This window comes from Bufo gargarizans, chromosome 8 (assembly GCF_014858855.1).
Source record: "Bufo gargarizans isolate SCDJY-AF-19 chromosome 8, ASM1485885v1, whole genome shotgun sequence".
Lineage (NCBI taxonomy): Eukaryota > Metazoa > Chordata > Amphibia > Anura > Bufonidae > Bufo > Bufo gargarizans.
In genome coordinates this window covers 135,411,882-135,700,239 of record NC_058087.1, presented here as the reverse complement: position 1 = coordinate 135,700,239, position 288,358 = coordinate 135,411,882, and the positions used below count along the sequence as shown (strand labels likewise).

The 288,358-nt window shown below is 46.3% G+C and overlaps 7 protein-coding genes across 7 annotated transcripts; 5 read left to right on the top strand and 2 right to left on the bottom strand.

Moving 5' to 3' along the window:
- The first annotated feature begins 2,732 nt into the window (after nucleotides 1-2,732).
- LOC122944990 (parvalbumin beta-like) lies at nucleotides 2,733-4,176 on the top strand. The gene is made up of 4 exons (XM_044303765.1): nucleotides 2,733-2,793; nucleotides 3,202-3,334; nucleotides 3,552-3,661; nucleotides 4,151-4,176. The coding sequence occupies exons 1-4, from the start codon at nucleotides 2,733-2,735 to the stop codon at nucleotides 4,174-4,176; spliced, it is 330 nt and encodes a 109-aa protein (XP_044159700.1).
- Nucleotides 4,177-28,831: 24,655 nt separating this feature from the next.
- LOC122945290 (parvalbumin, thymic CPV3-like) lies at nucleotides 28,832-34,327 on the top strand. The gene is made up of 4 exons (XM_044304324.1): nucleotides 28,832-28,892; nucleotides 29,375-29,507; nucleotides 30,892-31,001; nucleotides 34,302-34,327. The coding sequence occupies exons 1-4, from the start codon at nucleotides 28,832-28,834 to the stop codon at nucleotides 34,325-34,327; spliced, it is 330 nt and encodes a 109-aa protein (XP_044160259.1).
- A 24,074-nt stretch (nucleotides 34,328-58,401) lies between these two features.
- Nucleotides 58,402-106,745, top strand: LOC122945342 (vacuolar fusion protein CCZ1 homolog). The gene is made up of 16 exons (XM_044304412.1): nucleotides 58,402-58,540; nucleotides 62,601-62,691; nucleotides 68,785-68,882; nucleotides 69,064-69,157; nucleotides 70,464-70,538; nucleotides 74,267-74,314; nucleotides 74,552-74,635; nucleotides 76,563-76,738; nucleotides 82,137-82,218; nucleotides 83,658-83,719; nucleotides 84,629-84,740; nucleotides 86,312-86,345; nucleotides 96,663-96,780; nucleotides 101,036-101,194; nucleotides 101,654-101,781; nucleotides 106,417-106,745. Exons 2-16 carry the CDS (start codon nucleotides 62,602-62,604, stop codon nucleotides 106,470-106,472), a joined length of 1,416 nt encoding a protein of 471 aa, XP_044160347.1. The 5' UTR covers nucleotides 58,402-58,540; nucleotide 62,601; the 3' UTR covers nucleotides 106,473-106,745.
- A 6,936-nt stretch (nucleotides 106,746-113,681) lies between these two features.
- On the bottom strand, nucleotides 113,682-156,504 carry LOC122945324 (radial spoke head 10 homolog B-like). Its single transcript, XM_044304386.1, has 19 exons — nucleotides 156,359-156,504; nucleotides 153,368-153,611; nucleotides 152,334-152,409; nucleotides 152,180-152,248; nucleotides 149,971-150,144; nucleotides 149,807-149,892; nucleotides 147,825-147,945; nucleotides 145,939-146,115; nucleotides 144,417-144,558; nucleotides 142,280-142,395; nucleotides 139,828-140,017; nucleotides 136,325-136,433; nucleotides 132,846-132,925; nucleotides 132,618-132,766; nucleotides 131,895-132,002; nucleotides 130,129-130,296; nucleotides 127,584-127,677; nucleotides 113,998-114,178; nucleotides 113,682-113,910 (listed from the first exon to the last, which is right to left on the bottom strand). The coding sequence occupies exons 2-19, from the start codon at nucleotides 153,598-153,600 to the stop codon at nucleotides 113,697-113,699; spliced, it is 2,487 nt and encodes an 828-aa protein (XP_044160321.1). The 5' UTR covers nucleotides 153,601-153,611; nucleotides 156,359-156,504; the 3' UTR covers nucleotides 113,682-113,696.
- Nucleotides 156,505-157,044: 540 nt separating this feature from the next.
- Nucleotides 157,045-215,311, top strand: LOC122945680 (eukaryotic translation initiation factor 2-alpha kinase 1-like). The gene is made up of 15 exons (XM_044304823.1): nucleotides 157,045-157,312; nucleotides 176,952-177,116; nucleotides 183,171-183,307; nucleotides 183,468-183,505; nucleotides 183,585-183,684; nucleotides 183,809-183,889; nucleotides 185,433-185,532; nucleotides 188,839-188,896; nucleotides 197,159-197,474; nucleotides 197,745-197,853; nucleotides 198,222-198,328; nucleotides 202,792-202,909; nucleotides 205,630-205,709; nucleotides 209,539-209,772; nucleotides 215,166-215,311. The coding sequence occupies exons 1-15, from the start codon at nucleotides 157,207-157,209 to the stop codon at nucleotides 215,283-215,285; spliced, it is 1,869 nt and encodes a 622-aa protein (XP_044160758.1). The 5' UTR covers nucleotides 157,045-157,206; the 3' UTR covers nucleotides 215,286-215,311.
- Nucleotides 215,312-221,485: 6,174 nt separating this feature from the next.
- Nucleotides 221,486-230,151, bottom strand: LOC122945114 (aminoacyl tRNA synthase complex-interacting multifunctional protein 2-like). The gene is made up of 4 exons (XM_044303994.1): nucleotides 229,897-230,151; nucleotides 223,615-223,824; nucleotides 223,196-223,427; nucleotides 221,486-221,878 (listed from the first exon to the last, which is right to left on the bottom strand). Exons 1-4 carry the CDS (start codon nucleotides 230,008-230,010, stop codon nucleotides 221,493-221,495), a joined length of 942 nt encoding a protein of 313 aa, XP_044159929.1. The 5' UTR covers nucleotides 230,011-230,151; the 3' UTR covers nucleotides 221,486-221,492.
- Nucleotides 230,152-230,305: 154 nt separating this feature from the next.
- On the top strand, nucleotides 230,306-277,491 carry LOC122944829 (mismatch repair endonuclease PMS2-like). Its single transcript, XM_044303500.1, has 15 exons — nucleotides 230,306-230,441; nucleotides 232,942-233,081; nucleotides 233,809-233,895; nucleotides 236,687-236,789; nucleotides 239,862-240,045; nucleotides 240,761-240,931; nucleotides 242,587-242,684; nucleotides 246,597-246,696; nucleotides 248,079-248,163; nucleotides 249,253-249,405; nucleotides 253,068-253,905; nucleotides 260,601-260,768; nucleotides 270,568-270,668; nucleotides 275,337-275,506; nucleotides 277,209-277,491. The coding sequence occupies exons 1-15, from the start codon at nucleotides 230,428-230,430 to the stop codon at nucleotides 277,347-277,349; spliced, it is 2,553 nt and encodes an 850-aa protein (XP_044159435.1). The 5' UTR covers nucleotides 230,306-230,427; the 3' UTR covers nucleotides 277,350-277,491.
- Nucleotides 277,492-288,358: the final 10,867 nt, after the last annotated feature.

Here is a 288,358-nt window from a genome sequence, read left to right as displayed (position 1 = left end):
TGATATACCATGGACTCCTTTATCCCCACCCTGGACATGTCCCCACCCCCCTAACCCTACCCAATTATTTCCCACTTGCTTTGGCAATGCTAAAATGTATTTAGTCCTGCCAATAAAGCTGATTTGATTTGATATATAGATAGATAGATAGATATTAGATAGATAGATAGATAGATAGATAGATATTAGATAGATAGATAGATAGATAGATAGATAGATAGATAGATATTAGATAGATAGATAGATATTAGATAGATAGATAGATAGATAGACCCACTCAAGTCAAGGGGTCCGCATCCGCATCATTGAGTGCATACGTCTGGTGCCCATATATTGTGCACCCACCATTTGCGATCCGCAACCGCCCTTACAGTCGTGTGAACAGGCCCTTAAACTTAGTGGCCAGAGTGAAAACTACAGTATTTAAGTATTTTTTTTAAATCTAGACAGTGACAAATATTCTTAAAAAATATGTTTAACATACAAAATGTAATGGAAATTGAGGCACACAGATTGCTAGGTTTTGCGTTCTAAAAGAACAAAACAGAAAGGTCAAGGATTTATGTTATTTTTTTCGATGTAAAGTATTGGGCAACTGGATCATGAAACCACTGTGTGAATAAATATATTCTTTTGAAACGCAAAACCTAGCAATCTGTGTGCCTCCATTTGCATGTTATTATCCAACCTGTCAAACCTTGTGTACCGCGAGTGCTGATATCAGGGGGGCTGCCTGATACACAACAGATTATCCCATTTTTACACACACAGTAAGTTATCCATGCATTATAATTAGTGTTGAGCGAATCAAAATTAACAAAGTGGACTTCGATCAAAATGAAAAAAAAAAATTGATTCGCCACGAAGCCGAATTTCCTTGCACTTTGTGATAACTAATCAATTTTCCTGAAACATATTCACCTGACGTCACCACATCAGCCCGTCACATCAGCGTGATGACGTGATGACATCACACATCATCGCATCAATCAAGATGGCCGCAATGGCCTCTTCACGAGCAAATGTATGAGGTATGTATTTTTTTTTTAACCCCGATAGGTCTCGATGTTACTATCAGATGCCACAATCAGCGGTGAGGGGTTCAATGAGGGGGGGTGGAGAGGTGCAATCACCGTTCCCCGTCATTACACCCACTACATACCATGGAATGTGATTAGTGACGAAGTAATTCATGACGAATAGAATTTCTTTGTGAAATTCGGCGAAGCAGCACTAAAACCACTCTTTTATCTCCTTTCCTCTACTTCTGGGTTATCTTAGGCTGCGTTCACATCTGCGTTTTGGAGATGTGACGCAAATGCCAGCTGTTGTCTGAAAAAAAAAAAAAACATTGCATGCAGTTGTTTTGGTCCGTTGGAAACCCGGCATTTATGCCAAAAATCAGCTGGATCACCACCGGACCTCCGTCTGTGAAGGAGCCCAGCACCGCCTATGTCCTCCGAATCTCTTCCTTTCATCAACGATAGATTGCCGTAATCTCGCGATGCGCGTTCCGGCGGTCAATGGGGATCCGGCGGTGAAGTAGATTGCCTAATCCTGTGAGATCCATTAGGCTGCTCTGCCAGAACAGCCTGCCGTATCTCCTAACGGAGAAGTGAATGAAGCTTTACTCTATGGTCTTCCTCAGCTTCTGCTACGAGATGTAGTTTTGCAACAGCTGAGGAGCCACAGGTTGTAGACCATCTGCTACTTGCATAATGGAGCAAGCTGCATGAAGCAATAGAGCTGTACGCCATCTGCCATAGACTTGCACTGTGACTGCCGATAAGTTTATGAAGAAACGTAGAAAGCACCGACACGTCAAGTGATGGCACTCGCTGCACTGTGCAGTGTGAGGTGCTGCCTCCCCCCTGCTCCACCGACGGTAGTTCCTAACTATATGCCCTTGCAGTATATTGTGCAAAGCGAACACCGTGAAAGGAGTGGGCTCCAGCCCTTCAGCTTCTGATATAAGATTCTTGACCAAACCATCCTTTAAATTCCAAGTGGAGTATAAATAACCCACTCATTAGCCAGCAAGTTTTTACAGCCCAGCTTAGGAAGAATTGCTTGGTGACAGGGTCTTCTGTGCTACTGTATATGGTCTGAGGGTGGTGTCTGGAGGGTATATAAGCAGTGTCCTGTAAAGGGGGCAAGCACAAGTCACAGATTTCCTCCACCGGGAAGTTTACCTAAGGTGAGTTACATGCTCTCCGCTTTCTCAGCCTCTGGGATTCTACCTTGGTCCAGCGTGGAAGAGCAGAAGACTTGATCCTTATATTGACCTACAAGGAAAAAGATCAGACTGGAAGGACATCACCTATGATTTTTGGACTACAGTTACTGCAAAGGGATAACTTTATATTGGCCAGCAGCAATCCTCAGCATCGCCCTATGGTTATTTACCATACTCAACGATGATCGCCACCAACACGTTCCGGCATTTCCAACCTGGATTGTTTCCTCATAGATCTATTCCAACCAAAGCTAGAGATCTTTTGTTATTGTTCGATTTGTGTTATCTACTGTCTATTGTAAATGGCTGATAGTACTGCAAGGAGTGCTGTAGTAGACCATGCACAGTGAGTCGGAGGCTCATTGTCACTGCAAGGTTTTTGCGGAAGTGCCTTACAATGATGGATACTGGTGCACTGCATTGCAGTATAATCTCTCACTTAATGTTGCATGCTTGAAACGCCCCATTCATCATTTATCTCTTTGCAGATAAGAAGATGGCTTTTGCTGGTATCCTCAGTGAGGCTGACATCTGCGCTGCCCTCAAATGCACAGAAGGTACTAAACTATATCTGCTATCAGCACCTGGGTCTATCATCACTCCTCATCTCCGCAGATAATATATCTAGGACATCAGGTCAAGTTAGAAGTTAGGAGAAACAGTGCCTCCTTGTGGGGAAAAGGATAACTGCAAATACACGCTGCCAGGAAATAACTTGAGGTGGTTTTAGAGAACATCTGTGCTGTAATTTACACAGTTACATCACTTTGTGGTACATGCCTAATGTGCTTAAGGGTAAAATTCATAACCAGATTTATAGATAGTAATAGTAAAAGAGAATAAATGTGACTGGTTATTTAAATGTATTAGACCTATCTATCTATTATCTATCTATTATCTATCTATCTATCTATCTATCTAATATTTATCTAAATGTCATAAATACTCTGATTATTTCCTTTCAGCCAAGGACTCTTTCAACTTCAAAACTTTCTTTGCCAAGTCTGGTCTGAGCAGCAAGTCTCAGTCTGAAGTCAAGAAAATCTTCGAAATCCTGGACCAGGACAAGAGTGGCTTCATTGAAGAAGGTGAGCTGAGGTGAGTATTCATCATCACCAATCAGATACCTTAATAGGGATAGAAATGTCAAATTATTGACAGAGAATGGACCTAAATGAAGAGTCTGGTTATCTGGGAACTGTGGGTATGAGATCAGCAGCTTTTAATGATCTACATCCTAACTTCCATGGGTCTATATGATAAGACGAGGTTCTATGAAGTTCTTCTACAACATTGTGACTCTTCCCACATCCAGGCTGTTCCTGAAGAACTTCTGCACTGATGCAAGGGAACTGACCGACTCTGAAACCAAGAGCTTTCTTTCAGCTGGTGACTCAGACGGTGATGGCAAAATTGGAGTTGATGGTAAATATGGCAGAGTCTTCCATATATGAATGGTTTTGAATTACAATATATGAATTATTCAGTAGAATAGCATTGCATAGTGGTTAGAGGAGATGTCTAAGCCATAGTCCTTCATGGGGCATCATTTCAAATATAGATCTTCCCATCTATAAGTTTTTAGGTCTAGCTTTTACAATTTCTCACTATACTAAAAGACATACACAGGGGATGCTCTTAAAGGGATTTGTCATTTATGGACTTATAGGATGCTTCTTAGTTGTGCCCATCATTCCCATGGATTTATAAACTTAGCATTTTATAAAATGGACATATAAACTATGTAACTATCTATTCAACGGAAATCTTCATTCAGTTGCCTCCTAGATGCTACAGGCCTCCTTGGCTTGCAGAATGATGGTTGATCTGATCTGCATTCTCAAAATAAGGACAGTATATTTTTTCACTGTTTTTTTTTTTTCATTTATGCATTTTATTTTTTCATTTTTGCAGAATTCCTAGCTTTGGTCAAGGCTTAAATGAACCTCTTAATGGATGATCCTAGAAGTATCACCTTCCCTCCTTTTTTTTTGGTTAAACTGAAATGTTGATGGAACCCGGGTCAACGAAATCTAAGTTCACCCAGTCGAAGGGGACGTAGGATTCTTCGAGATCTACAAGCAAAATTCAGCGTCACCGCCTTGATAAGCGACACTTCCTTTTCTACCACCGACTTCGGGATCCTCAGCAGTTTAACTCAGAGATGTGATAATAACGCCTCTACCTATTTATTTATATATTTTTTATATTGATAACGCATTGACGGATCTTTCTACCATTACACCTTTTGTAAATCCACATGCTGACGATGCCAAATGTTGATGTGCTAAAAGAACGACGTGAACAATGCTATCAATAAAAATCAGGTTTTGGATTCAGTTTTTCTTGTATTTTATTGAGGGGTGCAGTTGCGGGAACAGGAATATCCTTAGAGAGTCGAGCAGTTTTTGAAACGAACCTTTACGATATAATATGGTATTAAATTAAGTCTTGGACTGGCTCACTAGAGTACGAGAGTATCCTCCAGAGGGCCAGCCTCTGATACCATAGTGGCCCAAAAGTCCAGGAGAAAATACCTATTTGGAGCTGCTTTTCGAGCCAATAACTTGCCACTAGGGTCTATTTAGTTGATTCAAAACCCATTAGACTTTATTGATGATATAGGGGTTAGGTCTCTAGAAAAATTTCCTCTGGTGGGCTAAGGAACCCCAGTCAGACAAAATACTCTTTATCTCTTTAGCCTCAGGGGCAGCAATAATAGTAATACTAATAGCAGTCTCACCCGGGGCCCCAAGGCTCCTCTGTCACATAAGAAGACACCAGTATTATAAATAGCATATGGTAGGTGGACAGCTCTGGACTTTCAAGTTATGTGTTCACCAACCTGTGGCTCTACAGCTATTGCAAAACTACAACTCTCATCATGCCCTAACAGCTTCAGGCTGTATAGTGTTGAGTGGCTTAGATATGTGATGGATTGCTAATAGGCGTACTGCCAGATTGTTATGCCTGCATAAAAAAAATTACAAAAACAAAAGGTTTCAATAATGTGGAATGACATATAGGAAGGTAAGGAAGGTTATAATTGCAGATGGTTCTGTTCTACATGCAATCCTAACCATAAGCACATCGAGGACCTGGTTTTCTAACCCGTTATTGCTAAAATTCATGAAAGCAATACTAGACTGTATTGATGATGCCCAATCCCTATATCATAAATATAAATCATATATATATATATATAATGCGGCAAAAAGTTTTCCATCTATTGCGTGTTTTACTTTAAATATGCCACTTGTAATAATATGACTATATTCTAAAAGTAGCCATGATGTTAATTTGCCAGTGATCACACTCAAGGTCCTCAAGTGTGAGAGAAAGTGACTCATCTCACACCTTGTTTCCTCCGATTTGACATCTGTCAATTTTGTGGTGTAACAAGATAAAGTGGAGCTTAGGAAATCATAGATCCGTGCCATGTATTAACCACCAGCATAAAGGCCAGCCACACACTTCAGATACCGTAGCTGTTGGCTAAATGCTTGCTCAGCTGATAGCTATCCATCCTGACACCCCCATACACAGTCACACCCAGCTTAGGCCCCATGCACACTGCCGTGTTTCACGGCCGTGTGCGGGCCGTGGAACCGCGGCCTGGATCCCTCCTGAGAGCAGGAGCGCACGGCGTCACTGGTTGCTATGACGCCGTGCGCTCCCTGCTGCCGCCACAGTACAGTAATACACTGGTATAGATCATACCAGTGTATTACTGTATTGCGGCGGCAGCAGGGAGCGCACGGCGTCATAGCAACCAGTGACGCCGTGCGCTCCTGCTCTCAGGAGGGATCCAGGCCGCGGTTCCACGGCCCGCATACGGCCGTGAAACACGGCAGTGTGCATGAGGCCTTAGTCAAGTATTCATGTGTTCTAGATGGTGAGAAGGGGAAAAGCGGCTGTCAGACACCTTCTTCCCTGAGAACAAAAGGACTGGGCATGCTGAAATCTAACAGCCCAATCCTTCTTTCCCCTGACATCTGCCTTCATTATTGGAATACCCAAATGCACTTGAAGTTGGCAGCTTAGGCCAACTTTAATTTAAAGGGAACCTGTCACTGGGATTTTGGGTATAGAGCTGAGGACATGGGTTGCTAGATGGCCGCTAGCACATCTGCAATACCCGGTCCCCATAGCTCTGTGTGCTTTTATTGTGTAAAAAAAATGATTTGATACATATGCAAATTATCCTGAGATGAGTCCTGTCCCTGACTTATCTCACATACAGGACTCATCTCAGGATAATTTGCATATGTATCAAATAGTTTTTTTTACACAATACAAGCACACAGAGCTATGGGGACTGGGTATTGCGGATGTGCTAGCAGCCATCTAGCAACCCATGTCCTCAGCTCTATACACAAAGTCCCGGTGACAGGTTCCCTTTAAAGGAGTTCTACATGTTTTTATTACTGATGATCCAACCTTTGGATGGATCATCAGCATCTGTTCGGCGGGCGTTCAGGGTGACTGTTCGGCGGTTTTCGCAGTAGTGCCACAGCCATCTAGCTGTTTCCCGCAGGCCAGTGACGTCCCAACCTTTTTATTGGCCTGGGCGTAGCTCAGCCCTATTTACTTCAATGGGACTGAGCCGCGCCCAGGCCAGTGAAATAGTTGTGATGTCACTGGCTTGCGGGAAACAGTAAGAAGGCTGCTGCCTTCTCAAACACCTGATCGGCAGGGGTCCTGAGTGTCGGACCCCACTGATCAGTTACTGATGATCTCTCCAAAGGATAGATCATCAGACAGACAAAAAGTGTATGGACAGCTGAAGAGAAGTGTCCCCAGGAGTGCACCAATTAGTAGTAATGCCCTCAATATTATGGCCACAGACCCCTTTTATTAGTAATAATTTCCCAAAGTGCCCCAAGCAGTGATAAAGTTCCCCAAAGTGCCCTCAGTAGCAAAAGCCCCCCAACCGACATCAGGCAGGAGAACCCCTAGAACAAGGGTGTGCTCCAAAGGGAAAAAAATGTATGCCCTTCATTTTCATTGCATAGTCCCAGGAGAACAACATAGAGGACTGCCACTGTAACTACTATCCCTATTATTGCTACAACCACTCCTATCTGTCCCCTGCAGCTTGTTGCATGTTCACTCTGCCGGATCTCAATACTGGAATTAACAGCGCAAAGTAGCCTAAATTGAACAAAACTGCATAATTATTGAGCAGTGTAACAGCAAAGAACAATAGAGCAACAAGTGGCAATCGGTAGATTTTCTAGTTGGTTCAATCGTTTGTGTGGGCTGTGGGGATTCGCTCTGGTAGACATGGTGTGCGGACGCAGTACATAGGCAAATTACCCCCTGCTTATTCACACATAAAGCAAAAACAAAATGTCGCTTTGAAGTCTTGGTGTTAGTTCCCACACAATGGAAAGTCCACATAACAAAAATCACCTTGTTGGCAGTTCTGCCTCCAGCAGTCCATAGCAGACTTTTAGGGGGCCCGTTTCACTTACAGATGGGTCTCAGCCCGGCAGAAGCCTCAGATCCCAGCACACACACCTCCTGAGCTCCACTGTCAGACTGAGGTAATTCCCCTCACCTGGCAGTGCTGGCTGGTTTTAAGGCCTGGCAAAACCCAGCCTGGAACATGGGGAGTAGTCACCTACCCAGCACTTTGACTACTCCCAGAAAGAGCTGTCCCGGATCAGCTATATAGCCATACTAAGTATTAAGGTGTCAAACAGCAACTGCCGCTGACACATAAAAACCGGCACTTACTCCACTGAGGCCAGGAACCTCGGTGACACGTACCTATCATCTACGATGATTCCTTGTACCTTCTTACAGGGCACAACAATCAACTATTTCATGCGTGTGTAGTGTACGGGAGAGTAATACCCCGTCACTACAGAAGGGTCACTTGGGTACTGTTGTTCCCCCTGTATTTATGGGGAGGTTGGTATAAAACATTTTGTTAATGTAATGCTATATACGTCCTGTTACTGTGAAATGTGCATGTGCAGGCCAGCTAGGGTGTCATTCCAGCTCTGAGTCACTAGAGGGAGCTAGGGAACCCTAGTTTATATAAGGCCCAGTCAGGAAGTAGTAGGCGGGCAGACAGTGGGAGAAAGGAGTCAGAGATGATCCTGTGTCTGAGTCAAGGCCAGGCCATGGGCCTGTGAGAGTAGAGCAGGCCTGAAGCCTGCCGACTAGGAGAGGGTAGTATAGGCCCTGTAACCGGGTTCCGGATCCAAGGAAAAGGTTCCCCTCCTGAGTCATCAGCCGTTTTAGCCGAAACGTTCTAATCAACCAGCCGGGACACAGAGTAAACAGCGGCCAACCTGATAAAGCAAGAGGTACTCAAGATAACAGAGGAGGTACTCGATAAGGATAGCTTCAAGGATACGCCAGAGATAGGGCATTGGACCTTGGAGAATAAGTCACATGTTTCAGGATCAGTCAGGAATAGAGTGCAAGCCGCCTGTACTGCAACTCCTGTGATTAACACTCTGTAAAGAACCTTGCTATAACCGGCCAGTCTGTAACTCCTATGAACCAACTGTATTCAAATGCAAACCAACTGTCTTCCATGGAGCTGCGCTTCCAATTATGTCCATGCATGATTATTACTGACATTCAGTAAAGTTCCAGTTTTGGTTGGCTATCCCGTGGTTGTTCCGTTATTCCACATTACCTTACACGGCGTGTCACCGTTTAATTGACACTGGCGTCACGAACATTAAATACCTGCCTGTTCCAGTATCTGCCCAGATTGAAGACGACAGTGAATCCCAGGTTAGTGGGTCGCCCTGCACTACAAAGCCCAGCATATCTAAGGCTACACTACTGACCCCCTGGGACACTGCACGTGTAAACAGGAATCGTTCACTGCACGCCACTTAAATTTCGCTTTGCGTGAATGCAAGTCTGCTTTACAAACGATGGAATATGTGATCAAAATTACGATTTTGTGAACGATAATCGGATTGTCTAAAGGGTCATTGTTGAAATGTTCACTACACCATGAAACGACTTGTTTGTCACCCAATCGTATCGATCATTGCCTCGTGTAGGGGTACCTTTACCTACTGATGTACATAGCATAAAGCATGCCCAAGCCTTCTGTTCCTGATAGTAAATATCTAGGGTTGATGAGTTGCATCTACTCCCTCCCCCCATTTACTTATTAGGCCTCTTGCACACGAACGTTGTGTGCCCATGACCGTATTGCGGATCGCATACAGAACAACACATAGTGCGACAGCACTCTGCAAACCAAATAAAGTACAGCGACATATTACATTACAAATGCTATGCTAATAAATTAGAGATGCTTGGCAAATATATTTAGTACAAAAATTTTTTAGCCCGTCTCCCGCACGTCAAGGCGATCTCTATAAGACGGGAACCTAACACTAAGTTCACCTGTTATGTGCCATGACAGCGACCATGGTGGAGGTTCCACATGCATGCTGGGCCTCTTTTGGTTTATATCTCTGTGGTGCTAAAATGGCGTCCATTGAATCCAGGGACTACAAGTACCAACATGCATGCAGAGCAAACTATATACTACGTGCTGACTAACCCCTTTTTCCTTCGTATTGCGTATTTTCATACGGCGGGTCTGCAATACCCGGGCACCGGCCCGTGGGCACTCCACGAATGGGTTCACTTGAATGGGTCCGCAATCATGGAGATGCGGAACGGAAGGACGTGCCTCCACACCGCAAAAAAAAAAAGAACTTGTTCTATTTTTTTTTCGGTGCGGACAGATCACAGACTCATTCAAGTTGAATGGGTCTCGATCCGTCCCAGCTGCAGCACGGACGTTGCCCGTGATTTGGGTACCGGACGGAGCGGATGCACAACGTTAGTGTGCAAGAGGCCTTATACAAAGTCAACAGCACCTGAGATGTTAATAGGATCTGCCATTGTCTGCTGAGGAGGTGATAACTTCTTGAAAAGAATACTTGAGAAAAAGAGGACACCATAGATAACCATAGAGGGTTCTTCCTCCTCAGGCCTTGTTTGTAGATAATGAGAACAACCATTAGTTATTTCAGATCATCTAATTGCAGCGGAAGAAAAGATGTGTTTCAGATGAGGAGCGTCTTCAATGAATAAGTAATATCTGTAACTCTAGATCTTAAACCGACCTCAATATACAGCAGCATCAAGATCATCCCGAGCTGAAGGCCTTTTACACTCTGGTAACATCTTTCTGTCAGGATGAGCATCAGACCGGGAACTAGTATTTCAATTTTATGCTTAATATGACCCTAAACAATAACATTTTGCAATAAATGCATAATGCATAGCTAAAATACCTGGTGCCCTCCTCTATAAAGTGGCGCTCCGATAAAAAAAAAATCACATTAACTGGGGAAAGAACATATCATTTATCTGGTGCCCTCCTTTTCATCTTTTCAGCTGCAGTTCTGCCAATTCCCGGGCTCCTCTTCTGTCATCCAAGATGGCCGCACTGCTCCTCAGGCTAGTCCAAGACACTCCTTGCTTGTCCAGCCCTGGGCAATCTGAAGGCAGCAGTAAGTGTCTCGTACTACCAAATGCACAGGATGCATGAAGTAGTCAGAGAAGAGGAGCCAGGGAATTGGCAGATCTGTAGCTGAAATGATGAAAAGGGGGGCACCAGGTAAGTGATCTGTTCATTCAGGTAATGTGATTTTTTTTTTCTTAAACCAGAGGGTCACCTTCACCTTTCTGGTGCAATTCCTCAGATTCTCAGTCCTTTCTTCAATTCTGTAAAGTGCCAACAGCTTCTCAGACTACTCTGTGTAATCTGCGCTTTGATCTCGGCCCTTTAACCCCTTAGAAGCCGTGATCAACGCCACATCTAATGGGTTAGACCCTATCAGCACCCCTGCATTACAACTACGAGACGCTGAAGGGTTTCCATGGTAGTCGGGGTCTAAGAATATCCCTCAAGCCTGCCATGTACATTGTACTGTCAGATTTAGGCCTCATGCACACGACCGTTTTTTTTTAAGGTCTGCAAAAACGGGGTCCGTAGGTCCGTGATCCGTGACCGTTTTTTCGTCCGTGGGTCTTCCTTGATTTTTGGAGGATCCACGGACATGAAAAATGAAAAAAAAAGTCAAGTTTGCAATTGAAATGATAGGAAAAAACGGACACGGATCACGGACGCGGATGACGATCTTGTGTTCATCCGTGATTTTTCACGGACCCATTGACTTGAATGGGTCCGTGAACCGTTGGCCGTGAAAAAAATAGGACAGGTCATATTTTTTTCACGTCCAGGAAACACGGATCACGGATGCGGCTGCCAAACGGTGCATTTTCCGATTTTTCCACTGACCCATTGAAAGTCAACGGCACAACAGCCACGGATGCACACAACGGTCGTGTGCATGAGGCCTTACCCTGTATGGGAACACTGTATAAAAATAAAAATAAATTGATGTTTTTGTTAATTCTACCTTCCAGAAAATGCAATAAAAAGTGTACAACAATTTGTATGTACCCAAAAAGGACACCAATGAAAACTATAACTCATGGGTCTACAGGTCTACGACTGCAGTGACACACAAACAGTATTATTGTTTAAAAAAAAGTTTTTTATGCAAAAGTAGAAAAACATATTAAAAAAGTATATATGGTAAACGGGCTGACCTGCAGAATAAAGTTATCATGTCCAAATTATGAAATTGCGAATATGCGACACTGTGGTCCCATTTAAAAACGCAACACATCCCTCAGACAACAAGCCCTCATATGGCTATGTTGAAAAAAAAATAATATGGAGATGAAAAATAACTTTTAGAAAATTTGCCACATCCTGAAGTCCCAAAAAATCCATTTCCTTTAAGGGATTTTCTTGGATTACTATAGTTTTTAACAGATGTGCTCCTGTAGCTGCTTATCTCATGTACATCTTCCCGTGGTTTGAGATCCATTATGTCTTACAAAAGATCTGAGTGGCCACTGATGAAACCCACTGACTTATGTAGGGTCAATGTAAACTTTATTGATGTTTGTGCGAGTGGGGTGTAAGTGTCTGGTGCAATTTATTTTATGCAACGATCTGGACGCTGGTAAATGTATGGGTCGTGGTGTCAATAAACCATGTTACCCCTCCCTCTAGGGTCATGTACAGTAGTTATACAGACAGAAAAGGATCTATGTCTTTCTCCTCTCCCTGCAGCCGGTCAGCACATCCCTCACTAGCCCCTAGTTTCCTCCTCCACACTGGCTAAGACCATAGGGGGCTGAAGGGGAAAGCTGCTTTAACCTGCTCCTTCTCAGGCTGTATAGCAGCTAGAGATATGATACACTCTTATGGTTTTGGTTTAAAGCTGACAATCTAGGCCTTAAATATATCACCAGGATCACAGTGCTAGCTGACATAAATCCAGAAACAACACCTTTAGAAACCAGTTTGGGAATGGGATATGCAGGTATTACTTGCAGATCTCACTTTCAACCTGATGCATGCTCTGTGGGTGGCTGTATCATAGCTGATGCTGTATTTGCTGGCCTCCATTGAATACTTTTATACACATGATCAGTAAGATAGCTTAAAGAGAACCCTTCACCTCTCCTGCCATGCCCCAAATTGTTATAATGCCCCTATGCAGTGCCCCCATATTTATAATGCCCCTGCAGTGCCACCAGGAGTTATAATGCCCCCTGTATTGCACTCAGTATTTATAATGCCCCCTCTACAGCCCTCTGTGGTTTTAACAGCCCCCTGTAGTGCACGTCCAGTATTTATAATGCCAACAGTAGTTATAATAGCCCATGTAGTGCCCTCAGTAGATATTATGCTCAACCTAGTGTCTTCAGTAGATGTAATGTCCCCTGTAGTGCCCTTAATATATATAATGCTCCCCTGTAGTGCCCTCAATATAATCCCCCAGTAGTGCCAACAAATAAAAAATATATATAAAATACTCCCCTGACTCCCACTGCATGCCACCATCTGTGATACAGGCTACAGGCCTCTTCTGGCTTTCAGCCTTCATTATCTGCATCCCAGCGCATGTCATTACGACAGCCTGGATTGTTCTACTGCCTCATAGGCTTCAGGCATAGTGGCCTATAAGAGTGATCGAAGGGGACGGGAGCCACCGGCTCCTGTGCCCCGCCGTCGCCTGAGCCGAGATGCGGATGGCGCCCCCTTGCAATTTGGCACCCAAGGCAACTGTCCCTCCTCATGCTATGCTACTATATATTACCGTGCCATCTTAGGTGGTCTAGAGTTCCTTCAGACAACCGGGTGCGAATGCTAGTCCTGCATCCCCTGAAAGTCTCTCTATAGTCTTTTGCCAATATCCAGTTAACATCTTCGCAGTCATCAACCCTATCATTGGATTTGTTAATATCACACATAACAAAAAGCAACAACTGTAAACCAAAAACAGTTCTGTGCAGGATGCTGTACCCGTCATATTAATTATAATGGACCTAGTTGACAACTAGTGAAGAAATATCCTGTAATATGTTTCAGGAACGCCAACATCAGGCAAACTTATCCCATTCACTATTTCCTCTGGGACAAAGTTACCAAAGTGCTTCTACTGTTAGGCAAGGGCTACATGGCGATACTGGTCACGCAACAACTGTCACGACAAGGATCGCTGAGTATCGGTGATCCCATATAAATGCATAGGATCGCTGCGACAGTCGCATGAAATCCAACACGGCTGGATTTCTTGCGACTGCCACAGCGATGTCATTCATTATTATGGTATCACTCGGTGATCCTGGCAGCGACAGGTGTTGCGTGACCAGTGTCACCGTGTAGCCCTTGCTTACTTCCCCAGGCTTTGATTCCCTTTCAGTGTGCAGACCTCGGATAAACATATACACCCTGAGGTAGTAAAAAGACTTATATGACATTCATTGTCATAATGAGTACATTCTTAAAAGGATTGTCCAGGATATTTTTATCTGTAAATTCTAAAAATGAATTTATAACAAAAAAAGTGTTTTCATTGAAACAAAAATACTTTGCAACGTATGAGAGAGGATTAAGAATAAGAAGAGATAATCACCCCCAACCACCCCCACTCCCCACAGCCCATTAATGCTGTTATGAGGAAAGGCCTCAAAATGACACCACAGCCATTGATTAGGTGCATGTCGAGATGGAAGAAGAAAGTAGAGAGCAGCGGTGAATTGGTAAGCTTTGGAATGGCAGTGGCAGGGGATAGCTGACGGTGATTATATTTTTTTCTTAGGTTTGTAAAGGGGTTGTCCCACTAACAACACTTATTCCCTATCCGCAGGATAGCTAGGTGTCTGACTGCTGGGAACACCAGCAATCACAAGAACAGGGGGTGTGCAAGTGCCAGCAAACTGCCCCATTAGAATGGACCACATGTGCATCCGCTGGTGCTTTCACTTCTGTTGGACTGACGAGTTCAGTGCTCTCAGAAGCTCCACAGAAGTGAATGGGGCGGACAAACCAAATGCACATTAATCCGGTACGTTGTCATGGTCGCTTGGGGTCCCATGGGTCAGACCACTAGCGAGCAAACACATACCCTATACTGTGGAGATAGGATAGGTGCTATTACTGACACAAGAGCTTTTTTGACTTCACTGCAAAGTATTTTTGTTTCACTGGAAAACCCTTAATTTGGGCTGGATTATCAAATGAGGAAACATAGTTAAAAAAAGATCCCCTCTATAACACTAGAACAAAAATCCACTAACAAATGTCCTCCTTTATCTCATATCTCCGGCAATATTTTTATGGATGTTTGTCAGTATAAATAAATCCTTTTAATAGCAAGTTGGTTGATGGTGCTTCACTTTTGGTGCGATCTTCTGATCTATCATAGAGACTTTCATGAAAGGAGGACTGTGGATTGTATGAGGATCACCATTTTCCTGAGCCGACTATACACCTGTGAAACGAACAAGAGAGGATCGGCTTCCTGAAGCGTGGAGAAAGCAGCGCGGTCCTACATTATTACTTTCTGGCTGACTTGGGTGAATAGAACCCACTTCATGTTTGGGACCTGCAGCTCGGTTGTTTACAGGCAACGTATCAGGGACTTTTTTACATTTTAAAATGTGTTATAATAGGGTAGACAGCCATGAGTTATAGCATGATTGACAGAGTCTCCACCCCATTTAGGCTAGTGATGATTATTTAGTTTTTATTATTCTGTATGTGATTTCTTTGTGTTATCGTATATTTAATCACATAGTAAATATATTTATTCACATAGCCTGTGTAAGCTTATTCATTCTCAAATCTTTCGAATTCACTTTACGTTACAAATGGTGGCAGCAGTGGGATTTGAGCAAATGAATATGCTTACAGTTGATAGGGTGTTACATAGAAATAGGGTAGCTTGGACCCGCCACTCCGAATGGGAACCCGGGCAATCACAGGAATTAATAATCTGCAGGCAGATTATTAGGGTTGCACATGTTGTGCAAATCTGCTACGAGATGTGAGTGAATCTGTAGTAGGCTTGGTCGAATCTAGCAAAGTTCTTTTTAAAGTTGTAGAACTGAGCAAATTCTAGTGAAAGACTGTAAGACTCTGTGAAGTTAGAGCTTGCAGACTGTGGACATCAAAGCTCCTGTGATGTTGAGGGGGGTTCTGATGAGTTAGAAAACAGAGCAGTGTCAGGATCTTAATTTATGGCACTGGCAAGAGAGAAAGCGTCCGAGTGTTTACAATCAGAAATGCACTTAAATGTTCAGAAATGAACTACGTTTTGTTACCTTAATGCTATGTTTGTGTCCATGTAGGAAAGACCTGTGGCCATAGCATTAGAGATTAGAGCAGTAAAGGATGATCAGTTCATTAATAAGTATTGTGCCTAGTATGCACCTGGTGTGTGCCAATAGATGTGTGGCTAGCACTAAGAATATGAAGGTTTTAGAAATATATCTCTGTTGAAATAGTTCTGCTTCCCAGAGTGTGAGAAGATATGCTGGTCAGAAAGATAAAGTATTGTCTGGTATATGTTAAAGGTAGAAAAAGCTTGAAGAAGGTTTAAGAAGGTTGAACCTTGAACAATGCCCTACCTTTAAACAAGGGTTGCTGTATCTGGGCTGATAAGGGATATAGACAATATTATTTATTATTATATTTTATTGCCCCATCCCCCTAGTCTGTCTAGCTCTATTTAAAGCCATTGCTGAAGTCTCGTGAAAGTTGGATGAATCCTTGAAAAATAAGAGTCAGGAAAGGGGGGCTTATGGCTGTGGTGGGGCTAGAAGACTTTAAAGACATATGGTGTGCAGGGGTGTACCTAGCCTTCCTGCTGCCTGAGGCGAAAACTGAAACGGCGCCCCCCAATGCCAATTTCTTAACCTAACCCCTTTGCCATAATGAAAGCACTCATTGCCCATGGCCCTTGTGCTGCCCCCCTCTTGTTCCTACGTGGTGCTGCCCGAGGCGATCTCCTCACCTGGCCTCATTTTTGGTGCACCCCTGATGGTGTGCTAGACAAACATTCCTTAGATAAGAGATGTTGGCAATGTAAAAGTGACAATGAAGAAGGGAGGTGAAGGGGGTATGAGGAGTAAGACAAAGAGAGTTAAGTAAGTGATGTGATATGTGTAATAACCTTTTTATTTAATCATTTTTCTTTCTTCTTTCCCAAGCAGCTAATTGTATTATGGAAATCTAGTATTAAAGGAAAATTATTATATATGTGTACCACTAATGGATTAAGAACACGTATATAAGATGATTTGGGTTTATGATTATAACTTGTATGCTGTCTTGTTATAAGATTTTGATTGATTATAGATTGAAGACCAGAAGGCATTGGAAAGAATGGCAGTACAGCAACAGAGATCATCAGCAATTCTGGGTGTGGTGTGGCTATCTGTTTCCAGGAAAGCAGTGTTTGTTTGTGATGTAAGTTTCAGAAACTTACACAGAAAGCTGTGTAGCTGGTATGACTGTTATAAATCATTCAGTCGAATGTGAATAGGTCTGGTTTTAAGTTGTAGTTGTGTTGAATATCTGTGAATTTGTGAAGACTGATGGATGCTTAGCAGAGCTGTTTGTGCAGTCTGTACTTTACGCATAAGGGTGTGGTTATGAGCTATGTGTGGATATGAATAAATGATGCTGCAGCAAGAAATTAATAAATGAAAATGTGAATGTGTATGGAGTACGATATTAGTTTTTTTTATAATATGCGTATTGGGGATTTTTATTTTATTTAGTTTTTTGGAAGATTTTTGGTTTTTATTAGTGCCAAAAGTTTTGATTGAGCTCTACATTTTTTATTTGAAATCAATTAAATGTTTCCTATGGGCCCTTCATGTGTTCATGTCTGTATTGTCAGATCTGTTAGTTTCGATGTTTGTAGGTACGTATCATATGTTAAATGTTGTGCTAACACCAGAGATCTGTCCTCATGAACAGTTCAGACAAGGCTGACTGAAAGAGGGAGGATCACACCATCCGACCGGAAGGGATGGACTAAGATGACTTAGAGGGGAGAGAGGAGGTCAGGGTGGACGTCACAGACACAATGACAGCCCTTGTACCCATCCCCTAGTTAGAAGACACTCCCATGAAAGATGAGAAGTCCTGTGTCCCTTCAAGAAAAAAATAATGTCTATTAATTTCCACATTAAGAAAAGCTGGGTACTTCTGTAAATCAAAATGCCAAAGGGTATTAAATGTAGAGTAACACCAAACAGCATTGGGTATCTTAGGAAAGGTCATGAATAAAAATGATATCAATGGTGTTTTTTTATTAAGATTATAATTGGTTAAAAGGTTTACCTTGAAAAAGATACCCGTGCATTGCTATTGTTTAATGTGTTGAAGTATGAAGATAAAGATCTCTTTTGTTTTGTTTGTTTTGAAAAATTATTAATATTAATCTTAGGATACAGATAATTAGATCAGGTTTAGGGTTTATAAAAGTTTATTTTGCTTTGGCAGAAGACCTGTTATTTAAATACAGTGTTGGACCAACAAAAGTTCAAGGACTTTTGTTTGTTTATTTGATCCATTTGATGCAGGGGTGGAAAGGAAACCACCCCATCAACGGCTTTCCTTGACATGGACAAAGTTAAAATTATGGACTGAGTTTTTTTAATTTACATCTTCTAGACTGTGTGGAACTGTTCAAGTACATCTTTCCTAAGTGCAGGTTGTATCAGCTGTTAAAAAGAGCAGGGACTGGCAACCTCAGAAAAGTACAGGGGCTGCCTAAGTCAATGACACCGGGTGTGGTAAGAAACAGTTTTCGGTGACCTGACTGTCACCCAACAAGAAAAGGCTTCAACCACTGGTCTGCCATGCTAAACAAGACCTTGCTGCTCGTACTATGGCTGTCTAGGGGCGGATCTTAAAGATAATCATCTGCCCAAGACTTCCAGACCAACCAGCAGGGCTGATGCAACGATCTGCAGAACAGTGAAGGGAGGAGGTACTTGTGTCAAAGCTTCTCCCACAGACAAGGTAATGGACTGTCTGTCACCCACTGATAAGAGGCTCTAAGATCTGCACTGTCATTACACCTGCAAAACCCCTTCACATAAATAAGGAGGGGTAATAGACTGAACTTTGTAACAACACAAAAACGGGCCATGCAGGTGCATAGAACATCAAGAAATAGACAATTGACTTTGTACCAGAGACTTTGTTATCCAAGAAGATCAGAAGTGAATATCTCATTTCTTGTTAGTCCAACACACAGTTTTTCTAATTTAGATTTTTTTTAGAGATCCAATGGTCCCGAAGTAGTTTTCTGTCAAATGATTAGGCTATATATGTAGAATAGGTTCTGATATTGGGTGTTGAAAATGAATTAAAGTGGAAGAACCAGGGGTGGAGTATATTGTAAGGGTATTTTAAGTAACTGATTGGTTCTCCCCTTTAATTCTGTTTAATACTCTGTGTAATAGTTTATAAGTTTTCCTTGTAATAAAATTGTAACGGGGCGCCGAAGGCGCACTCGGTCTCCCATCTGCCGCAGACCTGCTGCTTAGCTTCGGGAGCGAGGATCTGTGTTTGGCCTTGTTCCCAGGGCGGCTTTGCTAGCTGGGAGGCTCCCTGCTCCTAGGTCTGCCTTGAGCGCCAAGCTGTCTGTCGGTCATGTGACGCTGGCCACGTCACATGACCCTCACTCCCCACTATAAATACAGGCGGCCTGCTGGCTACAGGTTGCCTGTGATTTTAGTCTCTTAGGCTGTGTGTATTGTTAGCCATTCTATTGATTGACCTCTGGAATTTGACCTTGACGGTTTCCTGACCTCCCTTTGCCTGCTCCCTTGGTTTTGACGCTATATCTCGGATTCTGACCTCGGCTCGTTCTCGGATTTGCAACCTGCCTCTTCCCTATGTATTGACGTGACCTCCCGGACTGACTTTGTACCTCTCTCTTGTCCACTTCCTTGTCTATTTGTCTGCCTGCATCTCGCGTACCGTTCTCTGCCTATCTGTCCGGTACCCTCTCTGATCCTTCCTCCCCTACCCGGCACTTACAGAGGTTAGGGACCGTCGCCCAGTTGCGCCCCATCACCTAGGGTGGGTGGTGCAAGTAGGCAGGGACAGGGTTGAGGGTGGCAGTCTAGGGGGTGCACTTCCTTCTACCTTCCCTTCCCGTGACAGAAGTGGGTTAAAGATAGTACTCTTCCCCTATTGTGCTGATAAGACCACATTCCTGAGTGATCTCAGAGACAAGCGTGCTGCACATTGGAGGAGGGGCTAACAGGTTTAAACTCTGCGACCCATATTTTTTCAGAGACTCCATCAGGCTCTCCATTCTAGGTAGGATGTGAGTATAATTGCCCTATCTCTTTTGTACACCCTGGGGTGTCGGTCATGTGTTATAATGGGGTAGACAGCCATGGGTTATAGCATGATTGACGGAGTCTCCACCCCATTTAGGCTGGTGATTATTTACTTTTATTATTCTGTATGTGATTTCTTTGTGTTATCATATATTTTATCACTTAGTAAATATATTTATTCACGTAGCCTGCGTAAGCTTATTCATTCTAAAATCTTTCTAAATTACTTTACGTTACAGGTATGGTATTCTAATACCTCCTCATGTCATATGCTTAGTCAACGTAGAAAAGGTCACTCGTGGTCTCATACGATGCCAGATAAAGGTAGACATTTGAGTCTGAAAAGACTTGATAACAGCTGTAAGGATGGAGATTGGCATGGTCCGTAAAGACATATAAAATGCAAGGGAGAAAATGAGCATCTTATACAGAACAATCCTACCCATCAATAGCGTACTGAATTTGATATGTAAAACTGTGGCAATTTAGAATTAGAATTTTTGGGAAATTCCTAACAAATCCAATTTTTTTAAGATCGATTCACTCATCTCAGCAAATGGTGTTTAGATTGAATGCGATCTTTATGGGACTGCTGCACCATTTGTAATGACCTGACTCCGACGGTCATTGCAATTTACATCCGCCAAAAAAAAAACAGTTGTACTGTATGTCATTTCATGGATCGCTCGTATGCATCCATTTTCTTTTCCTCAACCACAGATTTGAATGGCTGAATCTCGGACACAAAACTGACAAGAATAGCGCATGCTGCGAGTGTGAACTGAGCCACTGATTTTAATGGCTCCCTGTGTAGTCTGTTGCACATACGGTTAACATACAGACGGAAAATACTGTTGTGTGAATCAGGCCTAACCTGGAGGCTTCTGTAGAACTGCTCTGTAAATAATATAATGGTATTTACATTATTGGTATATGGATAGATCGATAGATAGATAGATAGCTAAATAGATAGCTAAATAGATAGCTAAATAGATAGCTTATACATAGATATGAAATAGATAGATAGATAGATAGATAGATGGATAGATAGTTTTATCAGGCACATACATTAAGGAAAATATATCTGTGGAATTCCTGAATAAAAAAATAAAAAAAGAACTAACGAAATAAAGAAAGTTGAGCTCAAATGCCATGGCAGCTACCGCTAATGTGATCACCAGCAGCTGATCTACGTATGAGCTGTAGAGGGAGTAATGCAAGAAGGTCCTGAATATGGATGAATCTAAAGTTCTCTTATATTCTACAGGAAGCTGATTTATTTATACACACATTAGATGAATGACGGCCAAACCTGCTGATTTTGGTGGGACCGAGCTACCATCTGATGTGTCTGCGGATGCTTCACCTCGTGTTGGAAAGATAGGTCAGGCAAACAATACATTAATAAAAAATGACATCAGTGAAGCTTAAAGGGGTATTACAGTTGATTAAAGTTGTGCCCTATCCACAGGATAGGGGATAACTATTAGATCGGCAGGGGTCCTACCACTGGGAACCCCACTGATCACGAGAACGGGGGCCTCGTACTACCTACGGCCCCCTGAAATAAACAGAGTGACTGGTCGCGCATGTGTGCACACACATGTGCGACCGGCTGCTCTGTTCATTTCAAGAGGGCTACAGGGGTTATGGGGCCTCCGTTCTTGTGATCGGTGGGAGTCTCAACAGTAGGACCCCTGCCGATCTAATAGTTATCCCCATGATAGCTTGAAATAGACCTGAATACCTCTTTAAAGGGGGATTCCATTTTGAGACTTTAATGGCATATTGCTAGGATATGTCATCAATGTCAGATAGGTGTGGGTCCCATGTCTAAGACCTGCTTCTATCTCCAGAACGGGGTACCCAAAGTGAACAGAGAGCAGCCGCTAATGCATGTCCACCCTCCATTCACTGCTATGGAAGTTACAAAAATAGTCAAGCACTGGCTTGGTTATTTCCGGTAGTCCCATTGCAATGAAGAAGAGGTGGCTGCATCAGCATAGTCTGCTCTCCATTCACCGCTATGGGACGTCTGAAAATAGACAAGTGCGCTTGCTCTACTATATTCTGAACTCTCATAGCCATGAATCGAGAACATGCATCGCATGTGACGTGTACTTTCCTTCACTTCAGGGGCCATGTTTTCTAGATAGGAGCAGGTCCCAGAGGTGGGATCTACACCTGACATAGATGGTCTATGATAGCGATATGCCATCAATGTCCCAGATGGCAACACCTCTTTAAGGAGATCATTCGGCTAAGACATCCAGAACAGACAAAGTAAAATAACAGTCACTTCACCCAGGTTGTGATATACGAGTTTCTCTAAGAACAAATTTCAGTGGAGGGGCTGGGGGTCCAACCAATTCTGCAGGATCGCCTTTGTCCATGCAGAATCCACTAAATGTAATCACATTCCCAAGCGTCCCACTGCAATAAGGGGTTAAAATGTATTTTTATATGGTGAATGCATTTATGTATATGTTTGCACTAGGTGTTCATAGGCCATATTCCCAGCCATCATTAGATGGGGCTGCCGTCACCCTCTCTATATAGAGGTGTTAGCTCAGTTTAGACCAGTATGAAATTGTATCAGACAGATTCTAAGTATAGCCAGTGAAAGGAACAGAAGCAGAAAAGCCAGTCCTGGATTAGGTACCAGCCAGGGCCAGGCCAGGAAAGAACTTTGCTGGAAAAGCAGACCAGAAGTAAAGAGAGAGGTGCAGGGTAGAAGCTCTGTATAGATAAGGCATCTAAACAGGACCTATTGACTCTTCAGGATATTTGTTCAAGAATTTTCTTCTGGTGCCTGAACATACAGTACTTTGAAGCAGATTGTCCATCTTGGTAAGGATATCCACATCCTGCAGAGGACACTGTGGAAATGTACATTGCAAGTACAACAACCTGTTCAGAAAAAGTGCAGAGCTTAGTCTGATGTTAAGGTCCGCTCTGAGGTTGGATTGTAAGAAATAGAAAGTGTTGCACCCCCATTCCTGGATGCTTATGCCCAAATCAGCTAGAGAAGCGCAGTGTGAGAACTGCTTTAAATAAACACCTTGGCCTATTAACTACCTGCGCAGCCATGTCACCTGTAAGAACTGTGAAAAGTGCATTTGTGTAACACCTGCCAGTCCTTTGCACACAGGACTGTATCTGATCTGCCTAATCTTAATTCTTCAGTAAAGAATTATTTGCTGTTAAACTTTCTTCAATATTTTCTGCACCGCTACACTGCAGCAGCCTTGCACCTCAAAACCACCATCAAGTGAACCCTGACCTACACCACGCAAGAACCCGGGTGTGCCCCGAAGGGAAGAAAAAGTGTGCCTTTCCTATCACTGCATGGCCCAGGGGAGTGACAGAGTGAGTGTGTACTACAACCACCATTCTTGCTAGTATCACTCCTATCATATCCTCCTCTCCTTTTTTGGGCACGCTGCAGCTCCCCAGATCATCACAATGAAGTAGAATGAAGCAATCAACACAAGGTCTTCATACTTGAACCCGACTGTCGTGGGATCCCAGAGACACCAGGAAGTAGAGATCATTAGAGGACCAGAAAGCATCGAAATAGGAGCAGTGGGAAATCAATGAGGTATGTTTTTTTTTAACAGCATTCTGAGCCTTTCTAAAAAATGTTTATTTGAAAGACAACCCATTTAATCACTTTCATGACAGATGGAGCCACCAAGATAGTCTGTGCTGGGAGAGTACATTGGCCTTTACCAGACCTTTCCTTAAGGGGCTGACTGGTTCTGAATGCGAACCCCCTTATGACACCTATAATAGACTTGTATGCCATAATGTCATGTGTCATATACAATTCCATTAAATAGACTGGTACTTCATAGGCAAATTATTCAAGACCTCCCATCTAGACAGTGATATGTAAATAAATAGGACCACCAAGATCCCTTTTTAAAAAAAATACATTCTATGAATAATCTTATACACTACTCACAAAAAGTTAGGGATATTTGGATTGTGGGTGAAATTTCAGGATGAACCTAAAATGCACTCTAACCTTTACAGGTGAATGTTATGTGACCTTCTCTAAACTTTTCAATGCACATATCCAACTGTTCAATGTTTCAGTACTTTTTGCACAACTTGCTGTTCTCTAACAAGGAGTTTAACGCTAAAATTCACAACAGGTGTTTGATCCATGAATCGCCCAATAAATTTTCTGATTCGATAGGATATGGTATTTAAACAGTCCTCCTCATCATGCTGTTTACATTTTGACATCATGAGACCAAGACGACACTTAACAATTGATCAACAGTACCTCGCCATTGCGAGGCTTGAAGCAGGATGTTCTCAGATGAAAGTAGCCACTGAGTTTAGAGTGTCGCTGAGTGTCATCAGCAGGTTGTATAAGAGATACAGAGAGACTGGAAGAGTCACCGAAAGGCATAGAAGTGGATGTCCTTTGTCCACATCCCACACTGATGACCGCTTTGTGGTCAATGCCATGTGCAACCGGATGATGAATGCCGCAAACTCCTGTCACATTTAAGGGCGGTAAGAGGCACCCAAGTTTCACATCAGATTATTCAAAAACGTGTGTACAAAGGTACCTGACCACACCACCAGGCACAGGCGTCAAGGTCTGGCATGGGCCAGGGAGCAGCTACGCTAGACAAAGGACCAGTGGGCCTCAGTGCTGTTCAGTGATGAAAGTCGATTCACACTGAGCAGAAATGAGCCACTGTTGTGACCCGACGAGACTTTGGAGGTGGTGGTGTTACAGTGTGGACAGCTGTGTCTAGTTAATACAAAACTACCCTACACTTTGTGAATGGTACAGTGACAAGCCCATACTACAGGGATCAGCAACCTTCGGCACTCCAGCTGCTGTGAAACTTCAACTCCCAGCATGCCAACTTGCTCGCCTGCCCTTCTAACTCCCATACAAGTGAATAAAGCATTCTGGGAGATATAGTTTCTGAACGGCTGGAGTGCCAGAGATTGCTGATCCCTGCCATACTACTTGAATAACATCATTAATCCAGTCATTGTGCCTCTGCATGAACAACACAGGCCTAATTTCATCTTCATGGAGGACAATGTGCCAGCTCATTGAGGTCACATCATTAGGGAACAGCTGCTGGAGACTGGGGTACCTCAAATTAAAATTTTGTGAAATCAAATCGAAGAAAAATAACAGTAGAACTCAGGGCTATGTTTAATAGTAAAAGTAAGAGCATTTCCACATGCACAATGCAAAGGGAACTCAAGGGATTGGGACTGAACAGCTGTGGAGCTGTAAGAAAACCATTAATCAGTGAGGCAAACCAAAAAAACAGGCTTCAATTTGCTAGGGAGCATAAAGATTGGACTCTGGAGCAATGGAAGAAGGTCATGTGGTCTGATGAGTCCAGATTTACCCTGTTCCAGAGTGATGGGCGCATCAGGGTAAGAAGAGAGGCAGATGACGTGATGCCCCCATCATGCCTAGTGCCTACTGTACAAGCCTGTGGGGGCAGTGCTATGATCTGGGGTTGCTGCAGTTGGTCAGGTCTAGGTTCAGCAACAGTATGTGCTCCAAGAATGGGATCAGCTGACTACCTGAACATACTGAATGACCAGGTTATTCCAAAAATTTATTTTTTTCTTCCCTGATGGCACGGGCATATTCCAAGATGACAATGCCACCAGGATTCATCAGGCTCAAATTGTGAAAGAGTGGTTCAGGGAGCATGAGACATCATTTTCACACATGGATTGGCCACCACAGAGTCCAGACCTTAACCCCATTGAGAATCTTTGGGATGTGCTGGAGAAGGCTTTGCGCAGCAGTCAGACTCTGCCATCATCAATGCAAGATCTTGGTGAAAAATGAATGCAATACTGGATGGAAATAAATCTTGTGACATTGCAGAAGCTTATCGAAACAATGCCACAGCGAATGTGTGCCGTAATCAAAGCTAAAGGTGGTCCAACGAAATATTAGCGTGTGAGACCTTTCTTGGGGGGGACAGGCAGTGTATAATATTACTGTAGCGTGAACTTTTTACGCTTTCCATAGATTTCACCCGAAAGCCGAATATCCCTAACTTTTTGTAAGTAGTGCATTTTAATATCACTGGATGACACATTACACTCTGGTGTTGTTTTTCCTATCCATGCAAACAGGGAAGACACTTACTCTAAGAAGTAACCAGCTGTGAGCTAGCCATAGGGTAATGTAGAAAACCCTATACCGGTATACAAGACATGCATAAAACATGTATGCTTTTCTTTCATCTACCAGCGTATCTCTTACTTTACTGTTGTGAGCCCCTTTAGGCCCTTGAGCTGAAAATATGACCTAAAAATAAAACAAAAAACCAAATATATAAAATATAGAATAAAAATAAAAATGTCAACTACTAATATATCTCCCTAGGCCAGATTTGAAAGACAAAAAAGATAATTGGATTAAGATTCCAGATAAGACCAATAAATGACAATATCAAACACCCAAGATTAAATTAAAATATGAAGCATAGTCATAATACATGACACAATGCATACTGTATGCACTACATATGTACACTATATATATAGGGTATAGGAAGAGATACGAAGTATTCAACTCAAGATTACTCATCATAATAATTAATGTGGTAAAATCTTAGATGACAATTGACAATTCTTATGATCTGTCTTAGAAATGGTCATTGTGTATTCCATCCAGGTATAAATACGAGGTTGATTAGTTCGGTTAGAAACTTGAGCTTGTCACCAAATCGTGTACTTGATCCCTGAATTGGTAACCCAAGTAACATTTATTGTGACATGTGGTATCCTATATAAACCACGCTTTTTCCTTCCATCTCCAGTTCTATCACCTTACCTGTCCTCTGGTTTCTACAGGCACCTTGTCTTCGACCACCCAAGGTAAGACGCTCTGAAATTTATGTCTAATGGATCGCGGGCTGAAATAGAGGTCTAGCTATATTTTTATTTATTTTTTGTTCATAGTATAGAAATTATAATATAAATAGCACATACACAAAATTATACTTTAAAGTCTTAATTTATTTTAATGGTATAATCTGCATTTATTCATTTTTTGTTCGTTTCTTTTTGTTTAAAAGACAATTTTGTAAATAACTTCATTTTTTGGGGGGGGGGGGGGCTAGAGGAATAAAATAGAATGTTGTAGCCTTTTCACTGTGCATTGTGTATACAATTATTGATTACCGGTAATTGATTAATTACAAAAAATATATACTACTTTAAAATAAGAATCAAGATGTTTTAAGTCTTTCATATTTACTGAATATTTAAATTCTTATGAAAAATCATTATACTTAAAGGGCTACTTCAGGATTTACATTGTTATTCTTGAAAAATAAGGAGGCCTTTGCAATAGCAGTATGCAAAAAAAAATAAAAAATTCCTTCTCTCCCCACAGTACACACTGATCTGAGTCCATAGATACACCTCCCTTCCAGTCTAGGCTTTCCTTGCTCCGGTCATGACACATTTGCACAGACTGAGGGACAAGGGTTGTGTTCACACTTGAGTGCTGCTGCTGTAGTAGGTACATGTAGAGGTGCTCAGTTCATCATAAAAAAGAAGCTATTTTTTATTTTTATTTTTTTACAAATATGGTATTAAAAAGCCCTCTTATATCATTAAAAGAAGGATACATAATTATCGTACATCCTACAGTGCCCCATTATTTCCTGATTCATCTCCACTTGTCTCAAGATGTGGAATTTTCTAAATTCGGTTTCTACTGAAAATTTCAGTACGTAAAGTTTACAGAAAGAAAATGTAAGATATCATATAATCAACAAGTCAGGGAGAGCTCGACAAATTGGAGCATAATATAAATATGCAGACATAGCTAGGGTAGCACAAGTTTCCTGAAGGTAGGAGTAGTGGGGAATTGAATAATAAAGGTGAAAAAATGGATTTAAAGGGGTTGTTCCAACTTATTACCTACCTACAGGAGAGGTGATTAGTGTCTGGTCGATGGGGGTCTGAGCACTTTTTACTTTATTACACTCTATGGGATTGATGGAGACAGCTGGTTGCTGTTTTTGGCTTCTCTTCGGCAGTTCCATAAAAATAAATGCAGCGTCACAGCGCATGCGCGACAGTTTCTGAAGAGGGAAGGAGAACCCCCGTTCTCATGATTGGAGGGTGTCTCAACAGTCAGACCCCCACCTGTCCTGTGGATGTGTGATAAGTTAAAATTTTAGGGCTATCCTTTAAAGGCATTGCTTCATGACAATTACCTATAGGCACTTTTAGGTACCCTTAGGGTACGTTCCCGTGGCGGATTTTAAAGATCAAAACCTGCTACGTATACTGTGGCAGAAATCGATGCGGCTGTTCACTTTGGATGCTGCGGACCTGCTTGCAGCTTAGCTCCATGAATGAAGCTAAACCGCAAGTGGACGCCCACCTCCAAGTGGAGCCAGGAAGGGGCATCTCCCTCCTTGGCACAGCCACGGCTTTAAACAACTTAGACTTAGACTTTTTCTGCCATTCATCAGCGCAGGGCGCACTATGTACAGCACCGGCAGTGCACTGAATGCAGGCAGGCTATTATAGCTAAATGATAAAGTACATGGAAGTTATACTATATTGGACTGTAGTATTCAGGTTCAATTGCCGTGTTGGCACTTTTGCAATAAATGAGTGGGTTTTCGGTTGCAAATGTTCGCCATTACTGCCCTATAGCTATACCCCTGGCCATACCAGCAGATTGCTTGGAGTTTGCTTTTCGCTGGGCAGGCATCTAAAAGTATTCCTTTCAATATTCCCCATAATATAAGGTCAATGTTCAATTCTACCAATAGTTTATTAACTCTATTTCCTGCATTCATGACATCCGTTAACAGATTCAAAATGACCCTCACCGATATCCTCAGTGCTTCTGACATCGCTGCTGCCCTAAGGGACTGCCAAGGTAAAGTCACATTTTTTCCAGATTATTATTTCATTTTTTTGGCCTGTCGTTGAAATAATGAAAAACAGCCTGGGAGGGGCTGGCCATAGAAAGAAGTGGGGGCTCTTGTGCAACAAGAGCAATGGTGATGCCCCCATTGCAATAAAGGCCTAATATGCATATTAAGAAAAAGTATCATAACTCAGGAACAAAGTCTCGGATCAAAATAACAGGGTCCTGAACGGAAACTGAATGTACTCCATTGCATTCAATGGAGTCTGTTCAGCTCCTTTGGTTTCAGTTATGTGCTATCCTATAATGGAGCAGAACAAGGGAAATATAAAGCGGTGATGTGAACCTAGACTTACCTGGCGTGTTGCTTTAGGGTATAATGCATTCATAGTCAATCAAAGTAAAAAGCAATTGTAAAAAATATCCCTGAAAGTATACATAGCCTTTAAGTAGAGGTACAACTCTAATGGTGTTCTTTTCTGTATTTTTAGCTCCTGACTCCTTCAATTTCAAAAAATTCTTCCAAACTTGTGGGCTTACTAAAAAGTCAGCTGCTCAAGTGAAAGACATCTTCCGAATTCTAGATAATGATCAGAGCGGGTTCATCGAAGAGGAAGAGCTCAAGTAAGCCATCAGGATGCTAATTAGGCTACTTTCACATTTTGGCTTTCCATTTGTGAGATCCATTCAGGGCTCTCACAAGCGGTCCAAAACGGATCAGTTTTGCCCTAATGCATTCTGAATGGAAAAGGATCCGCTCAGAATGCATCAGTTTGGCTCAGTTTAGTCACCATTCCGCTCTTGAGGCGGACACCAAAACGCTGAGCCAAACGGATCCGTCCTGGCACACAATGTAAGTCAATGGGGATGGATCCATAGAAAACGGATCCGTCCTCCATTGACTTTCAATGGAGTTCATGACAGATCCGTCTTGGCTATGTTACAGATAATACAAACGGATCCGTTCACGGCGGATGCATGCGGTTGTATTATTGTAACGGATCTGTTTTTGCAGATCCATGATGGATCCGTCTAAAACGCGGGTGTGAAAGTAGCCATATGTGTGTCATGCTTAGGACATTATAAACCGGTACTAGTCCACCTTTGTACCAATAGCATAAACTGTACGTAGGAGATAACGAACAAGAAGTTTCTTAAAGGAATTTTTGGGTCAAACTTATGATCTGTACAGAAACTCTTCAAATGATATAAAGGAATGGATAAGATTCAGTAAAAGTTGCAGGGTGTCGTACACAAAATATGAAAATAAAGTTGTCTGAAGATGCAAAGTGCAGGCATTTTTGTGTTCCACGTGATATGGAAACCACAGAGTTAAAGTGGTTGGTCCTATAAAAAAAAAAAAAGTGAAATGACTGCCCCATCAAATCAAAAAAGTAGATCTATCCACAAAGTACAACCCTGCCGACTCCATAGACAATAACCTCAGCAAGCACAGAAATTGATTGGCAGTGCTCAGAAATCAACAGCCCCCAACCACACACATTGGCCATTGGATCTCCATGACCTTTTGAGGAACAACTTGGTCTCCTTTTATAATGGAGACCTGAAGGCCCCTGTAGTCTAAAGGTGGCCATACACATGAGATGATTGTGGGCTAAACCCACCAATTTTAGCTGGACCATCTGACTACAAAATGTGTATAGGGGTGTCCCCACTGTGCCCTGACCGGAGATGGTGTAAGGGAAAGAAGGGTGGGATTTTTAACAAGGCTGTTCATTTTGTTCTCAAGAGAGATAAGTCACTGTCAGAGGCTTAGTTCCTACTCCTTATGGTGGAAACATGCACACTTAACCAACAGGAGCATGAGGAAAGCTATTCAAAGTGTATGGCTGGCTTTAGACTCCCATCAGACTTTCTTCTAGTGGTACAGATTGTCATAAGATGGTGGTGGAGCTCTAGCAGATATGACATCAACTCCTGGTAGAATTTATTTTTGATTTAGATTTTTTTAACTAAGAGGCTCAAAAGTTTTTTGGGTTTTCCCTAGGTTCTTCCTTCAGCGTTTTGAACAAAGCGCAAGAGAACTGACTTCCACAGAAACTAGAGAATTTATGCTTGCTGCTGACCATGATAATGATGGGAGAATTGGAGCTGATGGTGAGTAGTACAGTGATAGTTCAGTGTGAATCCAACATCACAGTGATGATGAAGATACATAGTGGAGACAAGCCAATGCCACATCTACAAATTTTTCACATTGTCTAATTTGATACTACGTTGTCCCATCTGGACAATGCTTTCTAAAGGTTCATTGACATGGGTTGACTGAGCAGGTAATTATCTAGAACCACTTGCCTGCTCGTCGGAGGAGGTGAGAGCTGCATTTACATGCTGCAATCATCTCTCCTGTATGAGGACTAGCGATTGCTACTGCTTGTCCCCAGAGATTGTATGTATTCTGGGCAGCAGAGTGCTATGTACACAGCATGATCTGCTGCAAAAAAACGATGATTTTGGTGTCCCCATCAATAATGCTTTCAACAGATGAAGGAACGTTTGCCTGTTCATCAGTGGCACATTTACACAGGCCAATTATAACGAATGAGCGTTTGTAGGAACGTTCGTTCCCGATGGTCGGCCCCTTAATCATCTTGTGTAAATGGACCTTTGGAATGAAAACCGGGCGATCCTCAACTCCATGGTGGAGACTCCCAGCAGATGCTCATTTCCGGCCAAAATAAGAAGACACAGTAACTAGAGATGAGCGAATTTCATATTTTGAAATTCGTTCACGCTTCGTTTGGTGGTAAAAGCATAATTGCGTTATGGATTCCGTTACCACGGACCATAACGCAAGTCTATGACGGAATGCATAAAGAAATTCCTTTAGAGATATTCCGTTATTCATTCCGTCATAATAGAAGTCTATGGACTGCAAAAGTCTTCTCCTGCATAACGGAAACGGGACGGATCCGTTTTGCAGCCCATAGACTTCTATTATGACGGAATGAATAACGGAATGCTTCTAAAGGCATTTTGTTATAGAATTGCGTTATGGTCCGTGGTAACGGAATTCATAACGCAATTCTGCTTTTACCACCAAACGAAGCATGAACAAATTTCATAACATGAAATTCGCTCATCTCTAACGATAACGTTTTTTTCCATTTGGCAGTGCACATTGGTAATATTTACCCTCCTCTGTTGTAGTGCCTGGAGGGCAGAATTTAACGGGATTCTCCGCGATTTTAATATTGAAGGCCCGTCTTGATAGGCCAATGATATGAGATTGGTGGGGCTGCCAGGAGTCAGCTGTTGGAGGAAGTCAAGGCGCTCACGGGATCTCTGGTGAGCGCAGCAGCCTTCCTTGCAGCTTACCAAGCATAGCACCGCATATTGGCTGTGCTTGGTATTGCAGCTCAGGCCCATTCACTTGAATGGGACCGAGATGCACCTAGGCCATGTGACCGATGAACGTCACATCACATGGCCTAGAAAGAGGCATACGCGCTCACGCAGTGCTGCAGCCTCTTTATACAGTGGCGGGAGTGTCAGGAGTCGGACCCTGGCTGATCTGATATTTATGGCCTACCCTGAGGATACATCATTAATTTCAAAATCCTGGAGAACCCCTTTATTGTCGTATTTAGGGATGAGCGAATCGACTTCGGATGCTTCATCCGAAGTCGATTCGCATAATACTTTGTTGTAATACTGTACGGAGCGGGAGCGCCGTACAGTATTAGAATGTAATGAGCCGAAGTTATTACTTTGCAAAGTATTGCTAGACTTCATGTAATAACTTTGTGAATTATTACTGTACTCCCGCTCTGTCCAGTATTCCAAAGTATTATACAAATCGACTTTGGATGAAGCATCTGAAGTTGATTCGCTCATCCCTAGTCATATTGTGGTATAGCCAGATGTTATAGTTTTGTACAACCACCAGACTGTGTAAAATATGTAACATTTATTACTGGATTGAACCATGATGAATCTTATGAAAGAGGCCCAGCCTAGAATGCTAACATATAATATTTTACAGTCACGGGGTTAGGTCACTATGGAAATACGTTTTTCTTATAAAAATTTAAATTAAGCCCCCAGTGACGAGCTGTAAAATGTGGGGCAACCTGTCAGAAAATATTAAGTTCTCCTGCAGCGCCACCAGAGGGAAAATTGTATATTACACAATAACCACTATAAGAAGGAACAAGGAGCCATCATTGATGGTCGGTACGTGTCACCGAGGTTCCTGGCCTCGGTGAGGTAAGAGACGTTTTTACCCCCGAAGTTTCATTATTGCAGATTGCAGTCTGACACTTCAGCTGTTTAGTATGGCTGTAAGGCTGATCCAGGACGGCTCTTACTGGGAGTAGCCAAAGTGCTGGGTGGATGGCTATTCCCCACGTTCCAGGCCGGGTCTTGGCAGGCTCATAAATGCAGTCAGCACTATCAGGTGGTGTGGATCTACCTCCATCTGACAGTGAAGCTGTGGAGTCCTCTAGGCTGAAGACGGCAAACAGGCGTGCTGGCCGCCTGGAAGCCTGCCAGTGAACTATTGTGTGGCTGAGCATTCAGCCAGGTGTGAACCGACACCTAGGATTCCAGGTTAACATTGTTTTGTTTTTGCTGTGTGTGAACAAGCACCAATACTATTATGTGTTGCTGAGTGTGAATAAAACACTGAAGTTTGATTTACAACCTGGTTCCTTGCCTCTATACTGCGTCCGCTAAACCTGTCTACCAGAGCAAATCCCCACACCACTGAAAGCAATGAGCTGTCCAAAACATGCAAGGATGTGATGGGTCCTCCAGACCAAACCATGGTCTTTGTAGCTACTCTCTACTTGGGCCAGTCGCGTACCTTCAATGTAGGGAGACTAGGCGACTGCTATGGAGCCTGGGGCAAGAAGGGGGGGTGGGGGGGGGGTCGACGCTGAACTCTTTTCTCCAGGCAAGAAAAGTAGTGTCCATTAGGTGATTAGGTGATTAGGTGGAGGTCAGTGCAAAGGAATGAATGGTAAGTATATCAATTCCTATGAAATGAGCTCCCCCTAGTGGTGGCTGCAGGCAAAGAGCTTTGTAATAGAGGAGAAGCAGATTTATTAGTGTCAGTGTAATCAGTGCCATAGCTGTGAAGCGCCTGTTCCACTTTTTTCTACCATTTAAGCGGTTGAGGTGGAGAGCAATGTTTTGTTGTTATAACTTTTTTTTTATTAAAATTTCTTCTACTTAAAAGAAAAATCTAAATTTATCAGAGAACTGCGGCATTGAGGTTTGCGTTCTGCGTTGCCTGGTAGAGATTGATGAATGCATGAAAGACTGGGTGGGGGGCGCAGTAAGTTAAGCTATGGGGCTCTTTTTAACCTTTTGTAAAGTTTTATAACGTTTATATGATTGTTATGCCATAATGTTGATTAATGATGGAAACCCCCTGTCTTACTATGCTTGTAGAGTTCCAAGAAATGGTTCATTCTTAAGTGAAATGTGGACTCCGGGCGTTCACACAGTGAAACAAGGAAGGGGCCGTAATGAGGGGCGCATCACACCACATCCATATTACTCACCAGCAAAGAAGCGAAGGAGTCAGCCTGCTGGATCTAACAAAATAGGCAGTTGTTTCATGTGAAGTGTATTGAAGTCACTGAATGTACTGCTGGATCAATAAAACACCTTATACACCTTATATGTCATTGTGTCACACTGCTTATTGATCTGCATAGGGAACCTGTCACCACAAAATCAGTGTAAGGGTCCATTCACACGTCCGCAAATGGGTCCGCATCCATTCCGCAATATCGGGAACGGGTGCGGACCCATTCATTCTCAATGGGGCAGGAATGGATGCGGAGTGCACACTATGTGCTCTCCACATTCGCATTTCTGGAGCGCGGCCCCAAACTTGCCGTGGCTCAAATAGAACATGTTTTATTCTTGTCCGCAAAGGCTGAATGCAGCACAGGGAAAGAACACTATGAGAACACTGCGCATGCGCTAGCTCGCGCATCGCGAGATTACGGCGCTCTAGCTTTCTGACGTCGGAGAGCAAGGAGGAGATTCTGAAGATGTGGGGTGGTGCTGGGCTCCTTTACGCTGGACTCATCTCAGGTTAATTTGCAAATGTATCAAATCGGTTTTTTACACAATAAAAGCACACAGAGCTATGGGGACTGGGTATTGCGGATGTGCTAGCGGCCATCTAGCAGCCCATATCCTCAGCTCTATACACAAAATCCCAGTGAAAGATTCCCTTTAACCCCTTAAGGACACAGGGCGTACAGGTACGCCCTGATGTCCCGGTACTTAACGACACAGGGTGTACCCGTACGTCCTGTGTAGTTTTGATCACTGCCGCACGGCCGGCAGTGACCAGAACGGGGTGCCTGTTGGAATAATTCAGCAGGCACCCTGTGACAATGCCTAGGGGGGTCCTGTGCCCCCCCCCCCCGCCCCCCGCATTGCCGATCGCTAAAAACCGCAGGTCAATTCAGACCTGCGGTTTGTAGTGCTTATGCAAGTTTCTGATCCCAGCGGTCCGTAACCGCAGGGATCAGAAACCTCAAAGTGTTTGTATTTCGAAGTTAACCCCCCCCCCCCTGCAGCCCTCTGTGTTTTTGTGCCTGTGGGTGCAGCGGGGGGGGGGGGAGGATTGCGGGCGGTGCGGGAAGCGGGCGGCAGTGTGGGGGGCGGGTGCGCGATCTTCCGCCCGCCCCCTGTATATTCTCAGGATGACCGAGCGGTTGAATCAGAGTGTCAGCTCATTGCTTACACTCTGATTCAAACGGCTGACATCTGTAACCCCTTCCATGCCGCGGTCCGTAACTGCTGTGCCTTTGCAGCCCCCGGACAGGATGGGGTCACAGAGGGAGGGAGCCCCCCTCTCTCCCCTTCCCCGTCTGCTCAGTTGTGACAGACGGGGAAGGTTTCCATGGCAACAGGACGCCTTCTTAGGCATCCTGCTGTCCATGGTGCTGAACAGATCTGTGCTAAAGGCAGAGATCTGTTCAGACAAAGTGTAAGTGAAATACAGTGCAGTACACTATATAGTGTACTGTACTGTATTATACAGACATCAGACCCACTGGATCTTCAAGAACCAAGTGGGTCTGGGTAAAAAACATTTTTTTTAAAGTAAAAAACTAAAACATTTATCCCTGATTAAAAATTAAGAAAATTAAATTCCCTACACATGTTATATATCACCGCGTCCGTAACGACCTGATCTATAAAACGGTCATGTTACATTCCCCGCAAACTGTGCCAAAACAGGTATTTTTGGGGAAATTTTCTATTTTAATCCATTTTTTTCCTGTAACAAAGCAAGGGTTAACAGCCAAACAAAGCTCCATATTTATTGCCCTGATTCTTTAGTTTACAGAAACACACCATATGTAGTCGTAAACCGCTGTACAGGCACACGGCAGGGTGCAGAAGGAAAGGAATGCCATATAAATTTTGGAAGGCAGTTTTTGCTGGACTTGTTTTTTGACACCATGTCCCATTTGAAGCCCCCTGATGCACCCCTAGAGTAGAAACTCCAAAAAGTGATCCCCATTTAAGAAACTACACCCCTCAAGGTATTCAAAACTGATTTTACAAACTTTGTTAACCCTTTAAGTGTTCCACAAGAGTCAATGGCAAATGGAGTTGAAATTTCAGAATTTCAATTTTTTGTTACTTTGCTTCACAAAAAGTGCAATATAGAGCAACCAAAAATCATATGTACCCTAAAATAGTAGCAAAAAAACTGCCACCCTATCCCATAGTTTCCAAAATGGTGTCACGTTTTTGGAGTTTCTACTCTAGGGGGGCATCAGGGAGCTTCAAATGGGACATGGTGTAAATAAACCAGTCCAGCGAAATCTGCCTTCCAAAAACCACATGACGCTCCTTTCCCTCTACGCCCTGACGTGAGGCCGTACAGTGGTGTACGACCACATATCAGGTGTTTCTGTAAACCGCAGAGTCAGGGCAATAATTATAGAGTTTTGTTTGGCTGTTAACCCTTGCTTTGTTAGTGGAAAAAATGGATTAAAATGGAAAATTTGGCAAAAATTTTTTTTTAGGAAATTTCATCTCCATTTGCCATCAACTCTTGGGGAACACCTAAAGGGTTAATGAGGTTTGTAAAATTAGTTTTGAATACCTTGGGGGTGTAGTTTCTAGAATGGGGTCACTTTTGGGTGGTTTCCAATAACGTCTTGTGACGTCCCCAAAAAATAAAATGGCATTCCCAAAATGATCCAAACATGAAGTAGACATATAGGGAATGTAAATTAATAACAATTTTTGGAGGTATTGCTATGTATTAGAGAAGTAGAGAAATTGAAACTTAGAAATTTGCTAATTTTTTATAAATAAAAATGATTTTTTTTCACTCCATTTTACCAGTGTTATGAAGTACAGTATGTGACGAATGGCCTGGATAAGTAAAAGCGTTTTTTTTTCCCAATTCTTTTTATTGAGAGGAAATCAATCAAGTGGCCATACATAATCCATATGAAAGCAAGACATACATAACAATAAGTCAAGTACTAGAAATAAAATCGGCACAGTGTGTGGCCAAACAAAGTCCATATAAAAGCAAGACATATATGACAATAAATCAAGTGCTAGAAATTAAATCGGTACAGTGTGTAGTTGACCATAAGTCTCATCTTGTCAGGCCATGCTTTTCAGACATATGAGCCACCATTAGAAACATGTCTCAAAAACATAAAGGGGAGGGGACGGAAAGAGGAAAAAGGGAAGAAAGTGGGGTAGGGTGGGCGGAGCTACACTGCCAGAGGACCTAAGGTGCCTCGTAGAGAGGATTTGAGATACAGTAAAAGCGTTTTAAAGTTATCACCACATAAAGTGACACTGGTCAGATTTGCAAAAAATGGCCTGGTCCTTAAGGTGAAATAAAGCTGTGTCCTTAAGGGGTTAAAGAAATGCTATACAGCAGCTCATGTAAGATGGCCGCCCCCATAATCGTGTTCACAAAATAAAATCAGAAAATACATGAAAAAAGAAACACGTTAAGTACATACGTTTCACTGTCTAATTTTAATACAATAAATAGGTAACACATTCTCTTTAAAGTAAATCTGTCACCAGTGACCTCTGTATCCAGATGCTTGCATAGACATATAGCAGTTGTTCACCTGATTAAAACGCTGTTTTTCTTTTTTGATCCAAAGTTCTTTTCCTGAGTTATGATGCTTTTTCTTAAAGGGGTTATCCCATGACTAATGTGAAAAATTAAAATCAGACATCGTATAGTAGATGACAACCTCTTTCTAACAAAGCTAGAACCAGCCTTGTACCTCACATGGATCCAGAGATCCCCCTTTCACTGCTCTCTTCGATTTATATCAAGCTGACAGCTGAAGGGGAGTGTCCTTTCTGCTGCAGCTAACACAACTCAGGAAACAGTTGAAGGATAAAACTGAGCATGTGCATTCATCTAGGCAATTTTGAAAGAAAAATAAGAAAAAGAACAACAGCAGGTGGCGCTTTACAGATACATTTATAAAAATCTGTCAGCAAATTTGTACATATGGCTGACCTGTTACATGTGCGCTCGGCAGATGAAGGCATCTGTGTTGGTCCCATGTTCATATGTGTCCACATTGCTGAGAACAATAACGTTTCAATATATGCAAAAGAGGCCCTAGGAGCAACGGGGAGTTGCCGTTACACCTCGAGTCTCTGCTCTCTCTGCAACTGCCGCGCCCTCTGCACTTTGATTGACAGGTCAGGTGTGATCACGTTTATACTGCCTGGTCCTGTTTGCATCCATTTACCATATAGAGAAAGTGAATACAAGCCACTTACTAATGTATTGTGCTTGTCCATATTGCCTCCTTTGCTGGCATGATTCATTTTTAGTCACATTATACACTGCTCGTTTCCATGGTTACAATCACACTGTAATCCAGCAGTGGTGCTCGTGCTTACACACTATAAGAAAAAATGCCAGCCTCTCTGGTGGCCAGGACCGTGGGAGCTCATGTAAGCTGGTGCTTTTTTCTATAGTCTGCAAGCACAGCCATGCTGCTGGGCCGCAGGGTGGTCGTAACCATGGAAAATTTATCTGCATAATAAATTCTATTTGCTGAAGTGGCAAAACCCTTTAACCCCCTAACTGTTTTGCCCCAGTCCAGCTCCAGCAGTGAGAAAAGTAGCTGACTGGAGGGGGAGGGCTGCTTTAGATGCTGCTATCTCCTGAATGGTAGCAACTGGTCTTATTTGAAAGCTGACATTCCAGGCTTTCAGACAATACCAGAATGACAGCAATGTGTTCAGTACAGGGGAAGATATCACTGATAGAAATCAGCATACTGTGAATGCAGCTTAAAGTAAAAATAAAAACAGGTTTTACCTCCGATTATTCACGACTCGATTTCTAACAGTGATTTCTCCTCTGTTGCTTGGACCTTAGCTGTCATTTTGGTTTTAGCCTGGACTGTCAGCTTTCAAACAAGACCAGTTGCATGTTTCTAGCTGCTACTATTCAGGAGATAGCAGTTTCTAAAGCAGCCCTCCCCCCTCCAGTTAGCTACTTTTCCCCCTGCCGGAGCTGGACTTGGTCGAAGCAGTTAGGTGGTTAAAGGAGCTTTCCAACAGTTTTTTACAGATGACCTATCCTGGATAGGTCATCAGTATCTGATCGTGGGGGGTCTTACACCCCGGAGCCCCGCCAATCAGCTGTTTGAGAAAACACTGGTGCTTCCAGAAGCACCGCAGCCCACCGTAAGCCTCTATATTATGGACCCCCAGGGCAATTTTCTGACCATTATTGAAACTGCCCACACGGGGCAACAGGGTTCATTTGTTTCTGCTATTGGAAATCCCAGTCGCCTGATCTTGAGGGAACAAGAGACTACTTGCACTGAACCTGCATGGACATAAACATAAATGGCCGCAAAACCTTCTGATTCCGTTCCTGATGGTTTTAAAACCTAAAACAGATTTAAAAAGATTGGTGATTTCCCTGTCAAACTAAGATATAGAAGTCTTGACCTCTCTTGACTTGAATACATTTCTTGGAAAGAGGGTAGTTTCACTTCAGTTACACGTACTGTATAGTGACACAAAGAATTTCTCCCTTCTGGCATAGTCTAGACAGAGCTTTGAAAAAATATTAGTTAAGATTATAATGAAACTACAACCTTAGTTTTACTAATAGAATATCTCCCATCAGCTTCATAGTCCAAAGAGCAGAACAGGGTGCGGGCTATGGTGGGCCTTAAAGGGAATGTGTCAACAGTTTTGACCATGCTAAACTGCTGACCACATTAGGTGTGGGCTGAGTAGAGCAGTACAATCTCACTAGTGCATCTTAATAGATTAGAATATTATCGAAAAGTTCAATTTATAAAGTGAAACTCATATATTCTATACATTCCTTACACACAGAGTGATCTATTTCAAACATTAATTTATTTTTATTCCAGAAATGTTGGCCTACTGAATAGTCTGCCCAGTAGATGCACACGGTACTTGGTTGGGGTTCCTTAACCACTTCCGGACCACCCGACTATAAAGGTCCTGGGCGGTTGGGTTTATCTCTGATCGGACGTTTCTAAAGATAGCAGCTGCACGCTAATCGTGGAGCTTCTGAGCGGGGGACCCGCTGTCAGTGAAAGCAGGGCACCCTAGAGAGAAGGCAGGGACCGTTCCTGGGTGTCCCTGCCTTCTAGATCTCTGTATACAGCTGAGGAAGTAATCTGTCGCTTCCTGTCCCAGCCTGGTGATCATGTAACTGCCGGGGCCGGGAGAATGCAGGACCTGTCAGGTCTTCCATAGACTTTGATCAGCCCTGCACTGAGGGCTTATGCACACGACCGTATGTATTTAGCAAAACGGTTCTGCAAAAAATAAGGATGACGTCCGTGTGCATTCCTTTTTTTGCGGAACGGAACAGCTGGCCCCCCCTAGAACAGTACTATCCTTGTCCATAATGCGGACAATAATAGGACATGTTCTTTTTTTTTGCGGAACGGAAATACGGACATACAGAAACTGAATGCACACGGAGTACCTTCAGTTTTTTTTGCAGATCCATTGAAATGAATGGTTCTGTATACGGTCTGCAAAAAAAACGGAACGGACACAGAAAGAAAATATGTTTGTGTGCATGAGCCTTGAGGTTGTACAGTATAGTATTATGCTGTACAGCCTCACTGGGGGTGTTTTTTCACTGTAACTGGGGCTACTATGTCAGCCCCAGTTACAGGAGAAAACAATAGTAAAAAAAAATAAAAAATTAAGTTAAATGTCCCCCAGATGTCTTGTATTACCTTATGGGGGACAAAAAGTGTAAAAGGGTTCAGAGCTGATCTCTCTGCGTTTAGGTTGGTTGACCTTTGGCAGGTGCTGCATCCAGGTCTCAGGGACTATAGTTTCCACTTGCAGGCCCATAATAGCTATGGAAGACTTGATCACCTTTTTTATCTCCCAGAAACTACTAGATACAAATCCCTGGTGTTCAATGCACACTATTATATGGTCTGATCATTCGCCCATATACAGCTTATTATATCCCCATGCAACACACACAGACGTCCATATACTTGGAAACTAAATAATAATACGAACAGCTATCTAAGACTTCACCACGCTTGACCAATCTGATACCACTGCAGCACCAGTGAAATGGGAAGCTCTAAATTGTGTCATTAGGGGCTTATTCCTGTTTCATGGAGCCAGACTCAAGAAAGAACGATCACACAAATTAGTATCCCTTCTCACGGATCTTGATCATAAGGAAACCTCCAATAAGATTTCTCCTTCTGATCAGCTTAAAGCAGATATATCCTTGACACGCCAACAAATACTCCAGATATTAGACCAAAAACATTTATGTACTCGAGACAAAATCAAATATGGTTTCTTTGAATATGGAGACAAATGTAGTAGATGGTTAGCGAAAGCACTACATCCCAGAAAATCCTTAACACATGTTCCACATATAAACACAACATCCAGAGGACCAGTTTATTCTCCCTCAGAAATAGCCTCGGAGATCCAGACATATTATGCCAAACTCTATGACACTGAGGCTGGTAGGAAACCCAACTCTAATCCCACCCACGAAGGCATTCGTGAATATTTAGACCAGTTTGGCCTCACACGCATATCAGATGCCTCATCATCTGACCTAGAAGATAACTTCTCCTCCCCTGAGCACGATCAAAGTCCTAAAAAACAGGAAAACCCAGGACCTGACGGCCCGACTCTGCGTTTTTACAAACAGTTTGGAGAAGAACTAGCTCCTATCATCTTAGGAGCATTTAACTCTATCTCAAGAGATTGCCCCTTCCCAAACCAAGCCTTACAAGCTCACATCACAGTTATCCCTAAGCCGGGCAAGGATACTTCCTTGTGTGCCAACTATAGGCCGATTTCTCTACTCAATGTAGACCTAAAGATATATGCTAAACTCATAGCCTTACGGCTACAACCCCACATTCCTGGATGCATACATGGGGAACAGGTGGGCTTTGTCCCGGGTAGGGAGACTCGTGATAATACCCTGAAATCCATAGGACTAATAGCGAGAGCACGACTATCGAAAACCCCCCTATGCTTACTCACCGTTGATGCTGAAAAAGCATTCGATAGAGTCAATTGGCTCTTAGAGGAGACGCTGGCCAATATAGGATTAGGTACTAAAATGATAAATAGGATCCTGGTGCTCTATTCATCCCCGTCTGCAAGAGTCCGAGTCAACGGCACACTCCCTGACCCCGTCTTCATACAGAACGGGATGCGTCAAGGATGTCCCCTATCCTCATTCCTGTATATATTGGTTATGAAATCTTTAGAAAATGCACTCAGGAACAACTAATCCATCAAAGGGATACGAATAGTAAACAGTGAACACAAACTATCATTATTCGCGGACGATCTCCTCATTTACCTGTCCTCTCCTAGATTAGGTCTTCCCTCGGTCCTTAAAGAACTTAAGATATTTGGGCGCCTCAGTAATTTTAAAGTTAATATTCAAAAGTCTGAGATACTAAACATCACCTTGCCGAGTCGGGAAGTCACCTAACTTCAAGATTCGTTCACATTCCAGTGGAAATCACAATCCATTAAACACCTAGGAATTCACCTACCTTCGAACCCCTCTCATCTTTTTAACCTTAACTACAAACCCCTGTTGAGATCGGTTGAGCTAAGCCTGCAGAAATGGTCATCTCTCCAACTCTCATGGTTTGGTAAGATCAACGCCCTCAAGATTTACATGCTACCCAGACTTTTATACTTATTCCAGATGATCCCTTGCGAGATCCCACTAACATTTTTTATGCGCCTTAAGAGACTGACCTCTCAGTTCATTTGAAAAGGCCAGGGGGTGAGATTGAGTTATGGTCTACTAACACACCCAAAAAGCTACGGTGGAGTGGGTCTACCTAATTTTCTCACGTACTATAAGGCAGCGATAGCAAACTGTGTATTTGATCTCGTACACAACCGTTCTACGAAACTGTGGGTAGAAATAGAACACAATTTAGCACCACTTCTAGCTTCGGCCATTTTTTGGCTCACAACTAGTACATAAAGCCAGATAACTCAGCTCCAGACTGCGCCACTCATACTCACCCTTGCAAAGATTTGGAGTAAGTTTGCAACCAAGCTCAGCCTAGTCACTACACTGGGTCCTCTTACAGTTATAACAGATCATCCAACTTTGCCCACAGGCCTTAAATCTCTTCCCGCTTTTCGATCCACAAGTGGAAACCTACTTAAAATTAGGGACATATATAACAATAAGGGCCTGCGCCCCCTCTGAGACGTATTACATCTCTTACCACACACTCTTGGGCGCTGCTTCCATTACTTTCAACTGCGCAACTTTCTTAGATCCCTGGCACCTGGTTCGCAGCTACATGGACCCTTATCAAATTTTGAAAAACTGCGTGTTGCAGACTCAGCACCTGAGCACGCTATTTCACTTATATACAACATGCTCATCATCAGAGAGATCAGAGACGAAACAGTTAACGCCCCAGCCATTGCTTCTAAGTTCATGTTAGCTTGGGTAAAATAACTAGGTATCACTTTTACAGAGGAGCAGTGGAAGAGGTCCTTACTATGTACTCACAAAACATCAACGTCATGCAGATTACAGGAACTCAATTATAAGATACTAACAAGGTGGTACAGGACTCCGGTAAAGGTCCACCAATATTATCCCTCAGTGCCTGATACATGTTGGCGATATTCAGCAAGTACAGGATCCATGTTACACATATGATGGGAATGCCCAGGAGTCGCACACCTGTGGCAGGACGTTTTCGCCTTATATAACTCCCTTTACCGGACTAATGTACTTCCCTCACCTGAAATAGCTTTACTATCTGTCTTCACGGGCCGGCTCCAACAGGTCAAAAAGGGCTCTTTATATCAGCTATGAGGCAAATTATACCTCGTAAATGGAGATTGACTGAGAAGCTTCAGAAGATAACTTGGGTACTGGCTCTTGACGGCCTAGTTCGTATGGAGGAACTGGGTGCAGAAGATAAGGGCATAAGATCTGCTTTTGCACGGACATGGGAGCCTTGGTTTCTATTCCGTAAATCTTTACAATTCTTGACTTGGCTGATCCCTAGAGTTACGTTCTCATAGGTTCTCTAATTGGTCCCTATCTTTGCCGAATCGTCTCATCATATCCCCCTAATCTTATATACCCCTACCTCTCCCTTCCCCCCTCCGTCTTTATGTCAGTATATATGTCTTGTCTTTCTAACCCTATCTAGTTTGTCTTTGCTTTTGTACCACATAATCCTTATAATACCTAACGCAAGATATTATTTCATGATAAGACCTTATCTAGGTTGATTCACTGCCCGTTTCTCTCATACTGTTTACCAAATGCCTAGTTGACGTAATTTCTTCATTACATTGATATATGACAATGTTATTTGCTCAGCTATATTGTTAGAAATCTAATGATGTCTTAACCTGTGCTTATTGGATGGTAAAAAAAGAGATTAAACCCAAAAATTATATGAAACACGTGTTGAGTAAAGTGCTTGACTAAAGTGTAGTTTACAAAATGTGATAACCTTTTGGAGGTTTTCACTGTAGGGGATACCTCAGGGTCTCTTCAAATGCAACATGGTATATCGCAGGTATACGCTCTTTTACTTGGTAAATTCTTGGAGGGGTTTCCGCTCTCAAGAATGAAGAAATGGGAGGCTGACTTGGGCGATATGTCTAATGATGAGTGGGAGGATATACTGGAAGGTGTCCCCAGGGTGTCCTTGAGTGAACAGGGTAAATTGTCCCAATTATTTATCATACATAGAGTATACAAAACACCGGTATTCCTAAAAAAAGTGACAGATGTCCGAAATGTATGGAAGATGGTGCGGATTTGCTGCATATGTTGTGGTCTTGTCCGGTAATTGGGAAATATTGGGATGCTGTAAGGAATATGATTAATAGTAAAATGACGTTGGAAATTCAAAATGACCCTAAGGTGTGTGTATTGGGTTATGTGTGTGAGATTGGAGGGAATGAATCTGTCAAGGTGGCTGTGGGAAGGTTGTTGTATGTGGCCAGGAAGCTGGTGGCTATGAGATGGATCCAGGGACGTCCGCCTACATTGGAGGAGTTTGAGAGGAAGGTGCATGATATGTTGATATTAGAGAAAGGGGTGTTTGTGAAAAGAGGGTGTCCTCAGAAGTTTGACAAAACTGTGGAGTGATTGGTTATCTCATACCCATGTGGTTATATAGGCTCAGATAGATACAAGACTAGTTTACAGGGCGGGGGGGGGGGGGGGTTGTTGGGATGGGGGAGGGGATGGGAGGGGTTTTGGGAGGGTCTAGACATTTAAAATTCCTGGTGTCTATTGTTTTTCATATGAGTATATAGTACATGCAGATACTTGATTTGTAAGTGTGTTGGTACTGATATGATACTGATGTACACTGATTCCGTAATGTGGATAAAGTAAGAAAAGGCATTGTATTGATTTGTAAACTTCTGTCTTTAATGGTTTAATAAAAACGATTTGATTAAAAAAAAAAAGCAACATGGTGCCCAAAGACCATTCCAGCAAAATCTGCCCTCTAAAAACCATATGGCGCTCCTTGCCTTCTGTGCCCTGTTGTATGCCCAAACAGCGGTATACAACCACATATGAGGTGTTTATGCAAACTGCAGAATCAGGGTAATAAATATTGAGGTTTGTTTTGTTGTTAACCCTTCATGTTTTCCAGGAAAAAAATTATTATAATGGAAAATCTGCAAAAATGTGAAATTTTACCTCTATTTTGCTTTAATTCATATGGAATACGAAAGGGTTAACAACATTTCTAAAACCAGTTTTTAATAGTTTTAGTGGTGTTGGTTCTAAAATGGGGTCATTTATGGGTTGGTTCTATTATGTAAGCCCCACAAAGTGACTTCAGAACTGAACTGGTCCTTAAAAAAGTTGACTTTGGAAATGTTCCTAAAAATTTCAAAAATTACTTCTAAAATTCTAAACCTTCTAATGTCCTAAAAGAATAAAATTACATTACCAAAATGATGCCAACATAAAATAGACATATGGGGAATGTTAATTAATGGATATTTTATGAGACATCACTATCTGTCTTAAAAGCAGAGAGATTCAAATTTAGAAAACAGTCAATTCTTTTAAATTTTCATTAACTTTTGGATTTTTTTTATAAATAAAGGTAAAACATATTGACTCAAATTTACCATTAACATGAAGTACAATGTATCACGAGAAAACAATCTCTGAATGGCTTGGATAAGTAAAAGCGTTCCAAAGTTATTACCACATAAAGTGACACATGTCAGATTTGCAAAATTAGACCTGGTTAGGAAGGGGGTAAATGGCCCGGTCTGGAAGTGGTTAATTTACTTCAATAATGCAGCGTGGCACGGAGGTGATCAGCCTAAGGCGCTGCTGAGGTGTTATGGAAGCCCAGATTGCTTTGATAGCGCCCTTCAGCTTGTCTGCATTGTTGGGTCTGGTGTCTGTCATCTTCCTCTTGACAATACCCCATACATTCTCTATAGGGTTTACATCAGGCGAGTTTACTGGCCAATGAAGCACAGTGATACCATAGGTATTAAACCAGGTATTGATGCTTTTGGCAGTCCTGCAGGAAAATGACATCAGCATCTTCATAAACCATGAAGTGCTCTAAAATTTCCTGGTAGATGGCTGCACTGACTTGATACAACACAGTGGACTAACATCAGCAGATGACATGGCTCCCCAAACCATCACTGACTGTGGAAAGCTCACATTGGAACTCAAGCAGCTTGGACTTTGTGCTTCTCCACTCTTCATCCAGACTCTGGGACCTTGATTTCCAAGTGAAAAGCAAAATGTACTTTCATCTAAAATCAGGACTTTGGACCACTGAGCAACAGTCCAGTCCTTTTTCTCCTTTGCTCATGTAAGACGTTTCTGACGTTGTCTCCCGGTCCTGAGTGGCTTGAACTTGACGCAAGAAATGCGACAGTTGTAGCCCATGTCCTAGATATGTCTGTGTGTGGTGGCTCTTGAAGAACTAACTCCAACCACAGTCCACTTCGTGTGACTCTCCCCCAAATTCTTGAATGGCCTTTTCTTGACAATACTTTTAAGGATCCGGTTATCCTTGTGCACCTTTTTCTACCACGCTTTTTTTTTTTATTCCACTCAACTTTCCATTAACATGCTTGGATACAGCACTCTGTGAACAGCCAGCTTCTTTAGCAATGACCTTTTGCGGCTTACCCTCCTTGTGGAGGGTGTCCATGACTGTCTTCTGGACAACTGTCCTAGTGAACCAAACTGAGAGACCATTTAAAGGTTTAGGAAACCTTTGAAGGTGTTTTGTGTCATTTAGCTGATTAGAGTGTGACACCATGTGTTCTGTCCTCATAGACGTTTACACAGTGTGCAGTCTGACATTCAGCATAAACCAATCCTGTCTTCCAAATAAGAGGACTGTTCTTTGTAGTCTAACTTGTTTATTGGTCAACAGGTCGTAAATATGTAATTGATTGATTATATATGATTGATTGATTGATTGATTGGTAAAACAGGACTGTTTGGTAAAACTACAAGAATACAAACAACATGTATAAGTATTAGGCATGGATAGCATGTACTATTAACATGACATGAACACTGAAGCACATGGTAAAATGGCTGCATATACATAGGATTACATGTCTAACATCTAACCGTTATAACTCCCTGAATAACAATTACAACTGACTGAACAGCTCTGCATAACATCATGTCCCTGAAACAAAGGTAGATCTCTCACCAGATATGCTTTTACAAGGATGGTGGAGTTTGAGAAGGAGACATGCATAGGACAGTTAAGCTGATGTGTCCTGGAGACTGGAGACTTCTCTTTCCCAGGATGCTTTGCACTCCCACCCACATAGCAGTAGTAATGTAACAGGAAAAACAAAGTGTAATACAACTTAACACCGCTAGATGGTGCTATAACCACACTAAACACTTCAGAAATACCAAGACTGAGGCAGACGTGATCTGTAATGATTCTCTAAGGGTACTTTCACACTTGCGTTTTTCTTTTCCGGCATAGAGTTCCGTCACAGGGGCTCTATACCGGAAAAGAACTGATCAGTTTTATCCTCATGCATTCTGAATGGAGAGTAATCCGTTCAGGATGCATCAGGAGGTCTTCAGTTCAGTCGTTTTGACTGATCAGGCAAAAGAGAAAACCGCAGCATGCTACGGTTTTCACTCCGGTGAAAAAAACTGAAGACTTGCCTGAATGCCGGATCCGGCATTTTTTCCTATAGGAATGCATTAGTGCCGGATCCGGCATTCATAATACCGGAATGCCGGATCCGTACTTCCGTTCTGCGCATGCGCAGACTGAAAAAAAGGTGAAAAAAATAAATGCCGGATCCGTTTTGCCGGATGACACCGGAAAGACGGATCCGGCATTTCAATGCATTTTTTCGACTGATCAGGCATTTTTAAGACTGATCAGGATCCTGATCAGTCTTACTAATGCCATCAGTTAGCATACATTTTGCCTGATCCGGCAGGCAGTTCCGGCAACGGAACTGCTTGCCGGATCTCTCTGCTGCAAGTGTGAAAGTAGCCTAACCCTGCTTGGCAGAACACCATGAGTCTACAATACAAAGCTTTTTTTTTACAATATTCTAATTTTCTGAGATAATGATTTTTGGGTTTTCAAACTTTTTCATTAAAATAAATAAATGCTTGAAATAAATCACTCTGTGTGTAATGAATCTATAGAATATATGAATTTCACTTTTTGAATTTAATTACATAAATAAATTAAATTTGTGATGATATTCTAAGTTACCTAGGTGCACTAGTACCTTTTGTGGAGTTATCAGGAGTAGTATGAACATGAACTTTTTTCTGCTAGATTCTGCTCCTGCAAGTGCCCAGGAGGTGATGCTTCACTGTGAAGTGCTCTCTGCATTGAAATGTTTCACAGACCCTCCACCCTGCTCTGAGTGACAGCTGTAGCATCCAATCAGGTCATCACAACAGCTGTCACTCAGAACAGAGGGGTGGGGTTGTGAAGCAGTACAGTGCAGAGCTTCACCTCCTGGGCACTTGCAGGAGCAGAGTCTGGTAGAATAAAAGTTCATATTCACACTACTCCTGATGATCAAAGCTCCACAGAAGGTATGTTTGCACTGCTATCTCCAACCCCTGTCTAGTGCAGTCAGCAGTTTTGCATGGTCAAACCTGCTGACAGACTCCCTTTAAAGGGTTTCTGTCCTCAGAAAAATGGGTATTAACCTGGCTGACATTAGCGATATGCTAATGTCAGATGAACATAACTATATTAGTCCCATGTCACTATGTGCCGCCGTTATTTAGAAAAACAAACTTTTATAATATGCAAATGAGACTCTAGGAGCAGGGGCGGGGGCGCCGCGACTGCTCCTAGAGGCTCCATTCGCTCACCTCTTTCCACGCCCTTCTACACTTGATTGACAGGACCAGGCCAGCGTTGGTCTCCTGTCTGCCAGGGAAATCTCGTGCCTGCGCCGTCCCGTTCAGTATTCGTCGCAGTGAGGGAAGGACGTTCGGTGGCACCCGGCTTCCTCACTGTGACGTATTCAGCACAGGAGCAGAGAGGAAGCCCGGAGAGCGTCCTTCCCTCAATGCACCTGCGCCGAATACCGAACGGGACGGCGCAGACGTGAGATTTCCACGGCAGACAGGTCTGGCAGGAGGAGACCAAAGCTGGCCTGGCCCTGTCAATCAAGTGTAGAAGGGCGTGGAAAGAGGTGAGTGAACGGAGCCTCTAGGAGCAGGTGCAACGCCCCCCCCTGCTCCTAGAGGCTCATTGGCATATTATAAAAGTTTGTTTTTCTAAATAACGGCGGCAGGCAGTGAGATGGCACTAATATAGTTATGTTCAGCTGACATTAGCACATTGCTAATGTCAGCCAGGTTAATACCCCTTTTTCTGATGACAGAAACCCTTTAATGTGGTGATACCCGTCTTCCTTCCCTGCATTGTTCATCGGGCTATTGGCCATTTCGCTTAACACAATAGAGGGAATCAGTCTATGCCCATTTTCCTCATATCTGAGGACGGGAACCTAAGTTGACATGCATAACATGTACCATTGGTCAGATCTCTCGCCTTTCAGTTTCTAATATTATGTTTTATCTTTAACAAAAAGGACCAAAAGTAAAAAAATATGCAAAAAATATGCAAAAAATAAAATTTCCCTTTAAGAAATAATGACAGCCAGCCATGCCGAATGCAGGCAGCTACTCCAGGGCTCACAAAGCTGGTGGAAAATATCCATCTAGTTCCAATTTCATCCCATTTTCTTGATTGTATGTAGGGTAACAACACACTTTGAATTGAGCAAACAAGATCATTCTCCTGTGAAACCCGAATCCTCACCTCTCCACCATGTGAACTGACACCAGCGCACAAAGACCTTATCCAATATATATAATGCTGGGGAATCCCTTGCAACACTTGACAGCACATGGTATAATCCTGAAAGACAATACTCCCCTTACCCCCTTAGCAGCAGCAGAAAGGACACTCCCCTTGAGCTGTCAGCTTGAGATAAATCTAGCAGAGCAATGACTGGAGAGATCTCTGGATCCATGTGAGGTACAGGGCTGGTTCTAGCTTTGTTAGAAAGAGGTTATCATGTACTGTATGATCTTTGACTACATTAGTCATGGGATAACCCCTTTAAGTACACAAAAGATTAAGGCATCCTACACACGACCGAATCCATTTTGCAGTCTGCAAACGCAGATCCCAAAAATATAGATACCGGTCATATGCATTCCATAATTTTCTTACACCCATCAGTTGAAATAGGTGTTCTTGTCGGCAATATGGACAAGAATAGGACATGTTCTATAATTTTTGGAATGGCCACATAAATGCGGACCCCTAGAAATGAATGGGTCCACGTACGATCCATTGTTTTCAATAGGTCTGTGGTCCGCATTTTGTGGACATATTCTATCTTTTTGCGGAACGGACATACGGATATGGAAAGCACATGGATGATTCGATAGAACATGTCCTATACTTGTCCACAGAATTCGGACCGCGTTGAAGTCAATGGGTCTGCAAAATATGTGAGTGTAACAAGGACCATATCCGTATTTTGCGGATCCGTGATTTGTGGACTGCAAAACGGATAAAGTTGTGTGCATGGGGCCTTATGCTGGGTCTACACAATAATCCTGACCCCGGCACCTGTTGCACAACCAAACATGGCAGTGCAGCTATTGAACCAGAAGGGGTCTCTGCATGACTCGCAAGTTGCCGCAAGCCCAGAATTGCACAAATCCATCAGTGTTGGTTTTTGTTGCGATTCTGGGTTCGCAGCAACTTGCAAATCATGTTGCACTGCTACAGTCATCTTTGGCTGTCCAATGGGTGTCACAGCCCAGATCCCCCAGCCTTACAATATACATTTGTTACTTAGTTTGGGATGTACTGTATATAGAAGACTTGGCAGCAAGGACTCTATAGAAAGCGTTGAAGGTTATGTTCACACTGCTGTTGGAAGCATCTCCATTGGCAGCGCTATGGATGATGGATGCTACTGTATACCTATACCAACACCTATAGACACCATATGTCACTCCGTGCCTATACCTATGGGTGACATATGCTATTGTATACCTATACCTACACCTAGGAGAGATGTATACCAAACTTACACCTATGGGCGACCTATGCCACTGTATGCCCATACCTCACCTATGGGCATCATATGTCACTGTAGCCTATACCTATGGGTGTCTTATGCTACAGTATACCTATAGGCATCATATGTCACTGTACGCCTATACCTATCGGTGGCCTATGCTACTGTATACCTATGGGCATCATTTGTCACTGTCAAATATACCTATGGGTGGCCTATGCTACTGTATACCTATGGGCATCATATGTCACTGTAGGCTATTCCTATGGGTGACCTATGCTACCATATACCTATAGGCATCATATGTCACTGTAAGAATATACCTATGGGTGGCCTATGCTACTGTGTACCTATAGGCATCATATGTCACTGTACGCCTATACCTATGGGTGACCTATGCTACCGTATACCTATAGGCATATGTCACTGTACGAATATACCTATGGGGGGGCCTATGCTACTGTATACCTATAGGCATCATATGTCACCATATGCCTATACCAACGGGGGAAGTATACCACTCAGGGGCGTAGCTATAGGGGGTGCAGGGGTAGCAGCCACTACCGGGCCCAGAAGCCTGAGGAGGCCCAAAGACCCTTGTGCCACATAAGAAGACACCGGTATTATAGAAAGTGCATACAGGTCAAGTTACGTCTCGGCTGGAGGAAAGGGGTTAGGTCAAGGGAAGGGGGGCCCAAGCTGAACTCTTGCACCAGGGCCCATACAGTATAACTACAGCTACACCCCTGATACCACTGTCTATCTATACAGTGGTATATGTTGTAACCTTCCATCAGACACAATATGTACAGAGCATTAGGCTACATTCACAGTCACATCATAAGTTAATGGTGCTGCCGAATCCTTTGTGTGATGGACCTAGGGTTGGGCGATATCAAAAATATTCCCACGATAACGATATTTAAAAATGTATCACGATAACGATATATATCGCCACATTATACTGTATGGGGGCAGCCACAAGGAGACGTTATACTGTATGGGGGCAGCCACAAGGAGACGTTATACTGTATGGGGGCAGCCACAAGGAGACGTTATACTGTATGGGGGCAGCCACAAGGAGACGTTATACTGTATGGGGGCAGCCACAAGGAGACGTTACACTGTATGGGGGCAGCCACAAGGAGACGTTACACTGTATAGGGGCAGCCACAAGGAGACATTATACTGTATAGGGGCAGCCACAAGGAGACATTATACTGTATGGAGGCAGCCACAAGGAGACATTATACTGTATGGAGGCAGCCACAAGGAGACATTATACTGTATGGGGGCAGCCACAAGGAGACATTACACTGTATGGAGGCAGCCACAAGGAGACATTATACTGTATGGGGGCAGCCACAAGGAGACATTACACTGTATGGAGGCAGCCACAAGGAGACATTATACTGTATAGGGGCAGCCACAAGGAGACATTATACTGTATAGGGGCAGCCACAAGGAGACGTTATACTGTATGGGGGCAGCCACAAGGAGTTGTTATACTGTATGGGGGCAGCCACAAGGAGATATTATACTGTATAGGGGCAGCCACAAGGAGATGTTACACTGTATAGGGGTAGCCACAAGGAGACATTACACTGTATAGGGGCAGCCACAAGGAAACTTTATACTGTATGGGGGCAGCCATAAGGAGAAGTTATACTGTATGGGGGCAGCCACAAGGAGACGTTATACTGTATGAGGGCAGCCACAAGGAGACGTTATACTGTATGGAGGTAGCCACAAGGAGACATTATACTGTATGGGGGCAGCCACAAGGAGACATTATACTGTATAGGGGCAGCCACAAGGAGACATTATACTGTATAGGGGCAGCCACAAGGAGACGTTATACTGTATGGGGGCAGCCACAAGGAGACGTTATACTGTATGGGGGCAGCCACAAGGAGATATTATACTGTATAGGGGCAGCCACAAGGAGATGTTACACTGTATAGGGGTAGCCACAAGGAGACGTTACACTGTATAGGGGCAGCCACAAGGAAACTTTATACTGTATGGGTGCAGCCATAAGGAGAAGTTATACTGTATGGGGGCAGCCACAAGGAGACGTTATACTGTATGAGGGCAGCCACAAGGAGACGTTATACTGTATGGGGGCAGCCACAAGGAGAAGTTATACTGTATGGGGGCAGCCATAAGGAGACATTATACTGTATGGGGGCAGCCACAAGGAGAAGTTATACTGTATGGGGGCAGCCACAAGGAGACATTATACTGTATAGGGGCAGCCACAAGGAGACGTTATACTGTATGGGGGCAGCCACAAGGAGACGTTACACTGTATAGGGGCAGCCACAAGGAAACTTTATACTGTATGGGGGCAGCCACAAGGAGAAGTTATACTGTATGGGGGCAGCCACAAGGAGAAGTTATACTGTATGGGGGCAGCCACGAGGAGACATTATACTGTATAGGGGCAGCCACAAGGAGACGTTATACTGTATGGGGGCAGCCACAAGGAGACATTATACTGTATGGGGGCAGCCACAAGGAGACGTTACACTATATAGGGGCAGCCACAAGGAGACGTTATACTGTATGGGGGCAGCCACAAGGAAACATTATACTGTATGGGGGCAGCCACAAGGGGACATTATACTGTATGGGGCAGCCACAAGGAGACATTATACTGTATCGGGCAGCCACAAGGAGACATTATACTGTATGGGGGCAGCCACAAGGAGATGTTATACTGTATGGGGCAGCCACAAGGAGATGTTATACTGTATGGGGGAAGCCACAGGGAAACATTATACTGTATGGGGCAGCCACAATGAGACATTATACTGTATGGGGGCCACAAGGAGATATTATACTGTATGGGGGCCACAAGGAGATATTATACTGTATGGGGGCAGCCATAAGGAGATGTTATACTGTATGGGGGCAGCCACAAGGAGACGTTATACTGTATGAGGGCAGCCACAAGGAGACGTTATACTGTATGGGGGCAGCCACAAGGAGAAGTTATACTGTATGGGGGCAGCCATAAGGAGACATTATACTGTATGGGGGCAGCCACAAGGAGAAGTTATACTGTATGGGGGCAGCCACAAGGAGACATTATACTGTATTGGGGCAGCCACAAGGAGACGTTATACTGTATGGGGGCAGCCACAAGGAGACGTTACACTGTATAGGGGCAGCCACAAGGAAACTTTATACTGTATGGGGGCAGCCACAAGGAGAAGTTATACTGTATGGGGGCAGCCACAAGGAGAAGTTATACTGTATGGGGGCAGCCACGAGGAGACATTATACTGTATAGGGGCAGCCACAAGGAGACGTTATACTGTATGGGGGCAGCCACAAGGAGACATTATACTGTATGGGGGCAGCCACAAGGAGACGTTACACTATATAGGGGCAGCCACAAGGAGACGTTATACTGTATGGGGGCAGCCACAAGGAAACGTTATACTGTATGGGGGCAGCCACAAGGGGACATTATACTGTATGGGGCAGCCACAAGGAGACATTATACTGTATCGGGCAGCCACAAGGAGACATTATACTGTATGGGGGCAGCCACAAGGAGATGTTATACTGTATGGGGCAGCCACAAGGAGATGTTATACTGTATGGGGGAAGCCACAGGGAAACATTATACTGTATGGGGCAGCCACAATGAGACATTATACTGTATGGGGGCCACAAGGAGATATTATACTGTATGGGGGCCACAAGGAGATATTATACTGTATAGGGGCAGCCACAAGGAGATGTTATACTGTATGGGGGCAGCCACAGGGAGACATTATACTGTATGGGGCAGCCACAAGGAGACATTATACTGTATGGGGGGCAGCCACAAGGAGACATTATACTGTTTGGGGGCCACAATGAGATATTATACTGTATGGGGGCCACAAGGAGATATTATACTATATGGAAGCCAAAAGGACATATTATACTGTAAGGGGGCTACAAAGACACATAATATCTGTATGGGCAGGCAGCGGGGCACAAGGAGACATTATATACTGTACGGGCAGGCAGCGGGGCACTAGGAGACAGTATATACTATATGGGCTGGCCGCTCGGCAGGCAGTGGGCTACAAGAGTCACTATACTGCATGGGACCACCAGGAGACATTATACTGTCTGGACTTAGGAACTATACTGTATGGGGGCCACAAGGTGACATTATATAGTATGGGACAACAATTTGTAACCCCTCCGCCATCAGTATAATAATGTCTTGTGGCCCCCATACAGAAATGTCTTCTTGTTGCTCCTGTATGGGGGCCACAGGGAGACATCATAGTTTATCAAGTGCCACCACCATGTGCAGCGCAGCTCGCAGGCAGGGCCAGGGCAGCAGGAGACATAGACAGTACAACCTTTATTTCTGACACCCGGGCCGTTAGGGTCTCTCACTCCTCTTCCCCCACCTTGGCTTGGACACGGACTGCTGACTGACTTTGCGCGCCTCGCTCCTGTGCTCGGCCAGTGGGCGGAGACTTAAATATGGGAGCGAGGAGGAGCCGGGGGCGGCCGCTGCAGGAACTAATATGGTATGTAGGGGTGGGCTGACACAGATTTAGGTGCGGTCAGCGCACATATGAGCGCTCTTATGACGTCACCAAATACAGCGCTTATTTGGAAACAGCGATATCGCCATATTGCTGTTTCTTAATAACGCGGTATATCGTTTACACTGGTTTACCGCTCAACCCTAGATGGACCCAATGGCGCGGATGAAGCCTACTGACTATGACTACTTCACTCTGGCCACAGACACATGAGGAGAAGATTTATCAAACTGGTGTAAAAAAAAAAACTGGCTTATTTGCCCCTAGCAACCAATCAGATTCCACCTTTCATTTTCCAAAGGTGCTCTGAAAAATGAAAGAAGGAATCTGATTGATTGCAAGCCATTATTTATATAAATCTCCCCCATTGTGTACAGTAATATGATGGGGGACATCAGTTTCTTTTATGGCGTCAGTCTTGGTGCCGCGTGCTGTGCTATCTTGCTTTGCATTTTTGACTGACTTTCAACGCAGATGTGGAAGACACCTTAAGGACCAATCATCGGAGCTAAAAATGACTGGATCCGACTAATGGAATTATTTCCAGGCTTTACACGTCATTAGCGGTAAATGTTACAATCGCCGCACTTATTTATCCGCCATCCAAATACATGGGAATGTCTACTTCGCATGAGCCAATCTATTCTTCGTAGTGCAGGAAATTTCAGTATGCTTCCTTCCTAAAGGATGGGCGGATTTACAGGGTGCCAGTGGGGTACCTGCAATATAGGCAGAACACGCCACTGCTGTGGGGCCCCACACGGAAATCGTTCTTTTCTTCCCCATGAGAAAACGCCACTGGGGGAGCTCAATGTAAAAGGATTATTACAGCTTCCAAGGTAGCTGTATTCAATCCTATTCACTGAGCTCCCCCTAGTGGTGGCAGCAGGCAGCTAGCTTTGTAATTTAAGAAGCATTTTTTGGGTGTAAGTACATAGAGAGATAGAGAGATATGGTAGTCAGAATGAGTGCCATATATCTGAAGCATCTGTTCCACTTTTTCCGACATAAAAGTGGGTGAGGCCAAACGCAACTTTTTTTTTATTTTATTACAATTTGTATTTAATTAAAATGTCTTCCACTTGATTAAAAAAAAAAAGGTAAAGTTGTCAGAAACCTGGGGCATTGCGCATGTTCTGCATTGCCTGACATGCACACACCGAGACACTAGGTAAAGGCTTTGCTTTGGGGCCCTATGAGATCCTGGAATGGAGCAGTCATATGACATTCTTTGCAAAAACAAACAAAAAAAAAACAGCAATAATGGCTCATGCACACGACCGTATGTATTTTGTGATCCGCAAAAAATACGGATGATGTCCGTGTGCATTCCGTATTTTGCGGAACGGAACAGCTGGCCCCTAACAGAACAGTCCTATCCTTGTCCGTAATGCGGAGAACAATGGGACATGTTCTATTTTTTGCAGAACGGAAATACGGACATACAGGAACGGAACGCACACAAAATAACTTCCATTTTTTTTGCAGACCCATTGAAATAAATGGTTCCCCACGTAAATTATAGATCTATAATGCTCCACTGATGACATCAGCATGTCCTCTCCGGAGAGCCAGGCTCTGGATTATGACAAAGTAGCCGGCAGTATTCAGCCAATCAGCAGCGATCCCGGATTTACTTCAGAACATCCTATTCAATGACAGTATGGGGGGGGAGTATTAAGAATAAATCCCGCGGACTGTGCATAATTTACTATTAAAATAACCCCTATGATCAGATGCAATGGTCTGTTCCAGTGACGACTTCTCCGCTAGGGTTTTAACCATTCAGCTGGAGAGGGGTGTTTGCAATGGTATGATCCGTAAAGCCTGTACTCTGGAAACGCGTTCTGGCTGCGGACGCCCCTTCGTAGATGGAGCACTTGCAAGGTTCTTCCTGGTTGTGCCTGTGTGTTATGAAAATATGTGAGGGGGCTCTGTGCGGCTGATCAGGTGAGGGGCACACGGCGGCGGGCGGGGGCGCTGTCTCTCCGTGTCCTAGTCTGCAGGGGCACACTCGGCACTGACTAGCACAGCGCCATGTCCCTGCGGCCAGTGAGCGAGCTGCTGTATGTACTGGTTACTGTCGGCTCTTTTATGCAAAATGAACATGCTGGGAGTTGTAGTTCCTTCCTTGTATAGATCGCTGACGGCGTGACAGTATGTATGTGCAGGCTGGATATGCTGGGATTTGTAGTTCTCTTGGCACAGTACAGATTTGGCCGTTGAAATTCTGTTATCTGCAGTCTGTACATCCTGGGACTTGTAGTTCTCCCCCTTTATAGACCCAGATAATACCTGCAGTCTGGGCATACTGGGACTTGTAGTTCTCCCCCTTTATAGACCCAGATAATACCTGCAGTCTGGGCATACTGGGACTTGTAGTTCTTCTCCTTTTATAGACCCCGGTAATACCTGCAGTCTGCACATGCTGGGACTTGTAGTTCTCCTTTATCCTTGCAGTCTGGGCATACTGGGACTTGTAGTTCTCCTCCTTTATACTTGCAGTCTGGACATACTGGGACTTGTAGTTCTCCCTATAGCCCTAGTTAATATTTGCAGTCTGGACATGCTGGTACTTGTGGTTCTTTTGTTATGACGTACGGACCAGTTAATGTGGTTGTATGTCTGGTATCTTATCAAAATTGCTGGCTGTACATGCTGGGACTTGTAGTTCTTCCATTTTATTGGGACTTGTAGTTCGCTCCCTTTATAATGCCTGCAGTCTGGACATGCTCGTACTTGTAGTTCTTTCCTTATAAACTACTGACCCGTTAATATGGTTGTATGTCTGGTATCTTATAAAAATTGCTGCATGCTGGGACTTGTAGTTCTCTCTCTTTGCTGTAATGTCCATTGTTATGGCTCTGTTGGGAATCAGTTCTGATGATTTGGTAAATGATTGCGTTTCTTGTTGTGGCCCTCCAGCGCTTATCATGTGGCCCCTGGCGCCCCCGTCACTGCTTACATGCAGCCCTCTATGTGCTGGTTACCAGTGTATGTGAGCAGGACACCACAAGGGGGCGGCCTTCTCTCTGCTGCAGATAGCGCTCCCCCAGTCCCATCCAAGTGAATGTAGCGGTGGATGGACATGTACAGGACAGAGAGAGGACACGGGGGCTCCCTGGTCGGGGGATCGCTGGGGGCCCAGAGACATGTATACATATATATACATAGTACGTCTGCAGGATAGCCCACCCTCTTGCTAGAATTACTGCCATGGAAATGTTCCATTATGGCACTATAGGGGAAGGGTGCAGAGGGGCCCGAGATGTCGTGAAAGGAGTCAGGACCCCCCATATTCTGCTTTATATTGGAGGAGCAGACAACCCTTTTAAGAGGACCTGTCTTCCCCCCCCCCCCCCCTCCCCCGACGTCTGTTTTAGTAACTACTTGCATCCCCCATGTAACAACGATTCTGGAGCATCTATTCTCATGACTCTATGATGTGCCATTCCTCTATTATTCCTACTATACATTTATGAATAAATGAATAGCAGTTTACAATGAAAGTCCAGCTGGGTGTTACCAGTGGGGGGGGGGGGAGGGGGGGTACCTGCACAGTCAGTGTCAGCACTGATTGGATAGTGTTAGGCCTCTTTCACACGGGCGAGATTTCCGCGCAGGTGCAATGCGTGAGGTGAACGCATTGCACCCGCACTGAATCCGGACTCATTCACTTCAATGGGGCTGTGCAGATGAGCGGTGATTTTCACGCATCACTTGTGCGTTGCGTGAAAATCGCAGCATATTCTGCGTTTTTCACGCAACTTAGGCCCCATAGAAGTGAATAGGGCTGCGTTAAAATCGCAAGCAAGTGCAGATGCGGTGCGATTTTCACACATGGTTGCTAGGAGATGATCGGCATGGGGACCCGATCATTATTATTTTCCCTTATAACATGGTTATAAGGGAAAATAATAGCATTCTTAATACAGAATGCTTAGTAAAATAGCGCTGGAGGGGTTAAAAAATAATTTAACTCACCTCAATCCACTTGTTCGCGTAGCCCGGCTTCTCTTCTGTCTTCATCTTTGAGGAAAAGGACCTTTGATGATGTCACTGCGCTCATCACATGGTCCATCACATGATCTTTTACCATGGTGATGGATCATGTGACGGACCATGTGATGAGCGCAGTGACGTCACCACAGGTCCTTTTCCTCCTGGACAGCAAAGAAGAAGACAGAAGAGATGCCGGCTGCGCTAACAAGTAGATTGAGGTGAGTTAAATTATTATTACTTTATTTTTTAACCCCTTCATACCTATTGTACTAAGCATTCTGTATTAAAGGAAGTCTGTCACCTCCATATGGCCATATACAGCACCTACATGGCTCTGTAGCACACCTATACAGGATTCTAATGGTACATTTGTTATTTTCTTTAAACATCCAGAAGCAGAAAAAACTATGTTTATTTCATATGCAAATGAGCCCTCGCAAGTACCCAGGGGCGGCGTTCCGTGTGTAGGAGCCCAGGCTGCTCTGCCTTTTTAACCGTTACTCCTCCCCAGCCTCTTCCGTTGCCCGCCCTCCTATTCCCTTGTATCATCGCTAGGTCCGGCCGAGATCCCGCTCCTGCGCACTGCTTCGCCGGCTGGCGCATGCGCACTAGTTGAATTGATGCCGTACCCAAAATGGGCATTGCAGTGTGCATGCCCCGGCGCGGCATGGGAGGTGAATTCAGCGCAGATTGAATCTGGTTTTTGGCACCGAATCTGTGCTGAAACCTAAACTTATAGTTAGACTGTGCAGGGACACACTACCCATCTGGTAACACCCATCTGGACCTTCATTCATTAAAAAAAATGCTAGCAATTCATTCATAACTTCCAGCAGGAATAATAAAGGAATGGCACAACACAGAGGCTCCAGAATTGTTATTACATGGGGAGTGAAAGCAGTTACTAAAGCAGACACGTCTGGAGAGGGGACAGCTCCTCTTTATATTGATGGCCTATCCTCAGGACATCAGATGGTTGGGGTGCCCCGACGATCGGCTCTTCTGCAGTAGCTCCGGTACTCCACAGCGCCATCCATCATTTAGTGGACGGTGCGGTTTTAACACTCGCGTTGTTCTGTTCCGGCATAGAGTTCCGTCGTCGGGGCTCTATGCCAGAAGAATCCTGATCAGTTTTATCCTAATGCATTCTGAATGGAGAGAAATGCGTTCAGGATGCATCAGGATGTCTTCAGTTCAGGACCGGAACGTTTTTTGGCCGGAGAAAATACTGCAGCATGCTGCGCTTTTTGCTCCGGCCAAAAATCCTGAAGACTTGCCGCAAGGCCGGATCCGGAATTAATGCCCATTGAAAGGCATTAATCCGGATCTGGCCTTAAGCTAAACGTCGTTTCGGCGCATTACCGGATCTGACGTTTAGCTTTTTCTGAATGGTTACCATGGCTGCCAGGACGCTAAAGTCCTGTTTGCTATGGGAAAGTGTAGTGGGGAGCGGGGGAGCAGTATACTTACCGCCCGTGCTGCTCCCGGGGCGCTCCAGAGTGACGTCGGGGCGCCCCACGCGCATGGATGACGTGATCGCATGGCACGTCATCCATGCGCATGGGGCGCTCTGACGTCATTCTGGAGCGCCCCGGGAGCCGCACGGACTGTAAGTATACTGCTCCCCCGCTCCTACTATGGCAACCAGGACTTTAATAGCGTCCTGGCTGCCATAGTAACACTGAACGCATTTTGAAGACGGATCCGTCTTCAAATGCTTTCAGTTCACTTGCGTTTTTCCGGATCCGGCGTGTAATTCCGGCAAGTGGGGTACACGCCGGATCCGGACAACGCAAGTGTGAAAGAGGCCTTAGTTGCAGCACTGCTCTCATTCACTTGGATGACTTTACAAAGCAGCTCGCCTTCTTTCCGCCAGTTTAGTGAAGCGTGCGTGGTTCACTTTTTATTCCCTTGTGTTTTTCGTTTGAGGAACCAGATTTGTTTTCTGCGTTCTTAAGAAGAAGTGTTTCTTGCGCTGTTACTAATCTGTGCCTCGCTTTCTCTGCAGGATGGCCTTTGCCGTGCAGGAGAAGCACTATCCCCCATCTCTGCTCAGTTTCTTCATCTATAACCCCAAATTTGGTCCCCGGGAAGGAGAGGTAAGTTTAATTTTACTTAGTCTTAATTTATTTTGCCTTCTGTTTCTTTGTTAAGGGGTGTGAAATAGTGATGACCTATCTACCCTCAGTCCTCAGTGGTGGTCCGACGCCCGACGTTGATCAGCTGAGCGTCGCGGCCTCCTCCTAGCCTAGTAGTACAGGTCTCCAAAAACTGCATCAAAAAGATCATTGGTATCGCCACGTCCAAAGATGTCTGTTGAAGGCTACTTTCACACTGGCGGTTTGGCTTTCTGTTTGTGAGATCCGTTCAGGGCTCTCGCACGCGGTCCAAAACGGATCAGTTTTGCCCTAATGCATTCTGAATGGAAAAGGATCCGCTCAGAATGCATCAGTTTGCCTCCGTTCCGCCTCCATTCCACTCTGGAGGTGGACACCAAAACGCTGGTTGGCACACATGGAAGTCAACGGGGACAGATCCGTTGTCACTGACACAATCTGGGACAATAGAAAATTGATCCGCCTCCCCATTGACTTTCAATGGTGTTCAAGACGGATCCGTTTTGGCTATGTTACAGATAATACAAACGGATCCGTTCTGAACGGATGCATGCGGTTTATTATCTGAACGGAAGCGTTTGTGCAGGTCCATGACGGAGTGTGAAAGTAGAGGAAGCTGGCCGCCAGCGAGTGTCCTTCCCTCACCGCGCCTGGACCGAATACTGGACGGTGAGAGATTTCCCCAGCACACAGGGGCGGCAGGAGGATGCGAACGCTGCCTGGCCCTGTTAATGAAGACTTGGAGGGCGTGTAATGAGGTGGGAGAACGGAGCCTCTAGGAGCAGGAGCAATCCCCCCCGCTGCGTCTAGAGGGTAATTAGCATATTATAAAAGTAAGAATTCTGCAGTAACTGGGCACGAATATCCACAAGAATAGCATAGTTAGGTGCAGCCAGTTTAATAGTGAAAATTCTAGTGAGAGAAACCCTTTAAAATAGCAAAAATAATTAAAACTGTATAAATCTGACATCACTGTCATTGCACTGACCCACAGAATAAGGTATAAAAAAAAAAACCAATGGCGTAATTACTTTTTTTTTTTTTTTTTTCTTATCGTTTACTCCCACAAAGACTTTTTTTCCGATACAACGTATGGTAGCATTACTAAATACAACTTGTACTAGCTAAAAACAGAAAAAAAACCCCCAAAAAACAGCAATCATGTGTTTGTAAATGGAAAGGTAAAAAAGTTACGGTTCTTGGAAAGTGGGAGAAAAATGAAAACTCAAAAGTGAGTGGCCCGGTTTCGAATGGGATAAATACTGAACAGCTTGTATGTAAAAAAAAAAAGAAAAAACAACTTGCACGGTATAGAGATAAAACTGGCCCTGTTATTATACTATATATCTGAACAAGTTCAAGCAAACAGAATGCTTCTGGTTAGAAGACCATGAAATAGATTTCTGGCAGAACTTTGAAAACAAAAGCCACATACAAAGGAATAATTGTGTCTAAAAAGGCAGAAAACCTTGTGAGCGTAATAACATAATAAACCCTCAGCGAGCCAGGGAGTCGCGTCATGTGATGTTACTGATTACAGCCTCCGCGCGCTAATTACTTTATATCTTATCGGGTTCTATGCTGTAGTTCTCATTGAAGGATATGCTCCCCTTACGAAACGCCTTAGGCTAGGTCTACACAACGACATTTGTCGCGCGACATTGGTCTTTGCGGGAGCTGTAGATGGAACAAACGTAAGGCTAGGTCTACACAACAACATTTTTCGCGCGACAATTTTTATAATGGTAGTCTATGGTGTCGTACTGCGACTCGACAGTCGCAAAAAATCAATTTGAGATGGGTTTTTCTGCGACTGTCGCGTCACAGTCGCAGCATGTGGCATTGCAACACCATAGACTGCCATTATAAAAATTGCCGCGCGACAAATGTCGTCGTGTAGACCTAGCCTTGCGTTTGTTGCCTCTACAGCTCCCGCGAAGACCAATGCGTCTCCATGGTAACAGACTACAACGAAACCTTTGATAGTTCCATCCTGCGATCACACTCCCGATACAAAACGGTGGAATATTCTTAATCAAGAATATTTGCAAAGTTGCTCCATTTGACTTGCATTGTTTTTAGTGCCGGATCCGACTTGTTCAGTTTTGCAAACCGGACACAAAACCGCAGTTTGCAGCGGTTTTGTGTCAGATCACAGAACGCAACAAACGGGAACAGAATGCATTCTGATGCACTTCGTTCCGGTCTGTTCAGAATGGGGACAAAACTGAAGCGTTTTCCTCTGGTTTTGAGAGCCTGTGCCGGATCTGAAAACCTGAAAGAAAAACGTAGATGTGAACATAGTCTTAGGGCTCATTCACACGAACGTATGTGTTCCGTTCCGTGCATTGGGGCCGCGATTCGCGGTCCACAATGCATGAAGAACGTTTGTGAAGCCTCCGGGACGGATCCAGACCATTCAACTTGAATGGGTCCGCATCCCTTTGTTCCACAACACCATAGGACATGTCTTATCTTTTTGCGGAACGGAGGTACGGAACGGAACTGGTTCCGTTCTGTGCTTCCGTTCCGCACCGCTCCACATCTCCAGATTTGCGGACCCATTCAAATGAATGGGTCCGCATCCATGATACGGAATGTTGTCCGTTTATTGCGGATCCGCATATGCGGTCTGTAATACGGAAACGGAACCCATACGTTTGTGTACATGAGCCCTTATTCAGTTGATGCTGAATCTGACAGAATTCTGTCAGAGCTCAGCTCCTGTTTCTGATGGCTCTCCCCCTGCCTCCTCTGTGTAAGGCCCTTATGCACGCGACCGTATTTTGTATTCTTTTCCGGAATATTTGCTCTCTACTGCAGCGAGCTGGGTGGTATCCATTCTCTGTTCGGAGGGTATATTGTGTTTCCGTTGTGACGGTATCCACCATATTCGTTGGCCCTTCCGCCTGGGGAGTGTTCGTGGTTCCTAGATGCGTACCCTTTAGTTCCCCTGTGGCATTGCTTCCTAACGCAAGCGGTCACATGGTCGAGAGTGCTGTCTCCAGCGTCCCTCGCAGTCTACGTTGGCTCTGGCGGGATTACGGTTCCCTCGCCTATTGCCATTCCTCCTCTTGGATGCGTTTTGGTTTGAGTCCTTCCTGTTGGCACCCTCCGTGCTTCAGTTTGTTTTGCTACCAGGTTCTAGCCGCTCTTTTCGAGCAGGTCGCCCAACTTCTCTTGGGTGCTCGATTACCCAGGTCCCAGGGACCTCCACTTTCGGTTCATTAGGGTATTCGCTAGGGGTGCACCGAAATTTCGGCGGCCGAAAATATCGGCCGAAAATGCACCTAATCTGTTTCTGCCGATATTTTTACATATCGGCCGGAAATAGCGGGGAGGGACTGGGAGGAGGAGCTGGGGGCGGGTGCGTTCACTGTGCTCCGGCCCCCAGCTCCAGTAGTTATAAAATGTTGTACAATTAATAAGCATTCTATTCACGAGGCCCCCCTCTGCAGTATTACATTCAATACAGCCACTTCCTACTCACAGGGCTGTGCTGGCCGGCCGGGCAGACGAGCGGCAGCATCACGACTGACGTCACATGCCTGCGCCGCCTCCTTCATTCAGAAAGTAGGCCGGGCACATGACGTCAGTCGTGACGCTGCCGCTCCTCTGCCCGGCCGGCCAGCACAGCCCTGTGAGTAGGAAGTGGCTGTATTGAATGTAATACTGCAGAGGGGGGCCTCGTGAATAGAATGCTTATTAATTGTACAACATTTTATAACTACTGGAGCTGGGGGCCGGAGCACAGTGAACGCATCGGCCCCCAGCTCCTCCTCCCAGTCCATCCCCGCTATTTTCTATTAATTGTACAATTGGGGGGGGGGGGGGGTCTGTGGATGGCACTGTTATGGGGTGGGTGGGGGTCTGTGGATGGCACTGTTATGAGGTGGGGGGGGGTCTGTGGATGGCACTGTTATGGGGTGGGTGGGGGTCTGTGGATGGCACTGTTATGGGGTGGGTGGGGGTCTGTGGATGGCACTGTTATGGGGTGGGTGGGGGTCTGTGGATGGCACTGTTATGGGGTGGGGGGTCTTTTAAAAGTATTTGGGCAAAACGGCGGTTTCGGTTTCGGTCAAGGGGTATCCTGAATTTTCGGTTTCGGACCAGAATTTTCATTTCGGTGCACCCCTAGTATTCGCCTTCTGCGAATTGGTGAGCCGGACATCTCGGAGTAGCGGAGTTCTGCTTTTGAGCGGTCCTATGGCTTCCCTGTTGCCCACTCCTCCTTTCGGTTGGAGGGTGTCATCCGTCTTCTCGACTGTTTTTTCTCGACGGCTCTGTTTTGGCTTCCGCTGGGACAGTTTTACTCCGATGTGGCTTCTGCCCCGGCCAGGCTTCAGGGGCTGTTCCTTCACTGCCCTCCCCTCTGGGGAGAACATGGTTGTTCATATGGATGGTTCCGGTGTTCCTTATGGCCTCATACTGTCTCCATTGTTCACACTGGCTGTACTAGCTGTGTGCCTATTTACCGGGTTTGCCGCATTCTGTCCTCCCGCTGGGTGCAGATTACCTTTTCCATTCTGGGCGATGGTCCTGCTTGGACTTCCCTTCTCGGTAACCTGGCGGGACTACTTCTTCTGTCAAGATTACCCTTCAAGCCCCCACACCGGGACTGTGGAACACCTTCCTGTGGTGGCTACAACGACAGGGACTTTAGCCTGACTTGTCCTGGCGTCTGTTGGATGCTGGCCGGGTCCCTTTCGGTTCCTTCCGTTTGTCCTTCTGCTCCCCCACTCCGTGTGGATACGGGACGACGTTGCTCGGGGGCCGACGGGACCAGTTTTACCAACCTTTTTTGCCCGTGTCACTGATCTGCACCTACTCGCATTGGGTTTCCTCCCGCCTGCCCAGACGAGTCCAGCGAGCACACTAGTGTTCGCTCCCGGCCGTGCTTCGTCCAGGTTCTGTTGTCTGACTTAGGATCTTACCTGGGGTTCTTTAGGCAGCTGGGCATTCCCCCGCTCTGCCTTTCTCTTCCCATGATTCTGTCTTCTCCAGTCTGGCCTGGACCTGCGACTGGGACTCTGTTACTTGAAGTGTCTGCAGTTTTTTTGCTTGGACATCTCCGACTCTTGTCGACGCTCGGTCTCTTGTGTTCCAGGAGGTCCGCGCAAAGGTTGACGGCTCCTGGGTGCTTTCCTCCGCTTTAACCAAATAGCTATTGCTGAGGTTACTGCATCAAGGGCAGGGTTCTGTTTTTGGTGTCACCGTTCATTTCACCAGAGCGGTTGGTGCCTCCGGGACCGGAGGCATTGGGCTTCAGCCATGCCATTGTGCAGGGTGGCCACGGTCTTCCTTGCACTCTTTACCAGGTTCTCCAGAGTGCGTACTCTGGCTTCGGCGGCTGCTGCCTTGGGCCGCCTGGTTTTGCAGGCGGCATTTCCTTGCTGCCTTCGGGTGCTTCGCCTTGGTGCTGTGGTCCCTCCCCTCTTGGACTGCTTTTGAACGTCCCAAGGTCTTCTGTGTCCCCCAAGGAAATTGGGCGAGAAAACGAGATTTTTGTATAACTTACCAGTAAAATCTCTTTCTCGCTCTTTCCTTGGGGGACACAGCACCCACCCATTCATTGGTTTTTTTCTGCACGGTTTCCGAGTTTTGTTTACCCGTTGGGTAGTTGGCTTGTTGTTTCCACTTGTTGGACTTTGCCTTTTCTCACTACTTGGACACGCAACTGGCAGTCTCACTCTCCAGGCTGAGGGTATAGCTGATGGAGGAGGGGCTTAACAGCTTTCACTTAGTGTCACGCCTCCTATGGAGATGAGCTATACCCAAGGTCTTCTGTGTCCCCCAAGGAAAGAGCGAGAAAGAGATTTTACTGGTAAGTTATACAAAAATCTCGTTATCACACCCACATCGGAAAAGTCTGAAGAGGTTGCAGACCGAATGTCAGGTGGTCTGAAAATGAACGAAGGAATGAAGCTTAGTGCAACTTTTTTTTTAAATATATGTAAAAGTAATCTTTTATTTCAACCACAGTGGCGTTCATAGCATTTAATATATGAACTTTGACTGTAACTGTGGGTTTTTGTTTTTTTCACATTTTTCTTTCTTTGTCTTTTCTTTATGCAGGAAGAGAAAAAGATTCTTTTTTACCATCCAAGCGAAATAGAGAAAAATGACAAAATCAAAAATGTCGGCTTGTGTGAAGCAATAGTGCAATTTACCAGGTAACAGAGCATGCTCCTCGTTCTGCAGTACATGGGACTGGTCAGAGGCGGCCATGAAACAATCTGTATCCTCCATCTCAGGACATTTTTGATGACTTCCTATGGAATATTTGGAATGGACGTTCTAGTAATTTATATTTTTCACTGATTATTTTTCCATTGCTTTGTTTTTTGTTTTTAGGACATTTAACCCTACCAAGCCAGCACAGTCATTACACACTCAGAAGAACAGACAGTTCTTTCATGAGCCTGAAGATGGGTTTTGGATGGTGATGGTAAGTCCAGAATTTTTTTTAACCTTTTTTTTTTTTTTTTTTTTTTTTATATGTTTCAATCTCCAGGTTCATTAATATTGATGGTGCTTTGTACTGTGCATTGCGCTAGTACGTAAATGTCTTTGAAGGTGAAGCTTTATTTTTTGTTTGAATTCCTGTCAACCCTGTACTCCTTCAGGCCAAAATGGTGGATAACTGTGGAACAATTGATTGTGTTGATCTGTGAAATAGATGGACCTTGGTTTTCCTCTCCCTCGAAGTTGTGTTCGCTGTGTGATACTGACCCTGTGATGATGGAGGTTCTGCCATCACAACATTTTTGATCACTCTTAAAGGGGCATTTCCAATGTGGATATACTATAAGAGCGGGTCACATATCTTTAGAGAACAAGGGGGTCCCCTTCCTCCTTGATGAAGCGTCAGAGAATGGAAAGGTGGCCATGTTCTCCACCTCGGTGGGACTTGCCTCTGTCAGACAATTTGACATTCCTGTCGTTAGCAGGCTGAACAGCGGGCAGGTGGAGACCACTATATATCCATTAGGAATGGTTTCTCCAGGGAGGAATCTACAATCACCCGCTTGTTCCTTGCGGACTTTGCAGCACTATGAGGTTATGCCGTCAGTATGGCGGATACTGTCCCGTGGGGCTGTAGAGCTTTTTATTTAGTGTTTCCAATTCTCTCAGCATCCTGTGCATTGCTTTTGCTATTTTTGTGCAAAAGGTTTGTGTCTTGGGTATGAAAGAAATATCCATGACTATCACTTAAAGGGAACCTGTCACAAGTTTTATGGTGTCCTAACTAAGGGCAACATAAATAAGTGACTGATTCTCTTAGCAAAATGCTGGGTCACTTTCTTTAATTGACCCAGTCAATCTGCAACATCTTGTATTGAAAAGCTCCAGCTGATAATGATGAGTCATGAATATTCATGAGCTCCTGACTCTCCCCGCCTACCGGCTGTTGATTGACAGTTTTTTTCCATATGAATCAGCAGCAGGTGGGCAGGGGAGTGGCTATAGCTCCGAATTTAATATACGCTGGACTCAATGACTTCACGCTGGACTCAAATCAGCTCATTAGCATGCGGCATCTTTGTGTGTATATTATGAGGTAACCATCTGTCACACCAGTAAGTGAATACATCTAAGGCACTTTTTAGTAGTTAATGATTGTATATAATTAGTTACATTATAATCAAATATCCACATGACAGGTTCCCTTTAAGACATCTACTGGGTTGATGTGAATTCTGTTCTCAGAGTCAGGACTTTACTTAATTGTTACTGTTTTGTGAAATGTTTAGGTGGTAAAAAATCCTGTTGTAGAAAAGCAAAAAGATGGGAAGGCCATATTAGAATATCAAGAAGATGAGTTACTGGTGAGTGCAGAATATATAAATAATATATGAATAAGAATATATCTAAAATGTATGTACAGTATGCGTGTGTGTGACATATATATATATGTGTGTGTATGTATGTATATATATATATATATATATATATATATATATATATATATATATATACACACACATACACACTAGCAGAATGACCCGGCTTCGCACGGGTATATTTCATCTATTTAATTTAATGTTTGTGTGTGTCGTTAAAAGATATCGCCAGTATCCACAATAACAGTGACATCTATAGTACCCTCCCCATTAAAAGTGACCTCCACAGCGGCCTGCCCCTTAAAGGGAACCTGTCATCAACTTTATATTGACCTCACTGAGGGCAGCATAAATAAGTGACAGAAATGCTGATGTCAGCGGTGTGTCACTCATGAGCTAAAAGTAAGTGGTTGCCGAGAACCAGCATCATAATTATTACAGCCCAGTCCATGAGAAGAGTCAAATCTACCTGAGAAGAGTCCTGGTTATTCCTAATCTCCTGCTCTCCCCGTCCATCTGCTGATGGTTGGCAGTTCTCTCCTAGAGGGAAAGCGAGAAGACTAGGTAGAAGACTGTCAGTCATCAGCAGGTGGGCAGGAGAGCAAGAATTCATGAATAACCATGACTCTTCTCAGGTGGCCATGACTCTTTTCCAGGCCCAGTCTCCAATGATTGTGATGTTGGTTCTCGGCAACCATTTACTTTTAATTGACAGACGGCTGAAATCAACTCGCCTGTGTCTACGTTAGTCTGCCGTTAGTATGGGCACCATAATGTTGATGACAGGTTCCCTTTAACAGTAACATCCACAGAGCCCTGCCCTTTAACAGTGACCTCCACAGCGGCCGCCCCTTTATTAGTGAACTCCACAGTACCCCATCTTGTTAACAGTGGGTTTCCACAATAACTCGCCCCCTTAATAGTGACCTCCACAGAACTCCGTTCCCTTTAAAATGTGACCTCCACAACACCCCGCCCCCATTAACGGTGACCTCTACAGCAATCTGCCTCTTAACACTGACCTCCATAGCGGACCGTCCCCTTAACTGTGACCTCCACAGCAGCCTGCCCCTAGGGTTGCCAAAGGTCTGGTTTTAGGCAGGACAGTTCGGCTTTCTGACTCCCTGTCCTCTGTCCAGCGCAGGGATGTCCTTTTGAACAGCTCACTCTCAGACAGCAGCACTGTGCTGTCTGAGTGTGAGATGCAGGGAGAAGGTCACCGTCCCTCCCACCCCTGCAGCTACCTTCATTTTTTTCAATCCTCGCCTGCTGCGGATTGGGAGGGGGCGTGGCCTAACCAGGTCAGGAGCATGGCTTAGTGGGACCTGGGGGAGGGGTTTTCAAGTCTGTCTTTTGAGGGTGGCCTTAATGGCCACCCTACCTGCCCCCTTAACTGTGACCTCCACAGTACTCACCTCTGCTCCCTTAACAGTGTCATCCACAGCTCCCTGCCCATCTAAAGCTGAACTACAGCAGTGAAGAAAAATGACTGGGTTGTTATGGAAACCTGGTGTAAAACTGTGTGTAGGTGGAGACTAAGGGCCTGCAAGCTTCTATTGGCTGATAAGGGTCATGTGACCGTGTGTATATGAGGAGAAAGACCTGCAGGCTTCTATTGGCTAATGTAGGTCATGTGGGAATATCTCAGGAACGGTACGTGCTAGAGAGCTGAGACCCGGTCTAAAACCTTCCAGGACACCTGATGTACCTGTGTGCCAAATTTCGTGATTGTAAACACGACGGTGTGGATTCCACCTCAAAGTGGTGGTGGGGGGAATATCAGTGCGTCTTATGGGGGCGAATACTAATGAGCGCTTACATTATGGAAACACTCATTACTACAGTAGGATCGGGAAGCGGTGAATACAGCTCTCGCAGCGCTAGCTCTGTACTCACAGCTTCCTGGTCTTCTGCAGACGCCGCACACTGTACTGTGACCTGCACACAGCGTGGGGACGTTGGCGCGCTGTGCGACGTTGGGACACAGCACAGTGCAGCAGGAAGAGAGCTGGATCTCAGGAGTGCTGGCCGGAAAAGAAGGTGAGAGTTGATTTTTATTTTTATTTTATTTTTGTCTGATCTGAGGTCTGATTAACATTGGGGGCCTGATCTCAGGTCCAATTGGGGGTATAAGGTACGGTATAATTAGCATTGGGGGTCTAAGATGTGGTCAGATTAACATTGGGAGTCTCATTGGAGGTCTGATTAAAAAATGTGTTTTTCTTATTTTCCTCCTCTAAAACCTAGGAGTGTCTTAGGGGCGTCTTATAGGGTGAAAAATACAGTATCTGTCATAGAAGGGTCTCTGTGTCCACAAATATATATATATATATATATATATATATATATATATATTAGTTTGTAGACACAGAGACCCTTTTATGACACTCTAAGACACTCCTAGGTTTTAGAGGAGTAGATTATCTGTAGCTTGAAAAAGACCTTTGTGTCGAAACGTTGCCATCTTTTTCGGTGTCCATAAACACAAGATTGGATTCAAGACTGGGAGTGCTGCGGTTTTTACACATCTTTTCTGGTTACCAAGGGGACCCTCAAGTCGGGGCCTGACACTGCGACGAGCACCGCCGCCATATCTGGACTAAAACAGGGTAACAGGTGGTGCTGTCCTGTCTTCATGTTGACTAAAGATTCCCAAATGTGTCGCACAGTATACATTTTTAAATAAAACCAGAAGCATATTATTTTTTTTTTAACTTTTTTTTTTGGGGTTGTAGATTTTCTTTTATTCTATTTTCTTTAAATGATTAGGGGGCGGCCATCTTGGCCGGGCTGCTCTGCTCAATTAAAGGATTATCCTATTTGAAACACTCATCCGCTATCCTCAGGATAGGGTATCTCAGTGCGGCGGGAGTCACACTGGTGCTTCCCCCTCCGGTCATGAGAGCGGGGTTCCTGTTTTCCCCCCTTTGTATAGAGTACCGATGCTTGTACTTGTCTATCTCTGGTAGCTCCATAAAGTTGAATGGAGCAGCAGTGCACATACGTAATCACCGTTACACAGGTCCCACCGATAAGTGTTCGTATTGGGACCACCCCTTTGACAGCAGAGAATAGACATACTTTACAGCAGCCAGATGGGCCGTAGGGAACCGGTGTCTGCAAGTGTCTTATATGGGAGAGTGGGCATGCTCTGTGCAGGAAGGGCATGTTGCTGAGCTGTGACCATCACTCTTTGGGTGCATTCACACGACCGTATCTGGGTTTTTTTTTGTGGCCACAAATTGTGGATCGTAAAAAGCGGATAACGGGTGTGCGTTCCACATTTTATGGATCGTACGTCCTGCCCTATGATAGGAATGCCTATTCTTGTCCGCAAAACGCACACGAATAGGTCATGTTCTATCTTTTTTGCAGGGCCCCAGAACAGACCTGCGGATGTGGACAGCACACCATGAAATGAATAGGTCCACATCTAACCTGCAAAAAATGCAGATCTGATGCGGACTGAAAATACGGTTGTGTGAATGGACCCTTAGTCAGTGATGGATACTTTATCTACCTCCAGCTTCATAACCGAGGTGTCACCTGTTATTGTATTCCTGCCTGTGATGATAATGAGTTGACTGCTGGGAAACGATCTCTACAGTACAGGAAATGTCAGCCTATCAGGTCCCATTGATAACGTATTAAAGAATTTTTAAGTGAGGGGCATTCTATTAAAGATTTAACTGATTTTTCTTTTTATACCTAAGGACAAGGTGTATTCCTCAGTCTTACAGGAGTGCTACAAAATGTATAAGGTAAGCAACGTACAGCATAGCCCAACACTACTTTGAAGTGAATAGGGCTGAGCTGCAGGGGGGGGGGGGGGGGGGCTGAATAGATCATCAGTTTAAAAATATCTCAGAAAACCTCTTTTGATATATTTTAAAATAGCACAGATCTGAATTCTAGAATTTGTCTGCATTACTGTATTTTTCCTATTTGCCTGGAGGTTTAATGTTTGTGGGTTTTTCCGTCTCTCTCCCTCTTTTTAGCTATTTAATGGCACTTTTAACAAGGCTATGGAAGCCGGTGGAGTTACACTGCTGAAAGACAGGCTGGAGAAATTCTTTCTTCGGGTAAATATACCGTGTGGTAATATGCTTGTGGAGTCTTTTTTCTTTAATCTGTGCTTTGCTTGAGTTTAAGGAATTGTCCCAAACGTTTCTTGTGACTCGGGGGACACGCTTCCCCCAAATCTGAAGAATAGGCCATCATGTATGGCTACTTACTAATTTGTAAACCTTATTTACATAGTCAACAATATTTTTTTATTAAAATGTATGACATTTTTTTTTTTTTTAAAGGGGTCTTCCAGGAGTTCTGTATTGATAGCCTATCCTCAGGATAGATCATGAATATCTGATAGGTGGGGGGGTCCATCTCCTAGTACCACCACTGATCAGATGTTTAAGAGACCACAGAGCTCCGGTGAGCACGGCAGCCTCCTTACCGTACATTGTATAGTGGTTGCTGGGATGGATTGGCCATAGACCTTACAGGGAAATTTCCCAGGGGGCCGCCTGAGCCCCTTCTTCTCCCGCCTGGCCGGTGGAAGTTTTTGGGGATGTGTTTTGTGCTGCTGGCAGTATTTTGTGATGGACTGTGGTATTTGGCTCTGTTAGGGTGGTATAATGTGCCGCAATGTGGTATTGCTGACCCTGCCTTCCACCAATTTGGATCCGACTACAAAACGGGGCCACTTTTAGTATTTTTTCCGGGGCCACTTGAAGTTCCTGGTGGTTGTGCTTGGTATTACAGCCCAGGCCCATTCACTTGATTGTGGCTGAGCTGCCATTAGACCATGTGACCAATGACTGAGAAGTCACTGACCTAGGGAGAGGTGAGCACTGCAGCCTCTTTAAACATTGGGGTTGCCGGATGTCAGACCCCCACTGATCAGATGTTACAGTTTTTATAAAGCTGGGATGACCCCAATATTCAAATCTTAGACCAAACCTCATAATACAGACCCCAATGTTCAGACCACAAATCCCCAAATTCAGACCCCTTTAATCACTCCCCTTTCCTCTGCAAGCCAGGGTCCTCTTCAGCTCTGGGTTCCACCGCCCATGATGTCCTGTTGCTTACCAGCGCCAAGACCTTGTGTGCGGCAGCGCCTGTAGTTGGAGAAAAGCAAGAAGAGACATCATTCAAGCTGTTGTGACCGCTGAGGCCTGTGATTGGCTGCAGCAGTCATAGGACCAAGCCACTTCCTGTTCCTGTGGGGACTGGAAGTGGACAATACTTGTGATCTACCAGCAGTACAGAATAGACCATTACCTGGTAGATCCTGCGCCTCTGGTTCTCCTGGCAAGGCTCTGTTTACCTGGCTGCAGCCATGATGTCATGTTGACAACATGTGACCGCTGCAGCCAAGCACTGGCCTCTTCTGTGAGGCCAGTCAGCAGCTGCAGCCAGGTAAACAGATCCCAGCCAGGAGAACCAAAGCAGCAGCACGGGATCTGCCAGGTAGGTAATGATCTATATATTTTTTTTTTATTGCAGGCAGATTTGAAGTGTCGAAACCAGATGACCTTTTAAATGGATGTCCATGATTTTGATATTGATGGCCTGTCCTCAGGATAGGTCATCAATATCTGATTGATGGGGGTCTGGCCCCCTGGTATCCCCACCAATCAGCTTTTTGAAGAGGCTGCACAGCTCCAGTGAGCTCTGCAGCCTCCTCACAGCATATAAAGCATGGCGTGGTACATTGTATAGTGGCTCTGCTTGGTATTGCAGCCTAGACCCATGCACTTGAATGGGACTGAGCTGTGCCTAAGCCATGTGGCCAATGAACATGACGTCACTGGTCTAGGAAAAGGCCGCAGTGCTCACCGGAGTGCTGCAGCCTCTGTTAACAGTGTATCGGCGGGGGTGTCAAGAGTCGGACCCCCACTAATCAGAAATTGATGACCCATTGTTCCCTTGCACAAAGAAAAATAGCACAAAAAATCTGTGGACGCCGCTTTGTAAATGATGTCTGTGCTCTTCTCTCCGCAGTATTTACAGACATTACACCTGCAGTCTTGTGACCTGCTCGATGTGTTTGGCGGGATCAGTTTCTTTCCATTAGATAAGATGACCTACCTGAAAATCCAGTCGTTCATTAACAGAGTGGAGGAAAGCCTTAGTCTCGTGAAGTACACAGCGTTCTTGTACAATGACCAGCTCATCTGGTAGGTGTCCGCAAAGCTTTTATATATCTTGTACTGATTCTGCTGACCTGCAGCCTGTATTAGTTGGGGGGGGGGATCCTTGCAGTGTCTGACATTATCCAGTCAGTGCTGCCAGTGTCAAAGTGTGCAGGAACCCCCCCAACTGGTAACACCCATCTGAACCTTAACTGACAGCAATTCATTAATAACTTCTGGTGGGAATAATAGAGGAATGGCACATCATAGAGTTATAACAATAGATGACATGGGGAATGCAAGTAGACAGACATGTCACGAAAGGTGACAGCCCCTCTTTAAAGCACTTAGATTTCACGTTGCAGTTGTCAACAGGCTTCCTTTATATGCAGATCCCCGTTCTCCTGGTATTGAGCGGTATTTACTGAGCTAATATCCGGAGTAACCTCTGTGGGCATCAGCTAGACAGGCTGGGGGTGACTCAGTAAGGTCCTGGTAGGTTGTCACAGGTATCTGGAGCCATGCTGATGGCAGTGCATCCCACAGCTGTTGGGGGGGGGGGGGGGGTCCATAGAGCGACCATGACCATCAAGGTGGTCTAATAGATGATCAATTTGGTTCAAGTCTGGGTAATTAGGGGGCCAGGGTAGTACTGGGAAGTCTTGGTCATACTCAGTGCAGTTTCCAGGTAAAACTTCCAGTGTCAAAAAAACGCCGCCTGCATCGGCCTCTGATAGGCTGCCGGCCTAGTGCTGGCAGCCTATCAGAGGAACAGAGAGGGAACACACCTCTCCCTGCCCTGCCGCATTACAGACATTTGTATCGCCGTCCCGAGGACGGCGATACAGATGAGATGACTTTGGAGATAAGTGAGCGCTTCCACAATGGAACCGCAGCGCTCATCTCCTGCTGTGCCCTGCCGGCGCCCCCCTTCTGACAGAGCCCCGGGCAGCTGCCCGGCCCGCCCGCCCCAAGAAACGGCCCTGGTCATGCTCCTCCAACCAATGTCGGACATTTCTAGCCATGTGACACGTCGCATCCACTCCAGGGGAGACAATCAGCATGTATGGTATCAATGAAAACTACAGAATGCCCTGCAGGAAACGAGCACTACATGATAGATAAGTGTATGGGAGTCAGAATATGCCAATGTGAAGAAAAAATGTATTAATTTTTTCAAAGTTTTTTTTAATGTTTTAAAAAAAAAAGGGCATCTGTCAGCAGATTTGTCCCTATGACACTGGCTGACCTGTTACATGTGCGTTTTGGCAGCCGAAGGCATCCGTGTTGGGCCCATGTTCATATGTGCCCGCATTGCTGAGAAAAATTAAGTTTTAATATATGCAAATGAGCTTCTAGGAGCAACGGGGGCGTTGCCATTACACTTAGAGGCTCTGCTCTCTCTAACTGCCGCACCCTCTGTACTTTGATAGGACCAGGCAGTGAAAACATCAGATGCCTTTTAATCAACCCTATTAAACCAGGCATATAGACTGGTAGGGTTGATCTAGCTGAGTAAAATGATACTTGTCCTTTTTTTTTTTTTTAGGTGCAGGCGTTCTGGAGAAATGTACACTTTTTATTGTTATGCAAATGAGGCACGGGGCACCAAGAGTCGGGCTTATGCCGTTTGAGCACCGCTACAGTGACATCCCTGGTGTTCAACATAGACTCCTCCATTGTTAAAAACACGCCCGCCTCCCCTTTGATTGACAGCGCTACACCTAAGTGTAGCAGTGATTTCTTGCACCTGCGCACTGGTCCCCTAGCAAGGCGCTTGCGCACCATATCTTCTGCTACTTGCTGAGCAGCAAAGATGACATGCGCTTGCGCCATTGACGTCATTGAACCTCTTTAACCCACAAAACTATGGCGGTATTGCGGTTTTTTTTTGTTCGTTTTTTTTTAATTCCACCCCATTTAGAATTTTTTCCCAGCTTCCCACTACATTTTATGCAATATAAAATGGTGGCATTACAAAGTACAACTTGTCCCGCAAAAAAACTCGGACATCCATGTGAATGAAAACATAAAAAAGCCTTGACTCTGTAAAGGCAGGGAGCAAAATAAAAAGAAACGGAAAGTCTCTGCTTCCTTAGGCTACTTTCACATTTGCATTTTCCTTTACAGTCTTGAGATCTGTCATAGGATCTCAAAACCGGAGGAAAATGCTTCAGTTTTCTTCCCATTCATTGTGAATGAGGACAAAACTGAACAAATTGGAACGGCGTGCACCGGAATGCATTCTGTTCAGTTTTGTTGCGTTCCCATGCAGGACACAAACACAAAACCACGTTTCTGTGTGCGTCATGGGATACTGATTAAGACGGATCTGGCATGAAACACAATGGAAGTCATTTTTTTCAGACACAATGGTTTTAGTGCCAGATCCGTCTTGTTCATTTTAGAGATAATACAACCGGATCCGTTCAGAACGGGGGTTGCATTATTGACCGGATGCGTTTGTGCTTGTCCCCTGCCCGATCCAGCAAAAACGCAGATGTGAAAGTAGCCTTAATGGGTTAATATGTGATTAAAAAAACTAAAGTGTCCCTTGCTATTATTGCAGGGAAGCCAGCAGGGGGCGCAGGTTCATCGAATTCGTCTTCTGCAGCTGAAAGGCGTCTGCGATATACGTTCACTGCAGGTAGTCCCGGCAATGGGTCTGCATCTAGCACCAGCTGATGAGAATAGAAATGACCACCTGTTTGTACCTGTCTCATCTACACGGGTCTCGTGTCCGGTTACTGCAAAGGGATGAAATGCAGTAATAATTTATGACTAGGTGTAAATTGGTGTGAAAGGAGAGAGCGGGGTAGATGTTTGTCTCATCAGCTTCTGGCATTGTCTCTTGCTGTGGCCGGGTACATCTGTCACCCTCAACCCCAATACCAGAGTATTATTACTACAAGGCTGAAGTAAAAGCGTATGGTCACATTATAACTACATACATCAGCCATACCGATTGTAGCGCTCACAAAAAAAAAAAAGTTGCGGGGGGGGGGGGGGATTGTGTTGGTGCGGTTCCGAGCAGTCAGCCCCCTCTACGACGTTGCAGCGCCCCAGTAGGGAACATGGACTATGGTTGTCCTAACTAACCCCTTTTAATAAATTTTTAAATACATAGGCAGATCTAGTAAAGTACAGTATTGATATTGGCTTAAAGGAGTTCTCCACTTCGGACAGTTTCTACTTAAAGTTATTGTCCCATGAAAATGATTCCATATTTTTCAAACCACCACCAGGATCTGAATACTTTTGTAATTGCATGTAATAAAAAATTTAGTGTAACCACTAAGTTATTCAATAAAATGTATCTGTACAGCGCCACCTGCTGTTTATTTTGTTCCTCTGTCTATTTTGCAGAGGTGGTCACACGTGGTCCGTTCCATCCTTCAACTGCCACCAGCCCCATCTCCTGTAAGAAGCTGTGACAGTTACAGGGAGAGAGCTGCAGCAGAAAAGACAAACCCCCTGAGCTGTCATGGGGAGAGAGCCTCAGCAGAAAGGGCGGGCATCCTGAGCTGTGATGGGGAGAGAGCTGCAGCAGAAAAGACACACACCCTGAGCTGCAGCAGAAAAGACACGCCCCCTGAGCTGTCGGCTTTGAATACAGGGCTGGTTCTAGCTTTGTTAGAAAGAGATGGCATGTCCTATATGATGTCTGATTTTCATTCTTTAAAGGATTTATGTAAAAAATTAAATTCTGACATCATATAGTACACGACAATCTCTGTCTTACAAAGCTAGAACCAGCCCTGTACCTCACATGGATCCAGAGATCTCACCATTCATTGCTCTGCTAGATTTATATCAAGCTGGCAGCTCAGGGGGCGTGTCTGTTCTGCTGCAGCTCAGGGGGCGTGTCTGTTCTGCTGCAGCTCAGGGGGCGTGTCCATGCTCTCCCTATCACAACTCAGGAGGCAGCTGAAGGAGTAAACTGAGCATTCGTGTTGCATCATTTTCCTTTTTTTTTTTTTTTTTTTTTTTTTTTTTTTTGGCGGCCCATATGTGGAACCATTCACTTCCGTGGGTCCGCAGAAAAATCGGAATCGACTCAAAAAAGAGAGAACATGTCCTATTCTTGTTGGAAAGTGCAGACTTTGTGCCGTACCGTGGTAGATAAGTCACAAGAGCGATTTCCCAGAAGTGTCCCATCATGTATCACACTGTATGTGCAGGCTATTGTATGCAGGCTGTATCATGCTGTTGTATTATCCGTACCGCCATTTAGATTTTTTGTTTTGTTTAGATCTAATGGGATATAATAACTTCCCTTTGATCCCATGTGCAGCACTGGTGTGAATGTAAAATATCCCTAATACCCTTTATCTTTTATGGTGGGAAAATATTAGGGAAACAAGTCCGTGTGTCCCTGTCCGTCACAGCTGTCATCGCCGGCCTCTTCACCCTGCCATTCCCTGTTAACACTCGGCACCGCGGCTCTGTCAGGCTCCAGTTTCAGATCGTAGATCTCCTGCTCAGATTACCGTACATACTATAGTGTGTCTCATTTACGGGCTGTATCGGGATATAAATAAAGCTGCAAGCTGGTGGCCTTGTTTGAACGAGGCGTTAGAATAACTAATAAAAGTGACATCATCTGACGATCTTCCCTGCGCAACGGTTTCCCCGCAGTCTGCAGCCTTTTATGCATGGAAATTTTAAAGGGGCTTTACAGGAAATGATCTAGGGTTTGGTGCTGACAGTGCATAACCCTTGCCATGCAGTCTCTGTGTCATTGGGGTCCCAGAGTTTCCCTTAGTGGTGAAGGCAGGTGTTTCATAATATACTGCTATGCTGCCAGCCCACCCTTGGCTTAATGGCTGTCAGATGGACTGGCATACAGGACCTGTCAGATCTCCAGATATGTCTGTTTTAGTATATACTTATATTCCCCATCAAATAACAATTCTGTGTTGTACCGTTCCTCTGTTATTCCCACTAGAAAGGTATGAATGAATTGACAACTGGGTTTTATAGGTTGGGGAGGTGTCCCTTCACAGTCTGATGCTATCCAGTTAAGACTGACAGAGTGTATAGGGACACGTCCCTTTTACTAGTAGAATGGTGGCACTCGGTTGTCAGTTTCTGAGAGAAGATCTGGCTGGTGACAGTTAAAGATTTAAACTGAGCATGTGCGACCACCTCACTGAGGAGGACAAGAAATAAGGAAAAGCACAAACAGCAGGTGGCGCTATACAGATGCATTTTATTGAATAGCTCAGTAGCTATAATACATTCTTAATTGCAGGCAATTAAAAAAAGTATTCAGATCCAGGTGCTGGTTTTAAAAAGGTAGAATATTATTTGTGGCACAACCCCTTTACACCAACATGGAGGTCCTACTGTTTTCTCTTTCTGACCAGACAGCGTATAGAAAAGTGATAGACCCTTTACATTTATAGATTGTTTGTGGCATGACTGTGCTTTTTACTAACAGGAGTGGATTGGAACAAGAAGATATGCGAATATTGTATAAATACCTCACTACATCTCTCTTCCCGAGACACATAGAGCCAGAGGTAAGTGACAGCCTGCAGGAGAAGAGAAAAAATAATAATTACAAATTTCTATATATTTTTATCATCATTGTACTGACCCACGTAATAAAGTTATGTTATTTATACCACACAGTAAATGCGGTAAATAAATTCCATAAAATATTGTTAAAACTGCAGTTTTTTTTTTACTCTTTCCCCCTAAAAATAAAATAATAAAAGTTATTTAATACACTATATATATATATATATATATATATATATATATATATATATATATATATATCCCCCAAAATGGCTCCCAAAAAACTTACAACTAATCCCGCAAAATAAAAAATTTAGAGGAAAAAATTAAGAAGTTATGACTGCTGGAACACAAAAGGGAAAATGTTACCGGCCCTTAAGACTAAAAGGAATTATGTCACTAAGGGCTTAAATACAAAAAAAGTGAAATTTTTTGGAGGGTTTTTCCAATTTTAATGTGACCGTTAGGAGGTTGAAGGGATTCTCCGGGAGAAATAAAATGGCCGCTGTCATATTCGTACACCCAAAACCTGTCCTAATCACACAGCAGGACAAGTTACTTCACAACACTGAGGTAAAGAGCGGCCTCATCCTCCTCTCTGCTCGTCAAGGATTATGATCCTGAATACAGCTGATAAGATCTTCAGCCAAATCTCTGTAGGAATGGAGTTCATGAGGAGACATGAAGTACAGAGAGGACGGGCAGGACAGACTGTGGTAATGGAGACTGCATACAAGTGCTGCTGTTCATTAACCACATCCCCACCTCCTTTCTGTACTTCATGTCTCCTCATGAACTCCATTCCTACAGAGATTTAGCTGAAGATCCTTCACTGATGATTCTGTAACATATATGGGGGTCTTAAAAGGGTTTTCCTATCTCAACATTTACAGCACATTGCTAGGATATGCCAGAAATATCAGATGGGTGCCACCTCTGGCACCCACTCTTTTCTCCAAAACGGGGCCCATGAAGTGAAAGGAAAGCAGCTGCGAATTTTGGGAAGTGCCATAGGGGTGAACAGAGCGTGGCAGAGGGAGCCCCATTCTGGAATTAGGCCCCTTGCAGATGAGCGAGTGTCTCGCCGTGAGTCCGCAGCGCAGCTCCCCGCCTGAACTCCCAGCACTGACGGGGTCACATAGCATTATATTGATTTATGATGCTATGTAACCCTTGCAGTTTTGGAATGTAAGGGTTACATAGCATCATAAATCAATATAATGCTATGTGACCCCGTCAGTGCTGGGAGGTCAGGCCAGGAGCTTCGCTGCGCACTCGCAGCGTGACACACGCTCGTATGCAAGGGGCCTTAGGAGCAGGTCCTGGAGGTGCGACCTGCTCCTATCTGATATTTGTGGCCACAGTAATAAATGGTGGAATGGGAAACCCCTTTAAGTCACTGGCAGGTGTATAATTCTTGTATTTTTTTCAATTAAAGCTGGCAGGAAGAGATTCTCCATTGCGCCCTGAAATGCCAGGAAATCTACAGCACTATGGGAGGTAAGATCCTTCCCTTGCCTTTATGTAGAACCTACTGTATTACCTTTTCACTGATGGTTTAAGGTAAGTGTCTCACAAAAGTAACGATGATGGTTAATGGTTATAGCTGCGACCACACGGGACGATCAGTAATGATTGTTGGAGTGTATGTTACTAAATTGGCCAAGGGCTCCCAATGGAAATTGGATTTGTTTTCGTATATACTAGAAGTATCTCATTTTGGGTTCCGTTATATCACCTGGACTCCACTTTGAGTGAGGCCGACAGACAGGAGTCCTCCATGTTGGTAGTACATCCATGAGGAGTAGTAACGTGTGTATCTGAGACTGAAAGGGAATCCCAGCTTTCTGACTGGACATTTCAATATCGCAGTGGAGTGCTGTGCAACACTGAATCGTGAATCGTGAAATTGAAGAATCCTTTTCAGTATCCGAGATCTACATTTTATTGTTAAAAGGAGTCTATCAGCAGTTTTGTTGATGCAAAACTGCTGACAGATACAGGTAGGGTCAGAGGACAGGAGGGTAAGCTGGGCTTGCAGCATTGCAACTTGTGGAGTGCCCGCGACAGTCCAAGTTTACTTTTACAGCACTCTGTTGATAAAAACAGGGGTAGAGGTATATATCCCCTCCTGTCCTCTGCCCCTACCTATGTCTATCAGCAGTTTTGCATCAAAAAAAAAACTGCTGACAGACTCCTTTTAACTGATATGGTACTGACCCCAGTATCAAGTTCTAGAAATACTGTGACCTCCCTTTGCTACCAATAGCCCACGATAGTATCTGTAGCTGTCTACAGCTGACACTGGTTGGAGAACACCCCACGGTAGTGAAAACCTAGCAGCCATATTGCAGTTCTTGGGCTCTACCATCTCTTAACCTAATTCTGATTCACTTCTTTTCTCTTCAGATTCCTTGTCGGGCCTTTAAACATCGATGATCCTGAAGCAAAATTTAGATTTCCTAAAATCTTTGTGAATACCGATGATTCCTATGAAGAGCTTCATCTGATTGTTTACAAGGTGACACATCTTCCTCCACGATCTGTTCTAGAAGTTTAGCCTATATTAGACGTGCAGATGAAGCAGGCAATTGTCAGGAGGGAAGCGTTCCTTCGTTAGCGGAGGAGACCGACACATGCAGTGATCTCCTCCACAGTATAAGGAGGATCATGCAGTGATCTCCTCCACAGTATAAGGAGGAGCGAAAGGGGTTTTCCAGGATTTGGTGACTTTTTAAGTAGGCTGGGGTACAGACTGGATCACATGTGCCACTGCAGCCAATGACTGGCCTCAGCGGTGACGTTTCTCAAAGCGGCATGTGATCCAACAGTGACGTGCCACTTGGGACATGCCCTCCCGCTGAGACCAGTCATTGGCTGCACTGGTGTACATGATCTAGTCCGTACCCTGGTCAGAAGTAAACAAGCGACAACTGGAACTTGGAAGCGTGCCGGAGTGGAGCATCAGGATGCAGGGGAACACAATTATTTCCTTAGGAGACCTAATAAAGACTTATGAATGCTAGGAGGCCTAACGGACCAAATCACAAAAAGAATAGGAAAAAATAGCAAAAAAGAGCACCACACCTGTCCACAGCTTTTGTGTGTTGTAGCTCAGCCCTATTCACTTCTCCAAAAGACCCCTTTAAAAGGTTTGTCCAGGATCAGAATAATATGGCTGCTTTTTTTTCAAAAACAGCACCGCATTTGCCCACAGTTTGCGTGCGGTATTGCAGCTGAGCACCATTCGCTTCTAGGGAGCTGAGCAGCAGTACCAGACAGAACCCATGGACAGGTGTGGTGCTGTTTTTGGAACCAAGCAGATATATTTTTCTAAGGGCCCACTCACACGACCGTATTCTTTCATCAATTTTGCAGATCAGATGCGGACCCATTCATTTCAATGGGGCCGCAAAAGATGCGGACAACACACGCTGTGCTGTCCGCATCCATATGTCCGTTCCGTGTCCCTGCAAAAAAAAAAAAGATAGAACATCACCAATTCTTGCCCGTATTTGTGGAGAAGAATAGGCATTTCTATCACGGAGTAGGATGTTCCTCTCTGCAAAATGTGGAAGGCATGCAGCCGATATCCGTTTTTTGTGGATCAATTTACAGTCCGCAAAAACAGATATGGTCGTGTGAATGACCCCCTAATCCTGGATAACCCCTTTAATTCTATATATAATACACCATATATATAGAACTATGTATGTTCTAATTAAGCGTATTCTGCTATTTGTGAACGCCAGTCACTTGTGATGACTCTGTACCCAGCCGTACATGGGGAAGTTGAGAAGGTTTGACATCAGGCCGGTCTAGAATGATAATTAGCGGCTGTATGGCATGGACGGAGTATCATTACTGTCTAGACAATGAGCGTTATTGAGCTGCCTGAATAGCAGACTCCCGGGGATCTCCTCAGCTTTTATTTCCACTTATGATAAATTTAGAAAGTACAACAGAGACTCCCCTGACGGGATTGTGCGTAATGAAGATGTAATTATAACGGTGCCTGTGGACCGGGGAACAGATGCTTTGTCAGACGTTCTCCTGTTCACGCTAAACATGTCTTTTTTGTTTTTTTTTCAGGCCATGAGCGCCTCCGTCTGTTTTATGATTGATGGTGAGTATCCGCTTTCCTATAGTTTTCCAGGTATGTGCTGTCATTGTTTATACTGCTGTGATAGTATTCCAGGAACCCTGGCATGATGACGCTCGTACGTTGTGTGCACGCCTGGAAACAAATGCCTGGAGGCTTTTACGAAGCTTGACGGTCCTTTTACATGGGTCAATGCACAGGCAATTATCAGGAATGAATGTGTTGTGCCTGATCATTGCTGGATCCTCCATCCGAGGTAGAGCTCCATTTACTTGCTGCCGTAATCCCTTCTGTAGGTGGACGAAAAATCACTGCTGCGATCGTTCATCTCCGTATAGATCCATTGTTTAATGGAAGCACATCCCTGTTTAGACAAGGCAATGTGCTGCCGACAAGCTATGATTTTAGGTGCCGCATTAAAGGGGTTGTTCACCCCCGGGGATATTTTCTGCTGGCCCCCTGGAAAGGTCGAACATACCTGATACCCGTCCCTGGGTTTCGGCCCCTTATCTCCCCTAGGGTGGTGCAGGTGTCGGGTCTCCCCATGTCAACATCCGGTTTGACGTGCGCCACGTGGCCTCCGCAGCGAATGACTGGCCGCAGCCGTGATATGTTACCCCTGTGTCACGTGACCCACTCACATGATACATGGGTCACACATCACCACCTCAGCCAGTCATTGGGCACAGCGGCCATGTGACCCACGTCAAACCGGATGTTGAGACTCGAGAGGGGATTGCTGGACCTGGAACCCAGTGGCGGAGATCAGGTAAGGCTCCTTTCACACTAGCGTTCGCTGGTCCGCTCGTGAGCTCCGTTTGAAGGAGCTCACGAGCGGACCCGAACGCAGCCGTCCAGCCCTGATGCAGTCTGAATGGAGCGGATCCGCTCAGACTGCATCAGTCTGGCGGCGTTCAGCCTCCGCTCCGCTCGCCTCCGCACGGACAGGCGGACAGCTGAACGAGCAGCGTTCAGCTGTCCGCCTGTCCGTGCGGAGGCGTGCGGATCCGTGCGGATCCGTCCAGACTTACAATGTAAGTCAATGGGGACGGATCCGTTTGAAGATGCCACAATATGGCTCAATCTTTAGGCGGATCCGTCCCCCATTGACTTTACATTGAAAGTCTGGACGGATCCGTCCGAGGCTATTTTCACACTTAGCTTTTTTTTTGCTAATATAATGCAGACGGATCCGTTTCGAACGGAGCCTCCGTCTGCATTATTACGATCGGATCCGTTCAGAACGGATCCGATCGAACGCTAGTGTGAAAGTAGCCTAAGTATGATTACCACCACCACCCAACGAACAAGGTTGATTGATGGTAGGTTTTCACAGGGCAATTATCGGGAACGAGCACTCATATGAACACTAATTTCCAATATGCCCCCATCATCAGGCTTAGTAAAAGGGCCTTCTGAAAGCTGCATCCTCTTGTTTCTCTGCCAAACAGAGTTTTTACGTTGTAAATTTTGCGATGTCCATTTATCGGCATATATAACGTGATATCTTTATTCTCTGGGTCAGTATGATTACAGCAATACCAAATACATATAGATTTATTTTATTTTTTTAACGTTTTACAACTTTTGTGTAATAAACCCCTTTTTTGTTAAAAAAGAAGAAAATATTTTTGCATCGCCACATAACTTTTTTATTTTATTTTTCTTTCTACAGAGCTGTGTGGGGGCTTGATTTTCTCGCCCAGTTTCCTTGGGGGACACAGAAGACCTTGGGTATAGCTCATCTCCATAGGAGGCGTGACACTAAGTGAAAACTGTTAAGCCCCTCCTCCACAGCTATACCCTCAGCCTGGAGAGAGAGGCTGCCAGTTTTTGCTTAGTGTCCAAGGAGGCAAGACACTCCCTGCTACTGCAGGGCTGTTTTCTCCTTGTTTTTAATTTTGATTTTTACTTTTTTTTTTTGTTCCAGACATTACGGGACAACAGAGTCGCACTAGACCTCTCTGTTTCTCCCGGGGTTGAGCTGCGCCAGTGCCGGTCATCCGCACTGCTGCCTCCCCCACAGAAGGCAAGGTGGACCAGGGCAGCCCAGCTCCCCTGCATCCCGCCAGCGCAAGGGTCGCCCGCACGCCAAGCCCCTCTTCCAGCGTCCTGCCACTACGGTGCCAGTAGCTGAAGGGGCGACCCTGCTGGAACGGACCGAGGGTGAAGACGGCTGTGGTGAGAGAGTGGCTTCTCCAGCCCTACGACCCCCTCCCCCCACCCAGGTCTCCTGCGTGACTGACCCCCATATTGGTCCCTGCTGGTCCTAGGCTGGCCCCATCCTAGCTTGTTTTATTAGCTCCCTCTCCTCCCCTCCACAATAGGTGCCCACTGAGGGGTTATGCTGGCGTCCCTATCATGCCGCCCAGGGAGCTGCCTCTATACGGGCACCCGGTCACAGGGTTCCCCCCCCCCCCCCCCTATCGCCTTACCGGTGCGCTGCTCAGGGCCAGAGGCCCTCTCCTGACGGCTGCAGCGTAGGGCCCTTGTTTCCGGTCCGCGGGGTGGGCACCCGCGGCCGGCATGACTGGTGCGGTGTCCCAGCAGACCCTGGCGACCACTGCTGCTCTCAGAGGCTGTCTTTCCGGTCGGCCGGGCGCCGCAGAAAGATTCTTTCCAGCTCCTTCCCGGGCCCCCTGACTGTTCCGGCCCGCGGGGTGGGCTCCCGCGGCCGGTATTATGCACGCGCCGCTCCGCTCCCTCCAGGTCCTTGCCGGTACCTCCGGGCACCGCAAAAATTTAGGCCCCGGCTTCGCGGCCGCGAAAATTTAGGCCCCGGCTTCGCGGCCGCGAAAATTTAGGCCCCGGCTTCGCGGCCTAGTAGGCCGCAAATTTCCGGCCTCGATTTGGAGGGGGCGGGCACTCTCCAGGCGCGAATTCTTCCCGCCGGAGGTCCCCCCGCCCCCAGGGCATCGCTGCACCGCTCTCAGGTCGGATCCCTGTTAACCTCTTGGATGCCGACGGCTCCCATCTGGAGGAGACCCTAGGATGGCTAGCCTCTCAAAGAGGCTGTGCCCTTATATGGTGGCCCCTTCCTGCCTCAAAGAGGCTGTGTTTTAGAATAATAAATAAATAAAAAAAAAAAAAAAAGAATTAACAGTATGTGTGTATATATATATGAGGTATCTGTATTTTTTTGTTGGCTGCGCAGGATGCTGCAGCCTGACCTTAGAGCGCTGGCCGTATGCCTGCCCCTATTCCATAGGCGGCATGTTGCGCTCCGTGGCACTGGCCAGGTATACATGTTCCCCTTCTAGGCGGACCCTTGCCCTCTCCTGGGATACGGCGCTGGCCAGGTGCAGGCCGCCCTTTTCTATAGGCAGAATTAGTCGCCTTCTCCAGTCACGGTACTGGCCATGTGCATGACCCCCCATTATAGGCGGCATACTGCACTCTCTCTGGCTGCGGGCTGGCCTTGTGCATGACCCCCTTCTGTAGGCGGAATACTGCCCTTTTACCGCATACGATGCTGACCATGTGCACGACCCCCTTCCATAGGCGGAACGCTGCACTCTCGCTGGGTTTGCTACGGCCATATGCGTGACCCCCTTCCATAGACGGGACGCTGCACTCTCGCTGGATTCGCTACGGCCATGTGCATGACCTCCTTCCATAGGCGGAACGCTGCACTCTCGCTGGGTTCGCTACGGCCATATGCATGACCTCCTTCCATAGGCGGAATGCTGTACTCTCGCTGGGTTCGCTACGGCCTTATGCATGACCTCCTTCCATAGGTGGAATGTTGCACTCTCTCTGGCTTCGCTGCTGGTCATACGCATGACCTCCGTCCAAAGGAGGGCTGCTGCGCTCCCTCTCTCTGGATTCGCTGCCGGCCATATGCATGACCTCCGTCCATGGGCAGAACGCTGCACTCTCGCTGGATTCGCTGCCGGCCATATGCATGAGCCGGCCATGTGCATTGCCTCCTTCCATAGGCGGAATGCTGCACTTTCTGGATTCGCTGCCGGCCATACGCATGACCTCCGTCCATAGGCGGAATGCTGCACTCTCTCTGGATTTGCTGCCGGCCATGTGCATGAACTCCTTCCATAGGTGGTTTGCTGCACTATCACTGGATTCGCTGCCGGCCATGTGCACGACACCTTCCTTGGGTGGTGTGCTGCACTCACTGGAATCGCTGCCAGCAATGAGCATGTATCCTTTCCTCAGGCGGCATATGCACAACGCCACTGACTGTGGTTGTTTTCTCGCCAGTGCGTTGCTGGCCATGTGCATGTCCCGCATCCTTGGCGGGGTGCTTGCATTTTTGCTGGATGCGATGACGGCCGTGTGCATTACCCGCCCCTTTCTGGGTGGAATACTGCTCTTTCGCCGGATATGTTGCGGGCCATACACGGCCCACCTCATCCATGGGCAAGAATTTGCACCCTCACGTGACCCATGGCTGTCCTTGAAATGCTGTGCGGGATTCTTGCTTGTTCTCCTTCGTTGTGGAGTAGTTGCACTCTCACAGTATTCGGTGTTAGGTGGGTTATTGCGCACTCGCTTTATGGCAAGATAACCCCGTGCATGTCCCCCTTTCTCTGGGCGGACCTCCTGCGTTCCCGCTGGGTACTGTGCGGCCATGTGATTAGTCACCTTCTGGGCGAACTATGGTATGTTCTACTTCTCTGAAGTTGTTACTGGCCTTGGGCAACCCCCCTTTGGGACGGGCCTTTGCATTCTTACCAGCTGCAGTGTTGCCAGGTGCATTTCCCCCTTTTCTGGGGGGCCTGCCTGCGTTCCCATCGCATGCCATACTGATGTCTTGTGCATCACTCCCTTTCAGGTTGCACTTTGCACTTCCGTTGATACTGTTGGGCTCTGTGGCTGATCCCCTTCACTGGGTGACTATTTTTTTGCAGTGAGCGGAATTTTCTGGTGCGCTCTGTCCGTTGTTTGGGCCGTGTATGCCTTCTCCTCCCATAGGTGGGTTGGCCTTCTCACTGCTTGCGGGGCTGTTCGTACGTATGCCTCACTTCCTCCTGCGACATACCCTTTTTTCTCTTGGGATGTGGTGCTGTCACGGGCCTTGCACTCTTCTCTAAAGAGATCATTCTGTCCACCTGTATAACCCTTGGGTGCTGTCATACAAGCATTACAAGTATGCCGCTGTATTCAAAGGTGTATTCTTTAGATATGAGTAGATGGGCTCTACTTGCTCTCTACTTCGCCGAGCTGGGTGGTGCTCGTTTTCTGGTTTGGCCTGTATATTGTGGTCCCGTTGTTTCGGCATCCACCATGTCCGTTGGCCTTTCCACCTGGGAGACAGCTTTCATAGCTGTGAGGGCATATGCCTTGCTTCTGATGTGTAGAGGTCATGAGATCGAATCCCAGGACAGAGTGTTCGTGGTTCTTTGATACGTACCCTTTCGTTCTCCCGTGCACTCGCTTCCCGGCGCAAGTGGTCACTGGGTCGAGAGTGCCGTTTGCAGTGCCACTCGATTTCTGCGTTAGCTCTGGCGGGACTGCTGTTCCCTCGCCTGCTACTGTTTTTTCCTCCTCTTCGGGTGTCGTGCAGTATGAGTTTTTTCTTTTGGCGCCCCCTCTGCGCTTTAGGCTGGTCCGCTACCGGGTTCGGGCCGCTTTTCTCGGGATGGTCACCCAGCTGCTTTTTTGTGCTCACTTACCCAGGTCCGTAGGACCTCCACCTTGGGTTCTTCAGGGTACTCGCCTTCTGCGTGGCAGTGAACCGGGCGTCTCGGTGAGCGGGGTTCTGCCTTTGAGCTGTCCTATGGCTTCCCTGTTGCCCACTCCTCCTTTCAGTTGTAGGGTGTTATGCCGGCCTCTGTCTCGACTGCCTTTTTTCGCCGGCTCTGCTTGGCTCCCACTCGGTTTGGCTCGGCTCCCTCCGATGTGGCTTTTGCCCCGGCCGCGCTTCAGTGGCTGTTCCTTCGCTGCCCTCCCCTCTGGGGAGAGCTTGGTTGTTCATGTGGATGGTTCTGATGTTCCTCTTGGCCTCGTGCTGTCTCCCTTGTTCACTCTGGCTGTAACTTGGGAGGACCCCCATTCGGTCGTGATTGTCATTAGATCTCCCACACCGGGACTGTAGGACGTCTTCCTGTGGTGGCTACATCAGCATGGACTTTAGCCTGTCTTGTCCTGGCGGTTGCTGGGCGGACCCTTCGGTTCCTTCCGTCTGTCCTTCTGCTCCCCCACTCCGGGTGGTTACAGGACTACGTTGCTCGGGGGCCGACGGGACCAGTTTTGCCGACCGTTCTGCCCGTGTTACTGGTCTGCGCCTGTTCACATTGGGTTTCACCCGCTTGCCCAGGCGACTCTAGCGGGCTCGCTAGTGTTCGCTCCTGGCCGTGTTTTGTCCAGGATCTGTTGTAGGACTTAGGGGTTTTACCGGGGGTTCTGTGGGAAGCTGGGCGTTCCCCCACTCTGCCTTTCTCTCTCCATGGTTCTGTTTTTCTCCAGTCCGACCTGGATCTGGGACTGGGACTCTGTTGCTTGAAGTGTCAAGTGTCAGCGCTGTCCTTCCCCTTTCGGCGTTCCCCGGCCCTCTGGGCCTGTCAGGGCCCTTTTCCGTGGAGCGGCTTTGGGGTTCCCTCGTACTGCCCCTGGGTACCGCCCTGGGCATTGCATACTGGGCTCTTGGCGCTCCAATCTTTCCCTTGGAGCCGTTACAGGAGTTCTCTCTACTCCTTCTGTCCTGTACGGTTATGTTTCCGTAGCCGTCGTGTCTCTGGCGGGTGCCTGGGTGGCGGCCCTTCTTGTTCCGAGCCTTCTCTTTCCTCGGGACAGGGCTGTTCTCCATCCCGTCTCTTCCTTCCTTCTGAAGGTGGTGTTTGTCTTTCATTTTAACGGGGCTTTCGTCCTCCCCTTCCCACCCCCGGGAACGGACACTTCACCGATTTGGGAGTTGTTTGGGCCTTGCGGTTTTTACTTGGAGATCTCCGACTCTTGTCGACGTTCGGTCTCTTGGTTTTCCAGGAGGTCCGCGCAACGGGTTGGTGGCCTCCGGGGTGGCTTTCCTCCGCTTTCTCACAGTGGTTGTTGCTGTGGTTACCGCACCAAGGGCAGGGTTCTGCTTTTGGTGTCACCGTTCGTTTCACCGGAGCGGTCGGTGCCTCCTGGGCCGGTGGCATTTGGTTTCGGCCATGCGTCTGTGCGCGGCGGTCACTGGTCTGCCTTACAGCGTTCTACAGGGTGCATACTCTGGCTTCGGCAGATGCTGCCTTGGGCCGCCTGGTCTGCGGGCGGCGGTTTCTTGATGCCTTCGGGTGATTCGCCTTGGTGCTGTGGTCCCTCCCCCTTTTGGACTGCTTTTGAACGTCCCAAGGTCTTCTGTGTCCCCCAAGGAAACTGGGCGAGAAAACGAGATTTTTGTATAACTTACCAGTAAAATCTCTTTCTCGCTCTTTCCTTGGGGGACACAGCACCCACCCATTCTTTGTTTTTTCTCTACACGGTTTCCGAGTTGTTTTACCCGTTGGGTAGTTGGCTTGTTGGTTCCACTTTTGGACTTTGCCTTTTTTTCACTACTTGGACACGCAACTGGCAGCCTCTCTCTCCAGGCTGAGGGTATAGCTGTGGAGGAGGGGCTTAACAGTTTTCACTTAGTGTCACGCCTCCTATGGAGATGAGCTATACCCAAGGTCTTCTGTGTCCCCCAAGGAAAGAGCGAGAAAGAGATTTTACTGGTAAGTTATACAAAAATCTCGTTTTTGTGGAATGACTTATAGTATTTATTGGTATAATTTTGGGGTACATAACACTTTTTGATAGCTTTTTATTCAGTTTTTTGTCTTGGCTTTTAAGCAAAAAACAGCAATTCTGGCTTTTTTTTTTTACAGCCATATCGGATAATTTACATGATATTTGTGTAGTGCAGGTCACTACGGATGCAGCGATACCAAATATGTGGAGGAGATTTTATTTTTGCTATTTTTTTTTCCCATTGAAAAGCATTTTTTTTTTCTATGGAAAAAAGCATATTTTTATTGGCATTTTCTTTATTTAATGAATGTTTTCTTTTTACTTTTTTAAACCTTTTAATAATCCCACAAGGGGACTTTAATAACCTTAGGCCCCTCAGTGACCGCCGTAAAAAGGCGTATTCGTGGTAAAGGGGTTGTTCCATGACAACTTATCTCCTATCCACAGGATAAGAGGATGAGTGTCTGATTGGTCCGACCACTCGGAAACCTCCCCCCCCCCCCCCCCCCCCGCACGACTAGAACGGAGGCAGTGTTCGCAGCTCCATTTTAAACAGGTGGAACATGGGCCCCAAAAGTCTGCCCCCCATCAATCAGACTCTTACCCTCTTTTCTGTGGATGGGCGATACGTTCTTGTCACGGAACAACCCCTTTAATGGGGATCTGCCACACTACCGATCTGCCATCGTACCTTTTTGGACCCCTGTCTTTCATGAGGTGTTTTCTATCAACTGCAGAAAAAAAGTCTTTTCCCGATTTGTAGATATAGAAAATAAATGGTGAAAAGAGTTTTAAGCACAGGCTGCACAGGATAGCCCACATGCTGTGCAGCTGCCCCTAGGGACACCCCTCTCCAACCCTTTGACCCTTGACGACCCCGTGTGCATAGTTGTATGCCTTGCAACCCTGCCCTATAATAAGCTTGCAAATACCCCCCAGTGTGTCCCCTCTCTTCTTACTCCATGTCAGCACGACCGCTTGGCTCCAGGTTTCTGCTGAAAGAGCGTCACCCGCCTCCCTCATTCCTTATCAAAACTGTGGTGTAAGGGTTTACACATGGGATGAGCTTTCAAGCCCTGCGCCTTGCTTAGAAGGGTTCTGCCATGAACCGAGGCTTGTGAAGACCACAGAATTATAAATGGCTGCTTGTACTGATAGAGCAGGAGGGGGAGTATCATCAGAACCCTAAGTCCATAACCTCCTGCCTCTGTACATTTACCAGAAAGTGAATAAGGCTGCATATTTAACGCATGATGATAGTGCTCCATAGCGAACTCGTTCCTCCTTTATTTAGAAGAATGGTCTGGGGGGCATGTTTGCTTCCACCACTTGCAGTTTTCAACCCACAGTTCCCCTAAGGCCTCATGCACACGACCATGCTGTTTTTTGCGGTCCGCAAAAAACGGAAGCTGCCCGAGTTGCCTTCCGCAATTAACGGAACGGGCGCCGGCAATATAAATGCCTATTCTTGTCCGCAAAGCGCGGGCAAGAATAGGACATGTTATATTTCTTAGCGTGGCCGCGGAATGGAGACACTGAGTGCTGTCCGCATCTTTTGCGGCCCCATTGAAGTGAATGGGTCCGCATCCGAGCCGCCAAAAAGGCGGCTCTGATGCGGACCCAAACAACGGTCGTGTGCATGAGGCCTAAGGCTGTGATGGCTAACCTCTGGCACTCCAGCTGTTGTAAAACTACAACTCCCAAGATGTACATTTGCTTGGCTGTTCTCAGAACTCCACAGAAATGAATGGAGCATGCTGGGAGCTGTAGTTTCACCACAGCTGGAGTGCCAGAGGTTAGCCATCACTGCCCTAAGGTTTACTTTACACATAGTCTATTCGTGGCATTTTTTGGGGCTTGGAAAAGGGTTTGTTTTGCTTTGGTCACACATTTCTGATTTTTATTCAGCCAGTTTTTTTCCCTATAGAGAAGTCTATGGAAAAATGCCTTAAAAAAAAAAAAAAGCCACACCCCAGGTATGCTCTGATTTGATAAAAACGCCATGGACCCCAAAAAAATGCAATTGAAGCAAAACACCACCAAAAAATGCAATGTTTCCTATTGACTTAGAGCAAGCATCATTTTCTCTGCTGCATAAGTCACACGGAGCAGCATTGTAGCCGCAGAGTACTGGGCTGAGAATTCATTGTAAGTTCACATGACGGATCTATATTTTCCACAGCAGATACCTGTGGTTGGCCACTGGACTATTTTGCGCTGGCGTGGATCCACGCAGGGGTTAGAACCATAGTCATTCAATGGGGCTATTCCTTGCATCTTCCATCTGAAATAAGTCACAAGCCCCTTATATTAGCAGCAGAAAAAGTGCCACATATCTGCTTGTAACTGTTCCTGTGCACGTGGTCGGTGTTGCAAAAAACCCTTTTTTTTTTTCATGCGTGGAATGAGTATTTCACATCGATTTTTGCAGCAGATTTAGGACTGTCAGTTTAAAAAAAACATGACTAACATATCTCTGCTGTGTCTCGGCCGCCCTAATGCTGTTCCATGTGGCCTTGCTCATGGCACATCTGATGGGTCATTCAGTGGAAGATCTCTCCCACTAGTAAAGTGTCATAGACACCTAATATCAGGAGTTCCACTTTATTTACTGCTGGGGCGCAGGGTTCCCTGTTCACCAGTGTTCTAATACTTTTACATTTGTCTTTCAAGCATCTGTGCAACTAACACCGGATTTCTGTCGAAAACTGGACAGCCTTGTGGGACCTCAGCTCACAGTGTTGGCGTCGGACATCTGTGAACAATACAATATCAACAGAAGAATATCTGGGTATGTGGAGTGTCTTCCTCTTGCACACAATGATGGCTGCCGTTTTGGTATGCTGATTAGAATATTAGGATATTTAATTTAAAGGGGTTGTCCGAGTGTTTACGCCTTGGGATAGGTCATTGGTATCTGATTGGTGGGGGTCCGACTCAGCAGCAGTCCATTGAGCGCACAGCCTAGTCCTAGGCCAGTGATGTCATTTTTATCGGTCACATAGCCTAGACACAGCTCAGTCCTATTCCCATGAATGGAGCTGAGCTGCAGTACCAAGAACAGCCACTATACAATGTACGGCGCTGTGCTTGGTGAGCTGCACAGAAGCTGCAGCGCTCAATGAAGAGCTGCGGCCTCTTCAAACAGTTGATCGGCAGGGGTGTCGGGTGCCGGATGCCTTGTGATTAAATACTGATGAACCATCCTGAGAATAGATCATCAGTATTAAACACTGGAAAACTCCCTCTATGGTTTAGGTATCATTAGACTGACGCACTGAGCTATACCTGGTCAGCTCACTTAAAGGGCATCTGTCAGCAGATTTGCACTTATGAAGCTGACTGACCTGTTACATGTGCGCTTGGCAGCTGAAGGAATCTGTGTTGGTCCCATGTTCGTATGATCCGACATTGCTGAGAAAAATGAAATTTTAATGTATGCAAATGAGTCTCTAGGAGCAACGGGGGCGTTGCCGTTACTCCGAGATGCTCTGCTTTATCTGTAACTACCACACTCTCTGCACTTTGATTGACTTTAGCAGAAGTCAGGGCTAGGCGTGATGACACTTACACTGCTTGGCCCTGTCAAAGAGTAGAGGGAGTGGCAGTTGCAGAGAGAGTAGAGCCACTAGGTGTAATGGAAACGCCCCCGTTGCTCCTAGAGGCTCATTTCCATATATTAACCGCCGAACGCAGCGACGCGTCCTGGAGGCGGTCGATTCATTCCTCCTGGACGCATATACACGTCCTCTCGCGAGACGCGAGATTTCGGTCAGAGCCGGCCCGCGCATGCGCATCGCGGGCCGGCAAAAGTTCAAGGAGTATTTCGCCAGCAACCTGCCAGCCAATGATCGTCGCTGGCAGGTTGCTGATTTTAAAAAAATCGAATCAGAAGCCATCTAACACCTTATATTTATAAATATAAGGTGTTCAATGGCTTCCCTGCTCCTCTGCTGGTCCTTTTGGTCGGTTGGTTCCAGCAGAGGAGCAGACATCACTGTGAGTACCCACCAACACCACACTTAGCCCCCAGATCACCCTCCATCACCCCAATTAACCCCTTGATCGCCCCCTGTCAATCACCTAGTGAAAGTGAAAAAAGTGATCAGTGTAAACTGTCACTTTTTTTTTCACTGGTATTGACTGATAGTTTTAGGATAGTTTAGGTCCCTTGGTTAGGTAGTTAGCGTCAGTTAGCGGCCAGCCCACCGCACCGCAGTCACTGATTCGCCGGTTAGCGTATCGCTAATCAGCATTTGTACTTTTATAGTATCTGGAAGTGATCAAAACAGTCAGATCTATAATAGTATTAGTGTCACCTTAGTTCGCCCTCCACCCAAAACGCAGTGTTTGCCAGATCAGGCCTGATCGGTCGCCCACACGTGCGTTCACCCACGCCCGCCCCACTGCAGTGACAAATTTTTTATTTATTTTTTATCACTGCACAATCACTTTACAAGCGCTGCAGCGATAAAAAAAAATCAGTTTTGATATTTTTTATCAATCGCAGCGGCCTCCGGTACTTCGCTAGCCTCCCATTTGTAAGACAGGCTTGCTTTTTTTCTTGGGTAGTCTCAGGGAATACCCCTAAATTTAGTAGCCCAAATGTCAAACAGGGGGTATTCTTCTGAAGAGGCCTACAGGCTACAGAATATGAACCTGTAGAAAGCAGTGGCAGTCTGACACAAAGTTCGGACGAGGAGGTTGAGGTCCCTGATAGCACCAGGCGTACCCGGCCCCGTGTCGCTAGACCACAGGTTGTGCAGGATCCGCTTCAAGGGCAGCAGAGTGGGGCTGGCGCTGTCGGATTACGTGGTGAGGCATACACCAGCAGCGCAGCCCATCCTGGACCTAGTACCAGCACTGCCGTACAACATGGTGAAGTGGCGAGCACCAGAAGGGCAGTTGAAGCTGGTACGGTGGCACGTGCAATAGTTACCCCGTTGCAGCCACCGCAAAGACGTGCCCGTAGAGCCCCTAGAATCCCTGAGGTGCTGGCAAACCCAGCCGCACCTGTATTTCCCCCTTTCACCGCCCAGTCTGGAGTTCGGGTTGAGACAGCTCAGATCGGTTCGGCCCTGGGATTTTTTGAGCTGTTCTTGACTGCGGAGCTCTTGGATTTAGTCGTGGCAGAAACAAATCGGTATGCCACTCAATTTATAGCCGCCAACCCGGGAAGCTTTTATGCCCAGCCTTTCCGGTGTAAACCATTCCAAGTTTCCGAAATTAAAATTTTTCTGGGCCTTCTCCTGAACATGGGTCTAACCAAAAAGCATGAATTGCTGTCATATTGGTCCACAAACCCAATTCATCACATACCCATGTTCTCTGCTGCTATGTCCAGGACACGTTTTGAGACCATCCTGCGTTTCCTGCACTTTAGTGACAACAGCACCTCCCGTCCCAGAGGCCACCCAGCTTTTGACCGGCTCCACAAAATTCGGCCCCTCATAGACCACTTCAACCAGAAATCTGCAGATTTGTATACCCCGCTAACTTGTGACAAAAAATAAAAAATTCTAGGAACTCTCCATGCCCCTCACGGAATACCTTGGGGTGTCTTCTTTCCAAAATGGGGTCACTTGTGGGGTAGTTATGCTGCCCTGGCATTCTAGGGGCCCTAATGTGTGCGAAGTAGTTTGAAATCAAAATGTGTAAAAAATGACCTGTGAAATCCTAAAGGTGCTCTTTGGAATGTGTGCCCCTTTGCCCACCTAGGCTGCAAAAAAGTGTCACACATCTGGTATTGCCGTACTCAGGAGAAGTTGGGGAATATGTTTTGGGGTGTCATTTTACATATACCCATGCTGGGCGAGATAAATATCTTGGTCAAATGCCAACTTTGTATAAAAAAAATGGGAAAAGTTGTCTTTTGCCAAGATATTTCTCTCATCCAGCATGGGTATATGTAAAATGACACCCCAAAACACATTCCCCAACTTCTCCTCAGTACGGCGATACCACATGTGTGACACTTTTTTGCAGCCTAGGTGGGCAAAGGGGCACACATTCCAAAGAGCACCTTTCGGATTTCACCCGCCATTTTTTACAGATTTTGATTTCAAACTACTTTGCACGCATTTGGGCCCCTAAAATGCCAGGGCAGTATAACTACCCCACAAGTGACCCCATTTTGGAAAGAAGACACCCCAAGGTATTTCATGATGGGCATAGCGAGTTCATGGAAGTTTATATTTTTTGTCACAAGTTAGTGGAATATGAGACTTTGTAAGAAAAAATAAAATAAATAAAAAAATCATCATTTTTCGCTAACTTGTGACAAAAAATAAAAAGTTCTATGAACTCACTATGCCCATCAGCGAATACCTTAGGGTGTCTACTTTCCGAAATGGGGTCATTTGTGGGGTGTTTGTACTGTCTGGGCATTGTAGAACCTCAGGAAACATGACAGGTGCTCAGAAAGTCAGAGCTGCCTCAAAAAGCGGAAATTCACATTTTTCACTATAACTTTTACCCAAACCATTTTTTTTTTTACCCAAACATTTTTTTTAATCAAAGACATGTAGAGCAATAAATTTTGCGAAAAATTTATATATGGATGTCGTTTTTTTTGCAAAATTTTATAACTGAAAGTGAAAAGTCATTTTTTTGCAAAAAAAAATCGTTAAATTTCGATTAATAACAAAAAAAGTAAAAATGTCAGCAGCAATAAAATACCACCAAATGAAAGCTCTATTAGTGAGAAGAAAAGGAGGTAAAATTCATTTGGGTGTTAAGTTGTATGACTGAGCAATAAACGGTGAAAGTAGTGTAGTGCAGAAGTGTAAAAAGTGGCCTGGTCATTAAGGGTGTTTTAAGGTATGGGAGCTGAGGTGGTTAAAACATCATTTTTCTCAGCAATGCGGGCACATATGAACATGGGACCAACACCGATGCCTTCAGCTGCCAAGTGCACATGTAACAGGTCAGCCAGTTTCATAGGTACAAAACTGCTGACAGATGCTCTTTTAATATCTGCCTCCAGTGTGAACAAGCATATGGTGTGCTTTGCATTTTTTTTATAGAGATTCTCTTTTTATCTCTAGGTCAGAGAAGGAACCTCAGTTCAAGTTTATTTATTTCAACCACATGAACCTAGCAGAGAAAAGTACAATACACCTCAAGAAAACGCCAAGTGTCTCACTAACTTCTGTCCAGCCGGAGCTTATGAAGATTCTTGGAGATATAAATAGTGATTTCACAAGGTGAGCTATCACCCGAAATATTATCTTGTTATAGACAACCCATTTCAGAAGGCCGCCAGCACCCCTGCCAAGCACATGCTTTTGCCAGAAGCTTTGTCCAGCCATTTTCGCTGCAGGAGGAAGGTAGTATTACATGGTGGTCTTCTAGAACAGATAGGCCATATATACAAGAAGGTGGCATGCTGCCTGAGTGACCATATACCCTTTTATGCTGCAGTGACATGCCAACTAGTGATATCCATGGCCACGAGGAGAGTGGGCGCTGTGCTACAGTAATAGACTCCTTGTGTGGCCCCTTGGAGTTCTTGGATACAGTGCCTTTCTCATTCGAGCTCTGTGTCTGGTATTGCAGCTCAGCCCCAATAGTTTCTCATGGCTGGTGGGGTCCTAACATTCGTGCATCTCCCCTCCCCAACCAGTCACACATTTCATTTTAAAGTTTGTCCTCCTCCTTTTCAGAGTGGATGAAGATGAAGAAATCATAGTAAAAGCCATGAGTGATTACTGGATCGTAGGGAAGAAGTCTGATCAGCGGGAGTTGTACGTCATCTTAAACCAAAAAAATTCGAATCTAATTGAAGTAAATGGTGAGTACCCAGCGTATCATTGCGTAAATCTGGTGACTCCTTCTGAAGAGGAGAGGAGGTGAACCTGTGATCGGCTGTTTCCATCAGTGTCATGGACTTTGAGTGGAGGATGAACGATGATTACTGCTCCAAACTTCTTCTAGCTATGGTCTGGCAGATGGTGGGGGTCCAAGTTGTCAGACCTCCTCTAATCTAGTAGATAGGTGATGAAAGGGTCACTGATTTTTGGTAAAACATTTTTGATATGCCATAAAGACCTATTTAAAGTTTTGATTGGTGGGGGTCTGAGGGCTGAGACCGCCACAGATCAATAGAACGAGGAAAGAGAGGCATGCATATCATGCTCTCTCTCCTCGCTGCAGGAGATTGGTTCAATAGAAGTCTATGGGCCTGACTAGATTCCAACCTCTTCAGTGAGAGGAGAGAGCTTGATATTGTGTGCGCTTCTCTCTCCAAGTTCTAGAGATCGGTGGGGGTCTGTAAATGTATTATACAGCCGACACCCTCCATGTATAGAGCAGGCTCAGCGCAGCAGCCCACTCCATACATTCCCTCAGCCACTATGACGTACAGGTACCTCATTGTGGCTGAAGGGGTTGATAAAAGTGGGAAAAAGTTTTTAGAAATATATAAAATTAAAAAACAAATACAAACATTCTAATCACCCCTTTAACCTATATTGAAAGTAAAAATAAACAATACAAAAGACCATTAGTATTATGTCCCCAAACACCCAAAGTATTAAAATATAAAAAATCCTATACTCAGAACTCTATACAAAAAAAAAAAAAAAATCAAACTGGCCAATTTGCGTTTTTTTTGTCACTTCGCCTACTAAAAAATTGAATAAAAAAGTTATAAAAACACTGAATGGTATAAATAAATATCTGCATATCATGCAAGTGTTAAAACACAAGAAAAACTATACAAGTTTGGTATTACTGTAATTGTACTGACCCCAGAGAATGAAGGTAAAAAATAAGCCTGCATACGACTATGTGAATAGAAAAATAAAAACATTATGGCTCCAGGAATGCAAAGGGTAAAAAACTAAAAAAAAATGCTTGAAGGAGTTAATATGTTGCAGTCAGGCGATTATTTTTTTTTTTCTTGTGTTTACAAAAGTTTTAATATCATAGGAATCTGCTCTTGAGCCCTGACTTTTAAATGATTTCATCTCTCCTCATTTTATGCATGCGAGGCACGAGAAGCTCTGGTGGCGCTGCAGTGACAGAAGTGCTAGCCCTCCTGATGCCTCGGTGCCTCTCTCCGTCAGGTCAGGTTGCTGCTGTGGTTTTGTGTTGCTGTTCCATGTGAAACTTTGGAACGGCTCCGAGACGTCATCAATATTCATCCCATCTTTTTTCAGCAGATGGTTTTAATAATTAAAAACCAAGCACATCTTGCACCTTGACATTGGAGGCGCAGTCAAATTCAGTAGGTCTCATTACAATGTGCTAATCCACCCGGGGTATGAATGTCATGATTAAAGCCTGACGTGTCAGCGCAGTCATCACAGGTGCCAGTGTTGTCCACGAAGTGTTTTGACAACCGTAATTGTCACTTAGATGAATGATTGATGCGCAGGAAATAAGCGCTTGCACTCGCATATGTATATGTTACAGCCAGGATGTAATTGCATCAGAATGTATGGATATTAATAGCCACTTACTCCCTTTTCGAGCTGCTGCCTCTACACGGTGCTCATTACACCCAATTAACTTTGTTTTGGGTCTCCCGTCTTTGTGACCTTTGTTACCTCCCAGTAATTTTAGTTTGCCAACGACCTGCCACATTATAGGGACCTCATGTGTCAGAAGGATCAACTCTAATAAACCAGGCATACTGCCTGGTAGGGACGTATCCCTCAGTGCACTGAAGCCCCCAGTGCCCTTGGTAACTCCGCAACCGATTTTCACAAGACTGGGATCTTTGCCATGAGCAGAATCAACCCTAACAGCAGTTTAATAGGGTTGATCATACTGACATGTGCTCCTTCCAGGGGTTGGCCTTTCTTGCACATTGGTGGCATATCACTAGGATATGCCACCAATGTCTCATAGGTGCAGTTCCCACCGCTGGGACCTGCACTTATCTCTAGTAAGGAGTCCACGAAGTGAAGGACAGCGGACAGCGGACCGCGCACCTGCTGTCCATTTATTTCTATGGGTTATGCCACCAATGTCTGATAGGTGTAGGTCCTACCTCTGGAACCTGCACTTATCTCGAGACGGTGTCCGCAAAGTGAAGGAGAGCGGACCGCGCATGCTTGGCTGCTGTCCATTTGTTTCTGTGGGACTGCCGAAAATTGCTTGGCTATTTCCATCAGCCTCATAGAAGTGAATCGAGCGGTGGCCGCGATTGTGCCACTCTGCTGTTATTGGCAGTCCCATAGAAATGTATTTTTGGGCGGCCTGGCATGTGCAATCCACTCTCCTTCACTTTGCAGGCTCCGTTCTAGAGATAGATGTGGGTCCGACCTCTGGGACCCTCACCTATCAGACATTGGTGGCATATCCTAGCAATATGCCACCAACGTGTGAGATGGGCCAACCCCTTTAACAGCCATGGACACTATAGATAGGGGTACATTTTACTAATATACCGGATTAGTAATGAGCAATTGGATTTGTTAAAAAATCTGCCTCTTTGAGCAGTGAGGGGCTGGCACCGCTGCTTAAGAGACCCCCCCCCCCCCCCTCTCTCCCTTGATTGACAGGGCCAGATATCTTGCCTGGCCCTGTCAGTCTTGCTCCTGCACCAATGTTCTAAGTAAGCAGTGCAAATGCAGAGGACCACTGCTGTGCCTGTGCATGCGCCATTACACTTTCAGGTGTACGCAAATGTGAATGGCGCATGCACAGTGCACTGCTCAGGTGGCAGTAACAGATCCCTGGTGAATTTCTGTGAAGTAGGTGATTTTATGTTTCAGAGCTTAGCCTCCGTAAGGTGATGGGGAGACTGTTCACAGTACCCGTGGTATACCTCGTCTTTACTCAGTTGCTCGTCTTGGTCCGCCAAGGTTCACATGGCTTTTATGGCAGGTATAGCGCTGTGCTATCCTTGCCATCAAACATTGCAGAACCATTGGCAATGTGAACCGAGACTGTGATCGAAACACATTGACTTCTGTGTGGTTTTAAAGGGAACCTGTCACCGGGATTTTGTGTATAAAGCTGAGAACATGGGTCGTTAGATGGCCGCTAGCACATCCGCAATATCCAGTCCCCATAGCTCTGTGTGCTTTTATTGTGGGATTTTATACATATGAAAATTAACCTACGATGAGTCCTGTCCCTGACTCCTCTCACATACAGGACTCATCCCATGTTAATTTGCATATGTATCAAATAGTTTTTTTTACACAATAAAAGCACACAGAGCTATGGGGACTGGGTATTGCGGATGTTTTAGCGGCTATCTAGCAACTCATGTCCTCAGCTTTAGGCCGAATGCACGCGGCCGAGAGCGGTCCGTGGTATGCCGGGCTTGATTCCTGTTCAGAGCAGGAGCGCACGGCGTCATTGGTTGCTATGACCCCGTGCGCTTCATGCCGCCGCTGCACTACAGTAATACACTCGTATAGTGTATTACTGTAGTGCAGCAGCGACATGAAGCGCACGGCGTCATAGCAACCAATGATGCCGTGCGCTCCTGCTCTGAACAGGAATCCAGTCCGTGGTATGCCGGGCTGCTCTCGGCCACGGAACACGGCCGCGTGCATTCGGCCTTATACACCAAATCCCGGTGACAGGTTCCCTTTAAACCTTGAGTGCTGCACATTTATATTGTGGATCATTGGAAGCTGGAATCTAGTCCGTTCATCGGCGCTTTACCACTCAACGGCTTGGCTGGCGTATGTTGATTTAATTCCCTGCATACATGCTTACATATGCAATCCTATGATGGTGGATTCACATGAAGACCATTGTGCCACCCATATCCCCTCATAGATCGTAAGCTTTTGCGAGCCCTCGATCCTGTTCTCATTGGCGACGTGTTGTCATTTATGATTTTGTTTGTACACGAGGCTACTGATTTGTAAAGCACTGCTTAATATGTTGGCGCTATATAAAGATTATTAAGGGGGTTGCGCCACCCACGTGTTTCAAACCAGCACCTGGATCTGAATACTTTTATAATTGCATGTCATAAAAAAAATTGTATAGCTACTGATTTATTCAATATAATGGATCTGTATAGCGCCATCTGCTGTTTGTTCCTTTCCTTATTTCTTATCCACCTCACTGAGGTGGTCGCACGCGCTCAGTTTAAATCTTCAACTGTCACCAGCCATGTTCACGGTTAGAGGCTGTGGGAAAGAGCAACAGCAGAAAGGACACGTCCCCTGAGCTGTCAGCTTGATATAAATCTAGAAGAACAATCGGAGCAGTGAATGTGGAGATCCCTGGATCCATGTGAGGTGCAGGGCTGGTTCTAGCTTTGTTGGAAAGAAATTGTCATGTACTATGTGATGTCTGATTTTCATTTTTTACATCAATCATGGCTGTACTGTTTTAAAGCGACAGAAGTTCTTTATGAAATAATTTGTTGACATGGAATACATGAACCAGCAGTAAATCTGCGTTTCCGCTTTTCATATCTAACCTCCCTTTTCTCCGCTCTCATTTTCAGATGAAATCAAGAAGCTGTGTGCGACACAATTCAACAACATCTTCTTCCTGGATTAACAAGACGGGAGCATTGATGATGTCTCTGAGACGGCCCGTGACAGCCATTTTGTTCAGCATGGACAGAATATCAGTCATATTATTGACTGGAATGACTGTTGTAAGGCAATACTTGCCTTGTAAGAATCTACTTTCTACCCGTAGACCCAACGATCCGACCATTTTTAGATTTTAACTATTTATCAGAGCTCGACTTGGATCATCTTCATTCCATTTCTGTTACATGAATATGACTGCCGCTAATAAACCCACTAATCATTGTTATACTTTTAATTGTCCGGCCTCCACTCTTCCTTTTTTTTCCTTGTTCTGGTTGGTTTCTCCAATTTCTTTTATCCAACGTCCGGTAATCCAGTCTGGCACCTGTAGAGGGTAGGTGAGGTTCTGTCTGCATCTGCTCAGGAGCCTACAGATTCCATCACGTTTCATGGATCCGCAGAGGGTATTTGTTCCCATCAAAATGACAAACACCCTGCGGAACCAAGCGGAGCCCATTATCCTTCAGGTGCCACTTGTATCCGCTGTGTGAGGGATCCAGCAGGGCATTGTAGGTTCCATTATAAACAGAAGCCACAGGTAGGTCTTTTTAAAAAAAAAAAAAAATCTTGATTTAGCCAATACCCTTCATCATGTTGCAAAACCTGTTAAAGGGCATCTGTCAGCAGATTTGTCCCTATGACACTTGCTGACCTGTTACATGTGCACTTGGCAGCTGAAGGCATCTGTGTTGGTCCCATGTTCATATGTGCCCGCACTGCTGAGAAACATGATGTTTTATTATATGCAAATGAGACTCTAGGAGCAACGGGGGCGTTGCCGTTACACCTAGCCCTAGAGGCTCTGTCCTCTCCAACTGCCGCACCCTCTGCACTTTGATTGACAGGACCAGGTATTATGATGTTTTCACTGCCTGGCCCTGTCGAAATGCAGGGAGAGCAGAGCCTCTAGGTGTAACGGTAACGCCCCTGTTGCTCCTAGAGGCTCATTTGCATCTATTAAAACATCGTTTTTCTCAGCAATGCGGGCACATATGAACATGGCACCAGTTTCATAGGTACAGATGCCCTTTAAAGGGTGGAACATTTTACAATAGGGTAGCACTCCCACTAGGTGGCACTACAGAGACATATCCTTTTCCTAGGAAGCATTGCCTGGCCCATAAGACTCCCTACACCAGTTCCAGTGCTCTCCTGGAATTTCACAAGGTTAGGCCTCATGCACACGACCGTTGTTTTGGTCCACATCCGAGCCACAATTTTTGCGGCTTGGATGCGGACCCATTCACTTCAATGGGGCTGCAAAAGATGCGGACAACACTGTGTGCTGTCCACATCCGTTGCTCTGTTCCGTGGTCCGAAAAAATAATATAACCTGTCCTATTCTTGTCCGTTTTGCGGACAAGAATAGGCAGTTATATCAATGGCTGTCCGTGCCGTTCCGCAAATTGCGGAACGCACACGGACGCCATCCGTGTTTTGCATATCCGCAATTTGTGGACCGCAAAACACACAACGGTCGTGTGCATGAGGCCTTAGAAGCAGGCAAGCAGTGGAGATCTAATCATTTAAAGGGCCTCTGTCAGCAGATTTGTCCCTATGACACTGGCTGACCTGTTACATGTGCACTTGGCAGCTGAAGGCGTCTGTGTTGGTCTCATGTTCACTGAAAAAAATGAATTTTATATATATACGGCCACATGTGAACATTGGACCAACACCAATAGGTACTAATCTGCTGACAGATGCCCTTTAACTCTGTGGCACTGTGAAGAAAGCAGGGGATAAACAACGAGGGGCTGGCAGACGAAGCAGGGGAAGCAAGGGTGCACAGAGTAGCTTGGGCCTGCCCTTGATGCACTTAACTGCTTATTTGCATATAAAAATTAAAAGTACTTTTGATGCAACAGATCACTAAATGAAAGGAATCATTCCTTTCAGCTGAGCTAGCCCTACAAGACATGGTACCTGGTCTAACAGTGAATTTCCTCTAAATAGTGTTAGATTTGCATTGGCAGTGCATTGTGGCTATTCTAATTGAATTATTGAGTGTGTGACACTATCGCCATCTAGTGGATATGATTGGTATTTATGTGCAGGAGAGTAATGACATTAAACTTTTTTTTTTTTTTTTTTTTTTTTTTTTTTTACCTAGTATCAGTATGTCGCACAATAAAAATATTAGACTCTATTTTTGTTTTCCTTTAGTTAAAAAAAAAACAAACGTTTTCATGTCCCAGTTCTCTGAATGCAGCGTGTTCTCATTCTGGTTGTTACGTCAATGTATACTGTATATCCTATTGTAATCATGTGGCTTTTTATTATACTACTGTATATTTTTATTGGAAAATAACTGCACCACCTAAAGTCATGATAAAATCGCACAATTACTGTGAAGTCCGATACACGGAGGTTGTGCGGACTCGCAGACAGCACAGTACTCGTGTATATGAGTTCTTCAGGACTTACATTTATCATAACTAGCCAAAAAGTGGGGACGTTTCCAATAGCATCAGATTGCTGCTTAAAATAAAGTCCCCTCCAAGACCTCAGTGCTGCATTAGGCCTCGTTCACATTTCCACACGTACCCATTGATTTTAATGTCTGTTCACATATCAGTATTTTTATTTTTTCACCCACTGTGGGTGGGTGAAAAAAAAATAAATCAGTCCGTGGTGCCCATTACAGTCTATGGGTCCATAAATATCACAACACGGATGGCATCTGTGTTTGGTACATTTTTCACTATTGGGGCTCATGCCCACTATTGTGTGCTGCAGACCACAAATTACAGTCTGCAATGCATGGGCACCGACCGTGGGGCCGCCACATGCGGATTGCGGACCCATTCACTTGAATAGGGTCCGCGATCCACACCGCAAAAAAGTAGTGCATGCACTACTTTTTTGTGGTGCGGAGGCACGGACAGAATCCCCATGGAAGCACTCCGTAGTCCTTCCGTTTGGTTCATTGCTTCCTTTCTGCACCGACCTTCCGGATTGCGGACCTATTCAAGTGAATGGGCCGCATCCATGATGCAGTGCCAGAACTGCCGGGTACCTTTTTTTGCGGGCCGCAAGACGGGCCAGGCAGGCACACTGTCGTTGGCATGAGTCCTTAGGAGAAATTGGCTCTAGAAATTATTTTTCAGCTGATCAGTGTCCATGGAATACGAACGACACAAGGTACTTTCACGCATAAATAATTTTTTACATACGTAAAATGTAAATGTGAACGAGGCCTTAGGCCTCTAGCACACAACCATATGGTTTTGCGGATCAACTGTTTGAAGGGGCCGCCATGCTCGTGCGAGCGCTGCATACTCTTCCAATGTTTATCTGCATGCCACCTGCACTGTAGTGGTAGCACAGTGTAATTACAACTGCTCGCCCCAATGAGTCGAGGTTGTAATTACACTGCACCGCCGCTTCAACGCAGACGGCATGCAGATAAACATTGAGGCACTTGCATGAACCTCTTCAAACAGCTGATCGGCGGGTGCCAGGAGTAGGACTCCCACCGGTCTGATGCTGATGACCTATCTTGATGATAGGTCATCAATAACATAAAAAAACGGACAAACCCCTTTAACATTAATTATGCAAGGAAAAAACTAATTGCGCCAGTTCCTAGCTGCTGTAAATTTCAGTTTCTAGGGTACAGACTTTGCGAGATGTGCCAAAAATATTATGAGATATGGGGTCATTTATTAGCGCCTTTTTTAGTCCAATTTTTCCTCTTTTTTTTTTTTGGGCGCATTTACTAATTAAAGTGCGCCTGTTTTGGAAGCATGTGCCCTTTTGACAATTTCCAGTTTAAAGGGGCTCTGCAGTTTGCTTAAACTGATGATCTATCCTCTGGATAGATCATCAGCATCTGATCCGCGGGGGTCCGACACCCGGGACCCCCGCCGATCAGCTGTTTGAGAAGGCAGCGGCGCTCCAGCAAAGCCACGGCCTTCTCACTGTCACGACTAGTATCAACTTGCCTGGGCGCGGCTAAGCTCCGTTCAAGTTAACAGAGCTTAGCCGCGCCCAGGCAAGTTGATACTAGTCGTGACGTCACTGGGCTTGCGGTAAACAGTGAGAAGGCCGCGGCGCTGCTGGAGTGCCGCTGCCTTCACAAACAGCTGATTGGCGGGGGTCAAACTGCAGAATCCCTTTAAGGCTACATTCATTTCAATGGGTCCGCAAAAAATGCGGACAGCACACCGTGTGCTGTCTGCATCAGTATGTCCGTTCTGTTGCCCCGCAAAAAAAAAAAACCCGGATGCCATACAGAACGTCATCTGTTTTGTTTTTTTGCGGACTGCATAACGCATACGGTCGTGTGCATGTAGCCTAAGGCTCCCTGCACACGAATGTGTGCACCCCGTGGTTGTGCTGCGGCCCACAAAATGCGGACCGCAATACACGAACACAGTCCGTGGGGCAGCCGCAGCGGATCGCGGACCCATTCACTTTAATGGGTCCGCGATCCGGCCGTTCCGCAAAAAGTTAGGACATGTTCTATCTTTTGGTGGAACGGAAGTACGGGATGAACCCCCCCCCCCCCCCCCCCCCCCACAGAAGCACTCTGTAGTGCTTTCGTAGGGTTCCGTTCCGTGCTTCCGTTCCGCATCTCCGGATTTGCGCACCCATTCAAGTGAATGGGTCCGCATCCATGATGCGGAATGCCACCTGTGGATTGCGGTCCGCAATACAGCAACGGGAAGCACATCGTGTGCAGGGGGCCTAAGACTGATGCTGGCGGCGTTTATTTTTATGCCTTTTTTGGCCTCTTTATATAGGTGCACCTTTTTAACGCATAAATTAGGTGCAAAAACTTTCTCATTTTTACTCCACTCCAGGGGTGGCTTCGTTTTTTTGTGGTCCGCTTTGTGTTGAGCCGTGCGACAATTTTATAAAAAATCTTCTGGTAGACGCGCGCCTTTTCAGAAATATAAAACGTGTATTTGGCTGTGACTGTTTATTATCTAAAATTAGACTTTTTTTAAACTAATATGCGACTTTCTAGCTGCAATCTTGCACCTAATTTGTGAGCCGTCCAACGAGTGGTCTAAATTGCACACGATCCGCCTGCGCCCTGATGAACACAAAGACGCATTGCCTTATTCATCACCTGCTGTGCGACTCTTTATAAAAAACTATGCTAAATAGTGACAGGATAATCCAGTACGCCGGTCTAATCGCACTCTAAAAAAAACAGATGAGCGTGATTTTTATTTATTAATTAATCCTCAAAGACCTGACTACATAGGCAGTCGCCAAGGTCCGCAGGGCTGAATTACGTTTCGTGCTCACTTTAATAAAGTGTATCTGATAGTCCCTTATGACCGTATAAGTGCGGTGTGAAGACTTTTGCGGATCAGAATATACGTGCTGAGTCATGGAGTTCGTACAGGTGGTAACCGGATCTTCACACTTGTGCATTTACAGCTGGTCAGAAATAAAGCTGACATGTCTATTGCACCAGGGGACAACCGTATTTATCATGCTTGTGCCACATAGTTCAAATATGAGCCCCCTGCCTCGGCAAATGGCGATAATGTGTAAAATAGCTGGGCGCTGCGTTTTGTGTAAGTTTGTGCTTGTCAGCTTCATCCCAGGACAGCTGAAGCTCTTCATTTGGCAGCTGTCCCCAGAGTGATGTTCCAAGTATTATTAGGGAAAGTGTTTCTATGTTCGGAGCCCCCCCTACCTCTCCCATTCTTACAGGGTCTCTGTCTTCATAATTATCTTGTCTTCTCACTGCCCAAAACTGACTGCACCCGAAAATCAACATAAGGTTCTGACCTGATCATGGGGTCCCCCATCAAGAAGCTAGCTGTCCGCAGAGTGTCCTGCTGCTGAGACTAGGGATGAGCGAATCGACTTCGGATGGAACATCCAAAGTTGATTTGCATAATACTTAGTTTGAATACTGTACGGAGCGAGCGATCCGTAACGTCATAAATCTACTGTAAAAAAAACTTCCCGAACTCTGGTTCGGTTCCAAGGTATGAAACATTAGGGCAGTGTTTCCCAACCAGTGTGCCTCCAGCTGTTGCAAAACTACAACTCCCAGCATGCCTGGACAGCCTTTGGCTGTGCGGGAATGCTGGGAGTTGTAGTTTTGCAACAGCTGGAGGCACACTGGTTGGGAAACACTGCATTAGGGTACTTTCACACAAGAGTTTTTACTGGATCCGACAGGGTTCAGCAAAAACGCTTCCGTTAGGCCTCTTTCACACGGGCGTTGCGGGAACATGCGTGATTTTTCTGCGCGAGTGCAAAACATTGTAATGAGTTTTGCACGCGTGTGAGAAAAATCTTGATGTTTGGCTGCACATTATCCCCAGTCAAAAAAGCCCGCTGCCTTGGAGTGACCTTAGATTCTGCCCTTTCCTTCCGACCGCACATCCAAGCCCTTTCCACCACCTGCCGCCTCCAACTCAAAAACATCTCCCGCATCTGTGCTTTCCTTAACTTCGAATCTGTGAAAATGCTCGTACATGCCCTCATTATCTCCCGCCTAGACTACTGCAATATTCTCCTCTGTGGCCTTCCATCTAACACCCTCGCACCCCTCCAATCTATCCTCAACTCCGCTGCCCGACTAATCCACCTCTCACCTTATTACTCCTCACCCAATCCCTTCACTGGCTCCCCATTGCCCAACGAATCCACTTCAAAGTACTGACAAACACATACAAGGCCGTCCATAACCTGTCCCCTCCCTACATCTCTGAGCTAATTTCCCGATACACCCCCACACGCACTCTCCGATCCTCACAAGACCTCCTTCTCTCCTCTCCTCTTATTGCCTCTTCCCAAAATCGACTCCAAGATTTCTCCCGTGCATCCCCCATACTCTGGAACTCGCTATCCCAACATATAAGACTCTCACCTACAGTGGAATCCTTCAAAAGAAACCTGAAAACCCACCTCTTCAGACAAGCCTACAACCAGTGACCCTGCTGCCTCTACCACCATGACCAACTTTACCCTCTCCTACTGTGTCCTTCTCCCATACCATGTAGATTGTAAGCCCTCACGGGCAAGGCCCTCTCTCCTTCTGTACCAGTTTGTAACTCATCTTGTTTATGATTAGTACAATTGTCTGTATTATGTATGTGCACCGCTTATCATATGTACAGCGCTATGGAATGAATGGCGCTTAAATAATAAATAATAATAATCTGCTCCACAGCTACTGTACTACTGAGTTTATTCACAATTTCTATCATTATTTCTTCTTCTTTCTGCCTGTTGCTGGTGTCGCCTTCGTACTGGCAGTAGACGGGGGGAGGGGAGCGTCTTCCTTGGCTGGGACAGGACACTGGCCGCTTTCGTCGACCTGATCATCAGATACCTGTACGGCCTCCAACATGGCAGCGATCTTCTCTAACTCCATCTGTTCCATCCTCTTGGCCTCCTCTTCTTCTTTTAGTGCTTTTAGTCTTCACATATAAAGCAAGTAATAGTATGTTAATAAGGTATATATATTATATACAAAACTGCCAGAGACATAAGTCGGCCATGTTTACCGTGCGTCCTCCTCCTCCCGGATCTGCTGTAGTCGGGCCTGCTCGGCCTGCTGGGCTCTGTTTTTGGGGATTTCTGCCTTCAGTTGTTCTGCTTTCTCATAGGCTGGAAAAAATACTTTCTGGAAAAACACATCGACCTGATAGAACCATTTATCCGTCATGATTTTCTTTTGGGCCTTCCCTGCAAACAAAACAGTAAGTGAAATCCTATTTATAATATAACGTGGAATACGACCTTGAACATGTCCTATCTTTTGCGAATCGCAGACCCATTCAAGTCAACTGGTCCGCATCCGCAGCATGCGTCTGTGGTCCGCAATACGGGCGCAGAACCCTTACGTTCGTGTGAATGGGCCCTAAGGCTGAGTTTATATTCCCGTTTACCTTTCCATTCTTCTGATCCGTAAGAAAACCAGAAAAATAAAAAAAAGGGATCAATTATTTTGAGCATCAGTTCTGCTCAGTTAGCAGGAGTTGGCACTAAAAATAACGGATCTGTCTTTCTTTAAGCATCAGTTAGGATCAGTTTGCGTCACTTCCATCAGAGATCAGTTATTTTTAACGGGAGAAAAAGTACTGCATGATGGAAATGAAACGGCTGCGATGCTCAGGATCCAAAGAACGGAAAAATAAACGGTGATGTGAACTCAGCCTAGACTGCAACCGTGTGCAGGTACCCTTAGGCCCCTTTCACACGAGTGAGTTTTCCTGCGCGGGTGCGATGCATGAATTGAACGCATTGCACCTGCACTGAATCCTGACCCATTCATTTCAATGCGTCTGTGTACATGAGCATTTTTTTTTTTTACGCATCAGTTCTGCGTTGCGTGAGAATCGCAGCATGTTCTATATTCTGCATTTTTCACGCAGCCCTGACCCCATAGAAATGAATGGGGCTTCAGTGAAAAACACATTGCATCCGTGCGAGTTTCACTAAACGCACCCTGAGCCAATCCGTATTGTTCATGTGAAAGAGGCCTAAGGCTATCTGCACATAGTTGCAGGTTGACAAACAGAAAATCCACTATTCCACGCCGAATCCGCACCAAAAACCATGTGTTAGGCCTTATGCACACAACAGTATTTTTTCACGGTCCGCAAAACGGGGTTCCGTTGTTCCGTGATCCGTTTCCGTTTTTGTTTCCGTGTGTCTTCCTTGGTTTTTGGAGGATCACCAGACATGAAAAGTGAAAAAAAAATCTAAGTCAAGTTTGCCTTGCAAATGATAGGAAAAAAAAACGGACACGGATCACGGACGAGGATGACAATCTTGTGTGCCTCTGTGTTTTTTCACGGACCCATTGACTTGAATGGGTCCGCGAACCGTTGTCTGTGAAAAAAATAGGACAGATCATATTTTTTTGACGGACTGGAAACACGGATCACGGACGTGGATGACAAACGGTGCATTTTCCGAATTTTCCACGGACCCATTGAAAATCAATGGGTCCACAGAAAATCACGGAAAACAGAACAATGGACACGGAACACAACAACGGTCGTGTGCATGAGGCCTTACTAGCATTTTTTTTGTGCAGATTTGATGCGGTTTTCCCGCAGATCTCACCCTTGGACTGAAAAGGGTGAAATCCCACAAAAACAATTGACATGCCTCAGATTAAAAAATCCACACAATTTCCACACAGAAGAAAAAAGCTAAATGTACATGAGGTTTTTCTTATCTCATGCACTTTGCTGGTACTGCATTACTCTGCGTTTTTTATTTTTTTTTTGCATGAGAATCCACTCGGACAAAACGTGCGTAATCCGCTAAATTTGCAGGCACCCTTTAGGGGACATCCACATGGAGCATATACACTGCAGACTTTCCGCTGTGGAACTGTGGATGGAAAATCAGCAGTATTTTCCATTAACAGCAAAGAGGATGACAGTAGAAATCTCATCCGCACACTGCATAAAAAACTCGTCATGCGGAATTCGGCATGCAGTGCGGTTTGTAAATCTGCAGCATGTAAATTTATGCGTTGGGTTTCGACCACAGATTTCACCCCTTGCAATACATAGGGTGAAATGCGTGGCACATCCGCAGTAAAATCCATGCCCAAAATCTGCATGTAATTCAAGTGGATTTCGCCGAGGACTTGTTGCGGATTTTCCTGTTTATCTATGAAAAGATTCACCGTCAAGTTTCCAGCTGCTTTTTGGGTCCTGTGTGGATGTAACCCTTTCATATTTGCCAGGGACGAGAGAGACAGATCGAACAGACACAATGCAAAAATCTTATCTAAAGTGGCAAGAAGTGATTACCGTACATGCAGGGACAGTGTGCGCCAGGGGCAAGATACCGTCATATAAATCTACTAGTGAGGCTATACTGCCCCCAAGTGAAAAAACACAATTACTGCATGGCTCTTCTGGGACATCTTTGGTGCTTGGGGTGGTAGTGGTTCTCATTGAGGAGCTGGTCTATGGAGTCTTGCAGGCAATGCTCCATGGGAAAACGGTATTCAAGTGAGCTCTCTTCCAGCAGGAAGAAGATGGTTTCGTCAGTGCCCTCTATAGGTAGCTACACTGGTTGTCAATGTCAGACCCATGAACAGTGATATTATATATTAGGGCTCTTGCACACGACAGTATTTTGCGTTCAGTATGCGGTACATTTACTGAACCATTAATTTCAATGGTTCAGCAAAAAAAACTGAAGTGTCTCCGTGTGCATTCCGTTTCAGTATTTCCGTACTGTGAAAAGATAGAACATGTCTTATTCTTGTCCGCAAATCACGTCCTGTGGCTCCATTCAAGTCAACGGGTCCGCGAAAAAAACTGAACACATACGGAAATGCATCTGTATGTCTTCCGTTCCGTTTTTGCTGAACCATCTATTGAAAATGTTATGCCCAGCCCAATTTTTTCAATGTAATTACTGTATACTGTATATGGCATATGGAAAAACGGAACGGAAACGGAAGCACAACTGAACCAAAAAACGGAACAACGGATCCGTAAAAAACAGACCACAAAACCCTGAAAAAGCCATACTGTCGTGTGCATGAGCCCTAATAATGAATCTAAAATAATAGCATGCCACGGGATGCCCTGTTGGACCAGTCCTGTCCAGCATTACACAGAAAACCCACTGATATGAATGGGCAATGTGTAATGCTTAGTTTCCCCTGTGGTGGCGCTGCAGGGAAACTGAACACTTAGGCCTCATGCACACGACCGTTGTGTGCATCCGTGGCCGTTGTGCCGTTTTCCGTTTTTTTTCACGGACCCATTGACTTTCAATGGGTCCGTGGAAAAATCGGAAAATGCACCGTTTGGCAGCCGCATCCGTGAGCCGTGTTTCCTGGCCGTGAAAAAAATATGACCTGTCCTATTTTTTTCACGGCCAACGGTTCACGGGCCCATTCAAGTCAATGGGTCCGTGAAAGAACACGGATGCACACAAGATTGGCATCCGTGTCCGTGATCCGTGGCCGTAGGTTGCTTTTAATACAGACGGATCCGAAGATCCGTCTGCATAAAAGCTTTTTCTGATCTAAGTTTTCACTTCGTGAAAACTCATTTCCGACAGTATATTCTAACACAGAAGCGTTCCCATGGTGATGGGGACGCTTCTAGTTAGAATACACTGCAAACTTTACGCGCGCACACTGGCCCCAATGTATTCAAACAATAGAGGGAGGGAGGGGGGTTGGGGGGGCGCGCGCACACTGGCCCCAATGTATTCAAACAATAGAGGGAGGGAGGGGGGGTTGGGGGGGCGCGCGCACACTGGCCCCAATGTATTAAAACAATAGAGGGAGGGAGGGAGGGGGGTGCGCACACTGGCCACCAACGAGTTAACAACAGGGGAGGGGGGGCCCACTGGCCACCAATGAGTTAAAAACAGGGGGGGGGGGGGGGGTCTGCCCCCTGCTGCCTGGCAGCACCTGCCAGGCAGCAGGGGGCAGTCATGTACACAGTTTTTTTGTATATTCTAACCTGAAGCGTCTCCATCACCATGGGAACGCCTCTGTGTTAGAATATACTGTCGGAAATGAGTTTCACGATGTAGCTCATATCCGACAGTATATTCTAACATAGAGGCGTTCCCATGGTGATGGGGACGCTACAAGTTAAAATATACCATCGGATTGGAGAAAACTCCAATCCGATGGTATAACAGAACTCCAGACTTTACATTGAAAGTCAATGGGGACGGATCCGTTTGAAATGGCACCATATTGTGTCAACATCAAACGGATCCGTCCCCATTGACTTGCATTGTAATTCAGGACGGATCCGTTTGGCTCCGCACGGCCAGGCGGACACCAAAATGACTTTTTTTTCATGTCCGTGGATCCTCCAAAAATCAAGGAAGACCCACGGACGGAAAAACGGTCACGGATCACGGACCAACGGAACCCCGTTTTGCGGACCGTGAAAAAAAACGTCCGTGTGCATGAGGCCTTACTGCCAGGTTTCCCCCACAAGTGACAGCTGGGGACAATTTGCTATTTATTTATTGTCAAGGGACCCTTCTAACAGGAGGGGATTGTCCATAGCGGAGAACCCATGTAATAAGGGTGTACTCACATGGCCACGTCCAGTTTGCAGACAGCAAATTGTGGATCTGCAAAACACAGGCATCGTGGTGCGGACCCATTGACTTCGATGGGTCTGCCATTCGCAAGATGTGTGTCCTATCTTTTTCAGCGCGGAGGCATGGACCCTGGAAGCACAAGGAAGCCCTTCCGTGTCTCCGTGCCACAAAAGATAGGACATGTCTTATGGTTGGCTGCATCTTGTGGATCGCAGACCCATTGAAGTCAATGGGTCGTGTGACGCTTTGCGATCCACAGCGATACTAGGAAATCACAAATGCGCCATATTTCTCAATCACAAAGACAAAAGAGCCTTCACTAAGAATCTTCTCTTTCACTAAAGGAGTAACTCACAGATCAGAGGTACAATTAGCACCTTCTTGCCAAAGAATCTTCCTGCCCCATGCCAGGTTTAAGTACCCATCAATCTGGTATTCTCTTGACAGAACCTCATAAACCTGGTCTCTCTGCAGCCATAGTGTCTCCAATACCAGCAGGGGTCTCACACCTTTAGCCTGGGCAGCGAGCTTCAGAAGAAAAGGACAGATCCTTATCACACAGCTGGCTGGTACAGGAGGGAAGATGACCTGAAAGTCACCTCCAATCCATAAACTTCATATTCTTCCCATATTTTCCTAATATTTCATGGGTTATGGAAATGGGAAAGGAACCATCTTTTCAGAGATGGTTTTGGTTCTCCTAACCCACCTTCTAGGAAACCCGCGGACAAATCAGAGATTCCCGCTCTGAGATATAAAGGTTCTCGGGCACCCTGTATTATCTTCTAGTCGTATTTGTTATCAGATGATGCGTAAAATTGTACTGATTATCAATATCTACTATATTTCTTGATTGGACTTACGGGATATGGAGAAATGGGCAAAGCAAAGATGCTGCCAGGTTTTCTCCCTATGGGGCAAAGGACTGCCCCTGTTCCAATTACCCAAGGCTGGACCTGAACGTGTCATAACCACTCCCCGCTTCAGAGTAGGTAAAAACAGTGACACACTCAGGTCCTGGGTCCTTCATCTACCATCTGACGTCGTCTAACATCTCGACCGCCCGCAGGGACACGGGCACCCCACCATCTTGGATTATTATTTCAAAGACTTTGCCTATTACTGGACACTACCACGGTAATTCTGAACTTACAGACATTCTATTCCCTTCCACCTCTACCTATTTCTATCCAAACCAATCTGTTCACCTGGCAGGTATATTTATCTGTCAGCTTTAATATATATATTTTTGTGTGTAGTTTTAGAATAAAAACTAACGATTTCATCGTTCCAGTTTTGCCCTTGTTACTTGATGACCTGATCTATGCTAAGAGCTCTGTCCTCAGAAGACATACTACCAAATTGTGTTATTTTTATAAATTGTTAATGTACTAGCTAGGTTGCAAATAACCGTTTCGTCCCTTTAGGATTAGCTAGCCGGGGTCTCTTCGCCCCGATTCAATACGAAGAGTGGTGGCAGCAAATTAATTTGATTTCCAGCGTGAAATCAGTCATTTTACTTTTTACCGATTGTACATACAATCGTGATTGCATCCTGTCTGGGCCCACCAACCAATCTTACACGTCTTCTGTGCTCACAGTGGATTCGCCTCCAGGAGTCTCTAGTGACGAGACCTGTATGGCAACTGTGGCATAGTACGACGGGATTGGCGGGTGGTCGTCACATTGGTGGCAGCTAGTGGGATAGCAGAACCCAAAACCAGGCAGAAGTCAGCTTTTGGGAGATCAGAGCACAAAGAACTGACAAGTGCAGCTTTTTGCGCAATCATAACAATAGGACAGTGGTTACTTAGTATCCTGTCCTGCGGAACTTGAGTTCCGGGTGCAAAACGGTACACATTGATAGGAATAGATTGGTTTACATTTTCCACCTTTTCCTTGCTATATCCTATTCTTTTTCTCTTCTTTTCTGAATGTCTGATTCAGTTCCAAATTACCTAAGTTGGTCTGTCGCCGACTTACAAGCCGTGTGTGAGTCGCAAGGCATTGCCATTCTGAACAAAAATCGATCACAGCTGATCAAAGCTTTGACGGAGAGAGACGGCCAAGCGATGGAGGATTCCAATCCCGTGCGGGAGGCTTCGCTGCCCCTTCGTTCAACGTCACCCAGCATCGCCAGCTATGGGAGTGCTGATGTTGCTACTTTAGCTCCGGGTGATGTGGATACCCTGGATTACGCTATGTCCACAGCTCCTGCTAACCCTCAGCAAGGAACAAGCAGCTCTGGACTGAACTTCACTGCCTTGGGCCCTATGAGCCAGCAGTTGATACCAGGCCTGACTGGCGCGGATTTACGTTTTTACCTGGAGATACAGCAACAGCAGCAAAGAGAGGAGCGGCAGTTCCAGCTTCAGAGAGAAGTGCTGCAGCACCAGCGTGCACTAGAACTGGCCCAAGTGAGACAGGCCGAGCGGTCTGCCTCTCCTAACACTCCTGCTGCAGGAGGCATTCCTCTACCCGGGGTCCCCAAAGCAAGGTTTCCAGTTATGGAGAAAAACGGGGACATTGATTTATATTTACGCTCGTTTGAGAGAGCGTGCCGCCAGTTCTGCATCCCTGAGGATCAGTGGGCTCTACACCTGACGCCTCAGCTGACTGGTAAAGCGCTGGATGCTTTTGCGGAACTACCCACAGACCAAGATTGCGATTATCAGACTATCAAGGATGCCATAATTGCTAAGTTCCAGTTAACCCCTGAGGTTTACCGGAGAAAGTTCCGTGCCATCCTGAAAGGATCCACAGACTCTTACGCGGATGTGGCTAGCCGCTTATGCACCACATTCCGCCAATGGACTAGAATTCTTAAAGAAAAGACTTATGCTACCCTTGAGGATTTGATGATCCATGACCAACTCCTTGCGATATGCCCTACAGATGTGAGACAGTTTGTGCTGGAGCGCAAGCCCCAGTCTGTGAAAGAAGCTGCTGAGCTGGCAGACATGTTTGTCGCAACCCGGGTACCGGACCTTCGCAAACCTGTGATGACGGACATCCGCAGGCCGGTGGTATCAGACATCCGCAAACCCCTGGTACCTGACAGCCGCAAAACTCCAGTACCCAACCAGGACAGAGCCATGTCCCAGAACTGGAGAGAAGGCAGGCCCACTGGCCCTGTGAACCGTGAGACAACCAGGCCCTGGTGTGAGCTGTGTCGCAGGCCCGGTCACACCAAGCAAACCTGTTACGCAGGGAAGCCGGCCCAACCTCCTAGCATCGCGACGACGCCAAGCCCTAAGGGGGCCAACGCTTCCTCACCTACCTCGTCTGCTGTATTGCTGGTCGGAGGACCCGAGGTGCACCGCGGATCCCAGAATCACCAGCCTGTCACTGTGAACGGCCAGACTGTCATCGGGTTCCGTGATACCGGTGCAGATGTAACCTTGGTCCGTTCACATCTTGTTACGGAGAAGGATATCCTTCCAGGAAAGTACCTCGCTCTGACCGGAGTTGGGGGCACTCGCACTCATGTGGCCCAAGCCCAAGTCACCATTGATTGGGGAATGGGACGGCAAAAGCGAGTTGTTGGGGTCCTGGATGATATTCCCGTTGCCACAGTGCTTGGCACTGATTTGGGCACCCTTGTTTCCCATTACGAATACCCTGCAAGCGCGCAGGAGGCCCAAGCAGGACTCCCTGACCAAAACCAGGTACTGTACAGCCCTTTGGGGAAACAGGGAGACGGGGACACTTTGCCTGCTATTTCTACTGTCCCTAACGCACCTAGGGAGGTATCAGATTTAAATGTACAAGCAACCGAATGTCATTTGCCTACTTCTGCACCTGTCATTGTTGATCCGAATGCGTGTGTTAGTGTTAGCAATGGTGATATAAATGATGCTGTACCTGTTCTGGCCATTACACGTTCTATGGCCAGCCGCCTGAACTCAGAACCGACCGAAGGGACCCCCTCGGGCGATTCTGACCCTCAGGTGGATAACAATGCGAGAAAGACCTTTTCATGTGATGATGATGATGATTGTGTCACTGCGCTGGTAGACGCTTCCAGTGTCGCCAGTAACCTGGGCTCAGATGGGGCTGCGGGGACAGAACCAGCCGTCCCTCCACCCACCTCTGACCCCAGCATTGAAGGTAACTCTCCACAGCTGACCTCATACGTCACTGGTCAGCTGGAGGAGACCGGTGGCGCTGCATTCGTGCAGGCCTTAAAGGGTGACCCTAGTCTGGAGGCACTTAGGGCCCGAGCTGGCCAGCCTCCAGGTGAGGGCACTCCATATAAAATCTATTGGGAGAACGACCGACTGTACTGTGAAGCTGTACAGCCTACAAAAGGTGGCGCAGGTGAGAACACGAGACAGCTGGTACTCCCTAGGGAATTTCGGGCACAGGTGCTCAAAGCAGCCCACGACATTCCACTTGCAGGACATTTGGGTATCAGAAAGACCCACAAACGTGTTCAGAACCATTTTTACTGGCCCACGATGGGAACGGACATAACGAAGTACTGCCGATCGTGTACCACTTGCCAGAGGGTTAAGAAGGCTGGAGGACCCCGCAAAGCCCCTTTGCAGCCACTGCCCGTGATCACAGAGCCCTTCCAGAGAGTGGCAGTGGATATAATTGGTCCCCTTCCCATTCCTAGCAGTTCTGGCAAGCGCTACATCTTAACGGTCGTGGACTATGCCACCCGTTACCCAGAGGCAGTAGCACTGTCTTCCCTTAGGTCGGCCACGGTGGCAGACGCCTTGATCGGGATTTTCTCGCGTGTAGGTTTCCCCGCCGAGATGATCTCTGATCAGGGCTCCTGCTTCATGTCGGAGCTAATGGAAGCCCTCTGTGAGAGGATGCAAATCAAGCACACCACTTCCAGTGCGTATCACCCGCAAACCAACGGCCTTTGCGAACGTTTCAACGGAACGTTAAAGCAAATGCTGGCCACGTTCGTGGAATCGCAGGGGAAGGACTGGGAGCGGCACCTGCCTCATTTGCTGTTCGCTTACAGAGAAGTGCCACAGGAGTCCACTGGGTTCTCGCCCTTTGAACTCCTATATGGACGAGACGTTCGAGGGCCCTTAAAACTGATTCGGGAGACCTGGGAGGGAAAAGGTGACCCCTCAGAAGTCTCTGTGGTTGAATATGTCCTAAAATTTCGGGACAAGATGGAGTCCCTCATGACCATAGTGACGGGAAACCTTGCAAAGGCACAGGCCAAACAGAAGGCTTGGTATGATCAGCATGCCAGAGAGCGGTCATACGCAGCAGGTCAGAAGGTATACGCCCTACTCCCTGTCAGGCAGAACAAATTGCAGGCTGCCTGGGACGGGCCATACACCATTCTGAAACAGGTGAACCCAGTCACTTACCTAGTGAGTCTCGGGGGTAAGCGACAGAAACTGTTCCACGTGAACATGTTAAAAGCACACGAGGAAAGGGAGCAGTATGTATTAGCAGTGTGTAGCCAGCTAGAACCCGAAGAGCCAGATCCACTGATAGACTTGCTAGCAGAGCTACGAGACGTGGCAGATGATTGGAACATCAACCCCCACCTCTCGTACCCACAGAAGCTTCAGCTCACCACTCTCCTGAGTGCGCACAGCGCCACATTCTCAGGCATCCCTGGCCAAACCAACCTAGCAGCTCACCGAGTTGATACAGGGACCCACAAGCCCTTACGGCAGGGCCCCTATCGCACCTCACCCGAAGTGCAGGCTGAAATCAAACGAGAGATTGATGAGATGCTACAGTTAATGGTCATCCAGAAATCCTCTAGTCCATGGGCCGCCCCGGTTGTTTTAGTCCCCAAAAAGGACAAGACAACCCGGTTCTGTGTCGACTATCGGAGACTGAATGACATCACCATAACCGATGCGTATCCCATGCCTCGAATTGATGAATTGCTGGATCAGCTGGCGTCCGCCAGCTATCTAACAATCATGGACTTGAGCCGTGGATACTGGCAGATTCCGCTTGCGCCAGAGGCGAGAGCGAAATCCGCATTCATCACCCCTTTTGGCCTCTATGAGTTTACTCGTATGCCCTTTGGGATGAAGAATGCGCCCGCCACCTTTCAGCGGGCCATGAATGAACTGTTGGAAGGAATGCAAGGTTATGCCCTAGCCTATCTGGACGATATAGCCATATATAGTCCAACCTGGGAAGATCACCTTGATCATCTGTCACAGGTATTGGGAAGACTGTCCGCTGCCAATCTGACCATTAAGCCCAACAAATGTCAGATTGCCATGACAGAGGTTCAGTACTTAGGACACAGAGTAGGCAGCCAGACCCTGAAACCTCAGATAGGGAAGGTCGATGCCATTGTAGCATGGCCACGGCCTAACACCAAAAAACAAATACAGGCATTTCTGGGAACGGCAGGGTACTATAGGAAGTTTGTTCCATCCTATAGTACTCTGGCTAAACCGCTGACCGATGCAACGGGCAAAAAACAACCCAACACGGTCACATGGAACTCGGAACTAGAACAGGCATTTCGGGCCCTGAAGGAAGCGCTAGCTAGCGCTCCTGTCCTTCAAGCTCCCGACTTCTCCCGTCAGTTCCTAGTACAAACTGACGCCTCAGACCACGGTCTGGGAGCCGTCCTTAGTCAGGTGGACGCAACCGGGCATGAGCACCCTGTCCTCTACCTGAGCCGAAAACTACTCCCGCGGGAAACCGCATACTGCACCACTGAGAAAGAGTGCCTAGCGATCGTATGGGCCCTACAGAAACTACAATCGTACCTATACGGACGATCCTTCATGGTCATCACAGATCACAACCCTCTCAGCTGGCTGAAACGTACTTCTGGTACCAACGGAAAACTTCTCCGCTGGAGCTTAGCGCTCCAACAGTACGATTTCACGATTCAGCACAAACCGGGAAGTCGCCATCAGAATGCTGACGGACTTTCCCGCTGTAACTAGCTCAAATAGGGAGTTGGGATTGCTTCAGTCCCAGTCTTGCTGACCACTCCTTCCCCAATCTTCCAAAGGGGGGAGGTGTGACGCTTTGCGATCCACAGCGATACTAGGAAATCACAAATGCGCCATATTTCTCAATCACAAAGACAAAAGAGCCTTCACTAAGAATCTTCTCTTTCACTAAAGGAGTAACTCACAGATCAGAGGTACAATTAGCACCTTCTTGCCAAAGAATCTTCCTGCCCCATGCCAGGTTTAAGTACCCATCAATCTGGTATTCTCTTGACAGAACCTCATAAACCTGGTCTCTCTGCAGCCATAGTGTCTCCAATACCAGCAGGGGTCTCACACCTTTAGCCTGGGCAGCGAGCTTCAGAAGAAAAGGACAGATCCTTATCACACAGCTGGCTGGTACAGGAGGGAAGATGACCTGAAAGTCACCTCCAATCCATAAACTTCATATTCTTCCCATATTTTCCTAATATTTCATGGGTTATGGAAATGGGAAAGGAACCATCTTTTCAGAGATGGTTTTGGTTCTCCTAACCCACCTTCTAGGAAACCCGCGGACAAATCAGAGATTCCCGCTCTGAGATATAAAGGTTCTCGGGCACCCTGTATTATCTTCTAGTCGTATTTGTTATCAGATGATGCGTAAAATTGTACTGATTATCAATATCTACTATATTTCTTGATTGGACTTACGGGATATGGAGAAATGGGCAAAGCAAAGATGCTGCCAGGTTTTCTCCCTATGGGGCAAAGGACTGCCCCTGTTCCAATTACCCAAGGCTGGACCTGAACGTGTCATAACCACTCCCCGCTTCAGAGTAGGTAAAAACAGTGACACACTCAGGTCCTGGGTCCTTCACCTACCATCTGACGTCGTCTAACATCTCGACCGCCCGCAGGGACACGGGCACCCCACCATCTTGGATTATTATTTCAAAGACTTTGCCTATTACTGGACACTACCACGGTAATTCTGAACTTACAGACATTCTATTCCCTTCCACCTCTTACCTATTTCTATCCAAACCAATCTGTTCACCTGGCAGGTATATTTATCTGTCAGCTTTAATATATATATTTTTGTGTGTAGTTTTAGAATAAAAACTAACGATTTCATCGTTCCAGTTTTGCCCTTGTTACTTGATGACCTGATCTATGCTAAGAGCTCTGTCCTCAGAAGACATACTACCAAATTGTGTTATTTTTATAAATTGTTAATGTACTAGCTAGGTTGCAAATAACCGTTTCGTCCCTTTAGGATTAGCTAGCCGGGGTCTCTTCGCCCCGATTCAATACGAAGAGTGGTGGCAGCAAACTAATTTGATTTCCAGCGTGAAATCAGTCATTTTACTTTTACCGATTGTACATACAATCGTGATTGCATCCTGTCTGGGCCCACCAACCAATCTTACACGTCTTCTGTGCTCACAGTGGATTCGCCTTCAGGAGTCTCTAGTGGAGACCTGTATGGCAACTGTGGCATAGTACGACAGGATTGGCGGGTGGTCGTCACAGGTCGACACTGCGATGCAGGGTGCACACTGCCGATGCCCGTGTTTTGTGGATATAGAGTTTGCAGCCATGACATGCTTGTGTGAATGCTGCCTCATGCACACGACCGTTGTTTTGGTCCGCATCCGAGACGCAGTTTTGGCGGTTCGGATGCGGACTCATTCACTTCAATGGGGCCGCAAAAGATGCAGTCAGCACTCCGTGTGCCGTCCGCATCCGTTGCTCCGTTCTGTGGTCTGCAAAAAAAATAAAAGCTCCACTATTCTTGTCCGTCTTGCGGACAAGAATAGGCAGTTATATCAATGGCTGTCCGTGACGTTCTGCAAATCGCGGAACGCACACGGACGCCATCCGTGTTTTGCGGACCGCAGTACACACAACGGTCGTGTGCATGAGGCCTAAGAGCTATGAACAAGATTCTTCACACAAAGCATGATTTCCTCAACAACTGCATCACCCAACCTGCCCCATACGTAGAGATGCATAGAGAAGCACAATGTCCGATTGGCATGGAGGACAAAATTACGGCGACACTTTAGTTTTTTATCTGGAACCAATCAGTTCCTGAGCATGAAAAAATAGGACACTTGTAATGTTCGCATTTGACTCACTTGGAGAATGGAACGGCGAACGTGGGCTGCGTCTTTCATTCACCTTCATGGCAATAATCAGCTCCTTCTCTTCCGTCCAACAATCAGACTTCCTCTACAGATAAAAGAAAGAATAGGAACGTCCATATTGTAAGGCCTCATGCACACGACAGTTTATTTTCACGGTCCGCAAAAACGGGGTCCGTAGGTCCGTGATCCGTGACCGTTTCTTCGTCCGTGGGTCTTCCTTGATTTTTGGAGGATCCACGGACATGAAAAAAAAGTCGTTTTGGTGTCCGCCTGGCCGTGCGGAGCCAAACGGATCCGTCCTGAATTACAATGCAAGTCAATGGGGACGGATCCGTTTGACGTTGACACAATATGGTGCCATTTCAAACGGATCCGTCCCCATTGACTTTCAATGTAAAGTCTGGAGTTCTTTTATACCATCGGATTGGAGTTTTCTCCAATCCGATGGTATATTTTAACTTGAAGCGTCCCCATCACCATGGGAACTCCTCTATGTTAGAATATACTGTCGGATATGAGCTACATCGTGAAACTCAGATCCGACAGTATATTCTAACACAGAGGCGTTCCCATGGTGATGGGGACGCTTCAGGTTAGAATATACTACAAACTGTGTACATGACTGCCCCCTGCTGCCTGGCAGCACCCGATCTCTTACAGGGGGCCGTGATCAGCACAATTAACTCCTCAGGTGCCGCACCTGAAGGGGTTAATTGTACTATCATATCCCCCTGTAAGAGATCAGGGCTGCCAGGCAGCAGGGGGCAGACCCCCCCCCCCTCCCCAGTTTGAATATCATTGGTGGCCAGTGCGGCCCCCCCCCCCTCCCTCCCTCTATTGTAATAAATCGTTGGTGGCACAGTGTGCGCCCCCCATCGCCCCCCCCCTCCCTCCCTCTATTGTAATAAATCGTTGGTGGCACAGTGTGCACCCCCCATCGCCCCCCCCTCCCTCCCTCTATTGTAATAAATCGTTGGTGGCACAGTGTGCGCCCCCTATTGGCCCCCCTCCCTCTATAGCAGTAACAACATTGGTGGCAGTGTGCGGCCTCCCATCTCCCCCCCCCCCCACCGATCATTGGTGGCAGCGTAGTTCCGATCGGAGTCCCAGTTTAATCGCTGGGGCTCCGATCGGTAACCATGGCAACCAGGAAGCTACTGCAGCCCTGGTTGCCATGGTTACTTAGCAATAGTACAATAGTAGAAGATTCATACTTACCTGCTTGCTGCTGCGATGTCTGTGTCCGGCCGGGAGCTCCTCCTACTGGTAAGTGACAGTTCATTTAGCAATGCGCCGCACAGACCTGTCACTTACCTGTAGGTGGAGCTCCCGGCCGGACACGAACATCGCAGCAGCAAGCAGGTAACTATGAATCTTCTACTATTGTACTATTGCTAAGTAACCATGGCAACCAGGACTGCAGTAGCGTCCTGGTTGCCATGGTTACCGATCGGAGCCCCAGCGATTAAACTGGGACTCCTATCGGAACTCCGCTGCCACCAATAATTGGGGGGGGGGGGGTGGGAGTGGGAGGCCGCACACTGGCCACCAATGTTTTTACTGCTATAGAGGGAGGGGGGGCCGATGGGGGGCGCACACTGTGCCACCAACGATTTATTACAATAGAGGGAGGGGGGGGGGCGATGGGGGGCGCACACTGTGCCACCAACGATTTATTACAATAGAGGGAGGAAGGGGGGGCCCGATGGGGGGGCGCACACTGTGCCACCAACGATTTATTACAATAGAGGGAGGAAGGGGGGGGCCCGATGGGGGGTGCACACTGGCCACCAAGCTATTATTACAATAGAGGGAGGGAGGGGGGGGCCGCACTGGCCACCAATGATATTCAAACTGGGGGGGGGGTCTGCCCCCTGCTGCCTGGCAGCCCTGATCTCTTACAGGGGGACAGTGCCGCACCTGAAGGGGTTAATTGTGCTGATCACGGCCCCCTGTAAGAGATCGGGTGCTGCCAGGCAGCAGGGGGCAGTCTTGTACACAGTTTGTAGTATATTCTAACTAGAAGCGTCCCCATCACCATGGGAACGCCTCTGTGTTAGAATATACTGTCGGATATGAGTTTTCACGAAGTGAAAACTTAGATCTGAAAAAGCTTTTATGCAGACGGATCTTCGGATCCGTCTGTATGAAAGCAACCTATGGCCACGGATCACGGACACGGATGCCAATCTTGTGTGCATCCGTGTTCTTTCACGGACCCATTGACTTGAATGGGTCCGTGAACCGTTGTCCGTCAAAAAAATAGGACAGGTCATATTTTTTGGACGGACAGGATACACGGATCACGGCCTCGGCTGCAAAACGCTGCATTTTCCGATTTTTCCACGGACCCATTGAAAGTCAATGGGTCCGCGAAAAAAAACGGAAAACGGCACAACGGCCACGGATGCACACAACGGTCGTGTGCATGAGGCCTAAGACGGATTCACAGGAACATGGAGGAGAGTATCGTTACATGGCCTGTACTGGATAATACAAGTGATTATACATATAATGCATTGTGAACGGTTCTTACTGGGGTTGAAAGACCCGGGTGGTGGTTGGTAACATCTGTGCTGGCACTGCCATCTGATACTGTGTCTGCACCTTGCGGTTCCTGATGAGGTTCATGGTTTGGTGGCTCATCTGTGACATATGTAATGGCACAGCCAATCAGCGCCTCCAGAAATTCCAGAAATGTAAGCTGCAATAAAATATATTTACTTTACATTCAGCAAAAGGAAAGGAGACATTTCCAAATATGACTGTGGTTGGCAATCATGATTCTGTACAATCGCCCCATGGGACATAGTACACAGCGCCACCTACTGGCTGCTGTAGGTCATAAATCATAAGGGAGCTGCTGCCTTGAGATAGGAGCACATTTATCAATAATGTCAGAAGAATGATGCCATCCACGTCAATGTGTGGACATGTCCACACTGAATTACCATTAGGGCCCATTCAAACGGCCGTATGTGTTTTGCGGTCTGCAAATTGCGGATTCGCAAAACACGGATACCATCCAGTGGGCGTTCCGCATTTTGCCAGTGCTACAATAGAAATGCCTATTCTTGTCCGCAATTGCGGACAAGAATAGGACATGTTCTATCTTTTCTGTGGGGCCATGGAACGGAAGTACGGATGCGGACAGCACAGGGTGTGCTGTCCACATGTTTTGTGGCCCCATTTAAATTTGGAATCGCCCTAAATCTAATATAATACACTCAGCGACAAAAAAAAAATACAGCGCCAAGAAGGAGCTGCTGGAATGACCCTTTCTATGTGTGAATGTAAAGATGCGCAAGGAGGCGTTTATTGGGGAAACTGAAAGGAGGCTCGAGGACCCTGTTGGGCCTCCTCTAGCCTGGATACAAGACGAGATTGGACATGGAGGCATACAGGTTCCGTATGGTATCCTGCAGCACATCTGCCCACAGATGTTGCAGTTGGGCCTGTAGATCCTGCATACTCATAGGCTGCCAAAGCTGGCTGGTCCTACAAATGCTTGATTGGTAAAAAATCTGGTGATCGGGCAGGTCAAGCGCTCACCACAAGGGTTCTATATTCAAACCCGACCATCAGAAGACCCAAACAGAACCTGGATTCATTGCTAAATACAATACGGTTCCAGTTTGTCGCAGTCCAGGTTTCTCGTTCATGACACCACTGCAAACGAAGGTGACAGGGGCTGGATGTCAATGGTAGGACATGTGATGGGCGCCTTGACACCAAATGTCCTTCTGCTAAATGCCTGGAAATGGTCCGGGCAGAGACAGGGTGTGTAATGAAGGTGCCACCTGGGTCTGGATGGCGGACAACGAAACTGTGGGAGCTGCTCGTGTTTATCAGCGGATCAAACAATCCCCTCTACTGGCGGTGTGTCTGGGCTGTCCAGAGCCTGTTCATTGTGTGTGCCTGCCCTCATGTAACCACTGCTCCCAACACCTCCCAACAGCGAGGTCAGAACAGCCTAGATGGCAGGCAATTCGTCTAAAAGACCATAATGCTTCCCTCAGTCCAATAGTGCGCTCCCCTCTCAGAGTTTATCAGGTAGGGCTAATTGTCTTCGAGTGTATCGTTCTAGCAGTCAACAATTTCTGACCAAGAGGTACACTACCCAAAAGTAGGCTCTGAGAGCCTTTTTAAAGGGCAGTAGGGGAAGCACTTTTATTCTCTCTTGTGGCAAGGCCCAGTGTCTAATCAGACCACACTGGTAGTGATTTACATGAGATATAACATCCGACACTGCTATATGGGTGTGTTATTTTTCTGTCATTGAGTGGACTTGGAATGACTTACCTCCAGCTCTAGGTTGATCTCATTTCCATCTCGCACACTCGGATCGTCCTCAGCTAAAATGTCCACGATCTTCGTGACACTGAGTTTATTGCTTAAGACTCGTAAATCCTATACGTGAAACAAAAACGTGTCAGTCAGATTTCTAGCTTTTGTGCTGTTCCTAGAGAAACTAAACTCCTTGACCCAATGGGTAAGAACAGATTGTGACAACGGGTGAAAACAGCTACCATACGAATTAGGGGCAAGACAAGTTGTCAGGTGAATGACGCCTCATTTGCATGTACTAAAATATCATTTTTCTCAGCAATGCGGGCGCATATGAGCATTGGACCGACACAGATGCCTTCAGCTGCCAAGTGCACATGTAACAGGTCAGTGTCATAGGTACAAAACTGCTGACAGATGCTCTATCTTTCTCTCTATATCACCTGTCAGCACACCCTCATACACATAAGACAGTTTCCTTCAGAAACTGGCAGGTTCAACCGACTTTACTCTTATGTGTATGGGCACCTTAAAAAAGTGTATACCAGGGATTAGCAACCTCCGGCACTCCAGCTGTTCTGAAACTACAACTCCCAGGATCCTCCTTTCACTTCTATAGGAGTTACAAGAACAGCCAAGTAAGTGTGCATGCTGGGAGTTGTAGTTTCACAGCAGCTGGAGTGCCAAAGGTTGCTGATCCCTGCAAATCCCCAGTAGAAAGTAAAGAAGTACAATTACTCTCATCATCCAGATAAAATGTCTCATGGTCATGGTAGGCTCAAATGGAGCGGACGTGTTCTTCTTGCAGTAGGTCCTGTAGATGTCCCAGCTCTTATCGATGTAGGACATTGCATGTTCTGTCTTGTGCGCATCACTGAATAAGTAACCTAGAGAAATGGAGAAGATGGAATCAGACGTGTTCAGTTCCTAAAATTAAAGTCTGTAAGACAAGATGCACGGACTGACCTCTGGTGGTAGTAGCATGGGGCGAGATATTTTGTGTCATGATTCGGGAAAAGCAGTCAACCAGGGAAGGCTTCTTATCTCTGCCATAGGAAACACAGAAATGCACCATATACAGGATATCAAACACCAATACAATTACAAGTCACAAATGAATGACTCAAAGTGCATGAGTTGGTATTTAAAAAAAAAAAACAACAATTTTTAAAATTGAAATTTTATTTCTTGCGAAAACAAAACGAAAATATTCTGTTTGCGGGCACTGGTAGTGATGGTGAGGCATTAGAGGTTCCTGCACACCGTGACTGTCCCAGTATTATAGTCATACATACAAATACCAAGTGAGGAATGAGTGACATCCTTGCTGATGGCATCCAGTTTTTTTCTGCTGGACATGCCAGGTGTGAATGAGGGACATCCTTGCTGATGATGCAACGGGCGCCTCTGCCCAGGGCCCTCTATATAACGCGACCCAGGTGTAGGAATTGCAGAAGATTCCACTCTATCTAGGAAAGCTCTGCCATATTTGCTGCCACCTACTGGTGAACAGGCACATTACAGTTGAACATAACAGTTGCAAACAGATTAGGAATGCACAGTGTGGAGGACCTGGAATAAAATGCATAAGATGATGTTTTGTTAGCCCATTAAAGACAGTAACAGGGTGCAGGAGTGGTAACACTACTCTGGGGTGTTACAATGGCATCCAGTATTTTTCTGCTGGACATACCAAGTGGTTGCTAAGTGACAAACTTGCTGATGGCGTCCAGAATTGTTTTGCTGGACATACCAGGTGGGGGATGAGTGACATCCTGCTAATGGCATCCAGTATTTTTCTGCTGGACATACCAATTTCCCCAGTTTGGCTAATACTGTAAATTAGACTTTCCTCTATTAAACAAAAAATCTCTTATAGGGTATTTAAAAATTCACGTGGCCACTGCAGCCAATGATTGGCTGCAGCAGTCACATGGATGATGTACAGTACGTGATGTCACTACTGCAGGACTGGCATCTATTTAAAAAAAAAAACATGAAGGTGAATCTACCCTGTAGTTATGAATACTACATGAATACCCCATTGTATTTAATATGCTACTTCTGCATCTCTGATTGCTATGAGCAGTAGGTTCAGTATCTAACTGGTTAATGGCACGGACACCTTTGTAAATAGCTATTTGGCTAAATCTGTAAGATCTGATGCCATTTACGTTCTCTCGTGTACTTTGGACTTTATGTATATCTACTACCTTAGTTTACATTGGCATGGTTAATTATTTCCAAGCCCCTACTTCAGTTCTGTTCCTTCTTCAGGATCCTGATGGCTATTCCTCAATATAGACCATCAATATCGGCTTAGTACGGGTCTGACACCTTGCACCGATCGGCTATTTCGGTGCCTAAAGTAGGACTCCTACTGATCAGCTATTGATGGTCCATCCTAAGGAAAGCCCACCAATATCCTAATCCCAGAAAACCCGTATAGCATATTACTCACATTTTAATGTCAAGTATATTACAATATGGATTCAGTGATCATACAATGTGCAGTAGATGAGCAGTGGAATAAGGAGACCTCACTTAATGGTGTAATAGAACTGTTTCCAGTCAACTAGTGGTGATTAGACTGGAGGAACAGTCCATATTTGTGACCCATGATTGAATAATTAGACTTCTCACTGGCCTAGAGAGGTCCATATCATGACTTGTGGTGCTATCTGTGTGGCCGTTTGGTCGGTTCATGGACTATCAAGTCAACAGAGGTCTCTATTCTCCATACTGGGTCTATAGTCAATAAGATCAGTTTCTTTAAAAGGGTCTTAAAAGAGTTTGTTCTGGTGAAAGACCCTCTTTTTTAGCTCCACTGAGAGATCTGGTTACAGCTGCTGCCCACAGAAGTCTATGTGGAGGGGAGGATAAGAAGGGAGCAGCTGCAGAGAGAAAAACAGACAGACCCACAGTCTCACAGGCACAGAAGCAGCACAGAGGACATTACCATAAGGGCTCATGCACATGAACGTATTTTCTTTCCGTGTCCGTTCCGTTGTTTTTGTGGACCGTATGAAGGACCATTCATTTTAATGGGTCCACAAAAAAAACGGAAGTTGCTCTGTGTGCATTCCATTTCCGTATGTCCGTTCCACAAAAAAAAATAGAACTGTTCTATTAAGGGCCAGCTGTTCCGTTCCGCAAAATACAGAATGCACACGGACGTCATCCGTATTTTTAGCAGATCCGTTTTTTGCAGACTGCAAAATACATATGTTGTGCATAAGCCCTAAATCAAGGAAATTGGGTGAGGCATTAAAGACACTAGATGCAACAGCTGCATCTCTCATTACCCTCTATATTTCTTTCTCTGCAGCTGCCCCCTCTTTCTCCTCCCTTCCCTCTCTGTAGACTTCAATGGGCAGCAGCTATAACCTGATGCCTCATTGGGCAGCTTTCAGCTCTACCTCTTGTGTATGGATTTAAAGGGCTTCTGTTACCCCCCCCCATTTAGCAATTTTCAGTATCGGACATTAGCTATTTGCTAATGTCAGTTGAGTCCATATATATCGCTCTTACCTCTCTCTGTGCTGTTTCTTTACAAATCTTACTTTTATAATATGCAAATGACTTCACTACCAGCAAGTTGGGCGGTTACTTGCTGGTAGCTGCCGCATCCTCGGACTATAAACACGCCCCCTCCTACACTTGATAGACAGGGCCACTGAGCGCTCTCCTCCTCCCGCTGGCCCTGTCTGCCCATGAAATCCCGCACCTGCGCCGTACCGGTCCTCATTCGGCGCAGGCACTGTGAGAGAAGGACGCTCGCTTGCCCGCTCCTTTCTCAGTGTGCCGATGACGTCAGCCTACACCCGAAAAATAACATCGCTTTTTTTCCGGGTGTAGGCTGACATCATCGGCGCAGGCGCACTGAGGAAGAAGCGGGCAAGCGAGTGTCCTTCTCTCAGTGTGCCTGCGCCGAATGAGGACCGGTAAGGCGCAGGCGCGGGAATTCATGGGCAGACAGGGCCAGCGGGAGGAGGAGAGCGCTCGCTGGCCCTGTCTATCAAGTGGAGGAGGGGGCGTGTTTATAGTCCGAGGATGCGGCGGCTACCAGCAAGTAACCGCCCAACTTGCTGGTAGTGAAGAAATTTGCATATTATAAAAGTACGATTTTTAAAGAAATTACAGCACAGAGAGAGGTAGGAGCGATATATATGGACTCAACTGACATTAGCAAATAGCTAATGTCCGATACTGAAAATTGCTAAATAGGGGGTGACAGAAGCCCTTTAATATATAAATTCAGAGTGAACAGTGCAGGGGGCAGAAAGGGGGAGAGGAGTCTGATAAGTGTAGAAAGAGGCATTTTTCTAAAATAAAACATATTACAAAGTTTCATATCTTCATATGTACTTCTGATTTATGGAAAGTTGTTTATAATCAGTAAGTAATGTTGCCACTTCATGCTAATGAAAAAAGAAAGGACTCACGGACTATCAGCACGAGCGATGTGATGAGCCAAGTAGATAATATTGGTCAGGAATGCTCGAAGCAGCATTGTAGCATAGGGAGAGTGGACTTCTTCAGGCTCGGAGTTGTCTGTTGGATGGACAAAATTTGCCATAAAAAGTACATTAGTAACAGTTTCGGAAGATTAATTTTTAGTGTGTTTTCTGTTTTTCAGCAAGTGCCAAAATAAGACAGACATTCATGAACGCAAGAATGAACCAGCAAGTGAACTGGGACCTTGGGAGCAGATGTTCACAATACTACCTCTCTGTTACTACTCTGCCATCATCCCTCAGATGTATTTTGCACCTCTCAAGGTAGGTAAGGGGCCGTTCACATCATGTTTTCAGCTGACTTAGGCCTCTTTCACACTACAGTATGTTGAATTCAGTGTTTTGCGTTCCGTTTTTCACGGATCCGTTGTTCAGTTTTTTGCTTCCGTTGTGGTTCCGTTTCCGTTCCGTTTTTCCGTATGGCATATACAGTATACAGTAATTTCATATAAAAAATTGGGCTGGGCATAACATTTTCAATAGATGGTTCCGCAAAAAACGGAACGGATACGGAAGACATACGGATGCATTTCCGTATGTGTTCCGTTTTTTTTGCGGACCCATTGACTTGAATGGTGCCACGGACCGTGATTTGCGGCCAAATATAGGACATGTTCTATCTTTTCAACGGAACGGAAAAACGGAAATACGGAAACGCAATGCATACGGAACACATTCCGTTTTTTTGCGGAACCATTGAAATGAATGGTTCCGTATACGGACTGTATACGGAACGCAAAAAACGGACCGCAAAACGGAAAAAAAAAACGGTAGTGTGAAAGAGGCCTTATACGATTAGAAAAGTCTACTATGCTATTCCAAACCTCAATAAAAAGGCATACTGATGCACACTGACCCAACAGAGGTCAAATGCATGCACTTTTTGCTTAGCTTGGTAAAAAAAAAAAAGTTTGGCCCGTTCTCCCAACAGCAGGCAACAGGGTAAGGTCTCTCATCCCCTAAAGACATTAACGCTGGGTTCACACCTGAGCGTTTTACAGCGCGTTCCTACGCGCTGTAAAACGCTCAACACAGAGAAACCAATGATTCCCTATGGGAATGGTTCACACCTGGGCGTTTTACAGCGCGTACGATCGCGCTGTAAAACGCCCGACGCTCAAACAAGTACAGGAGCTTTTTTTGGCGCGTTTGACGCGCGTTTGGGCCATAGACTCTTTGGACAACACTGCTGTCAATCACCCAAACGCGCGTCAAACGCGCGTTCACTATTAAAAAAAACGCGCATAAAACGCGCGACAAAAATGTGCATAGAAACGCGCGTTTGAGAAACGCCTAGGTGTGAACCCAGCGTAAAGGGGACCTTTCACCGCTCCTGACATGCCTGTTTTAATAGCTTTATGCATTTTCCATGTAATAATAATTTTGGAGCATCTAGTCTTATGGCTCTATGTTGTGCCGTTCCTTTATTATTCCTGCTAGAAGTAATGAATGAATTGCTATTAGCCTTCAGTAAGGCTACAGAGGGGAGGGGGGTAACCAGTTTGACAATGGCAGCACTGATTGGATAGGGTTTATGCAGGTACACTCCCCCCCCCAACTGGTTACCTCCCCTCTGTACCCTTACTGCAGACTGCTAGCAATTCATTCATAACTTCTAGTAGAAATAATAAAGGAATGTCACAACATAGAGCCATAAGAATAGATGCTACAGAATTGTTATCACATGGGGAATGCATGAATCTATTAAAACAGGAATGTCAGGAGCGGTGACAGGTCCTCTTTAAATTGTTGGGGATCCTGTCAAAAAATATCTAATTTGGAGAGTGGGCTTGAAAACTCTGAGACCTAAAAGAAGGTTTCTTGAGAACCTTGGTGCCAAAGACATGGTTGATGTACCCATGGCAGCGCTATGCTTTAACCCCCTTCCAGAGCCACAACCGTTTTATTTTTCTGCTCACATAGCCGTATGTTTTTTTTTGCGGGGCAAGTTGTACTTTCCAATGCCACTATTTAATATTGCATCGAATGTAGTGGAAAGTGGGGGGTTTTATGTTTTGTTTCGTTTTTACGGCATTCATTATGCAGTAAAACTGACTTGTGATCTTCATTCCCCAGGTCAGTACGAATCTGGCAATACTACATATGTATAGTTTTTCTTACATTTTGATACAGCAACAAAAAAAACAAAACAAAAAAATTTCTGTCAATTTCTGACCCCTATAACTTTCGAGGGCTGTATGAGGGCTAGTTTTTTGCAGGGCGACCTGTACTTTTCATTGATACCATTCTGTGTGTACAACTTTTTGATGACTTTTTATTTAATTTTTTTGTGGGAGGAGCAACGACCCAAAAATGGCAAATCAGCCATTTTAACCCTTTTTTTTGTTTCACTTTTTTCCGTATGGGATAAATACTTTTATATTTTGATAGTAAAAGCGTTTTTGTATGCGGCGATACCCATGATGTGTATTTTTTTTAAATTTTTTATTCTTATTTTGGGGAAAGGGGCGTGATTTGAATTTTTATGTGTTTTTTATTTTAAAAATTATTATTTATTTTTTTAAAACTTTTTTATAGTTCCCATAGGGAACTATAACAAGCAATCATTAGATTGCTATCATCATAGACTCCAATGCACTAGCATTGGAGTCTATGATGTTTTACGAGTTTCCTATGGAGCCCTGCTACAGACAAGGGCTTCATAGGAAACACTGTGCAGCAGCCTCACAAAAGCTCTCGCTCCTCCGATCACCGCACGATCACCGCACAGCGCGTGCTTACGGTATTTAGGGTGTTCAGATGCAGTCGTCAAGATTGACCATGGCACCTGAGAGGTTATATGTCTGCGATCAGCATTACCACCAGTCGCGGACAATTGCCGTGGGTGCCTGCTGTATGAAACACTGAGCGGAGCGGGCGTCATCTTTAAAGACCTGACATTTGATGTAATAGTACGTCACATGTCGGGAAAGAGTTAAAAGGGTTATTCTGGAATTTGATATTGATGACTTATCCTCCGGATAGGCCATCAATATCAGATCGGAGGGAGTCCGACTCCTGGCACTATCACAGATCAGCTGTATGAAGAGGCCACAGTCGTCCGTGAGTGCTTAGGCCTTTTTCTAGGTCAGTGACGTCACCGTACATCGGTCATGTGGCATACGCGCAGCTCGCAGTAACATTCAGGTGAATGGAGCTGAGCCATGATACCAAGCCCAGTCACTATACAATGGACAATGCTGTGTTTGGTGAACTGTGAAGAGGCCGTGGTGCTCATTGTAGCTTGGTCAGCGCTGATCAGCGGGGGTCCCAGGATAGCTCCTTTAATTTGTAGGACGCAGTTATAGTAGGAAATGGTGACAACTGGTGCCAAGGGTTCTGGGGGACAAGGCAACAGATCCGCAGCTGGGGTCAACACCTCTGCAAGACGTGTGAGAAATTATTATTATTAGAAAGAATTGTAATTTCACCTGCCAAAATCCGATCCATTTCACAAAGTGTTAGGTCGCAGTGATGGAACTTGCAGTCTTTTAAAAATCTCCAGAACTGTAATTTCGTCATAAGGAAGGCGTTATCACAGCAGTTGTCATTGCCCAGGCTGCTGTAGAACCTGTATGTCTTCCGCAGCATTGTGAGATTTCGGAGGATGCCATATTCCACCTAAATATCACAAAATTAATAATCACAGGTCACCTATATGTCTACACTACACCGGTCTGTCAGGTTGGAAAATTTCCGCAGTGATCAGCTGAAAATACCATGATTAGCAAAATGTAGGCAGACAAGGCAACTGGCTCCCTGATAGGCCTGTGTTGTCATACTGTTAGGCCTATTGCACACGGCCGTTTTTTTTTCCCGTTTACTGGCCGTTTTTTGCGTTCCGTATACGGAACCATTCATTTCAATGGTTCCGCAAAAAAAACGGAATGTACTCCGTATGCATTCCGTTTCCGTATTTCCGTTTTTCCGTTCCGTTTTAACATAGAACATGTCCATACGGTCGTGTGCAATAGGCCTTAGAAGGATCATTCATACGAATGATCCCACAGACGACTGATCGGCCACATAAATGCCAACAGTATATGTACTGTAAAATACAAAGGCTGGTTTCACACGTGCAACGCATTCTCTGCCGAAACAGCCTGCTGGAGCTTCTGGATCAGGCATTGCTGCATACTGCCCGCCAGACCCCATTCACTATAATGGGATCCAGCAGAGATCAGACCGCTACCCTGCAATTATGCTGGAAATCGGTCATACAAAAATCGCTGCAATCAACGGTTTTGTCCGGCTGATTTCTGGCATTCTTTGCCGGAACAGCTTGCCAGGGAGTGCACCAAAAAAAGATGGGAGGTAATGCAGGAATCAACTTCCTGATATTTCCCCGCAGTCAACCATCTATAGTAGCCGACCTGTAGAGAGGGGGTACATCAAGTTTCCGAACTGCAGAAAGCTGTTGTCTGGTTAAAAAAAAATACCGGCATTTAGGGAATTCTGACTTCACACTAGCGTTTTTCTTTTCTGGCACTGAGTTCCGTCAAAAGGGCTCAATGCCGGAAAAGAACTGATCAGGTATATCCCCATGCTTTCTGAATGGAGAATAATCCGTTCAGGATGCATCAGGATGTCTTCAGTTCAGTCATTTTGACTGATCAGGCAAAAGATAAAACTGCAGTATGCTGCGGTTTTATGTCCGGCCCAAAAAACTGAAGACTTGCCTGAATGCCGGATTGGGCATTTTTTTCCATAAGAATGTATTAGTGCCGGATCGGCCCTTCCAGTCTGCGCATGCGCAGACCAAAAAAAAGGTGGAAAAAAAAATGCCGGATCCGTTTTGCCGGATGACACCGGAAAGACTGATCCGGCATTTCAATGCACTTTTCTGACTGATCAGGCATTTTTAAGACTGATCAGGATCCTGATCAGTCTTACAAATGCCATCAGTTGGCATACATTTTGTCAAATCCGGCAGGCAGTTCAGGCAACGGAACTGCTTGCCGGATCACTCTGCCGCAAGGGTGAAAGTAGCCTTAAAGAGGACCTTTCACCGATTATTACACTGTGAACCAAGTATACAAACATGTAGAGCGGCGCCCGGGGATCTCACTGCACTTACTATTATCCCCGGGCGCCGCTCCGTTCTCCTGCTATGCCCTCCGGTATCTCCGCTCACTAAGTTATAGTAGGCGGAGTCTGCCCTTGTTCTTCTGTAGCACTGGCCAATCGCAGTGCAGAGCTCACAGACTGGGAGAAAATAACTTCCCAGGCTGTGAGCTCTGCGCTGCGATTGGCCAGCGCTACAGCAGAACAAGGGCAGACTCCGCCTACTATAACTTAGTGACTGAAATCTCCTCCTACTATAACTTAGTGAGCGGAGATAACGGACGGCATAGCGGGAGAACGGAGCGGCGCCCGGGGATAATAGTAAGTGCAGTGAGATCCCCGGGCGCCGCTCTATATGTCTGTATACTTAGTTCACAGTGTAATCATCAGTGAAAGGTCCTCTTTAAAGGGGTTATCCGACTCTTCGGCACTGATCACCTATCCTCTGGATAGGACATCAGCATCTGATTGGTGGAGGTCTGACACCAGCTGCGGCATTCTCGTTGTTTACCCTGCTCTCGCTGCTCTGAAGTGAATGAGGCTGCGCCTAGGCCACGTGACTGATGGTCATGATGTCACTGGCAGGGCTAAGCAGGTAGATGGCCGCAGAGGTCAGAGGAGCGCTGGGGCCTTGTCAAACGGCTGATCAGCGAGGGTCCCGGGTGTCAGACCCCAACCGATCAGATGCTGATGACCGCTCCAGAGACTGGGTTTGCAGAAATACCTGCGCATGTTGCAGAAACGACCCCATCCAGATATATGTAACGGATTTTTCACTCACAGAAGTTTCTGCAATGAATATACTCATATAACACATACCTGTTTCTGTTCTTCATAGCGTTCATCCTCTGGTAAGCTGTTCAGCAGGGAAGCAATATCAAGTTCAATATAAGATCCTGATAAAGTGGGGATACCTGAATTCAACATGGAGCTTTCTGCCAAATGAACACATGTATGAGATACTTAGACATCCGAGATTTACTATAATTCCAATCATATTTATTTTGTTTGTGCAAATGAATATATTTTAGTATGCGGGTACTATGTTGGAGAACATCATCTGGTGGTGTAAAGGTGCCACCAATTACCTGATGAACGAGCGAAACGCTTGATCATCTGGACATCGCACCTTTCAGGTGGACACCTAAATAAACAGCCTCTGCTGCTGGCAAACAACAAGTCTGTATGGGGACGAGCAATGGCATCAGCGATCACTCTTCCCTATACTGTGGAGAGGAGAGCACTTCCTTCCCGATTGTCCCATGTAAAGGAACTAGAGATTTGCTAAAAAATTCGCTATAATACTGTACGGAGATCTGTCTCCGTACAGCATTAGAATGTATGGGCTCTGATGAGCCAAAGTAAGTTATTTGCGAAGTCGCACGAGACTTCGTTGAATAATTTCGGTAATTGATTATTACAGTGAAAAACCACTTCAGAACTTGGAACTGAACTCTGTTTCGGTTCTGAGTGGTACCAAAGCCGAGTTCGGTTCCAAGGTTTTTCACTGTAATAATCAATTGCCTTAGTTATTCGATAAGGTCTAGCACGACTTAGCAAATAACTAACTTTGGCTCATCGGAGCCCATACATTCTAATACTGTATGGAGACGGATCTCCATACAGTATTATAAAAAAATTTTTTAGCGAAGCAAGTTCCGATGTAGCATCCAAAGTCGCTTCGCTCATCTCTAAAAGCAACCTTAACTTATGACGGGGCGCAGGCATCCGCTGGCAGTCTGTACGCCTAAACTGCTGTAGATTTCTGTCTTTATGTAATCCAGAAAACTGGGGTTTGCATCTTTATTACGCCAGAAAAGTGGCTGGGGGGGGGGGTGTGTGTGTGATATATTCCCTTTTATGTTTTAAGTTTTTGCAGATTGCATGTGGACCCATTCATTTCTATGGGGCTGTAAACATGCATACAGCACACGGATGTCATTTTGTGCTGTCCTCATCCATGCGACCGTATGTTCGTCCTGCAAAAAAGCATAGCCTATTCCTGCCCGTTTTGTGGACAAAAAGAGGTAGTTCTACAAAGGGAATGGGAAAGTGCGGGACATAGGCGGTTAGTAGCCAAGTTTTGCGGATTCGCAGTGTGCGGACCGCAAAACACATGGTTGTGTTCATAAGGCCTAACATATAGGGGGTCATTTAAGATCAGAAATATGCCTATATTACCTTTGCGCTGGAATCTGCGACTTTGCCCTACTCACACCAGGTCTAAAAAAAGGGGACGTGGCGTGGGAAGGGGGTGGACTGGCAGGCCAGTCTCATTCATCACTTTCCACGCCTGTTTTAGGCGTAGAAAATTATCTAAATGTAAGGCCCCTTTTGCGGATCGTCAATACACGGGCACCGTTCCGTGTGCATTCCGCATCATGGATGCAGACCCATTCAATTCAATGGGTCTGCAAATCCGGAGATGTGGAATGGTGCAGAACGGAACCCTACGGAAGCACTACGGAGTGCTTCTGTGGAGTTTCATCCTGTACTTCCGTTCCGCAAAAAGATAGAACATGTCCTATCTTTTTTCGGAACAGGCAGATCACGGACCCATTAAAGTGAATGGATCCGCTGCAGCTGCCCCATGGTGGGTTTTCGTGCATTGCGGCCACAATGCGGCAATTTGCGGGCAACAGCACAACCACAGGGTGCACACGTTCGTGTGCAAGAGGTCTAAGACAGCTCGGAAGCTGTCTTACATTTAGACTGGAGCTGGATGCACCAAAGTTATGTAGAGGCCGGCGCCTCTACATATCCGTCTTAATAAATGACCCCTATAGTGCTTTTAACACTTTTTTTGACTTCTTTAGAAAAAGAAAAGTTTTTGCATGATTAGTGACAATTGCTTTTTATTAGTTTTCTGTGTCTCATTTAAAATACGATACAGGACTTGTTTTTTTGGTAGTAGTCATTTTTTTATGTATCACACTCCCCCGATCCATTTGCTTACCTCCACAAATAGGACTCTGGGTACGAATACCACTCAGATCTGGAGTATTCACTCTGTCATACTTAAAATTTGGGTATTCGGCAATCTGATCTTCCACAAATTCCCCAATATAAATCTTTCCATTTTTAAAAATAAATTTGCCCTAGCAAAACAAAGTGAATACAAAATATGAAGAATACTGTAAACTAGTACATGGCACTATTGTGTAGTATGTACAGTGTTTTGTGTGTATATTGTGGAGTCTAAGAAGAAGAAGATGTGTCACCATTAAAAAAAAAAAAAAAAAAAAAAACCTTTACAGGGGTTATCCCGTGATTAATGTATAAAATGAAAATCAGACATCATATAGGACATGACAATACCTTTCTAACAAAGCTAACATTGCTCTGCTCCATTTATATCAAGCTAGCAGCTCAAGGGGAGTCTCTTTTCTGCTGCAGCTAAGGAGGCGTGTCCTTGCTCTCCCTATCACAGCTCGGGGGGCGTGTCCATGCTCTCCCTATCACAGCCCAGGAGGCAGTTAAAGGATGAAACTGAGCATGTGCGGCCTTCTCAGTGAGCAGGACAAAGAAATAAGAAAAAGAACAAACAGGAGGTGGCTCTGTACAGATACATTTTATTGAATAACTATGACTATACAACATTTTTAATTATATGCAATTACAAAAGTATTCAAATCCAGGTGCTGGTTTGTAGAATAATTTTTGTGGGACAACCTCTTTAAAGGACATCTGTATCTAGATTTGTATCTATAAAACTGACAGCGCCAGGTGTGATCACGTTTATACTGCCTGGTCCTGTCAATCGAAGTGCAGAGGGCGCGGCAGTTGCAGAGAGAGCAGAGCCTCTAGGTGTAACGGCAACACCCCTGTTGCTCCTAGATGCTCATTCGCATATATTAAAACATCATTTTTCTCAGCCATGCGGGCACATATGAACATGGGACACAGGTGTCTACAGTTGCCAAGCGCACATGTAACAGGTCAGCCAGTGTCATAGGTACAAATCTGCTGACAGATGCCCTTTAATCCTGTACATCTATAAGAAAAACGGGCCTAAGTTACTGAAGATGGTATATCAATTCAGATCCTGAAGTGCGCCATGACGATGAAGTGGAGGGCCAACACTCTGTTCACTTCTATCGGACTGCTGAGTATAGTGCTCGCAGCAGTCCCTTAGAAGTCAGTGGAGCCGTGGTAACACATTCACACCACCGCACCATTCTCATAGGGCACTTCACCGTCTGCCTTCTCGTGATTGCTGAGGGTCCTTGCGTTCAGACCCCCAATGATCAGATATGGTAAGTATTAACTGGATAGTCGGATAACCCATTTAAATGGATATATCGCCATATAGACTGCCATTAAATTCTCTGTGTTTGCCCCATCTATGACCATCTCACTGTCTTGCTTCCCCAGTATATTTCTGGCCTAATTCATACAGTAGTTACAAGAACTCTACTACTACTAATATACTAATCCCACAATTAAGCTAATGCCCCCCATGTGATGACTCCACTTACCATTCCATGCTTTTTGTTGTGTTTCCACTGTCCGTCGTACATCGCTCCATTGGCAAAGTAAAACTGGCCTTGACTATGGCGTTCACCATTGACAAAGTTCCCAATGTATTCATTTCTTAAGGAGTACTGTGAACCAGCCACTCTTTTTAGGAACCAGGTGTGAGTCCCGAGTCCATTCTGTAAAAAAGGACAGGTGTAAAATGACATGTGTGGTACTGCCTTATCTACCGTAAGTACTATCCTATTCCATACAGTTAAAAAAAAAAGACACACTGACATATGCTAAAAGGACAATCTGTCGGCATACGCCAGGCCCTAAGGAAACGTTAGTTGGGAAAGCTGAACGTAGTATTCAAACATCATCATTATTATGGAGTTTGTATGTTCTCCTTGTGTTTGTGAGGTTTCCTCCCACATTCCAAAAACTTACTATTTGGTAATTCTGGACACAGAGGGACACAAAGTGATGATAATGTCTGTAAAGTGCTGCGGAATATGTTGGCGTTATATAGGTAAAATAATAATAATGCCAACCCAAACCTTTTCTGGTGGTCCATAGACAAGAGCTGGCTGAAGAGCAGGAGTAAAACCATCATGTGAAACACCAACAAGGTATCAACATAGCAATTTCCCGGACTATAAGGCTACCTGCACACAATGAAAATTATGTGCGGTTTTTCCTCGCAAATTTTTGTGCAGAAAAACCACAGCGTTATATAAACATGAACAGCAAAGTGAATGAGATTTGACAGATCTAATGTGCACTTTGCTTTTTACTTCCGTGTAGAAGTTGACCCGCCGGGCAGATTTTAATACCCAGTGAATGTCAGTTGATTTTTGGTGCGGATTTCGCCCATATTCCACAATGTGTGCAGGTACCCTAAGGCCTAGTTCACACAAAAGTTTTTTTTGCAGTGTACGGGCCGTTTTTTTGTGTTCCGTATACGGTCCGTATACGGAACCATTCATTTCAATGGTTCCGCAAAAAAAACTGAATGTGTTCCGTATGCATTCCGTTTCAGTATTTCCGTTTTTCCGTTTCGTTGAAAGATAAAGCTTGTCCTATATTTGCCCGTAAATCACGGGTCGTGGCTCCATTTAAGTCAATGGATCCGCAAAAAAAACAGAACACATACGGAAATGCATCCATATGTCTTCCGTTTCCGTTCCGTTTTTTCTGAACCATCTATTGAAAATGTTATGGCCAGCCCAATTTTTTCTGTGTAATTACTGTATACTGTACATGGCATACGGAAAAACGGAAAGGAAACGGAAACACAACGGAAACGAAAAACGGATCTGTGAAAAACGGACCGCAAAACACTGAAAAAGCCATATGTTCGTGTGAACTAGGCCTAAGGGTGCCCATTCACGATGTAGTCTGGCTGGGGGTCCACAGATGGGTTACCAAAAATTGCTGGCCAGCAATTATCACCCTCGCACTGAAATAGTTGAAATCCGCACACAAAAAAAACGGCACATAGAATTGACATTCTGTGGGTTTCAAAATCCGCATGCCAGGTCATTTTCAAGCAAAGTGTACACGAGATTTGTCTAATCTCAAACACTTTGCTGGTACTGTATTATGCTGCGGAAAAACCGTGAGTAATCCCCAGCGCGTGCAGGTAGCCTTACGGTGCCCGTACACGGTTTAGTCTGGCCACGGGATCTGCATTCGGGTTACCAATAATTGCTGGCCCACAACTGTACTTTCTGCTTGAAGTACAAGGGCAGGCTGGCAATTAACAGTAATCTGCACGTAGATCCCATGGTGGTCACCTGCACCGTGTATGGGCACCCTAAAAGTTTTTATTTTTCTCACAAGGGTATAAAGGCATTGGACGTGTTTCAAAGGTATGGAGACATGGGTAAATTAAAGATGGTACCTGGATGCCATCCTCCCACTGACCCATGTATTCTTCACTGGAAGACAACCACCTCATCCTGCCCTCTCCATGGAACTTATTATTTTTCCACTGTCCTTCATAGATGTTGCCAGACGGAAACCTGATGAAACAGACATGTAAAAAACTGTTATAACAAGGGTTTAGGAAACCATATTCAGTGGTGACCGGAGTTCAGGAAGTCAGCCATATTTAAATGTCCACCCGCTGAACTCTAATCAGCCTCCGTTAGACCTTGTTCGCACAATGCAGTTTTTAAAATTGTTTTCTGCAATTAGGATGTTGATGGACTATCCTCCATAAACTATGAATAGAGCACTAATGCGCATGCGTAATCACTGCCTTAGTCAAAGGGGTCAAAGGACCCCTGTTCTTGTGATCCATTAGGGGACATCTGTCCTGTAATAAGGGTTGATTATGAAAATAACATTTAAAGGGTTTTTACAAGAGTAGAATATTGATAACCTATCCTCAGGATAAGACATCAATATCTGACCGGTGGGAGTCCGACTTTCAGCACCCTGCTGTTTAAAGAGGGCATGGCTCTCCGATGAGCACTGCAGCCTCTTCCGAGGCAAGTGACGTCACGTTCATTAGTCACATGGCCTAAGTGCAGCTCAGTCCCATTCAAGTAAATGGGCCTGGACTGCAATACCAAGCACAGCCACTATACAATGTGCGGCGCTGTGCTTGATATGCCGCGAGAAGGCAGCAGCCTCTTCAGACAGCTGATTGGTGGCAATGGCAGATATCGGATCCCAGCCAATCAGATATTAATGTCCTGTCCTGAGGATACGTCATCAATAGTCTACTCCTGGAAAGGACAGGTGGGGGTACAACTAGTATATTTTTATTTAGATAAATGAGAGTGATATGATGATATAAAGAGCTCTGTATCGAAAAACTGGCTGACAGAATCCCTTTAAGACCAGCGTCTAAAACACTGGTCTTAATAAATGTGCCCCTATATGTCTATTCAGATTTGGTGCAATGTAGATGAAAAAGGAATTCCAAATGCCATAAAATATGTAAAAAAAAAATGAATAGACACAGAATACAGGTGAAACTCAAAAACTTAGAATATATTGTGCAAAAGTCTATTTATTTCAGTAAGGCCTCATGCACACGACCGTTGTTGTGGTCCACATCCGAGCCACATTTTTTGCGGCTCGGGGGCAGACCCATTCACTTCAATATAGCATGTCCTATTCTTGTCCGTTTTGCGGACAAGAATAGGCATTTCTACAATGGGCTGCCTGTTCCGTAAATTGTGGAAGGCACACGGGGCGGCTTCCGTTTTTTGCGGACCGCAAAAAACGGAACGGTCGTGTGCATGAGGCCTAATGCAAATTAAAAGGAATTGCATTAATGCAGCTTAAAATTAGAATTTTGTGAAAAGTTTCAATATTCTAGGCTCAAAGTGTCACCCTCTAGTCAGCTCATTAATCCATACCCCCTGAGCAAAGGGGACCTGAGATTGTGACTTTGGGGTTTCATAAACTGTAAGCCGTAATCATCCAAATTATAACAAATAAAGGCTTGAAATATCTCGCTTTGCCTGTAATGAGTCTCATATGTTAGTTTCACCTTTTAAGTTGCATTAGTTAAATAAATGAACTTTGCACGATATTCTAATTTTTCGAGTTTCCCCTGTATATAGCTAAAAAAAAATGTAAGATTGCCCCATACAGAAAATTCATCTGTTTATAAAAGTCACTGGGGGTCATTTACAAAGACTGCTGTTTTACGCTGGTCTTTGTTTCCCCTTTGCGCTGCCTGAGGATTGGGCTAAGTCATGACAAGGCATGCGCAGGAGTAAAAGTTGGTCAATTTGTCAGGCCAAAGTCATGCGTTATATTATATTTAGTTACATCAGTTGTTAGAGAGCCCCATCCGGGGTTGGCAGCTTTTTTAGTGACCCCGTACACCCTCATCCAGCTACTAGTAAGAGACGGAGTACCTACCGCTGCATTCCCCATCCCTCCTTCCTGTTGTGTATCCAATCCCCTTCATACCAGGACGTTCCTTCAGCATTGTAATAAATAGCGCCCTACAAGGATATAACATGTGCTATAATACGTCACCTCATTCATATTAATATATAACACAACACTAATTTACAATTTACCTTTCCATGACGCCTGCCCATGTGCCATTGTCCTGCGTATGAAACCTGTCCGTCACTTGAAATGTGGACACCAGATCCGTGCCTGATGGCCTTGTAGACCTGTCCTTCATAGCGGCTGCCATCAGGCCACGTATAGACGCCATGTCCCATTGGAAAGTTCATGAAAAATTCTCCCTAAAAGAGAACGCAAGTGCAAAATTTCAGGTGCATCGTACAACACCAGTTTACATATTGGTATAATCTACGATGACTAAGGCCTCATTCACATGACTGTAAAGTATCCGTTTTGTGGTTGTTTTGCAGACAGGTATAGGATATGTTCTATCTGTTTGCAGAATGGACATACGGATGCAGAAAGCAATCGGATCATCCACGTGCTTTCTGCATCTGTATGTGCATTCCACAAAAAAGAGAAACTGCGGACCACGGACCCGCTGAGAACAATCGGTCCACAAATAAAATGCGGACGGCACATGGACGGCATCCGTATTAAGCTACACTTAGGGTACGGCCACAAAGGGTAAATGTATTCAGCAGTATTTAGAAAAGATTTTCTGTTGTGGAAAATTCATGGTGGCCGTACCCTTATAATTTTGTTGACCGACACGGGAAACTGCCAGCAAGCTTGTTGTCAGATACACTGAAGGTATTCCTGACCGAAAGACGTGTGAAATCCGCCCACAAATGCGACAACATTGACTTCAATGGAAATCCGCGCCGTAGTTCATGCTCTCTCAATTCTTGGTGCAGTTTCTAGCAAGAATACTACATCAAATCTTCAAGTGGAAACAGTGGCCATACACACTTCAACCCCACTGAATGGGGCTAAATCCATGTGTACATTCACAGCACGTCATGCCGCAAATCCGCAGCGATGGACGGAGGGTCAGCACTGAGACAATCGCCATGTGCACATACCCGACCTGTTTCGCTGAGCAACTATGATGCCAGGGGGACAGGTAGTGTTTCCTACATCAGTTTATTGTAGAGAGGCCTAGGATTTTTATTTTTACAGTATGGTGTAGACCAGTGATGGCGAACCTATGGCACGGGTGCCAGAGGTGGCACTCAGACCCCTCTCTGTGGGCACCCGCGCCCTGAAAAAAGTCTACGGTGTATCAATATGCCTTAGACTTTTCCTGCCATTCATCAGCGCAGGCGCACTAGGATTGTCACAGGCAGCGCACTGAATGTAGGCAGGTTATTATAGCTACAAAAGTACATGGAAGATATACTATATTGGACGCAGTATTCAGGTTAAATGGCGGTGTTGGCACTTTGCGATAAATAAGTGGGTTGCAATTTGGGCACTCGGTCTCTAAAAGGTTCACCATCATTGGTGTAGACATTAATGGGTTTGCTTCATAGTAATATTATCTGAGCGGCTGGCATATAGTAACACTTCAGGGAAAATGTACGGCCAGATGCGGCTTCCTATGGCAAATACACTGATTGCCATGGGTCATAGAAGCGGACCATTGGTGATCAATACCCCAGCTTCTTTGTGAGACAACCCCTTTAATTAGGAGAGTGGAGAGTCAGTAGGGGAGATTTAAGAAAACTGCTGTGAAGGAAAACTGGTTCAATCGCCCTTAGCGACCAATCAGATTCCGCCTTTCATTTTCTAAAGGAGTTCTGAAATATTAAAGGTGGAATCTGATTGGTTGCTATTAGTGATGAGCAAAGCGAGCTTCGGATGCTACATCGAAGGCGCGTCGCGCAAAACTTCGGAATAATGCTGTACGGAGATCCGTCTCTGTACAGCATTGTAATGCATGGGCTCCGATGAGCCGAAGTCAGTTATTCGCAAAGTCACGCGAGACTTCGGTAATTGATTTTTAAAGTGGAAAACAACTTTAAGACTTGGAACCAAACTCGGCTTCTGTTCTGACTGCTCTCTTGGAACCAAAGTCGAGTTCGGTTTTCCACTTTTCCAAAAATCAATTACTGAAGTTATTGTGCGACTTCATTGGAGCCCGTGCATTTTAATGCTGTACGGAAACGGATCTCCGTACAGCATTGATCCGAACTTTTGAGTGAAGCGACTTCTGATGTAGTATCCGAAGCTCGCTTCGCTCATTACTAGTTGCTATGGGCAACAAAACCAGTTTTCTTTACGCCAGGTTTGATAACTCTCCCCCGATGTCTTCCTAGTGAAGGTTTACTATCACTAGGTAAACCCAATTCTAGATCATTAATACTACATTACCTCATATTTCAGCCCGTCCGCCCAAGTGTATAGTCCTTTGCCGTGCATAAGACCCTCGGAAAACATACCCTAGAAATAAAGAATAAGAGAAATACTAAAATAAAGGAAAAATCTAAGCTTTTCCAGGCAGGGAGGTGGATGAGGAGGTACTCACCCTGTACACATTGCCATCTTTATAGTAAGCAACGCCTTCCCCTTCATACAAGCCATTCACCAGTTCTCCTTCATACCTGTAAGATAAGGCACAAGGCTAGAAACTGGGCACTGGAGGGTACACATCCAGAAACTGACGGTTCGCCCTTTGTCTAAAGGGGCAAATAGAGCGGGGTTGCCGTTTTGAGACAAACCCTTTAACTTGTTCAGACCCTAATTGAATTAGGTGGAGTGGTGAGTAGCTACAAATTGAATCTATCATCTGGAGGGCACTTCACATCTGTACACTACATGAACAGCCCACTGATTTCAATGTGAACTGTGTAATGCCCCATTTGTCCTGTGGTGGCGCTGCAGGGAGAATTGAGCACTTGCTGCAGATTACCGCTGATCAGTATCTGTGTGTATGTGTTTGAGACATTTTTGAAGCGTTTTTTTAGGTTCATGGTATTTTTTTCAGAATACAGTATGCTCAAGGTGTGGCATTTTTCAGGTGTTTTTCCATAGGCTTCTCTACGGGGAAATAAACCTCCAGTAAAATAAATAAAAATACGCATGTGTGACAGGTCTAAATTAAAAATACTGCCAAAAAAAAAAAACACTTGCCACTTGCAACAGAATATAAACTAGGGGTCTGATGAGTGTGGGGTCCACTAGTGCCTCAAATAGGGAAGCTCGGCCCCTCATTCCTGGCTGACAGGATATGCAGTCCTGTGAAAATGCAACAAAATGGGGGAGAGTCGTCCAAACTGGGGCAAAGCAACCAATCAGATTCCACCTTTCATTTTCCAAAGGAGCTGTGAAATATGAAAGGTGGAATCTGGTTGGTTGCTATGGACAACCAAGCCAGTTTTCCTTTGCACCAGTTTTGATAAATCTCCCCCAATGTCTGTTGTGCAAAAATCAACAAACTGAATGCAGAAGTTGTCAGCGAGATCAGAACATTCAGGGTCCTACTTCTGGGACCCCATTCCCTGAATAAGGTGCAAAGACGCTTTCATTAGATGCAATAAAAGCTGAAAAGAACAAACTTACCTTTCGACAATCAGCTGAGCTAGAACTGGTTCCTCGTAGGCCTCGGACGTGGGCATCGGGGCAGGAGCCTCCTCCTGGGGAACAGGCTCGTCATCACTGTACTTGAAGGATGGGGGAGCACGGTCTTCAGAAGGTGTGACAGACACAGAAGAGATCTTGGAACTGACATCTTCAGCAGCTTCCACCGTTAACTTCTCTGACTTCTTACCATCTTTTTTCTTTATTTTTCCCATAATTGGTATCACTATAATAGAAAAGTTAAAGTTTTCAAAAGGATTGTCCACGCAGTGCCTTCAGAAGCCTATTGTCTCCACAATGACAGGCTCTACAGAGAACATAATCTTCTGTCGGATCTGACATAATATTCTAAACAAAAGTCAATTTGCTTTACTTAGGCTCTGTTCACACTTGTGTTATTCGCTTTGCGTGACCAGTTCAGGCTTTTCTGATGGTAAGAATCACCTAGTCTGCAACTCTATTTTTTTGCTATAATGGTATCCATTAAGATTCCTTGGGATCTGTTGTGAGGGAGGCAGGGAGTCTGTTAATATGGGGGAAGGAAGAAAGTCTGTTAATATGGGGGAAAGAAGAGAGTCTGTTAATATGGGGGAAGGAAGGGAGTCTGTTAATATGGGGGAAGGAAGGGAGTCTGTTAATATGGGGGAAGGAAGGGAGTCTGTTAATATGGGGGAAGGAAGGGAGTCTGTTAATATGAAGGAGGGAAGGAGGGAAGGAAGGAAGAAAGGAAGGAAGAAAGGAAGGGAGTCTGTTTATATGGGGGGGGGGGAAGAAGGAAGGGAGTCTGTTAATATGAAAGAGGGAAGGAAGGAAAGAAGGAAGAAAGGAGTCTGTTTATATGGGGGGAAAGAAGGAAGGGAGTCTGTTAATATGAAGGAAGGAAGAAAGGAAGGAAAGAAGGGAGTCTGTTAATATGGGGAAAAGAAGGAAGGGAGTCTGTTAATATGAAGGAAAGAAGGAAGGAAAGAAAGAAGGGAGTCTGGGAGCAAAGGAAGGGAGTCTGTTAATATGAAGGAGGGAAGGAAGGAAAGAAGGGAGTCTGGGAGCAAAGGAAGGGAGTTTGTTAATCTGGGAGGAAGGACGGACTGGAAGGACAAACGAGGGAGGGAAGTAAGGAAGGAAGGAAATATCAGAGGGAGCAAGGGAAAGAGGAAGAGGGAGGGAAGGAATGATGGTAGGAAAGGAAGGATGTACGAGAGAACCAGGAGGTAGAAATGAAAGAGAAAGAAAAAAGAAAGAAGGATGGATGGGCTGGAAGGACATACAGGAGGGAGGGAAGAAAGAATAGTAGGAAAAAAGAAAAGATGAATTGGAGGGACATATCTGAATGAGGGAGGGAAGGTAGGAAAGAAAAGAAGGCAGGAAAGGAAGGAAGAATGTACTGGAGGAAGGAAAGAGAAAAAAAGAAAGTACTATTCAGTACAGAGATCTCTCCCATCATCTATTTATCCCCAGGACTGTGACTGTGACGAGGGGACATCCTCTACGTCTGGAGGAAAGAAGGTTTGTACACAAACATAGAAGAGGATTCTTTACGGTAAGAGCAGTGAGACTATGGAGCTCTCTGCCTGAGGAGGTGGTGATGGTGAGTTCACTAAAAGAGTCCAAGAGGGGCCTGGATGTATTTCTGGAGTGTAATAATATTACAGGTTATAGCTACTAGAGATGGGTCGTTGATCCAGCGAGTTATTCTGATTGCCTGATTGGAGTCGGGAAGGAATTTGTTTCCCCTTAGGACTCATGCACACGACCGTATGCCCTCCAAAACATACGGTCCATATGTCCCGGAGCGGCATACATCGTGCGCACAGGAGCGCGCAGCATTATAGGTTACTATAATGCTGTGCGCATTGGGCCGCCCGTGGGGCTATTGTCCTGCACTCATATCATATGAGTGTGGGCGGCCCGATGCGCACAACATTATAGTAACCTATAATGCTGCGCGCTCCCGTGCGCACGATGTATGCCGCTCCGGGACATATGGCCCGCTCATGGACCGTATGTTTTGGGAGGGCATACGGTCGAGTGCATGAGCCCTTAAGTGGGAAAAATTGACTTCTACCTCAGTTTTTTTTTTTGCCTTCCTCTGGATCAACTTGCAGGATAACAGAGGAACCTGAAATCCCGTGGCAGTTTCCGTCAGTGTGGGGCCCAGGCATGCGCAGTCAGTTTACTGATGCAGCTGCCCACAGTGGGCAGTATACAGCACATGCCCAGGCCTGGCACTGACGCGGGCTGTCGCGGGATTTCAGGGCACTGGGCTGGCTTACATTGAAACATGGGAGGAGTGATAAGGGCGTTCTCCGGAGGACATGGGCACTCGCATTCGGAGAGGAACGCCCCTGGGCACTTTCTGCTCATTTGCATATATCTTCAAACTTTGTTTATTCAACATCAAAGATACAGAAATCACATAGAAAGCTACGATCTGTTAACTGTTTCTGTCACCTACAGGACAGTGATAACAGTTTAATGTGTCCACAGTAGGTGACAGACTCCCCGAGCGCCCAGGAAATCAGTTGACAGGACTCCTTTAACATAACGTCCTATAATAAGTTAGGGGGTGTTTGTGCACCTTCCACTGTTTCCAATGGAAATCTGCCCTGCAGATGTAAAAAAAAAAAAAAAAAAAAAAAAGAGTCAAGAAATAACATTCCTTTCTTAGCCTGTAAACTGCATACAAAACGCGATGAGTGACGGTAGGAGGATTAGCCCTATTGAATTCAAACTACAAACCCGCCACAGAAACCCGAGCCTGGCATTTATCCCATGGATTCTGTGGCAAATACACGTATAATCTTTCCCACATGTATTTATACTGTATAAACACACCAGCAGGACGTCTGTGGGACAATAACATGTATTGCTTGTGTGAACGTGCCCTTAAAATCTCATCCACTATGCTGGTACTGTATAACGCTGGGGATTTGCCCCTATATTACACCATCTGCAGATCTTTACACCAAGACCTACCTCAGCGCAGCAAGTCTCCCCCCAGGTACAGTAAAGACCGCAGAGATCCTCCACAAATAGCTGGAAGACAGCAGCAGACTAAGCGTCCCGGAAACTGAAGGGTCTCCTAGGTAACGGGTTACCGCATGCTGCGTTCCAACCTATAGCGTTCCACCGCGCCATGTTGTGATTGGCACACGGAAGTCGGTGTGGTTCTAGAATGAACTGAACGAGCGGGGCATATACACCTGACTTGTACGTCACGTCAAAAGTTTGAACCCAAGAGAACACCGTAAGTGCCTAAACTGTATGGCCCTTCTGGTATCATGTGACGTTGGAAGGCTCAAGCGCAAAGGGGCCACGCGCTGTTTATTATCAACATTCCACTTCCGGTTTGAAGAACGCCTAATTATGGTACCCCCATGACCAATCACAGAGCGGCCAAACCCCGCCCCCCCTCCGTGCGTCCCTCCCCTCGCTCAGGTCCTATAAACCAAAATGTTACATTGCGGCCAAGCCTATTCGCGCATGCGCGGTGGGCCGTAAATCCAAGGTTCCCTCCCTCCCTCTGCGCGTTCACAGCAGCTACTGTGAAATCATGGTACACATGTTGCGTCTGCGCAAGCGCCAATACGCCTTCGCGTCAGCCAATGAGGAGACGAGCTCTCAGCTCACACCTTCGTTTCAACCTGACGTCAGTACCAGAAGTGGCGAGGGTACCAACTTTTAACAGGTACCAACTTTTAACGGAACACCGGTAGCTGGGGCCGGTCTAGCCCGCCGCTTGCGTTGTCTATGGTGACCTTTGGAAGTTGCTGGATGACTGGAGTGGGGCTGCTTGGTGTGTCCAGGTGGGAGTAGAGGCTGCTATGGGTGAGAGCTCGGGACACCCGGCCACTGGTCAGGTGGTCATGAAGAAGGGCGGCGGGGACCCCGTGTTTGATTACCCGGATGAAGCTGACCTGATGCTGGACGGTGAGTTTCCATGGTGCTGTTTGTGGCCATGTATGTGAGCAGCTGGGTATAGACGCCCCTTCTGGAGTACATGACAGCACATGGTAGTGATGGGTGACAGCTGCTACTGCCTCCATATGTCATGGCTTCACATAGCCCTGGGTAGCCTCCTCCAGGGGACGGCTGAGGAAGGAATTCTACCGGGATTCCTAGCGAATTTCTCAAAAAGTAGGATTTACACACAGCCAATTTTTTAGTGATTAGTTGAGAGAGCGCCGAGTATAGTAATGAGTGTTTCTCATTATGGAGAGCCCCTAGTATGTGTCCGCAGTATTGTCAGTCAGGCAATGCCCCTCAGGGTTTCTGGGAAAGATATACAAATTGGCTTTCCTAAGGATAGTTTGCATATATTTTCCCCAGAAATCAAGAGGAGCGTTGTCTAGTCTACAATAGTCTCCATGTAGATCAAGAATACCCAACCTGCGGCCCTCCAGCTGTTGCATAACTACAACTCCCAGCATGCCTAGACAGCCTACAGCAAGGCATTGTGGGAATTGTAGTTTTACAACAGCTGGAGGGCGGCAGGTTGGGCATCCCTGATGTAGATCAACTGGTCTCCATAATAGAAATAGTACCCACCAAGAGGTTCCCCCCCTTGCTACTAGAAAAGCTGTACCTATGTGCTTTGCTCTGATAAAGGGCTTTTGTCCTGAAAGAGTTAGTTGCAGATGTGAAGCTGGCTTAGCTATTTTCTTAGCTTTCCTACATAAGCTTAAAAAATAAATAATAAAACGTATTGTCAAGAAACAGATTAGCATACTAGGCTCCATCGTTCGTTCGAGACAAATTGATTCATGCTCGAACCAAATTTTTCTGAAAATTCAGCCATCCTGAAACGACTCTTGAAAAGTTCGCTCATGTCGATGGATCTGTGAAAAACCAAGACACAATAACGATCATCCGTGTCTGCTCTTTGGTATTTACAGATCGTTGCTAGGAGGTGCTCTAGAAACTAATTTTCATCTTTTAGCTGTGACTGTGAAATACAGAAGAGGCAAAAAAACGGACACACGGTTTCTTCATGGATGAACCACTGACCATATTGTCACGGATGTCGTCATGAACGTGTCAATGAGGCTTAAGACAAGCAGTGTGATGACTGGTCTGTCCTGTCACAACAGAACTCATCAGGGCTTGCCGGCTTAGCCAGTAACATAGGGAAATTCCTGTAATCTTACAACTGTAGTATGGGATAGGTTGACTTATTTAACTCACTTATATAGCGCTGACATATTCCACAGCACTTTACAGACATTAGCATCGCACTGTGCCCAGTGGGGCTCATAATCTAACTTTCATGTCAGTATGTCTTGGGCGTGTGGGGAGGAAACCCATGCAAACATGGGGAGAACATACAAACTCCATACTCCGTGCTGATGTGTTAGGTCAGGGATTGCCAACCTGCGGCTCTCCATCTGTTGCAAAACTACAACTCCCAGCATGCCCAGACTGCCTACAGCAGGGCATGGTGGAAATTCTAGTTTTACAACAGCTGGAGAGCCGCAGGTTGGCCATCCCTGTGCTCGGTCCTATCAGTGACTGACAGCCTTCCCTCTATGCGGAGGCGGCCTTATCAGTGACTGACAGGCTTCCCTCTATGAGGGGGCGGTCCTGTCGGTGACTGACAGGCTTCCCTCTATGCGGAGGCGGTCCTATCAGTGTCTGACAGCCTTCCCTCTATGAGGAGGTGGTCCTATCAGTGACTGACAGCCTTCCCTCTGAGGGGGCTGTCCTGTCGGTGACTGACAGCCTTCCCTCTATGAGGAGGCGGCCCTATCAGTGACTGACAGCCTTCCCTCTATGAGGAGGCGGCCCTATCAGTGACTGACAGCCTTCCCTCTATGAGGAGGCGGCCCTATCAGTGACTGACAGCCTTCCCTCTATGAGGAGGCGGCCCTATCAGTGACTGACAGCCTTCCCTCTATGAGGAGGCGGCCCTATCAGTGACTGACAGCCTTCCCTCTATGAGGAGGCGGCCCTATCAGTGACTGACAGCCTTCCCTCTATGAGGAGGCGGCCCTATCAGTGACTGACAGCCTTCCCTCTATGAGGAGGCGGCCCTATCGGTGACTGACAGCCTTCCCTCTATGAGGAGGCGGCCCTATCGGTGACTGACAGCCTTCCCTCTATGAGGAGGCGGCCCTATCGGTGACTGACAGCCTTCCCTCTATGAGGAGGCGGCCCTATCAGTGACTGACAGCCTTTCCTCTATGAGGAGGCGGCCCTATCAGTGACTGACAGCCTTTCCTCTATGAGGAGGCGGTCCTATCAGTGTCTGACAGCCTTTCCTCTATGAGGAGGCGGTCCTATCAGTGTCTGACAGCCTTCCCTCTATGAGGAGGCGGTCCTATCAGTGACTGACAGCCTTCCCTCTGAGGGGGCGGTCCTGTCGGTGACTGACAGGCTTCCCTGTATGAGGAGGCGGTCCTATCAGTGACTGACAGCCTTCCCTCTGAGGGGGCGGTCCTGTCGGTGACTGACAGGCTTCCCTGTATGAGGAGGCGGTCCTATCAGTGACTGACAGCCTTCCCTCTATGAGGAGGCGGCCCTATCAGTGACTGACAGCCTTCCCTCTATGAGGAGGCGGTCCTATCAGTGACTGGCAGCCATCTCTGTATGCAGCCTTTTAGGGACGGATCAAATCCCAGAATGAGCTGCAATTTAAATGAATAAATTACAAGTTATACAGTATCTTTTCCTATGAAACTCCACATCAATCTGCTCAGCTCCTCCTGCTCTATCATCTTGCAATTTCTCTTGAGTTTACAAAAAAGGGTTCTACAGGTTTAGAAAAACATGTCTGCTCTCTCCTAAGAACAGCGCCACTCTTGCCCTCAGGTTGTGCGTGGTATTGCAGCTTCTACCTATTCATTTCAGTGCAGCTAAGAACCAATTCCAGACACGACCCATGGACCGGGACAACCCAGGTTCTGATAGGACAACACCATTAACCCAACATCTACTGCCAGAACTTAGGTAAAGCCCTTTATCGGAGCTGCACTGGATGTCATCAGTGTATCCATGAGCAGGAGGTCCTGCATACTCTATACCAGGCATCCTGAAACTGCGGCCCTCCAGCTGTTGTAAAACTACAACTCCCACAATGCCCTGCTGTAGGCTGATACCTGTAGGCTGTTCGGGCATGCTGGGAGTTGTAGTTTTGCAACAGCAGGAGGGCCACAGTTTGAGGATGCCTGCTCTATACGGCCACTTTGAACTCATGGGCGCTCCAATCACCATAGCTCGGAGGTGCAGAGATCTCTGAACTATGAGCCAAAGGGGGGCTGTAATCTTGGGAGGATCAGGGGGCTCATTTGTTCTCGTACTTGGTGGAGGCCCCTCTACCTGCTGGGGGCACGCTTGGTTTACAGGGGGGCTGTCTGTCAGGATCCGTATGCATGTGCCCCAGCTGTATATACACTTATGCCTGCTGCTTGTAATATGAAGCTGGCGCACAATTTGGGAATATCCCAGCTGATGTAATGAGCAGATATCCAGTCACGTGGTGGGTAATCTAGAGCAGTGTTTCCCAACCAGTGTGCCTCCAGCTGTTGCAAAACTACAACTCCCAGCATGCCTGGACAGTCCTTGGTTGTGCGGGCATGCTGGGAGTTGTAGTTTTGCAACAGCTGAAGGCACACTGGTTGGGAAACACTGATCTAGAGGAGCAGTGATGTGCCAGGAGAAGCCGTGAGATGGGCCGTCTCCTCTTCTCTCGCAGGCATGCAGCGAGCAGATAAGTTCAGTCTCCAGGGCATAGCCCACAGATTGCCCTGACATGCATTGACTGTCCCTTTGGCACGTAGCCAGAGATCTGGTGAAAAAGTGAACATAAGGCCTCCACGGAGAGATAACCTTAAGTGACAGTTGTGCAGTTTTATGCTGTTATTGTCAGTCTTGTGCTGGTGGATATAGCACAGGAGCAGTATCTTACAGTACAGTGGAAAATGGCAGATTAGGCTACTTTCAGACTTGCGTTTTTCTTTTCCGGTATTGAGTTCTGACCTAGGGGCTCAATACCGGAAAAGAACTGATCAGGTATATCCCCATGCATTCTAAATGGAGAACAATCCGTTCAGGATGTCTTCAGTTCAGTCTTTTTGACTGATCAGGACGGAGATAATACCGCAGCATGCTACGGTTTTATCTCCGGCCAAAAAAACTGAAGAATAGGAATGTATTAGTGCCGGATCCGTAAAAATGTGAAGAAAAAATCGAAACGGATCCGTTTGTCTGTATGACAAACGGACAGACGGATCCGTTCTTGCAATGCATTTGTAAGACGGATCAGGATCCTATCAATCTTAAAATGCAATCAGTTGGCATACGTTTTGCCGGATTCCTCTGCCGCAAGTGTGAAAGTAGCCTTAGGAAAATGGTAAATATATGAAAAATAAAATATTTTTTTCCTGTGGATCCCGCAGGAAGGAGAAGTAGTAGCCCTGCCTTTATATTTCCAATTCCTTTTCAAATCCCCTTTCAAATCTGCCTCAAAACCGCTTCCTCCAAAAAAAAAAAAAAACCCTCAATGTTAACCTACCCCAAGGCTATTTCACTAATTAGGGCAAATAAGTAGAAGGTCACAGAAGTAAATTGCCCTTACAATATAACTTTTATTAAATACGATAATAAAATAGTGCATAAATGTGTGCAGATATAAAGAACAATCCACCTAGATAGGCGTGATCTAGTAATCAATCCAAAGGTATCTCTGACAATGATAGCTGGATACTAGGCCTGCACAATATATCGCCAAAGCAATCGCAATAAATCGCCATATCGCAATCGCCAATTGGCCGACCCAAAAATGCTGCAATTGTATTACCATATTTTTCGCTTTATAAGGCAAACTTTTTTTCCCCAAAAAGTGGGGGGAAATGGCAGTGCGTCTTATAAAGCGATGGTTGACTTTTTCCGTGGCTGACACGGATGCATCGCCGGCCGCTATGTTGCGCAGCGCGGCCGGCGATGCATCAGTTACAGTGCGGGGAGGGGATGGAGGCAAGTCGTCATGTTAATGAACAAATGTTCTTCTATTTATTCAATTTCTCTGTTCTGTGCAGTGCTATTAAGAAAATGGCAAGTTTTGTGTTTTGTACTTTTGCAGTAATGCAAATATGTTATTTTATTTAGTCAAATATGTTTTATTTTGAAAAACACTGCATTTCAGTTCTTGAGTTAAGCATAACTACATTTCAGCATTATCAGTAATTTCTGTTTGCTTTTGCCTTGAAAATCCAAGCAAATAGACCTCAAGCACAATTCCCTTAAAATATCGCATCGCATATCGTTATTGCAATTTTTAGGGCCCTAATCGCAATCGCACAGAATTCCCATATCGTGCAGCCCTACTAGATACATTGGAGACACATCTGAATGGATAGGGGGGGGGACAGGGCACCAGTAACAATACAACCAGATACCTGATGTTAGGAATTGATAACCTATAGTAACAGACGGCGAAACATACTGAACAGAATAGATATAACGGCTAGTTTACTCACGGTACCCAGGTATGGATTAGTGGTGATCACGGGTGGAAAGATGTCAATACTCGATAATAAGAAATTTCTTTTCACCTGGATGCCGGTAACAACTAAAAAGATGCGGAGGTGGTATAGTTGAAGCCAGGTGAGTGAAGGTCTGGTAAGGTATATCCCTCAGTATCCCTAGGGGTCTCCCTACCTAGCTGTGGAGCACTCGCCCCGAAAGGGGCGACCCCACTCAATCGACGGCTCACCCTAATGTGCCTTGTATGTCCCTAAAAAAAAAAGGACCACATAGATATTAAACGTCCCGACGCGTTTCCCCAACAGGTAGCAAAGGTTCCTCAGGGGACAAGTAATAAACTGGTAGTGATGTCCCAGATACTGGCCGCCTAGATGATAACAGGTGCCCAATGCTACTTTCACATCTGCATTGTTAATTCTGGTTTTAAGATCCAGCAGGGGATCTGAAAACCGGAATTAAACGGATCCGAGCCATTTAATACATCCGGGTGCATCTGTTTCGGCCGGTTCCGGTTTTGTTAGATCAACATTTCCACCATGCCCTGCTGTAGGGAGTCTGGGCATGCTGGGAGTTGTAGTTTTGCAACAGATGGAGAGCCGGAGGTTGGCAATCCCTGACCTAACGCATAGAAACATTCTATGTTTCTATGTGTCAAATCAAAACGGATCCGGTTTTTCCACTAGCAAAATAATAAAAAAATGGATCCAGCACCATTGACTTAAATTGATTTTCATGCCGCTTTGTTCCGTTTTGCAAACCGGACAACAAAACCACAGCTTGCTGCTTTTTTTTTTCTTGTCTGGCACCAAACGGAACGGATGCATTCTTGCGCATCCTGATCAGGTTTGTCCTCATTGACAATGAATGGGGACAAAACTGAACAGTTTAATTCCAGTTTTGAGACCCTCTTCCGGAATTGAAAACGCAGATGGGAAGGTAGCCTTAGGTCTAGGACAGTGGTCAGCAACCTGCGGCTCTAGAGCCACATGCGGCTCTTTAGCCCCCTGATATTGGCTCTTCCAGGTGCGGGCTCACATGTACAGTGCGATAGCATTTTCGTTGCCCGTAGCAAAAATAGGTAGGAGGGTGAAGACCAGGAAGAGGTGAAGGCTCTGTACTCACCGCTTCCTGGTCCTCGGTTGTAGGCTGTGCAGGGCTGCGTACAGTGTGAGGCGCTCTGTGACGTCACCCTGTGCACGCCAGTTCACAGCACAGCCGACAGCAGGAGGAACACAGAGCGCGGGTGGTGAGGAGCAGCGGCATCCAGGAGCCGGAGAGGTAAGTGCTTTTTTATTTTATGAAACTTGGGGCTGATCTGAGGCAATGAGGTGATGAGAATCATAATGGGGGATATGAGAGGCATCATGGATGATGAGAGGCATCATGGATGATAATGGTGATGATGAGAGGCATCATGGTTGATAATGGGGATGATGAGAGGCATGGGGCTCTTATCTGAGGTCTGATTGAGGGGGTCATTTACTTTGGGGTCTGAGCTGACATCTGATCTCAGGGAGGTCTTATTAACATTGAGGTTCTGCTTAAGTGCTTGAGGCATAAGGTCACTGACTTTTTGAATGTTCGTATTGCGCTTCAAACAATACCTTCATGGGAATAGGGGTTCTAAGTTAGTCTCCAACCTTATTAAGAACCAAAGAAATAAATCCTTTATTCAAGCCATCAAATCAGCCTCAGGCCCCCGACTTATTAATACTCCAGCGAAAGCTCAGGAGTTTTGCTCCTTTTATTCAAATCTGTATAACCTCCCAATACCCCTCACCAGCCAGCAAATCGAGACACGCACGTCGGAGTTCCTTAGCTCTATTAACATCCCAAGAATTTCTGAGGTCGATACACATCAGCTGCTTCAACCGTTTACAACGGAAGAGGTAGAAAAGGTTCTAATGTCTATCCCTTCAGGCAGGAGTCCCGGACCTGACGGTTTTCCAAGCTCATATTACAAAAAGTATAAAGATATTTTAGTCCCACATTTTGTCACGGCATGCAATCTCCTCCTTACAGGTGGCTCTCTGACCCACAAGCCTAGGAAGCGCACATAACGATTATCCATAAAGAAGGGAAGGATAAGGAAGCATGTGGAAGTTACAGGCCGATTTCACTGCTGAACACAGATTTGAAGTGGTGGGCTAAACTGCTTAACAGCAGGATGTCAGGGTTGCTCCCTGGGCTTGTGGGTGAAGAACAGGTAGGTTTCGTTGCAGGTAGAGAGGGTAGGCATAATATCAGTATACATGCGTCATACATGTACTCCTGGGCACAGATGCGGAGAAGGCGTTCGATAGGGTTAGCTGGGCCTATATGGAGAAAGTACTACAAGCCTTTGGCTTCCCTGAAGGCCTCATCAGAGCTATCTATACTCTGCACCATCTGCGAGAGTACTAGTCAACGGCACCCTATCGAACGCCTTCCAAATTAGAAACGGTACTCTTCAAGGATGCCCATTATCCCCCACCTTGTTTGTACTCACCCTAGAGACGCTTCTTCTTAAGTTCCGCCAATCCCCCACGATCAAAGGAGTGAAACTAGGCAGATTTACTGCTCCTGATGATTTACTGCTCCTGTTGTCAAATCCTGAAGAGGCTTTGCTGGAGGTTATGCAGATTTTCGAAACTTTTGGGGTTATCTCAAATTTTAAGATAAATTTCGATAAGTCGGAGGCCCTTGGCGTTTCCCTCCCAGCTGTCCTGCGTACTAAGGTCAAAGCCCTCACACCATTCAAGTGGCCTACACAAGCAATAAAATATTTGGGGGTGACGATCCCGATGGACCCCGAGTTGTTGTTTAGTTTTAATTTCCCCCCGCTACTCTCCAAAGTCACCTCTATTCTCTCTAAGAGCAGCTCTCCTTTACTAACCTGGCTAGGCAGGAGAAATGTCCTCACCACCTACATCCTGCCGCTGATAATGTACACCTTGAGAGCCCTACCCATATCGGTACCTGTTAGTTTCATTAATAAACTACAATCCATCATGAGCAGTTATTTGTGGGATAAGAAGCACACTAGAATGTCCTTTCGCCTTCTTTCCCGAAGAAAGAAACATGGGGGTATCTCCCTCCCTGACCTATCAACCTATATACAGGCTATTAGTTTGGAAAGGTGGCTTAAACTGGCCAGACAAGAGACATTCTGTATGCATGTAGATTTAGAATTGGCCCTGTTGGGTAAGGAATTGTTCCATAGGTTATGGACACCTGAGAGGACAGGAGAAGGGACCAAAGTAGATAGCGTACTCACCAGAGGAATGCTGCATATTTGCCATAAGTCTTTGGTCTTAACATCTGCTCAGGACAAGATTTCTCCCTTAGCTCCTATCTCAGTTATCCCCACACTACTGTTCCCACAAATTAAATCTCCATCAGACATTTGGCTATCAATGTCACATCACAGATTAGGAGATTTGAAAGGGTTACAGATCACTTCTGACTTCTATACTGCCCTCTCGGGTCTACCTGCCCTTGGTAAAGATTTCATTCAAAGAAATGACTTTGAGAATGCTTGTAGGCAGTTTATGATTTCCAAATTTACCCCTCTCCCTGATCCATCATGGTTGGAGAATTATGTTCTGCTGCCAAATTTACCTCATAAATGCACCACCCTCATTTATAGGCAGATTCTAAGTGAGAGCTATTCTAGCGTGCCGCCCTGGGTTGCTGAGTGGGGAAAAGAACTCCACCTTGAATTTAGTGACACTGACAGTAAATGGATTCAGAAATCTTTGCACGGCTTTTCCAAGTGCATAAAAATTCAAGAAAACTCTGTTAAGACAGCGTTGCGTTGGTACAGAACCCCCGAGTTCCTTTTTTTCAAATTTCAAAAGAGATTTCAAACATTGAGGTTCTGACCTGAGGTGTAATGAAAAATATTTTTTTCCATATTGTCCTCCTCTAAAACCTATGTGCGTCTTATAGGGTAAAAAGTTGTGGAGTGAAAGAAGATGTAGTGTCGAGGATTGAGAAAGGTATGTTCAGATGGTTAGGAATACCCTTATGAAGTAAATAACAATGTACCTTCCTATATATTTAAAGTTTAAAAAATTTGGCTCTCAAAAAAATAAAAATCGCTGTTTTGTCGATATTTGGCTCATTTTACTAATAAGGTTGCCCACCACTGGTCTAGGATATACTTGCCAAGGCGAGTAAAGTCAATAAAACACCCGGCTGTATAAAACATTGCTGACATGTTATTTGCATAGTAATAGCAGCTAAAAACTGCGAGGGCAGGGACGTGGATAGTTACCGCACCAAACCGAACGTTATGACCGTACTATTCCACCAGTTTTAAAGGGGACCTCTCCTGACATGTCTGCTTTAATAGCTTCATGCATTCCCTATGTAATAACGATTCTGGAGCATCTATTCTTATGGCTCTATGTTGGGCTATTCCTTTATTATTGCTGCTAGAAGTTATGAATGAATTGCTAGCAGTCTGCAGTAAGGGTACCGAGGGGAGGTAACCAGTTGGGGGGGGGGGGGGGGGTGTACCTGCACAGTCTGAAAATGACAGCACTGATTGGATAGAGTGAGACTGTGCAGGTACACACCCATAACTGGTTACTTCTCGTCTGTACCCTTACTGCAGACTGCTAGCAATTCATTCATATCATAGAGCCATAAGAATAGATACTCCAGAATTATTACATGGGGGATGCATGCAGCTATTAAACAGGCATGTCAGGAGAGGTGAAAAGTCCTCTTTAACCACTTCAGCCCCGCTAGCTGAAACCCCCTTCATGACCAGAGCACTTTTTACACTTCGGCACTACACTACTTTCACCGTTTATCGCTCGGTCATGCAACTTACCACCCAAATGAATTTTACCTCCTTTTCTTCTCACTAATAGAGCTTTCATTTGGTGGTATTTTATTGCTGCTGACATTTTTACTTTTTTTGTTAATCGAAATGTAACGATTTTTTTGCAAAAAAATGACATTTTTCACTTTCAGCTGTTCTACATGTCTTTGATAAAAAAAAATGTTTGGGCAAAAAAGAAAAATGGTTTGGGTAAAAGTTATAGCGTTTACAAACTATGGTACAAAAATGTGAATTTCCGCTTTTTGAAACAGCTCTGACTTTCTGAGCACCTGTCATGTTTCCTGAGGTTCTACAATGCCCAGACAGTAGAAAAACCCCACAAATGACCCCATTTCGGAAAGTAGACACCCTAAGGTATTCGCTGATGGGCATAGTGAGTTCATAGAACTTTTTATTTTTTGTCACAAGTTAGCGGAAAATGATGATTTTTTATTTTTATTTTTTTCTTACAAAGTCTCATATTCCACTAACTTGCGACAAAAAATAAAAAATTCTAGGAACTCGCTATGCCCCTCACGGAATACCTTGGGGTGTCTTCTTTCCAAAATGGGGTCACTTGTGGCGTAGTTATACTGCCCTGGCAATTTAGGGGCCCAAATGTGTGAGAAGAACTTTGCAATCAAAATGTGTGAAAAATGGCCTGCGAAATCTGAAAGGTGCACTTTGGAATATGTGCCCCTTTGCCCACCTTGGCTGCAAAAAAGTGTGACACATCTGGTATCGCCGTACTCAGGAGAAGTTGGGGAATGTGTTTTGGGGTGTCATTTTACATATACCCATGCTGGGTGAGAGAAATATCTTGGCAAAAGATAACTTTTCCCATTTTTTTTATACAAAGTTGGCATTTGACCAAGATATTTTTCTCACCCAGCATGGGTATATGTAAAATGACACCCCAAAACACATTCCCCAACTTCTCCTGAGTACGGCGATACCAGATGTTTGACACTTTTTTGCAGCCTAGATGCGCAAAGGTGCCCAAATTCCTTTTAGGAGGGCATTTTTAGACATTTGGATCCCAGACTTCTTCTCACGCTTTCGGGCCCCTAAAAAGCCAGGGCAGTATAAATACCCCACATGTGACCCCACTTTGGAAAGAAGACACCCCAAGGTATTCAATGAGGGGCCTGGCGAGTTCATAGAATTTTTATATATTTTTTGCATAAGTTAGCGGAAATTGATTTTTTTTTGTTTTTTTTTCTCACAAAGTCTCACTTTCCGCTAACTTAGGACAAAAATTTCAATCTTTCATGGACTCAATATGCCCCTCATGGAATACCTTGGGGTGTCTTCTTTCCGAAATGGGGTCACATGTGGGGTATTTATACTGCCCTGGCTTTTTAGGGGCCCTAAAGCGTGAGAAGAAGTCTGGAATATAAATGTCTAAAAATGTTTACGCATTTGGATTCCGTGAGGGGTATGGTGAGTTCATGTGAGATTTTATTTTTTGACACAAGTTAGTGGAATATGAGACTTAGTAAGAAAAAACAAACAAAAAATTTCCGCTAACTTGGGCCAAAAAAATGTCTGAATGGAGCCTTACAGGGGGTGATCAATGACAGGGGGGTGATCACCCATATAGACTCCCTGATCACCCCCCTGTCATTGATCACCCCCCTGGTAAGGCTCCATTCAGACGTCCGTATGATTTTTACGGATCCATGGATACATGGATCGGATCCGCAAAACACATGCGGATGTCTGAATGGAGCCTTACAGGGGGGTGATCAATGACAGGGGGTGATCAGGGAGTGTATATGGGTGATCACCCGCCTGTCATTGATCACCCCCCTGTAAGGCTCCATTCAGACGTCCGCATGTGTTTTGCGGATCCGATCCATGTATCCATGGATCCGTAAAAATCATACGGACGTCTGAATGGAGCCTTACAGGGGGGTGATCAATGACAGGGGGGTGATCAATGACAGGGGGGTGATCAATGACAGGGGGGTGATCAATGACAGGGGGGTGATCAATGACGGGGGTGATCAATGACAGGGGGGTGATCAATGACAGGGGGGTGATCAATGACAGGGGGGTGATCAATGACAGGGGGTGATCAGGGAATCTATATGGGTGATCACCCTCCTGTCATTGATCACCCCCCTGTAAGGCTCCATTCAGACGTCCGCATGTGTTTTGCGGATCCGATCCATGTATCCGTGGATCCGTAAAAATCATACGGAGCCTGACAGGGGGGTGATCAGGGAGTTTATATGGGGTGATCATGGGTGATAAGGGGTTCATAAGGGGTTAATAAGTGACCGGGGGGGGGGGGGGGGGGTGTAGTGTAGTGTGGTGTTTGGTGCGACTTTACTGAGCTGCCTGTGTCCTCTGGTGGTCGATCCAAACAAAAGGGACCACCAGAGGACCAGGTAGCAGGTATATTAGACGCTTTTATCAAAACAGCGTCTAATATACCTGTTAGGGGTTAAAAAAAATCACATCTCCAGCCTGCCAGCGAACGATCGCTGCTGGCAGGCTGGAGATCCACTCGCTTACCTTCCGTTCCTGTGAGCGCGCGCGCCTGTGTGCGCGCGTTCACAGGAAATCTCGCGTCTCGCGAGATGACGCGCCGATGCGTCCAGGAGGAATAAATCAACCACCTCCCGGACGCATCGGTGCGTTAGGCGGTCGGGAGGTGGTTAAGAGTTTACGGCTATGTGCACATGCAAAATACGAATACTGGCCGTGAGCATGCCGCATTTTTCGCAGGTCCAATAGTAGAAATGCCTATTTTCCTCAAAACAGACAAGAATAGGACATGTTCTGTAATTTGCCAAACCGCCACATGAACGATGTCCGTTTGCTGACTGTATTTCTTCTGGTCCCATGGAGATGAATGGGTCCACGAGTGATCCACCGGCGTCGGATCATCACAGATCTGATGTTGATGACCTGTCTTGAGTTTTTGCGGCCCGTATGTGGAACCATTCACTTGAGTGGAGCCGAAAAAACTAAAATAAATGTGTGAATTCCGTGTCCGTATGTCCACATGGCCGTTCCGCCTAAAAAAAAATAGAACATATCCTGTTCCTGTCCACATTACCGACATGGATAGGCAGTTCTATTAGGGGCCGCCCCTTCCGTTCTGCAAAATGCGGATTGCACATGGCCGGTATCCGCGTTTCGCGGACCTGCAATTTGCAGACCAGAAAAACGGTATTGACCATGTGCATGAGCCCATATAGTGGTTTATCTACCCTGAGAAGAAAAAGATCGGGCATGTTGGCCTCTTGACCGTTTGGGTTCAGTTTTGCATACAGGATATGATTTATAGATGATGGACTCCCCTTAGGTATTTCAGGAATTTAAATGTGATGGCCTGTCCTCAGAATAGGCCATCGATATCTGATCGGCAGGTGTCCGACACCCCGCACCCCCACTGATCAGCTGTTCCGGAGTACGTCCAGCACCAGAAGGACACAACTCCATCCATTGTGTGCTGCAATGCTGTTTCCATTCACTTCAATGGTTGCAGCACTGCAGTAACCAGCTCCATCCACTACACAGTGGACAGAGCTACTGCAGAACAGCTGATCCCCCGACCATCAGGATGTCTGATCCTGGAATGTATCTTAAAGACCCCAGTCACAATGGGAGCTTCATTAGTCATTTTACTCGTTTTTCTATCATTTTGGGTTACATATGATTTGTTGATTAAGGCCTCATGCACACAACCGTGCCGTTTTTTTTGCGGTCCACAAACAGCGGAAGCCGCCCGTGCGGCCCATTGTAGACATGTCTATTCTTGTCCACAAAACGGACAAGAATAGGACATGCTATATTTTTTTTGCGGGGCCTCGGAACGGAGCAACGGATGCGGACAGCACAGAGAGTGCTGTCCGCATCTTTTGCGGCCCCATTGAAGTGAATGGGTCCGCATCTGAGCCGCAAAAACTGCGGCTCGGATGCGCACCATAACTACGGTCGTGTGCATGAGGCCTAACTTGTATTCATTTTTGGGAAGGAGGAATGGTGGGGGAGAAGCAGTTTTACCAGTTACCAATACCCGGGCACCGGCTGTGTGCACCCAACAACACGGATGTGGATCCATTCACTTGAATCGGTCTGTAATCCATGAGATGCGGTGCGGAATGGAGGCATGGATCGGAGGTCCATATCCGGAACCATTTACTTCACTGGGGCTTGGAAAAAATGGAAATTACTCTGTGTCCGTTCCTCGCATATCTGTTCCGCAAAAAAAAATAGAACAGGTCCTATTCTTGTCCGTTTTGTGGACAAGGACAGGCATTGTTACAATGGATACACAAAAAAAAAAAAAAAAATTTATGCAATACAGATGTCATGTTTGTTTTTATTTTTTTGTTTTTTTGGGATCCGTGGGTGTCTTGCAGACTGCAAATGACATACGGTTGTGTGCATGAACCCTTATCCTTCAGGTTTAGTATGAATGCGGTGATATCAGATCTGTATTGTTTTGATACTTTCACACAATAAAAACATATTTTAAGTAAAAAATTCTAAGAGCCATGACTTTCTTTTTTATTTGACATCTTTATATGGGGGCTTGTTTTTGTGGAGGGGGTCCCCAGCAGTTGCGACAGGATCGTGGTGGTGTGTTACTGCCATGCTCCCGCTGCAATCTCTTGTACGCATGACCTACCGGTGACTGATACATGCAGGATTTTATTGGTTTATCTGTGACGACATTTCTCGCCATGAACAGTCGCCTTCGAGGGTGTTTCACGTATTAGGCTACTTTCATACTAGCGTTCGGGGCTCCGCTTGTGAGCTCCGTTTGAAGGGGCTCACAAGCGGCCCCGAACGCATCCGTCCAGCCCTAATGCATTCTGAGTGGATGCGGATCCGCTCAGAATGCATCAGTCTGGCAGCGTTTGGCCTCCATTCAGCAGGTCGACACCCGAACGATGCTTGCAGCGTTCGGGTGTCCGCCTGGCCGTGTGGAGGCAAACGGATCCGTCCAGACTTACAATGTAAATCAATGGGGACGGATCCGTTTGAATTTGACACAATATGGCTCAATTTTCAAACGGATCCGTCCCCCATTGACTTTCAATGTAAAGTCTGGACGGATCCGTCTGAGGCTACTTTCACACTTAGAAATTTTTTAACAATATAATGCAGACGGATCCGCTCTAAACGCAAGTGTGAAAGTAGCCTTATACTGTCTGTATTATTATAATTTTTTTAAATGGTCTTTATTGTTTTTAAAGAGAAAACAACATGTAAAAATAGTGCACAACACACACAACACATGTAGCTTGATGCATTATAGAGACTTAATAAAGTACCAACAGTATATCTCTGGGTAAGGGTCCATTCACACGTCCGTAGTGTATTGCAGATCCCCATAGAACTGCCTATTCTTGTCCGCAATTGACTAGAACAGGACATGTTCTGTTTTTTTCCGGAGCCATGGACCGGAAGATCGGGGGCGCGCTCCGCAAATGCGGATGCAGAGAGCACATAGTGTGCTCTCCACATCCATTCCACTCATACTCGCCACCACCACAGTGCTGCAGGCCCCCCATCCTGATTTAGAGCATCTCCGTCCTGTCAGACAGCCACGGGCCCCAGATCTTCTCAAATCTCTCAGTTTGTACATCAGCAAAGCCTCATCAATAGGCTGCACCCATTGCTGAACTAAGGGAACCTTTGGGGCGTTTTGGTGTCCGTCTGACGAAACTGAGCCAAACGGATCCGTCCTGACACACAATGTAAGTCAATGGGGACGGATCCGTTTTCACTGGCACAATAGAAAACTGATCCGTCCTCCATTGACTTTCAGTGGTGTTCAAGACTGATCCGTCTCGGCTATGTTAAAGATAATACAAACGTCTGCATCCGTTCTGTTTGTATTATCTGAACTGATCCGTCTGTGCAGATCCATGACGGATCCGCACCAAACGCAAGTATGAAAGTAGCCTACGATGTAGCTTATAATCTCTGAATAGATACCCCTTTCTCCTGCAACTCCTCACTAGGATCATTAATATATGCTTCCGCAAGACTAGCTTCCAACCGACCTCTCGTGGTCCGCAACTCCGCCCTGTGAGTGGCAATGGTCACGTTATCACCGCCTTACACGCTTCCCATTCTGTTATAGGATTTGAAGACCCCTTATTAGCTTACCAGCATTCCTCCAATTCCTTCCTACAGGTAGCTTCCACCATGGGTTAGAGAGTCAGGGCTACCAAACGCCAGGTCTATACTTGACATAGTATTGCTAGAGGCCGAATAACACGAGAACTGCCTGCCGCTGGGGTTTCTCCATCTCCACAACTCTTCTAAATGATGTGCTATAGCCCAATTATATGGAGATGGGTTGTTGGTGGCTTGAGTCTATCAAGTCGATTATCCATGGCTGCATTAAAGTCTCCTACTATAATAAAGGGGGATTGGGGGTAACTGTGAAACCTGTATCATGATCTCATCTAGTGCAGATCTAGAGAAGGTTGAGGTACATATATTCCCACTATTATCATAGGACTGCCCCGTACCCTGCTACGTATGATCACAAATCTACCGTGAGGAACCATCGAATGGAGTTCTCTTACTGACGAGGACAGATACTCCCGGCGCTGTGTTCGTATATGTCGCGTGATGGGTCTGCCCCACCCAGGGGCGTCTCAGAGATAAGACCTTGTGGTCCCTCAGATGCGTCTCCTGTAAAATAACCACATCAGGGTTGTGAGATTTGAAATAATTTAAACTATAATGCTCTTTTGACCTTGCAATTTAAGCCCCTCACATTCCATGAGATTATCTTAAGCGTTGCCATGATGAGAATAAAAATATATGTCTCTTAATGAAGAAACCCGCAGCGACATTCACACGTCCATTCATACCAATCTAGGCCTAAGCGGTAACTTCCCCTGCCCCCTCCCGGCCCACACATCCCCGACCTGTCTGGGCCTCTGATCCCAATTTAAATGCTAAGCCGACAGCTAACCTGGCACTCAAAGCTAAGGCTATGTCATCAGCCCATATCTGTCACTGACTGAGAGGAGGATACCCAGCTCCCCTAGCCCTTAACCTCTCCCTCTAATTATGAACTTTTCTAAGGTAGCCGGCGGCAAGTGCCGTCCAGGAAGGATTCGCCTGCCACTTGTCGCAAACGTCCTACCTCCCGCTTTCAAAAAGGGAAACCTCAACTATCTGAGACTAAGGCCTCATGCACACGACCGTTGTTGTGTTCCGTTCCGCAAAATAGGGTTCCGTTGTTCCGTGATACGTTTCCTTGTGTCTTCCTTTATTTTTGGAGGACCACCAGACATATAGGAAAGTAAAAAAAAAAGTTTAAGTCAAGTTTGCCATGCAAATGATAGGAAAAAAACGGACGCGGATGACAGTCTTGTGTGCCTCTGTGTTTTTTAGCGGTCCCATTGACTTGAATGGGTCCGCAAACCGTTTTCCGCTAAAATAGGACAGGTTATATTTTTTGGACGGACTGGAATCACGGACGCGGATGACAAACGGTGCATTAGCCGAGTTTTCAACGGACCCATTGAAAGTCAATGGGTCCGCAGAAAATCTCGAGAAACGGAACAACGGACATGGAATAAAACAACGGTCGTGTGCATGAGGCCTTAGGCTACATGCACACGACAGTATGTGTTTTGCGGATCCGAAAAAAAAAAGGATGACGTTCTGTATGGCATCCGTTTTATTTTTTGCAGATCCGTTTTTTTTGCAGGTCCATTGTAATAATGCCTATCCTTGTCCGCAAACTATAAAAAAAAATTGGACATGTACTATTTTTTTTTTTTGCGGAGCAACGAAACGTACTGATGCGGACAGCACACGATGTGCTGTCTGCATTTTTTGCGGACCCATTGAAATGAATGGGTCTGCATCATATCCGCAAAAAGAAAACGGACATGGTAGCCAAATACGTTTGTGTGCATGAGGCCTTAATCAGATTCTCAGTGAAATCCTCAGGGTCAGTATCTTCTACCTTCTATGTCGCAATCTCTATTTTCCAGGCTCGGCGCAATGTAGATATATATATTAGGTCTTCAGGCTCTCATTAATCAGGGGCTCCCAGTCGCCGGATAACTTTGGCCTTTAGATTTTTAATCACAAGGCTACATGAGGACTACCACTTCTCCGCCTCCGCTTATGTATAATCTTAGACGGCTCTCAGACACCCCACTCTGTGCACCTGCAAGATGGCTGCTACGTGTACAGACCTCTCTGCCCGCACCTCTCACCACTGAGGACTGCACCTCTTCCTTGTGTAAGTTATGGGGAGGGTGTAGATCTACTCTGCAGTGGTAGCTTGTCAGCGGCGGGTTGTCCTCTGCCCTAGCCGCGCCCGCGCTTCTTCCCCTCCGTGATGGCGAATACTGTCTGTATATATGTGGATTCTATTTGTATATCCCAACCCCTGACGTGATTGGCGATGTGAAGTGTATTCAGAGCCAAGGAAGGATAGTCTCATTAGGTTACGACTAAGAACACACCGGTGTTCGAAACGTGTCAACCGTGCTGGGGTGAAGGTTTGTGTCCATGTGAGTTATATGCAACTGAGTTTTATTTCAAGTGCTGGAAGTATTTTTTTCTATTCTCTACAAGAGTGATTTGCTTGGCTTGTTCCGTGCACAGGGCTGTGGATTGTGGGGTGAGCTGGATTCTCTCTAATGGACTGTATTTGAAGAACCTGTTCCGTATGTTTGGCTAAGTGCATCCACGTGAAAGATCATAACCAGTTTACCCAGTTGTGACGTCCGCACTCAGTGCGGAGGTAATGCGAGTGCTTCTCCCAACTTCCTGCATTAAGAATGCGTTGTCATATGTTAGCGGTATCTGCTTTCCCGTATGGCGTAGTCACATCAATACATCAGTATGCCATGGCTCCACTAACCAATAATGGAGTGGAGCTCTGTCCCAGTTGTAAAATAGGACCTCGCTGCTATAATGGACACAACCAGTTGAGAAGAGTGGTGCTGTTTCTTGTGGGGCGAGGGGGGGGGGGGACAGTCCAATTAACGGACCAGAGGAGAAATAGTCATTGGTCTGTTAATTGGTCCTACTGTCTGAGATAGAGATGTCAGATAGTGAGCCCCATTGAGGGACAAGGACTGGTGATTGATGTGTTTTTGTAGATTGTAAGCTCTTGTGGGCAGGGTCCTCTCCCCCTCTGTACTAGTCTGTTTCTTGCTTATTGTATTTTATATTATTTATTTATATTATGGAATTAATGGCACTTTCAAATGAATAATAAGTTGTAATATATTCAATATGGGCTTTTTTATCTTTTTGATGCAGAGTCCGATTCACCGTCTTACTGCCAAATGGTTAAAGAAAGAGGTCGAGTCCCAAGTTTGTTCTATGTGACCAAAGTCCCCAACCAGCTGCTACTTGTGTCTTTGGTGGAACATCTATGCTATGTCCATGAGCAGAACCCGCACCGCTCCAAGCATCTGTTCAAATGTGAGTGTGATTTTATCCTACTTTCCTCTTAAGGCCCATTCACACGACCGTAGGCCATCTGTGCCTGTGCTGCGGACCACAAAATGCAGTCTACAGTGCGCAGGCATCGGTCATGTGAATCCCGTATTGCAGCGTGGATTCGACTTGAATGGATCTGCAATATACAGCAAAGGATAGGATATGTCCCATTATTCACGGACCAAAAAGCCCATTGAAGAGCTTCCGATCCATATATCCACTCCGCACCACGCTGTATCTTGAGGATTGGGGACCCCTTCAAATCAATGGTTCCACATCCGTGATACGGGATTCACACAGCCGGTGCCCATATATTGTGGAACCGCCGCTTGCGGTAAGCAATACGGGCACAAATGGCCGATGATCGTGTGAATGGGCCCTTAGGCTGAGCATACACATTAGATAGCTGACAGGCAGGCCTGGACTGATAATCTGTCCCACACAAAGTACATGAGGCTAGATGAAGTTCTGGTGGGTGATGGTAAGCGTCCAGCATCTGGATCAGAGGAGTGCTGTAGCCTCTTCAAACAGCTGATCACCAGGGGTGCCTTGAGTGAGACCCCCGCCGATCTAATATTGACAATGTATCCTGATCGACGTATCCATCAATATCGGAAACTGCACAACTCCTTTAAAGGGGTTATCCCATCTTAGACAATGGGGGCATATCGCTAGGATATGCCCCCATTGTCTGATAGGTGCTGGTCCCACCTCTGGGACCCGCACCTACAACGAGAACGGAGCCGGGGAGAGTTGTGGCTGGAGGACCCCGGGTTTCCCAGGGTCCGTCCACCACCAGGCACAGCTCACCGCCTCTCCCATTGGAAGTGAATGGGAGCGCACCGCGCAAGCGCGGCCAACGCTCCCATTCATTTCTATGGGGCCGACGGAAATAGCCAAGCCAGCGCTCGGCTATTTTCAGCGGCTCCATAGAAACGAACGGAGGGCGGCTGCGCATGCGCAGTGCGCCCTCCTCTACTTTCTTTGCTCCGTTCTCCTTGTAGGAGCGGATCCCAGCTGTGGGACCCGCACCTATCAGACAATGGGGGCATATCCTAGCGATATGCCCCCATTGTCTAAGATGGGATAACCCCTTTAAAGGAATGGTGGTCAAGTAAAGCAAAATTTGCAGTTTTTTGCAACATATAGGAGCAATATTGTAGGCTGGTATGGTTTCTTTGGCAGGGCAGTTGTTTTGTTTTTTTATGCCAGTCCAGCCTTGCTGACAGCTGTCTCTCCCGATCCCTTCATACACATGCAGGCTTGGCTCAGCCAAGTGTGCGTGTGTTCTGATCTAAATTCCTCCTAGGGGTAATGACCGCCTTAGGCCCCTTGCACACGACCGTATGCCCTTCAAGGCATACGGTCCGTGAGCGGGCCATATGTCCCGGAGCGGCATTGATCGTGCGCACGGGAACACACAGCATCATAGATTACAATGATGCTGTGCACGTCTGGCCGCCCGCAGGACTATTGTCCCACACTCATGAGATCATATGAGTGCGGAACAATAGTCCTGCGGACACGTAATCTATGATGCTGTGTGTTCCCGTGCGCACGATCAATGCTGCTCTGGGACATATGGCCCGATCACGAACTGTATGTCTTGGAGGGCATACGGTCGTGTACAAGGGGCCTTAGTAAGACAGAGACGGCATGCATGGTGATTGGTGAGCAATCTCCTGACCAACTTCCAGAAGGTCTTTATCCTATAAGAAGGGCTTGGCCCTTACAATCTTTGAAGAAGAGAATTTATTTTAATCAACTTTTAGAAAAGACAAATGCATAATTTTTCGACATAATCTCCCTCCTTTTCAATCCACTTTGTCCATCTGTCAGCAAGCTTTCGTATTAACTCATAAAAAAATGTTTTAGGCTGAGCTGTGAGCCGCTGTCTTCACCTCTTCATCCAACATCACTCTTTGTCCTCGTAGGGCCACCTAATCTACTATCGCTCATCTATCCAACAGAATCGGTCCACGCTCAATGTTGTCCTCAATCGTTGACGTTAGTCCAGCTCCTTCTTCATGGCTGACACTTGTATGACCTCTCTATCCATTTATACACAGTTCTTCGCGACAAAACACATCCTCCATATTGTGCACAAAGTCTTCAATAAATGTCGACACCAGAAACGCCCTCAGACCACAAAAATCGAATCTCTGCACGCTGCTCTTTTGTACAGATCACAAGTTGAGCAGCCTTTGTTTCCTGTTCCGCGGTCATCAATGAACTGATGTAACACGTACAACCCTGCACAGCAGTGACTGGGGATATGATGTCAAAAAATGCTCATAGAATATATGATAATAATTCACCAAGCAAACTGTGTCTTAAAAGGGTTTTTACAGGATTTTTTACTGACTACCTGTCCTCTGGATAGGTAATCAGTGTCTGATCGGTGGGGGTCTGACACCCGGGACCCCTGCTGATCAGCTATTTTGAGAAGGCAGTGGCCCTCCTGCGAGCGCCGCTGCCGTCTCACAGCTGACCAAGCACGGAGCCGTACATTGTATAGCGGCTGTGCTTGGTATCGCAGCTCAGACCTATTCACTTGACTAAGGTTTGAGCTACTCCTAGGGCATGTGAATGTGACGTCACTCGGCCTATGAAAAGCTGAAAGAAGGCCGCGGCACTACTACGGGTGGTGCTGCTTTCTCAAACAGCTGGTCGGCAGGGGTCTGGGTGTCAGACCCCCACCGCCCACAAAACTCCTGGAAAACCCCTTTTAAAGGCCATGTACACCTTTTGGGGGCAATGTTTATTTTTATTTTCATGATTGCATTTTACTCATTTTGAGCTCAAAAGTTTTTCAATTGTCTATTAAAAATATTAAGCTATTCTGTCACAAAGGGTTAACTGTTAATCTAGCTGTGCGAATGGTACTTTCACTTTGGGCCGGTCATCTAATAACCCTTATTAATCTCAAAATTACTATAAGGTCATAAACACTTGCCGTATATAGGAGCGGAGCAATAATAAATGTTTTGCAGGTCAGAGATAAGGAGCCGTCAGCTGAGCTGTCTGACAGAACAGAGTGAAAATCCAGGTCCTGTTACTAGAGAAACTCAAGGCTGCACAGAGACAGGGGTTCAACATTTTGTAATAAAGACCAATTGAAAAAAAAAATTTTTAGATCAAAATAAGTACAATGCAATAATAAAAAAATTGCCCGCAATGGTGTGCATAACCTTTAAGTACTTAGGCAAATTATTGGGAGCAAGTGTTCATAGTAACACGCATTCCCGAAAATTGGAATGTATAATCGAGCAGTCGATCAGCTGATGAACGAACAAACGCTGGTTCATTGATGATGACATTTTTCCCCGGGATGAAAGATGCCCGATTATCGGCACCACATCTCCCTGTGTAGTCAGGAATGTGCTGCTGATAATGAATAGAACAGAATAATGGAGGAACGAATCGTGCCTCTGGCATTCAGCTTGCATCGGCGTGTGTAATTAGGCTGTGCAAATGAGCAATGATGGATGTGCTCTTCTCCATCGGCGCTCGTGCTTTCTGCATATTTTAAGGAAAATACTTGAAATTATGTTTCAAGGAAATGTGTCACCAACATTTTTATCTGCCAGTTAAAACCAGATATTAACACATCTCCTTTTTTTCTAAAATCATTTTTTATTTTCTAATTACAGATTTTTTAAATTCTATTTCCTGAACATTCTTATGGAGGCGGCCATTTTGCCTGAGCTGTTTTTAACAGCATTTAGAAAGCATTCAGAAAATTGCTTTACGGCAGCCCCATGGGTCGGGAGGGGACCCCTGGGACTTCTATGGGAGAGTTTTCTAGGCATGTTCTGTGACCTGGGCAGATGACATTGGACAAGGAAGGAATAGGCTCTGACAACCACCTATTGTGAATGGTGGATCCTGTCTTATCTATACACAGAGGTGATATTATCATCATTACAGGCAGGATTAGAATGACGGCAGATAAGAAGATAACTGCAGTAAAGTGACAGACCAAGAAGTGGCGCTTATTATTAGGCTTAGTGGCCATTGGGAAAACTGCAGGATTTCTATATATTTTTTTTTTTAAATATAGATATTGACATGGAAAATTCAAAATAACATGAAAAATTCTAAAAATGTGAAAAACAGGATTTAAATAATAGTTCATTTTCTGATGACGCTTTCCTTTAATCCTTTCTTTACTTATTACTTTATCAGTGGAGAAAGCCTCTGGTGACCGCTTATCTCCCTGAGAACAAAAGGATCGGACATGAACAGTCCCATCTGTCCCCCAAACATCTGCTGTCGGGAGATTGCTGTAGATGGTTGGCCGGTCCTGCCGAATCAGCCGTTTTGGCTGACGGGTATCTAATGTGTATGGTCAGCTTTAGATCAGAGGAGGAAGTATCCCGGGGGGGCCAGGTATGTTTCCAGTAGAAGAGTGTGATAACACCAGACGGTTGGTGCACCTCCACCATTGTTGTGAGGGCATGATCGGCGAGCTGCAAGGCCGAAGTACAGACATGTGCTGTGCCTGGGAAAGACTCCATCTGGCTGCTTTTCAGATCACAGGGTTAAAGTCCAGTCTTCTTTACAGTGGCAGCTGCTGTGTCTGTTGTCGTAGAGATGAATTTCTCAACTTCCACACAAAAAATAATTTACATTTTATGAGTAACATCCTTACAGCTATTTCATATAGTTACATCATCACCTTGTGCAGGCCCTGGCGAGGCATCCGTGGACAAGAATCCTTAAAGGGGTTGTCCAAGTTATATTTATGGCACGGATCGCTCCTATAGAAGTGTATGGGAATGATCCGTCCCATTGAAATGAATGGGACGGTTAGGTGTAATTGCACCTGCTCACTGCTGCAGAGGCGACGGCGGGAAGGTGAACAGTGAAGAGGAGGCAGCGCTGGCACAGCGCGGGCGCCTTCTCTTCAAACAGCTGATCGGCGGGGGTGCCGGGTGCCGGACCCCAGTCTATCTGATATTGATGACCTATCCTGAGGATAGGTCATCAATAAATATAACTTGGACAACCACTTTAAAAATCTTTCTGACTTTTAGGTAGAGAGTGACTACACCATGATGCAAGACCAAACCTCTCAAATAAACTGACTTTTAATACTGACATCCGACACCCAGGACCCCTACCAATCAGCCTCTGAGTGCCTCAGCCTTCTTGCAGACCAGTGACGTCACATGATATAGGTCTAGCTCAGTCCTGTCCAAGTGAATGCGGACCGAGCTGCAGTACCAAGAACAACCACTATACAATGTATGGCGCTGTACGTGGCAAGCTGTGAGAAGGCAGTGGCTCTCATTGGAGCATCTCAGTCTGATTGGGTGTCGGACCCCTTCCCTTTTAAATACTTCTGATCTATCCTGAAGATAGGTCATCAGTATAAAAAACAGTCAGAAAACCCCCTTTGATACAAACAGATGTCAAGGTGTTAAAATCTTGGTCATGAACAGACTGGTCCACTGTCTGCTTTCATAAATATGCGTATTCCTCTGTGCTATCCCTCTGTTATTCTTCCTGGAAATGTATGAAGGCATTCCATGTTACCAGTCCCCTTATCAACAGGCGGTATCTTTATGCTGTTGGACTATGTAGGTAAGGCCCTAATAGACATCCGTACGTGGCAGGCCCAGGGAAAATTGTTAGCCCCCCCCCCCCCCCCCCCCGGCTGCTATGGCAGTCACTTGGCACCCAGCAGTTGCATTGTTTGTGGGCTGGTGAGAGAGTGAGCCCATTCACTAATCACTTACATGCCGCAGTCACCACTGTCTGTGGCATCTAGGGTGCCAAATGTAACACAGCTGGCACCAGCAAATGATGTCATGGGCACAGCTCATAAGCCCGCTTCATCACTGTGCCATAATAGTACTGGTGTATTCAAATAAATGAGACTGCACTGCAGTTCCCGGCACCGCTGCGTAGTCAGGAGCGCTGCTCTGCAGGAAAAAGGAAGACGACGCTAAGCCAGTGCATGTGATGGAGTATCCTATGGATGTGCCTTTGCCTCCAGCCCTGTGGTCACTATGTCGTCTCTCCTCGCAGTGCTCTGTCAGACCTTCGCCAGAACGGGCCTTCTCACCCCGTTTGCCTTCAGCGATGAGTTGAGCACAGTCAGACTGCAGCACAGCACCGCCATCACCGAGCTGCTGAGGGCCGCTAAACGGCACATGTACAAGGAGGTAGGTGAGCGTCCATACGGTAGATACAGGGTCACTCTCGCCCTGTGAAGCTCTGATGCTTAATACCTTTCTATTAGGAGCAATGCATGCTGGGAAATGACGCAGTTCTATAAATCTGATTATTGGTTGTTAAGCTCCTGTCTTATTGTCATATACACAGGAAATAACCCACGGTGACCTAAGCTTCCATCTGAACAGGTTAGTGCCAGCAAAAAAGTATGTCATTTACACGGACCTATGATCATCTGTCGGTCTAATAACGCAAATGTCTTCTCAGAGCGAAGGACGTGCTCGCCGATGCCCAGGTATCCCGATACCTGAATGAGTTTGAAGAAATTGCTCAGCTTGGAAAAGGAGGCTACGGGAAAGTGTATAAGGTATAATTCCGGGTCTCTATATCATTTGGAGGGGGGAGGTGGTGTCAAGTTTTTGCCTGTGTTTTTATTACTATGCAGTCGTGGCGTCGTACGGTAATATTGTTCTGTGTGTTATATTTTGTAGGTCAGAAACAAATTAGATGGTCAGTTCTACGCCATTAAAAAAATCCTCATAAAAAAAGTATCCAGGAGAGACTGTAAGAGGGTAAGTTGTCTAAAACGTCCTCCCTATACTGTGGTGCATCTGGTCTTTCCAAGATGTCAGTGCGGTTGTAGATGTTGTGCACTATGTATGATCAGATTTGGAGCCTTATGTGCAGGTCAGGCAGTAAGTACAATTTAAAGGGCATCTGTCAGCAGTTTTGTACCTATGACACTGGCTGACCTGTTACATGTGCGCTTGGCAGCTGAAGACATCTGTGTTGGTCCCATGTTCATATGTGTCCACATTACTGAGAAAAATGTAGTTTTAATATATGCAAATGAACCTCTAGGAGCAATGGGGGCGTTGGCATTACACCTAGAGGTTCTGTTCTCTGCAACTGTCGCACCTTCTCCAAATTGACTGACGGGGCCAGACATGAGGACGTTTGCACTGCTTAGCCTTGCATAGGGCGTGGCAGTTGCAGAGAGAGCAGAGCCTCTAGGTGTAACGGTAACGCCCCCATTGCTCCATAGAGCCTCATTTGCATATACTAAAACATCATGTTTCTCAGCAATGAGGGCACATATGAACATGGGACCAACACGGATGCCTTCAGCTGCCAAGTGCACATGTAACAGGTCAGACAGTTTTATAGGTACGAATCTTATGACAGATGCCCTTTTAAAAGGGTTTTCCAAGATTTTAATACTGATGACCTGTCCTCGGAATCTGAGGGGGTCCGACACCCAGGACCCCCGCCAGTCAGCTGTTTGAGAAGGCATCGGCGCTCCTGTGAGCTCCGCAGCTTACGAAGCACTTCACCATACATTGTATAGCCCCTGTATTTGGTATCGCTCTCTGCCCCATTCACTTCTATTGGGCTGAGCTGCTCCTAGACCATGTGACTGATGAACGTGTCGTCACTGGCCTGGAAGGCTGCAGCACTACTGTGAGCACCGCTGCCTCCACAACCAGCTGATCGGCGGGGGCCTCGGCTGTCAGTCCCCCGCTGATCAGATACTGATGACCTATCCAGAGTAAATATCATCAGTATTAATATCACGGAAAACCCCTTTAAGGTGCCCTTAATAATTACATTATGTGTATGAGGGTGTCTCCACTTCCTCTTCACATCTGCCGTCAGATGTTGGATTTGGATATGCCTCATGCTTTGTTCTCACGGGAGATATGCCTCTGCCAGTGGCTTGTTTTTCTCTCCGCATTGAGAACACATGCATGCTCAGTCGAGTGTGCATGTGTATGACCAGAGAGTCGAGGGTAATAAGTGTCGCCTGAATGAGTGAGTGAATATCTAAGGTGTATGGCCACCTTTACATAGTGAGAATATCATATGGATCTGACCTTCACCATCACGTTGTCATACAGCGTGTGACGTGCAGCTCTGGGTAGACATGTACAAGCTGTAAGCATGTTGATTGTACCCGTATAGTGCATGGCATAATACAACAGGAAACCTTGACTTTTTTATGCTTTCTGTCCATTTATTACATTTTAACGTGCATTAAACGTTCTATAGAAAATATATACGGTGAAAACGTAAAAATATATTTTTTAATGTAAATGTTGCTTTGCTCATTCACAGGTACTTCGTGAAGTTAAGGTATTGGCCGGATTACATCATCCTAATATTGTTGGGTACAATACAGCTTGGATGGAACATGTGCAGCCACCAAATTCAAAATGTATGTCCCCTTGCCGTAGGCACACTTTCTCACAAAAAGTTAGCTATGGACAACATCAGCAGACAGTTTTCTATTTTGATTATTTAGATGCATTTTTTTTCCATAGTTATTTTTTTTAATTAAAGGGAACCTGTTACCAATATTTTGTGTATAGAGCTGAGGACATGGGTTGCTAGATGGCCGCTAGCACATCCGCAATACCCAGTCCCCATAGCTCTGTGTGCTTTTATTGTGTAAAAAAAAAAACAGTTTGATACGTCAGACAGCCAGAGCGCCGTAATCTCGCGATGCGCGAGCTAGCGCATGCACAGCGTCCTCAGTGTTCTTTCCCTGTGATGGCATTAGCCTCAGGGAACGAACTGCGCATGCGCTAGCTTTCTGACGTCGGGGAGCAAGGAGGAGATTCTGAGGATGCGGGGCGGTGCTGGGCTCCTTCACGCTGGACTCGTCTCAGGTTAATTTGCATATGTATCATTGTTTTTTTTTTACACAATAAAAGCACAGAGAGCTATGGGGACTGGGTATTGCAGATGTGCTAACGGCGATGTAGCAGCCCATGTCTTCAGCTCTATACCCAAAATCCCAGTGACAGGTTCCCTTTAAGTGTTGCATCATCTGGCTTCTGTAGCTTCTATGTTTCACAGTGCATAGCAGCTGCAGAAGGTTGTTCTGTGCAGGGCCGGCCTTTGGGGTGTGCGGGCTGTGCGGCCGCACAGGGCGCCATAGCAACAGGGGCGCCGGGCGGCCGACAGCCCGCAATGTAATATGGGCAGGCGAGGCGGCACTTATGTTTTCCCACGGGGCGGGCGGGCCCCCGCCCCCTCCCCTGTATTCAGCAGGGGGCGCACGTTGCGGTTTTAAAAAAAAAAAACTTCGGGCGGCGGGCGGCTGGCGGCGCCCCTCATTCTGCGCCGCCTGAGTGGCTGAGGCTCTGCCTGCGCCTGCTGTGTGCTGTTAGTGTAGCGTGGCCGAGCTCTGTTCGATCCGCGGTACAGGAGCTTTTGTTTCCTGTACCCGGCCGGACTGACAGGAAGTGCTCACTTAGTGTGCACTTCCTGTCAGTCCGGCCGGGTACAGGAAACAAATGCTCCTGTACCGCGGATCGAACAGAGCTCGGCCACGCTACACTAGAGGTGGAAAAGAGAGTGGGAGGGGGGAGGAAATAATGAGAGTGATGGGGGGGGGGAGGAAATAATGAGAGTGTCGGGGAGAAATAATGAGAGTGATGGGGGGGGGGGAGAAAAATAATGAGAGTGATGGGGGGGGGGGGAGAGAAATAATGAGAGTGATGGGGGGGGGGGGAGAAAAATAATGAGAGTGATGGGGGGGGGGGGGAGAAATAATGAGAGTGATGGGGGGGGGAGAAATAATGAGAGTGATGGGGGGGGGGGAAGAAATAATGAGAGTGATGGGGGGGGGGGGAAATAATGAGAGTGATGGGGGGGGAGAAATAATGAGAGTGATGGGGGGGGGAATAATGAGAGTGATGGGGGGGGAGAAAATAATGAGAGTGATGGGGGGGGAATAATGAGAGTGATGGGGGGGAATAATGAGAGTGATGGGGGGGAGAATAATGAGAGTTATGGGGGGGAGAATAATGAGAGTTATGGGGGGAGAATAATGAGAGTGATGGGGGGGAGAATAATGAGAGTGATGGGGGGGAGAATAATGAGAGTGATGGGGGGGGGAGAATAATGAGAGTGATGGGGGGGGGAGAATAATGAGAGTGATGGGGGGGAGAATAATGAGAGTGATGGGGGGGAGAATAATGAGAGTGATGGGGGGGAGAATAATGAGAGTGATGGCGGGGGGGAGAATAATGAGAGTGATGGGGGGGAGAATAATGAGAGTGATGGGGGGGAGAATAATGAGAGTGATGGGGGGGGAGAATAATGAGAGTGATGGGGGGGAGAATAATGAGAGTGATGGGGGGGAGAATAATGAGAGTGATGGCGGGGGGGAGAATAATGAGAGTGATGGCGGGGGGGGAAATAATGAGAGTGATGGCGGGGGGGGGGGAATAATGAGAGTGATGGCGGGGAAAATAATGAGAGTGATGGGGGAGAATAATGAGAGTGATGGGGGGGAGAATAATGAGAGTGATGGCGGGGGGGGGGGGGGGAAATAATGAGAGTGATTGGGGGGGGAATAATGAGAGTGATGGCGGGGGGGGGGGGGGGAATAATGAGAGTGATTGGGGGGGGGGGAATAATGAGAGTGACAATGGAGTCCCCAGAGCCAGACTGCAGCCAGAGTCCAGATCATCTTATTGTCCTGGTGGTAAGTAGACAATGCAATATGTTTATTATTTAATTGTTTAGTTATTAATACTACATTGGAAACTAATTTTCTCAGCTGGACACCGGCCGACATGCGCTGGGGGCCTCACCAGCGGTTAGGGTAGGGAAAAAGCACTGGCCCGTACGTACATTTTTCCCTTCCCTAACCGCTGGTGAGGCTCCCGGTGCATGCGCAGTGTCGGCCGGTGTTCAGCTGAAAACATCCATCCGATCACTGCGCATTGGCCCATAGTTTTTCCCTACCCTAACCGCCGGCGAGGCTCCTGGCGCATGCGCTGCTGTGAAATTTCCCTAACCTGTCGTTGTGCGCCTGCGCGATGCTGCACACCTCCTCACGTCATGTCCGGTGCGACCGGAAGTGACGAGGGTAGGGAAATCTCACGAACTAGGGAAGTATAACATTACACCGGCCTTTGGGGTGTAAGGGCTGGTAACTACTTGGTTGGATAGTCAGCCAGCCTATGCCATGATGCCAGCAACAAGCATTTTTTTTTTTTTTTTTTTGGGGGGGGGGGGGGGCGCCACAAGGTTAGCTCGCACAGGGCGCCTGAACACCTAAGGCCGGCCCTGGTTCTGTGATCAGTCCGTCAGACTAGCTGTCTGATTTCTCAGCCTTCAGCCCCTCACTCTCCCTATCTGAACAAATTTCTAAGCCAATTTATGATCAAATGAAAAATGGCTTAGAAAAATGTTCAGGAGAGACGGGGACTAAAGGCCAAAACAGAGCAGGCATTCAGTGTTGACATGGCCAGCGGGCAGCCTTGATATAAAGTGGTGGGATTCAGCTTTTTAGCATAAAGCGCAGTAGTTTATTGCATTTTACAAATTTTACTTTGCAGGCTTTTCATGGAAAAATCCCTTTAATTGCTGACATGCTTGTACTAAAGGGCGGTAGGCAGTCCATGAGAAAGAATGAAGCCCTGATGGAACATAGATCAATAAAATGTTAAATTCTGCAATACTTGCATATTCTTAAAGATTTTTTTTGTGTGTGCCATGATTTTAGGTAAGCCGATCAATTCATTACAAGCTATTAAAGGTTCTTCCAACCACAACTCTGAGGAGTAAGTATTGCCCCAGATGCTTGTCTAATGCACCTTTTCTATTACAGGGTTGTTCTCCCTTTTTATTATTTTTTATTTTATTTTCCAACCTTGAAAAATTGTTGGCAGAGTGGTTTGAAAATATAAAAAAAAGCCTCTTAAAGGGGTTGTCAGGGTTCAGACATATCTCCTTCTTACCCCCACTCAGCCCCTCTGACATGAGCTTCGGAGCATTTCGTGCTCTGATGCTCTCTCTTGCCCTGCGCAGGGCAAAGACGGTTCGTTTACATTTTTACACTGCTAGGCAGAGGCTTCCATCTAGCTGTGAGCCTGGTGACGTCACCGGCACTGATGGTCGGGCTTTAGCGCTGCCCTAGCCTGTAAAATGGCTAGGGCAGCACTAAAGCCCGCCCATTAGTGCTAGTGACCTCATCAGGCTCACTGCTAGCCGCCTAGCTCACCCATAGAGAGCCAGTATGTCACCAGATCTCCAGAAAAAGCCCTTGCCCTGCGCAATTCAGAGCAGAGCAAGGGGGAGCATCAGAGCATTCAAATTCTCCGATGCTCATGTCGGAGAAGCTAAGTGGTGGAAGAAGGAGATGTGTCCGGGTTCAGCTCTGAACCCGGATAACCCCTTTAACAACTCCCTGCCCTTTGCCTTCTGCTTCCTGCAACCATCCCAGCACTGCAGAATTGCTTGGAGATGGCCTTTGCCAATCACTGGCCACAGAAATGACCCGCCTCAGCCATTGATTGGCTGAATAGGCATTTTCTGTGTGTTGTGAGGGAGCAGAAAGAGTCGCAGGGGATCAGTCAGGTGAGTAACGACTCTTTCATGTTTCTACGCCACTCTGAGCCAACTGCCATGAATAATTGGGAGCTGAAAAGACCCTTCGAATACAGTCTATAAAGAGGTGTCATTAAAGTGTTTTTCCTGCCAATCAGCTAGTTGAAGAGAAGGCCGCGCTCCATGCGAGTGCTGCCTTCCCTTTATTGTTTACCTGCTCGCCATCAACATCGCAGCGGTGATCAGGTGTAACTACAAGCTGTCCCATTCACTTCTATGGGATGGTTCCTTCCTATACAAGTGTATTCTACAGAGCCATCCCATTGAAATGAATGGAACGGCTTGTAATTACTCCTGCTCGCTGCTGCATTGTCGGCAGTGAGCAGGTAAACAAGGAAGGGAGGGCTATCGGGTGTTGACCACCACCGATCTGATATTGATGACCTATCCTGAGTATTATAACTTAAGAGATCCATGTATATTAAGATCTAAGGACATGATCAGAAAAGCCTTTCCTCATCTCTTAGAATGGGTTCAGAGGCAAATGTATGAATCATTGTGTGCACAGAGCCCTCTAGTAAACATAGATTTTGTTTCCCTTTGTCCTATGACAGCACCAGGAGAAAGTGTCCTCCGCCCAGGACAGGAACCCACAGATATTTAAGAAGGAGGGACCTCTCCATTCCTCAGTGGTTTTCCTGTCCTAGGAGAGGATTCCTATAAGCGTCTGCTGGGGAGTACTTTCTCTCCAAGTTAACCTTGCCGGCTGGGCTGGGGAGCGTGCTGGGTGAGTTCCCCGCTACGTGCTCCCTGAAGACTGTGGCGGCATACCAGTAAACTCCAGTCCAGAGGTCCCTCCTTTCTGCCTAGACATAGCATTTCCCTGTCTGTGGTACGGGCTCCATCAGCAGGGGACGGGAGCGCAGGGATTGCGAACGTAGCACTTCCCATCCGTAGTATCGCAAGACCACGGACGAGATCTCGCAATACTTTGTCACCTGGTGCGCTGAAGTGCGGGAGATTTGAATTTCCGGCGCGTTTAGCCCAGCTAGAGCGGCCTGTGGATCCTTGCCGTGAAGGACCTGATCCAAGGCGTGTGTTGGACCTCTGTCAGCATGGAGGACGCTAGAGAGGCCCAGAAGGACCAGCCTACCCCTGCACCTTTGGTATGGCTGGAGGGTATGTACAGCAGGGGGGTTCTATTCCCCTTCTTTGGGTTTCCGTTTACATTGGGTTTATTATGGCATATTGTCTTTTAGGATAAACCTAGGAAAGTGTCGGCTAAGACAAAGCATAAGGAATGCAGAATTTGTAAGACCAAATTGCCCCCTTCCTATGTTAAGCTACTCTGTCGCTCCTGCATAGAAAACGCTATAACAGAAGACTCCCCCTCAATGTTCAAAGGTATGAAAAGACTGATTAGAGAAGAAATGGGTAACGCCCTTAAATCTAAAAAAAAGTAGCCCATAAAAGCAAAGACAGATCCCCTTCTGGGCAAAGCTTTTTGGACGTCTCTAGTTCGGATGAAAATACGTTAGTGGAAAGTGGGGAGGTTTCATCCGACTCATCCTCAGATGAGGATAGAGGTGGTAGACCCTCTTTCCCATTCAGGATGTTGATCAATTTCTGAAAGCAGTTAGCGCTAGAATGAATATTGAGGACCCTAAGGCCCCTTTCACACAGGCGAGTTTTCCGTGCGGGTGCGATGCGTGCGGTGAACGCACAGCACCCGCACTGAATCCTGACCCATTCATTTCTATGGGGCTGTGCACATGAGCGGTGATTTTCACGCATCACTTGTGCGTTGAGTGAAAATCGCAGCATGCTCTATATTGTCCGATTTTTCACGCGACTCAGGCCCCATAGAAGTGAATGGGAAGCGTGAAAATTGCATAGCATCCGCAAGCAAGTACGGATGCGGTGCGATTTTCACGCACGGTTGCTAGGAGACGATCGGGATGGAGACCCGATCATTATTATTTTCCCTTATAACATGGTTATAAGGGAAAATAATAGCATTCTGGATACAGAATGCATAGTAAAACGGCGCTAGAGGGGTTAAAAAATAATAAAAAATAATTTAACTCGCCTTAGTCCACTTGATCGCGAAGCCCGGCATCTCCTTGTGTCTCCTCTGCTGAACAGGACCTGGGGTGAGCATTAAATAGAGGTTAAGGACCTTTTGATGACGTCACTCCGGTCATCACATGGTCTTTTACCATGGTGAATCACCATGGTAAAAGATCATGTGACGTACCATGTGATGACCGGAGTGACATCATCGAAGGTCCTTAACCTCTATTTAATGCTCACCCCAGGTCCTGTTTTTAACCCCTCTAGTGCTGTTTTACTATGCATTCTGTATTCAGAATGCTATTATTTTCCCTTATAACCATGTTATAAGGGAAAATAATACAATCTTCAGAACATCAATCCCAAGCCCGAACTTCTGTGAAGAAGTTCGGGTTTGGGTACCAAACATGCGCGATTTTTCTCACGCGAGTGCAACGCATGACAATGTTTTGCACTCGCGCTGAAAAATCGCGCATTTTCCCGCAACGCACCCGCCTCTTATCCGGGCAAAAAAACTGACGCCCGTGTGAAAGAGGCCTAAGAAAGTAAGATCAGTCCAGGACATAATGTTTAAAGGGTTGGAAGAAAAAAAAAAAAAGATAGTTTTTATTCATGAAAACGTGGCAGCTATGATCACGAATGAGTGGAAAAATCCAGACAAATGTAATTTTATTCCCTCGTCGTTAAACGCAATTACCCCTTTGACGCCGCGGATTCAGTACTCTGGACTGCGCACCGAAAATTGACATACTGATTGCTAAAGTGTCACGCAGATCATCTTTGCCTTTTGATGACCTAGGGCAGCTTGAAGACGCCATGGACAGGAGAGCAGATAGCTTTCTAAGGCGAACATGGGAGTCAGCAGGGGCTTCCCTTAAAGGGAACCTGTCACCGGGATTTTGTGTATAGAGCTGAGGACATGGGTTGCTAGATGGCCGCTAGCACATCCGCAATACCCAGTCCCCATAGCTCTGTGTGCTTTTATTGTGTAAAAAAAAACGATTTGATACATATGCAAATTACCCTGAGATGAGTCCTGTCCCTGACTCATCTCACATACAGGACTCATCTCAGGTTAATTTGCATATGTATAAAATCGTTTTTTTTTTTACACAATAAAAGCACACAGAGCTATGGGGACTGGATATTGCGGATGTGCTAGCGGCCATCTAGCAACCATGTCCTCAGCTCTATACACAAAATCCCGGTGACAGGTTCCCTTTAAACCAAACATAGCGGCCACTTGTACTGCTAGGGCCCTTATCTTATGGGTTAAGCAGTTAGGGGACCAGATTAAGGATAAGACTCCTAGGGACCAGCTATTAGAATCTATCCCGGTTATTGCCAAAGCAGCTGACTTTCTGGCTTCCGCCGATGCGGTTAGATTGTCTGCTTGTTCATCTTCCCTGGCTAATTCAGCTCGCAGAGCCCTTTGGCTTAAGTATTGGTCAGGGGACGTGGCGTCTAAGAATAGACTATGTAATATTCCATGTGAAGGAAAATACTTGTTCGGGTCTGCCTTAGACGATATTCTTGAAAAAGCAGGAGATAGAAAGAAAGGGTTTCCCCCCTTCTTTTTGTAAGCAGAATCCCTCCTTTCGCCAGAATAGAAGATTCTCAGGTACAGAGACGAGCCAGAATAAGAGAGATTCCAAGTGGAAGTTCTCTTTTTCCAAATCCAAAGGGTTCTTGTTCAGAGGCCGTAATTCCATCACTGCCAAAAAAGACAACCCCCAATGACGCCAGGGTGGGAGGGAGGCTGTTGCACTTCCTCCCAGCCTGGTCAGAGATTTCGGGAGGGATTCAGACTGGAATTCAAGAGTCTTCCCCCAGAAATTTTTTGGGTAACAGAGGTAGGCCCAAGGGCTCAGAAGGCTCTAGAAAAAGAGGTAGAGAAACTTATTTTAAAAGGGGCGCTTATCTCTTGTCCTCCATCAGAAGAAGGTATGGGGTTCTACTCCAACCTTTTTCTGGTTAAAAAACCCCCCAAAAAACAATGGAGAATTCAGAACCATCATAAATTTAAAGGAAACCTGTCACCTGGATTTTGTGAATAGAGCTGAGGACATGGGGTGCTAGATTGACGCTAGCACATCTGCAATATCCAGTCCCCATAGCTCTGTGTGCTTTTATGGTGTCAAAAAAACACCCGATAGATATGCAATTTAACCTGAGATGAGTTCAGCGCGAAGGAGCCAAGCACCGCCCCGCATCCTCCGAATTTCCTCCTTGTTCTCCGACGTCACAAAGCTGAAGCGCCGTAATCTTGCAATGCGCAAGCGCAGTGTCGGCATAGTGTTCCTTTCCTGTAAAACAAAACATGCAATGCAACAGCTCTCTGCAAACCAAATAAAGTACAAAAATGCATAATGATTGCTAGTGCTATACTTATAAATTCGAGATGCTTGGCAAATAATTTTGTACAAAATTATTTGAGCCCGTCAGCCGCACGTAACACTGTAACACTGGTTTCTAACACTAAATTCTACCTGTTATGTGCCATGACGGCTACCATACAATTGAGAGTGTGGACTCTCATTGCATTCTTTGGTGGCCTTTTGGCACTACGAGTGGTGTGGAGTGGGCCCGGCATGCATGTTCGTACCTGCATTCCTTGGATATAATGGAGGCCATTTTGGCACCAAAGATGACAGAAATTAAAGCAGGCCCAGCATGCATGTGGAACCTACACTCCCTGAATTGTATGGTAGCCGTCATTCTACAGGTAGAATTTAGTGTTAGGAACCACAGAGATCTTACAGCGATCGCCTTGACGTGCGGCAGACGGGCTCAAATAATTTTGTACAAAATTATTTGCCAAGCATCTCTAATTTAGAAGTATAGCACTAGCAATTATTATGCATTTTTGTACTTTATTTGATTTGCAGAGGGCTGTTGCATTGCATGTTTTGTTTTACAGTGTTGTTTTTAGCCATCGCAACGTGCCCCTGCGCACTGGGATGTGCTGACTGACCCCCTTTTTCTTTGCAGTGTTCCTTTCCTGTGCTGGCATCCGCCTCAGGGAACAAACTGCGCATGTGCTAGCTCGCGCATTGCGAGATTACGCGCTCTATCTTTGTGACGTCGGGGAGCAAGGAGGAGATTCGGAGGATACTGGGCGGTGCTGGGCTCCTTCATGCTGGACTCATCTCAGGGACAGGACTCATCTAAGGTTAATTTGTATATGTATCAAATCGTTTTTTTTACACAATAAAAGCACACAGAGCTATGGGGACTGGGTATTGCAGATGTGCTAGCGGTCATCTAGCAGCCCATGTCCTCAGCTCTATACACAAAATCCAGGTGACAGGTTCCCTTTAAAGAAATTAAACAAGTTCTTAGTATACAGAAAATTCAAAATGGAGACAAAGTCAGTAGTGGACCTCCTGTACAGGGACTGTTATATGGTGGTCCTGGACATCAGGGACACACATCACCATCTCCCAATATACCCGGCTCATCAGAGGTTCCTGAGAGTGGCACTGAAGATGCAGGGCTGTATGAGACATTTTAAGTTCCAGATTTTCCAAGTTCCTCCCTGGGACCTAAATTTTGTATTTGATGAAAGGACCCTTTGAACCCATTTCTGAGATCAGAATGTTGACTCTTAAATGTCCAGGCCTTGTCTATCATTCCCCAATATACTTCCATCCAGGAGGATAGAATTGTTCTTAGACCAGACCCAGCTTTTCTTCCCAAGGTAGTGTCAAACCTCCATAAATCTCAGGAGGTAGTACTTCCGTCCTTTGGTACCAATCCCAGGTGTCAGAAGGAATTGTAGTTTAGTTACTTAGGAGATGTTTTCTAGCCTACCTGGATGCTACTAGAGAATGGAGGAAGTCGGGGGCCTTGTTTGTCCAGTATTCAGGTCCTAATAAAGGAAAGGCTGCTAGCAAAAGTTCTATAGCCAGGTGGATTAAGCAAGCTAGCTTATGTTTCCTTACAGAAACCGGTACCTATGGGTTGGACGGTGCACTCAACAAGAGCGATATCTACTTCTTGGGCAGAGAGAGCAGATGCGTCTATTCTCGACATTTGCAAAGCACCTACCTGGTCTTCTGAACCGTCTATAGGCACTATAGACTGGACCTTTCTTCTGTCTCTGACCTTTCCTTTGGGCGTTAAGTCTTTCAGGCTGTTATCCCACCCTAGCGCTCTCTCTCCGAGATCTCTCCTGGTGCTGTCATAGGACGAAGGGAAAAATGATAATTACTCTTACCGGTAATTTGATTTTCCAGAGTCCATGACAGCACCCTTATATTCCCTCCTTGATGGGTCTTGGTTATGGTGCACAGGGTGCGCAGCAAAAAAAAAAAGAGAGAGAAAAACGCAATGGATTTAAAAGGATAATTATCGGGGATGCTCTCTTTGTCTCTGAAGACCACTGAGGAATGGAGAGGCCCCTCCTTATTAAATATCTGAGTTTCCTGTCCTGGGCGGAGGATCCTCTCTCCTGGTGCTGTCATGGACTCTGGAAAAGTTTATTTTTTTTTATTTTAACTCTTATGCTCCCTCTAGTGGTGGCTGCAGGCAGTCAGAATTGTATGATTTTAAAGGGGTACTCTCATCTCAGACATTGGTGGCATATGGCTAGGATATGCCACCAATGTCAGGTGCAGGTCCCACCTCTGGGACCCACTCCTATCTCCAGAAAAGGGTCCCCAAAATGAACAGAGAACAACTGCCCATGCACTCCCACTCTCCATTCATTTCTGTGGGAGTTTTGAAAATAGCTGAGCGCCAGTTCTGCTTTTTTTTTTTTTTTTTTTTTTTTTTTTTTTAGCAGTCCCACAGACGTGATTCGAGCGGTGGCCACACTTGTGCAGTGCGCTCTCCATTCATTTCTGTGGGACTTCCAAACATATCCAAGCGTGATTGTTCGGCTACTTTTGGAACTCCCATAGAAGTTAAAGGTAACCTGTCACCGGGATTTTGGGTATAGAGCTGAGGACATGGGTTGCTAGATGGTTGCTAGCACATCTGCAATACCCAGTCCCCATAGCTCTGTGTGCTTTTATTGTGTAAAAAAAAACGATTTGATACATATGTAAATTAACCTGAGATGAGTCCTGTTCCTGACTCATCTCACATACAGGACTCATCTCAGGTTAATTTGCATATGTATCAAATAAGTTTTTTATACACAATAAAAGCACACAGAGCTATGGGGACTGGATATTGTGGCTGTGCTAGCGGCCATCTAGCAACCTATGTCCTCAGCTCTATACACAAAATCCCGGTGACAGGTTCCCTTTAATGGAGAGCACGCTTGCAGGTGAGTTTTGGGGCCACGTTCTAGAGATAGTTGCAGGTCCCAGAGGTGAGACCCACACCTATCTGACATTGGTGTCATATCCTAAGCTTTACTACCCTGGAGGACAAAGTGCATAATAATGAACTCATTACTATCATCATCCTTGCAGGAATAATAAGGGAATACAAAGTGTAGAGAGCAGCGGGGGATCTATTGTTTTTGCTGACTCAACTGATGAAAACCAGTCCGTGAACATGGCTTCCGTGGGTAAAGACAAGTATGAAAGCAAGATCAAGAACCTCAGTATTTCGGACATGAACCCATCTGCAGTTAAAGACTCCAATGCCAATGTCCGGTCCTCACCAGAACTGTGCCCAAGGGACAGATGCCCGTTCAATTCTGAAGATGACATGGATGACGAGAGTGATTCCTCGTGTGATGAAGAATGCCCACAAAAAGAGCTCTGCTTGCACAGACACTTTGAGGTATGCGTACATTATGGTGTACATGATATGGTGCTGTTCCTTTTTATCATTACTGTAATACAGGTGTCTTACTCAGTTTCAAAATCTCGCGTCTGAATTTTGGCGCATCTTAAGCCAAAACCCCCTTGTTGGTTGAAGCAAAAAGGTGGCAGTTTTATGGGAAATGGTTTAGACTACTGGATGCCAGTAAAGCCATGATACAGCGATCAACCTTGTTCTCCCTGCATGCGGTCTGTGGTCCATTCAGTGCAAGTTTTTGTGTTTTCACAGATTCAGTATCATTTGATGTTACATATACAGATGAATCTCTGCGAAAGGTCCTTGTGGGATTGGATTGAAGACAGAAACGAGCACTACAGGAACGGGAGAGATTCCGCTAGTAAGTTTCATGTAACTCCAGTATTAGGCTAGGCTAGGTCGCGGCCAGGAGTAGCGGTGTTCCCAACGAAATTAATGGAATCGCTGCAGCAGTCGCAAGAAATCGAGCTGTGTTGGATTTCTTGTGACTGCCGCGGCAATCCAATTAATTTTCTATGGAATCACCGCTACTCGGCGATCCTGGCTGGGACCGGTGTCGCCGTCTAGCCCTAGTGAGTCTAATTGCCTCAGTAATTGTCAGCGCTGTGGAATACGTTGGTGCCGTCTAAAGAGATAAGTGGACAAGCACATGTGCTATATGGTTAATGCTTGATTTTGGGGGAAAAAAAATGCAAATTTTTTTTTTTTGTGTAACCGGTCTGTCCTCAGGATGCTTTGACTTTGTGGATGTCCAGAGTGCTCTGAGCATTTTCTGCCAGCTCTTGGAAGGCGTACGATACATCCATTCCATGGGCGTTCTCCATCGAGACTTGAAGGTATTGTATAATAGCCAATCATTTCACATACTGGTTTCTGTATATGCGCATACAAGTGAGACTTGGTAGCTTTTCTAACAGTGAGCAGATTGCGGGGTTTAGCATTTGACTGTGCATACCTAAAAAGTTTATCAGCGGAGCAGAATTCCCACTGTGTTTAACCCCTTCTTTTTATCGTCGCATTCCAAGAGCTCTAACTTTTTTATTTTTTCGTCTGTATAGCTGTATGAGGGCTTGTTTTTTTGCGGGAAAATTTGTAGTTTTTTTTAATGGCACCATTTTGTGGTACACATAACATTCTGATTTTAACTTTTTTTTTAACTCTTTTTCTGGGAGGGAGATGGGAAAAACGGCAATACTGCCACTGCGTTTTTATGTTATAAATTTTACGGTGTTCATTTTTTGGTATAGATAACATAATATCTTTATTCTCTGGGTCAATATGATTACAGTGATACAAAATACCTATAGGTAAAAAGGAAATCCTGCTCCGGGCGCTTCAAACCCAATTCAGACAGTCTTGGATGTAGAAAGGTTTCTTTATGCCATTATTATTATTTATTATTTAAGCGCCATTCATTCCATAGCGCTGTACATATGATAAGCGGTGCACATACATAAGACAATTGTACTAATCATAAACAAGATGAGTTACAAACTGGTACAGAAGGAGAGAGGGCCCTGCCCGTGAGGGCTTACAATCTACATGGTATGGGAGAAGGACACAGTAGGTGCGGGTGAAGCAGGTCGTGGCGGTATAGAGGCAGCAGGGTCACTGGTTGTAGGCTTGTCTGAAGAGGTGGGTTTTCAGGTTTCTTTTGAAGGATTCCACTGTAGGTGAGAGTCTGATATGTTGGGGTAGCGAGTTCCAGAGTATGGGGGATGCACGGGAGAAATCTTGGAGTAGATTGTGGGAAGAGGCGATAAGAGGAGAGGAGAGAAGGAGGTCTTGTGAGGATCGGAGAGTGCGTGTGGGGATGTATCGGGAAAGTAGCTCAGAGATGTAGGGAGGGGACAGGTTATGGACGGCCTTGTATGTGTTTGTCAGTACTTTGAAGTGGATTCGTTGGGCAATGGGGAGCCAGTGAAGGGATTGGCAGAGGGGAGAGGCAGAGGAGTAATAAGGTGAGAGGTGGATTAGTCGGGCAGCGGAGTTGAGGATAGATTGGAGGGGTGCGAGGGTGCTAGATGGAAGGCCACAGAGGAGAATGTTGCAGTAGTCTAGGCGGGAGATAATGAGGGCATGTACGAGCATTTTCGCAGATTCAAAGTTAAGGAAAGCACGGATGCGGGAGATGTTTTTGAGTTGGAGGCGGCAGGTGGTGGAAAGGGCTTGGATGTGCGGTCGGAAGGAAAGGGCAGAATCTAAGGTCACTCCAAGGCAGCGGGCTTTTTGCCTGGGGATAATGTGCAGCCATTGATCGTGATAGATAGGTCTGTTGGGGGGGGTTGAACAAGATGGGGGAAAGATTATGAATTCTGTCTTATCCATGTTAAGTTTAAGAAAGCGAGAGGCGAAGAAGGATGATATAGAAGATAGACATTGTGGGATTCTTGATAGTAAGGTGGTGATGTCTGGACCAGAGAGGTAGATTTGTGTGTCATCAGCGTAGGAGTGATACTGAAAGCCATAGGACTCTATGAGCTGTCCCAGGCCAAAAGTGTAGATTGAGAAGAGCAGGGGTCCTAGGACAGAGCCTTGCGGGACACCAACAGAGAGGGCATGAGACGAGGAGGTGGTGCGGGAGTGGGAGACGCTAAACGTCCGGTCTGTGAGGTATGATGTGATCCAGGAGAGAGCCAGGTCAGTGATGCCAAGAGATGAGAGTTTGTAACAGAAGGGTGTGGTCAACAGTGTCGAAGGCAGAGGACAGGTCAAGGAGAAGGAGGACAGAGTATTGTTTCTTGGTTTTGGCTGTCAGTAGGTCATTGGTGACTTTGGTAAGGGCAGTCTCGGTCGAGTGGTGGGTTCGGAAGCCAGATTGTAGGCGGTCAAAGAGGGAGCAAGAGGAGAGGTGGGAGGACAGTTCAGAATGGACATGTTGTTCAAGTAGCTTTGAGGCATACGGAAGAAGTGATATGGGGCGATAACTGGACAAGGAAGATGGGTCAAGTGAAGGCTTTTTGAGGATGGGTGTAATGGTAGCATGTTTAAAAGCAGAGGGGAAGACACCAGAGTTTAGTGATAGATTGAAGAGATGAGTTAGGGCTGGGATAAACACTGGGGTGAGGTTAGGGATGAGGTGGGATGGGATCGGGTCAAGTGCACAGGTGGTGAGATGTGATCTGGAGAGTAGAGTGGAGAGTTTTTCTTCTGTAATGGTGGAGAAGCGGGTTTTAGGGGGAGAGGACCGAGCAGTTGTGTAGAGGGTCTGTGGGGACTGTGCACTGAAGCTTTCTCTGATGTGGACTATCTTTTATTTGAAATATTTGGCAAAGTCCTCAGCTGAGAAGAGAGGAGAGGGTGGGGGCGCTGGGGGGCGGAGAAGGGAGTTAAAAGTGCTAAAAAGTTGTTTAGGGCTGTGTGACAGGGAAGATATGAGAGATGAGAAGTAGGCCTGTTTTGCATCAGCGAGTGAGGATTTGAATATGAGAAGGGATTGCTTGTATGCAGTGAGATGATCTATAGAAGGGGATTTTTTCCATCGTCGCTCAGCAGCCCTGGAAGCTTGTCTGAGTTTCTTGGTCAGGTTGGTGTGCCAGTGTTGTCTGTTGATTTTCCGGATTTTGTTATGTGTGAGGGGGGCAACAGTGTCCAGAGCTGTACTTATTGTGGTGTTGTATAGGGTGGTAGCAGCTTCTGGGTCTTGGAGGCAACAGATGGTAGAGAGTGGGAGAAGAGAGTCAGAAAGCAAGCGAAGGTCGAGATGTTTAAGGTTCCTGTGGGGGTGTGCTGGTGTGTGGACCGGGGGGGCTACAGAAGAGACCAGTGAAGAGAAGGTGAGTAGGTTGTGGTCGGATAGGGGGAGAGGCGAGTTAGAAAGGTTAGATAGGGAGCAAAAGCGGGTAAAGATCAGATCCAGAGTGTGACCATCTCTGTGGGTGTGCATTAAAAATGCACACAAGTAACAGCAACGCGTTTAGGGAGTTCAGATCCTGTTGAAGGGGATCTGAACTCCCTGAAACGTGTTGTTTTTACTTGTACGCATTTTTTTATGGAATAAAGAAACCTTTCTACATCCAAGACTGTCTGAATTAGGTTTGATGCGCCCGGAGCAGGATTTCCCTTTTACCTAAAGCACCTTTCCGGAGGGACTGGACACAACCCTATCGAAGGCTTGTCACACAAGAGTCAGTCCTTGGGTGTGCTGCCGCAGGTTGGGGTTCCTTCAGAAGGGATTTCTAAAGGAACCCCGACCTGCAGCAGCACACCCAAGCACTGACCCATGTGTGACAAGCCTTCGATAGGGTTGTGCCTATATTAGCACAACCCCACAAGGTGAGCCTTTAGTGTAAACCTTTGTTACCATCTAATCAAACCTACTACCCTATTGTGCGCTTTCTTGAGCCACGTCCATTTCTTTAAAAGAACCAAATACAGATATTTTTAACATTTTGCTACTTTTTTGCAATAAAACCCCCCTTTTTTTTTAAAAGGAAAAAAATGTTTTTGCATTGCTGCTTCCCAGAACTTTTTTATTTTTCTTTCTATGGAGTTGTGAGGGCTTGATTTTTGCGGGACGACTTGTATTTTTCATTGGTTTAATTTTGGAGTAAATTATGCTTTTTGATTGCATGTTATAAAAAATATTTCATGGCAACTAAGAATAAATGAGCAATTCTGTCATTTTTCTATTTTTTTATTTATTTATTTTTACGGCGTTCACCGTAGAGTATTACTTACGTGATATTTATTTAGTCCGGGTCATTACGGACGCGGCAATACAAAACATGGTGGAGTTTTTATAAAAAGACAGTATCCCTATAGTGCATTGCATTTTAAAGGCAATGCTATTCTAATATTGACCAGCAGGCTGCGCCAGAGAGGCACAGCCTGCTGGAAATTTTTCAAGGGTGGTCTGGAGCCTACATCAGACCCCAGCCAGCCTTCACACACATCGGCACCCCGCAATCGCATTTGCAGGGTGTTGATGGGAGACAGAGGGCTTTACATGCGGCGGGCGCCATTGCCTGGGGCATGTGAAGTGTTAAACAGCACGGATCATCCCTCCTGCCGGTCCAGGCTGTTAGATCAGGACCATGGCTCTCATGTGAGCGCCGGGTCCTCTCTCCCCGTGGCGGCCCAGCCTAAGCCCCCTTAGTGACCGCCATAAAACCACATATCGGTGGTCACTAAGGGGTTAAAGGGGTTTTCCTGGATTTAGCTGATGACCCATCTTCTAGATAGGTCAAACAGCTGATCAGCTGAGTGAGAAGGCACCAGTGCAGAAGGTTGCTGACCACTGATATACACTATTCATTCCACACACCCATGAACTGACTTGTGCCTCTGTTTTGCATAGCCGAGAAATATTTTCTTACAAGGAGCAGATCTTCATGTTCGTATTGGTGACTTTGGACTCGCTTGCAGAGATATTATACAGCACTCGGATTCATGGCTAAAGAAAGATGGGACCAATAGTGAGTAGACTGCATGTAATGTTTACATAAAAGTGAACCATTTAATTTGTGGGCACGCTGAAGTGGCTCTCGGGTTGGGAGCGTCAGTAAGGTTGGTCCGATACTTTGCCTACAATTGACATAGAGGTTGGACACAGCTTACCACCTCCCCCTCCCTGCACAGTGACCTCTACACAAGTCACAGAGCATGGCCAAAACTGTCTCCCATAGACGTTGGCTACGTAGCTGCGGTGAAACATATCTCAAATTGCTGTTAACGGCAGCTCTGGCAAGATAGCCACTCTCTTACAAAATAGAAAAAAAAATTATAATCAGAAAATTAAAACAGAAATACAGAACATACAGTGCTGCCCATAATTATTTATACCCCTGGCAAATTTTTACTTAGTTACTTTTATTAAACCAGCAAGTAATTTTTTTGACGGGAAATGACCTAGGTGTCTCCCAAAAGATAGTAAGACGGTGTACAAGAGGCATTATTGTGGGGGGGGGAGAAACATTTCTCAGCTTTTATTTACATTTGAGCAAAAAGTGTCCAGTCCAAAATTATTCATACCCTTCTCAATAATCAATAGAAAAGCCTTTATTGGCTATTACAGCAATCAAACGCTTCCTATAATTGCAGACCAGCTTTTTTCATGTCTCCACAGGCATTTTTGCCCGTTCATCTTTAGCAATGAGCTCCAAATCTTTCAGGTTGGAGGGTCTTCTTGCCATCACCCTGATCTTTAGCTCCCTCCACAGATTCTCATTTGGATTCCAGTCTGGGCTCTGGCTGGGCCACTCCAAAACATTAATGTTGTTGTCTGCTAACCATTTCTTCACCACTTTTGCTGTGTGTTTTGGGTCATTGTCATGCTGAAATGTCCACTGGTGCCCAAGGCCAAGTTTTTCTGCAGACTGCCTGATGTTGTCGTTGAGAATCCTCATGTATTGCTCTTTTTTATTCATGGTGCCGTTTACTGTGATTAGGTTCCCACCACCATGTTTGACAGTGGGGGTGGTGTTCTTTGGGTTGAAGGCTTCTCCTTTTTTATGCCAAATGAAGGAAACATCATTGTGACCAAACAATTCAATTTGTGTTTCATCTGACCATAACACAGAAGGCCAGAAGTCGTCTTCTTTGTCCAGATGAGCTTTTGCAAAGGCCAAGCGAGCTTTTGTGTGCCTTATCTGGAGAAGTGGAACCCAGCATTGTGCAGTGTCCGTTGGATTGTCTGCCTTGAGACATTGCCACCAGCAGAGCCCAGATTCACCAGGATGGTCTTGGTGGTGATCCTTGGATTCTTTTTCACCTCTCTAACTATCCTCCTGGCCAACACAGGTGTCACTTTTGGCTTCCGACCACGTCCTCTGAGATTTTCCACAGTTCGGAACATCTTGTATTTTTTAATAATACTTTGCACTGTAGCCACTGGAACTTGAAAACATTTAGAAATGGCCTTGTAGCCCTTTCCTGACTTGTGAGCAGCCACAATGCGCAGCCGCAGGTCCTCACTGAGCTCCTTTGTCTTAGCCATGACTGTCCACAAACCAACTGCAGAGAGCTGCTGTTTTTCACCTGTTGAGTTGATTAAAACAGCTGTTCCCAATTAATCAGGGTAATTAGGATGCTTTAGAACAACTTGGACTATTTGGAATGGTATAGAACTTTTGATTTTCCCACAGACTGTGACAGTTTGTGAAGGGTATGAATAATTTTGGACTGGACACTTTTTGCTCAAATGTAAATAAAAGCTGAGAAATCCCCCCCCCCCCCTCCCCCCACACAATAATGCCTCTTGTATATCGTCTTTTTATCTTTTGGGAGACACCTATGTCATTTCCCGTCAAAAAATTACTTGCTGGTTGAATAAAAGTAACTAAATCAAAATTTGCCAGGGGTATGAATAATTATGGGCAGCACTGTATGTGAGAATAAACACTGGAGTCATTTATCAAGACTGGCATTTCTATGCCAGTCTTCATATCCCCTTGCACCAGCCTCGTCATAAGTTAAGCTCCTCCTCCGCCAGTCTGTGCGCCTAGATTAAAAAGTACTCCAGCTTGTAGCTGGTGAACATTTCAGTCATCTTTTACGCCAGTAAGCCGGCATAAATTATTGTAAATGTGCCAGGGCCAATGGTGCTGCCCACACCATGCCCACTTTTTGGAAAGTAGCGATGGTGGGTGTAAAAGGATCTAAGCAGTTTGTGACTTTTTTTTTATTTTTTTTTATGCCAGAAATCTGGGGTAGGACCATTCTAAATGCCCTCCACAATGCAGAGTTGGGGCTCATTCAAACGACCGTATGAATCGGTGCGGACCTATTCACTTCAATGGGGCCACAAAAGATGCGGACAGTACACAGTGTGCTGTCCGCATCCGTACTTCTGTTCCACGGCCCTGCAAAAAAGAGAGAACATGTCCTATTCTTGTCTGCGGACAGAAATAAGCAAGAATAGACATTTCTATTATAGTGCCGGCCATGTGTCCACAAAATGCGGAACGCACACAGCCGGTATCAGTGTTTTGCGGGCGCAAAACACTACGGTCGTCTGAATGAGCCCTTATAAGAAAAGTTTTAGTGATTTGTCAATACCAGAATTTGAGAGCAGACCGTGAGGAGAGCTGATGGGTCTGATAGAAATGTGGTTGAAAACTTGTCCTGCTGCATGCACGTCCTGCACGTTATCAGATTTTATAATAAATTATACATTCTCTGCTCCTACTTAATGCAGATTCGACACACACGTCAGGAGTGGGCACCTGTATGTATGCCGCACAGGAACAGTTAAAAGGCTCACGCTATGATTTTAAGGTATGTAGACTAATTCTATTTATATAGTGCCACCATCTTCTGTGACTAAACCTGCAATAATTGTGCATTTTTTAAAGATGTTTCCCATTAAAAAAAATCTTATCTCCTGTTGACAGGATGGTTTGGGGCCTCAGTGGTCGTCAGGTGAATGTGGGCCTGCGCTTCCCCGTTTAAATGGAGCAGTGGTCAAGCATGCACGCTGCCGCTCCCAACTCTTTGGGGCTGCTGGAGATGGCTGAAGGCTTGTACTTGGCACTCTCCAGCAGTTCTATACAGTAGAATGGAGCACTCCATTCAGATTTGGAGCATGGGTCCCTGTTCTCCTGATTGGTGGTGGCCTCAGCCTGTGGATAGGGCATAGGTTGTCCTAAAGGGGTATCCAAGTTCTCAAACCGCCCCCCCCCCAATGTGCCGGGCATCCTCACAGGTAATATACTTACCCCACTACCTGCGCCGCTCCTGGTCCCACCAAAGGCAGGTAGGGACAGGGACGAGCCTCCCTAGCGTCACCTGCAATGCTAGGGAGGCTCGTCCCCGCCTACCATTGGCTGCTCCCCCGACACCGGATGTTTTCATCCGTGTGCAGGGAGAAGCAGCAGTGCGGGCACCAGGAGCAGCGCAGGGAGCGGGGTAAGTATATTACCTGTGAGGATGCCCAGCACATAGGGTCTGTTTGAGAACTTGGATAACACCTTTTAATGGGACAACCTTTTTAAAGGGGTTCTGTACTTTATTACTGATGATCTATCCTTTGGCCAGTGACATCATGACTTATCTCTGGCCCCATTAAAGTGAATGCGGCTGAGCCGCGCCCAGGCCAGTGATAATAGTCATGACATCACTCACTGGCCTGCGAGAAGGCCATGGCACCACCGCCATCTCACAGTTCATTGGCGGCGGTCCTGGGTGTTGGGTCTCTGCCGATCAGATGCTAATGACCTATTCAGAGGTTAGATCATCAGTAAGGAAAAAAAGTACAGAACCCCTTTAAGGAATGCTGCAGTTTTTCAGCTCCATCGTTTGTCCTATGAGTTGCTGGCATCATTTTTAATATTGTAAAACGTGAAATCCATTTATATCGATTGATGTAGAAGACCTGTCCTTCTCTGACACTGCTGCTCTGGTTGCTGGTGCGCTGCTTTGCAGGATAGTGTATGTGCAAGCTACAAATACTAGATTGCTTTAGTGACTTTATTACTGGGGTGATAGAAAGTAATGGGAAGGGGCAGCATATTCATACCATGTGGATTCATGAGGAGCCTGGCATGACTGAACTGTCCACTTCTACTGTCTCCTATGGCCTGCGGCATTCATGGTGCATGCCGAGATAGTTTTTTTTACTATTACTTTTGATGAACAACATGGCAGGTTGCATTTTAAGTGGGTTGTAATAAAAAAAAAAAATATATATATTAAACTGATCCTTCCCATACCTGCTCCATTCCAGCACCACTGTTCTGTATTCCCTTGTTGGTCTATGGTTTTCATGACTGCAGCATTTGCATGCCCATATACTGCATGTAACTGCTGCAGTCAATCTGGTCTCCGTGGTGGTGTGCCATATACCACTGAGGCCAGTGATTGGCTGCACAAGTCACTTGTGCTACATGAGCATGTCATCGCTGCAGGTGTGGGAAGGATAGGATCAGCAGTTCTGGAAAAGGTGGGGGAGGGGGGTTTGCATGGTAAGTATAACTTTTAATTTGTTCTTTAAAAAAATAAAATAAAATGGGGCAACCATTTTATAAGGGATTGTCCAGGGTTAGAAATAAATGCTCTGTACTATATACAGTACAGACCAAAAGTTTGGACACACCTTCTCATTCAAAGAGTTTTTTTTATTTTCATGACTATGAAAATTGTAGATTCACACTGAAGGCATCAAAACTATGAATTAACACATGTGGAGTTATATACATAACAATAAAGTGTGAAACAACTGAAAATATGTCATATTCTAGGTTCTTCAAAGTAGCCACCTTTTGCTTTGATTACTGCTTTGCCCACTCTTGGCATTCTCTTGATGAGCTTCAAGAGGTAGTCACCTGAAATGGTCTTCCAACACTCTTGAAGGAGTTCCCAGAGATGCTTAGCACTTGTTGGCCCTTTTGCCTTCACTCTGCGGTCCAGCTCACCCCAAACCATCTCGATTGGGTTCAGGTTCAGGTCCTGTGACTGTGGAGGCCAGGTCATCTGGCGCAGCACCCCATCACTCTCCTTCATGGTCAAATAGCCCTTACACAGCCTGGAGGTGTGTTTGGGGTCATTGTCCTGTTGAAAAATAAATGATGGTCCAACATGCCGCTGCAAGATGCTGTGGTAGCCATGCTGGTTCAGTATGCCTTCAATTTTGAATAAATCCCCAACAGTGTCACCAGCAAAGCACCCCCACACCATCACACCTCCTCCTCCATGCTTCATGGTGGGAACCAGGCATGTAGAGTCCATCCGTTCACCTTTTCTGCGTCGCACAAAGACACAGTGGTTGGAACCAAAGATCTCAAATTTGGACTCATCAGACCAAAGCACAGATTTCCACTGGTCTAATGTCCATTCCTTGTGTTCTTTAGCCCAAACAAGTCTCTTCTGCTTGTTGCCTGTCCCTAGCAGTGGTTTCCTAGCAGATATTCTACCAGGAAGGCCTGATTCACACAGTCTCCTCTTAACAGTTGTTCTAGAGATGTGTCTGCTGCTAGAACTCTGTGTGGCATTGACCTGGTCTCTAATCTGAGCTGCTGTTTAACCTGCGATTTCTGAGGTTGGTGACTCGGATGAACTTATCCTCCGCAGCAGAGGTGACTCTTGGTCTTCCTTTCCTGGGGCGGTCCGCATGTGAGCCAGTTTCTTTGTAGCGCTTGATGTTTTTTGTGACTGCACTTGGGGACACTTTCAAAGTTTTCCCAATTTTTCGGACTGACTGACCTTCATTTCTTAAAGTAATGATGGCCACTCGTTTTTCTTTACTTAGCTGCTTTTTTCTTGCCATAATACAAATTCTAACAGTCTATTCAGTAGGACTATCAGCTGTGTATCCACCTGACTTCTCCACAACGCAACTGATGGTCCCAACCCCATTTATAAGGCAAGAAATCCCACTTATTAAACCTGACAGGGCACACCTGTGAAGTGAAAACCATTTCCGGTGACTACCTCTTGAAGCTCATCAAGAGAATGCCAAGAGTGTGCAAAGCAGTAATCAAAGCAAAAGGTGGCTACTTTGAAGAACCTAGAATCTGACATATTTTCAGTTGTTTCACACTTTTTTGTTATGTATATAATTCCACACGTGTTAATTCATAGTTTTGATGCCTTCAGTGTGAATCTACAATTTTCATAGTCAAGAAAATAAAGAACACTTTTTGAATGAGAAGGTGTGTCCAAACTTTTGGTCTGTACTGTATATCTGGATCTGGACTTTGGAGCAGGGAACCGACCAGACTGCTACCTCCTGGCGTAGTGTCGGATCAGAAACATCGGTGCAAGGAGTCGGGCAATATTAGTAGTCGGGAGACATGCCGAGGTCAGGGCAGGCAGCATACAAGTTTATACGAGAAAGCAATCCAAGGTTAGAGCAGGCGGCGTACCTAGGTATTCGAGAAAGCGGTAAAGAATCAGAGTCGAGAAACAGGCAGGGTTCGTACATGGGCTGACACAGAAGAAGCAAGCCTTCACAAGGCTGGCAAACACTAGAATACCTAAAGCCCAGACAAGGAGGTGGCGCAGCCAGTCCAGCTAAATGGGAAAGTTGATCTGTCCCTTAGTCAGCAGCTGGACAGAGAGCGAGAGGGAAGGGTCAGTAAATGTAAGCCATTGTCCTTGTGTTTTGCAGTCTGATATGTACAGTGTTGGCGTTATATTACTGGAGCTCTTTCATCCATTCTGGACGGAGATGGAAAGGAACAACGTTTTATCGGCTCTCAGCACCGGGATCATCCCGGAATCATTTGTGTCTCGTTGGCCGGTGCAAAGTAAATACGTTAAGTTACTGACCAGCGCTGACTGTTCACTACGTCCATCTGCTGACGAAATGCTGAGGGGCGAGCTGTTCCTTGAGAGGGAAAATGTAAGTATGCTGTATAAAATAGGGTTATTGGGATTACAAGATTGACGGCCTATCCTTAGAATAGGTCATCAGTAGGGATGCGCAAACTTGATATTTTTGGGTCACGATTCCGTTATCCCGGAAGCCTTTAAGAGGCATTTCGTCATAATAGAAGACTATGGGCTGCCTAACGACTCCGTCTGGTTTCCGTTATGCAGGACAGAACTCCTGCATAGCGGAAACCAGACGGAGTCGTTAGGCAGCCCATAGTCTTCTATTATGACGGAATGCCTCTTAACCCCTTAAGGACCGAGGACGTACCGGTACGCCCTATTTCCCGAGTCCTTAAGGACCGAGGACGTACCGGTACGTCCTGACTTAAAATCTGCATTCCGGCGCCGCGGGGGTTAATCGGAACGGGATGCCGGCTGAAATCATTCAGCCGGCATCCCGTAACAATGCAGGGGGGGGTCATTTGACCCCCCCGTGTCGGCGATCGCAGCAAACCGCAGGTCAATTCAGACCTGCGGTTTGCTGCGCTTTTTGCAGTTTCTGATCCCCGCGGTCCCTGACCGCGGGGATCAGAAACTTCAGAGTGCATAAAATCAATATTGCGCACCCCCCCCCTGCACCCCTGCATGATTTGATGGCGGCGGGTGGTGCAGGGGGGGTGTCGCAGGCGGTGGGGGCGTTGCGGGAGGCGGGCGGTGCGGCAGGCGGGATCGCGATCCCCCGCCCGCCTCCCATTGCATAATCGTTGGCGTCTAGTGGGTTATACCAGGGTGCCAGCACATTGCTGGCACCCTGGTATAAACGGCTGACATCGGTGATGCGATGTCAGCCGTTTAACCCTTTCCATGCAGCGGTCCGTACGGACCGCTGTATGGAAAAGGTTAACAGCGCAAGGAGCTCCCTCCCTCTCCGATCGGGGGGCTGCTGTGCCTTTGCAGCCCCCCGATGGGAGAGGGAGAGAGCCCCCAGAGAGCCCCCCGAAGCCCCGTCCTCACCCTTCCCCGTCTGCGAAGTTGTGACAGACGGGGAAGGTTCCCATGGCAACAGGACGCCTGCTCAGGCGTCCTGCTGTCCATGGTGCTGAACAGATCTGTGCTGAAAGCATAGATCTGTTCAGTGTAAGTAAAATACAGTGCAGAAACCTATATAGTTTCTGTACTGTATTTTACAGACATCAGACCCACTGGATCTTCAAGAACCAAGTGGGTCTGGGTCCAATTTTTTTTAAAAAAAGTGAAAAAAGTTAAGATAAAATAAAAAAACATTTATCACTGAATAAAATTAAAAATAAAAAAATACACTACACATATTAGGTATCGCCGCGTCCGTAACGACCTGATCTATAAAACTGTCATGTTACTTTCCCCGCACGGTGAACGCCATAAAAATAAAAAAATAAAAACTATGAGAAAATTGAAATTTTGCCCACCTTACTTCCCAAAAAAGGTAATAAAAGTGATCAAAAAAGTCGCATGTACGCCAACATAGTACCAATAAAACCGTCATCTCATCCCGCAAAAAATGAGACCCTACTCAAGATAATCGCCCAAAAACTGAAAAAACTATGGCTCTTAGACTATGGAAACACTAAAACATGATTTTTTTTGTTTCAAAAATAAAATAATTGTGTAAAACTTTTATAAATAAAAATAAAGTATACATATTAGGTATCGCCGCGTCCGTATCGACCGGCTCTATAAAATTATCACATGACCTAACCCCTCAGGTGACCACCGTAAAAAAAAAGAAAAAAAAAAGTGTAAAAAAAGCAATTTTTTGCCATCTTACGTCACAAAAAGTGTAATAGCAAGCGATCAAAAAGTCATATGCACCCCAAAATAGTGCCAATCAAACAGTCATCTCATCCCGCAAAAAATTAGACCCTACTCAAGATAATCGCCCAAAAACTGTAAAAACTATGGCTCTTAGACTATGGAGACACTAAACAATTTTTGGGTTTTAAAAATGAAGTTATTGTATAAAACTTACATAAATAAAAAAAATTGTATACATATTAGGTATCGCCGCGTCCGTGACAACCTGCTCTATAAAATTACCACATGATCTAACCTGTCAGATGAATGTTGTAAATAACAAAAAAAAAAACGTGCCAAAAAAGCTATTTCTTGTTACCTTGCCGCACAAAAAGTGTAATATAGAGCAACCAAAAATCATATGTACCCTAAACTAGTACCAACAATACTGCCACCCTATTCCGTACTTTCTAAAATGGGGTCACTTTTTTGGAGTTTCTACTCTAGGGGTGCATCAGGGGGGCTTCAAATGGGACATGGTGTCAAAAAAACTGTCCAGCAAAATCTGCCTTCCAAAAACCGTATGGCATTCCTTTCCTTCTGCGCCCTGCCGTGTGCCCGTACAGCAGTTTACGACCACATATGGGGTGTTTCTGTAAACTACAGAATCAGGGCCATAAATAATGAGTTTTGTTTGGCTGTTAACCCTTGCTTTGTAACTGGAAAAAAAATATTAAAATGGAAAATCTGCCAAAAAAGTGAAATTTTGAAATTGTATCTCTATTTTCCATTAAATCTTGTGCAACACCTAAAGGGTTGACAAAGTTTGTGAAATCAGTTTTGAATACCTTGAGGGGTGTAGTTTCTTAGATGGGGTCACTTTTTTGGAGTTTCTACTCTAGGGGTGCATCAGGGGGGCTTCAAATGGGACATGGTGTCAAAATAACTGTCCAGCAAAATCTGCCTTCCAAAAACCGTATGGCATTCCTTTCCTTCTGCGCCCTGCCGTGTGCCCGTACAGCAGTTTACGACCACATATGGGGTGTTTCTGTAAACTACAGAATCAGGGCCATAAATAATGAGTTTTGTTTGGCTGTTAACCCTTGCTTTGTAACTGGAAAAAAAATATTAAAATGGAAAATCTGCCAAAAAAGTGAAATTTTGAAATTGTATCTCTATTTTCCATTAAATCTTGTGCAACACCTAAAGGGTTGACAAAGTTTGTAAAATCAGTTTTGAATACCTTGAGGGGTGTAGTTTCTTAGATGGGGTCACTTTTTTGGAGTTTCAACTCTAGGGGTGCATCAGGGGGGCTTCAAATGGGACATGGTGTAAAAAAAACTGTCCAGCAAAATCTGGCTTCCAAAAACCATACGGCGCACCTTTCACTCTACGCCCCGCTGTGTGGCCGTACAGTAGTTTACGGCCACATTTGGGGTGTTTCTGTAAACAGCAGAGTCAGGGCAATAAAGATACAGTCTTGTTTGGCTGTTAACCCTTGCTTTGTTAGTGGAAAAAATGGGTTAAAATGGAAAATTAGGCAAAAAAATGAAATTCTCAAATTTCATCCCAATTTGCCAATAACTCTTGTGCAACACCTAAAGGGTTAACGAAGTTTGTAAAATCAGTTTTGAATACCTTGAGGGGTGTAGTTTCTTAGATGGGGTCACTTTATGGAGTTTCTACTCTAGGGGTGCATCAGGGGGCTTCAAATGGGACATGGTGTCAAAAAAACTGTCCAGCAAAATCTGGCTTCCAAAAACCATACGGCGCACCTTTCACTCTACGCCCCGCTGTGTGGCCGTACAGTAGTTTACGGACACATATTGGGTGTTTCTGTAAACAGCAGAGTCAGGGCAATAAAGATACAGTATTGTTTGGCTGTTAACCCTTGCTTTGTTAGTGGAAAAAATGGGTTAAAATGGAAAATTAGGCAAAAAAATGAAATTCTCAAATTTCATCCCAATTTGCCAATAACTCTTGTGCAACACCTAAAGGGTTAACGGAGTTTGTAAAATCAGTTTTGAATACCTTGAGGGGTGTAGTTTATAGAATGGGGTCATTTTTGGGCGGTTTCTATTATGTAAGCCTCGCAAAGTGACTTCAGAGCTGTAGTGGTCCCTAAAAATTGGGTTTTTGTAAATTTCTGAAAAATTTCAAGATTTGCTTCTAAACTTCTAAGCCTTGTAACATCCCCAAAAAATAAAATATCATTCCCAAAATAATTCAAACATGAAGTAGACATATGGGGAATGTTAAGTCATCACAATTTTTGGGGGTATTACTATGTATTACAGAAGTAGAGAAACTGAAACTTTGAAATTTGCTAATTTTTCCAAATTTTTGGTAAATTAGGTATTTTATTATGCAAAAAAATTAATTTTTTTTACTTTATTTTACCAGTGTCATGAAGTACAATATGTGACGAAAAAACAATCTCAGAATGGCCTGGATAAGTCAAAGTGTTTTAAAGTTATCAGCACTTAAAGTGACACTGGTCAGATTTGCAAAAAATGGCCTGGTCCTTAAGGTGAAAATGAGCCCGGTCCTTAAGGGGTTAAAGGCTTCCGTGGGGCATTTCGTTATGGCCCGTTGTAACGGAATCCATAACGGAATTGCCACAGAACCCAAAAACCAAGTTCGCTCATCCCTAGTCATTAGTATCAGAATGGTGGGGGTCCAACTTTCAGCAACCCTGCCGATCAGATGTTTAAAGGGGCAGCGACCTATTCAATGGCCCCATTGCTATGTGCCCCTGCATGCTGGACATTTAGTAGAGGCTCACAGAGTATTGAGGAGACATCTGATTGGGCTCAGCCCAAGCAGTAACACCAGGGAGTGTCCATCAACACAGCAGGTACGACCCTAAACCTCTAGAATAGGGTTAGGCAACCTCTGACCCTGCGGCTGTCATGAAACTACAACTCCCAGCAGGCATACTTGCTTTTCTTAGAACTCCCTTAGAAATGAATGGAATATTCTGGAAATTGTAGTTTCACAACAGCTGGAGTGCCAACGGTGGCTGACCTCTTAGCTGGGTCACAACTAGGGCAATGCTAGTCTTCAGGACCAGGCAAAGTGTAGCAGTTTTTACACTGGTCAGTTTAACAGCTTTTATTTTTTTTTACAGGATAGGGGCTCATTCACATGGCAATATGCGGGCCTCGGCCATGTGCACCCCCGCATCACAGATGCGGACCCATTCACTTGATCTGGTCTGCAATCCGGAAGGTTTGTGAGGAATTGAGGCACAGAATCGCTACGAAGTTCTGTGTGCCTCCGCACCGCAAAAAAAATAGAACATATTCTATTTTTTTGTGTGGTGCAAACAGATCACAGACCCATTCAAGTTGAATGGGTCTGGATCCGTTGCGGCAGCCGCACGGATGGTTCCGTGCGTTGGGGACCGCAAATTGCAGCCTCCAATGCACTGAACGGCCATGTGAATGAGCCCTAAGAGTAGAGCTGTTGTGGCCAAGCAAGGAGCCCCATGGGACATCTCTTTGGCGCGCACACAGGATCATTGGTAAAAGTCTATCCATATCCTACGGAATATAAACCTGTTGGCCAATCATAACTTTTTTCATCAGCAGATCCAATAATTATGCCGTTTTGACAATTTTACTTTGTCTTCTATTCTTTCGGCAGCTGGTTCAGGATCTTCAGCAGAAAGTCCTTTTCTTAGAGGAGGAGAATGAGAGACTGAAGAGGAGCCTGGAGTTATTACAGGGGCAGATATCGAGCAGAGACGCCGGCCTCCAGCTTTAGATCATGTTGCTGTCTGTTCATTACATTTTTATTGTAAATTAAATGTTATTTATATATGGAGTTGTACAGTCATTATTAAGCAATGTATCGGTCGGCAGGCCTGCATTAACCCTTTAGCTTTTGGAATGCTGCACTCTTTTGAGTGTTCCTTTCTGTCCCCACATACCTATCCCCGATAAGGGCACTTTCACACTAGATATTATTTTCTGGTATTGAAATCCGGTAAAGGGTCTCAATACTGGGAAAAAACGCATCGGTTTTGTCCCAATACATTCTGAATGGAAAGCAATCCGTTCAGTATGCATCAGGATGTAGTCCCTTGTACGGTATTTGATTGGACAAAAAACCAGAACACTACCGCACTTGCTGGATCCGGCGTTAATTTCCATTGAAATGTATTAATGCCGGATCCGGGTTTCCGGTCTGCGCAGACGCAGTTCTTTCTAGCTTTGAAAATATTTAATAATGGATCAGTTATTCCAGATGATACTGGAAAGACTGATCCGAAAAAAATAAATCTGTTTGTATATGTATTTCCGGATCCCGCAGGCAGTTCCGGCAACGGAACTGCCTGCCGGATTCTTCTAACACTAGTGTGAAAGTACCCCAAGTCTTCTAAGAATGGATTTATGACTACAGTATGTATTTTGCAGTAACAGTGTTGCATTTTTTGTGGGCAAATCCATTGTAACAATGCCTATCCTGGGCATTGAATAGGACGTTCTATCATTTTGCGGGGCTACAGAACACTGTGTGCGGTCTACATTTTTCACAGTCATTGAAATTAATGTTGGTGTTATCCAATACATTCCAGAACTCTAATGGTTAGATAGCATCATAAATCAATATAATGCTATGCGACACCGTGGGCGCCAACGACAGGTGCTGCTGCATCCTCATGCTGTGAGTCCAGAGCGTTGAACTCTCTCGTTTGAAAGGGGCCTTATGGTAACAGTCCCCAGATCACTAGATCTAGCCCTGTGTATAAATACTAGGAGAAGACATGGATCATTTCTATGCTTCTCAGCACAGGGAATCCCTGTGGCAACATTACCGCTGGCACCAGGTTCCCTAATAAATGCAGGAATATAGTATGAGCTCTGTGACAGCCTGAGGCTACTTTCACACTAGCGTTCGGGCGGATCCGTTCTGAACGGATCCGCTCATATTAATGCAGACGGAGGCTCCGTTCAGTACGGATCCGTCTGCATTAATAACTTTTAAAAAAATCGCAAGTGCGCAAGTAGCCTGCGCGGATCCGTTCAGACTTTCAATGTAAAGTCAATGGGGGACGGATCCGCTTGAAGATTGAGCCATATGGTGTCATCTTCAAGCGGATCCGTTCCCATTGACTTACATTGTAAGTCTGAACGGATCCGCACGGCCAGGCGGACACCCGAACGCTGCAAGCAGCGTTCAGCTGTCCGCCTGTCCGTGCGGAGGCAAGCGGAGCGGAGGCTGAACACCGCCAGACTGATGCAGTCTGAGCGGATCCGCTCCATTCAGACTGCATCAGGGCTGGATGGCTGCGTTCGGGTCCGCTCGTGAGCTCCTTCAAACGGAGCTCACGAGCGGACCGACGAACGCTAGTGTGAAAGCAGCCTGACCGTGCTGGGCCATCAAATAAAAGGGACTAGTTCATCAGCCTGTTAGTTTAAGGTCTCATGCACACGACAGTTTTTTTTCACGGTCCGCAAAAACGGGGTCCGTGATCCGTGACCGTTTTTTCATCCGTGGGTCTTCCTTGATTTTTGGAGGATCCACGGACATGAAAAAAAAGTCATTTTGGCGTCCACCTGGCCGTGCAGAGCCAAACGGATCCGTCCTGAATTACAATGCAAGTCAATGGGGACGGATCCGTTTGAAAATTGAGCCACAGTGTGTCATCTTCAAACGGATCCGTCCCCATTGACTTACATTATAAGTCTGGACGGATCCGCTTGCCTCCGCACGGCCAGGCGGACACCCGAACATAACTTGAAGCGTCCCCATCACCATGGGAACGCCTCTACGTTAGAATATACTGTCGGATATGAGCTACATCGTGAAACTCATTTCCGACAGTATATTCTAACACAGAAGCGTTCCCATGGTGATGGGGACGCTTCAGGTTAGAATACACTGCAAACTTGGTACAAGACTGCCCCCTGCTGCCTGGCACCACCCGATCTCTTAAAGGGGTTAATTGTACTATCATATTCTCCTGTAAGAGATCAGGGCTGCCAGGCAGCAGGGGGCAGACCCCCCCCTCCCCAGTTTGAATATCGTTGGTGGCACAGTGTGCGACCCACCATCGCCCCCCCCTTCCTCCCTCTATAGTTAAAAATCGTTGGTGGCACAGTGTGCGCCCACCATCGGCCCCCCCTCTCTCTATAGTAGTAACAACCATTGGTGGCAGTGTGCGGCCTCCCATTCCCCCCCCCCCCCCCCCCCATCATTGGTGGCAGCGGAGTTCCACTCGGAGTCCCAGTTTAATTGCTGGGGCTCCGATCGGTAACCATGGCAACCAGGAAGCTACTGCATCCCTGGTTGCCATGGTTACTTAGCAATAGTACAATAGAAGATTCATACTTACCTGCTTGCTGCTGCGATGTCTGTGACCGGCCGGGAGCTCCACCTACTGGTAAGTGAAAGGTCTGTGCGGTGCATTGCTAAAGAACTGTCACTTACCAGTAGGAGGAGCTCCCGGCCGGTCACAGACATCGCAGCAGCAAGCAGGTAAGTATGAATCTTCTACTATTGCTAAGTAACCATGGCAACCAGGGCTGCAGTAGCTTCCTGGTTGCCATGGTTACCGATCGGAGCCCCAGCGATTAAACTGGGACTCCGATCGGAACTCCGCTGCCACCAATGATTGGGAGGGGGGGGGGGGGGGGGAGAGATGGGAGGCCGCACACTGCCACCAATGGTTGTTACTACTATAGAGAGAGGGGGGCCGATGGTGGGCGCACACTGTGCCACCAACGATTTTTAACTATAGAGGGAGGAGGGGGCGATGGTGGGCGCACACTGTGCCACCAACGATATTCAAACTGGGGAGGGGGGGGGGGGGGGGGGTCTGCCCCCTGCTGCCTGGCAGCCCTGATCTCTTACAGGAGAATATGATAGTACAATTAACCCCTTTAGGTGCCGCACCTGAAGGGGTTAATTGTGCTATCATAACCCCCTGTAAGAGATCGGGTGGTGCCAGGCAGCAGTCTTGTACCAAGTTTGCAGTGTATTCTAACTAGAAGCGTCCCCATCACCATGGGAACGCTTCTGTGTTAGAATATACTGTCGGAAATGAGTTTTCACGAAGTGAAAACTTAGATCAGAAAAAGCTTTTATGCAGACGGATCTTCGGATGAAAGCAACCTACGGCCACGGATCACGGACACGGATGCCAATCTTGTGTGCATCCGTGTTCTTTCACGGACCCATTGACTTGAATGGGTCCGTGAACCGTTGGCCGTGAAAAAAATAGGACAGGTCCTATTTTTTTCACGGCCAGGAAAAACGGATCACGGATGCGGCTGCCAAACGGTGCATTTTCCGATTTTTCCACGGACCCATTGAAAGTCAATGGGTCCGCGAAAAAAAAAAAAACGGAAAACGGCACAACGGCCACGGATGCACACAACGGTCGTGTGCATGAGGCCTAAATGTGGTGTGATAGGGGTGGTGTCAAACCCTGAGGCATCACAGCCAGTGCGAAGGTATTTTACCTTATTGCTTTTATGCACTTGAGGATATTTCCCGCTGTACATGCAGATTGTGCCACAGAAAATAGGTTGTCTTTCGTTGGCGCCTAAAACTAACCCACAAAGCCATTTGCTGCACTTTTTGGAAGCGATAGGCTAACCATTTGCAATTTACTTCATACTATGATGTAGCGTTCACTGTAAAAAAAAAAGACAGGACTAATCAGAAACTTACAAAGTAGTCCACTGAGATTACCAGCTCCAGAGTTCTACACCAATTATGAATCCACTGTGAAGGCTACATTGGTTGGGGAAAGGATTGCAGCAGTATTGGATTTTTGGCAACTTGTGCTACTATCCCGATCACTGCAATCGTGGCTGGCCTAGCGTGCCCGATTAGCAGTGGGTTGGCCACATGCGCACAACAAGTAATTATGTCCAGTCATTTAATAAGAATAATTGATGCTGCCTCTGATGGAGGATCTAGATCAGGGATGCTCAATCTGCAGCCCTTCAGCTGTTGTAAAACCAACTCCCACCATGCCCTGCTGTAGGCTGTCTGGCCATGCTAGGAATTGTAGTTTTGCAACATTTGGAGGGCTGCAGGTTAGGCATGCCTGATCTAGACCAGTGTTTCCCAACCAGTGTGCCTCCAGCTGTTGAAAAAATACAACTCCCAGCATGCCTGGACAGCCTTTGGCTGTGCGGGCATGCTGGGAGTTGTAGTTTTGCAACAGCTGGAGGCACACTGGTTGGGAAACGCTGATCTAGACCATGGACGATGGACTGCGCATGCACTAGTTTCCCTGTCTGTCTCCAGTGTAAGTGAATAGTGGCTGCTGACAGATGGAACCCTCCATCAGCAGCCATGGCTGAAAATACAAAAAGTAACGAACACACAAAATGCAACAGCACTCTGCAAACAATAAAATAAGTACATATAATAATGCCATACTCACTATATAAAATACTAATGCTACGTTGTAAATGTGAGATTCTTGGCAAAAACTTTTGTACAAAATTATTTGTGCCCATCTGCTAGCGTCAAGGCGATCTGTAAACATGACCTACTCTTATTAAAGGGCTTCTGTCACCCCACTTAACTTTTTTTTTTTGTGTACTTGGGCTACTTTCACACTAGCGTTTTTCTTTTCTGGCGCTGAGTTCCGTCCTAGGGGCTCAAATCCGGAAAAGAACTGATCAGTTTTATCCTAATGCATTCTGAATGGAGAGTCAGTCCTTCAGGATGTCTTCTGTTCAGGCTTTTCAGAAAAACGTAGCATGCAGTATTTTTACCTCCGGCCAAAAATCCTGAACACTTTGACTGAACGCCTGATCAGGCTTTTTTCCCATTGACTTGCATTAAAGCCGGATCCGGCGCCATGTGTTCAGTCAAAACGGATCCGGCTTTTGCATGTTAAACCCGAAAAAAGTTAAAGTCCATAAATGGCGGATCCGTTTTTTCCAATGCATTTTTCCATTGTGATCGAAAGCCTGATCAGGATTCAAATGTAATCAGTTTTCACACGTTTTTTCCGGATCCGGCGGGCAGTTCTGGTGTCGGAATTGAACGCCGGATTCAAACAACGCTAGTGTGAAAGTAGCCTAAGAATCCCTACCTATCCTGCGATATTGCTATACATTGTTATTTTTCGTTGAGTAGATTTGGCAAAAAACGTACTTTTATGATATGCTAATTACCTGTCTACCAGCAAGTAGGGAGTCTACTTGCTGGTAGCAGCCGCAGAAAGCCAGCCGCGATCTCCTCCTCCGGCTGGCCCTGTCAGCATTTCAAAAATCATGCGCCGATGACGTCTTCTCTTTCGGTGACGTGATAGGCGCAGGCACACTGAGGGAGTGCTGAGGAGGCGAGCCTCCTTATCTCAGAGCGCCTGCACCTAATCAACACAGGCGCGTGATTTTTGAAATTCTGACAGGGCCAGCCGGAGGAGGAAATCACGGCTGGCCCTGTCAATCAACAGGAGGAGGGGGCGGTTTTCTGCGGCTGCTAGACGCCCTACTTGCAGGTAGACAGGTAATTAGCATATCATAAAAGTACGTTTTTTGCCAAAAATTAACAACAATGTATAGCAATATTGCAGGATAGGGATTATATGTACACAAAAAAAAAAAAAAAAGAGTGTTCAGTGGGGTGACAGAAGTCCTTTAAATGACTGGACATCAGTGCTAATAGTCCAGCAACCCCTGTAATCCAGCACCTTCATAACCCCTTGATTATATAAAATACCAGATCAACAGACGTAATGTTACAACTCCCTGCATGTGGGTGGAGAACCCCACGTAATTTAAGAATCGTGCTGTTTGGCTCAAGTAACATTCACAGTACAGAGAGTAGTAAAACTTTTATTATATTCATGGTGTACCAATACAAAAAAGCCACTCAAATGGAGGCTTAAAAGGAAAGAAAGCTGGATACATACTGAAGATCGTAAAGTACACCTCAGTGGTTATGCCATAAGGGGGTCTCTACCCTAGCCATGCCAAACCTCAGAGCCCACATTTTGTTTTACTTTAATAATTTAAGCACTGTATTAAAGGAGGGGAGATTTTCACACGATTTCATCCATTTCAGCACGTTTGCTGGGACAGCGGTGATATTTCCAGACTGCTGAATGGCGCACCAGCTCACAATATCTGCAATGGTCAGTTCATTTCCTACAAGCCAGGGAGTCTTGCCCAGCGCAGAGTTCATCGCCCTCAGTACGGCAGCTTTCTCCTTGCTGCTCCCTTCTCTCATCTGAAAAATGGCCATATCGACCCAGCTGTCAATCAGCGTGGCGGTAACCGCGCTGAATGTGTCACCCAGCAAAGAAAACAGAAACCGGGCGATGTTGCCTTCTCCTTCGATCGGACACATGTTTTGTATGCTGAACTTCATCTGTGGTTTGGGCACTAAGGAAAAAAAAAAAATCATATTAATCTAGGCTGGCGGTATTAGCACAGATAATGCAGTGAATTTCACAATGGCTGCACTCCACGTCTGTCATCTGTCCACCTACAGCATTCGCACGTCAATGATTTACAGACGTGTGCTGTCCATATTCTCCACAGACAGCACATGTGGCCATTCATATTAATGTGTGTATTCACACGTCCGTGTTTATGGATTCAGCATGCATACTGGCTCTGCTAAGAACTCTGACATGAAAGGAGCATGCTGGGAATTGTAGTTACACAACAGCTCAAGTGCCGAAGGTTGTTGACCCGCGTTTCATGGACCATTTATACGAGAGGCTCAGAAAGTTTATTTTCAGCTATGTAGTGTCATGGGACAAACACGGATTGTTCAAGGAAATTTTCACGGGTGTGCGCATAAGGTCAACATTGGGCTAGTTTCACAGCTTGCTGGATACAGCTGCGTTTGCCACCACATCCCACCGCATGCACCAGTTTTTGTCCAGCTGAAGCCGGACGGATCCCATTATAATGGGCTTGAGCAGCAGACATCCCTATCTGGCTATGCTGAATACAGTCAATTCCGATAGAACAGTCTTACGGATACCTTACTGCAGGTGTGCAAGCAGCCTTAGGCCTCATGCACACAGCCGTTGTTTTGGCGGCTCAGATGCGGACCCATTCACTTCAATGGGGCCACAAAAGATGCAGACAGTACTCCCTGTGCTGGTCACATCAGTTGGTCCGCAAAAAAAAAATTAAAAAAAATTAACATGTCCTATTCTTGTCCGCGCTTTGCGGACAAGAATAGGCAATTGTATTAAAGGCTGTCCGTGCCATTCCACAAATTGCAAAACGCACATGGACGCCATCCATGTTTTGTGGATCCACGATTTGCGGACCACAAAACACACAACAGTTGTGTGCATGAGGCCTTTAGGCAGTGACAGCTGCACTAAGATGTCTGGACATCCACACCCACTACAACTCCATCGGCAGCCATCTTGGCAACTGGCATTGTATGGGCAGCATTGGTTTTGCCAGAATCATAGCCATATGGATTACTCCCTGTGGTAGAGCAGCATAAATCCAGGTGCATCTAAGAGGACAACCCATGCACCATTCCCAAACCAACAAATTTTTGTTTTAATGGGAGTTACTGGGTCGTGGCACCGACTTGGTCCCCGCAGGCAAAGCAGCAGCATTATTATATAGTCACGCGGCAAAATGGAGCCGAAATATCAGTGGCAGATCAGAATGAGCTCATTTTACAGGCTAGCGGGTGCCACAATAGAAACCTCTGCCAATACCTACCATCTTTCCAGATGAGCGTGAAGCCAAGCTGATAGTCCTGCCGTGACTTCTTGTTGACCTGGTCTCCGAAGCACTTGAGCAGAGGCTCTGGGATGGCTGTGACCGACGAGTGAGTGTGCACTGCCGACAGAACCTGGTACCGCTCACACAGCAGACCGTGCAGGATCAGCAAGGACAGTGGAGGCACGGAGGGATCGGCGTTGATGACAATATCTCTCAGCGCGCCGTAGTCCTGAAAGTGAGAAACAAACCCTCTGTTAAGGCAAGTCTGAACCTACGGCAGAGGGCTGCCCAGCGCCCGTTAAGATTCCTGTGCCTAATGACTATTATACTGGATTTTGTATATATTTTTTTTGGAGCAGATCTATGGAAAACCGATCTGCCAATTCAGTCTACCCCCACCATCCCTCATCACGTACCTTTCCAAGTATGGAGTCCAGGTCGGCTTTGCAGGAGGCTGAAGCTACTGCGCTCTCATCTGCCTGAATCATGTCCGTCACATCCAGATCTGCATCGGGGGTCTGGATCATCTTCGAGAGGCCGTCCACCGCAGCCTTCAGTTCATACAACCTCTTAAGGATGTCTTCTTGTCTGGACTCCAGAGCCTGAAGCGCTGGCTCAGATACCCCCTGAAGAGTACACGCAAAACTGATAGTCATGTGGTTCACCTCTCATAAAAGTTTTTTTATTTTATTTTTCTCCAATGATACAGATCTTTCAGCCAACCATTAAGGCTACTTTCACACTAGCGTTTTTTTTCCGGTATTGAGATCCGGAACAAACACTTCAGTTTTGTCCCCATTCATTGTCAATAGGGACAAAACTGAACAGAATTCTCCAAAATGCATTCCGTTCCATTAAGTTGCGTTCCCAGACCGCAACATGTTCTAGTTTGCCGTCTGTCCTGGGATGCAGAGCAAGACTGATCCGCCTTGACCCCCAATGCAAGTCAATGGGGAGACATCACTCCTTCCAGGGCTACTATGCTCTCACAAACTACAACTCCCAGCATGGACAGACTTACAGGTTCACTAGACAGTCTAAAGACCATTATACCACCGATATAATGTACACTTTCTATATACAGGTGAAACTCGAAAAATGTGAATATCGTGCAAAGGTCATTTATTTCAATAATGCAACTTAAAAAGGTGAAACTAATAGACAGATAAAGCGAGATATTTCAAGCCTTTGTTATAATTTGGATGGTTATGGCTTACAGCTTATGAAAGCCCAAAGTCACAATCTCAGATCCCCTGTGCTCAGGGGATATGGATTTATTTAGCTGACCAGAGGGTGACACTTTGAGCCTAGAATATTCAAATTTTAAGTTGCATTAATGAAATAAATGAACTTTTACACAATATTCAATTTTTTTGAGTTTCACCTGTATGTGTGGCCTGGACAAATGTCACAATCAGGTCTAGGAATCTGCTTGAAAGTCAAGTTTGAGGTCCAACCTCTACGTTATCAATGAAATGCTGTGGCTTCTTTCTGCAGCCTGACCCGAAAAAACCCTGTGACAGCCGCATGGAGGAGGCTTTACAGTGCCACGCGGGTTAAGGGTCCATTCACACGTCCGTGTGTGTTTTACAGATCCACGGATCTGCAAAACACGGACATCGGCGATGTGCATTTTGCGGACCGCACATCGCCGACACTTAATAGAAAATGCCTAATCTTGTCTGCAATAGCGGACAAGAATAGGACATGTTCTATTTTTTCCGGGAATGGAATTGCGGACCCGGACCCCATAGAAATGAATAAGTCCGCAATTCCGTTCCGCAAAATGACGTGTGAATGGACCCTTATATGGGTGCCATGTGTCATCATTCTGCCCTAGCAGCACAGTGAATAGTTCCGTTATCTGATGGACCACGCCACTTTGTCAGATTTGTATGAAACCCAAAAACAGTAAAGAACCTCCATATGAAACCAGAGGCAGATGGAAATACAATGTGGCTCAATGCCCCCCTAAATCGCATGGATTTGGGCTCTGTTCACATTGGCATCAGAGCCTCAGGTGCAGATGCCCTCATCTCCGACAGGAGAAAAGGAGAACTGAAAACCAAAGGACCCCTCGGTGGAATCTGCCGCCTATTTCTACTGTATGTACCCGATGGCACTGCTCTGTCTAACATGAACAATATTATTCCCTTGTCTGGCTTATCAATCTTTCAGAACGCCAGAAAATTATCTTTGATATGCAAATAAGGTCCAAAGTGCAGAGTGGGTGTCACCAACCGTTCAAGGAGCCCAAACCCGCCCCTTCCCAGTACCTACACTTGCCACTTCCAGTCCGCCCCCTCCTCTGCGACTTCACATACTTCTTTAGAACTCCGCCTGGCCTCGGCGAAATCTCACGCAAATGAAGTGCAGGAGACTGCCTGCGCCGTGACCTCCCTGCACTGGGTATGGAGCCACTGTAGGTAGCGCGCATGCACTGAGCCCCGTGACACGAGTCCGATGCCCACCGAGGGAAGTCTCTGCGCTTGCGTGAGATTTCACTAAGGCAACTGCTCAGAACACAAGCGGTGGTCAAAAGTAGCATGTGACCTTACAAAGGAGGGGGCAGACTGGAGGGTGCAAGGAGAGATACTGGGAATGAGTGAAGGGGCCGGCTTGGGCACCTTGAACCGTTGGCGACACCCGCTGGGCACTTTGGACCTCATCTGCATACCAAACTTATTTTGTGGCATTCTGAAAGAGCAAAGGTATATGTCAGACAGCACCAGAGCGCTGCCATCAGCTACATACACTAGACGTAGGCGACAGATTCCCTTTAGGCCACTGTAGCTCCATGGGGTATGTCGGCACCGACAGCATCCACCATATGACGGATCCAGCATGCATTGTGGCTTCTATTCTGAACACAGAGCCCATTGGGGCGGCCGTACGAACAGGTAAGTGCCCGTTCCGCAATTTTGTGGAATGGGTGCGGACCCATTCATTTCAATAGGGCCGCAAAAGATGCAGACAGCACACCGTGTGCTGTCCGCATCCGTGGTTCCCTTCCGCAGCAAGGACAAGAATAGGCATTTTCTATTATGGTTGCGGCCATGTGCGGTCTGCAAATTGCGTAATGCACACGGCCAGGATCTGTGTTTTGTGGGTCCGCAAAACACTATGGCTGTCTGAATGAGGCCTAAGACACAAATGTGTCTCTTAGATTTCATAAGAATAGGTGAAATATGTGGCATTGCTGCAGACACTCCTCCGAGGCATGAGGCGAGCTGGCTAGAACCTGGGATCTTTTAATCCCTTGTCCTTTTCACCCTAATAGAGCTCTATCAGGGTGCATAGGATCTCACACTCTCCCTGCTGCTTTGTGCACACAGCAGCAGGGAGGTTCCCATGGCAGCCAGGGCTTCTATAGCATCCTGGCTGCCATGGTAAACAGATCGGAGCCCCAGGATTAGGGTCCATTCACACGTCCTGTTTTTTTTCATCCTGAAAAACGGTCCGTTTTTTGCGGATCCGTTGTTCCTGAAAATGTTTCCGTATGTCATCCGTATGTCATCCGTTTTTTGCAGATCCGCAAAAAACGGGAGCATGTATACATTTCAATAATCAAATAAAGTTGTTTGGATTTCTTTGAGAAAAAAATAAAAATAAAAAATTTGTTATGTGTTTCCAGGAACGGAATCCGCAAAAAACGGATGACATACGGAATGACATCCGAATGTCATCCGTTTTTTGCGGATCCATTGACTTTGTATTGTACCAGGATCCGATTTTTCAGGACAAGAATAGGACATGTTTTATATTTAAACGGACATGCGGAACGGAACAACGGAAACGGACAGCACACATTGTGCTGTCCGATTTTTTCCAGGACCCATTGAAAATGAATGGGTCCAGATCTGGTCCTGATCTGTTCCTGAAAAAACGGAACAGATCAGGAAAGAAAAAACGGACGTGTGAATGGACCCTTACACTGCTGAGGCTCTGATCAGAAGCTGCCACTGCCACCAATGAAGAGGAGGGGACCTTGTGGCCACTGCCACCAATGATTTTAATACTGAAGGGGGGGGGGGGGGGGCACACTGCGCCACCAATGATAATTAATGTTTAATACAGGAGGCGGGTGTGTCGGTGCAGAATCACATAGCCAGTACCTGAGGGGGTTAACTGCCGCCGATTGCAGCTTCCTGTCATATAGGCTGAGCCCCGGCTCCTGTATTTGACGTTAGTGCGCCTGCCCCTCCTCCTGTCTCTCCTCATTGGCAGCGCGGCACAGGAGGGAGGAAGAGAGTGACTTCTCCCCTGTGCTGCTGAGGGAACATGCGCACGCTGACAGCAGCGCGCTCATGTACTGCGATAGCGAGCTGGGAGCATTATCAGCAAGGTTAGATGCCGATAACTTTGAAAATCATGAATATCGGCAACTCCGATAATCGGTCGATCCCTAGTCGGTGCGGAACGAAGGCACAGAATACATCCATGCCTCCGAACCGCAAAAAAATAAAATAGTGCATGCACTACTGTTTCGTGTCGCGGACCCCATTCAAGTGAATGGGTCCGCAATCCGCATGCGGCAACCCTATGGTTCCTGTGCATGAGCCGTTACTCTGTGCTAATAAAAGGGTTTCTGGAGGAATATGTTTTTATTTTTTTATCATTACTCACTGATTCACTGTTCTCCACTTGGTGGATTCGGGCTCGACACAATGGCTTGGACTGGCTGACGAGGACATGCAAGACTTTTCCTGCACCAGGAAGTGGAGAGCAGCGTCAGAATGGCAGCGGCGTGGGCTCAGTGATGTGAGACACCCTTTCAGAGCACATGTGGGTGCCACATACAGTTGGCAGCTTTACGGCAGCTGTGCATGAGATATGCCAACTCTTCCTGGAGTTCGGCAGGTCCACCATTTTTACAGGAGCCCACGTCCTGGGAGAGTTGACAAGTATGACATAGGTTTATGTATAGCCGAGGCCATCTCCAAACTGAACTACAGCTGATAAGATCTTCAGCCAAATCTCCGTAGGAATAGAGTTCATGAGAAGACTAAGTACAGAGAGGACGGGCAGGACAGACTGTGGTAATGGAGACTGCATACAAGTGCTGCTGCTCATTACCCCCACCTCCTCTTTGTTCTTCATGTCTCCTCATGAACTCCATCCCCACAGAGATTCAGCTGAAGATCTTAATCAGCTGTATTCAGGATCATAATCCCTGACAAGCAGAGCAGAGAGGAGGATGAGGCAGCTCTTTACCTCAGTGTCCTGAAGTAACTTGTCCTCCTGTGTGATTAGGACAGGTTCTGTGTGAACTAATAGGACTGCGGCCATTTTATTTCTCGTAATGATTGCTCCACAGACAAAACAAGCCATTATAACTAATGAAAGATATTTTGGAATACATCTATAATTTTAGAATAAAGTAATATTTAAGTATTTTCAGTCATTTTATTTATTCTGGGAGAAACCCTTTAAAGCAGTCATTTCAGAATAATCCCTTCTAAAAGCCTGGCGATCAGCCGACGGGTCCAGTTTCGGTGCCTCTAGGCCAGGGATCAGCAACCTCCAGCGCTCCAGCTGTTCTGAAACTACAACTCCCAGAATCCTCCTTTCACTTCTATTGGGAGTTTTAAGAACAGCCAAGTAAGTGTGCATGCTGGGAGTTTTAGTGTCAATGACACTGGAGTGCTAAAGGCTGCCAGGCGGACAGCCATCTACACGGGAAGGCGTGTCTGCCCATTCATTCTTTGTGCAGCATCAGAAGGGGAAATGTTGCATTGCATGTGAACAGGGTTTTAAAGGGAACCTGTCACCAGGATTTGGTGTATAGAGCTGAGGACATGGGTTGCTAGATGACCGCTAGCACATCCGCAATACCCAGTCCCCATAGCTCTGTGTGCTTTCATTGTGTAAAAAAAATTATTTTATACATATGCAAATTAACCTGAGATGAGTCCTGTCCCCGACTCATCTCACATACAGGACTCAGCTCAGGTTAATTTGCATATGTATCGAATCATTTTTTTTTACACAATAAAAGCACACAGAGCTATGGGGACTGGGTATTGCGGATGTGCTAGAGGCCATCTAGCAGCCCATGTCCTCAGCTCTATACACAAAATCCCGGTGACAGGTTCCCTTTAAAAGTTCCCATTCACACGGATGGGTTGCAGACGGTTGCTAGGAACGTGAACCCCACCGTTCAGGTGAATTCACACATGGCAGATTTAGGTTGCTAAAATTTTTGCAAGTGAAAAGCAATTTCATAATTCTGAAAGGGGTTGTTTCTGCAGGAGGTGCATGCACGGGCGCACACATTTTGCCTTAATAGCAACCCCCCCCCCCCCCCCCCCCCCCCCCAAGACATCCATATGCTGTAACAGGGGGTTTGCAGATGGAAACCTTACGACCTGCCATGCCCATGGCTTAAAGGGGCACTCGATCAGTGAATACGGCGTTCAATCCACTAACTTATAACGGAGTCTGTCAGGTTTCCATGGCATGACAGCAGGAACGGCGCTGCATGGGGTGGCATCATGCCAGGTAATACCTGTCTGGGGTGGGGTGGGGTGAGTGGCAGGACTGCACTATTCACTGCATCACTTAGGTCAATTGCAAATGTTAATGACATGTCAATGGATCTAAGCTTGCAGGCGCCATGATAACGGTGGGCCCACCTATGGTCAGTGCTGTACACAGCAGACAGGAGGCCTCGGTGATGGCCGGCATGATGCAATTACCTGCTCATGGTGTCCGCAGGGAGCCTGGTGCAGGTTGGGCAGAGTGTACATGCAGCTGGGCAGATCCACCTTGACGTCCCCGCTGTTGTACTGCTGTACTTTATACATGGGCATGACTGCAGCACCCGCCCGGCACCACGCTGCTCAATCCCCCGGTCCTGGAGAACTGATGACGCCACTCACTTCCCAGCAAGCCTCGCTGCGACCATCTACAAAAACTGCTCGCCGGCCATCTTAACTAAGGGCACGGCTTGGGTAGGAAATACTAATACGCGCATCCCCGTTGCCCACATCAAAGATGGCGGATTCGCTTCTTGCTCTAGCTAATATGATTCGTCATTCCTTTTATCAGCCAATGGAATGTGAGCTGGGCCGATCCTGGCACCGTGATTGGACGAAGCAGTGAGCGGTGGAAAGAGCGGCCCGGCTGTCGGGAGGCGGGAGGACTGGGCTCAGCCGACCTGCGGGATGTACTAACATTTCACTGGTCTTGGGATTTTCCTTCAGTGCAGCTCAGTCTGCCTGATAGGAATGGAGCAAGCTTGGTAAGTCACTCGTGCGCATTTGCAGCCACTTCGTGCTTCACTTCCTCACCATGGCCAAGATCTCTGCTTGCTGTCAGTGAATGGAAGCATTCTTGTTTACATCCAAGAGCTGGTAATCGGCGCAGACCTAAAACTTCTCCCCACTGTGGGTTTGTTTCATGTTCTATGAGGTTAAGGGCTCATGCACATGACCGTATATATTTAGTGGTCCGTAAAAAAATGGATCCACAAAAAATACGGATGGCGTCAGTGTGCATTCCGTATTTCACGGGACAGCCGGCCCCTTATAGAACGGTACTATCCTTGTCCGTAATGTGGACAATAATAGGACATGTTCTATTTGTTTTGGCCGAACGGACATACAGAAACGGAATGCACAAGGAGTAGCTTCCGTTTTTTTTGCGGACCCATTGAAATGAATGCAAAAAACATAACGGACACAGAAAGAAAATACGTTTGTGTGCATGAGCCCTTAGAGAAGACAATCCTACCAGGTAAAATACGTGTACGGGTTCCTTAAAGGGGTAGTCCCATATGGCACATAGGAAATGCCATTAAAGGGATCCGGTCACCAGGATTTTGTGTATAGAGCCGAGTCGGGTTGCTAGATGGCCGCTAGCACATCCGCAATACCCAGTCCCCATAGCTCTGTGTGCTTTTATTGTGTAAAAAAAACGATTTGATACATATGCAAATTAACCTGAGATGAGTCCTGTTCCTGACTCTTCTCACGTACAGGACTCATCTCAGGGACAGGACTCATCTCAGGTTAATTTGCATATGTATCAAATCAGTTTTTTTTTACACAATAAAAGCACACAGAGCTATGGGGACTGGATATTGCGGATGTGCTAGCGGCCATCTAGCAACCCATGTCCTCAGCTCTATACACAAAATCCTGGTGACAGGTTCCCTTTAAAGGGGTTGTCCGGGTTCAGAGTTGAACCCAGACATACCCTTATTTTCACCCCGGCAGCCCCATCTCATGCTCCGATGCGCTTCCTTTACCCTGCGCTAAATCGGGCAGCGCAAGCGATCTTTTATTTACAATAACACACTGCCGGGAGGAAGCTTCCGCCCGGCAGTGTGTTCGGTGACATCACAGGCTCTGATGGGCAGGCTTTAGCGCTGTCGTAGCCGTTTCACTGGCTAGGGCAGCGCTAAATCCCGCCCATCAGTGCCGGTGACGTCACCGGGCTTCCTGGCAGCCCCATGGAGAGCCCCGGTACTTCACCGGATCTCCAAAAAATTCCTTTGCCCTGAACGATTTAGCGCAGGGCAAAGGAGAGCATCGGAGCATGAACTGCTCCGATGCTCATGTCAGGGGGGCTGCCGGGGTGAAAATGGAGGTATGTCCAGGTTCAGCTCTGAACACGGACAACCCTTTTAATGTCGGAAAGTTGCGGGTCCCACTCTTCTCAATAAGTGGGATAATACCTTGTTCCAATATTTCGGCCATGTCCTCTTTGTTCTCTCCATCAGATAACATGGACAAAGTCTTCCACAAACATTTCAGACAAGTTTCTTTGTTCATTCTATCGGGCAAAAATGGACAAGGTCTCACACAAACATGTCAAACAAGTCTTCAATTTATACACCTCACCTCCTTTTATCAGACCCAATGGAGTCCAGATGACCAGAGTCTTCATCTTCATAGTTTAGCGACCTGCACATGATGCAGACTAAGGCCCCTTTCAGACGAGAGAGTTCCACGCATCGGACTCGCAGCATGAATACGCGGCAGCTCCCGTCCTGACCTCCCAGCATGGACAGGGTCACATAGCATTATATTGATTTATGATGCAATGCAACCTTTACACTGACAACATTATGTCACGGTTATCCAATACATTCCAGACCTCTAAGGGTTACATAGCATCACAAATCAATATAATGCTATGCAACCCCGTCAGTGCTGGGGAGGTCAGGACGAGTGCTGCTGCACACTCGCGCTGCGAGTCCGATGCGTGGAACTCTCTCGTCTGAAAGGGGCCTGTGTGTTTTTCCATTCAGATTTTCGTGCAGAAAAACTGCAGCGTAATACAGTACCAGCAAAGTGAATGAGATTTGACAAATGCCATGTACACTTTGCTTTTTTCCTTAGGTGCGGAAATTGACCTGCTGTGCGGATTTTAAAATTCGCAGAATGTCAATTGTTTGTGTGATTGTTCACCTTCTGTAGAGCGGTCTTCCCCATAGACTTCATAAGTAAAGAATTTGCATGAAAAAAAAAAAAAAAAATCACCCAAACCGCAATAAATAGTGGGGTTTTGGTGCGGATTTTCTGCATATAAATCTGTACCGTGTGCAGGGACCCCTAGGCTCATCCGGATCTGTCAATCAGTCGAGGCTGGCAGGAACTAAAAGGGCAAAGTTCTGCAAACCTTCAAGGAGATCACCTGACACATCTCTGTGGTTCATCAGAAATATAGGTTTTTACGTATTTATTTTGTTATCACCAGGAATATTTCAATTTTATTTAAATTTTTTCCTTTTTTAGCACTGAACCCGCCAAAGCAATTAAGCCGATCGATCGCAAGTCCGTCCATCAAATCTGCTCCGGCCAAGTTGTACTGAGTCTTGCCACCGCCGTTAAAGAGCTTCTGGAGAACAGCATAGATGCTGGAGCGACAAGTATTGGTAAGGCGTTCAAAGGGAGTGTCCACTCTCTGGCAGGTCCTGATGGTCCTTCTTAGAAGACCCCTTTGTGAGGACGTCTGTCACACATTGATTCAGATTACTGTGATGTAAAACATTTTTTAGACAAGTTCTCCAGTGGTTGCAAGATTAAGGCTAGGTCTACACCTTGTCGCGCAACAATTTGTCGTACCAATGTCGCGCAACAATTTTTTAAATGATAGTCTATGGTGGGGCACTGCAACAGTCGCAAAAATCCATTCTTAATGGATTTTTCTGCGACTGTCGTGTCGCAGTGCGACACCATGGACTATCATTATAGAAATTGTTGTGCGACATTGGTGCGACAAAATGTCGCAGTGTAGTTGTGCCCTATCTGTCGCGCAACACATGTCGTCGCGTAGACCTAGCCTTAATGCAACTTTTTTACCCCTAGGGAAATATTCAATGTTGAAGTAGTCTTTTGCTGTTCCATTTCGGAGTACTACTCCTAGTATGTGACTATTTTTGAGGTGCGTTGACGTTGGTTTGCTCATAGAACAGATGGCTGCCGTGGGGCGGAATATACATCCAATACTCTATGATGCTGGATTAGTTCACCCTTTGTCCTCCACAATCTGTTCTCGGCATTCTGTCCTCTTCGTCTTCGTCTTCGCCGCAGCCGTACATTTCATCCTCATTTACACTCATGTAAATTAATTGCATTTGTAATGTTCTTCTTATCTCCTAGACATAAAGCTGAAGGAGTATGGAGCAGAACTCATTGAAGTCTCAGACAATGGCTGCGGGGTGGAAGAACATAACTTTGAAGGCTTAAGTATGTGAAGGTTTTCTTGCTATGAATCAGAGACCCAGCGGTACACTCTAGGGGCACATTGTGCATTCATAAAAATCTGTTTTTGGATATATGGACTTCCATTGTTCCATTGGGGACTACGCTGCTCAGCATCCCCCCCCCCCCCCCCCCACTATGACCACGACCAGTGAACCTCTAACAAGTAGCACCTCCTGGTGGCCTGCCATCAATTGTATAAAGTACTACGTATCCCCTGATTATCGCAACGACTCCCATGTTAAATGGGTTCTCCGGGCTTTTCATATTGATGGCCTATCCTCAGGTCATCAATATCAGATCGGCGGGGATCCGACTCCCGGGACCCCCGCTGATCAGCTGTATGAGGCGACGGCGCGCACAGTGCACTCCAATGTATGTCTATAGGACAGCAGCAGCAGGAAGAGAGACTGGAGACTGCACGTGCAGCTGATCGGCGGGGGTGGCGGGTGTTGGACCCCCGACGATCTGATATTGATGACCTATCCTGAGGATAGGGCATCAATATGAAAAGCCCGGAGAACCCCTTTAAAGGTGTTGCCTACAATGGCCATTGTACTGTGCTGCAGAATATGTTAGCGACATATAGATCAAAAATATTATCATGAGGCAACCCTTTTAAAGGGGTCTCTGACGGGATTAAATTTTTTATATATGGGGCAGAATGGGTTAAAACAAAACCTTCTCCCCCTCTTCCTCCCCATCCTCACCGATTCCCCGCCATTGCCACTTCACTGCTGTCCACTTCCCGGTGATGGCTCGACACAGGAAATGGCAGGAGATGCCCGCTCAGCCAATCACTTTCCACAGCAGTGACCCTCCTCCACCAGTGATTGGCTAAGTAGGCATTTGCTGCAATTTCCTGTGCGTTGACTCGGGATGAGGAAGTGAGGACTTGGTAAGCATCAGGGGCGGGGGATCGGACTTCTCTTTCTTTTTTTTTTTAACCTGATCTGCCCCCTATATAAAAATCTCATCCCCCCAGACAACTATTTTAATATGGTTATTTGTTTTATATAAGTAGGGGCCAGCTTCCACCTTTCGTTTTCCATAGAAGCTCAGAAAAATAAAAGGTGGAATCTGATTGGTTGCTGTGGACAACAGTAAGGCCTCTTGCACATGAACGTTGTGTGCCCGTGGCGCTGGCCCGTGTGCACTCAGCATCACTGATGCTGACCCATTCACTTAAATGGGTCCGCAATCATGGAGATGTGGAATGTAAGTGCTTCCGTGGTGTTTCTGTCCGTGCCTCCTCACCGCAAAAAAAGTAGAACTTGTTCAAGTTGAATGGGTCTCGATCCGTTCCGGCCGCCGCACGGAACGGATGCACAACGTTTGTGTGCAAGATGCCTAAGCCAGTTTTCTTTCTTTCTTTTAATCCATTTTTAGGATCTTGGCTTGCTGTCAGTAAATGAAAGCATTCCAGCTTGCATACAGGAATCCTGACCTAGTCTGGCTCACAAAGTATAAGGGCCGTTTCACACGAGCGGATGCCGTGCGTGGCATCCGCTCCGTGAAAGAGTGCCAAGACCCGCTGCAGACTACAGAGGCACGGAGCAGTAACATGACTGTTAATGCTCCGTGCCTGTCTGTGATCTCTTTCCTACGAAATCACAGTGACAACTGTGATTTCGTAGGAAAGAGATCACAGACAGGCACGGAGCATTAACAGTCATGTTACTTCTCCGTGCCTCTGTAGTCTGCAGCGGGTCTTGGCACTCTTTCACGGAGCGGATGCCACGCACGGCATCCGCTCGTGTGAAACGGCCCTAAGTGTTGAGAACTAACTGAGCCTTACTATCGTTTTCTACAGGCTTACAATACCATTTCTGATCAGAAAAACACCATGAAATGGGTTCTCTGCATTGGAGAACTTCTACTTGTTAAGAAGGGTCCCTTGACAATAAGATCATCACATAGTGCCCCCCTTCGCCTTCTAAGACCCCCTGTTAGTCAGCTCTGACCTGTGGGGAAACCTGGCAGTAAATGTTCATCTTTCCTGCAGTGTCTCTACAAGGGAAATTAAAGGGTTTTTCCTAGATTTTAATACTGATGACCTATCCTCAGGATCAGCGTGCCAGCGCAGCCCTCCCTTCATTGTTTACCTGCTTGCCATCGACAGGTGGCAGTTGAGCCGTCGAGCAGGTGTAATTACAAGATGCCGCCCCGTTCACTTCTATGGGACGACTCGTTCTTATACACTTAAACACTACGGAGCCGTCCAATAGAATTGTAATGACACCTGCTCACCGCTATGATGTCGATGGCGAGCAGGTAAACAATGAAGGAAAGGCTGCACTGGCACCGAGGATAGATCATCAGTACTAAAATCCCGGAAAACCCCTTTAAGTATCACAAAGTGTCCATTCAGATCAGTGGTTTGTCTATGTACTGTAGGACAAGACAGGTCCCCCAGAGTGAAAGACGCTCTTTGTAGCTGCACTACATACTGGACAAGAGATGAGGATTCCCTTACATTCACACGAATGTACGGTATTTTGTTTCCGTGTCCGTTCCGTTTTAGTTTTTTTTTTGCGGATTGGATGAGGCCCCATTTATTTCAATGGGTCCGCAAAAAATGCGGACAGCACACAGTGTGCTCACCGCATCCATTGTCCGTTCCGTTGCCCCGCAAAAAAAAAATTAAACGTCCTATTCTTGTCCGTTTTGCAGATAAGAATAGGCATTGTTACAACGCAATTTGAGATTTCTTTATATTCTGCAGTATTTGCCGTGTTGTGTTGCTTTATCTTACTGACTATGTTTAACCCCTTAGCCTTGAAACATCACACGTCCAAACTGCAGGATTTCTCTGACCTGGTGACCGTGGAGACTTTTGGTTTTCGAGGAGAAGCTTTAAGTTCATTGTGTGCTTTAAGGTAAAGTAGAACAGATTGTACGAATGTACAGTAATCTCCCTTTAGGCTGGAATCAGACATGCAATATTTGATGCCACAGCCAGACGTGGACCCTGCAGGAAGAAGGAAAATAGGTTCCTCCATTATGGACTTTGGCGCAAATAAACTGGAATCATACGTGAAGTTTTTGATGCAGTTTTATATTTTTTTTTGGAGCCATAAAACAGAACATGAAAACAGAAGTCACTCATACTGTTCCTTCTTTTTGGATACACTCTTTTCTTTGACTTAAAAATAAAAATAAAAAATCCATAAGACCTCGTTCACATTTCCACGTTTGTTCACATATCCATTAACTTCAAACACGCCCATCGAAGTCTATGGGTCTGTGAAAATCACGGACACAACACGGATGGCATCCGTGTTTGGTCAGTGTTAGTCCATTTTTCTCTGAGGAGATGCTTTTGAAATTAATTTTCAGCTGAGTCGTGTCCGTGAAATACAGATGACACAAGGTGGGCAAAAACGGACAAACAGACCAAACACGGATCCTTCACCGATGAAACACAGACTGATTTTTTTTTTATTTTACAGTTGTCAAAAGGACACAGAACTGTGAACGAGGCCTAATCCATGTGAAGTGATGCGTGCTGAACGGTCGTAGAAAAGTATATAAACGTCCTTTCTAACTTTAGTGTTCTGCTTCTGGTCTTTTTGCCCTATAAGACGCATCGGCACATAAGACGCACCTAGGTTTTAGAGGAGGACAATGAGAAAAAAATATTTTCTTATTAGACATCTGATCAGTCCACCAATCAGACCCCCAAGGTTAATCAGACCCCAATAAGACCTCAGATCAGACCCCAATGTGAATGCCCCCCAATCAGACCTCAGATAACACCCCCAGTATAAAGAGCTCCATTCAGACCTGAGATTAGACCCCTGTGCCTCATATCAGCCCCCAGCCTTATTTAATCAGTCCGCAGCCTTTTAATCAGCCTCCATTCCTCAGATCACATAAAATAAAAAATCCACTTCTCTCTCCTGCTCCTCACCTACAGCGCTCTGTCTTCTTCTTCCTGCCAGGAAGCGGTGAGTACAGAGCCTGGGGAGTGCATTCACCGCTTCCCGGTCCTCCGGTACTAATGAGCGCTTCCATAATGGAAGCGCTCATAAGTATTTGCCCCATAAGACGCAGTGACATTTCCCCCCACTTTGGGGGGAAAAAGTGCGTCTTATGGGGCGAGAAATACGGTATATATTAAAATAATAATAATAAATTAATAAAAAATAAAAACAATCAGCCATTATGCCGATATACACATTAAAATATTGATGGTTCCAATGTTAAAGAGAGTGTGGTAAAACTACTAATGCTGTCTAAGGCTACTTTCACACTTGCGGCAGGACGGATCCGACATGCTGTTCACCATGTCGGATCCGTCCAGCGGCTATTTCGCCGTGCCCGCTGACCGCCTCTCTGTCGTCCCCATTGACTATAATGGGGACGGGGCGGAGCTCCGGCGTAGCACGGTGGTGCACGGAGAAAGCCGCCGGACTAAAAAGCCTGACGTGCAGTAATTTTAGTCCGCCGGCCTTTCTCCGTGCACCGCCATGCTGCGCCGGAGCTCCGCCCCCGTCCCCATTATAGTCAATGGGGACGGAGCGGCGGTCCGCGGGCACGGCGAAATAGCCGCAGGACGGATCCGACATGGTGAACAGCATGTCAGATCCGTCCTGCCGCAAGTGTGAAAGTAGCCTAAGAGCCTGTAACCTTAGACTAGACCTGAGGTCCCCAACTTTTTGTATATTCTGAGCCACATTTCAGTGATGACCGGGAGCAACAGGCAATTCGGATACAGTATATAGATGAGACATTTTGAATGTGGAGAAACCTGAAGTTGCAAACATTTGGTGATTAATATTTTGGTGTGAAATTGAACACTGGTATTATAATTATACCATCTGAATTGGCGCTGTTTGGTGGTAATCTAGGATAGGTCTGCAATAATGTAAATTGCCGGTACATATGGTCATAACTCAGGACTCCCATGGTGAGCCACACAGCAGGGGGGGTGAGCCACATGTGGCTCCCGAGCCACTAGTTGGAGACCACTTGACTAGATAGTCTAAAAATGTGCCACAGTGACTGACGCTGAATGAAATATCTGGCGCTCCTTTAGGCTTCCTGCACATGTGGTTTTTCTGTGCAGATTCTGGTGCGGAAAGAACACGGCGTAATACAGGACCAGCAAAATGTATGAGATTACACAAGTCTCACGTGCACTGTGCTTCTTTCTTACGTGTGGAAATTGACCTGCCGTGAGGATTTAGAAATCCGCAGCGTGTCAATTATGTTTGCAATTTTTAAGGCAGATTTCGCCCTTTTTCCATGAAAGGGTGAGATCTGTGGCTAACCACATCAAATCCGCACCAAAAACTGTAACTAACAGGTGGATTTGGTAAGGAAACATACAGAAACTCGTGCAGATTTTCTGCATGTTTACCGTGTGCCGGTGGCCTTAGACTGTCCTACCTAAATTCATACCACCTATTAGTTGGCTTACTTTGTGCCACAGTTATGGCCCAATTTTGGTGTTGCACGATATGTTATCTTCCCCATGAAGTCATGCCTCCTACTCAAGCATGGCAGAACAATTATCTAAAAGACTTCAGAAATGTGGCACATTTTCATTAGTAAATCTAATGTCTGTTTTAGTAACTACTTGCATTCCCCACATGAAGAATGTCAACAGTTTACGATGAAGGGTCCAGATGGGTGTTACCAGATGAAGGGTAACTGACACTGTCGGTACTGATTGAATAGTCTCAGATTGTGCAGGAACAACCCGCCCCCCAACTGGTAACACCCATCTTGACCTTCATAGTAATTCATTCATAACTTCTAGCAGGAATAATAAAGGAATGGCACAACACAGAGTTATACAAAGAGATGCTCCAGAATTGTTATTACATGGAGAATGCAAGTAGTTACTAAACCAGGCATGTCAGGAGAGAGGACAGGTCCTCTTTACCTTTGTTCTTTTTATATAAGAAGTTACTCACTGTTATCTATGTTTTTTTTCCCTACAGTGATCTGTCCATTTTCACCTGTCATAAATCAGCTAAAGTGGGCACTCGCTTGGTTTTGGATCAAAATGGAAAAATCGTTCAAAGATCTCCCCTCCCCCGACAGCAAGGAACAACAGTCGGCATTCAGCAGCTCTTCTACACCTTGCCGGTACGGCACAAGGAATTCCTGAGGAACATTAAAAAGGTGCGCGACTAGTAGTGTGACACATGGATATGGATGTGTAGTGTTCATCCTGTGAACTTCTGATACAGTATTTTATTAAGTAGGCTTGGAACGGCATATACACCGTCAGCACCCCCCCAACCCCCCCCCCCCCCCCCCTGCCACATTTTAAAGGATAACTGTCATATTTATTTTTTTATTGTCTGTCAATGATGATCAAAAGATCTGTAATTACCTTATAATAACAGCTTTCATTAATGTCTCCTGTCCCTTTCCACTGCTCCCTTAAAAGACCGTTGCTATGGCTTGTCCGTCTCTGGCTAAGAAGACAGGAAGACAGAGGGGCGGTCCTTCACACTGCATGCCTGCATTAGGCTTCAGAGTGAGGAGGCGTGTCTCTCAGTAATCCAATCTGATTGGCTGGCAGGGAGCTGCTGGCTACAGCAAGTGTGTATGGGAAGTGAGGGAAAGCAGTTTTGGCCTCAGAGAACTGGCAGAGGAGCCATCTTGAGAAGGTCCTCATATTGTAAATTTTTAAACAGCTGTAACTAAGGGAAAAACTCAAGGAAAACAGTGGTATGTGAAGAAACTAAAGATTGCTTTATGCATAATGCTGCCGCAGCAGTAACATGTGCTTATATAAATAAATATATATATATATATAAATTTTTATTTAATTCTTTTAATGAAAACATGACGGTTACCCTTTAAGTATTTCTTTTTTTTCTCTTTAAAGGAATTTGCAAAAATGGTTCAGATTCTACAAGCTTATTGTATCATTTCGACGGACGTGCGTATAAATTGCACCAACCAAGTGGGCCAAGGGAAGAGAACCCCCGTCGTCTGCTCAAGTGGCACTTCAAGTAGCGTGAAAGAAAACATAGGAGCTGTGTTTGGCCAGAAACAGGTAAAATCCCCATTAAACATAGAAGGGACTTTATGTTAAGGATCCTGTTTATTGACTATCCTGTTTTGTACAATGAGTATTTTTGCACTGGGTTGAACATAATATATGACACAAGAATTTTTTAAAATGATATTGTTTATTTTTACAAAATAATAAAAATTTATCTGATTTAAAAAATAAAAAATAAAAGGGAGGTGGAACAAGACAAGGGGCCCCATTCATTCGGGTCATAAGTATGCTTAAAGAGGAAGGATATTTCTGACATGACGTCCTTATTCTGCGGCTCAATAAGAATACATTGATACCAAACTTGTATACGTTTTTTTGTTTGTTTGTTTTACTACTTTAGAATTAAAAACCTTGAAACCTTGAAAAAAAATCAAAAATTTTTGTGCATTGCCATATTCTGACATAACTGATGAATATTTCCTCCCACAGAGCTTTATGAGGGCGTGTTTTTTTTATTAGTACCCTTTTTGTGGTACGACTTTTTGATCACTGTTATTTATTTTTGATAGGGTGGGAAAGGTGACAGAAAAATGGCGAATCGTTTTTCATTTTTCTGTTACGACGTTCACCACACAGTTTTTTTTTGTTTTTTGTTTTTTATAATAGTTCAGACATTTCCAGACGCGGCGATACATGATATGTTTTCTTTTATTTATTTTTTATTGTCAATATATTTTTATATGTAAAACAGGGAAAGGTGTGATTAAAATATTTTTTTTTTACCTTAAATTTTGTATTTATTTAATAACTATTAGCCTCCTTAGGGGCTAGAACCTGGGATCTTTTAATCCCTTGTCCTATTCATCCTAATAGAGATCAATTAGGGTGAATAGGATTTTTACACTTGTGCTTTGTGCACAGCGCAGCAGGGAGCCTACCATTGTAGCCTTGAAGGCTTCACAAGCATCCAGGCTGCCATGGTAACCGATCAGAGCCCCGCAATTTCACTGTAGAGGCTCCGATCGGAAGGCAGAGGGAGCAGCATCTCTCTGCCTTGTCTCACAGGTGCCACAATCAGCGTTGATCGCGGCACCTTAGGGGTTAAATGCCGTGGTTCAGCAGGGACCACCTTTTCTCGACATTCCGGCCGGGTGCCTGCTGTGTGATACACCCACCCCATACATTACCTAAACCACCGTGACATATGGGGTTAAGGGGGTATTCTCATCTGCACATTTCTGGCATATCTACAGGTGCAAGTCTCACCTCTAGGACCCCTTCGCCACCTCTCCGTTCACAGCAGCGCAAGATGGGGCCCCCGTACACACAATAGGCGTGCGTCCCATAGGTGAGACCCACTCCTGCCAAGCATTTATGGTGTATCTTGTGGATAGGCCAGAAATGTCCATATGGGTTATTAAAAAATCCATATATGGTGCGCCTATAAGGCCAATTTCACAAGTGCAATTTGGGCGAATTTCTTTGCTTGTATTAGGGCCACAAATTCCAACTCCATCATGGGTCTCATCACTCAGACTAACAGCATCGGAGGGTTTTATGATGCTGTTAGTTTGGGTGGTCAGACCTGCCCCTGCATCATGTTGATGGAAGATTTGGCCTACAGGTAAGTTCAGACGCAGCAGATAATCCAGCAGCTTGGGCGAGGAGATGATCATTCTGGATTCTGTCTCTTCTCTCCCTGTCAGTTGCAGAACTTGATTCCTTTTGAGCAGCTGCCTCCAAGTGAAAGTGTGTGTGAGGAGTATGGGCTGAACCATGCAGATGTCCTAGGTGGTTTCTATAGGTAAGTAACCATGAAGATGGCGCATGATGTATACCACCACTATCCACATGCGCGTCTACAGACCTGCCTCTACCATGCAAATAAGCTCTGTAAAATGAAGGAAGCCAGGTGATGCTGTATGAGAAAGATTTGGTCATATATCAAGAAACTTTACGCTGGTTAACCCTTAGGATACTGGATGTTTTTTTTTTTTTTTTTTCGTTTTTGCGTTATCATTTTTTTTTTCCTGTGTTCCTGGAGCCATAACTCTTTTTACTTTTTCGTTCACATATCCACGTGAGGGCTTTTTTTTTTTTGCCGGATAAGTCTTACTTTCTAGCGCCACCATTTAATATGGCATACCATGTAGTGGGAGGCGGGATTTAAAAAAAACATGGGGTGTACCGTATTTTTCGCCGTATAAGACGCACTTTTTCCCCCCAAAAAGTGGGGGGGGAATAGCAGTGCGTCTTATACGGCGAATGCAGCTTATTTTGCGATTTGCGAATTTCCGCGCTAATTTTTTGCGCAAATTATTTTGCGCAAATTATTTTGCGATTTTCAATGATACACCCGCCGCGATGCCGCGCGGCGGGTGTATCAGCTGTGAGGGAGGAGGGGCTGGGGGCCGGCGTCTGCTTTTATAATGACAGCGGGGCCCGTGCAGTGACTATTCTACTACACGGGCCCCGCTCACTGTATAATCGTATGTCTAATAGTAAATAGTTATGTACATAATCGCATAATGAGCGGAGTACTTACAACTACAAACGCTCGCCGAGAGGGAGGAGGCAAGCTGGGAGGACGGGCGCTGGCAGTGTGTGAGTCATACGCCACGCGCCTGCGCCGCCCACTTTATGAATGAAGCAGGCGGCGTGGGCGCATGACGTATGACTCACGCTGCCAGCGCCTGTCCTCCCGGCCTGCCTCCTCCCTCCTCTCGGCGAGCGCTTGTAGTTGGAAGTACTCCGCTCATTATGCGATTATGCACATAACTATTTACTATTAGACATACGATTATACAGTGAGCGGGGCCCGTGTAGTAGAATACAGTCACTGCACGGGCCCCGCTGTCATTATAAAGCCAGATGCCGGCCCCCAGCCCTGTATTGAGGGTCATTCACTACAGGGACACTTATGGAGGGGATCTGTGGATGACACATAGCATAAGATGCTATATATGTGTCATCCACAGATCCCCCCATAACTGTCATACACAGAGACCCCAATAAGAGCCACCCACAGATCCCCCATAAGTGTCACCCACAGATCCCCCATAAGAGCCACCCACAGATCCCCCATAAGTGTCACCCACAGATCCCCCATAAGTGTCACCCACAGATCCCCCATAAGTGTCACCCACAGATCCCCCATAAGTGTCACCCACAGATCCCCCATAACAGTGTGTCACCCACAGATCCCCCATAAGTGTCACCCACAGATCCCCCATAACAGTGTGTCACCCACAGATCCCCCATAACAGTGTGTCACCCACAGATCCCCCATAACAGTGTGTCACCCACAGATCCCCCATAACAGTGTGTCACCCACAGATCCCCCATAACAGTGTGTCACCCACAGATCCCCCATAACAGTGTGTCACCCACAGATCCCCCATAACAGTGTGTCACCCACAGATCCCCCATAACAGTGTGTCACCCACAGATCCCCATTAGTTCAAAACCCACCAAAAGCACACCTTTTGGTTCAAAATATTTTTTTTCTTATTTTCCTCCTCAAAAACCTCTTTTTATAACGTCTTATAGGCCGGTGCGTCTTATACGGCGAAAAATACGGTAATTGGAAAAAACCCCCACTATTTCTCCACAGTTTTACAGGTTTTGTCCCTATGGCATTCCTTTTGCGGCAAAACTCATTCTCTCTCATTCACTGGGTCAGTACGATTACAGCGATACCACATATGTATGGGTTTTATATGTTTAAATACAGAAAAAATAAATGAAAACTTTTAAAAAGTTTTTTTTATATCGCCATATTCTGACCTCCTTAACTTTTTTTTATAGTTATATCTACTGAGCTGTGTGGGGGCTAATTTTTTTTGGGCGGGATGACCTGTAGTTTTTATTCTTTATACCATTTTGGAGTTTGTGTGACTTTTGTATCACATTTTATAAAAAAAAATAAAATAATTTCACGGTAAGAGAAGCGATGAAAAAATAGTGAATGGTTACACCATTCGCCGTATTGGAAATATAATTTTAGATTTTAATAGTACGGGTGGTTTTTAGACGTGATGCCCATGATGTTTATATAAAAAATATAAATATCATGGGCATCACGTCTAAAAAACGCCCGTACTATTACATTTTTTTATTATTTATGTATTTTTTTTTTTATTCTAAGGAAAGGGCCCCCCTTTCAATATTTAGATTTTTATTTTATTTTTTACTTTTTTTTTTTTTTTTGTAGTCCCTTTAGGAGGCTACAATGTCCACTACTTTGTTTTTTATAGAATATTACTATACTCTAAAAAGGAGTATAGTAATATGTGGATTGACGATTTCCTATGTTGGCCTGCCAGCTCTAAGAGGCTGGGACTCTTCAGAGAGACCCAGCCCATTAGAATGAATTACCGGCATCCCCGGCCTTATTGCCAGTCACGGACATTAGCTGTGGGCCTCTGCTGTTTGAAACAGCAAAGACCCACGCAGCTATGCTGCACACGCGAGCGGGCGCCATGTTTAAAGGCCACACCATCGCCGTAAAGCGCTGGTAGCGAACAGGTTAATGCTTTCTGCTTCTCCTGTTATGGCATTGAGTAGTCACAGGGGCAACCTGAAATGTATGGTTGTAATTGGCCTATGTGCAGCAGTTCATGAGGCTGGATTCACAACCCCGTATTAAGGGTCCATTCACACGTCCGTATGTGTTTTGCAGATCCGCAAAACACGGACACCGGTAATAAGCGTTCCGCATTTTGCGGACCGCACATCGCCGGCACTCTCATAGAGAATGCCTTTTCTTGTCCGCAATTGCGGACAAGAATAGGACATGTTCTATTTTTTTGCGGAACGGAAGTGTGGATGCGGAAGTACGGATCCGCAAATGCGGATGCAGACAGCACATTCCGGCACCATTGAAAATGAATGGGTCCGCACCGGTTCCTTAAAATTGTGGAATGGATACGGACTCATTTTGCGGACATGTGAATGGACAGTTTGTGTGAACTGTGTATTTTTTTATTTTATTAGTCCCTTCTAATGAGTTTTGCCGCAGTTTTGCCGTATTTATATATACATTTAAAATATGGCTGTGCATACTATAAGGTCCCATAGCAAAACTTGGGGCCCCATGCTGCAATACCTGCTTTGGAAGCCTGTTCTGAAAGCGTTAATGATTATGTTGGTCTCCCTGTTGCACACAGTGATGTCACGGTACAAGGATAATGGGCTGAGTGACTTCACAGTACAGGGGTAACGATGTTACAAGACAGAAATCATCAAACGTTGATGTCCTGGTAGTTATGCAATGAATGTTCTCGTGGGGAGCCCCTCAATGTCCACCCCTGAAACTATTTTTTTGCTTCATTGCATTTAAAATAAAAAAGCAACTCTGAATAATATTGATTTAACATTTCCTGCCTTTATTGTGTGTAAAGCTCCTATGAGGAACAATGTGTCTCCATGGTTACAGACTACAAATTAAACCTGTGTAGTCTGATCGTACAGTCTTACTCCTCTGTCTTTACTCTCTTTTTGGGAACCTACAGACATGGGAGAAGGGGCAGACTGAGGGGAGAGGCGACACTACAGTGTGTGGAGTTTTTTGCATACTAACGGCAGATTTAGACATCGACCTGATAACTTTAACTCAGGGATTGTTCTCAGTATTATTGTGCTTTTATTATATTGTTAATTAGGAATGAGAGAACTGTTGACGCGCAAACATTCCTACGTATAATCTTGCTATCAGTATTTCAGGATACATATCTCGATGTGACCATGGTGTAGGACGAAGTTCCACGGACAGGCAGTTCTATTTTATCAACCAGCGGCCTTGTGACCCTGCTAAGGTAAAAATGGTTTCAGTTAGGTCCTGAAAATGAGGATTACATTTGAGGGGTTGTCCAGTCTTGGAAAAAAAAAATTATATTTTTTTTTCCAAAAACAGCACCACACCTGTTCGCAGGTTGTCTGCGGTATTGCAGCTCAACACCAATCATTACAGTGTTGCAGACATGTTTTTCTAAGGGCTCATGCACACGGCTGTTGCTAGGCCGTTCCGTGCGTTGGGGACCTTGCAATTTGCGGTCCCCAATGCATGGGCAACATCTGCGCGGATCCTGCAGACTGATCCAGACCCATTCAACTTGAATGGGTCCATGATCCATCCGCACTGCAATAAAAAATAGAACGTAAAAAATCTTTGCGGTGCGGAGGCACGGAGAGAAACCCCACCGATGCACTCCGTAGTATTTCTGTGCTGTTCTGAAGTTCTGTGCCTCCGTTCCGCACTGGACCTTCCGGATTGCAGACCCATTCAAGTGAATGGTTCGCATCCATGATGTGGGCTGCACACGGCCGGTGCCCTTGTATTGTGGACCCACTGAGCCCTAATACTGTGAGTTTTCATATACGTATAGTACATATAGATATTAGGTGGATCCGGATGCCGTCCATTCACTGAGGAAGTGTAGGACAGAACCAGGTGTTTAAAACCTGTAGGGGAAGATTGATGAAGACCGGCGTCTAATACGTTTGTTTTTGGAAACTGCACCAAATTTATTAAGAGGTGCACTTTTGGGGAGATTTTTGGCAAATGCCCCTAATGAGTAGACCTGCGAAGGGATGCATACTTACCTGCTTCATGGCTCTGGCTCAGCGCTCCTTTTCTCCCTGGCTGCTCCGCTTTACTCCCAGGAAGAAAACTTCCGCTTTGACGCCGAGACCTGCTCCCTTTGTGTCGTGTTCCCATTTGACAAGACGTAAGGGGATAACATCATCTGCAGCCAGCGGTTGGCTGCAGCGGCTACAAGGCAGAATGGTACATCCTGGGAGCTCAGTGCAGCAGCTAAGGCCGGGGAGAGAATGAGCTGGGAAGCAGGACTTTGCGAAAAAACATCCCCAAAGGTGTACAACCCCTCTAAGCAGTCCTAAAGACAGAAAATGAAGCATATGCTTGCCTTGAGCTGCATATTGCGCCGGTGTGTTTAGTTAGAATTGACCAGCTGAACGCCACCTACTTCTATTGTCACTTTTCACAAGAGCCAATAAGGGAAAAAAGTTGCAAATTTTAGAACTATAAATTTGTGACTTTTTTTTTTTTTTTTTTTTTTTTTACACCAGAAAACTGGTTCAAAGCGAATATCTTTTAGGTTACCAGAAGAATCTGCGCTTTTTATAAGTTTTTAGTATTTTCAGGAAATTATTAATTAAATTTCTTTCTGTTGCTCAGGTCATTAAGATTGTGAATGAAGTGTATCATTCATTCAACAGACATCAGTATCCATTCGTTGTCCTCAATGTCTGTGTCCATTCAGGTGAGTTTTATTGCATAACCTCCACTTGTGATACTATTATACTTCTGTATTACTCATACGTGTGTGTCACAGCCTGATGGGGGTTTTAGCTTACCTGAACTCGCAGCATCTTTGATGGGTGGGGTCATGACACGTACGTGTAAGGCTACATGCACACGACCGGGCCGTATTTTGCAGATCCCGTCCGTGTGCGTTCTGCAATTTGTGGAACGGAACGGGCCGCCCATAATAGAAATGCCTATTCTTGTCCGCAAAACGGACCCTCACTGATCACCAGAAAAGGGGCACCTTCCCTCGTGGAGCCCCCCCTAAATGAATGGAGCAGCTGGTAACGCCGGAACTCCCATAGAAATGAATGGAGCAGGCACGCACATGCCCGACCAGACGCTCTGTTTGTTTCAGAGGGGCTCCACGGGGTACAGGGCTGCCATTCTCGTAATCGGTGGGGGTCCTAACGCTGGGACCAGTGGATACAGGATAACGTTATTGAACTAGAATACCCCTTTAAGTACACTCTGGCTTCCTCTGCCGGCCCCTCCCTCTCCTTGATTGACAGGCCCAGGCACGATATCGATGTAGGAACCTGGTGCTGTCCAATCAAGAAGACAGAGGGGCTGGCAGAGGAAGCAGTAGGAGGAAGGTTGCACAGAGTGACTTGGACCCGCCCTCAGTGCACTTAACTGCTTATTTGCACATGGATTAAAAGTACTTTTTTCTTTAGAATAAAGCGCAGGTATCATTACATTCAGCTGAGTTAGCCGTGCAAGGCGCTGTGTCTGGTGTAACAGTGACTTAAACCGAAAAAAAAAAAAAAAAAATGAATAATAAGCGCCGCGTTTTGGAGAACACTATGAGGGGATTAATCAAACCTCGTACTAGGAAAATACGGAGCAGATGCCTACAACAGCCAATTAGGTTGCTGCTTTTATTTTCCAACAGGCCTCTGAGAAATGAGACCTGAAATCTGACTGGTTGCTGCTGCAGCAGCTTCTTGTGTATCATTGTGAAGTTGCACACAGACACCATGACTTGGCTGTAGCCCATGAGAAAACTATGGAGATCTGGAAATGCTTGTGTCTTCTCATACAGAATGTGTAGATATCAACGTCACGCCGGACAAGAGGCAGATTTTACTCCAGGAAGAGAAACTTTTACTGGCTATTCTAAAGACTTCTCTCATCGCCATGTTCAGCAGCAGTGTGAATAAACTAAATGTGAACCAGCAGCTGATGGATGTCTCAGGTAAGTCACTGGTGGCCTACAACATAGCATTCACATCATACAAGGGCAGCCATTGAGAACTATGTAGCGCTGCATTCCCTTGTGGGGGTCCTGCAAGACACGTGAAGGTTTGCTGTTGGATTCCCCCCAGATTACAGGTGATTGATGGAGGTTGCGGCAGCAGGATGTCCTGTGGTCCACATACTGTTGTGGGGGCCCTTACAACAGAAGTGGACAACCCCTTTAAAACTGTTTGGCATAGTTTTTAGATATTAAAGAGATTGTCCCATGAAACATATTCTACAGTTTTCACACCTTCATAAATGCATGTAATTGAAAAAAATTTTGCAAAGCCACTAAGTTATTCAATAAACTTGTATCTGTATAACACCACATTCTGTTTGTACTTTTCCTCATTTCTCTGTCCACCTTGCAGAGGTGGTCACACACGCTCAGTTCCACTCTTCAGCCGTTTCTTTTGTTAGAAGCTGTGACAGTTACAGAGAGAGAGAGAGAGCTGCAGCAGAAAGGACACAACCCCTGAGTGTCCTATCCTTGTCTGCAAAACGGACAAGAATAGGACATGTTCTTTGTTTTTTGCAGGGCCACAGAATGGACAGACAAATGCGGAGAGCACATTGCAATAAATGGTTCTGCATCTGATCCGCAAAACATATGGACCGAAAATACGGTCATGTGCATGGGGCCTTAGATAAACTTCACCTGGGAGAAGGTGGGATCGAGTATGGTGCGTTTCAACAAGCCTGATCCTTTGTTCTCACAGAATCTACTGTCAAACGCCCTCTCCCCATTGCGAACTCATGCATGCTCAGCTGAGCCCAGTGTGCATGATCGGGTGGGGTTTGGAGGAATAACTGTCACCCAAAGGAGCACTTAGCAGATGTGGTAAAGCTGGATCGCACATCCACATGTCTTACTTTTTGATCAAAATGCATAAGCCCACTCGCCACATCACAGTGGCCTCTTATGAGTGGGTCCCTACACTAAGTTAGAGCAGCACCACATGGCAACCACGACCTTTGCAGCATCGCACTGGTGCAGGCGGCGCAGCCCAACAACACCCCAGCTGTCAGGCTAACCCTCCTTTGGCACTGGGCTACACCTACCCACAGGAACAACAGCTGCCATGCAGCACTGCACCATGTGAACAGATCTAATAAAAAGCTTGCATTTCAATGTGTCAGAAACTAGACAGAGACCAGGAACGGTATTGAATAGGAGGAGTGCCGATAAGGGGTTAATTTATATTTAAAACTAAACTAAATGCATAAATCGCACATCCACAAGCTATGCATCGATCTTTTGCTTCTAGGCAAAATTGTATGGACCCACTCAAAAGAGGCCATCGTCACACGTGACTGGGCATACAGTATGCATTTTGATCAAAAAGTATACTAAATGTCTTGTGTATGGTCAGGGGCGTAGCTATAGGGGGTGCAGAGGTAGCAGTCGCTACCGGGCCCAGGAGCCTAAGGGGCCCAAAGACCCTTGTGCCACATAAGAAGACACTGGTATTATATAAAGTGTATGCAAGTTACACCTCTGGCTGGACAGAAGGCGTTAGGTTAAGAATTTGGTATGGAGAAAGGGGGGTGCAGTTTCAATTTTTGCCTCATGCAGCACGAAGGTTTGAGGGAAGGGGGGCCCAAGCTGAACTCTTGCACCAGGGCCCATGAGCCTTTAGCTACGCCCCTGTGTATGGTGTATTAATTCTGCTAAGAAGGAAAAGATCAATGCACAGCTTGTGGGTGTGCGATCCATGTGTTTTCCTTCGCTTAAAGGGCTTCTGTCAGCCCACTAAACCGTTTTTTTTTTTTTGGGGTTTACTAATAATCCCTATACTGCGAGCTCCCTATACATAAGTTAAATAATCATTTTGGTTCAGTAGAATTTTATAAAAAGCTATTTTTAAAATATGTAAATTACCTTGCTACCAGCAAGTAGGGCGGCTACTTGCTGGTAGCAGCCGCATCCTCCGATCCTAATGACGCCCCCTCCGCTGTGTGATTGACAGGGCCAGGGAACGGAATCGTTCTCTGCTGGCCCTGCCTGTTTGCATTAAAAATCCGGCACCTGCGCCGCGGCCGTACCTATCTTCAATGTGCGCAGGCGCACTGAGAGGCGGCCGCTCCATCCTCAATGCGCCTGCGCCGGGTGTAGATGTGACGTCATCGGCGCAGGCGCATTGAGGATGGAGCGCCGAGCGAGCGGCTGCCTCTCAGTGCGCCTGCGCACATTGAAGATAGGTACGGCCGCGGCGCAGGCGCCGGATTTTGAATGCAAACAGGCAGGGCCAGCAGAGAACGATCCCGTTCCCTGGCCCTGTCAATCACAATGCGGAGGGGGCGTCATTAGGATCGGAGGATGCGGCTGCTACCAGCAAGTAGCCGCCCTACTTGCTGGTAGCAAGGTAATTTACATATTTTAAAAATAGCTTTTTATAAAATTCTACTGAACCAAAATGATTATTTAACTTATGTATAGGGAGCTCGCAGTATAGGGATTATTAGTAAACCAAAAAAAAATATAACGGTTTAGTGGGCTGACAGAAGCCCTTTAAGCGAAGGAAAACGCATGGATCGCACACCCACAAGCTGTGCATTGATCTTTCCCTTTAAAGGCTTTGGACACCTTTTGGGGGCAATATTTTTTTGTTATTGCATTGTACTCATTTTTGAGCTAAAAATAATTTTTGAGCCTCTTTCTGTGTACAGCCTTGAGATTCTGTAGTAGCAGGCTCTGTATTTTTACTGTTTACCTTCAGGCAGCTCAGCTGATGGCTCCTTATCTCTGACCTCCTAAACACTAATTATAGCTCAAGTCCTATCTTACTGATGTGGCTTAAATAAAGTTTAATAGCTGAAGTACCATTCATACAGCTAGACAAACAGTTAAAGGGGTTGTCCGGGTTCAGAGCTGAACCCGGACATACCCTTATTTTCACCCAGGCAGCCACCCTGAGGCTAGCATCGGAGCATCTTATGCTCCAAAGCGCTCCCTTGCCCTGCGCTAAATCGCGCAGGGCAAGGTCTCTCTTGTCTTCAATAACACACTGCCGGGTGGAAATTTCCGCCCGGGAGTGTGTTCGGTGACGTCACCGGCACTGATGGGCAGGCTTTAGCGCTGCCCTAGCCGTTTTACTGGCTAGGGTGGCGCTAAATTCCGCCCATCAGTGCCGGTGACGTCACCGGGGTTCCTGTCAGCCCCATGGAGAGCCCCGGTACGTCACCGGAACTCCAAAAAATGCATTTGCCCTGCGCGATTTAGCACAGGGCAAAGGAAAGCATCGGAGCATGAACTGCTCCGATGCTCAAGTCAGGGGGGCTGCCGGGGGGAAAATGGAGGGATGTCCGGGTTCAGCTCTGAACACGGACAACCCTTTTAACCCTTTGTGACAAAATGGCAGAATATTTTTGATAAAGACCAATCGAAAAAATTATTGCATTTTACTCCTTTTGAGCCGTCCATGCACCTCCCCCCAAACCTTTGCCTACTGACTTAGCCAAATGGACGACCGTGAGCAGTCCATTTGTAAATAGGAATCTCAACATCCTTTATATAAGTAGTCAGAGTACGGGGGAATCGCTGAGTGCACTTCTCTGTACAGCGGAGAAATGTGGGTTTGAAGTTTTAATGTGTGAACCATAAACTTTTTCTTGCAGGCAATTTGAGAAGAGTAAATGCAGAAGAATCTGATTGTCCCAAAGTAGGACAGTCTAATTTATCCGAGAGAGGAGCATTCGCTGTCTCTAAACTGAGGGAGGCCTTCTCGATCAGCCAGAGATCCATGGGCAGTCCAGCTAGCACGAGGACTGGGACGATGCAGACGCAGAGCACCTCTCCTGCACAAAGAAAACTGCAGTCATTTTTTAACCTTTCACCAAAAGTTGAGACCAGGATCTCTATACCAGCATCTGAGGAGAGTGATGTCAAGGAGCCTCAAGGAACCACGCAAACATTTAGTGACGTTACTCAGAGTGAAAGTGACTGCGACTCGGGCAAAGGTGCCACCAGCACTTCTGACAGTGAGTTAGGTCTCGGCAAAGGTGCCACCAGCACTTCTGACAGTGAGTTAGGTCTCGGCGCCCCTGACGTGCCCTGCCGCACTAACAGTGACAGCTTGACGAACTCGCCGGATACCCTTGTGAAAAGAGAGGCGGAATCTCCATCCACAAGTGATCCCCGTCATGTGGAAGCCGAGATCCTATGCCAGCATCCCAACAGAGACGAAGAAGACGATGTTTCTGCTCCAAATTGCAAGCGTTTGAAAATGGAGATATTGGTTAAAAATGTTGAACCTGATTCGGTGGATGCACCAGTTAACATTAGGAAGAAGACTGTGCCTTTACATTTCTCAATGCACCGTCTGATCAAACAGATGGAAAAATTAAAAAGGCAAAGGCAGCAAAAGGAGGAATTGGAAATGTTCCGGAGATTCAGAGCCAAGATCAGCCCTGGGGAAAATCAGACCGCAGAAGCCGAGCTCAGGAAAGAGATCAGGTATGTGAAGTGTCTTCATTGGTGGCTCAATGACCTGCAGGGGCGGACTAGCCATAGACCCTACAAGGAAATCTCCCGGTGGGTCAATGCCCGTGGGGCCGCCTGAGTCCTCCACACTGCCGCCTGCGGGTACTTTCCAATCTGATTCTCTAGGCATTGATTGATGCTAGGAGAATCAGGTACTTATTCACCTGGCCAACGGCTGCAAGTGCCCTCCTGAATTTCACTGTATTACTGTCCTCAGGACTGTGATACAGTTGAACACTGTGGTGAAGGCGGCAGTATTTTGTGCTGCTCTGTAGTATCTGGTTCTGCTAGGGTAGAATTTTGTGCTGCACTACAGTATTCCAGGCCTTGCCTACTTCTGTTGCACCCCCCCCCCCCCTTCTGTCAAATTGGACCTGCGTACGTAATATGGGCCACTTTCAGTTTTTGTTTTTTTACCAGGGCCGCTTTAGGTTACCAGTCCGCCCATGATGACTTGTATGTTCATATCTGCAAATCTCACGCCCTTCTTGCAGTACAGTCACAGTTTGCAGAATAGTGATAGGGATGTACAGTATAAGGCATGTGCAGATATATATATATTATTGCTCACTAAGGCTAGCCATAGACGTGAGATACCTGTAAGTCATATACTCTTAAAGGGGTAGTCCAGGATTTTTATACTGATGGTCTACCCTAGGGATACAACACCCTCCATGTCTACTGATCAGCTGTTCTGCAGTATCTCCTGCGCCTCAGATCGGTGCTAGAACTACACGGCTCCGTCCATTGTGTAGTGCAGGGATGCTCAACCTGCAGCCCTCCAGCTGTTGTAAAACTACAACTCCCACAATGCCCTGCTGAAGGCTGATAGCTGTAGGCTGTTCGGGCATGCTGGGAGTTGTAGTTTTGCAACAGCTGGAGGGCCGCAGGTTGAGCATGCCTGGTGTAGTGGACTGAACTGTTTACTGCAGCACTGCTCCCGTTGAAGTGAATTGAAGCTGTGCTGCTTTAACCAGCTCTGTCCATTACACAGTTGACGGAGGTGTGTAATTCTGGTGCTTCTCCAGAAGAAGGGCTGCCTCACTTCAGCAAATGGCATTTATCATGTAGAGAAAGTTAATACAAGGCACTTACTAATATACTGTGAGTCCCCATATTGCCTCCTTTGCTGGCTGGATTCGTTTTTCCATCACATTATACACTGCCCGTTTCCAGGGGTTACGACTAGGGGTGCACCGAAATGAAAATTCTGGTCCGAAACCGAAAATTCAGGATGCCCTTGACCGAAAACCGAAACTGCCTTTTTGCCCAAATACTTTTAAAATACTTTTTTTAAGTAAAAAAAAAAGGAAAGTGAATTAAAATATAAAGTTAAACAGATACATAGATATTATACACACAATGCCACCCAAAGTGGTTATTTAAAAAAAAATGTCACTCTCCCCCTCCCTCCCTTGTCACTCTCTTCCCCCCCCCCTCCCTCCCTTGTCACTCTCATTTCCCTCCCTCCCTTGTCACTCTCATTTCCCTCCCTCCCTTGTCACTCTCATTTCCCCCCCTCCCTTGTCACTCTCATTTCCCCCCCTCCCTTGTCACTCTCATTTCCCCCCCTCCCTTGTCACTCTTATTCTACCCCCCCTCCCTTGTCACTCTCATTCTACCCCCTCCCTTGTCACTCTCATTCTACCCCCTCCCTTGTCACTCTCATTCTACCCCCTCCCTTGTCACTCTCATTCTACCCCCTCCCTTGTCACTCTCATTCTACCCCCCCTTGTCACTCTCATTCTACCCCCTCCCTTGTCACTCTCATTCTACCCCCCCTTGTCACTCTCATTCTACTCCCCCCCCCCTCCCTTGTCACTCTCATTCTACCCCCCCCCCCCCCTTGTCACTCTCATTTTACACACACCCTTGTCACTCTCATTTTACACCCCCCCCCCCTCCTCCCTTGTCACCTCTAGTGTAGCCTGTGTAGCGTGGCAGAGCTCTGTTCGGTCCGCGGTACAGGAGCATTTGTTCCTTTCAGTCCGGCCGGGTACAAGAAAGTGCACACTAAGTGAGCACTTCCTGTCAGTCCGGCCGGGTACAGGAAACAAAAGCTCCTGTACCGCGGAACGAACAGAGCTCGGCCACGCTACACTAACAACAGCAGTAGCACAGAGCAGACACAGCAGGCTGCGCAGCACTGAACCGGAGATTCTTTAGGAGGCACAGCATGAGGGGCGCCGCCGGCCGGCCGCCCGAACGTATATAACCAACCATATTTTCGGCCGATATGTACCAATATCGGCCGAAATGGATTAGGCCCATTTTCGGCCGATATTTTCAGCCGCCGGAATTTCGGTGCACCCCTAGTTACGACCACCTTGCAATCTTTTAACAGTGGTTGTGCTTGCACACTATAGGAAAAAGCGCAGCCTCTCTGGTGGGCGGGGCTGTGCAATCACACCTTGGCACGCATGCGCAGCAGCTACCTTCCCGGCCACCACGTATTTGTGCTGCATCAGTGGTCGTAACCTCTGGAAATGAGAAGTGTTGTAATGTAATAGAAAAAGGAATCCAGCCAGCGAAGGAGGCAATATGGACAATCACAATACATTAGTAAGTGCCTTGTATTAACTTTCTCTACATGAATAATGCCATTTGCTGAAGTGAGACAACCCCTTTAAAGTAAGTGGGGAAGTGCTTTAAAGGGAAAACTGTGAAGAGGCTCGGTGGGGATCCTAGCTTTTTTATTTTTATCCCATGATGTATATTAGAGATCGCTGCGTGAATGTGTGGCCAGCGCATCTTCTCTTGAGCGTGATGGAGGAGCAGGGGACCTTTGTTTCCTAGTAGTCCTAGATGTAGAACCCCCACTTATAGAACATTTATGGCAGGGGTGCACATACTTTTCTGGTTGGGGGCCACATTGTCAGCCTGAACCAATTCCAAGGGCCAATAATAAAACTTAAAGCAGTATTACCAACTGAAATACTATATGTATGGGATATTGAATGCACAGTATATATCATAAATATCTAGTTACACTTCCAGGACTCCCATCTAATGGGGGAATACATGAAAGATACATGTGAGCAGCCACAAGACATAGACATACAGTACATACCTGTCACCAGATGGTTGGGGGCCGCACAGAATGGTATTGAGGGCCGCATGTGGCCCCCGGGACGCAGGTTGTGCCCCCATGATTTATGGTATATACTGTCAATATGCCATTGATGTCTTGGATGAGGATACACCTTTAAAGGGTTTTTCAGTTACTTACTGTAGATTTTGATGGCTTATACTCACCAATATCGGCTCGGTGGGTATCCGGCCCCCCGCACCACCACCGATCAGCTGTCTCAGAAACTATACAGTGGACGGAGTCGGAAGCACAAGCTTCCGTCCACTTTATAATTTCCTATGACGGCGGCTGCTTGAAACAGCTGATCCGTAAGGGTGCAGGGTGTCCGTCCCCCACCGACCTGATGTTGATGACCTATCCTGAAGTTAGGCCTTTAGTATCTAAGTACTGGAATACCCCTTTGAGTTTTATTGGGGTCCTTACGCGTGGTCCAGTGTATCCCAGGACCGGAAAAGAATGTGCAACTTTGCATTAAGAACGTACTTCTGCCATTTCTCCGTATTGCACTTTGGTTTATTTTATTCTCGGAACGTTATGTACAGAATAATTTGTACAGACGGACCATTTCCTGATGATTATGAAACGCAAGTGACTAAGGCTGCGGACGGCTCACAGTATGGAACTATTGGCCCTGTTAGCCCACACATGATTACTCATCAGACAACACCTAGAACCAGTTTGAATAAAATATTGCAAACTTTTTTCCAAGCTAGTTTATAAAGGCATAGAGCACTGGGATCCAAACTGTGGCTGTCGCAAAACTACAACTCCCAACATGCAATAACAGCCGTGACACCTGGAAAGCCACAGGTTGGAAATCGCTGACCTAGATAGAGATAGCAGCAATACAGCCTATGGCCTCATGCACACGACCGTTGTTGTGTTCCGTGTCCGTTGTTCCGTTTTCCGTGATTTTCTGTGGACCCATTGACTTTCAATGGGTCAGTTGAAAACTCGGATAATGCACCGTTTGTCATCCGCGTCCGTGATCCGTGTTTTCAGTCCGTCAAAAAAATAAGACCTGTCCTATTTTTTTCACGGACAACGGTTCGCGGACCCATTCAAGTCAATGGGTCAGTGAAAAAACACGGAGGCACACAAGATTGTCATCCGTGTCCGTGTCCGTTTTTTTCATTTGCAAGGCATACTTGACTTAGATTTTATTTCACTTTCCTTCATGTCTGGTGATCCTCCAAAAATCAAGGAAGACACACGGAAACAAAAACGGATCACGGAACAACGGAACCCCGTTTTGCGGACCGTGAAAATATACTGTCGTGTGCATGAGGGCTATGGCAGACACCGGCAACCTTCGGCACTCCAGCTGCTGTGAGACCACAACTCCCAGTATGCACTCTTGTTTGGCTGCTCTTGTTAACTCCCATAGAATTGAAAGGAGTAGTTTCAGCACAGCTTGAGTGCTGGAGGATGCTTATCTGTGCCCCATGGGTTCTCGGGCATATGGGAGGGTGGCACAAATGGATTTCGTGTGCCTCATTCATTTTTTCTCCTTATCAAATCCCTGTGCATATTATAGGGGTTATCAGAGAGGGTGGCTCTCGGCACCCACAGCAAAAATCTGATTTTGTCAAGGGAAGCTGCAGCCTGTCAGGTCTTTCCTCTACAGCGGCCACTGCAGGGCAAATGTAGTATTACATGGTGACCAATGACCATCCATGTGATACAAGGACTGCTAGAGTCGACAGGACCTCCCCTCTACAATGACAGAGTTGTCTTCATTAGACAGCCTGTTCAATTCTGATCGTTAATGCATCTGCACTGGTGACGGCTAATGTCCCGCTAAATTAATCGTACCCCAGAGGTACAAACCGGATTCCCAAAAAGTTGGGACACTAAACAAATTGTGAATAAAAACTGAATGCAATGATGTGGAGATGGCAAATGTCAATATTTTATTTGTAATAGAACGTAGATGACAGATCAAACGTTTAATCCGAGTAAATGTATCATTTTAAAGGAAAAATACGTTGATTCAAATTTTCACGGTGTCAACAAATCCCCAAAAAGTTGGGACAAGTAGCAATAAGAGGCTGGAAAAAGTAAATTTGAGCATAACGAAGAGCTGGAAGACCAATTAACACAAATTAGGTCAATTGGCAACATGATTGGGTATAAAAAGAGCTTCTCAGAGTGGCAGTGTCTCTCAGAAGCCAAGATGGGTAGAGGATCACCAATTCCCACAATGTTGCGCAGAAAGATAGTGGAGCAATATCAGAAAGGTGTTACCCAGCGAAAAATTGCAAAGACTTTGCATCTATCATCATCAACTGTGCATAACATCATCCGAAGATTCAGAGAATCTGGAACAATCTCTGTGCGTAAGGGTCAAGGCCGTAAAACCATACTGGATGCCCGTGATCTCCGGGCCCTTAAACGACACTGCACCACAAACAGGAATGCTACTGTAAAGGAAATCACAGAATGGGCTCAGGAATACTTCCAGAAACCATTGTCAGTGAACACAATCCACCGTGCCATCCGCCATTGCCAGCTGAAACTCTACAGTGCAAAGAAGAAGCCATTTCTAAGCAAGATCCACAAGCTCAGGTGTTTTCACTGGGCCAGGGATCATTTAAAATGGAGTGTGGCAAAATGGAAGACTGTTCTGTGGTCAGACGAGTCACGATTCGAAGTTCTTTTTGGAAATCTGGGACGCCATGTCATCCGGACCAAAGAGGACAAGGACAACCCAAGTTGTTATCAACGCTCAGTTCAGAAGCCTGCATCTCTGATGGTATGGGGTTGCATGAGTGCGTGTGGCATGGGCAGCTTGCATGTCTGGAAAAATATATTCAGGTTCTAGAACAACATATGCTCCCATCCAGACGTCATCTCTTTCAGGGAAGACCCTGCATTTTTCAACAAGATAATGCCAGACCACATTCTGCATCAATCACAACATCATGGCAGCGTAGGAGAAGGGTCCGGGTACTGAAATGGCCAGTCTGCAGTCCAGATCTTTCACCTATAGAGAACATTTGGTGCATCATAAAGAGGAAGGTGCAACAAAGAAGGCCCAAGACGATTGAACAGTTAGAGGCCTGTGTTAGACAAGAATGGGAGAGCATTCCTATTTCTAAACTTGAGAAACTGGTCTCCTCGGTCCCCAGACGTCTGTTGAGTGTTGTAAGAAGAAGGGGAGATGCCACACAGTGGTGAAAATGGCCTTTTCCCAACTTTTTGGGGATTTGTTAACACCACCAAATTCTGATTCAACATATTTTTCCCTTAAAATGGTACATTTTCTCAGTTTAAACTTTTGTTCCGTGATTTATGTTCTATTCTTAATAAAATATTAGAAGTTGGCACCTCCACATCATTGCATTCAGTTTTTATTCACGATTTGTATAGTGTCCCAACTTTTTTGGAATCCGGTTTGTATAAAGAGCCGGCATCGGAGTTATCACTAGGAGACCCTCTAGGTTCCTTTCTGAAAATTCAAAGTGTTTAGGGGATCCTTGTGATGTATGCATGTGTAATAATTGTATTAATAGCGCTCTATGGAAATGCCCGTTAATGTAAGCAATGCCATCATGTTCTTGTTCTTGATTTACAGCAAAGAAATGTTTTCCAAGATGGACATCATTGGGCAGTTTAATCTGGGATTCATAATCGCCAAACTGGACGCCGACCTCTTCATCATCGACCAACACGCAACTGATGAGGAGTATAACTTTGAAATGTTACAGCAGAACACTGTCCTGCAAGGGCAGAGACTTATCATGTACGTATGGGATCATTCATTGCCATAGGAGAATAGACAGTTTAAGGGGGTGGTCTCGTCAAGCTAGCATGCCTGGTAGTCCGCTCATCCCCTGCAGTACGGCTTTAGAAACCCCAAGGATTCAGCTGTTAAAGGGCTTCTCCGGGAATTTAGAAAAATGAAAATACTTTAAATATTACTTTATTATAAATATATTCTGAAATAGCTTTCATTATTCATAATGGTTGGTTTTGTCTGGGGAGCAATCATCAGGGGAAACAAAATGGCCGCTGTCCCATCAGTTCACACAAACCCTGTCCTGATCACATAGGAGGACAAGTTACTTCAGAGCACTGAGGTAAAGAGCTGCCTCGTCCTCCTCTCTGCTCTACTTGTCAGGGATTATGATCCTAAATACAGGTGATAAGAACTTTAGCTGAATCTCTGGGGAATTTAGTTAATGAGGAGACATGAAGTACAGAGAGGACGGACATGCTGGGGTAATAGAGACTGCATACAAGTGCTGCTGCTCATTAGCTACACCTCACCCTCCTCTTATGTCTCCTCATCTTCTCTACTCCCACAGAGATTCACCTGTATTCAGGATCATGATTCCTGACAAGCAGAGCAGAGGGGAGGATGAGGCAGCAATATGGCTCATTGTGGTGAAGTAACTTGTCCTGCTGTGTGATTAGGACAGGTTTTGTGTGTACTGATAGGACGGCGGCCATTTTATTTATCCTAATGATTGCTCCCTAGACAAAACAAGCCATTCTAAGTAATGAAAGGTATTTGTAAATATATTTATATAAAATAATGTTTAAGTATTTTCATAAATATTTTTTTCTCGTGCGTGGCATTGGGGGACACAGCACCATGGGTATATGCCCAGCTGCCACTAGGAGGCTGACACTAGAAACAAAAAAAAGTGTTGGCTCCACCCAGGTGGGCTATACCCCTCTGCTAGAGCCAGAATAACTCAGTCTAGTTCTAGTGTCCGTAGGAGGCAGACCTGACCTGCTAGCAGGTCACTCTGCTAATTTTATTTTTTATTTGTTTTATTTTTTCCTTTTTTCTTTCTCTACAGGTGGCAGGGGTGGCTCCATCGTGTTCCACCTTAGTTGCCCCCCTGCGGGCGCGTACCTAGGTACCCGGCAGCCACCCAGTCCCCACGTGACCTGCTTCCGCAGTGGATTCCGGCGGACCCACGGTTTCCGTGTTGAGTCCGCCGAGGGGGTGGTCATGCTGCGCCTGAAAACATCGGAGGGTGAGTAAGGCGCCCCCCCTACTCTTTTTCCCCCTTAGGAGTCTTCCTATCAGTCTCCTGTTGCCTGGCCCTTCCTTGGGCTTCTGTTCTTTTTATGGAGCCTGCGCCTTTAAGACCGCCGCTTCCGGCGTTCTCACATCCCTACCTCATGGCGCTGTGTCCCCCCCTCTTCTGCCGGTGCGGTCCGCGGTGCCGCGATCGCAGTCTCCCGCTTCCGGCAGCGTTCCTCTACTTCAGGCCCCGGCTTTGCTTCGGCCTAGGCCGCGACTGCGTGGGCGGGGCTTCGTCTTCGCCTCCGCCTCCCAGGCTTCCCGGGTTTTTTCCCCTGCGTCCCTCCCCTTGTGGGTGGCGGTCTGGGAGGTCCTTTTTTCTCGCCCAATCCAGCGCCAGCGCGGGCTGCTGGGGGGGCGTTTTCTTTTGAACGGCGTTTCTTAGCCCTGCTCCTGTCTCTGCTCGTCGCCATCCTGCTCTCCTGCGACCGGCTTCCTGGGACACAGCACCATTGGTAGTGGTAGGCAGCCTCTGGCTGACTCTTTTTCCTTACAGGCTCCATCCTCCGCCCTCATGTCTTCCTCTGGTCAGGCCCCCACTCCCTCCGCCGCCATTTCCACTCATTACGCCTGCTCTGTGTGTAATAGGAAGTTCCCATGCGGCCAACCTACTTCCCTCTGCGTGCAGTGCCTCAACCCCAGGCCCGCCCAGTCCGCTCCTGCGGCCTCCACTTTGTCGGTTCTCCCGGAATGGGCTGCTACCCTGTCCCAGGCCATAGGTAGCCTTGCTAGCCTCTCCCAATCCCTGGCACAGTCCCTGGACAGTCTCCCTGCCCAGATTGCGGCCGCCTCTGGTAGGGCTCCTACCGCTGGTGATGCGCCTGGCGTCAGTTCTCGTCCTGGCTCCGGCACTCGGTGCCGCAAGCGACCACGTACGGTCTCGGCCGGGTCCCACTCCTCCTCCGCTACCCCGGATCGCTCCCCGGTTAGGTCTGAGTCGGGCGAGATTTCTTCTTCAGCCGCTTCCGCCGCTCCTGGGGACTCCTCCGCTTCAGATTCTGAATCTGAGCGGTGCTCGGCGATGTCGGCAGCCGTACAGGATCTCATCAGGGCCGTTCGGGACGCGCTCCATGTACAGGACGTTCCTTCGTCCTCCTCCCTGGAGGCGGTGTCCTTCCGCCGTTCTAGGCGGTCCACGGTTTTTTTCCCGAATCACGAGGATCTGGACGCGCTCCTTGCCAAGGAGTGGCGCCACCCTGACCGGCGCCTTCATCTCACCAAGGCCTCTGATGTCCCTTACCCCTTCTCAGAGGATTCGGTCAATCTCTGGACGATTCCCCCTCTGGTGGATCCTCAGGTCGCTCGCCTGGCGAAAGCTACTACGCTTCCCCTGGCTGATGCGGCTTCCTTGTCGGATCCCGCGGACAAACGGGTCGACTCCTTAGCCAAGTCCGTTTTCATCGCAGCGGGCGCCGCCATCCGCCCTGCGTTTGCCGCCTCCTGGGTGGCCAAGGCATGCGCTATCTGGGCAAAGCAACTTCTCCGTGCCTTACCTTCTGACTCTGACCAGGGGGACCTGGCAGTGCTTGCCTCCCAGATCTATCAGGCTTCCAAGTTTCTTTGTGACGCCTCTATGGAATCGGCTCGCCGCTCCGGGCGTGCGGCCGCCAATTCTGTGGCTATCCGCCGCACCATCTGGCTTCGTTCCTGGGCGGCGGACTCCGCCTCCAAGAAGGCTCTGATCTCTCTTCCCTTTCTTGGTGGAAAGCTTTTTGGGAAACGCTTGGAGGAGCTCATCTCTGAGGCCACCGGAGGTAAGAGTTCTCTTCTTCCTCAGAATCAGCCTCGCCGCCGTCGTTTCCCCGGGTCGTCCTCCCGGACGCAGTCCTTTCGGTCCTTTCGGGCCCCTCCCGCCCGATCTGATAAGAAGCCTTCCAGGCCTTCCTTTAAGTCCAGGCCCTCTTGGCATGCCAAGCCCAAGCCCGCTCGCCCCCAGTCCACTAAGCCTCCTTCCGCATGACTCAATCCCCGTCACGGTGGGGGGGCGCCTGCTCGCCTTTCGGGATGTTTGGCAGGCAAACGTAGAAGACGCTTGGGTTCTCGAGGTGGTCTCTTCGGGGTACAGAATCGAATTCACCGACCTTCCACCCGGTCGGTTCTTCTTGACGTCCCCCCCCGTGTCTCCCGCCCGGGCAGACGGTTTTTTTCAGGCCATTCGTTCCCTGCGTGCTCTGGGGGTCATTGTTCCGGTTCCAGAGTCAGAACGCTTTCGGGGTTTCTACTCGAACCTGTTCACTGTTCCCAAAAAGGACGGTTCGCTCCGTCCTATCCTGGATCTGAAGGCGCTCAATCACTTCGTCCGGGTCCGTCATTTCCGCATGGAGTCCCTCCGGTCTGTGATCGCCTCCTTGGAGTTGGGCGACTTCCTGTCTTCAATCGACATTCAGGATGCCTATCTCCACATTCCCATCGCCCTCTCCCACCAAAGGTTCCTTCGCTTCGCGGTGGGTTCTCTTCATTTCCAATTTGTAGCCCTGCCCTTCGGTCTGGCCTCCGCGCCGAGGGTTTTCACCAAGGTGTTAGCTCCCCTCGTGGCCCTTCTTCGTGCCAGGGGGGTCGCCTTGGTACCTTACCTGGACGACCTTCTGGTTCGGGCCCCGTCTCCGGAGGACAATCTGTCCAGCCTGAGCATCACCCTCTCGGCTCTTGCTCAGTTCGGGTGGCTTGTCAACCACTCCAAGTCCTCCCTTGTCCCACGCCAGAGGATGCTTTTTCTGGGCATGCTTTTCGACACTCGCCTCGGGCGGGTGTTTCTTCCCCCAGAGAAGGTCTCTTCTCTTCAGGCGGGGGTGCATCTTCTCCGCGGGCCGTCCTCTCTGACCATCAGGACGTGTATGCGCGTCCTGGGGAGGATGGTGGCCTCATTCGAAGCCATTCCCTATTCCCAATTTCACTCCCGGGACCTTCAGTTGTTCATCCTATCCAGGTGGGACAAGTCCCCGGAGGGTCTCGATCGCCTTGTCCGTCTCCCCCCTCAGATTCGCCTGGGTCTGTCCTGGTGGTTGCTTCCCCGGACGGTGTCCCTGGGCCGGTCCTTCCTCCCTCCCAGTTGGCGGGTGATCACGACCGATGCCAGTCTCTCGGGATGGGGAGCGGTGTTCGAGTCCCTCACGGTTCAGGGTCTGTGGTCTGTTCAGGAGTCCTCCCTGCAGATCAACGTTCTCGAACTCAGGGCAATTTTCTTAGCGCTGTCGCACTGGACCTCTCGTCTGCGCGGCCTCCCAATCCGGATTCAGACGGACAATTCCACCGCCGTGGCTTATCTGAATCATCAGGGGGGCACCAGGAGCGTGATGGCCCTGCTAGAGGCCTCTCAGATCCTGCGTTGGGCGGAGGAACACGTTCCCGTTCTCTCCGCCGTCCACATTCCCGGGGTCGACAATTGGGCGGCAGACTTTCTCAGTCGTCAGCTCGTCGACCCGGGCGAATGGTCTCTCCACCCGGAGGTATTTCTTCAACTGTGTCTCCGATGGGGAACTCCGGACGTGGATCTTTTTGCGTCTCGCCTAAATCACAGGCTTCCACGCTATGCCGCGCGGTCCAGGGATCCGCAAGCTCTAGCGGTCGATGCCCTAGTTCTGCCTTGGTCCCAGTTCGACCTTCTATATCTCTTTCCGCCCATCCCTCTTCTGCCTCGAGTGCTCAAGCGTCTCAAGGCAGCCCGGGTGCCGGCGATTCTGGTGGCTCCGGACTGGCCCCGCAGGGCGTGGTACGCAGATCTTGTGTTTCTGCTCGCCGACGTCCCGTGGCGTCTCCCTCTGCGCCGCGATCTCCTTTCGCAGGGCCCTCTGTTCCACCCGAATTTACCGCAGCTTCGTTTAACGGCGTGGCTGTTGAGACCGCGGTCCTGAAGGCCCGTGGTCTCTCGGACTCTGTCATTCAGACGATGCTGAGCGCTCGGAAGCCTCAGTCGGCCCGTATTTACTACCGGACCTGGAGGGCGTACTTTGCTTGGTGCGAGTCCGGACGTTTTCGTCCCCTCCTTTTTTCGGTCCCTAATATTCTGGCCTTCCTTCAGGCTGGTTTTGAAAAGGGGCTTCGCCTGGCTTCTCTCAGGGGGCAGATTTCTGCCCTTTCGGTCCTTTTTCAGCGCCCTGTGGCCGCGCGGGCTCAGGTTAGGACTTTTCTACAGGGTGTCGCTCGCCGAGCCCCTCCCTTTCGCCTTCCGGTGGAGCCGTGGGACCTGAATCTTGTCCTCGATGCTCTTCAGTCTTCTCCGTTTGAGCCCTTGGCAGACATCTCTCTGTCGTTTGTATCGTTTAAGGTTGCCTTCCTTGTGGCGATCACCTCTATCCGCCGGGTCTCCGAACTGGCGGCGCTTTCCTGCCGGTCGCCTTTCCTGGTGTTCCATCAGGACAAAGTGGTTTTGCGCCCCGTTCCTTCTTTTCTCCCTAAGGTTGTCTCCTCGTTTCATATCAATGAGGAGATTGTCCTTCCTTCCTTCTGCCCTAATCCTTCTCGCCCTCGGGAGAAGTCTCTCCATTGCCTGGATGTTGTTCGGGCTCTCCGCTGGTACCTTCGCCTCACGGAACCCTTCCGTCGTTCGGACTCTCTTTTCCTGGTTCCGGCGGGTCCTCGTAAGGGTTTGCCTGCCTCCAAGGCCACCATCTCTCGCTGGGTTCGGTCGGCTGTCAAGGAGGCGTACGCCGCAAAGGGCCGTGCTCCCCCTTCCAGGTTGACCGCTCATTCGACTAGGGCAGTTGGGGCTTCCTGGGCGGTGCGTCATCAGGCTTCGGCTGCCCAGCTTTGCCGGGCCGCCACCTGGTCGTCAGTTCACACTTTTTCTAAATTCTACCATATTCATTCCCTGGCTTCTGCTGACGCCAGCCTGGGGCGTAAGGTTCTGCAGGCAGCGGTGCTTTAGGTTGCTGTCTTGGCGTTCTTCTTCCCTCCCTCAGGGACTGCTTTGGGACGTCCCATGGTGCTGTGTCCCCCAATGCCACGCACGAGAAAAATGGATTTTTTGTACTCACCGTAAAATCCTTTTCTCGTAGTAGGCATTGGGGGACACAGATCCCACCCTTTCCTTTGGAGCATTTATTCTTGTTTGTGGCTCCGGCATTTGCTGTGGTTGTTGGGTCCTCCAGTTCAAGACTTGTCGGCGTTCAGTCTCATTTTAGTTCAGGTGTGGCGTTCCTACTGCTTTTGTACTGACTGAGTTATTCTGGCTCTAGCAGAGGGGTATAGCCCACCTGGGTGGAGCCAACACTTTTTTTTTGTTTCTAGTGTCAGCCTCCTAGTGGCAGCTGGGCATATACCCATGGTGCTGTGTCCCCCAATGCCTACTACGAGAAAAGGATTTTACGGTGAGTACAAAAAATCCATTTTTTTATTCCTGGAGAATCCCTTTAATTCCAAAGGGAAGGTGTAGCCCACCATTCAGTACTCAAATGAATGGCCGACCATGCAAGATGTAGTGGATCTGCCAGAGCAAAAGCTGCTCTCTAGCCCTGGCTCTAAGGCTGGCCTACACATTCAGTAGGTGTCAGCAAACGCTATATCTCCTCTCCCAACTCCCCCATACATGCGTGTATCCATTTTCATTAGGGAGAGAAGGGAAAGCTGCTGGCAGGAGAGGCCTTTCTCGTGGCCGCTGTCCAGATACATATAATAAATGTGGCCAAGGAAAGAAAAAGGCGCTCATAGGGTAAATAAGTTAGCAGACGAGTCTCCAAAGTAACAGGAAGAGTGGTACTGCTCACCTGTTGTTGTTGCACCTATTATTCGGTGCAACTAAAATGGAGGTGATTATGTCTCACTGGTTGATGCTGCCGATTCCGTCCACGTTCCCCTTTGGCGGGGGCCAAGCCACCGTCTGGGTCAATGAATAGGGTATATTTCCACTGGACCGGGGGTCGAGTGGAGGGGTGGACCGTAGGCGCAAAAACGCAACCAGAGTTTTTTTAACAAACCAATATTTTTTTTTTATTGTTATCGTGACAACGCGTTTCGGGGTTCTGCGGACCCCTTTTTCAAGTTGGTGGATGATACCGCTGGTGGAGAGAGCGCTGTTCCCAGCTCCTGGCACGTGTGGGCTGGAACCCTTGTCCTATTCACCCTGATAAAGCTCTATTAGGGTGAATAGGACTTTACACTCTCCCTGCTGCCCTGTGCTTTGTGCACACAGCAGCACGGAGCTTACCATGGCAGCCAGGGCTTCAGTAGCATCCTGGCTGCCATGGTAACCGATCGGAGTCCCGGGATTACACTGCTGGGGCTCAGATTGGAACTGCCACTGAACCACCAATGAAGAGGGGGAGGGGACCCTGTGGCCACTGCCACCATTGACTTTAATACTGAGGGGTTTTGGGGGGTGCACTGCACCACTAATGTTTATTATACTGGGGTGTTGGGGGGGGGGGGGGGGGGCGCACTGCACCACCAATGAAGATAACTGACCTGTTAATACAAATACAGGAGGTGGAATCAAATAGCTGGCACCCGACCTCTGTGACAGGGAGCTGTGATCCCCTACACCTAAGGGGTTAACTGCTGCTGATCGCAGCTCCCTGTCATAGAGGCCTCCTGTATTTGTATTAACAGGTCAGTTATCTTCATTGGTGGCGCAGTGGCCACAGCCCCTACTCCTCCTGTCTCTCCTCTTACTGGCGGCGGCGGCAGCAGCACAGGGGGAGGGAGAGACTCCTTCTCCACTGCGCTGCTGAGAAGAACATCGGCGGCGGGGCAGAGAACTATCATCTCCTGTGCCCCGCCGCTGTATTCAACTGCAGAGCTGTGGCGGCGGGTCTAGTCGCAAATGGCGACAAGACTAAAAAGTCTTGTTGCCATTTGTAAATTCTAAGTCGCATTGGTGACCATTTTGGTCGCCATCTGGAGCGCTGTACAGAGAGGACACCTGCCAGACAATTACTGGTGTTTTGGAGTAAAGCAGGGGTGATGTCAGGGGACAAAGTGTATAGTTGGGTGTCGTCAGCATAGAGATGGTATCGAAAGCCAAATCTATTGATAGTCTGTCCGATGGGGGCTGTATAGAGGGAGAAGAGTAGAGGACCTAGTACTGAGCCCTGAGAAACTCCAACATCAAGAGGAAGAGGAGAAGAAAAAGAGCCAGCAAATGATACACTAAAGGAGCGGCCAGACAGATAGGAAGAGAACCAAGGGAGAGCAGTGTCCTTAAGGCCAATGGAGTGGAACATGGTGGGGAGGAGTTTATGGTCTACGGTATCAAACACTGCAGAGAGATCCAGCAGAATCAGTAGAGAATAGTCACCATTTCTTTTTGCTGTTAGGAGATCGTTAGACACTTTAGTAAGGGCGGTTTCTGTAGAGTAAAGAGGGCGGAAGGCAGATTGTAAGGGGTCAAGAAGAGAGTTTGCAGAGAGACAGCTTATTATGCCAGAGTAGACAAGACGTTCAAGGAGTTTAGAGATGAAGGGAAGGTTAGAAACAGGTCTGTAGTTAGCAGCACAGGTCGGGTCAAAAGATGGTTTCTTTAGTAGTGGGGTGATAATAGAGTGTTTGAAAGAGGAGGGAAAGATACCAGAAGAGAGAGGTTAAAAATTGTAGTTAGGTGAGTGATTACAGCCGGGGAGAGGGACTGGAGGAGGTGTGATGGAATAGGATCACTGCTACAGGTCGTGGGTCGAGAAGAAGAGAGAAGCCTGGAGACTTCCTCCTCTGTTATAGGGTCAAAAAAGGAGAGAGAGCATGTGGAGAAATTGGAGGGAGGAGGATTGAAATTATTTGGGGACTGGGAGATTATTTCCTGCCAGATACTGCCAATCTTGTCTCTGAAGTAAGTGGCCATGCCATCAGCGCAGAGGTCAGTGACAGGTTCTGGAACTTTAGAGCTTAGAAGGGAATGAAAAGTCTCAAAAAGTCATTTTGGGTTATTTGAGAGTGAGGAGATGAGAGAGGTGAAGTACTTTTGTTTGGCAATGCTGAGAGCCGAATTATATGTTTTGAGCATAAATTTATAATGGAGGAAGTCTGCTGATATTCGCGATTTTCTCCATAAGCGTTCTGCACATCTGGAGCAGCGCTGGAGAAAACGTGTTTCAGGTGTGTGCCAGGGTTGCTGTGTTCTGTGTCGAGAGGGACGGATTGATATTGGAGCAACTTCATCTAGGGTGGTTTTGAGGGTCTGGTTGTAATGATTGGCAGCCAAGTCTGGACAGGGGAGGGAAGTGATTGGGGTAAGAGCTAGTTGTAGGGTGTTAATGAGTGTATACGTGCTAATCACACTAAAGGGGTTGTCTGACTTTAGAGAAGTCAGAAACCGCCATTCTTGTCCATGGACTGTGGCTAGTATTGCAGCTCAGACCCTTTTAAGTGGAGGAGACTGAGCTGCAATACCAGAAACCACCAGAGAATTACGGTAATTGCACTCCAATTATTGTAAAATAGTCGCAGAATTTTGTTTAGCCATTGTGCTTACAGCTCTTGAAATGTCAATAGCACATCATCTCTCACTTATTATATATTTTATATATAATATCACTTATGATATATTTTTTATATATTATTATATCTTTCTTTTCAGGCCACAGAAACTAAATTTAACGTCTGTGAATGAATCGGTTCTGATGGACAATATAGAAATATTCAAGAAAAATGGTTTTGATTTCATCTTTGATGAAGACGGTATGTGCCAGAAACGTTTCTTCTCTATGTCTCTTGGGTCATCTTACAGGGTTTCTTTGATGCCTCGGGGTCTACTCAGTGCATTATCATATTACTCTGCTGAACTATACCAGCCCGATAGATGCCAAAAGGACACTCTTTTTGCCTCCATGGGCTAATGAGTATATTGGACATATGCACCCGGAGTTTTCCCCTACGCACATGGTAAATGGATCTAATTCTCCTTCGATTTTTATTTACGTTTGTGCATTAGTATGTTAGCTAGGCATGTACTTAAAGGGGTTCTCTGAACTTTTACTATTGATGACCTATCCTCAGCTGTATTCGGGCTATGGTCTTTGCCATAGACCGCAGCGGTGAACAGGAAGAGAGAAAGGTGACGGCACGTATGCACTGCATGCCATCTCCTCATACAGTTGATCAGTGGGGGTGCCAAGTGTTGGACCCCCGCCGATCTGATATTGATGACCTGTCCTGAGGATAGCTGATCAATAGTAAAAGCCTGGACAATCCCTTTAACCCCTTCAGGACACAGCCATTTGCGGTTTGAAACGCTTTTACTTATCCAGGCCATTCTGAGATAGTTTTCTCGTCACATATTGTACTTCATGACAGTGGCAAAATTGAGTCAAAATATTTCATTTTTTATTTATTTTTTAAATACCAAATTTACCAGAAATGTGGAAAAATTTCTATCTATCTACTTTTATAATAGATAGTAATACCTCCAAAAATAGTTATTACTTTACATTCCCCATAAATCTACTTCGAGTTTGGATCATTTTGAAAATTACATTTTATTTTTTTGGGACGTTAGAAGGCTTAGAAGTTTAGCAGCAAATCTTACAATTTTTTTAAAAAATTCCAAAACCCAATTTTATTAGGACCAGTTCAGTTATAAAGTCACTATGTGGGGCTTACATATTAGAAACCACCCATAAATAACCCCATTTTAAAAACTACACCCTCAAGGTATTCAAAACTGATTTTACTAATTTTGTTAACCATTTAGTTGTTCCACAAGAATTAAAGGAAAATGGCAGATTTTCCATTTTTTCCAGTAACAAAGCAAGGGTTAACAGCCAAACAAAACTCAATTATTTATTGCCCTGATTCTGTAGTTTACAGAAACACCCCATATGTGGTTGTACACTGCTGTACGGGCACACGGCAGGGCGCAGAGCATATTGGCACTATTTTGGGGAGCATATGACTTTTTGATCGCTTGCTGTTACCCTTTTTGTAATGTAAGGTGACAAAAAATAGCTTTATTCACACCGTTTTTATTTTATATTTTTTACGGTGTTTACCTAAAGGGGTTAGGTCATGTGGTATTTTTATAGAGCATGTTGTTATGGACGTGGCGATACCTAATATGTCTACTTTTCTTTTTTTTTTTACTTTTTATATTTGTCCCACTGTAACAGCCGGGCCCGTGCTGCGGTTCGGGCAGGTGCAGCTCCTGCACCCGCCCGATCCCATCACATAGATGCACGTGGGAATGCGGTAAGACACCACATTCCCACATGTACGTGATAATGCGTGAAGAGGTTAATACTAATTAATGCCATTTAGAAGCCTCAGATATGTTGAAATCAAATGTCTATGCCAGCTTTCTGATGTCCTGTAGTGCTCCAAAATTTGCTACTTTTTACCGGTTTTCCCATCACCTTCGCCACTACGGTTGGAGCGGGTAATCAATACTTTTGTACCGGTATCGATTCGATACCAGGATTTGACATTTACTGATACTAGGCTGCGTATCAGAGAACATGGCGCACGCTGCTCTCAGCGTGCACCTTGTTCCCTCAGCAGAAGAGGGGAGAAGGAGTCTCTCCCTCCTGTCGGGTATATAAAGCAAATGCTTTATAAAAAATAAACGAATGGATCAAAAGAAAAATTATTCAAATGATATTGATCCGTGAGATGGACATAAACATCTCAAAAAGAGTTCAATCGAGAACCTGATTATTTTGTGTAATCAGCAAAACAGGGGACAAGCGTCTATGCAAAAATATAAATGGTTTATTATACAATAGTTTAAAATACAATAAAAAATTAATCAACGTAAATTTCAATAATATACAATGATATGCAGTACCCAGAATTCACCACTATATGGTGCCAACAAAACATTACTCAACCAACACAAAAATATTATGCAATCCGGCTTTAAAATTGTGAGAGATATAAAATCAATGGATTATGTGCAAAAACTCAATCAAGAAAATGACAGATACGAGCCCTTGCTCTGCCCAAAATGATGACCAATCTCAGATATGGGGTAGTATTGCAACAAAACTTATAAATTATTGGCTTGATATCAAACTAGGGAATATAAAGATTCCAAACAGAGAGTTTCTCCAATATTATCCCCTTTATTCAGTTATATGCATCGTAACTGAAATCAAGCGACAATATTGATGTAGCAACTAACGTTACACGTCCGCAAATGAGCTGGTATCTGGCTAAGTATCAAGCCAATTAATTTAGATCAATACTACATAAAACAAAAATATACATTACCCAAGGGTCAAGTGATGTGCAGAGTCTTGGGGCAGTCATCTCTCAAGAGTTTTTCTGATAATCCAAATCTTTCTCTAGAGATATCCCTTTCTTTCTTTGTTTTTTCTTTCCGTCTTTTTTCTCTCTTTTCTTTTTTTTTTTGGTATCTGGTTTCTTAACCCAAAACTTATCAGATGAACACACCTTCCTAGTTTGGAACTTTCAAATCATTGTTGGATGGGTGTGTGCATTGATAAGGAACGTGACATCATAATACTACCCAGAATGCACTTTTGCTACTGGTGTAGTGTTAACTGCTCATATCTAGGTGGCACTGTTGTATAAGCAATAAGCATCGTACCATTAAGGGTTAACTCATACATGCCTGATATTTTTAATACTACACACCTCTGACATCTGGAGGCCTTGTCTTAGAGCCAAGGGACAAACTTTGATACATGAATGTATACTTTGAGGAACATCTACACAATTCTCACACTGTGGAATTCATGTCCAGATAACAAATACAATGAAGCCTCTAAATCTGCAGGTGCCGTGTATCTTCTAACTGTCTAAATGTATAATATATTGTTACAATAACACTAGCTCTTTGAACGGCGCAGTAATCTTCCCATGGACTTACTTCGGCCTACATGAAAATCCATACATGTAGGAATATAAATCCATACATGTAGGAATATAAATCAACATTGCTCTTAAAGGCAATGAATATCCATTATAACTAAAATAAGTAGATATAACTGTTTACACTTATGAAAAAGCACAACACTCCCTCCCTCCCCCCTGTGCCGCTGCTGCCACCAATAAGAAGAGAGAGGGGCGGAGGAGGGGAGGGGCTGTGGCCACTGCACCACCAATGATGATAACTCGCCCATTAATACAAATCTAGGCGGCGGGTGCCGCACCTTAGGGGTTGACTGCTGCGGATCGAAGTGCCCTGTCATAGAGGTCGGGTGTCAGCTATGTGATTCTGCAGCCGGCACCCGCTTTCTGTATTTGTATTAAAAGGTTACTTATCTTCATTGGTGGCGCAGTGCTCTCCCCCAACCCCCCCCCCCCCCAGTATTACTATCATAGGTGGCAGTGGCCACAGGGTCCCTTCCTCTTCATTGGTGGCAGTGGCAGCTTCTGATCGGAGCCCCAGCAGTGTAATCCTGGGGCTCGATCGGTTACCATGGCAACCAGGACGCTACTGAAGCCATCCATGGCTGCCATGGTAATCTCCCTGCTGCTGTGAGCACAGGGCAGCAGGGACAGTGTGAAGTCCTATTCACCCTAATATATCTCTATTATGGTGAATAGGACAAGGGATGAAAAGATCCCAGGTTCTAGCCCCTGAGGGGGCTAATAGTTATTAAATAAAAAGTAACAAAAAAAGTTTAAAAAAAACAAACACCAAAATATTAAGTTTTACATATAAAATATCGAAACAATAAATAAATAAATAAATAAACATTACATATCGCCACGCCCCAAAAAGTGCGAACTATTAAAATAAAAAATAGGCAACAGAAAAAATAAAAATAAAAAACGCTCGAATCGCCATTTTTTTTTTGTCACCTTGTCCCCCCCAAAAAAAATTATCGGACTGTTCGATTGTGGGCCGGACGTTCCATAAAATGCGGAATGCACGCTGCTTTTTTGGAGTTTTTTTTTTTTCCCATGGTATCGAGTATCACATTACTTTTTTTATGGTATCGAAACCGAATCAAAATTTTGGCATCGAAACAACCCTATTCACCATTTTAACAAGGTGAAACAGGTTTATCAAATATCTTTATTTAGGGAGGGGAGGATCCACGTTTATAAATATAGCACCAGATTTCGGGTGCATCCATTTTACACCTAAAATCTATGCCAGATCCTTGCTGGCATAGGTTTAATTTTCTCCCGAGGATGTGCCAAAATTATTAAGAGGTTGTTCCAGGTGTTATTTTAAAGTCTATAGCACCTTATGAAATGCCCTACAGGCAAAGCATTTTTTCTTTTTTTTTTCCCATCACCATAGGAGCTGAGAAAGTATTAGAAAAACACTTGTTTAAAATGTGGCAATAAAAAAAAAACTGCAAACAAATGTGAAGAAAGCATTGTCATTATCCTAAGCATTGTCACTAATAGCATTTTTTTGTTTTTTATTAACAGCGCCCGTCATGGAAAGAGTGAAGTTAGTTTCTTTACCAACTAGCAAAAACTGGACCTTTGGCCAGCAGGACATCGAGGAATTAATCTTTATGCTTAGTGACTCTCCCGGAGTTATGTGCAGACCGTCTCGAGTAAGGCAGATGTTTGCCTCAAGAGCATGCAGAAAATCTGTAAGTGAAGCAGGCTGGGTATCCAGTTACTTTGCCGTGCAAACAGCAGGAGATGACATGCACGTTTCTTAAAGGGACTCTATCACCCGGATCTTGGACTGTTACGTGCAGTATTAGGCTAGGTCTAATGGTCGCACCAATGTCGCGCGACAATTTTTATAATTATAGTCTATGGTGTCGCACTGCGACGTGACAGTCGCAAAAAATCAATTCGAGGTGGATTTTTCTGCGACTGTAGCGTCGCAGTCGCAGCGTGTCGCATTGCAACACCATAGACTACCATTACAAAAATTGTCGTGCGACAAAATGTCGCGCGACAAATGTTGCAGTGTAGTTGTGCCCTATCTGTTGTGCAACAAATGTCGTCGTGTAGACCTAGCCGTAGGCTACTTTCCCACTTGCATTGTAAATTCTGGTATTCAGATCCAGCAGAGGATCTCAATACCGGAATTAAACAGATCCGTTTTGATTTTGCACATCAGGATGCATCCGCTCCGTTAGGATGCCGTTGTATGAAATCAAGACGGAAAAAAAAAAAAGAATCCGTAACTAAATATATTGAATGTCAGTGGATGACTGATCCGTTTTTTCAGGCTCTTAAAAAAATAAATTAAAAATAAATAAATCCGTCACTATTACTTTGTTTTCAGTGCCGGATCTGTGTTTTTTTTTCCCGTTTTTATGACCGGACACAAAACGGAATGCTGCCAGAACCAAAGACATCCTGATGCATCCTGAACAGATCTCTTTCTATTCAGAATGCATGAGGACTAAACGGAACCGTTTTTTTCCGGTATAGGCATCTTCTGACACAAGAGTGTAAAAGTAGCCTTACTTTTAGGGGAGTACAGATCTCTATTTTTTTATCTCCCTACTGCCCCCCCATTACCCCACTGTCAGCACTCAAAACTGCACTGAAATGCACTGTCAGGACTGCTGTGCTGTCTAACATAATGAAGAGGAGTCATGTGCGCATGCACAGCAGTCCTGACGATGTATTTCAGTGCAGTTTTGAGTGCTGGCAGTAGGAAAATAAAATTAGTGATTTGGACTCATGTATTACTACAAATAATAGTCGTAGATTGAGATGACAGATTCCCTTTAAAGCAGGCATGCTCAACCTGCGGCCCTCCAGCTGTTGTAAAACTACAACTCCCACAATGCCCTGCTGTAGGCTGATAGCTGTAGGCTGTTCGGGCATGCTGGGAGTTGTAGTTTTGCAACAGCTGGAGGGCCACAGGTTGAGCATGCCTGCTTTAAAGGGAGTTCATCCTCAGGAAATTCATCGTTAAGCCAGAACTAGCTCAGCTGAATCTAATGATACCTTTCACTTTGTGATCTGTTGCTTCATTCTGGAGAAAAAGTACTTTTCATCCATATGCAAATGAGCAGTTAAGTGCACTGAGGGCGGGCCTAAGCCGCTCTGGACATCCTTGCTCCTCCTACTTCCTCTGCCAGCCTCGTTTTCTCATTGATTGACAGAGCCAGGTGAGAGGATTATGCAGAAACCTGGTCCTGTCAATCAAGAAGGAGATGGAGGATCTGGGAGAGGAAGCGGGAAGAGCAATGGTGCACAGAGTGGCTTGTTCCCGCCCTCGGTGCACTTTACTGCTCATTTGCATATGGATTAAAAGTATTCTGCGTTAGAGCTGACGACCAGTCACTTTGTTGCTAAGATTTCGTGGTCTCTTTTTACTGCCAGGTGATGATTGGAACAGCCTTAAACAGTCATGAAATGAGGAAACTGGTGGCACACATGGGGGAAATCGAGCAGCCGTGGAACTGTCCCCATGGGAGGCCGACCATGAGGCACCTCGCCAGCCTGGATATGATTGACTTCTGAGTGGTGTGGGCACAATAGGAAATAATTCTGTTAGTGGCTTTTATGGTTTTACATTACCGCAGCAGCCACACCATTAGTTTTATCCCACGACAGCATTTTACGAGGTTCAAGGTTTTATTTTGTATCTAGTAATAAATCTTTTCTTTTTATACACATCTGTCTATGTTTTCATCTGTTACGTGTCTTTCATGTGTTTTGTGTATTGGCTTTGCATCTCTGGTGTATAGTGGAAGATGTATTTGTGCCTGCCGCCATCGCGTGGGTCCGAGCTTGGTGTCAGGGGACCGAAGGGGAAATGTCGGCAGCTGCCCAAGTTGTAACAGTGAAGGATTTGATTGCGTCAGTGGAGCAGGAGGGTGCAAGAGCGACAAATGCTGTGCCTCCCCTGTATTACATACAGATTTCTGCTTATACCCAGCTGCCATTAGGTCACTGCCACCTGTAATCGTCACATGGGGAAGAGCAGAGGAGGCACAAATCTTGTCTTCCCTGCTCCACTGTTTCATATTGTGACTGGCTTCTTAAAGGGGTTGGCCCTTCTGGGACATTGATGGCTTACCCCTAGGCTATGGCATTAATGTCAGATAGGTATGTGTCCCACCTCTGGGATCTGCTTCTATCCAGAGAAAGCGGCTCCTGAAGTGAAGGTAAGCACAGCGGGCATGCTCTCCATTCATCGCCATGGGTTTTCCAAAACCTTGGAAGTCTCATACCGGTGAATACAGGAGGCACGTGTAAGCACGGCCACCTCTCCATTCACCACTCATGACCAAGCCAGAGCTCTGCTAGTTTCGGAACTCCCATAGCAGTGAAGGGAGGCTGGCTTCTCTTCTCACTTTAGGGGTCCTGTTGTGGAGATAGGAAGATGTCCCTGATATGGGACCCACACCTATCTGACATTAATGGCCTACCCTAGCGATAAGCCATCAGTGTCCCAGATGTAATGCATTTGGCACATTTTCTAGCTGTCCACCTGAGCTGGAGTAGATTTGGACTACGGTTTACAGCTGTTTTTAACGCAAAGGGTTTGTCCCACTAATACAGTACTGCATGCTGGGGTATAAATGTCTGATCAGCGGGGGTCTGACCACTGGAGCCTCCGCCGATCACGAGAATGGGGGCCCATGCACCCCCCATTTGAATAATGCCGCAGACACCATTCCTGAGCAAAGATAGATAACGGAGCGCTTGTACTCATCTATGGCAGCCCCAGAGAGCAGAATAAAGCGACGGCCGGCATGTATGACTGCCACTCAATTCAAATGGGGGAGACTGGGCCACCGTTCTCGTGATCGGTGGGGGCCCCAGTGATCGAAGCTCTGCTTATTTTTGAAATTGTAGGCAAAAAATGATAACGCAAATACATATGTGCACCATAATTTGCTACATTTTGTGGCTTAAAGAGGACCTTTCATGGGTCCAGACTTTATAAGATAAGTACCACGTTAGGTAGGGCATAAAGCAGGGATCCTATAGTGCTTACTGGGCGCCGCTCCGTTTGCCCGCTGTGCCCTCCAGTATTTTCCCTACTCAGTATGCTAATTACTAGCATCGGAACAGGGAGGAGGAGACGCCAGGGTTTTTTAATGGGCGTCTCCTTCTCGGTCCAATCGCAGCGCAGAGCGTCACAGCCAGGGAGAAAAAACCTCCCTGGCTGTGACGCTCTCCTCTGCGATTGGACAGTGCTGCAGCCAGGGAGAAGGAGATGCCCACAGAGACAGACTCAGTCTCCTCCTCATTGTTCCGATACTCCTCATTGTAATACAAGGCGCCAAAATCAATGGCGGGCCACAGCGGACAAACTGTTGAAGAAAAAAAAACAACCATGACATCAGTGGGGGCCGCCCTATAAGGTAACTAATTAGACTTTTGCAAAACTGATGAAAGGTCCTCTTTAAAACCAGTGATAAATCTGCCTCTGTGCGTTTTTGTTTTTTTAAACATATTTTTATATGTAAAACATTTTTTTTTTTAACTTTTTTTTTTGCAGTATTTTTTCCTTTTTTTTTTTTTTTTTTTTTGTGGCACCAAAAGCAGAGGACAGATATTTTCTGCAAGCCAATAGGGAATTCTGAAGCAATACTGAATATTTGTGTTTTTCCACAGACTTCTCTATGCTGTAAGCTATTGAAGGGGTTGTTCCAGCAAGGGAAATGTATAGCTGGTTGAGTCTGCAGGTGTTTTAGGAGCTAGACCCATGGTGAGGGGGTTGTTGATGCTAAACTGGATTAAGGCTAGGTCTTCACAACGACATTTGTCGCACCAATGTTGCACGACAACTTTTATAATGATAGTCTATGGTGTCGCGCTGTGACGCGACAGTCGCAAAAAAAATCAATTCGAGATAGATTTTTCTGCGACTGTCACGTTGCAGTCGCAGTGCGACACCATAGACTACCATTATAAAAATTGTCGCGCGACATTGGTACGACGAAATGTTGCAGTGTAGTTGTGCCCTATCTGTTGCGCGACACATGTCGTCGTGTAGACCTAGCCTAAGAGAGGGGGAGGCTCTGCACAGTAGGATACAGTCCTGATCAAAGGTTTAAGACCACTCGAAAAATGGCAGAAAATCATATCTAGCATGGCTGGATCTTAACAAGGTTCCAAGTAGAGCTTCAACATGCAACAAGAAGAAATGGGAGTGAGACGGAACATTTTTTGAGCATTCAATTTAATGAAAACAACGAATAAACTGAAACAGGCTGTTTTTCAGCTAATCAAAAGTTTAGGACCACACTTCCAAAAATAAACTAAACCCCCCCAAAACAGAAATCCAACTTCCAAACATGAACTCAGTAATGAGTAGCTCCGCCGTTATTGTTTATCACTTCAAAAATTTGTTTCGGCATGCTTGATGCAAGCGCTTCCATGAGGTGAGTGGGAACATTTCTCCAAGTGGTGAAGACGGCCGCACGAAGGCCATCTACTGTCTGGAACTGTTGTCCATTTTTGTAAACTTCCCTTGCCATCCATCCCCAAAGGTTCTCAAGTGGATTTAGATCAGGGGAACACGCAGGATGGGCCAAAAGAGTGATGTTATTCTCCTGGAAGAAGTCCCTTGTCCTGCGGGCATTGTGTACTGTAGCGTTGTCCTGTTGAAAAACCCAGTCGTTACCACACAGACGAGGGCCCTCAGTCATGAGGAATGCTCTTTACAACATCTGGACATAGCCTGAGGCCGTTTGACGCCCCTGCACTTCCTGAAGCTCCATTGTTCTACTGAAGGAAAAAGCACCTCAGACCATTATGGCGCCCCCTCCACTGTGGCGCGTAGAAAACATCTCAGGTGGGATCTGCTTGTCATGCCAGTAATGTTGGAAACCATCAAGGTTACATTTTTTCTCATCAGAGAATAAAACCTTCTTCCACCTTTGAATGTCCCATGTTTGGTGCTCTCTTGCAAAGTCCAAACGAGCAGTTCTGTGGCGTTCAAGGAGACGAGGTCTTTGAAGAAGTTTTTTGTTTTTGAAGCCCTTCAGTCTCAGATGCCGTCTGATGGTTATGGGGCTGCAGTCAGCACCAGTAAGGGCCTTAATTTGGGTCGAGTATCGTCCAGTATCTTGACGGACAGCCAATTGGATCCTCCGGCTCAGTGCTGATGAAATTTATTTGGGTCTTCCACTTGAAATTTATTTGGGTTCCATAACCCTCAGGATCATTTAAAGGGAACCTGTCACCGGGATTTTGTCTATAGAGCTGAGGACATGGTTTGCTAGATGGCCGCTAGCACATCTGCAATACCCAGTCCCCATAGCTCTGTGTGCTTTTATTGTGTAAAAAAAACGATTTAATACATATGCAAATTAACCTGAGATGAGTCCTGTCCCTGACTCATCTCACGTACAGGACTCATCTCAGGTTAATTTGCATATGTATCAAATCGTTTTTTTTACACAACAAAAGCACACAGAGCTATGGGGACTGGGTATTGCGGATGTGCTAGCGGCCATCTAGCAGCCCATGTCCTCAGCTCTATACACAAAATCCCGGTGACAGGTTCCCTTTAAGAAATTCCAAATGACTGTCTTACTGTGTCCCACCTCAGCAGCGATGGCGCGCTGTGAGAGACCCTGCTTATGCAGTTCAACAACCCGACCACGTCCAAAAAGGGAGAGTTTTTTTGCCTTTGCCATCACAACGTGTGACTACCTGACAGAAAATGACAATGAATCCACATCTTTGCACAGATTTGACCTTTTAAAGGCAATGTGGTCCTAAACTTTGGATCAGCTGAAAAACAGCCTTTTTCACTTTAATCGTTATTTTCAATTAATTGAATGCTCAAAAAATGTTTTGTCTCACTCTTATTTCTTCTTGTTGCATGTTGAAGCTCTACTTGGAACCTTGTTAGGATCCAACAATGTAAAATAAGATTTTTTGCCATCTTTCAAGTGGTCTTAAAGGGACACTGACAGGGCCAATAAGCATATTGACGTATATATATGGCAGTACAGGTCTTATAATGGGTATTACAATCATCTAAGTATCCCCCCTGTCCACATTATACATACAGTAAACTTAAGTTTTATAACCTGCTCCAACGGTCTTCAATCTGCCCAAGGGGCGGCATTTCACCTCTCTTGCGCCCAGCCAGCCTCCCCCAACTGCCGCTTTGAAGCGCCGCCCAGCTCATGAATATTCAGTTTGCTGGGCGGCTTCTGCGGTCCCCGCTCTGAAGCGCTGCGCTTAACAGTGCCCGGCACATGCGCCGAATCTTGTGAAGTCCGGTACAGTAAGCGCCGCCCAGCTCATCAATATTCACTTTGCTGGGCGGCGCTTACTGTCCCCGACTTCACAAGATCCGGCGCATGCGCAGGGCACTGTTCAGCGCAGCGCTTCAGAGCGGGGACCGCAGAAGCCGCCCAGCAAACTGAATATTCATGAGCTGGGCGGCGCTTCAAAGCGGCAGTTGGGGAGGCTGGCTGGGCGCAAGAGAGGTGAAACGCCGCCCCTTATCCAATCAGTGCTGCCAGTGTCACACTGGGCAGAGACACCACCCCAAACTGGTAACACCCATCAGTAAACCTCTAGCAGGAATAATAAAGGACTGGCACAACATAGAGCCATAAGAAGAGATACCCCAGAATTGTATAGAAGGATTCTGGGAGTTGTAGTTTCGGAACAGCACTGTAGGTTGCTGATCCCTGGTATACATGATGCGAATTCACTGCAATTTACCCGCGATCAGATAGAGACTGTATTATAAATGACCATGATGGTCAGTCTGGGGTAGGGGAGCCGCAGCGGACACACGGGGCGATCACAGTCATCTGTCTGAGCCCTAATATGGTATATTGTAATAATTTGGGGTGTTTATTCTTTTATATGGTCTGTGACTACTGAAAAGCTCATAATTTCCAGAAGGGGGCGCTCTCCCTCCCCTCATATATTTGTAGATCTGTATTTATTGACGTGCATAATGGAATGATATCATTTCTGTAATAAATGGATTTTTTGTACTCACCGTAAAATCCTTTTCTCGTAGTAGGCATTGGGGGACACAGCACCATGGGTATATGCCCAGCTGCCACTAGGAGGCTGACACTAGAAACAAAAAAGTGTTGGCTCCACCCAGGTGGGCTATACCCCTCTGCTAGAGCCAGAACAACTCAGTCAGTACCAAAAGCAGTAGGAACGCCACACCTGAACCAAAAAGAAACGGAGTGCCAACAAGTCTTGAACTGGGGAACCCGACAACCACAAGCAAACGCCGGAACCACGAACAAGAACAAATGCTCCAAGGAAAGGGAGGGATCTGTGTCCCCCAATGCCTACTACGAGAAAAGGATTTTACGGTGAGTACAAAAAATCCATTTTTCTCGTGCGTGGCATTGGGGGACACAGCACCATGGGACGTCCCAAAGCAGTCCCTGAGGGAGGGAAGAAGATCGCCAGACGGCAACCTAAAGCACCGCTGCCTGCAGAACCTTACGCCCCAGGCTGGCATCAGCAGAAGCCAGGGAATGAATGTGGTAGAATTTAGCAAAAGTGTGAACTGACGCCCAGGTGGCGGCCCGGCAAAGCTGGGCAGCCGAAGCCTGATGACGCACCGCCCAGGAAGCTCCGACTGCCCTAGTCGAATGAGCGGTCAACCTGGAAGGGGGAGCGCGACCCTTCGCGGCGTAGGCCTCCTTGACAGCCGACCGAACCCAGCGAGAGATGGTGGCCTTGGAGGCAGGCAGACCTTTACGAGGACCCGCCGGAACCAGGAAAAGAGAATCCGAACGACGGAAGGGTTCCGTGAGGCGAAGGTACCAGCGGAGAGCCCGAACAACATCCAGGCAATGGAGAGACTTCTCCCGAGGGTGAGAAGGATTAGGGCAGAAGGAAGGAAGGATAATCTCCTCATTGATGTGAAACGGGGTGACAACCTTAGGGAGAAAAGAAGGAACGGGACGCAAAACGACCTTGTCCCGATGGAACACCAGAAAAGGCGACCGGCAGGAAAGCGCCGCCAGTTCGGAAACCCGACGGATAGAGGTGATAGCCACAAGGAAGGCAACCTTAAATGACACAAACGACAGAGAGATGTCTGCCAAGGGCTCAAAAGGAGAGGACTGAAGAGCATCAAGAACAAGATTCAGGTCCCACGGCTCCACCGGAGGACGAAAAGGAGGGGCTCGGCGAGCGACACCCTGCAGAAAAGTCTTAACCTGAGCCCGCGTGGCCACAGAACGTTGAAAAAGGACCGAAAGGGCAGAAATCTGCCCCCTGAGAGAAGCCAGGCGAAGCCCCTTATCAAAACCAGCCTGAAGAAAGGCCAGAATATTAGGGACCGAAAAAAGGAGAGGACGAGAACGTGCGGACTCGCACCAAGCAAAATACGCCCTCCAGGTCCGATAGTAAATACGGGCCGACTGGGGCTTCCGAGCGCGAAGCATCGTCTGAACGACAGAGTCCGAGAGACCACGGGCCTTCAGGATCGCGGTCTCAACAGCCACGCCGTCAAACGAAGCTGCGGTAAATTCGGGTGGAACAGAGGGCCCTGCGAAAGGAGATCGCGACGCAGGGGAAGACGCCATGGAACGTCGGCGAGCAGGAACACGAGATCTGCGTACCACGCCCTGCGGGGCCAATCTGGGGCCACCAGAATCGCCGGCACCCGGGCCGCCTTGAGACGCTTGAGCACTCGAGGCAGAAGAGGGATGGGCGGAAAGAGATACAGAAGGTCGAACTGGGACCAAGGCAGAACCAGGGCATCGACCGCAAGAGCTTGCGGATCCCTGGACCGCGCAACATAGCGCGGAAGTCTGTGATTCAGGCGAGACGCGAAGAGATCCACGTCCGGAACTCCCCACCGGAGACACAGTTGATGAAACACTTCCGGGTGGAGAGACCATTCGCCCGGGTCGACGAGCTGACGACTGAGAAAGTCTGCCGCCCAATTGTCGACCCCGGGAATGTGGACGGCGGAGAGAACGGGAACGTGTTCCTCCGCCCATCGCAGGATCTGAGAGGCCTCTCGCAGGGCCATCACGCTCCTGGTGCCCCCCTGATGATTCAGATAAGCCACGGCGGTGGAGTTGTCCGTTTGAATCCGGATCGGGAGGCCGCGCAGACGGGAAGTCCAGTGCGACAGTGCTAAGAAAATCGCCCTGAGTTCGAGAACGTTGATCTGCAGGGAAGATTCCTGAACAGACCACAGACCCTGAACCGTGAGGGACTCGAACACCGCTCCCCATCCCGAGAGGCTGGCATCGGTCGTGATCACGCGCCAACTGGGGGGGAGGAAGGACCGGCCCAGGGACACCGTCCGGGGAAGCAACCACCAGGAGAGATCCAGACAAACCTGAGGAGGGAGACGAACGAGGCGCTCGAGACCCTCCGGGGACTTGTCCCACCTGGACAGGATGAACATCTGCAGGTCCCGAGAGTGGAATTGGGAATAAGGAATGGCTTCGAATGAGGCCACCATCCTCCCCAGGACGCGCATACACGTCCTGATGGTCAGAGAGGACGGCCTGCGGAGAAGATGTACCCCCGCATGAAGAGAAGACACCTTCTCCGGGGGAAGGAACACCCGCCCGAGGCGAGTATCGAACAGCATTCCCAGAAAGAGCATCTTCTGGCGTGGGACAAGGGAGGACTTGGAGTGGTTGACAAGCCACCCGAACCGAGCAAGAGCCGAGAGGGTGATGCTCAGGCTGGACAGATTGTCCTCGGGAGACGGGGCCCGAATCAGAAGGTCGTCCAGGTAAGGCACCAGGGCGACCCCCCTGGCACGAAGAAGAGCCACTAGGGGAGCTAACACCTTGGTGAAAACCCTTGGTGCGGAGGCCAGACCGAAGGGAAGGGCTACAAATTGGAAATGAAGCGAACCCACCGCGAAGCGAAGGAACCTTTGATGGGAGAGGGCGATGGGAACGTGGAGATAGGCATCCTGAATGTCGACCGACGACAGGAACTCGCCCAACTCCAGGGAGGCGATCACGGACCGGAGGGACTCCATGCGGAAATGACGGACCCGGACAAACCGATTGAGCGCCTTCAGATCCAGGATAGGACGGAGTGAGCCGTCCTTTTTGGGGACGGTGAACAGGTTCGAGTAGAAGCCCCGAAAACGTTCTGACTCTGGAACCGGAACGATGACCCCCAGAGCGCGCAGGGAATGAATGGCCTGAAAAAAACTGTCTGCCCGGGCGGGAGACATGGGGGGGGACGTCAAGAAGAACCGACTGGGTGGGAGGTCGGTGAATTCGATTTTGTACCCCGAAGAGACCACCTCGAGAACCCAAGCGTCTTCTACGTTTGCCCGCCAAACATCCCGAAAGACGAGCAGGCGCCCTCCCACCATGACGGGGATCGAGTCATGCTGAAGGAGGCTTAGTGGGCTGGGGACGAGCGGGCTTGGGTTTGGCGTGCCAAGAGGGCCTGGACTTGAAGGAAGGCCTGGAAGGCTTCTTGTCAGATCGGGCAGGAGGGGCCCGAAAGGACCGAAAGGACTGCGTCCGGGAGGACGATCCGGGGAAACGACGGCGGCGAGGCTGATTCTGAGGAAGAAGAGAACTCTTACCTCCAGTGGCCTCGGAGATGAGCTCCTCTAAGCGTTTCCCAAAGAGCTTTCCACCAAGAAAGGGAAGAGAGATAAGAGCCTTCTTAGAGGCGGCGTCCGCCGCCCAGGAACGAAGCCAGATGGTGCGGCGGATAGCCACAGAGTTGGCGGCCGCGCGCCCAGAGCGGCGAGCCGATTCCATAGAGGCGTCACAAAGAAACTTGGAGGCCTGATAGATCTGGGAGGCAAGCACTGCCAAGTCCCCCTGCTCAGAGTCAGCAGGTAAAGCACGGAGAAGCTGCTTTGCCCAAACGGCGCATGCCTTGGCGACCCAAGAGGCGGCAAACGCAGGACGGATGGCGGCGCCCGCTGCGATGAAAACGGACTTGGCCAAGGAGTCGACCCGTTTATCAGCGGGATCCGACAAGGAAGCCGCATCAGCCAGGGGAAGCGTAGTAGCCTTCGCCAGACGAGCGACCTGAGGATCCACCAGGGGGGGCATCGTCCAGAGATTGACCGAATCCTCAGAGAAAGGATAAGGAACATCAGAAGCCTTGGTGAGATGAAGGCGCCGATCAGGGTGACGCCATTCCCTGGCAAGGAGAGCGTCCAGATCCTCGTGATTGGGAAAAACCACAGTGGACCGCTTAGAGCGTCGGAAGGACACTGCCTCCATGGAGGAGGACGAGGGGACATCCTGCACGTGGAGTGCGTCCCGCACGGCTCTGATGAGATCCTGCACTGCTGCCGACATCGCCGAACACCGCTCAGATTCAGAATCTGAAGCGGAGGAGTCCCCAGGAGCGGCGGAAGCGGCTGAAGAAGAAATCTCACCGGACTCAGACCTAGCCGGGGAGTGATCCGGGGAAACTGAGGAGGAGTGAGACCCAGCCGAGACCGTACGTGGTCGTTTGCGGGACCGAGAGCCGGAGCGAGGCTGGGAACTGTCGCCAGGCGTATCACCAGCGGTAGAGGCCCTGCCAGAGGCGGCCGCAATCTGGGCAGGGAGACTGTCCAGAGACTGCGCCAGGGATTGGGAGAGGCTAGCAAGGCTACCTATGGCCTGGGACAGGGTAGCAGCCCATTCCGGGAGAACCGACAAGGTAGAGGCCGCAGGAGCGGACTGGGCGGGCCCGGGGGTGAGGCACTGCACACAGAGGGACGTAGGCTGGCCGCATGGGAACTTCCTGCTACACACAGAGCAGGCGTAATGAGTGGAAATGGCGGCAGGGGGAGTGGGGGCCTGACCAGAGGAAGACATGATGGCCTCTCGGTGGTGGAACCTGAAAAGAAGAGGAAGGAGTCAGCCAGAGGCTGCCTACCACGACCAATGGTGCTGTGTCCCAGAAAAAACCGAAGCTGGAGGATCCGGAGCGCACAGAGTGAGGACGCACGCGGCCGCACAGCTCAGGCAGAAGGAGAGAGAGAGAGCGTCCGGCAGAAGAACCGCCCCCCTAGCAGCCCGCGCTGGCGCAGGATTGGGCGGAAAGAAGAGAGGCCTCCGGAGGAACGCCCACAAGGGGAGAGGCAGAGAGGAAGCCCGGGAAGCCCAGGAGGCGGAGACGACGCCCGCCCACGTGACCGCGGCCTAGGCCAGGCAAAAGCCGCGGCCTCTAGTATGCCAGGGTGCCGCCGGAGGAGAAAAGCGCCGCCGCCGGCAGGCCCCCGCCCGCCAGCGCAGGAGGCGGAAGCGGCTAACAAACAGCCAGCGCCGAGGGAAGGCAGAGGAGGGGACACAGCCACCGAGGTAGGGAGAGCGAGGGCCGAAACCGGCCGTCTTAAAGGGGCCGACACCATTAAAAAAGGCTCCAGAATGGCGACCCCCCTGAGAGGAGAGCGGGGGAGACCCCAAGAAGGAGAGGTGCCCCCCCCCAAAGGCCCAGCTTACTAAGTGGAGGTGGGGGGGGGTGGGGGAGGGGGTTGGGGCTGAAGCACATACTCACCCTCCGATTAGTTCAGGCGCAGCATGACCACCCCCTCGGCGGACTCAACACGGAAACCGTGGGTCCGCCGG

What these genes read in the sequence shown, in the direction of transcription:
- LOC122945290 (XM_044304324.1), top strand. Translation starts at nt 28,832, where the DNA reads ATGACCCTCACCGATATCCTCAGTGCTTCTGACATCGCTGCTGCCCTA. An exon ending in TGCCCTAAGGGACTGCCAAG is followed by an intron (nt 28,893 to 29,374) that starts GTAAAGTCACAT and finishes CTGTATTTTTAG; the next exon opens with CTCCTGACTCCTTCAATTTC. An exon ending in TGGGAGAATTGGAGCTGATG is followed by an intron (nt 31,002 to 34,301) that starts GTGAGTAGTACA and finishes CTATGCTTGTAG; the next exon opens with AGTTCCAAGAAATGGTTCAT.
- LOC122945342 (XM_044304412.1), top strand. Translation starts at nt 62,602, where the DNA reads ATGGCCTTTGCCGTGCAGGAGAAGCACTATCCCCCATCTCTGCTCAGT. An exon ending in GCAATAGTGCAATTTACCAG is followed by an intron (nt 68,883 to 69,063) that starts GTAACAGAGCAT and finishes TTTTGTTTTTAG; the next exon opens with GACATTTAACCCTACCAAGC. An exon ending in ATGGGTTTTGGATGGTGATG is followed by an intron (nt 69,158 to 70,463) that starts GTAAGTCCAGAA and finishes TGAAATGTTTAG; the next exon opens with GTGGTAAAAAATCCTGTTGT.
- LOC122944829 (XM_044303500.1), top strand. An exon ending in AGTTCATTGTGTGCTTTAAG is followed by an intron (nt 236,790 to 239,861) that starts GTAAAGTAGAAC and finishes TTTTCCCTACAG; the next exon opens with TGATCTGTCCATTTTCACCT. An exon ending in GGCCTTGTGACCCTGCTAAG is followed by an intron (nt 246,697 to 248,078) that starts GTAAAAATGGTT and finishes TCTGTTGCTCAG; the next exon opens with GTCATTAAGATTGTGAATGA.
- LOC122944990 (XM_044303765.1), top strand. Translation starts at nt 2,733, where the DNA reads ATGGCTTTTGCTGGTATCCTCAGTGAGGCTGACATCTGCGCTGCCCTC. An exon ending in TGCCCTCAAATGCACAGAAG is followed by an intron (nt 2,794 to 3,201) that starts GTACTAAACTAT and finishes ATTTCCTTTCAG; the next exon opens with CCAAGGACTCTTTCAACTTC. An exon ending in ATTGAAGAAGGTGAGCTGAG is followed by an intron (nt 3,335 to 3,551) that starts GTGAGTATTCAT and finishes TCCCACATCCAG; the next exon opens with GCTGTTCCTGAAGAACTTCT.
- LOC122945680 (XM_044304823.1), top strand. Translation starts at nt 157,207, where the DNA reads ATGGGTGAGAGCTCGGGACACCCGGCCACTGGTCAGGTGGTCATGAAG. An exon ending in AGCTGACCTGATGCTGGACG is followed by an intron (nt 157,313 to 176,951) that starts GTGAGTTTCCAT and finishes TTTTTGATGCAG; the next exon opens with AGTCCGATTCACCGTCTTAC. An exon ending in GCTCACGCTATGATTTTAAG is followed by an intron (nt 205,710 to 209,538) that starts GTATGTAGACTA and finishes TGTGTTTTGCAG; the next exon opens with TCTGATATGTACAGTGTTGG.
- LOC122945324 (XM_044304386.1), bottom strand. Translation starts at nt 153,600, where the DNA reads ATGGGAAAAATAAAGAAAAAAGATGGTAAGAAGTCAGAGAAGTTAACG. An exon ending in ACAACAAAAAGCATGGAATG is followed by an intron (nt 144,559 to 145,938) that starts GTAAGTGGAGTC and finishes TTGTTTTGCTAG; the next exon opens with GGCAAATTTATTTTTAAAAA. An exon ending in CCATGCTACTACCACCAGAG is followed by an intron (nt 132,767 to 132,845) that starts GTCAGTCCGTGC and finishes CCATTTCTCTAG; the next exon opens with GTTACTTATTCAGTGATGCG.
- LOC122945114 (XM_044303994.1), bottom strand. Translation starts at nt 230,010, where the DNA reads ATGCCCATGTATAAAGTACAGCAGTACAACAGCGGGGACGTCAAGGTG. An exon ending in CCTGCGGACACCATGAGCAG is followed by an intron (nt 223,825 to 229,896) that starts GTAATTGCATCA and finishes TGTACTCTTCAG; the next exon opens with GGGGTATCTGAGCCAGCGCT. An exon ending in CACGCTCATCTGGAAAGATG is followed by an intron (nt 221,879 to 223,195) that starts GTAGGTATTGGC and finishes TTTTTTCCTTAG; the next exon opens with TGCCCAAACCACAGATGAAG.